Here is a 243,793-nt window from a genome sequence, read left to right as displayed (position 1 = left end):
ACGTAACCGCAACTATGGGTTTACCTTTCAACCCAAAGACGGTAAAATAGTGTTCTCGCATTCTTCCTGGACACCTATTTAATTCTGTACGAAGTATGCCATCTACTGATGCACTATTTACTATACCATTCTTCAAGCGCCTTCACACAACCACTGACCAAGACCAATCTTAGTTGTGTTAGCTGAAAAGAAAAATAATATCCTATGAATTTACAAGAAATGACAGTGCTCTCAAAGCCAGTGAAATGTGTTTTATTTTAAGCCACTGCTAAAACAAGGACAAATTTAGTGCAACCTGGAGTTCATAATCTGAAAACTGAGCATAGTTAAATTACTAAAATGGCAAAACTCGTCACCATTATACAGTACAAGACCTTCATATTCATCGAGTACAGTTACATAAACATTGATAGTTATTCAAACTGCTTTTGGTATACAATTGCATCACTAACTGGGCTGTGAATTACTGTAACACTGCACAAATAAGCAGCAGTTCCAGCAAATTATAATAAATTTTAGTATTAAATATTATTCAGACATTACAACAGAACAAAGGCCCTCTACAACTACAACTCCAGCTATACAACAGGAATGTACAAAGATGGTACAAAATAAAGTGACTACAGTGGCTGGGCTCTGTACTTGCCTCTTCAGAGCTCAAGTACAGTAAATGCTCGACAGTAGTGGCTCTTGCTGAAAAGCCAAAATTCTTACACTAAAATTATTCCTGAATCTTGTATTTTCTTTGCAAATCAACTGTGTAAAACTAGGGGGTTTTTGCGCTGGTGACAGTGTTTACTACTTACTGTGTTCCCATCTCCAACAACGTGTGGCTCTTCATAGAAAAGGTCCCAAAGTTACATTAGAAAATGTAACATTTAAAAATCTGATACCATTTTTGAGAGACCTAATTAGTCTCGGAATGTGGGTTGCTAGGTTTTTGGGTTTTGTATGTTTTTTAAAAAGCTTACACAATCTTTTAAAACTCAAGAACAAAGATACTACACAAATTGCAATCAAGTACATCGTCTTAGCTACTTTTTTCCCATCCTTATTTTGAGTCAGCAAATCCTCTTTAATTTTAGCATATCGGTTTGAGTTTTGTTTGGTTTTTATTTTAAGGCTTTATGTGTACTTCTGTATTATTTATGCACCCCGTTCTGAATGTTTAAATGTGTTTTAAATGTGGCCGCTTTTAATTGTTAATTTATAGAGGGACTATTTTCAAAGTGCTTTTTCTACAGTATCTTACAAAACATCCAAACACTTCCCTTTTTTCAGAACACCAAATGTATTTATGAAATGTTTAAGACAGGGTGTCTTCTGGAACAACACTACCATTGTATATATTTTCCTCAACTTAAAAATTAAATTAGCAAGTCAGGTTTCCCATACAGAAAAAATGCAACAAATTCTACCATATTATGTTTGTTTATAAAGCAGAGTTATCTGGTTTAAATAGACCAAAATGTGGCTTTTCATGTTTTTACAGTTTTCATTTACACTTCTGTATTTGTGGTCAGGAGTTTTAAATAAACTCAGTAATAGCGTAATTTAAGACTCGCATTACCAAAGAACAGCTTTCTCACTAATATGGCAGACAGCACCAGTTAGATATAGTCAGAGTAAGGTATCCCAAAGATTATTAAAATTATTAAATTATACTAATTTTGCCAGGCTAGTTTAATGCTATCCCAATTTTGATACCCAAGGAGAACATTCAAGTCATACAGAACAAATTTAAAACAACTCGTGTAGAAAATTACTGGGATTTAAGTAAAAATGAAGTATAACATTTTTTTTCTCATGTAAATTTGGACCCTATGCGACTGTCCTCAGAGGCTAATAAATCAATTTCTTCCTTAATATAACACCAATCAATAGTTACATAATGTATTTGATCCAGTCTGAAAACAAGATTTCATTTATAAAAATCATTCTTAGTGTAACTATTGTCTACTTAACTTTTTGAATAGTTGTAAGCTATGAGAATTGCACAATCTTCTGCCTTTCTCCAAGAAAGTAATTAAAAAGAAAAAAAACCCAAACCCTTCAATTTTATAAAATCCAACATACTGAATAAATCAGTTAAAACCTGGCTGTTCCTGTAGTGATGTTTTGTTGTTGGTTTTTTTGGGTTTTTTTTAGATGTACAGCTTTGTATATTTACAATGCCTTCAATATCTTTCTCAATTTGGTTTTGGACACGTACAGAGACATTGTGCTAGTACTACTGTATCCACATGTCCTGAAATTCCACTTGGTGAGAATGCAAGGGTCCAAAACCCAGAGCAAAGTTTAGTCCTGAGGCACTGTTTTTAGTAATTTATTTTCTTGACATTTCAATTTTATAGGTAAATTTATATAAGGACATTACCACTGTGTTAAAGGGAAGATGTTACAGCCAGGGAATTGTTTCAAGTTTTTGTCTGAAACAACACTGAAAGTCAACCTTAAAAAAATATGGAAGAAAGGAGTATGGGGGGGTGGGGAGGAAAAAAAAAAAAAAGATCCAGACAACTTTTGTAAAACTCTGCAAAAATATGTGTTACTAGCCCCATCTTCCAAATACAAGAATTAAGATAATTTCACACACACCTCTTTGGGCTCTAGAGAAAAATTATTCCTGACGCTTGGCATTATATTACCTATAACAAGACAAAAGACTTTGTGATGGTTTTTGGTCTTTTTGTCACATGACATAGATCTTTCAATCAGTGAAATGATATACGAAGTGAGGTAATAAACTATAAGCATAACATAATTTTAAGTTATGGTAAAAATTTACATTACAACTTCATATTGGTGAGATCTCATTCACATACAGATACATATACATATCTATGTGTGTATGCACAAGTGTGAACATACATGTGCATATACAAAAATGTTAAAAATCTTTAACTTGGTGAGAGACGTGAACTTTGTGAGATCCAAGGCAGAAATCCAGATGACAAATGAGGACTAAACCAAACCAGGTCTCTGTAAAAAGACCAGTGGAATGCCCTCCTGAAACACAAAAGACATTGCAAGGAGAGTGCTCTTGAGTTTACCAGTGTGACACCTCATGGTAGGTAGGGTAGGGGAAATCAGAATTGTACACATTCCAATAAAATTCATGAATAGCTTTAGAAACTTTATCTCTCCTTGTTTGGGATCAGAAACTTCCACACCATATCAACAGTATATTTTTCTCTGAAAAAGCTATTAAGATTCTTTTGTCAATCCAAAATAAGTTAAGACTCCATGATTCTCTTGCAAGTAATATGAGTTTTGAGGTGGCAACCTTGTAATTACCAGCACATGCCTTTTTCTCTCAAAGGATGTATAAAAAAAAAAAACACCCAAAAACCCAGTGTATAGGTCCGAATTTCCCTTCAGACAGAAAGGCAAGTCAGCAGCACTGGTGAGAAACCTGATTAGACTGCTAAGAAGACTTGATTAAAAGTGCCTTTAAAAAAATTCAGTGAAGGTAGTTAAGAAAAATGAAAAATCAATTTACAAGAAATTTCCCCTTTATGTTTTAATTAGCTTTCTTTGCTAAACGCTTAAGTGCTCACTGAGTAACAAAATCCTCTTTATTACTGAAAAGAAAATTAAAATATAGAGGCTAAGAAATAAAGAATTAGACTAGTCAAAAAGATGGCCAAAATCCTCAGAGGAAGAAGTTTCTATCTGCTACTTTTAACACATGTATGTGAGAGGCTAACATACAAGTTCTTCGACACAGAATTAATGTCACAGAAGTATCTGCATACAAAAAACTTCAGTAAGAAATTTAGCAATTTAAACTTCATTGGAAAGCTTCAGGAAACCTTGCTGAAGAAGTATGTATGAAATTATGCTCAGCGACCCACTCTGCTCTTCTACCAGAAGTTACCAGCTCTATAGTAGTCAATAAAAGGGAACGTGTATTTGCATCTCAACAATTTGAGAGCAGACTCTCACATCTTCACCTAAAGTTAACTTGATAAAGGTGGCTATGAAGCCAGACTGTATTAAGGGGCTGCTCGCACAGGTCACAATTTTCTTCCTGGCAATGGTGCCCTTGGGCATGTAATACCTGGCCAATATTGGCAATTTTTTTCCATTGTCTGCAGCAAGGTATTCCAGAACAGATTTTTGCAGAACATCAGTGCTCTTAGTCCCACTGTGAATACAGCACACATACAAGTGGGAAAAAGAGCTATCCTGGCACAGCAGGGATCCTGAATATCACACCTGAGACTCTCTCCTCTGAACTATCATCATAGACAAGGGATTTTTTTCATAAATATTTCCATGGTCTGAACACAGCAGTAAATACAAGTTATGCATGGGTGGACAATACCGATTATGGACTGAATAAACATACCATGTGCACAGTATCACAAAGCACAGCACAGCTATTTTGACTTTCACCTCAAAGTCTTTTAAATGACAATTACTTGAACATTCATTAGTTGAGTTTTACTTTACATATCTGTGTTCTTCCTATCTCCTTTCAAAAGAGGAATGAAGTGAAGAGTGTTGCATCTTTGGATTTTTCAGACATTTTCCAGAAGCCAACCAACCAAAGACTTATTCAGAGCTTCCTCTCCACCAGATGCCTTCTCTATCATTTCACAATATTTCAGCACCGCTTGCAAGAGATCTCCAACTTTCCAATCTCTTTCTCGCAGTCTTCTGGAAAGCTAAAGGGGAGACAGGGGAACACAAAAAAAAAATAAAATATTTTGACCAGCACATCCTGATTAACAGTTACAGAAGTTATTCTTGAAACATTAGCTCATAAGAGATCAGTTGTAATGAGTTAATCGTTATTCCCACATCTATAAAAACAAAAACTTCCGCAAGAATCCGGCACTTTTCTTTAGGGCAGTTTTCACAAAATTTTCTTCTGCAGGGAGCGACATTTTCAAATGATGTGGTGCCACAGGTATGAGGGCTGTGGTTCATCAAGACTGCAGAAAACAGGAAATTCTGAACACAAGATTAAGACATTTGCCACCCCTCCCATGCCAATAATGCACATATAAAAAGACAAAACTCAGTCTTAATAAAAGGATGTGGATTTTCCTTGCACAACATATAGTGTGGTTTGGGTGGCAGAGATGCTACCCTCAATGAAAACAGTGTCTTCAGAGTTGGGAAATTATAACATCTTGAGGAAGAGGAAAAGGTGAGGGTTAAGTTAAACTACCACTTGGGAGCAGAGATCAGTGTAGCTGAAAACATTTTTTTTTTTTTTTTTCCAGGAGTCCAAGCAAAAATCTTCCTTTGCTTATTGTGAGGAAAGGCCAAGAGAGCTGGGTCTGTTTAGCCTGGAGAAGACTGAGAGGGGATCTCACCAATACTTAGAAATATCTAAAGGGTGGATGTCTAGAAGAAGGGGCTAGACTCTTTTCAGAGGTGCCCAGTGACAGGACAAAGGGCAACAGACACAAACTGGAACACAGGAAGTTCCATCTGAATATCAGAAAAACCTTCTTCACTCTGAGGGTGACTGAGCACTGGCACAGGCTGCCCAGAGAGGTTGTGGAGTCTCCTTCTCTGGAGATATTCAAAACCCACCTGGACGTGACCCTGTGCAATCTGCTGTAGGTGATCCTGCTCTAGCAGAGGGGTTGCACTAGATGATCTCTGGAGGTCCCTTCCAACCCCTACCAATCTGTGATTCTGTGTCAAGCTCAGCTACATACAGAAGAAAGCCTGCCCTAAGACAAGGATGAATTAGCTAGTTTGCCCAAGAATAAAATAACCCTTTTAGTTAAAAAAACAAAAAAAAACCCAAAAAATACACCCAACAAAAAAACACAACACACAAACTATTCTTTGTAGCTTTCTAGACAACTGTCAATGCTGCATTTAATAAAGACAATTTAGACACCTACCCTACTTATTCTTTGGAACTGTAAAATTTTATTGCCTTTATAGTCCCTACCATGATATTCTATAAATAAGTTTAAAAAAAAAAGTCATAAAGAGCATTGAGTGAAATAGCTTCCACAGCTACAAAATTAAAAATTAACGTTTCTTCTATGAGACCTACCAGATTGAAATACAAAATTCTATTTAAAAAAAAAAAAAAAAAAGGTCATGTAAGACAATTTCTCTCTGCTTCTTCACCTACGTGATGCTCCAGCTGCAACAAGGCAGGTGATAGAATGGACAGGAAGAGTGTGGGCATAAAAACCATGTATAAAGCAATTAACTTATTGAGAAAAGAATTAACTTGAACGAGCAAAAAAGATCCCCTCTAATCTTGAGTACAGTAAGTCCTGAACACTGAAACTTTTTTCAGTGAAAAAAACCCCATATTTTCTACATAAAATGGGACTGAGATCTGTACTTATTTCTGTGAATTATTTGTCAATTTTAAAATACAGCACTGGAAGCAAGAGTTTTACAGTCTACAACAGGCAATTTTGTAAATGGTGTTTGTCGGTTTATAAAAGAATGGTCATTTTTCTTATGTCAGAGTTTGGCTAATATCCAAAGATCTACTTAAGCAAATAGTGTAAAACTTCTCTCCACATAAGAAGATACCACCATGGTAAGATGACAGATTTGGCACCTTGCTTCACTAATCTTTCTGGTTTAATTTAGAGTTAAAAGTTCGGTCCTACTGTTTCTTTAGCCAACTCTGTTTCTTACTGTCAGACAAGCAAAACATTGAAGTTTACTCAAAACAGATATCAGGAATTCTAAAACAGCTAGATAAGGTCTGATTAAAAATACAACATATATGTTTGGTTTGGTTTTTTTTTAATCCAGACACTTGCATATCCACACTCTCAGGCTTCTAAAAAAGTTAAGAACTATCTATTCTAATTTACTGGTTTCTTGTTCTAGCTCCTAACAAATGTATTTTGCTCCATTCATAGGTCTTCAACTTCCTTCTGCCTTGCTGAGCATAACATGTAACCTTAAGTAGAGTTCATACCCAGCTGCAGCAAGTAATTCCTTGCCTGATATATGCTAGGAGTATTTTTGTCTTTTACATAGCCACATCACATCACTGGCTCATTACCCTGCTGTGATTAGCTCAAACAAGCCTTTCCTCCCTTCCCAAACCCACCAACTGCTTATAGTGAAAATTACTGTTTTCTATGTGATCCAAAGCCCAGTTTCAAGTAACTGAGGTAACCTTCCAAAGTACCTTTGAGATGATCAAAACTGTGAGAGATCAGTATATAGAGGTCAGTTTAGTTTTCTGCTGGGCTGTAGTGCCCTCTGGAGGTAGTTGTCTAGCTTTACTAGTGACAGAACTGCAAGTTACTAGTACTAATTTAAGACCCTCAGTTTGGGTCAGAGATCACCAGGACCAGGCTGGGACTACCTCCAAGACTTCTTATTTTGTACTACTAGATATCTTGCTTTTATTAATACAATCCTGAAAGAACAATTTATTTTTAAAAAGGACCTTAATACAATTACAAGCATCCTTTCAGAAAGTCTTCATTCTCTGAATTTATAATCTGAAAATTTCTGAAATATATTTTAATTTCCAAAACTCATCAAGTAATACTTGTATGCATCCTAATCCTTCCTATACAAGATTATTCAGATAGACACTGTGCTCTGAAAATTCTATACTTTCCTTTGAACTCTAAGAAACAGTGAGAGATGCCGAGTCAGACTGACACAACAGGTGAATTTCTGGGGTTTGGTACTTTAGTTTAGACACAAATGGCACAAAATAGACAAGGGCACAAGTCTGTAGAGAAGACTGTGTAATGCATTCCAATTTGGAAATGGGATGGAATAAAAACTAGGTAACCATTCCCTGCCTCCAGGGGGAGAAACAGGATTTTAATTCATTTTAGCATAACTACATTTGGAAAACTAAAATTTAGTCTATGAAACTAAGTGAATCAATTAACTATTTTAATGTTTTCAAGACTGCATGACTATTGTCTGCCTGAAGGTCTTATGTTTTATCTTTAGGTGTCAACTCAGTATCAATTTATGACTGAAGTGTCAAGTAGAAAAATATTACAATTGTTTAGAAGTGCATACATAATAGACACTATTTTCCAGAGTGCTCTTCTAAGCATATTCTCTTATTAGAGTAGCTAGAGTGGTGTTCAGATACACTGCCAGCTAATAATATCTTTCCTATGTGTCTGCAGGCATTGGCTTAAATAGTAGAATCACAACTTTGAAATCTATTAAGTCAGAGCTGGCAGAAGAATGAGAGACTCCAGGGAAAATTAAAAAAAAAAAAAAAAAGGCACCTGCCATTTATTTTTTTGTTTTACTTATGTTGTAGCATAAGATACAAGGGTGTCACACACACAAAAAGGGGATTACCATTAACACTTGTGGGTCCTATCACTATTCTGCCTGAGTATTTGCAACACTGCACTCCACATACGACAAGCATGAAATAGATGTAAAAGATAGCAAAAATGACTCATGAGGTCAGAACAATTGTAGTCACTAAACTCAACTCATTCACATCAAAAGAACTTCAGAGAATGCCAGGGCAGGCATGTAAGAACAGAAAAAGTGTTCTCTCCTTCATGTTAAGATACTTACAAACCATAACAGGGAAGGAACATGTGAATATAAGGATTAAACCCAACAGTTTCAAATAAAAACAGAAATGGAGAAAAGTATTCTCAAACTGCCTTCTAGTTTATGAAAGCATGAAGTCCACTCTAAGTGTCAGAAGTAATCTACAACAAAACATATTTATGAAAGAATTCCAAATCAAACATACCTACCTCCAGAAAAAGGAGCACAGAGGATTTATTTGACTTGCCCAAAAGACATTTCCCAATTTTCTAGGTTATTTTAAATAAGAATGCAAGACTTCCTACTCTTGAGATCAAATACATATACCACATAGTTACACAGGCAAAAGAAAAACAAAACTAGCATTATTTTTCAGGGCTAGAAAGGGAGAAGCCACTCTTCAGAAAATTCAGCCCAAGTATGATCCAGACTGACCTCTAGGTATCTTTCACACTCTTAACACAAGTCTACAGTAAGAAAGCACCACGGGTGCACACATTCATCTAAGTTTGGGTGTCTCTTTAGTCATACTGACCTCTACTTCCTGGTCACTCCCCTTTTCTCCCAAAAATAATGATTTGAGCTTTGGAAAGCACCATGTTGAAGACTCAATACTGAATTTCAAAATTGAGAACAAGCTTTTCCTTCTTTAATATGCTGATACACACATTAAGTTGTTTTTGCCAGATCTTAATTATTAAAAACATACTAATGGCATCATGTTAATGCCTTTTCACATGTTATCAGGTCACAAAATAAAAATCTTTGATAATTTACCATTCCTCCTATATATATATGTTAATTTAGCCTTGCAGTAGCCAGGTAATGTTAAAATAATTCCTTTGTAAAAGATTTACAAAAATAGGTCAAATATAATAAATGCCAGATTCTCATGTGCAGTTTGGTGTGTAGCCTAAAGGAGTATTTTTTATGAAATAAGAAGTTTCTCTTACATGTTTGTGATGGAAATACTCAGGTCAGTACACATACCAAAATTCTGACCCTTTCCTAAGAGACGCTAATTAGAATCACACAATCACTGAGAGGTTGAAAAAGACCTTTAAGATCATCAAGTCCAAATATTAACCTAGCACTGTCAAGTCCACCACTAAACCATGTCCCTAAGCACCACATCTACACATTTTTTTAAATATCTCCAGGGATGGTGACTCAACCACTTCCCTGGGCAGCCTGTTCCAATGACTGACAACCCTTTCAGTGAAGACATTTTTCCTAATGTCCAACCTAAACCTCCCCTGGCACAACTTGAGGCCATTTCCTCTTGTTACCTGGGAAAAAACAGACTGACACCCACCTCGCTACAACCTCCTTTCAGGTAGTTGTAGAGAGCAGTAAGTTCTCCCCTCAGCCTCCTTTTCTCCAGGCTAAACAAACCCAGTTCCCTCACCTGCTCCTCACAAGACTTGTGCTCTAGACCCTTCACAGCTTTGTTGCCCTTCTCTGGACACGTTCCAGCACCTCAATGTCCTTCTTGTAGTGAGGGGCCCAAAACTGAACACAGTACTCGAGGTGCGGCCTCACCAGTGCCGAGTACAGGGGGACAATCACTTCCTTAGTCCTGCTGGCCACACTATTTCTGATACGAGCCAGGATGCTGGTTGCCTTCTTGGCCACCTGGGCACACTGCTAGCTCATATTCAGCTGGCTGGTGACCAACACCCCCAGGTCCTTTTCCTCTGGGCAGCTTTACAGCCACTCTTCACCAAGCCTGTAGCATTGCGGGGGCTGGTTGTGACCTAAGTGCAGGACCTGGCACTTGGCCTTGTCAAATTTCATACAGTTGGTGGCAGCTCAACGACCCAGCCTGTCCAGGTCCCTCTGCAGAGTCTTCCTACCCGCAAGCAAATCAACACTCCCACACAACTTGGTGCTGTCTGCAAACCGACTGAGGGTGCACTCGATCCCCTCGTCCAGATCATTGATACAGATATTAAAGAGCATTGGCTCTTTAATACAGATATTAAAGAGTACTGTGCCCTGGAGAACACCACTGATGACTAGCTGCCAATTGGATGTAACTCCATTCACCAAAACTCTTTGGGCCTGACCATTCAGACAGTTTTTTACCCAGCAAAGCGTACGCCCATCCAAGCCATGAGCAGCCAGTTTCTCCAGGAGAATGCTGTGGGAAATGGTGTCAAAGGCTTTACTAAAGTCCAGGCAAACAACATCCACAGCTTTTCCCTCACCCACTAAGCGGATCACCTTGTCATAGAAGGACATCAGGTTCGCCAAGCAGGACCTGCCTTTCATAAACCCATGCTGACTGGGCCTGATTGCCTGGTTGTCCTGTACATGCCGTGTGATGGCACCCAAGATGACGAGCTCCATAATCTCCCCTGGCGCCAAGGTCAGACTGACAGGCCTCTAGTTTCCCAGATCCTCCTTCCAGTCGTTCTTGTAGATGGGGATCACATTTGTTGACCTCTAGTCAACCGGGACCTCCCAGTTAGCCAGGACTGCTGACAGATGATGGACAGCGGCTTGGTGAGCCCTAGTGCCAGCTTCCTCAGTACCCTTCAATGGATCCTAAAGCCTAATTCGTTAAACTTCTGCTTTCTCTTTGGTCACATATTAAATTCAATCTATAAAACCAAAATAAAGGCACCTAAGAATTAAACAATTTTATTGAGCCTTCTTTATAGTTTTAGTTGCAGTTCCTTACAGAATAAAAACATACTTAATATTTAATTAAAATGTAAACTTCTTTCTGATAAGAAAATATGTGTTTGCTAGCAAAAAAACCTGGAGGCAGAACATCAGAATATTAAGTTAGAAATTAATTTGCATAAGCAAGTTCTCAGAAAGATTCAATTTATAGACAATTAAATGCTAAGTAAAAAATGCTTGAAAAAATATATTTTTCACTAAACAAAAATGCTGTAATTGTATTCTTTTTGGAGTAAAACAAGCAAAATAACTTGTGAAAGAAATTAACTCAGCTTTGATTAATACTGTTTTATTTATGTTACATGCACATGCTATACATGCTGTTCCACTTTGACCTCTCAGGATTTAAATAATGATTTTCCTCAACAGCAAATACCTCATTATTTTTGAGTGGCAAATAAAGTAGTAGCAGCTGGTGTATCACAGCAAATGGAAATCAAGCAAACCCTTCCCCTTCCCCACCACCCACCAAATCCAAGTACTTACAAAGACAAATTCCCTTGCAGCAGTGTCATGAAAGTGAAGATCAGACACCTCTGTTTCAGAAGCTGCCAGCCACTGGAGCGCTGCTCTGAGCTGGGGGTCCACTAGATTTGGTTCCAGATCAATATTCACTATTGCTAAAGTCTTTTGTATTTGCTCCAAACCTAATATTAAAAATAAAATCAAATCTGTAGCTTCAAATTGTTTCAAAAAAGAGTGTCTGTAGTTCACTGTTTAGACTATATTGTCCTAAAAAACCCTCAATTTAGTCCACACAGATAACATTAAAGGAAAAAATCATGCTGGTCTGAAGTGTCTGTACTTTCACATACAGAAGTACTGTTTGTCCCATTTACAATTGTATACAAACATAGCTGAGCATTAAAAGACATCTAAGCTTTAATGTATATTCCAAATGACAAGGAATTTAACACAGCCTTTCATAAACTGAACAGCTATGGCTCTCACATTATCCATCAGTCATTTCTGTTCCCAACTGCTATTTTTTGCTATGTCTTCATCTACTAAATTTTTAAAAAGTGTGTATTTCAGAATTCTTTACTGTACAGGCAGACTGATCAGACGGCCTCTGAGTTTTTCCAAAATATAGTGCTGTTTTTACTGAGGCCTATTCAATTTTTGAACACCTCCTTTACAGCATGAGTTCCAGAAAGTAACAGCGTCTTAGAAGAGCAGTTGCATTAGTAACACAGAGAAACTACAGTATTGTCATCTTCTGTTCCCACTCTGAATTTCTGTATCCAGCTATCACAGTAATCCTTTGTAACACCCTCAGAAGCAACTAAAGCATGTGTGTAGTGCTCTCCACGTTGTTCTTGGAGTCTCTACTTCCAGACTACTGGACTTAACTCTCTAGAAACAAGGAATATATTTGCAATAAAAACATGTGTTCAATACTCTCCCAATGAAGCTTATGAAAATTGAGGTACGTAAGGTATTCATTCCTAACCGGCAAAGTTAAGCAAGACAAAATGGATTCCCCCAGGAGGTAAAAAGAAAGAAAATTAGCTAGTGGAACTGTCAGCATAAGCGTGCATTTGGTGGACAAGAGAATATTTGTCTAGGAGCCCCAGAATCTAACATCTTTATAGGAGAAAGAATCAATTATTTAAAAAAAAAAAAAAAGACACTTAGTGGATAGAAAGCGTTGTGGTAATGTATCACAGGGAAATTTTGATATATTTTTTAGTTTTATAAAATAGATGTATATTTTGTAATAACAAGGCTTTGTTTCAAATTCTTTGGTGAACAAGGTGCAGTCAGCTTACAAAAAGCCAGAAATTTCTAGGTATGACATGAACAGAACTTCCAAATGTACAGGACCAGGTACAAAGGTTTCCTACTTTGAATACTATTTAAATGGTCCTACAATGAAAGTAACAGAAAGTCTTTTCAAAACAATAGTGAGATGGTGAAGAAATTAAACTGAAAAAATGTCACTAGAAAATCCTTAATACAGTATAAAGCACTCTGTTGCACTCCAGGAGACACCTAAACTGTGTAAAGAAATAAAATCAAGCACTATTTTAATTGGGAAATTTGAACACTTCAGATGCTAGAGTTTTCTGAAGTCAAGACCAAAAGAAAGTAATGGTATATAGATGAAACCTACAGAGCAGAAAATATTTTAATTATAATTCTTTTCTGATGAAAAACACTAAATAATTTAGTTTGGTTTTATTTCCTTATAACCTTATAGTCAGATCTGATTTTAAAAAAATATTAAGAGATGTGGTTCACTTCCATACAGTTTTTCAGGAGTTAAAGGAAAAAAAAAATCCAAACAAACCAAACCACACATCTTTCTGCTTACATCAAGGCTATTTGTATTTGAACATGTGCAACATGGCTGAATATCCTCTGTAAGTGGGTAGCAGAGGTTTCTTGAAATACTTATTTCATCTTCAGAATATACCCAAAGAAAAGCTCTGTTACAACTTGCTGTAACATCAGCTCATCTTCCAATCAGCCTCCTACACTGTGTACTCAGGCTGTTCCCATTTGAGTGAACAGCCTTTGGGACTTCAGATTGGAACCAATGCAGAGATCTTCTACAAACCAGAAAGCTGTAACAAGATTCTGGATAGACCCTATTTTATATTTCACTAAGAAGAAAGAGATTATACAAATGTATCAAATCCAAGTTTTTTTATTGTTTCTCATGACTCCTCTTCCAAGATTAATCTGGGCAGTTTAAATAACTTCTTCAGTATCTCAAACATAGCCATGCAGATGCATTGCCATGGCTCCTTATCAGATATTTTACAAAGAAGTTATTCTATGCATGTGCATTTACGCTTTCAATAAGCTGATCAGAGTTCACTACCCTACGTTATCAAGTACATGTGTGAGCATCAGACACTAGCATTTCCCAAAGGCTGAAAATTTCAGTGCCTGAAGAGGTATCTGCAAGGTATTAATCTAAGAATATATTCTGACACTTTACTGACGTGCATTATGATGGATAGGGATAACAGGGTTGTCACCTTGTTTTGCAGACTACAAAAGCAAAGCATTAACAATAATAATTCATGTAAGGTGCACAGGTCAGAGTAGTATATGCTGGAATTGACATTACCTTCTACAGCATCCTTGGAGTCCTCATCTTTATCTTCTGTTCCATCACTGTATTTTGAAAATAAAACAAAAATATTAATACAATATAATATATGCACAATCAACGTAGCCAATCCTAAGACTGTAATGAAGGTTAAAGGATGGGAAGATCATAAAAGAATTAAGAAGTGATCATGAAAAGAAGCTTTGCTTCTCACACCATTTCATATTGGAAACAGATTTATCATGAACTTTGCAAGATTTGCTCTTAGGGAAAGAAGGGAGAAGAGAGAAACAAGAGAAAGGTGTTAAAAAGAAGGATTGTAATATGAAGACATTTTAAAATAAGAAGAAAACTTATTGATTTTAATTAAGGAGGACAGTTCAGTTTTGCTTCATATGTGAAAAGGCTGAGCCATCTATGTCACAGGTATGAACAGCTATAGGTTATTCAAAGCTGTAAGTCATAAGTGCTCTACAAAAATCAATTACCAAGCAATTTTGAAAGTTTCCACACGCTAAAGGAAAAAAAACCAGAAATCCTGTAGGAAGCAAGCTCTAGTTTGCATGAAAAAAGTAAATCTAAAGATTTGTAAAACTGCAAGCAAGAACATGCACGAAAGGGACCTTTCATTTTGCAAGCAGAACACATTCATCAGTTTAGCACAGCAAAATTTAACCATTCAGTATGGATTAATTAATGAAAAAATCATACTGTGATTAAGTGAGAAGAGTGTGAATAATGTATCAGCATTAAAAATGCACTGTATTTTTATTTTCCAAAATGATGATTTCATGCATTAATTATGAGGAACCCATCTGGTTTATATTTCTCAACTCGACCAACCTGTCTGATGTTGGAAAGGATAAATTCTCCTCATACATATCCCCTTCTAAACCAAGACTGCTCCAGCTACTGCTGTTACCATTACTGCCAGGAGAAGAAGAGAACACAGCTGAACTAGAAAAGAACAATAGCTCAAACTAGAACCTTCATTTTCCTTAGAGCTGTTTTGTCAAGACATTTAATGCAAGAGCACTGAAACTTCCTAAACAGGTTTGTTGGAACAGAATACAAACATGATTGTCAGTGCTTTTCAGAGCAGTAATGTGCACAATAATGCAAAATTGGTAAGTTTCAGTACACAGCTGAAAGTATTAGTTTGTACTCATTAATTTTCCAGATCGGTGCTAGCAGTAATTCCATCCTCAGGTCTAAGCACATTGCTTGTTGTTCATACAAGCTCAACAATTTCAACGTGATTACTCATAGGAATATGGACTGCAACTATAATATTTGCTAAAGGACTAGCTAAGAGTTCATAAAATTATACATTGTGAAGACAACTGCACAAATAAAATCCTTCCATCTCATTCCAAAAATCCAGTAATGATCTCCAACAGTCTGATGAAAAAATTCTTAGAGCAAATGATTTTTTTTATTTTTTTTAATTCTGAATATTGTTCTACAAGCTGATTTTTTAAAAATAGAGAGTTTTATAGATAAGTGAAAACAATACTAAAAAGATTACTTCACTCACAGTTCATAAACATACTGCATTTACTCCATGACTGCATTCAAGCCAAAGTGAAGAACCGAAAAAATTGAGCATGTCCTTACACTGGTACACTTTAGGCATTATAATTAGTTTGTTAAGCCTGTGCTTATGTACAAGATTGAGCTACCCATATGATTAAATTTCTGTTCCCCAACTTCATACCTCCCTCAGAGCATGCCTAGAAGCCTTCCAAGAATAGGATTTCAAGATAACCAGCATTCTTTGAGAAAGCTAGATTGTCTACTGTAGATGGTATGACAAGTCATGAAGCAACTCCAGAGAACTGCTGCAAAAAAGATGCTTTCTTCACCTAAGCTTTGTGTGACTGTTAAAGCTCTTTTCCACTCGTTCCACTCAAGGCAAATAGTAAAATTTAAAACAAAAAAAATTGAAACATTTCAAGAGACAGATATTAACCTCCTTCAAGAGTCTGCCAGTAACAGCATCACCTATCAGTGTCTTCTGCTTTCCAGTATGCCTGCTTGGATCCTAATTTCAAAACAGTAACAGCAGGTTTGCAAGCCTGCAATATGAACATACCCTAATGGGGGAAGGGAGGGGGGGCCTGTAGGTGCTTCATTCAGCACATTGTGGTTTATTTAGACATCTGCAAAGAACAATCAAACAGTTCTTTCATTATGCAAAAAAAAGAAAAAAGAAAATTAAAGACCAGAAGCTTCCAAAGAAACCAACCTGATTTGCACAGAAAATGCAAACCTGGTCCTAAGAACATTTCTCAAGCTACTGTGTGAGACTGTCGCAGTATATATGAAGTATTAAATTTGGTTTGAATTACATGCATAGAAGAGATTTAACATAGCCTATTGATACTAATATTTTGCACTCAAACAGCCTCTTTCACTGAAAGTTACAGATGCATAACATAAGCGGAAGTAAAAGCTGCCCCAGTTTTCAACCTAAAGGAAAAAGTATTTGCAACCTAACAGAATGACCTCCTGCATACTACTGTTCTGATCAGGGAAGACATTTATATATTTTACAGAAGTCAAATTTGGTCTAAAACAATCATATATTTAACCATATGATTACAATGCATAGCAATATATGGCACTTTTTTGTAACATGACCTTTATTTTGTTGTAAGATGCCAGATTAACAGCCTTGAAAAATCAAGTCCTGCAGCCACAGAACAAGCAATAAAGAAAGGCATTCTAATGCCTCATGCAGCTCTTCAACATGAGCCAGCAGAAGAATTACAAAAAAAGCTTTCAACTTCTATATATATACTGTATGTATGGGAACTATAACTCAGATCATCTCCTTTTAGATTCTGCATTATGTACATACAGTCAAAGGCAAGAGGCTTGTGCTCTGAATTATAACCTAACCTGGATGCTCTGATTCATCCCCTGGAAAAGCCTATGTCTATATCTATACATTAATTATAGAGAAAGCTTAAAACTATTTTATTTCTAAATTTAAGTCACTAACGTTAGGCATGCAAAGCAGATGATACAAGCACTCCCCCTGCATAACTAACTTTACCAAGTCCGCTGAAGAACTCTTTGCTATTTCAATACAATTGCAGGGATCATGCTTTGATAATTCTTTCCGAGTTGTCTTGCTCCCTTGTTTACAGACAGTTTAATCCTCTGTGAAGTACTGAAGTACAATTTTTATATTGATCCAAGATGCAGAGGGCACGTACCGTTTCAACAGAGCTACTACAAAAAAACGTCTTTTTTTCCTGAAGTAAAGCAAAGCAAGGTAAATTAAACCGAATCACTGTAGCCTGTATTATGTTGCTTTCTGGGGACTGTGATTCTGTGTCCCAAAAAAATTTCAGCTACCTTTAATGCAATCTCTAGGTTTATTATTATGAAGATCATTTCCAAAAATATCAGCTAAAGGAGTCTCAAGTACCACTATCCACTGAATACTGCAAATGGCCTGGAAAATACTAGGGCAAGGGAAAGGTCTTCCCCCACCAAGTAAAACTTGCTTAATGTTTGCTATATCACTTAATTATATTGTACCAGTACTACAAACAAATTGGTATAATGACACCTAGTACCTCAGAGATGGTACAAGCAAGACTGCCGACAGCTTCTTAGACACAAGGAAGCCACTTGCATTAAGAAATAGCTGCCAGGGGAGCAATGCTACCTCATAGTACATTTAGATGTTTACATATAATCACCACAGTATTTTTTAAACAGATGGCCCTGACCATAAGAAAAGGACAAAAAAAATCCCCACCAAAACAAAAAACCCCAAACTTTCAACTGTTGTAACTGTATAATGCATGCCCCCTCTAAGACTGAATGGCATTTTTCTGTTTAATAAAATAGTTTTTGTTAAAAAGAGGAGATAAAAGCAATACATCTCCATCACTGATGTAAATTTTTTTATTTCCTTAGAAGATGCTAACAGTGTTCCACAAACTGTGTTATTACTGAATCTTGTTTTGTTACAGAAGGTCTCCCCCGCCCCATATCTTTTTATTCAGGGCAATAACCCCAGCTGCTGTCACTTCCACATGCCAAACCACAGCAACACAACTGAACCCATGTGCTGTTACCAATCCACAGTTAGTTTTGTAAAACTAGCTGATCAATTTGCACACACCAGTTTCTTCTGCCAACACCTTGCTGTCCAAATTATGCCTCCCCTTCTCTGAATTAAATGCTAATTTAGGTCATTCCTCCTCTAATAAGCCACAGATTTTCTTGCAAGTTACAGAAATTACTTTATCATCCCCAAAACAGATTTAAATGAAAACAAACAACAACTACAGGGCACTACAGGTCCAGGAAGTTTTTTTATACCTGTTTTTCCCCCCAGCATCAAGTAACCCATATTTTATTCACTACTTGGAACTGCCAATATGGTGAATATTCTTCCTTATACTGTGAATTTCATCATGTAAGTCTAAGTCATTTTTACTCATTCAATAGATGATTCATTAAAATAACTTTAAGGCACTGTATTCTCTTACAAAATTATTGAGTTGTATGAGCGAATAAATTATAGTAGTGGTTCGATTAAAACATTTAGTTAAGCAAAATATGAAAAATATTGTAGACATCTAAGTGAGCAGTTTCACTTCGCTACCAAATAGCATAACTCCCCTATCTTCTTTAAACTCAGTGATGCTGGAAGTACTAACTAAAAAGACAAAAACCATCTCCTCCATTTCTGCTATTCGTCAACAAAACCACTGAACTTTCTCCAGTAACATAAATGGTGTATCAACCATAAAAAACTGAGTTTACTCATTCCTCATATGTTCCTTATACAGAGGCTCGGGTCACTAACTCTTAATGTAACTTGCCCTGGCAACAGGCAGAGACATTGCAGATTTTTAAAATTCCCATTCTAATCTTTGTTAGGTATCAATCAGCCAGGGGAAGTGTAATGAGAAGCTCTGTGGAAAAAGTTATTACCCTGAACAGGTAAGTTCCAAGATTACACACTTGTAAGCTTACTGTTAGGAGTACATAAATATTCCACCAGTATTAGCTAGAACTGCTTATCAATTCAAGTCCCCCAAAAGACAAAAAAAGCTGTTAAAGCTCCTCATGCAAGTTAAGTTCATCATACTTCTTTTCAAGAATAGATGAATTTATATCAAACACAGTCTCATTGATTAAAAACAATACTTTCAATTTGTATTTTATACATGGCAGTTGTTTTCAAAACATTTGCATCTTTTGCTAATACTTAAATTACATATGTACAGTTTTACTTGATGGGACTCCCTGACATCAATGACAATGCATAGTCCACATATTTTACAGAGTGTATAATATGAACATTCGTGGGCAACATTTTATAAGAAAACACAAATGTAATATTAGAGCCATTTTTAATAAAAAAGTCATGTGTGTTGAAGACAAAATAATCTCTTCTCCCCCAACCCCCAGGAGAAAACCACTTGATGCCAAGTTATTTGATGTCAAAAAAACTGTTTAACTATACTAACATGCTTATAGTTACCTGTCACTAAGGTGAAGAAAACTGCTGCTCTCATCAGGATGTTCATCTTCAAAACTTAGATTGGACCAACTCCCAGTGCTATCATCACCAATACTAAGACTCATCTGCTGGCTAACAATAGATTCAACAGAGTGAAATCCTTCTCTTCCAACAGAACTAAACAAAAATTCAAGACAAAAACATCACTGCATTTCATGCCGATCTGTGTTTGTTCATTTACAGCAATTTAACATTATTTCAGAGACATTAAATTCCAGGGAGGGGGGTGGGTGGGGTGGGAAGGAGAATCCATTAATTTGTATGCTATTCTCAACACAAGAAATGGAGTAACCAAATGAACTTGAAATTTCAACAGGCTCAGGTCAGGGATTGCTCTCTGGAATTTTTTCATTAGAAGACAAAGACAGCAGCACAAATAATTCTCTCATTTGGAAGATTATTTCCTATAAAGCACAGAGGGCACTGTAGCCTTACAGACTGTATATATCAAGGTACACTTTTCAAGCAGAAGACTTACAATTTTTGAACTTGTTCACCATAGGATAGTTTGGCTATTGTCCCTTGCCTGCTTTCGATACAACCAGCTAGACAGTCTGCTGTTTTAGGCAAAGTGCTTAAGTACATGCTGGTGTTTAAAATGTTAGGATTCTATTTTTTGAAAAGTAGATAAAGATTTGTCTTCCTGCTTCAAGAAAGTGTAACAATGCATGACTTGTACAGAATTTTTCCCTCAGGAAATAAATTTAAATTTTTTACCCAAAAAACAATCAAGCAGGTATACTCAATAAAAGGTAATCTTTAGAAGACACTTCAAAAGATCCAGTTTGATAACTTTAAAGAAGTCTGAACTCCTTATAAAAAAAGTCATAATATGAGAACCTGCAGTTATGAACTAAGTTTCAGGGGCAAACTGTAATTATCTATATCATAGCAAGCAGCCACTGTAACATTCACTATTTTAAAAGCCAACCTTAACCACATTACTGACAACACTTTGCTCCAGTGAGCACTATTTTTTGCAGACAAATATGTACCTTTGAATAAACAGTTTAACTCTTTGAACTTGAACCCATTTGTGCAATACAAAGGTGATTTTTTCCCCATTTTTATTTACAATTATACCACTGCTAGCAACAGTTCTTTTCACCACACAAGGCAGCTTCTCAAGAAACATATGCATTATATACCACACATTAGATGAGGGTGTAAAAAACATTTATAAATTTTGTCATGCTAAAACCCTAATATTGCATCTTTGTCACAGATATAATAATAAACATTATGTCTTTGAACACTGCATTTTATTGCTGTCATATTCTAACTAGAAGTTTTAAACTATACTTTTAAGAATTGATTCAGAAAAGTGTTACCTTTGATACTGTAGGTATAGAAAAACATCACCACATTACTACTTTTTTTTTGGTCACACAATGAGTAAGGACTCAACCCTGTTGTGCAGAAAGCCATAATATACCTCTTACCAGCACTTCTACACTGCTAGAATTTTTAATTGCTTTCATTGAAGGGCCACAAAATTTAACACATTTTATAGTTTTCTGCAAAAGTTACACACACACACACACACATCCCCCCAAACAAAAAACTTCCATTCACATCTATGGAGCAGAAGCTAGTATGTATGTGTTTTCACATCAAAACTTGAAAAAATTAATTCAGTCCCACTGTGGCCTTTCACCACTGAACACTTAAAAATCCATTTTATCATTCATCATGATGCCACTCTAGAAACCAGGAAAAGAAACCTTTAGCTGTTGTGAGGAATTCCCACACACAAAAAAAAAAAAGTAGGAAAATAAATATTACAGTAAATTGGAACAAACCAACATGGTAAAGATTGCTCTTGTACCCAAAGAAGAGATTTCAAGTCACTTTGATCACTGTACAGTGTTTTAAGAAACAGTTGCTGTTTGCCCCAAAGTTACAAAGTTAGCGTGGCACATATTTCCTATTTATAGGCCTATTAAAGGAAACAGTATATATTAGCCTTTGTTAATACACAAGAATTTGAAAGTCAGTTCCTTGTCCACTGTATTGCTATTCTATAAGCTAAAGCGTGGTTTAGTATGTTGTTTTTTCTTAAAGGAAGGGTTCTTTTTTCCAGTAGTAAGGGCACTGTCACAACACAGTCATAACCAAAATAAAGTCTTCAGACCATAAAGCAATGGCTAGCTTGGCCAGTACCAGATGTTGGTCCTACTGACAAAAGCAAAAATAAATTACTTTTACTTTTTAGCACAGAAGAGGAAATATAGGTAGGTAGCAAACCTGGATTCCGTCACGGCTCACAGATGAACAAAGCCTGTAAGGTCTACTATTCTCTACTGTCCGTAAAGATAACAGCATTTCAAGTTAAAATATTAAGTTCCACTTATTAGTCACCTACTGTAACATATGCATGTTGATATATACCTAGAAACCTTGGTTTCAAGTTCTCACAGGTGTAAAAGAGTCTTTTTTTCTAGTTCTGAATTGTTTAAATATCACCAGAATAAAAAGAAAATATTCAGAACATAAAGCATGTTATTTCTTTTAAAATAAAATAAAATCCTTATGAACACATATTTGTATGAACAATCTTTTTCCCTGTACAAAATGCAACAAATAAGAGAAAATTAATGTTACCTTATGTTAACTGCCTGACCAATATTAGTCATAGCTGATGTCATTATTTCAGTAGTAAGGCTTTCAGCAAAACTGACTCCATCTTGTCCAATACCACTGTCAGCTGTCAGACTTGTGTAACTCAGCTCTCCTGCTTTCTCTACAGCTGCAGCAGCCCCCTTGTCAGAAAACACTGTCTTCTGTTCTACATCAACGTGAATTTTAGGAATATCAAGCTGAAACACTCTTGATTTTTGACAGGCACCACCTACTGCAGAATGAAGAAAATGCCTCACTGGAATGGAAGATTCTTGCGCAGACAGATGATGAGGTGTACTTTCTATACAGTACCGATGTTCCTTCATACTGCAGCATCTACAGACAGTTCCAGAAAAAGGAGACAGTTTCTCAGTATATGATAGCCTATCCCCATTTTTTCTGTTTTCAGCCACATGGAGAACAGCTGACTCTAAACTCATTTCTAGAGTATCATCTGCTACTTTCCTAGCATATTTTTCTATAGCTTGAATTATGCCTTCACTGTAGCCATTTTCATTTAAACTGCCAGTACTATGATACAGTTTATGATCTGGGGAGAAAGGAACAAATGTGCTAGAAAATCTTGTTTTAATAACTTCCCCTGTGACTTCATCTAATTCAGTCTTTTTATATAGACAGGAATCTGTCAGAGACTTTGGCAAACACGCTCCCGACATTTTCAATTTCTTCCTGACATCGCAAGTGATACTGCGAGCAAGCGATTCTGAAAAATGTAACAACTCTGCGCATTCTGTTCTGTGTGTGTCGATACTCCTTTCGTACGTTTGGTCTTCACAACGATGAATGCTGCTTTTTGCTTGTTGTGCATCTTTATTCGCTGCTTTGATCAGCTCCAGCTTGCCATTTACTTGTGCAGTTTGCCCAGGAAACGTCTTTCTGTTGTATCTCAATTTGGTTTTTCTAGCAGCTTGCTGTAAACCTGACTTGATAGACCTGTAAGCGAGTCTGCTGGCATACTGATCCATTAACAGTTCAGCATTACCTCCTTCTCTTTTCAAAACTCGAATAATATGATCTGCATATTCATCAGTCACACTTTCACAGCTTGGGTATTTGGAAGTCAAACCTGTCACGCCTGAACCTTGCGGTAAAGGAAGTACAGATGAATCTCTCTCCCCCCGCCACTGGTCCTGCGCTGGACTGCACCGTTCTTTTGAACTGTAATCTTTATCACCTTTTCTCAGATAGAGGCAATCCACCTGACAGTTAACCCGCTTCAGCCTCAACAGTTTACAATGCCTTGATCTCACTATTTTCTTGGCCTCATGGATGACTTTTCCTGCCATATCACCTGCATAATTCCATAAAGAATTGCATGTCTCTTCTGGGATATTTATAAATGCAGTATATCCGCATCTTTCGTTTTGCATACCTAACTGAACCTGTGTATCAGTTTCTCTTTCGTTTGTTTTACCATCTAAATGGGAAGCAGCCATTTCAGTCGCTATTGAAATTATATGGCTAGCTAAGCAATCTGCATACTGAATTGTTTTTTCTGAACACTCGTCTTTCTCAATGGGCATTTCAGAATGATATTCATCTTCACTACTTTCCACTTCTTCAGAAAGTGACCGCATGAGTTTCAGCATAAATTCCTCATTTTCCAAAGAGTCACGTTCAGTTTCAGACAAACCAGTAATGGATGGATTGTACGGTGTAGAAGGTGGTGTTGCAGGTGCAAATTCCTTTGCTAATTCTCCCTTGAGTTTCTTAGATAGTTTTCTTAGGTTTCTTTCAGAACTACCTTGATATGGTACTAAAGGAGTCGGCGGGGGTGTATCAGGCATTACGCAGGTATTGCCATCTTTGAGACTTGATTTACCTTCTATCTGCAAAGCATCTTCACTGCCAAACATCACTGAAGAAAAGCTATTTGCATGCAGAAAACCATCAGCTTGCCTGTAAGTCAAAGATTCTGATGATGGTTTCTGAGTATCACGGTTTTTTGAGGGCTTGTTTAAGTATGTTATTGAGCAGCTTCCTGCGTCGGGAAAGTCCTCTAGAACATGCCTAGCGAAAGTCACAGTGGAACAAGGTGGTGGTGATTTTGAAGCAAACCTGTGTCCTTTTTGTTCTTGCCAACAATCTTTAGATTCTGAAAAACACTGAACAGAATGAGTTGGAGTAAGAAGAAATTTACCTGGATTATTCAAAGGCAATTGTTGTTGTTCCACAATTATAGAAACATTACTTTGTTTCTCAGCCTCTTGCTTCTTTATCACACATTGTTCTTTTCTATTGGTATCTGCATAAGTCTGCGAGCTCATATTACATGGTAAATTCTCACTAGTGTTGCATAACACAGTTTTACTTTCATCCACAGATTGTTTTATGACATACTTGGCCAAGTGATCTGCAAACATATTCTTGGGGAAATCTTCAGCAATACATTGCACATAAGGTTTTTTATCTATTATTTTCCTTGTCAAAAAATCTGTATACTCTTCTACTGCTTTTGTTACTCTAGATGAGGTTATGGCTTCATAAGCTTCATTTACTATCATATCTACCATAGTTCCAGAGAAAGTATTAATGCCTTTCAATCCACTCGTTGATTCTGAATTATTGTTCATTCCAGATCTGTCATTTGGTTGTTTAGTATCACTTTGGTTATGTAAGAGTGATGGAGTATTTTCAGTACTTTGACGGTGATCTGAAGTTAGGTATATATTTCTGAAAGAAGCGACTTCCTCCTCTCTCTCTCTGCTTGTGAAAAACGGATGAGTGGAGTCTTTGTATATTTTCATATTGTCATCAGAATTCAGAGCCCTGGATACTTTTGCTTTATAAGCATCAGAGGAAACCTGATGTTGACAAAGAGCTCTTCCAGCTAAGGGCACAGGTATTGAACTTACAACACCAGAGGTGCAAAACAGAGCTTGCTGTACAGTATATTCCTTGTTGGAATCTTGGACTGGCTTCAGTGCTACCCTATCACCAACATTAGGAAAAACGGTGGAAGTCTGTGTTGACTCTAGCATACTTTCTGCACTCACGTATTTAATGTTGTCCATGGAAATACTAATGGCTGCTTGTGTTGTGAAGGTCACATCAACCTGAGACAGCTCAATAAAAGCCTCCTGAATGACAGATTCGGACAAATCTCTGGCGTAAGATCTTACCACGTTGTCTTCATAATCAAATGATGAAGACTGTGCAGCTGTAGGTGTCGACGGATACGAGAACTGGCATACTTCCATGATTCCTTCAAACACAAGTTCTTCAGCAAGGTCTGCCGCAAACCGTGCAACAGTGTTGGTAAATATTTGTTTCTTTACATGCCGCAGTTCTTTCAAAGCACCAGTTATAGCTTCACTCACCAAAAAGTTTGCGATCCCATTAATGGCACGCTCCTTCAGGGAGATTGCTCTACGTCTCCCAATCTCATAAAAAGCCATTTGAAATACCGAAGAAGTCAACCTAGCAGCCAAATGACAAAGTGCATTGGTGCACGAAGAAACGCCTTTTTGCAAGTCTTTAAATGCACTGCCAAAACTTTTTTCAACTAATTCAGCTGCAAATTTTTGAATGCTGTCTCTAATCATTAATGACTTACGTTTAGATTTCGCTTGCTTATCTGGCTCCTTGCCAGTTTTCATTTTCAGATCTGCAGCTCGACCTTTTTTCCCTTCCAAAGCAATCCCTTTGTGTTTGGAATCATTTCCTGCACACATTTGTTCTGACGACGACTCAGAATGAAAAACAGAACCCAGTATTTCAAATGAAACACTGTCAGCGTATGCTGAATAACTATTATAAATTGCATCATGGTGATTCTGACCTGTCCCATCGCCACTAAGATTAATTCGACATAAACATTCAGAAGAACCACAGCTCCCTAGTGGACTGAAAGCTGATGATCTAATAGGGCTGAACAAGCCTCCACTCTCTTCCCCGGATGTTTTAACTGGGCGAGGGGAATCTGGGACATCAAAGATGCCGCTATATGGTGATTCTGGTTTACGAGGAGTTGGTTTCTTTACGTTGGCTGGGAGAGTGGGACGATCAAACTTGAATTTCTGAGGATTCATTGTAATGCTTGCAGAAGACAACTGTTCACGTGCAGTTTTCCTTTTCTGGGAGGGATTCCCTAGGATGGGATCCCTAATGACTTTACAAGAGTTTTCCAAGGCTTGTTCCAGCTCATCAAACTGATCAAAACTATCAAAAAATTCACTTACTTCTGAGTCGGAATCCTCTATACCATCTTTCACTACTGGAATTTTTGGCAGCTGAAGTTTTGCCTTCAAGCTTTTTTGATACCCTTCTTCATCTAAGAAGATAATGGGGCTTGGACTGGAGCAATCTGACTCAGAGGATTCAGCTGGAGAAGAGGAAAACAATGTTTTACATAAAAAATTAACACCTTGATCAGAAGGATTATATGGTTTATAGAAACTCCTTTGTATCCAAGGATCAGAAATTGAGGTTGTAACTGAATTTTTTACTGAGGACAGTTCTTTAAGTCCCAAAATATCAATCAAAGTAGAAGATCTGGCAGATGACCTTCGACGTGCAGAACCCACAAGGATCTTTGAGTCAACAGCTTCTAAACATTGAGCAGGAATGGTCTGCGAAGCAGCATCTCGATGGTTTTGAGAAGTAAAGCTGCATGCACCTGGAGGGAAAAAAAAAGAAAAAAAAAGATTGCTTCAAAACCAAGAATTTTCACAGAATTACAGAAAACTGAGGAAAGATTTTGATGGCAATTGCTGAGCTTGTTGTTGCAAAATGCTAGCTGATCTTTCACGATTAAAGCAATCTTTCATTTTTTCAAAACCTATTATACTATTCTAATAACTGACAAATTCATGTATTTTTTAGCACACAAAGTAGAACAAGATTCTATTTGATCTGCATCTGAAACTGAGATTAAAATCTTTGGTTATGAGTGGATAAATTGTTGTGAAAAGAACAGCAAAAAAAAAATTTCCAGTTGTACAATGCCCCTTTACAAAACATGATTAATGTAAAAAATTACTATTTATTTACATTTACTTTCTCATGAAAGCCTAAATTTCAAAAAACAATTCCAACAAGTCAACAGCATGCAAGAACTTACCAGCACTTTGTATCTTTGAAGGCTCATCTTCATCTAAGTGTTCAAAAGCAGTGACAAAATCATCCTCAATTGAAGAAACTGACTGATTAGTGTCATCATCTTCTCCATGGGATGTCTCTGTTTGATGTTTTTGCGACGATTTTATTTCCACTGCATATCTTATGCCTGTGGTATACTTGCTCAGCAAGGTAAATATATAATCAACTTTGATCCTTGGGAATGAAGGAGACAGTCTCATCACACAAAACACTTCAGGAAGCTGATTCTTGAAAAAGAGAGCAACAAGCAAACAAACATAACAACCTTGGAATGATTTCAACTGTCAGAAGTAACAAGGGATTCCTTCAATGCATTTTTATGAACAGTAAACAATTTACAAATATCTTAAAGAACACAAATGGAACAGTTTGTGTAGAGTGATAGTTAAAATAACTTACTCATTTGAGAAGGCTCTGGTGAGACCTTATTGCAGCCTTCCAGTACCTAAAGGGGGCTTACAGGAAAGCTGGAGAGGGACTCTTTATGAGGGCATGTAGTGACAGGACAAGGGGTAATGGCTTTAAGCTGAAGGAAAGTAGATTTAGACTAGATATTAGGAAGAAATTCTTTACTGTGAGGGTGGTGAGGCAGTGGCACAGGTTCCCACAGAAGCTGTGGATGCCCCATCCCTGGAAGGGTTCAAGGCCAGGTTGGATGGGGCTTTGGGCAACCTGGTCTAGTGGAGGGTGTCCCTGCCCACGGCAGGGGGGTCAGAAATAGATGTTCTTTGAGGTCCCTTCCAACCCTAACCATTCTGTGATTTTCATAACTTCTGCATTCTGAATAAATCATCGCAATAAAACAAGAGTCAGGGTTGTAGTACGCAACCTTTTTAATATGTACTCAATAATATACTAAAAAATGAACATTAAAAATCTGTAGAGGAAGACGGTATTTCAAAGTCTGTTTATGCTGAATAGTACTTCAGTTCATAGGTTACTTGCTTCTTCAACGTATTTTTTACCTTATATGCAACACAACTAGATTTAACATGCATGATTAGTCAATATGGCTTTAAGAAGTTTGCTTTAACAACATTTATAACTGGAAATAATATAATTAACAACATAATATTGAAAATAAAAATAATAGAAATTATATAATTAACAACATTTAGAACTGTAAATAATTTTTTAGTAAGAAAAGAGCCCACTGAGTTTTATGAACACCTGTCAATTTTAGGCACTTTTGTTTCAAGAAGAAAAGTCTGCAGAGGATGAAAGCTACATCTGAGCAGAGCAGAGAAAGATAACTTGACAAGTTTCATCTTCTTTCCAAACTAGCAGTGAAAAGGACTATAGTCTAGCAGAAGTATGGGATCTGCACCATAATTAAGTATTTCTTAAATATTTTCTGTTAATAATACAGCCCTTGAAAGTATCAAGTTTATTCTGAGATTTTCTAATACTCATTTTAAAGAAATCACAGAAGTATAACAACATTACTACTACTGTGGCTAAGATGGCCCAAAACCACAGGCAAGACAACGTGTGATATGACTGAACTCTTTATGAGGCCAAATATAATGCTTCTGTAATTAAGACATGCGAGAAGACACAAAATGTTTACCTGATGTTTCATGACATAAGGTTTTGCCAAGGTTTTCTTTACATCTTTCAGAAATATAACCTCATTTTCTTTTAGTTTGCACAACTGGAGCGATTTCAGAGCATCTGGGAGCTCTGCAGAAACAGCTGACAACTCCTGATTTAAATATACAAACACATTGAGAATACTAAGTGAAAAAAATAACATGTAAATGATAATAGGTTTGATCTCATATCCCCCCCCTAAATAGTAACAGCTGATAAATTTGGTAAAGCTTCTCTTTCCTCCCTTATTTCTTGCCCCATCCGCCACTTATTCTCTCAAACTGTGGTGTAAGGCCTGTGTAAACACTCATCTCTAGCTCACTGTTCTAACAAAAGAAGAAATTCCACTGTTTCTCAAGGGCCAGAAGAGGCTTAAAAGTCACAAAGGGGAATCCTGTAAGCACTGAAAAGCAGCTGCATGTCCTACAAGGTATGCAACTACAAAGAGAAGACTGAACTCGGCTAATAATGGTGCTCAATGGATCCTACATGCTCTTAGTGTGCTTCATTGGAATGCTGTTTTAGCCCACTATTACAAAAACAGGGACAAGGCACTTCTTTCAGCATGACTTTGGATAATTTACCTGTACAGAAATGGCCTATGAAAGATTTATGATTTTTTTTTAAAAAAAGTCTAAACACTACTGATCCATATGGTACAAAGCAAGTCTACATAAACTATTCAGCCCAATTTTGTCTAAATTTCATTTCACTCTAGAGAATCAAATAGTTCTTACCCATACTTGAAAGAATGTCTAGCACTATTATGATTTGATTAATTAGCAACACTGATACAACTCTGAGCACAAATGGACTGAGAGTTTCTGTTTTTCATTTTTAAACATCAGAAAACTATTACAGCAATCTCTGTCTACCAAGACGTAGACCAAAGTGCGGAGTTGCACTGTGAACATGTATGGTATGGGTTATACTGATGTGTAAATTGCATGGGAAGATTAAATCCTTAACTTCTTAAAACGGCATGGCACAACCCTGCTAGTTTGCTACACTTCCCCTTTTAAAAGAACATCTCTGGTTCTCCAGAATAGTATCTTAAGGTATAACCATAATACCGACTCCTGGTCCCCCATCAGCAATTCACAGCTAGCAGTCAACTCAGTAAAGTTTTAGCTTTGCAGATGACAATTGCACCATATTAATAAGCACAACTCTACTAAGGAGAAGGTTACAAACCGATACACACAGGTCTTTAACAAAAAAAACCCCAAAACAAAACACCCATCGACCCCCAAGAAACCTACACACACAACAAATGTCCACCCAGCCCCCAATTTCAGTAAGCTATTCCAGACTATTCCAATATAAAGACTGGCCCACATAATATTTTAAATACATATAAACCAATGACGACCATATCAAAATAATTATTTTTCAATCTTTCAATGATATTTAAAACTTAGGTTTTTAAATGCTCAAGATACACATATTTCATTTCTCGAACACCAAAATTCCTCCATCTAAAAAATTATGTACTACTTAGAAGAAATCACCAGTGCTGAAGAACATTGTTTTCCAATACAGAGATATATACTGTACCTGCAAATGAACAGTACCCATCTCTTCAGCAAAACCTATAAATGTAATCTGTAAAACAAATACATAAACATACTGAAGTACAGAAAAGAACTTTTTCATTTTCTGCAGATACTTAAGAGTTGAAAATTAAGCAAGCTTTACCATAAAGCTTCATTCTACTGCCATGAAAACCATACCTTAGCATAGCGTAGCTTGCTCAAACAGTAGCACATAGTCTTACATAAAGAACAGTACTGCTGTGCTATTTGACTTGTGAAAGGTCAGATAAAACTAAAGAGCACATATGTCATTTAAAACCCACTACACAGAAATTTTTGTAGTGGTGTATTGGCATTATACATTATACATTGAGCAACACATATAAGTCTCATTACATCTGTTAAAATAAACATGATTTTGCAAAGATCAGAGCTCATCTGTCCTTGCTTCAAGCTGGACAAATATCCAGTGTTCAGTTCAAGCCTGAAATCTGCCCATGGTAACTAACTCTGATGCATTTGGATATACCGAAGAGAGCATAATGCCAACACATTACACAGTTTACCATGTAAATTGATTAGTCTAAGGCCAAGACACAACAGATTACCTAAACCACATGTTTGCATGCAATATCCAAGTAGATAAACCCCTAAAGCAAAAGAATTAAAATATTCAGCACCTCCCCCCCCCAAAAAAAAAGTCTTCTCAGGCTCAGGAACCTGGAATGTGTCAGAAATGTCAGCTTTACCTCAGGTGTTTGTGCTTGTGGACAGAGGAAATATTTTATCACATATTCTCTCTCTCATCAGTCTACATGCGTCTTGTATTGTTCAACACAAACAGACCAAAGAGAGTCAGTATTTTCTCTTACCTTCATTCTTCAGTGTCAGATCATGATCTGTTTTACATCTATTACTCAAACTTCGTTTCAAATGTCAGATTTCCTCAGTTCTCATTTAGTATTTCCCTAATAACAAATCAATAGTGCATCTGCATGCTCAAAAAAAATTGCCAAAACATTTATTTTCAAAACAACATTGTAAGAAAATAAATTTTACTTCCATATTGTAGGTATGGAATAAAGCGCAAAGATTAAATACTTCCACTAATGTTTGGATTTAAGTTTGATATGGCTTGGATTAAATTATTTCAGAGCACTATGCAATAGACTGAATTTTATGTCCTGAAGTCGCAGCTCACACTAAATTTGTAGCAGCTACTCCCTGTTACTGTAAGTTGGTTCTCAAGTTTAAAAACAGTAAAAAAACATCACTATGTTTATAATCACTTAGTATTAACTGGTTCAGCTACTTCCTGGTGCCTACATAGAATCTATGAAAAGGACAAGTCTAGAAAATAAAACAGCTGAAAAACAAATCTGTTTTGAACTGTATTTGAGTTTTGAATTTGTTCTTTCAATGTGTGACCAAAATAAACCCCCAAACTTTCTTTTAATATGAAATCATATTCAAATGTTAAAATTGCTGACTTGTTCATTTCAGGGAGGTCTCATGCTGTGAATCTACTGTGCCCCCAAGAAAAGATCTTCCTGTTTACATCTACTTATCCTTATTTCAGTTATGACAAAATTATAAATGAAACAATGCTTTGTAGTAGCATTCCAAATAGCTCCAGACAAATTACAGGTCTCCAGCACCATATTCACTGTGTTAAATATGAAATGATCCTGTTTGAGCAAAGTACCCTTCAACTCCTACATCTTTTCTTCAAATCCTAAATCTTTTATCTGTATAGTATCTGCAAGACACCTTTCAACTTCTACATCTTTTTATCTGAACAGTACCTACAATATGAATTGAATTCCTCCACAGAAGAGGCAAAATAGCAAACAATTTAAAGGACCTAGAAAAAACCCTAGTTTTTTGAAGAACATTTTGGGAGGCTTTAGGGTTTGTTGCTGTTGGGGTTTTTTTGGTAAGTTTGGGGTTTTTTTTTAAATGGGTGTTTGCTCTTTTGACTTCTTACATGCCCTTTCCTCTTCCTCAAGATAATGATTCCAACCCTTTCCTTCTCCCGTGGGACAACCCATTCTGCAAAATAGGACAGTATGCAGGAGTCACAGCTTCACACAAATGAAGGCCAACCAGTCCATACATACACTGATGGGCCAGCAGACTGCTGCCAAAGAGACCACACCACTGCCAAGTCTACCTATTTTTGCCTCAGTGGCAAAAACACTAGTTTGGATTTCTTTATTGTACCCAAACTCTAGTTTTCACAGAAAAATAATCACCTTTTAAGACCTTGAACATAGCTGAAATTAGTACATCAATTCAAAAGTTGTTGGGGAGTAGGCCAGGGAGACAGAAAGGCCAACAGTTTGTAACACAAGCCTTTTCTTTAAACTAAAAATAGTGTATGAGACACTGCATTTGAAGGTTATCATAACCCACCGGTACAGAGGAAATGAATTAAAACGGTACAGGAAACCTAAATTCTGTTTTTTGTACGTCTGAGTAATTATCTTTGCAATCCTAACAATGTTCTTTTAGCATTACTTTGCATATGCGTGTCTTTCCCTATATTTTTTATAAGAAAAAAAATACCTGTTCTGTGGCAGGATATTAACCCTCCTACATTTCAACCAGAGGGCTCTTAACTGCTTGAGCTAATAAGGTAACTAAATATAGTCAGCTATCCTTCTCCATAGGGACCATCACTACAGGCATATAGAACACATTGCCAGCTATTTGTCAGGTATTTGCTACAGGAAAAAAGAAGGGGGGGAGGGGAGCAATGTGTGAGGGGTTTCATAGATTCTAGAGCATAGTCCATCTGAACAGACACAGACAAGCTTTTGGGCACTCCTCCACTGCTTAACTCTTCTTTTACCTCTGATCTGTCACAGCTCTCTATCTTTCACAAATTCAACTTCTTGCCTGCTCCCCAAACATTTCATACAGTCACAATCTCAACATCTAGCCAGTATCAAAAACCCTGGTGATATTCAGGCAATCCTAACTCATCCCTGTTGGTCACACAGTCTGCCTCTTTCCTTCCTCCTGCTACTCCTTATCCAATTACCAGTCTTCCCTAACCACCTCCTGAGTCTTTTTTGCTCCATTTCCCCCTATCTCAGCTCTTCTGCCTGGCCAGTTCAGGTCACCCTCTCCTCCTCTAAACTAGTCAGGCCTGTCAACTACTACTTAGTAGTCTTCTAAAACATGTAATATGAGATACATGGTCCACATTGCTTCTTATTTTTTCTTCTCCCTTTAGAAAAGCTGCCGTTAGTCTTGCAACAGCTCTAGTCATTCCTCCTCACAGCTTGAGACCTAGACAGTCCTGCATTCTGACCAGGTCTACTTCTCTTCTCTCCAGACCTTGCCCAGCTTTTAGCTCATTTGTATTAATGTAAAAAAAGTCCAGATCTGCAATGTTGAGCCTTAGAACACAGCTTTTAGAACACAGGGCAAACAAGAGCAATCACTTTATCTTCAGACCTGGATCAAAATGTTCTGCTACTTTGTTAGGATACTATCCATACAACCTGGATCACATGAGTGCTCACAAATCCAGTACACTCAGTTATAAAATTCTTACAAAATCAACCATTTGGGTTTTTTCCAGTTTCACAAATCCTACAAAGCAGAGAAATGTCACCTTGAAATGACATAGCTCTTTTCATGACTAAAGTGATTAAATTCAAGAATGATAGTAGGGGGTACAGATTTTATGGCCAGTAACTTGCAGTGTTGTTCACATTTACTATCCTGCAACTTCCCATACTGCTTCAAACTAAATAATTTTCTAGCATTGCCACAAAATACACATAAACAGTCAGGTTATGCCAAACCTCAATAAAATTCTCTTGTTCTTCCCGATTTAGACATTCCTCTGCTGATACATTGCATAATTCTTTTCTGCTGTGTAGCAGTGACTTCATAGAGTGCAGTACACCTTCACCAAAACTCTGAAAAACAATGACAAAAATATAAAACAAAAAAATGCATTTTCAGTTTTGGACAGAGGTTCTATCCATCTATCTCGTGCCCTCCATGGGTTTCCTTACTCTAAGTACTATTTCAAATTACTTTGAATAACTTTGCATATAAATCACCAGGTTTGAAGTTTAAATTTACTTCAGGACATGGAACTGAAACACTTGTTTTCTTCAAGCAATACTTTTATTCCAAAAGAAGCTGGCTATTCTGTATTTAAAAAAAAATAATAACGGTGAGAACATGCAGAGTTGGAAAAAAGAAACAAAAAGAAACAGATGAATCCAAGAAATCCAAGCACCATCTACTCCTTGCATCAAAGCCTCTATATGGAACTTTTCCATCAGCTTTCCCTTAAGAAGGATGAAAAGCAAATTTAGCCAAGAAAAGTAATGGAGGTAGTTTCAAAAGTCAGAGGGGAAGAAAACAAACAAACAAAAAACCCTCAAAAAATTCACACACATTCTCTTTTCCTATTCCTTGAAGAATATAAAACAACTGTAACTTAATCCCAGGCAAATACTTCTTGTAACATTTCTTATATTTACACTTATGGTGACATACATGCAAGAAACCAGAGATGGCTAAAAAAAGGCTTAAGAATCTAAGACTTTCTCCCAGTGCAACAAAGTGCAGCCGAACAAAGAATTATCATTGCTGGTATCTGAAGTTAAAGAAAACAAGACGACCAAAAAACAACAAAAAGTGGCTCACTCAGCTTGTAAAAAAGACAACATCCTCTCACTTGCTTTAGAAAGCTAGCAAACTTTTTTATTTATTTATTTTAAAATTGTCATCTTCTCTAGCAAGTTGTAAGGTTAAGAAAAAAATAAGATTGTGACATGGTTATAAATCGTTAATCTGGCTATTTATCCTCTACATGAATGCCTTGTTAAAAATGAAGTGAGAAACCCAGTGTGTCCAACTTATGACAAGTTATTTCAAATTTGCATAGCTTCTTAAACAATGGTGGAAGTGCTAGATAGCCAAATTTAGTTAGAAAATGTTTTGTGTTTCTGATACTCCCACAGCAAAAACAATCCCTTTATGGTAAAAAGTGATCTTACGTATTACAGTTAAACCTCAAGAAAGATTTCCTTTTTTTTTCCCCCCCTGTACAAAAAATGGTATCAAGTACTACTACATGGGAAGCCCAATTATTACAGCATGGCCAGTGTCACCATGCTTGTGCTCATGGTGACACAAAATTAGAAAAGCATTTCTAGAATGACTAGACAAAAGCAAAATAGAAACTTCATTTTGGGTTCCTTGAAATTACCAAAATGTATTTCAGAATGTTAGCAAACAAGGCCCAGACTACCACTCGGACAGCCAAGGCCAAGTGACATTAAAACAGTCAAGAGAGTCATTTTTATGGAAAAGTAACAGCTGAAGTATTTTAAAATACATTTAAGGCAATTATTGGGTCCTATGAAATAAATTAGTGAACCGTTCATTTAGTTTCCACTTTCATCTATTCCTTTGTCCCCACACGTTTAGTTGCAATTTACCTCCACACTTTAGTAACATATCTTTGTACCTTCCAAAGTATGCTGACAGTGTCTTGCTCTTTGATTGTCTGGATCTTCCAGATTTACAGGTGGCTGCAATACCAATATTGCACAAAGACTCTCTCCCAGTAATTCCCCCATTCACAAATGACTTTTGTATGAGATGAAGTCAAGCAAGCATGTTGAAATGTCTCATTTTCAGCTTCTACAATAACTTAATCAGTCACAGCACTCAAAACAGTAATTAAAAAAAAATCTGTAACCTGCTAATTTACTGCAGACCAACAATGATCCAGTTTGAGAAGGGCTTATCATTATTCACTAATAGTTAGGAGTTCTAAGGCTACAAACTACTACGTATACCTTATTTATAAGCAAGTATTTTTCCCTAATTTAACATTCTGAAAGAAAAGGCAAGATGGATAACTAGGGAGTATGTTATTAGGATCTACCAGAGTTGACATGAAGAAAAATTCAGGATTTTGGAGAATACAAAGTTGAAGTGGGAGAAAAAGAAATATGCAACAATTAGAAAAAATCTCCTTCAGGTCTGGAAGAACCAGCATACAAGACTACATGTAGGTCTGGTGGCGCAGTGATGGTGGCACTACATAACTGAAGAGATAAAATAACCATATTTTTAAAAAGGAGGAGGAACTAAGCAATGCATGTTTTTAAGATCATATTAATGAATATAAGAGTTCAGAACATGGAAAGAATAAAGATATGGAAATTAGGAGGCACAATACAGACATAGAGAAATGATCTCATCCACCTAGACTTCCACAGAAGTATATATACACTGAAATATATCAAGAGTTAATAAAACCAGTGTGGTGGATTGACCCTGGCTGGAGGCCAGGTGCCCACCAGAGCCACTCAATCACTCCCCCACCTTAACTAGTCAGGGGAGAGAAGGTATAACGAAAGGCTTGTGGGTCAAGATAAGGACAGGGAGAGATCACTTACCAATTATCATCATGGGCAAAACAGACTGAATTTAGAGGAAAAAATCATCTAATTTATTATCCAGCAGAACTGAGTAGAACAATGAGGAATAAAATCAAATCTTGAAATACCTCCCCCCCACCCCTCCCTTCTTCCCGGGCCTAACTTCACTCCTGGTTTCTACCTACTCCTCCCTCAGCGGCACAGGGGGATGGGGAATGGGGGTTGCACTCAGTTCATCACACAGTTTCTGCCACTCCTTCCTCCTCATGGGGAGGACTCCTCACACTCTTCCCCTGCTCCAGCCTGGGGTACCTCCCACAGGAGACAGTCCTCCACCAACTTCTCCAACATGAGCCCTTCCCATGGGTTACAGTCCTTCACGAACTGCTCCAGTGTGGCCTCTTCCATGGGATGAAGACCTTCAGGAGCAGACTGCTCCAGCGTGGGTCCCCCACGGGGTCACAAGTCCTGTCAGCAAACCTGCTCCTGAGTGGGCTCCTCTCTCCACGGGGCCACAGGTCCTGCCAGGAGCCTGTTCCAGCATGGGCCTCCCATGGGGTCACAGCCTCCTTCAGGTGCCTCTGCCTGCTCTCGCATGGGGTCCTCCACGGGCTACAGGGCGTATCTCTACACCCCATCATCCTTCCTCCATGGGCTGCAGGGGGACAACCCACCTCACCATGGTCTTCTCCACAGGCTGCAGAGGAATCTCTGCTCCAGCACCTGGAGCACCTCCTCCCCCTCCTTGTGCACTGACCTTGGTGTCTGCAGAGTTTCTCACATCTTCTCACTCCTCTCTCTGGGTGCAAAAGCTCCCTAGGTTGTTTATTTCTCCTTCTGAAATACGTTATCACAGAGGCACTACCACTGTCACTGATGGGTTTGGCCTTGGCCAGCTGCAGGTCTGTCTTGGAGCCGGCTGGCATCGGTTCTATCAGACACAGGGGAAGCTTCTAGCAGCTTCTCACAGAAGCCACCCCTGCAGCCCACCTGCTACCAAAACCTTGCCACGCAAACCCAATACAACCAGAAAAAGAGTACTAAAAGAGCTCTTTCTGGAAAAGAGGAATCTGACTGAATGGAGTTGGCAAAGGGGGTTTTTTGAGGATATAGTAGATGTAGGTCAGTAACCCAGTAACCAACTTCCTCAAAATTTATCTTGAGACTGAAATCAAGCATCATCATCATTAATAAATTTGGGAAGGAGGAGAGTAAATACGTAGATGAAATCTATGATAATTCAAAGTAAGCAGGTGTCATCAGTTAAAAGGACGAATAGCATATCACGCAAGAACAACTTCCCCAAGGTGAAAGTATTTTAAAATGCAACCGTATGAAGTACAAAGTTATGTCCTTAAAAACTAAAAGCAAGCTTCAAAATAGAATTGCAAATTCACAAGCTGGGAAATAAAAGACCTGAGTTGACTTCTTGATTGTGGTATAGTAATGAACAGTCAATACGATACACCACTGAAAATAGCAAACATGACCTTAGTACTCATCCTTCAGTGAAAGGACTGACATCAGAGTCACTGATAAATACATCCTGAGTAACTGCACATACAGTATCATCCACATGTAAAAAGAAGATTAACTCACAACAAGCACGGAAAGTAGGACTATGAAGGATAATCGCTGAAATGCAGAGGCTTTCATACAAAAGCAGACTAAAACCTTAGTTTACAGTTTCCAAAAACCAATGCTAACAGAGGACAGATCACCAACTGTAAAAACATTACGAGGGTGAACATCAGCAAAAGAAAAAAAAAAATATTAAGCTGCAGAATAATGATACCCATGAACAAACAGGTACAAATTTACTGTGGAATTCAGCCTGGAATTCCTAAGATTCTTATCTATTACAGCAGTGTGGTTCAAAAAGACTTAAAAACAGCAGTAGGTTTTGGGGTTTTTTTAATCTCCTCTCATTAATTGTGAGACTGTATTTAATAAATTTTTCATATTCTTATTGAAATTGTGCTTATGACAGCAAAGGACTAGACTCAATTTCAGAGAAATCCTCCTATCCAACAGATCATGAAAGCAAGTTCTCTCATAACCCCCATCTAGGAGACACTCACTTACATTAAAAACTAAAAACCAGCAAGTCCACAAGACTATCAGCTCAGTTTAGGTAAGGACAAGAGGTAATATTCAACAAAAGGATGTCACTTGGTTTTATTTGTTTTTATAAATAGTACAACTACTTCCAATATACATTGACGTATGGGCAAAACAAACCCAGGTAACCTATAAAGCTCTACCTACTAGGCCTGTGTACTCCTTCCTCACAAAAATTCCAAAGTCATGTCTGGCAAGAAATCCTATTTCAATAATGAGCACAAATTTCGAACCTACTAAGTTGTACAAGGGGAAAAAAAACAAATATCCTCAAATGTGCGCAGAGCAAGACAGTCCTGAACAATAAAAATCCTTGTCATGCCTCTAGCTCAAATAAGGAATTGAAAGTTTTGCATTTTCACCTCTGTGATCAGCAAATCAACAAGTCATTATCTATGGATCCTTATCTATGGATTCTTCACAGTACACCAGAGGAAATTCTACACTAATTGGTCTCACAAACTATGTTAAACAGCTGCTCCCTAACATTTCAAACAACCTACAAACCTGTAAGATGACACGATCTGCAGAGAAATAAAGTCCAGTGCTGGAGAGTCATGTTTACTCTGCTCTTAAGTAACAAAACAGCTCTTCCTAATTTCATGTCCTGTAAGATTTAAATGGATTGAATATTTTGCAGTCAGGAGCGATGCATCCCAACAAAGAGGAAGTCAGGCAAAACCACAGGAGGCCTCCATGCATGAACAAGGAGCTCCTGGACAAACTCCAACACAAAAAGGAAGCCTACAGAGGGTGGAAGCAAGGGCAGGTAGCCTGGGAGGAATACAGAGAAACTGCCCAAGCAGCCAGGCAGCAGGTTAGGAATGCTAAAGCCCTGATAGAATTAAATCTGGCCAGCAACATCAAAGGCACAAGAAAAGCTTCTATAGGTATGTCAGTGATAAAAGGAAGATGAAGGAAAATGTGGGCCCCATCCAGAGGGAAACAGGAGACCTGGTTACCCGGGATATGGAGAAGGCTAAGGTACTCAATGACTTTTTTGCTTCATTCTTCACTGGCAAGTGCTCTAGCCACACCGCTCAAGTCGCAGAAGGCAGAGGAAGGGACTGGAACAATGAAGACCCACCCACAGTAGGAGAAGATCAGGTTTGAGACCATTTAAGGAACCTGAAGGTGCACAAGTCCATGGGACCTGATGAGATGCACCCCCGAGTCCTAAGGGAACTGGCAGATGAAGTGACTAAGCCACTCTCCATCGTATTTGAGAAGTCGTGGTAGTCCAGTCCAGTTCCCACTGACTGGAAGAAGGGAAACATAACCCCCAGTTTTAAAAAGGGAAAAAAGGAAGACCCAGGGAACTACAGGCCAGTCAGTCTCACCTCTGTGCCTGGCACGGTCACAGAGCAGATCCTCCTGGAAACTATGCTCAGACACATGGAAAACAAGGAGGTGATTGGTGACAGCCAACACGGCTTCACTAAGGGCAAATTGTGCCTGACAAATCTGGTGCCCTTCCACGACGTGGTTATAGCGTTGTGGAAAAGGGAAGAGCAACTGACGTCGTCTACCTGGATTTGTGCAAAGCATTTGACACTGTCCCCCATGACATCCTTGTGTCTAAATTGGAGAGACAGGGATTTGACAGATGGACAACTCAGTGGATAAGGAATTGGCTGGATGGTCACACTCAAAGAGTTGTGGTCAATGGCTCAATGTCCACAAGGAGATCAGTAACGAGTGGCATTCCTCAGGGGTTGGAATTGGGACTTGCACTGTTTAACATCTTTGTCAGCGACATGGACAGTGGGATCAAGTGCACCCTCAGCAAGTTTGCTGACGACACCAAGCTGTGTGGTACGGACGACACGCTGGAGGGAAGGGATGCCATCCAGAGGGACCTTGACAGGATTGAGAGGTGGGCCCGTGCGAACCACATGAAGTTCAACAAGGCCGAGTGCAAGGTCCTGCACGTGGGTCAGGGTAATCCCAAGCACAACTATAGGCCGGGCAGAGAATGGATTGAGAGCAGCCCCAAGGAGAAGGACTTGGAGGTGTTGGTGGATGAGAAGCTCAACATGAGCCGGCAGTGTGCACTCACAGCCCAGAAAGCCAACCGTGTCCTGGGCTGCATCAAAAGCAGTGTGACCAGCAGGTCGAGGGAGGTGATCCTGCCCCTCTACTCTGCTCTCGCGAGACCCCACCTGGAGTACTGCGTCCAGCTCTGGGGTCACCGCTACAAGAAGGACATGGAGCTGTTGGAGCAAGTCCAGAGGAGGGCCACAAAGCTGATCAGAGGGCTGGAGCACCTTTCCTGTGAGGGCAGGCTGAGAGAGTTGGAGTTGTTCAGCCTGGAGAAGAGAAGGCTCCGGGGAAATCTAATTGCAGCCTTCCAGTACCTAAAGGAGGCCTAACAGGAAAGCTGGAGAGGGACTGTTTAAAAGGGCATGGAGTGACAGGACAAGAGGTAATGGCCTTAAACTGAAGAAGGGTAGATTTCGATTAGATATTAGGAAAAAATTCTTTACTGTGCGAGCAGTGAGGCATCGGAACAGGTTTCCCAAAGAAGTTGTGGATGCCCTGTCCCTGAAAGCGTGCAAGGCCAGGTTGGATGGCGCTTTGGGCAACCTGGTGTAGTGGAGGGTGTCCCTGCCCATGGCAGGGGGGTTGGAACTAGATGATCTTTGACGTCCCTTCCAACCCAAACCATTCTATGATTTTATGATTTCATAAGAATGGAAACTTAGGCTTTAAATGTGCATACCACAACCATGCACTGACTTCTAAGAGATGCTACTGCAATAACTCCTGTTAAGTATTACAAAGTATTACAAAGAGGATATAAATCAGACCTCAAACTGTGACTCAACAGAATATAAAACATAGTGCGATTCTGACCACCCTCCTGCCTGGCTCTGTGAGAAAGTTCCACACTACAATCTAAGTAGCTGCCCCTCAGGGAAAAATCAAGAGAAGGCAGCCACAAACCAGAACATTGTGAGTCTGGCTGTATGAAAATGTAGAATTCTACAAGATACCAGAGAAGGGTCAAATTCATGTTCCTAGAACCACACAGTCCAGAACATTCAATAGCAATTAACAGAGCATTCCATGGAGCTAATATTTTAGGCAACCATTAGAATCACTGAGGAATTACTGATCACTATCGTTATTAGAAAGATGTTTCTACAACCCAAACATCTAAAAACCAGGGGGGAGGGTGGGTGGGTTGGTTTGTTTGTTTTGTTTTTGAAGTTGAAGGAAAAAAAACAAAGGCAGACAAAAAAAGTCCTCTAAAATCCACTTTATGTTCAGGTTAAGAATGCAAAATGACTTGACTGTAGTTAAAGAACCCTATTCTGCTGGAGGTTTCTCATAAACCAATAAAATAAAAGGTTTCCTACTGTGTGTCTTAAAGAATACCACACCCATAATTACAAACTGCTTAAAGTATGGCAGTTAACATTCCATATCAGGACCTGGAACATCTCATTACCTGCCTGGCAGTCCCATAATGCTTACCTTTGCCTTCAAGCAGTTCCTACAGGACCTATACCACAGACACTGTTTCCTTAAAACAAGAAAATTTGCTTATGGAATAAAATAATACAATTTCCATGTGACAAGATACTTCCTTGCTCAATTTCTCGTCCTAAACATTGAACACACTTGTAAGTAAAGAATTTATTAGTAACCAAGAAAGACTGAGAAAAATACTCATCTATATTCAATGATTATGATTGGATAAATAAATTTGTTCCTTCAGGATAAATTCCAACTTTCATTTGAGTAAGTGCTTACAGAAGTTGCAAGAAAATTTGAGGAAGAGTATTTTTGTTCTCCAAGATAAAGTATAATTACTGTTAAACCCCCCCACTAGTATCTTTTTCCTAAGTGCTAGACATATTTTTCACCAAAGCACTGCCTACAAGTTCATGAAAACACAAGGATAAGCCAGTCAAGAAACCGATATATAAAGATAAAGCTATTACAGTAAGCCCTAACACAGACGTCACAGAGCAGTTTTCAATGAAAGCTACATATTTATATTGTCATTTATTACACATAAACTTGAAAAATCCGTGCTCAACACAGAAGCTATACTCCAACTAACAAGGCAAAATCTAGTAAATACATCATGAATTCATCGTACTGCCTTAAAACAAAAGGCAAAGACAAAAGCATGCACTCCTTCCTTAAATTAATCTGTCTCCCAGTTCAACCATGCTAAATATGCCAAAGCATAAAGCAAAGGCAGTTTCTCCTTGCAACGTTAGACAACCAAAGTGAAAACATACAAACAACCCCCCAAAACTCAGAAACAGAAAAAAAAAAAAAACAACCAAACCTACCAATTCACTTGGTTCGTTATTAGGCTGTTGCAATAAAGATCGAAAAGCTCTGAAATAATTTTTTTAATACATATAATTACCTTTTTCACAGATATTCTTGGTTTCATTCGATTGCCCTGAGCCCTGGCGTACATTTCCATGATTTTACCACTCTCAGTATTCGATGAAAGAAGTCAGCTCAAAAACACCTACGAAAAACATTTATACTTTATTATTTTAATGTTTCCCCATTTAGTTTGGGTACATTTTGAAAATGCAAGTAGACAAAACAAGAACAAATAAAAACAATTAAAAAGCATTTTAAAACTAAGAAAGATTAAACAGCATACCATCCATACTCATTGCTGCTTTTGAAAAAGTATTGCCTTAACAATTTTTAAAATTATGCACAAAATAGAAAACACGCACCTTACAGTTTGTTCCAAAATTTTTCTTTAACTAGATTTCAATCTGCAAGGAGCAGCAGCGGCGGGGGGGAACATTACATGAACTATTGTTTCACTATCACTGATACTCTGGTGAAGTTACCAGCAGATTCCTGTACCGTACAGCACACTGGAACTACCCTCCAACAATCTCGAGAGTAAAATGTACTAATTACCCACTCAACCAACCGGCCTATTTATTTCTGTCAACTCTAAGTACTACAGACAAACACGTGACTCCTGTTTAGGCTAACATCTATCAACAATCTTGTTCTCTGGCACTGCTCTGGGCAGTCCTGTCTCTGCTAGCAAAACACAGGCAACCAAAGATGCATTTCCCAGCTCTCTTATTTCACCAAAGTAGGTCAGAAGAGTTTCTGCTACCCTTATTGACCTTAAGTCTAATTCTAACAAGAACAGACAAAAAAACCCCAAAGAAATAAAAAAAAGTTTTTCAAGTTTCCCTGTTTAATCAGCAGCAATGAAAAGAAACAGAATAATCTAGTTTGTTTCATTCATCTCTACACACCCCAAAACAGGCAATAAATATAGGGTATTAATAAAAACAGAAAGCATGTGCTGGGCTACTAATTCTATGGAAGTTTTAATACTTCATCCTTTCCCATGGTCACACTGTTTAGCCAGGAAAAAGAACTCCTAGACTATCCAAAATAAACCAGGTAGGGAGCAAACAAATGTAAAAATGATTGCAAAATAAAAAATAAACACCAAGATATCAGAGTACAGGTTTCCTCTGCACAACTGACCGGCTTGGTTTACTCAATCTCAAGTATATATTTAACCTTTATATGGGAAAGAAATCTTTGTATGTGTTTGTTCTTGGGTATATGTAATTTAAATAAAATGATGAGTAGTGGCATCAAGTAATTGTATTCTTCATCCTCCCCTTGCAGCACCTATAAAAGTAAATCCTCCTCAAGAACACAATAGCAAGAGATTATTAGGCACATCTATTCACATTCCACTTTGATTTCTGCCTTCCTTCATAAACATGAACTTGCTATAATCTTAGGAAAAAGCTACACTTATGTAAATAAACTGCAACATATTAATCTCTGGAACATAGCATCTTTAACAGGATATCTGAAGTTTGGAAAATTAATACAATGACATGAAGCAGCTAGGTATATGTTACACAGATTATATATATTATATATTATAAATACAAATAAAAAGCTCAAATCATAGCAAACTTCTGTGGATGGAAAATTAAAAAACACAGCAATGCTTCTGTAGAGACTCCTGTGTTTAAAAAAAAGCCATTAAACAATATCAAGCAAGAAAAAGAAACCCACCTCACTTGTCCCTACTGCTCTATCTTAAATGGTTAATCCACTCTGTTAATCTAATCATATCAGGGAAGTACTTTTAGACACATCCTTGTCCTAAGAAGAGACATTTATGGGAAAAGCCAGTTTCTCACACAGCATCAAGTCAATTACCTGAGCTCTACATTTTCGGATTGACCACTCTGTGCGGCAAAAATCCGGCACAGCAAAATCACGGAGATTACTCCATAACCACGTTGGGTCCGACAGTATTTACTCAGGCACAGCAGTCTACAGTTACGTTGCCTTCAGGCAGTACGTTAAGTATGTTCCTGCAGCATCAACTAATAAACTCCAGAGACCAGAGCATCAACACAGAACCACCTGCAGTGTCACCTACCTCACGAAATCAACAGTCTTGTACATCACACTACAAAGACTCTGAAAGACGCTGGATATAAACTAGTGGTTTATCAACACAACCCCATAACAACTTTGTCTTGCCTGCATCCTGTCCTTCAGTACTTGAATTACACAGGTTCTCTTCACCACCTATAGCATATCAGCTCTCCGTCATCCATTTCAGAGAAATCTGAAGGGTCCCACTTGTCCAACAATGCAACAAAACCTGAAAGGGTTCATTTTAATACATAAAATTATTATCCATTTTCAAAAGAACAACAGTCCAATCATCTGAGAAGTACCAAAACTTTAAAACTAACTGGAAAGGAAATGAAAGTACTGACAAACAAAACAGCCTGGAAATAGCTCATTTCTTGTGTAAATAAAACCTACTGTTTAAAATTATTTTTACTTCTGCATATTTTATTTGACTATTAAATTTGATTTCCTCCTACTGAAAACTCAAAACAAAAAAGAGGGGAATAAATGGCAGAAGTATCACTTGTAAGCAGAATAGGACTTTCCTGTTACTGAGTAACTATCAGTAGACACCAAAAAAAAGAAAAAAATGATCATGCAAATAACTGATAAATACCCACGCTAAGTTTAACCATCTTTACCTTTCTAGCAAGTTCGATCACCTTAAATCCATTTTTTCAGTGACTTGCTGAGAAACACCATTCTCATCAGACCACGTAATACGCACTTAGTTAGCTTTTCCAATGAATGTACGCAAGGAGCAAAATTAAACAGTAAAATCAGCTTAAGGGAATCCAACGGGAATTCCGTCATGGATTTCATCTCTTTGTATAAATTTATCCCCTGCCTAAATTTATTAAGTCACTGTATATTGACAATCATTAGCTGACAGAAAGGAAGAAAATTTATCTTTTGTCTGTAAAGTGCAAACGTGCTGAGTAAATCTCTTAAATAGCTATACAGGCATATATGTACATGTGCACATCTATGTTAAATGCATACAAGGACATGAGGAATTTGAATCATACAGGCAATAAATTTGAACTATATTATTAACTTATTAAATTTTATTTCAAGTAAAAGATTCTAGCTGAGGATAACAGTCTATCTATGATGATGTTTCAAGAAAGTATTTTTACTGTAGTAGTGCAAAAAAAAAAAAAAAAAAAAAAAAAAAAGAGACATATTTATTTTCAAGCAACACAATGACCTGAAGCAGCCAAAAGACCTTTGATGATGATTTACCAAAGCCAGGTTTAACCAAATATTGAGCTGTGGAAGATTGATTCCAAATACAAATTTAAAAATACCTCAAAACCAATACGCACTCTTTTGCAACCTTAGCAAAACAATTGCTGTTGAAAACCAAATGAAACAAGCCTACACCAACAAGCAGGCAGAATACTCTAACGGATCCTTTTCTATTTCTCATTTCTGATATTTATCACTTTCACTAATTGGAATGGCAGCCTTGAAATGACAAGTTGTCTTTACCACAGCTACATTCACACTAAGAAAAGGAGGGGTGCAGGTGGGTTAAGGAACACATCTCTATTGGTCAGCATTAATAATAATTATGAAAGGCAGAATTTTCTTTTCCTTTTTTGGTTCCAACTGTTTTACATTGTATTTTTGCTTCAGAGAGGCATGACATGAATACCAAGCTTCACCATTTTCAAAAGAATCCTTCATTTCCTCTGCCTAGATCACTGCTAAAACTCATTGCACCCCCTTTGCCCCCAGTCCTGGGTCTGGATTCTCAAATACAGCTTGAGAAAAAAATTACTATTCGTTGTACCAGAAATAGGTCTAGATCTTGTGGTTTATGCAATTAAGTTTCTGTATTTTATTTTGGTGTGTATTTTGTACACAATACAACTAAACCAATTAAGCTGGGGGGTGTATTATTTTCTAAGCAGTAGCATTTCCTCACACAATCTTATTTCCCCTTAGAGAAAACCTGACCAGAGAATATCTTGTTTAGGAGGTATCTTTTATTTTTCCCACATTATATCATACCACATATTAACAGAAAGAGGGAATAATCCAATCTATTTTATTATTTTTCCACACTGAATAAGACTTTCCACCACTATACTTCTTCAACTGCCAACAGAATCCCTGAAGGATAAGAAATTGCAAGACATAAACCAAGACGGCCTAATTCCACTACCATGCCTCAGAAAATCATCTTGCCTGCAGACCAAGAAACTCACCTGGACAAATGGGACCAACATTATTTTATAATAATGAATTAATTTCTCAAGAATTCATTAAATATTGGCAGTATCTATCACTAATGGCTAACTAAAATTCTGAAATAATCTTGCAAATATGAACCACCTTAAGAATCTTCCTAAGTGTAATATGGACAAATTAAGCATATTGTGTTACCATTGATTTTAGTACCACTGATCTTTTCCAGATACAATAGAACTTGTATTTTCCTTATCTCACTCTGGTAATATCTCAGGGCTTCAATACAAGGGCTACAATATCAGATCTACAGTTCATAACTCTCCCTCCCACCTTTGGATACTGGTGGAAACTAGAGAAAGATATTTAAGTCGCTATAAAAACAGACTCTCAAAAGAGCCAAGAACATAAACGAGCAATACTCGTTGTTTCTCCTCCCTTCAGGGAGGAAAGGAACTGGGAGGAGGAGGGGGAGGAGACACTTTTAAAAAGCGAAATGTTCAGAATGGAGTAAACTTATTTAACCCATATGCGTCAACCACAAGCCAACCAATCCAGGAGGCTGCAATGCGAACTTCTTTAGCCTCCGTGCATCAACCACAACACCACAAGCACGAGTCAGTCTCCAGCCGAGACTGCAGACAGCCCCAGCCGAGGGGGTGACCGGACTTCCCACCAGGGCGCTCCACCGGCGGGCCTTCGGCGTAGGCCGCCGCTCCTACCAAGGGGCACTCCGGGAGGGAAAGAGGGATGTTACGAACACTGCCCCCACCCCCCCCACACCCCCCGCCGCCCCTGGTCTTGAGGCCAAATCGCAGCGTTACCCCCGCGGTGTCCCCGCTCCGTGCTGCGGCACTGGGGCATCCCAGGCGGCGCGGCCTCCAGCCCCCACCCGCGCCCTCCCCTCAGGTGTGCGCACGCCGCCGCGGAGGACCCGCCGGGCCCGTGAGGAGATGCGCTGCCCGAGGCCACACAGAGCCCCCTGGGGTGGCGCCAGCAGCGCCTCCTCCCCGCAGGGAAGGGCGGCGGAGGATGCTCTGCCCCTCCTCCGCCGCCCCCCCGAGAGCGGGCCACCTGTGGGAGCGAGCCCCGCCTGACAGGCCGGGAGGCTGCGCCCCGCCCTCAGCGCTGCCCCCCGCCCTGCGCGGGGACGGAAGCGGCGGGCCCCTCGCCCCCTCCCAGCAGGACAGCGGGGGATGGTGGAGGGGGAAGAGCGGGCGGCCCATACCTGACTGACTCCTCAGCACCCGGCACCCGCAGCCATTTCACCGCCACCAGCAACGGAGCGAGCGAGCGCCCATCCCGGCCTCGCCGCCCCCATCGCCGCCTCGGCTCAGCGCCCCTGGGCCGCCCCGCCCCACCCTCTCCTGCCCCGCCCCCGCCGCGCGCCTCCGCTCTCGCGACGCTTGCCACCAAACCCACCCCTCTACCCCACGCAGCCTCGCGCGTCTCCGGAGGCGGGAGGGCATCACGTGGCGGCTGCGGCTGCCGCTGCGCTCCCATTGGCGAGAATTGGAGACCGCCCCGGAAGGGGCCTTGGGAGGGCGGGGGTGGTGCTGGGTGATTGCGCGCGGCCGCTGTCTTTGCTCGAGCTCGCTGTGGCGGGTGCGCGCGCTGTTTCTGGCCTTTACTGGTCTCCGGGGCCCCGGCGGTGTTGCCGCACTCCCCTCTCGGAAGAGAAGCCCAGCTTGTGCCTGCCTGGCCGTGAGAGGGACAGCCCGCCTGTCCCTGTCAGGTCTGCCCAGGTGCTCTCACGGAGGGGGCGTAGGCTGGGTGGAACTGTTCCCCTCCCGCCGAGGAGCCTCTGCAGGCAGGCCTGCTCGGTCCCGAACACCGCAGCAGGGTGGGTCGGCACAGTCACCATCAGGATCCGCTCTGCGGCAGATGCGTGATGCATCGCAGAGCTTGGCACTCTTTTCTGTGTAGTTACAGCCTTTGCAAGGCCCTGGGGAAGTTGTGTACTAAACTCGGTCTGCCCAGGGGTGAGGGGGGGTAGACTTGAGAGGTAGGTGGGTCTTTCCTGCCTAGTCAGTCTGGACCGAAGGCCTGCCTTCTGGTTGTTCGTGAAAGTCTCATTTAAGGCTTGTTTTCCAGCTGGCTGGCTGGCTCAGCAGGGTGGATGGGTTAGAGGCTAGAGTCTGGTTTTAGTCAGACAAGGCACAGACAGAGGCCTGTCAAACCCTGTCTCAAAGTCCTATGGCCTTACTACTCCTTTTTGCTGCCAGACTGCCCTGTACATCAGGTGTGCTATTTACCCCAGCAAATACGCAATTGATTTTCAAGTCCTCATGAGTTATGATGGAGATGTGTATTTAACCATACGTGCTGTTGGGCCCTGGGATTCCCTTCTGTTAGCATGGAAACAGTAGTCGCCTGTAGTTTCCCAGCATTACTCCATTTCAGCAGCAGCTCCTTCAGACACTAACCTGACAACGACGACACAAATGAGGAAGTGTGTTGAATGATACGTGATGGATAGCTTTAACACTGTCAGCTAAGAACTCTGTCCCTCTCCAACAGAGAGACAGAATCCAGGCAGACCTTTCTGACACGGCACATGAGAGTGAAGCTCGGGTGGAGGAGCAACAAAACCAGAATTCCACCATGACTACAGGCACAGATCAGGTGGCGCGTGGTTGCAACAGCTTCTGGAAGACAGAAAAGAGTGATCCTCCAAAGCTGAATTCAGCAAGAATCCAAAACTTTGTATACTGGGAGAGGGGATAGGGAAGGAAAATAAAAATCACAAAATGATGCCTTGTAGCTTTTTCAGTACTGGAGGGTTTCAAAGTCTAACCTGCCCACATTACTGAGAGAAAGACAAACAGAACCTATCCTGGCTTCCTTATCAGTTGCATTTTTCGTCTGGGTACCACCTGAGCCCTATAAAAAGGATGTAAGAATTTTTGCTGCTGGATCTCCATTACTTTTCCAGATAATTCCTGCTTCTGTTTTTACTTAAACTGTGGGTTTTCTTTCTGTTGAGTACTTGATCATAGGCTGTTTCTGGGCTGTGTAATCATTTTAGACGCTTTAGAAGTCAGAGGATGCGTATTGACTCAGTCATTTTGCCATCGGGTACAGAAACTACATTTTAATTTACCCTAAAAGCTAATAAGCCCTGCAACAAAGCTCACAAACCATGCAGAGTCTAGGCAGATAAGAGAAACAAAGGATTATGGGTTCTAAAGTATGTCACAGCGTTAGCTAAGTGGGACAAAATAAAAAGTTTCTCATATTCCCAGGGACTGCAGGTCCCTGTGGGACAGGGAGAAAGTAAATTAATAATGGCATCAAATTTAACTCAAGTTAGTCGTCATTTCAGTGCCCATTTAGACCAGCCTGGCTTGGAAATACATTGTCATTTGAGTAAAGAAACTTTAACAGTTTTGTACATCTTTGGTCAACCAAAAAAATACCTCTTTTCAACAACTCCTTTCAAAATACGTTTCAGTTTTCGAAAAACAAAATATTCTGTAAGAGGGTTTTGTTGTTTTTCATGTATCAAGACTTACAGGAAGTAAAAAATTTCCAAAACAAAATAGATCTGGAAGCAATATAAACATGAGAAAGCATGCTTTAAAAATAAATTTAAGCCTTTTATTCCCTTTGTTTTATAATTCCCCTTAGACTATTCAGAATAATGAGTTCCTATGGCTCCCTGCCAAAACCTTGAAAAAAATCAAGATTTACCCTCATCAGGAAACTGAAACATAACCCACAGCATGCCTTTGTTTGTCAGAAAAAAATATTTTTATACAATAATAAAAATAGGGATAACTTTGAAATAGTGATTTATAATTTTTTTTACAATAGTTTTAGGTACTGCCTATGTAAAAGCACAGGAAACATGGCTGGTCAGCCAACGCTTCTTTATATTAATTATGAAGAAATAGAGTATTGGTTTCTGGGCTCTGGTATTTTGTGTCCTGTTGAGTTTTATATTTTTCAGGGCAGGGCCTGGCCAGTCGGAGCCCATCATCCCCCCGTGCAGGCCAGGATCAGGCCCAGTGAGGGGAACAAGCATCGAGCGAAGCTGGCTGGACGGGACCATGTACCTGTACTGTTTTCTGCCTGCTCTTTTGGTATGAAAAATATGCATCTTTAGAATCTTTTTGTCAAAAATATTGTCATGTCCCTGGAACTATCCTGAGTCACTGTCTGCACCTGTCTTTTAAACTTGATATATTCAGGCTCACTGGCTTTGAGCAACTTGTTGAAAGATTATCTCAGAATGACATGTATGTCACCTCTCTAAGGTATTGAATGCCAGTTCTATAAAAGGAGATGATGAACTAGTCTGTGACTTTATGGGCATTTTCCATCCATTTTCTTACTACTTCCTTAGATTTTTTTCCCTCTGTACAGGAAAATTACACAGCTGCATGATTGTCTCAGTGGGGTTTTTTATGATACTACCTCTGAAAAATGCCCCTGTATACCTAAAGCTTCATTAACTTGAGGCAAGACTTTAAATTATATCCTATGAACTACACCTACTATTCTAAGGATTGCCTTCTCAAAGGCAGATAGGTAATTTTTAGTCTTTGTATTCCTACCTTTAACAGGAGGCACAGCATACACTTCTTGTCTCAAAACCTTGGTAAGCCTTTCCATTGACCCCCCTCACAGCAAGCTGGGAAGGATCTGCCACACTTGATACTATTTCTCCACCCAAAATCTAAAGCTCGTAATGTAATAATTTCAGGAAAGACTCTTAGTGCCTTATCTTTTTATAACATACCCTTCTGCTCCTTAGCCCAGCTAGCTTCTTCCACGTCTGCACTGCTTCTGGACTGTGCCAGCATGCACATTTGTGAAATCAAGCAGTAAATGAGATTGAACTGAGATGACTAGAAAACAACCTGCTTTCCTTCCTTTTTGCTGATCCAATTCACTGACATAATAAATGTGTCAGCGTGGCGCTGGGGATAGCTCAGAGACAACTGAGAATGGAAACAGCTTAAATGGGCTTGTTCTGCCACTGAGCGCATACCCATGTGTTGACTTGCTTTGCCATTTAGGCCCTGCTTAGTCTCCTTGAAAACACTCTTGACACATCTACTGACTGCAAAACTGGAACTCTTCATTTGAGTGCGTAATTTCATTAGACATCCTGTCATGAATCTTTGGCCAGGGTTGGACCATGGCGTTTGTCTCTGACAAGGGTTGGGTTTATGGCATTACGGTATAATGCCATGACATTTTCTGGTTTCTTTTCACTGAGTGTTTCACAGATCTGTTGTTTCCAGTCACATGTTTGAGAAGTCATTTTTATTTGCATGGTCATGGATATTTTAACTCTTTTTTTCAACTGTCAAAACCTAATTGTCTTTATATATGTAATTATGTTGAGGCTATTACTGTTTTTTCTTTCTCTGGACTTTGATCTGTAACCTGTGTAAGTCATCTTCCAAAACAATATACATAAAGGGTATAATCCACAGATTATATACTGAATTCATCCCTCGGTTGGCCAGTTATGTCCTGCTGACAAACAGATTCTCAAAGCCAACTCAATATGGCTTTTAATGCAAAATGGAAAGCATCACAAACTAACCTTATCAAAAGATGCATTGTACTGCATAGAGACGGTTTCAGATGCTACAAGATTCTTACCAAAGGCTTGGAAAGCTGTCTGGATTCACATCCTTTCTGTGCATTGTGTTTACTTAGAGGATGCGATAACGCCATCACTATGTTACACAAGAGCGTACAATAATAACTGGAGCTGGCTGGGAAGCGAAATTTTTATTCTACAGGAAATTCCAGCTTGTCAATATTTTGTTTCATCGAGCGCTGGAACAAAACGCATTGGCTCTGCAGACTTTCTGGCAAAAATGGAACAATCTCTTTCTTTGCCAGCTGACAAGCCTGGGGAGCCAAGAAACCAACTGAGCAGTCGGCGCGTTGCCAGGGAGCTAGATAGCCAGTCAGCTGAGCTACGGTAAACAGCCAGCTTGGTTGGATTTCTGGCCAGCAGCCACATCCAGGTCACAGCTTAAGCTTCTGTAGAAAGTTTTGATGGAACCAGGACAATCTAGCATTTCCAGTGCCAATCTGTTCAATTAGAAAATGGTCAAACACCCTCTCAAGAACTGACTACTGTCAGAAAAGAATGTAACTGTATTGCACTTTGGATTCCTTATGGATTTCCTCAGCTTTTGCCTTGTGATTTATGCACACATTTATCGCTAGAATGTGCTGATTAAATCAATTAATTTTTCCTTAAGGATTGATGATTATATCCAAGCCCATGAGGGAGTTTTCAGAGTGTCCTTCATAGCTAATTTTGTGATTATTGTTATTCAAATTACATTGCATGCCAGCAATACCTAATAGTTTCTGCTTGTATATGCCCCCTAACCAGAAGGTGCAGTTACTGTAGACAATACACTATTAGATCAAAATAAACTCTTACATCTGCCATCAGATAACACACTGCCTCTTTGTCTTCAGTCCATATTTGTGGGTGAATTTAAATTAGGATGAACTTACCAAAAATGCAAGGCATAATGAGGCAAATATATCTTCTGAACTAGGTAAAAGATACTGATCTTTACTGGGTAATTGGTAATGTTGAGGTCAACACCGATATGGAGAGCCCCCTTCACTGTCAGAACTAGCTGGGCTCAAGTGCTGTTTGCTGAATGTAACCTTAAACAGTATAGCAGAATTCTTGTGAAGTTCCAGTTATTTTTCCCTTTTGGTGTATTTTTGGAAAAGGTATTAGACAAGTTTGTAAAAAGAAAAATTACATCTTTGCCTTCCTGCCGTTTACGGTTATGGTATCATCATAAAAGGTATCAGGTGCTTTTCTCAAATGTTTAGATAATTTCTGTTGTAGGATAAATCTGATCATTTCTTAAATCTGCAAATATGGTACTCTCTGTACACTTCTCTCATTTGTTTCCAACCGGTTGCTGCATATACTTCCTCTTCAAATCCCTGAGATGTCATATACCATTGTTACTTCAACTGTGGTAACTCAGGAGCAATGAATTCCCTTGTCAACGTTTAGTGGTAATTAAATTTTCTGCAACTTCATCTATTTAAGTAGTCTCTAATACTCCTGCTGTGAAATCAGAGGAACAACAGATGCTTTACTGAGCTGCATTTCAAATCTTGTTCCTTCCACATCTAAATAAACCTGACTTTTATTTTCTCTCTCAGATTCAACTAATGTGGAGAGGCTACAGTAGTCTTGGTGATCCCCATGCTCTTACCATCTGGATTCTAAATTAATTTTATGGCAGTTGTTGCTTTGGTTTTCATTGACCTTTATATTTTTTGTGCATGGTCCAGTTTATTGCTGTTTTTACAGGTTTATTCTTGAACTGGAAATCATTGTTTGCATTGTGAGTCTTTTCCCACAATGAAAATAGTTTCATGTACTGTTCATGGTGTGCTTTCTTCATTTCTGGTAGATTTGTTACACAGTTTGCTGTGCGCTGCTGCAACATATCTTAAAATGTGCTCCTCATCTCAGACGCAGTATCTTGAGCGTATGTTTAAGGTTTAAGTCAGTCTCAATATGTCTGTTTGGATTGCCGGGTTTTATATTCCACACACAACTAACTGCTGTTGTGTGTCATTTAAGTCTCTCTGATTCTTAATTTTCTCAGTGTTGCCACATACTCAGAGATTATTTCATTTCCTCCCTGATTCAGTATATAAAAGAAGTGCTCTTTAAACATGAGTGCATTTTAATGGAAATGTCACTGTCTTTTCCATCATAATATTGAAGGGAAACCACCAAATCCTTACACTGCTTGGTGACACCTTTTCAGCAACAATAGGAGTATTAATAGTTTCTCCCAAACTTCATTTTCAGTTCTCTCTCAAAAGAAAAAAAAAACAACAAAAAACTAGGAGTGACAAGGAATCAGTCACCTAAGTCAAACTAGGAGTGCTTCACTCCTCCATCCACATGGTTGTATAAAAGCACACTGTAATACAAAGAACCCTGAAAAGCCTTATGTCAGAGGGGGAATTATTGCCACAGGGGGCTGCCATTGTGAAAAACGGTCACTCTAACACTCCTTTCCAAGGACCTTTTTGCAAATCCCTGTTTGAAGATGGAAAATCTTGGCCAGAATGAGACAAAGAATAGAAAAATGCCTGAAAGAAATACTATGAGTTCTTCCCTACCACCGTAAGAGTTCTGAGTAGCTGTTTCCAAGCTACCTTTGCTGAAGGCTATTTCATTTTCCCAATGAAATTTTTTCACCAAAATTTCTCAGCTCAGAAATGTTACATTTACACGGCCTGTTGAGAACCAAATAAGTTTAATTTTTCAACTGTCACTGAACCTGATGAGAGCAAAAATGTAGAATGTAAACAATGTCTGAAATGTATTTCCAAAATACATCTAGTTTAGCTGAAATATTGGGAGTGATGATTACCCCATGTACTCCTGATGTATGGAGTACAGCATCTGGAGTCTGTTGGATCAGTAATAGAATGGGCAGGGTAATAATAAACTATGCCTGAGTCTAAATAGGAATGATTTTTAAAAATGATGTATCTAGAGATATGTGGATAATGATCATAATAATGCCTATGTTATTCTGTCATTAAGTCAAGGTACAGCTTGGAAAAAAGCAAATCTGGCACTTTCTGGAAGAAGCAGCTCCATGATTTTGCTTTGACCAGGAAGACAGCACGTGAATAGAACAAATCGTAGCTTCTAAGAACAAGTCTTCATATTTCTTTGTTGCAAAAATGTGACATACGGAAAATACAGCACCTGTTGCAGAGCAACAAAAATGTGCCACGGTATTATCAATAGTTACAGCTTACTTGATTGTGACAGTGAGTTGAGCTTTTAAAGAGTCAAATGTAGCCTAAAATTATACATCTTGGTAAGACTGGGTACTTTAGACCATGTACCAATGATGTATTAGTTATTCTTTTAATTAAGAAAATTATTTTTTAGGTTTGTGGAAAGGAAGGTATCTTTTTTTGTGGTTACTGATGCTTTAAAGCTGTGGAAATATATATATTTAGCTAAAAAAACCCCAAAACATTTCTCATTGGTTGAAAGGGGAATAATCCATTATCTGCTTGCTCAGTTGCAAGAAACTGCATTAGGAATATTTGAAAACATAAAAAAAAAAGTGTAGTAAAATCAAGGTGTTTGAACTTCAATAATGCGTCATGATTTACAACTGATAAGACACTGTTCTATCTACAAATTAATGGAAAATAAGAATTAATATTTGCTTTCAGATAATTGCCCAGGTCATATGCTGCATAATAAAGCAGATGTGCTGTAGATAAGTAAGAAATTGATCCTGAAAGCTGTGTTGTAAAAGTATTAATTTATTTTTTCCTTATCTGCCAGCCTTACCAGCAGCTTTTCATTTCATCATCTTTGAAAACATGGAAATGTTGAGGCCTGTCCCTGCAAGATGGTTATCTTGAGACATTGCAGTCAAAAGATTTCTTAAATATTTTCTTGCTATTAAAGTTAGGTAAGGATTGATCAACTGTGATTTTCTGATCTTTAGAGGCAGTGAAAATGGGGTACAGGAAAGAAATTCATGGCTGAAGCCTTTATAATACTCATATTTCTTTATGTGAAAAAGTCTACGATAGTCATAAACGTAGGACCATCTGATCGTTTATAAGCTGAAGTTAATAGTATAATAAAGTCACTGAAGGGTAAGTTACAATAATGTACTGATGATGGATTCTTTAGTAATATACCCTATACATCATACCAAAGGAGGAAAATGGAAATGGATTTAATTTCCCCTACAAGCCTAAATTTACCATTTTTATATCAGAAAATGAAGTTACATTAATTTGATTTAGCTTATTCTTTGGCAAAATTATGTTGATTTTTCAGGGAATCAAAAGCATTTTTTTATGGTTGAAAACTGATTGATATGAATGGTTTGTGTGGGGAAGAACTTGAGGGTTTCAGAAGAAGCTTTTGTATGAAATTGTCTAATGCTTTGTCTTCCGGTCCTAGTTCTCTCGGGCTCTGGCAAGGCAGGTTTGCCTGAAGGCACTTTCTCCTCCTGCCTCCTTCATCCTCCACAGCGAGGGAACCCTTTGGAGCTGTGCAGCTTTGAATGGCTGATTTTCCTTATCACAAAAAAATTGAGGGTTTTTTTTTTTTTTATGAGGCACAGTGTTAGAACCCACAAGTCCACGCCTGATAGCTCTCGTGCAGTGGGGAAGAGCCTAAACCTGAGAAATGGGAAATGTGCCAGGATCCAGAGTACAGATTATAGCCTCCTTTTTTTTTTATTTTTCTGTGTTTTTTAATTCAAGGCATTTATTTTGTCCCCTTCTATCTCAGGGGTGCCAGGGGAGGATAATTTTTTATGTAAATACACTCAAAGAGACTGCAGAAACCTGATATATATTGATGGTGTTAAGGCTGAGTTTCTAAATGAAATTAATTTCGGTTTTATAGCTGACAAATTTTAAGATATGATTAAAAATTGAAGTTAATATTTATAATTATTTTAAATAATAAATTGTGACTTACCATGGCTAAATGTCATTTCTGAGGGCAGTTTATATGTGTATGTGAGAGAAAAATACACACCGTGCTAGGGAGAATGTCTCATTTGCATTAAAATAAAATAATGTGGGTATTTCCCAGTTCTTTGCAGGAAAGGTAATGATGCATACTGCAAGTGAAGGCGACTTGTCAAGGCTAGAACTGCCGCTCATGTTGTGAAGTGAGGAAGAGAGTCCCATATAGACAGACCATTATGGTCCCCCCAGTCTTCAGAAGCATCTGGGAGAAGGCAGAAGGTGAATCAAGGTACATCTTGATTCATTTAAAAGAAAAACCTAATTTAAAAATACTATTTTGCTGTGTGTACATACAGGACTGCTGGTTTTTTGATTATATGAATTAAAAAAACTTTGACATTCATCAGAAATGTGATCACCCACAACTCTTCATTCAACATCCTTTTAGCATGGATGATACAGAACTAATGCAACACGATCCTAAGTCAAAAGTAAAGTTCTGCCAGTGGACAAAGCATTGAGGAGCACGATTACAGATTTTTTGTCCATCTATGCATGTGCTATTTTTATCAGTGGCAAAATATTCAGTAAGTTTGACGTAGCAGATCTCCTTTGAAATATTTGGCAAGAAGCTGCACAAAGCACACATGCAGTAGGATATAGTACAGTTTGCCACATTTCTCTTGAAGAATGCAAGGCTTGCTTTAAAATTCAGAGTCTTTCTGTAATTTTCTGAAATTTATGACAGAAATAAGCTTGTTTAGACCTCTTCTTCTGTTAAATTTCCTACCACCCTAGAAATGTCAGCATTTCCATGCCAGATCCAACAGTCCAGCCCATTTTCTGTCTCTGACGGTACTTAACAAAAGATGTGTTACATGAAGGTGCCCGTTATCTGATGAAGACCAAATATAGAAAACATTTATTTATAACTTCTTACACTTAATAATTTTCTCAAGTTTTACAGTCTGAGAGACAGGATTTTCTGTTCTTGTTAGTGATACAGATCTGATCCTCTAGCTAGTGTTAAATTTCCTTTTTTTTTTTTAAATTATAGCAAAAGCTCTGCACTTCTTTAAAAGCAGATTAGAAGGAGAAATCACTAATTTTTTTTCACTGTAACCAAAAGGCTGAATCCATGCAAAGAAAAGAAAATGTTGTCAAATACATTGGCAGCCATGCAGGGCTGAATTCAGCTATGCTGTACCATATACAGGGCTAAGTAGCTCAATATTTACAATTCTACATATACAGAAAAAGTCCTAAACTCACCTCTCACTTGAGGTCACCGAGACATTTATCCAATTTATCCAATGCAAAATTCAGACAGGATTGACCATTACCAGATTTTAGATGTACCATGAAAAGTGCCACAGGATCATTAATGACTGCAGAGGGTTGGGGTTTCTCCTTCTGTCTCACTGGGAGGAGGAAGGAAAGCTCCAGCAAAATGCTGGGATGAAGTCTCTTCCCGGGACACAGGTTACACGTCAGATTGGACCGCTACAGAATTAGTAACATCATTCCAAGCTATGCTTTTCATCTTTCTTTGGATATGTCACATTCCGGTATGGAAACTACTTAGCTCATGATTTTTTAATAGCACTTGTAAAGGATTGGGGCTTTTTCTCTCCTCTAATAGTGCTTTGGTGTTATTCTGGAGAAGGAGAAGTTCTCAGTGTTTCTACCTTAATTCTGTTCTTCTCTGGTGAACCTGGGGATGCAGTTTCTGCCAGCTTGCTGGTAGTGAAAAGGGGAAGAGCCTGCTCTTTTTCCCTTTTGTCATTCCTCTTTTCTCCTAGTGCTACCTCCTCCTTGGGCCAATCCTGGTGCTAGATCTTTCTGTCACTTGATTTAGTTCATTACCCAGGAGATCCCTACCACGTTGTTGTGGTCATTGACTCTTCTTGACCATGTTAGGGAGTTATGCTGGTTGACAGAAAGGTCTGACAAAAAAAAGTGTTGGAGCTAAGTAAGTAGCAGAGAGCAAGAAAGGGAACAGGTGTATGAAATCACAACCTAAAATTTCTATTCTTTTAAGTTGCACTATAGCATAGTAGGTCTTAAAAAGTAGGCGAACAGCTCCATGGTTTAAAGAGCATGCAAACAAGGGAGCAAACCAAGCTGTTTGCAGTAGATTTCTCACTGTGATGAAGCTCTGCCAGCACTAGATGGCCTGCTTTTAAAGGAAATGAGACAGCCCATCTTTTTCAGTGTGCAAGACAGGATTAGAAGTACAATTTACACAAGCTAGGCACCTATTTTATATATATCATGCTATTCTGTGGTGAATTCAGGGAATATCAGTTTTTATTTATCATCATGCAGTGAAATCACAGAAGACAGTACTTACTTCATAAATATTAGAGGTGATTTATCAGACCGTTGGGATCAAGGTAATAAATGAAAGGCATCTGTGTGCAGGCTCTTGCTATACCTTAGTTTAAACTTCTTTCATAGTGATGTAGTTCAATTACTTCATGCTTGCTGTGACAGATGCAGTTACCACAGCTCAGCTGATGTAGCACCCTATGACATGAGTATGAGCTACTGGGGACTCTTATTTTCAAGTCAAGAAACAGCAATGGCAGCGGTTAAGGATTACTTCTGTATACTGAAACGGTGTCATCTGTGACATGCATTTCCCCATCCCCATACTTGGTCCAGTAAAAAGACTTCCAACACCTCTGTAAAATGATAGTCATGTGCTTGAAGGAAGGCACACCATCAGTATTGGTGTTGGATGCCCTCAAAGATACTGAGGGCCAAAGCAGAATGGAAGGTAAGAGTTGCAGGTGCCCTGCAAAGTGTGGTGTTATCAACAGGCTTTTTGCTCCAGTTTTATATTTGACTATCGAAAGGGGAGGACAAGAGATAAAGACAGGATTCAGAAAGAGAAACTGCATTTTGGCTGAGCTATACGAACATCTTCTGGGAAATCCTGCTAGTAGCTGTGATTTGCCTATCTCTAAAAGAGAATGACTTCCATTCTAGGCCAGTAAAAAGAATCAATGCAAAAAGAAACACTTCAAGTGTTTTTGTAAAGGTCTTGAACTACTAAATAATTAAAAAAAGTTAATATTGAAAACAAACCAAGCTTTGGAAAAATATTAAGGGACCCTAGTAAGAAATTGCAACAGCATCATTATACACACCTTATGCTCAATAATGCTTTAGGCACCAGAAGCACCCAGTGCCCAAGACTGGGCTGCAGCAGAATTCTAGCGTGGCACAGATGCGAAAATTCTCATTTTTCTTTGTTTAATGCGGGAGGGGAAACCTGACAGCAGCAACAAGTGAGTCTGGCAGCCAGAATGGGAACATTAACAGACTAGTAAATGTCACATAACATCTTTCCAGTGCTGGTTCCTGTGCTTCCTCCCAGGCAAACCCCATTTGCCAACCCAGTGGTAGCCTGATGGTCAGCCTCCCACAGGTTGCAAAGCAAGTAGATCTACTGAGGATAGGAGTGCTCTTTACATTAAGGGAAACTATTTTTTCTTTTCACTTCCCCAGGGATTAGTCTGGATATCGGATGCGTTCAAACTAGGTATTAGATTAACAGATGTACAAGAATCACAAGGGTTTATGTTCCAGGCTTTTCTCCATTTAATCCAGCAAGGGAAAAAGTCTTTAATAAAATCCCAGATTGACAGGCCATCTAAGAAAACATAGGACATTGAATCTTGTTTGCAAGATATATACATATATCTCAAAATACACACATTTTGAGAGGGGATTTGTGCATAAAAAAATAAGCCATGACCTACTGTTGATCTTGCTGGAAAATGATATGGGTTAATAATTTAACTTCTATTTAAAAACTAGCACTTCATCAAACCTTAATTGAGCTTAGTCAGCCATTAGCTACGTTTCTTATTGACTGAGAAATAAATGGTGATTGATTGTCTCAACATAATTAATTGTTATTGTCTTTTTCAGGCATTTAGGCTCATTTGCCCAGGCTACTCTTTCCATAATGTTTGGAAGATTTAATTAATATTCCTATCAATATTTTAAATAGGCTCAAGATTCTGGGAATTATAGAGCAATCGTTTTCATGGCTGAGTGGCCACAGGAAGGTGGAAGTTATATGGAAAATTTTAATACTGAAGACATTTGATTTGTAAAGCACTATATACTTTCCTAATACAGCTTTGGGAAGGTTTTACACTGAAACTGTAAAGTTTACGCTGTTCATTCCTCAATGCTGAGGTGGAGCAGGGCTGGCACAGGTATTGTCTACTCCATCTCCCCACATTTAGCTAATTCCTTTATAAACTCTTTAAGAAACATATTTGATTTTTATTCATATATAAACTCATTCAATTATTTTCTTCTGGTGAGATAACAAATGACAGATGTGACTTTAATTGGCATCTGGAAAAATAAGATTTCTTATACTGCTTTCAGACTGCTGCATGAACAACTTGCTGACTTGACCTTCAGAGAACTGATGGTTTCAACAGTGGGTCAGAGAAGCTGTGCCCAGCAAGTCGCAGCAAAGCGGCATTCCCTCAGGGAAAACACGCTGTCTGTTGAATAGGTATGCCATTAGCAGATTAATATTACCAAGGACAGTGCGTTTGGGATTCAGAGGTATCAGATATGTGATATTTAATTAATGCACTGATTTACTCAGAGGATAGCGTGACTGCTGGGAGAACATATATCTGCTGTTACACTGACGTCGCTAGGCAGCACAGATTTTTTTTTGGAATGAAATTGAAGAAAGGAAATTACATTTGGCAAAGTGTAATTGGGAAATGACAGCCGGCACCTGAGAAGGACTGAAAGCTTTGAGACATGGGAGAGGCAAATAACAGCTAAAGGGCAGAGTGGAGGAATGAGTTCAGAGGGGCAAGTGCAGGCACAGCTGTGCACTGCTGTCAGAGAAAGGAAATGGAAACTAAAGCCCAAGCAGAAATCCTGCTGCCTCAATGAGGCATCTGCCACGTCCCAGGATGTCCCATTTCATCACGGTGACATCTATGCATCTCTCCCTCTATAAAAAGAAAGACGCACTTCCGTGTAGATCCCCTCAGTTCTCAGCTAAAAGAGGACGACTCGGGCCAGCTGCTGCTCTCGCTCATCTGCTGTGCATTTGGCCAGGACAGAAGCTGTTGTGCCCACTTTGTGTTTTGTCATGCTTACAGTACAAATTCGATCCAAGACGTCTTCCTGCCATTAGACGGCTGGGGACAATCAAGGCCATGGTTCGGTTAACATAGGTTATTTTATTTCCAAAAAGTATACTTAGAAATATGAGCAGAACAGCATTTATGTAATTAGAAAATAGCCTGACATAACTCCAAAGGAAATGGTACAAACAAGTAGTTAAATACACAACCAACTTGGGCTAATGCCACACTCCCAGATCTGCTTCCAGGATGGGTAGATTTTAATCTAAACACAAACTTTCAGAATGGCATAATGTAAAAAGAATTTTCTTTCCCACTTTTTACCATGCTCACTGTTCTAGAACATCCTAATAGAAATTCTAATATTAACATGAAATGAAGGAGCTGCTCATACTACCACTGGTTTCATTTTTGCCCTTGTAGTTTGCCATTCCATCCCAACTAAACCTCTTTAAATAATTCTCTACTAGGTTTTGTGTTCTAGACACGACATCTAGATGGCCCTTTTTGATAAACTGCCTGGGCAGTAACTGTTAGATTTTCTTCTACGGATTTGCTTCGAGACTTCTAATTTAAACTCCTTCCCATCTACCACCTTCTTTTTTTCAGAATTTTATGAATTTAGTCATGGGAGTTAAAAGCACAATTTCAGTCTTTATCATCAGCTATGCAGTGTCACTGGCATGAATGGATTGATTATACACCACAAGTACTAAAATATATATTGTGGTATGAAGTTCACCCATCTACCAAACTCTTCTTAAAATTATTAAAAACTTCCCTAAGTGCATCTACCAAGTTAAGGCTTATAATGCAACCATTTTTCTCATATTCTTTACTTCTTATTCATGCAAATCTAACGTATAGGCAAGATTAACTATGGGAAGCCTACTTTATGGTTGTTTAACTGCTAGAAGCAATTCTGGAGAGTTCACGGTGCCAATACACCATCATACCCAGTCTCCTCTTGTATTGCCAAGTGCCATCCCCAGTGGTGTCCCCTACTTTACCTCATCAGCTATTTCTCCTAATACAGTCTCTCATTTATGCCAATGTTTTATTACAACCATTTCAGATTAGTTAAAGAAATTGAATGCACGTGAAACACACCCAAAATAAAGTACAGGCTTCAATCCTAAGAGATTTGTAAGCCCCCTAGAATTCATCGTGTGTTAAAACCACCATCTCTAACCTTTAAGCATTCCAAGTTATCTGTGAAAATGCCTTTCCCACATCTGATCACTTCAGGACAATGGGATCCCAACCACAAGATTATTGCCTCCATCGACTGACTTAGGTTCTTCTACGCTATATTTTTTTTTCCTTCTGTATATGCCATTGATTGTACTTACTCTCACATCTCACCTTGGGGTAAGTACTAACCTAGTAGCTCACTGACCTGTAACACGGTAGTTGATGATTGCCTGCAGAATGGCCCTCTGCCTTCAGGTCCTGGCATGGAGTCAACTGAAATGAGTGTTTATCTGGATTGGTGTTAGAGAGGTTCAGCATATACTGCTAAGGAAAAATGTGTTTGTTTTACTGCCACTTACCTTGGGAGAAACAGGCACGACTGTATATTCTGTTTTAACGACTGTTGTTACTATGGATGCGGATGTAAATCTATTTTTACATTTAATACGACGTATGCCAACAAAATCTAGTGGAAGATCCCTGCAAATGTTAAACACCTACATGCACAGTTACATGTGGGCTTGCACGTAGCCATATAAAGTATGTTTAAAAGCTGTATTCAAAGCCTGTAATTTAAAACAATTTTCAGGCAGTGTGTGGTAGACTGAATAGAAATGATGCTTGATAGTCATTCATCCAAATTTTATTTAGTTTTAACTTACAGAGTTTTCTTTTAAATTACAAAGGTTTACACTGTGCCAAAGACTTGCCATGGTATTGATTTCAATGGGGGATTTTGTTTTGGATTTGATGACATTGGTAGCAGCCCACACTTTGAGTGGATACCATCTAAAATTCAGTGTCATGATCTTCAAGGATTTCCAGACACAGAAAGAATTCAAGGACTTACATACATTGAATGCATTCTGTTTATTTGAGAAGGAAGATCTCATACGAGTGCCCATTATGGAAGGCATCTCTTATCATGTACAAGAAAATCAACCATTGCTTCCAGCAGAATACAAAAATACACATCTCAGTGACTTCCATACAATAATAAATATGTAATCATGCATCCAACAATAAAAAGGCACGGAAAACTGGTCACTTAGTAGTCATAAAAATTACTAACTATATTAACAAAGCCACCCAAATTATCTGTACAAGGAAATGTAACAATATATTCCAAAGGTGAAAACACATAAAACATCTTTAAAATAGTATATGCAATAAATACCTCAATTGTTTTTTATATATTAAAAATAAAACTGTGCCATTGTAAACAGTATGTAAACAAACAAAATTCACTGTTCCTTACCATTATTACAAGTAAATAAAGCCAAAAGTTACACCCCTGCTCTGTTAGATAGACTTCATTGGCAAGTTTTGTCAGGCAGTTTAAAGTTTTACTCTTTTCTGCAGCAAACAGAGCCCACTATGTGTGTAATTTTAAGTACTAGAGCAATCGCTAAGCTTCAAAACTGACTACCCAGAATGTAGTAAGTCGTTAAATAGTCAGAACTGAAACTAGGAAAAGCAATTTTTGCAGTGTTACGGACAAAAGTCATTTATGCATACTACATATAATAGTGTCAGTAAAACGTAGCTGCTTATATACCACTGCTCTCCTATAGGTCTTGGCGGGGGGGCTGTACAAAGGTGGTAAAGCATCCTTACTCCCACGGGCGGAGAAAGTGAGGCACACAAAGGTTCACTGAGTTGCCCTCAGTCTTGCACCAGCTCCGCAGCAGGAAACTAAAGGCAGAATCCAGACCTCCGGCCACTTCCTCCTCATTTCCTCACATATCCTCTACTCGTCCTGGCCTTTCAGACAAAGAATGGTGTGTCCTGAACTCCAGTCCTGATGAGAATTACAGAAAGATGACCAACGTGCAAAAGGAACGTTGCCTGCTCGCTCGGGCCCCCATTGGCTCCCACCGATAACCACGGAGGTTTGCCACTGACCACAACGGGAGCACAACAGGAGCTTTTTTCCTCCCAAATCTGTAATCGGATCCACATTAGCAAACTAGTGAGCCCAGGCAGAGCCCTGCGTATCCTCCACGAGCCTACTGATTGCCTCGACTGTTTATTCTTTTGAGGTCTGTTTCTATAGCCAACAAACTTGTGGAAAGTTCAACCAAGGTGCAAACTTCCTTCCTTATTAGCAAGGGGAAGAGTAGGAAGCTGAATATGATCCTTTCTTAAAACAAAATTACAGCAAGAGACTCCTGGGAGTGGTGGGCATTTGCACAGATGTCTTCAGAAAGAGCCTCGTGGGGGAATACGGCTGGCTTGCTATTTCTTCAGCTTTTGATAACATTGGCATAGCTACCTCATTTTACAAATCCTACTGTATCCCTAGGATGACTATCTACAATAAACACAAACTTACCTGTTCTGGACACATATGTTTCAAAGTGCACGATAGCTCTTCTTTGAAAATGATATTTTTAGCCTTAGATGAAGAAATTAAGATGCATCTATTTAGCTGTTTCACAGCCTTATGTCTTTTTACAGGAAGAATATACTTAGAGCATACACAATTAAAAGATACCCTGGAAAGGGATTTAGGAAGCGCTGCGTTATGGTGTTTTTCCTCCCTGGTACTATTAAAGAACTGATCCTTCTGTCCCTAAAGAAGTGATTTCTCTAATAGCAAGCAGTTGTCTGATTTGCCTTACCACTTAATATTTTCATAATGTTATTCATCCATGAAATATTAAAAGAATCATTCTACAGAGCAGCTCTGAAGATACCTCCATGTCTGGATGAGAACTTTAAAGCCATATACTATATGACTTTTTTTTCCCCGATAAGGTACTTTTGGATAAGGTACTTCAAGTGTCTCATTCCAGATCTGCAGAGCCAGCTGAGCTGTATGAAATCAGTAGGTATACAAACCAGACAGGGCAAGTTTTTATTAATCAATAAATAATTCTTCATTTTCACCTACCACGCTGCATGCCCTCTTTGTGGAGAGAGGTATGAAAGGTGATCTGTTTTTAGGAGATTCTGTATTAAATCTTACAAAAGTTACTTTAGAAGCTATTTTCTTAGACATAGCCAAGGACCAGACCAATGAAAAATCCTGTACATTCTCTGAGGCATATATTCCCACCTCTGTTTTAATTTGTAGGTTCTGTAGAAAAATCCAAATAGCAACTGCAGATTTCACATCGGGAAAAAATAAATACATTTCACTCATTTAAAAAAATTATCACAGTAGGAAAATAGCCAGTAAACAATAGGTTCAGAGGGGTTTAATCTTGGCCCCAGTGAGATCAATGGGAGTTTTGCCAAGGATGTCAACAAAGCCAAAATTTCACCCAGAATTGTATACAATTCTTTAGCTGACAACAATCACAAACATCCTGCCACTCCATTGTATAAGTTAAATATTAATAAGCATCTGTAAACATCCTGCAATTCATCTGATATAAAAAATACTATAATAAAAACAATGCAGCATCTCAAGCATGGTATAGTTTTAAGTTTTTTTGGCTCTACACACAAGTTGGCATCGTTATATTGGGCAAAACCAGGGTATGTATATACATGTCTATGTACAGGTGTGCACGCACATACACACTGCAAACTGAACGCTACATATATACACACATGCACACGCAAATACTGGCAAGAGAACAGCATTCATAGGTATGGCATTTAAAAGTTTACCGATGGTCAGTCTGATGATAACTGTTATGCGAGGAAGAGTTTTTACCTACTCAAATCCTTTGTAGGTTTACACATAAATGCTAAAACTAAAGTACATGAGCAATCTCCAAGGGGGACTAAGGTGCTGTTTAAGCACACGCCCAACAGATCTATGTGTTTGCAAAGATGGTGAATTTTCCTGTGGAGTGAACAGGGGAAACGAAGGGCAGAAACTACTGAGCGCGCAGCAATTTTTATCTAAACCAGTACAAATCATGTTAGATGTTTTCATTTTCTGTTGAATATAGTTCTGAATTGGGTATTTCAGCTTTTTGCTACAAAACACAATTCAGACCCAAATATGAGTTATGCAGAAAACTATACAGTGTGGCATCTCTGCAAGACTTCCATGTGCACTTTATGTGTCCGTTCATCCAAGTAAGTGGATGTTACTACAGACTTAACTAACAGCTGTACTTAACTGGAATACTAGTTTAAGTGACAAGCCTGGCTAATGAGAGAAATCACTCATGTTGGGCTGGGAAGCTCTCAGGACCTTTACAATACCTTTAGATGAAATTTCCTTTTTGAAATGCCAGAACATACACTACAAATACATTCATGCAATTCCATAGTGCTCAGCATTTAAAGATACCTGCTCTGGAGGTACAGTTGTGACAGTGAGAAGCTTTGTTAGTACTGATACGTTTACTGTCACCGTGAATTAAGACAGGAAGCTGCTAGTATTGGAGGTCATTAAATGATTTGTGTGTGATGACAGCAACGAAGAAGGACCAGATGTCAGGTGCAGAGATCAGGTCCTCTTCATCACTCAGAAGCTCCTCAACAGCTTCCACTCTTTATGTACAAATCCCATCTATTGCACATTTCATCTTCTGCAGTGAATATTATCTTGCCCTTTGATGATCCCCTCTACATATAAGCTTCAGCAAACTAAAGGACTAGGTAACTGGCAGCTGGAGGGAGGTCCCATGTTTCAGCTCTTGTAGGATTTAAAGGACATGATGTAAGAGAGTGGCTAATGAAACAAATTATTTCAGGACAGGATCACAAGCTGTGCTCTTTAAGGGGGAAAAATGGTAATTTTTGTCGTATATGAACAACCTCATTGTTCGAAGTGCACGTTTTAAGGACTCAGAAATCCAGGACAGAAAGTATGGACACCATAAGTGACAGATGCCTGTAGAAAATGCTCCAAAATCTGGCTAAGCAGTACAGTCCAAATGCCTATTTTGATAGACAGAGGTGGCATCTTGTGAGAGGACAGTGCCACTAGAAAACTTCCTGCTGAGCATCCGCATGCCTGTGTGCTCATTGTAAGCCTTCACAAACTGTCCCAGTAGAAAATCTTTAGTCTCAAAATTCTCATTAAGAGCCCCCAGGCCCTATTTGTCAGCACACGTGCTCTCCATCACTGAAAAGCAAAACCAAGCAGCTTCGAGGGCTTTCCTCAACCTCCCCATTCACATAATGACTGACTGTAACTGCAAAGAGAATTAGTAGTCCCAAAGAGAGCTTACTTCAACTAATGTGGGGAGAAAAACACATTCAGATCTCTTTCCTTGGTAATAACATTGTCAGGTTATCAATTCAACTGAAAAGTTTTCTATCCAATTAATATTTTAGTTTCATAAAAGTAGGACTTAAAATGCTAATTCCCTTTAAATATACACAGTAGAGATTTAGGGCACTGTGGCGATTTTATATTTGGCTTTTCACATGAAAACAAACTAGCCAGATTTAGTTTTAGTGCATTTCTTCCTGGTTTCATCTTCCAGTTCGCACGCTCTAGTATAACATAGCTATACCTGGATCAAACACGGCTTCCTAACAGAATTGTTTCCAATGCATTTGGAAAAAAAATAATAATTCAAATTACTTTAAACTTTGTGCTACATTGGTTTTATCTTCAGTATCTTTTCAATCCTAACACTAATCTTCCAATCATACTACAAATATATTTTTCCAAAGTGTTTGTTCCATAGAATAAAATATAGATTAGTCACTTGCATCCTTGTCCTACTAATAGCTACCAAAATTTCTAGTATTTTCCATAGTGGAGTTAGCCCAAACACCTCTCTTTCCAAGGGCATTCCAGGAGCTAGTGTCAATTGTTAGTGGCACGGCAAGCTAAATACAGCTTTCGGTGGGCACTGCAAAACGTAACTTAAAGGATTTTAGTCCACCATGGCTATGCCAGACGTTGGAGCCTGAAGCTCTGGTCAATCTAGAGCTCCTGGAGCATCCTACAGCTTTTTCCTAGCTTGCCTGTCCAGCTCTTATGAACAGAAATGGAGGCAGGACAATGACATGTGAGGGTCTCACCTTGCCAAGCAGCTGGGAAAGTCATGCAGACCCAGGAGCTGGGAAGCAGTGTGGGAACATTAACACAGGTCATGTCTCTACTAAACATAAATTATGCACCAGCTTCTTCTGCCCTCACTAATATAAGCAATACGTTGTATGAACTCAAAATCCTATCAAAGAGCTTATATATAAAGTGTTTCTGTCAACTGGGAGACAATGTCTTCAATTATTTAAACTAGATGTTTGTAATTCTACCACCAGGTAAATATATGGATTTTCTGTTGACTGCTTTGAAGGTGGTAGGTCTTTAACCACTGCAGTTGAACTCATTACAATTTGTCCAGGAATACTCTTAGGGCTGTAATTGCCAGCATTCTGCTAGTTTGCTAAAGCGTTAACACTGCTAATATTTTATTTTTTACAGTTGATGAGGGGATGATGTTTTAAGTTTAATTTTACAGCCTGAAAAACCCCCAATTTTCAAAACTTTTTTTTTTTTTAGTTAAAATATTGAGGGCAATCACTATTAAGCCTACAGAAGTTGCTATGAATTTTCATATTTGCTCCAACTGGCCACAGGAATAGTCTCCTGGAAGGCTCCAGATGGCTTCCAAATGGAATGTAATTTCTGAGAAACAGACTGGGCTTCTGTATGGCAGAAACGAGCATTTCAAGTACATAAGCTAACCATTAACAGAGCTATTAAATCTAATGCAACAGTAGTAGAAAAGAACTAGAAAATTGTTTTCTTTTTGTAAAAAAGATCAATTTCCACACTATGTTCTATATATAAATACAAGAATTCATACAACCGGTAAAGATCATCTATTGATAATTACCAAATGATGCTTTATCAATCCTGCTGACACTACCATTCATCTCTGAAGAGGCAGCAGAGATATTTTAAGTCCTATCCAAACTCCTCAGCTTCCTCAAGTCAGCAAAAACTCCTCCTTTTACTTAAGACAGCAATACAGTCATTTACAGTTCCTGCAAACATTAAATCTTTGCAGTTAGAATAAGCAGCATTGAACCTGGACGATATGAGAATTACACCACAAAACATACAATCTATGAAAACAATCGAAAAAAAGGAAGAGCCCATGGTATAAATATAACACTCCAGATGCTGCAGTTGAGAGGTACTTATGTTATTGGGGTGAAAAAATACATTTATAATTATTCATATAATTTGCAGTGGCACTCACTTACACAAGTGACAAGATGGTTGTAAGCTAAATATATTGCTCCAGCTTGGTTTTCCTCAACAATATGCATTGCTTGTGACTTTACCTTTCACAAAGACTTTTTGCGCTGCTAATTATTAGTTACCAGAGCTGTCAAACTTATATGCAAGAACTTAATACTTAGGGGCACAGAGAAAGCAGTGGAGAAACAGTAGTAAACGTTAGTAATGCAATCATTAATAGGAAGCATTGAGCAAAATGGAATCACTCTGGGGGTTTTTGTCTTCCATGTCCATTGCAGAATTATCTATCTATAGTATGTAGTTTTACATCTATTTTTTAAGTAGCTCTATGGAACATCGTCTCATATTTGCTTTATATTTTAATTTTCCATTACATGTGAAACAGGTCTCCTGCCAGTTTTCTAGAAAGGAAGACTAGACGCATTGAAAAATGCATTTTACCCTTGAAACGAGATCTGTTCATTATCAAGGCATTATGAAATTTTCATTAAGTGAATTAGCATCGCCGAGTTCAATTAAAAAGTCGAAATTGGCAGATTCTCTATTTCTGTACAAAAAGCATAGGAAAATATGAAATGGACCATTATAAAAAAAAATCCATTCCTCTTGTTTGAATTACAGTTACACAACATTGCAGTCTGAATTTATTTGGGCAGGGATGGAGAGAGAACGATGATTTCTATTTATTATTTACGGGACCAAGCATATTTACTCTAGTCTCAAAGTAAGAAATACTGGATTGAAATCATCTGGGAGGAGATTTGATCACATCCTTTATATTTTACTGTTCTTCCATAAGTTTTAAATATTTTTCTTTGAAAGAATGAGATGGTCAGGACAAAAATAGTGGTGAAGGGGAAATACATAAAAATGTATCATAAAGAAAATTTGCAATCGCCATCATATAAAAATTTTCATTTTTGAACAAGTTTTTTCTTTAAACTATTGTAAAAAAACCCCAACACCTACAACCACAAGTTTGCCTGATTTCATTCCATTTCTAAGGCGGCAGCATTAGGCATTATAAAGGCAATACCTGCATGACCCGAACTGAATGCAGTAAGCTGAAAAAAAGCCTATTCGAAAATGACAAAACAGAAACATGCAGTTAGCAATCTGCTGCCATTTTAAAACATGCATTTCTCCTCTTCCTCCTTCTGAAGTGTAGGGCATTTCATCTATATGAATACCGACCGCTTAAAAAAAAAAAAGCTGATTGCTCTGTATTCCTTCCTTTCAGGTTTCAAGGTATACTGATTGACTGCAGAAATTAAGTGTATTCAACTAAGGGGGAAAAAAAAGAAATCATCCCATAAACTTTGTATAGTGTTTTTTTCCTTTGATGAATCTAGCATGTTAAATCAAGCTTCACAAGAGCTATTGGGGTAACCTGTTTTCTAAAACACTAGTTACTTTTAGGGGATGTGTTTACCCTATTTTTGTTGAAATATTGGGATGTATGCTTTTTTAAATTGTAAAGAACTATTTGTGTCCTTAGTTCCAGGACCTGAGACTTTTACAGCAGTAAGAAAAAAAGCCAATACTTGGAAATTACAATAATCGTGAGTTAGTAACACTGTGTTCAAAAGTCTTTCTTTAGAAAAGCCACATCGCTAAACACAACCCATGACCTTGGCAGAGAAACCCTGTAAAATATTTTGAGCCTCCTTGTCAGACACATTTGGAATTGGTAGCCGACACTAGTCTAAGGCATAGAGTTGCATAAAATTTGCTCTCCTGGGCATCTAGTAAATACAGCATAAACGATGTTTACAATTTTTTTCCTACCTGCACGTTTAAAAAACGCTTCTGCTTCGGACAATCAAAGTTAAATTCTTTGGTGGTCATTTAAAAAAACCAAACTATACAAAGACAATTGATCAGTTGTCCTATACTGAGGTAATTTGAGGAGTGTCATAAGAACGTTGCATTACGAACACCACTTGGCCATTTTTCCCTGCCTAAAAGCAGCTCCCGTTTTTGATATACTCAGCATAGACCTCTACGGCGACCTGAAAAGATCCTGTTCCATAGCCCGTCTTAACGCATTGCATACAGCAAGGCTGAAAGTTGTAAAGAAAGTGTATCCTACAATCTAGGAAAGGAAAGGAAGTTCTTCCATATATTATGTCCTTGAATCAACCAGGAAGATTACCTATGTAGTCTACCGTAACATCGATATATTAGAATGCTGCCACACATTAAAATATAGCATAGTTTACGGAGAAACAAAGAGAGAAGGAAATACAACTTGCAAAGACTTGACAGATGCCATCTGAACATCGTTAAAGGGGTCAATGTCAAGTACATTAAAAAAAAAAAATCTTTCCATTGTTTGCTTAACTTCCCATTGTTTGCATATGCTTTTCATAAAACAGCATGAAAATCATATTACTTGGCAAAGGGATTTTGGGTTGTTTTTTATAGAAAATGAATGGAACATAACCTTTTACTTTTATGATCCTTGATGTCCCTTCTAACCTGGTATTCTACGATTCTACAATTCTATGATTTTGTTTGCTTACCAGAAAAATCAATTATGTCCACAGAGCTCCCACAGTGGTGCCTGTTGAACCTACAGCAGCAAGAGGACAGAGTACTATAATTGGATATAAATGAAGCCTGTTTTGCTCCTTTTGAAAATTTTTTTTTTTTTTTGGCAATAAAACAATGAGGGGAATAGATTTTACTTTCCAAGGGATGATTCCCATCACACTCATGAGAAAGGGAGGGCAAAACCAGGTTGCAGTACTTGACATTGGCCCCTTTAAATGGGGAAAATAAGCTTTGGAAAAAAAAAATAAAACCTTACTCTGCTGCCTATGAGGAAAAGATAAATAGATATTAAGATACTCTTTAACCTGCAAGAAATGTCAAAGCTAAAGCTACTCGATTAAGTCAAGTGTTCCTCGTGCCACAATGACACGTTGTTAGGCACAGCAAGGAGACAGGGACTTTGTGCAAGTTTTCTGGCAGGTGGTGCAATATCATCTCATCTCAAACATTTGGCAGGGGTTTTTTGTAGGTTTTCTACTAGATTAATATTTTTGTGAAAAATTAAACAGGAAATTCAATTATGAAGCTATGTTTGTTTAAGTAAACTATAAATAACCTTACCAGTTCTGGTCTAACACAATTTCTGAACAAAGATGGTTTTCATTTTTTAACCTGTTAACACTCATGGATTACAGGCATGTGATTCATTTTTGCATGCATAGTGTAAAACCTTAGAGTTTTTTAAATTTTTATGATCTACCGATGTAGGAGTACTGACAAGAATCAAAATGATGCCTTTGCAAAGAAATGCATACAGAGACAATTTTAAATTAAATTAGTAATGAGTAAAAGCTTACCTCACAAAAATCAAATCAGCTGCTACATTTTAAAACTCTTCTTAGGTATGATAAATAAAATTAATTTTCCTGTAAAAATTTTTCATTAATTTTTCAACCTGCTTTTTGAACAATAGAATAAATAAAACCATTAGTGCCTGAAAGTTCAAATATGCTACAGATGTTTAAGATAACTGAATAACTACATTAAAATGCACCATGAGAAAATTCTTTATCATTTTCCATGCAGGAAGCCAATTGATATTTTTGTGAGGTACCGGCCTTTCAAAAATACTCATAAGTTAGTTACCTGATATACCTTCTGTACATGGTATATTTAAAAATCTAACTGTACAGTCTTTCAATCATATATAATGCATATAATCTGCTGAATATGGCACAAATGCTAAGTTTCCACACCCACTCATCCTTTGCTGTAGAACACATTTTAGGCATAACACAACACTGAAGAATAGAAAAGTGCCTGAAACTGGGGGGGGGGGAGGGGGGAGAAAAAGACACTCAAGTAGTAATAAATTAAATCTCATTCAAACCGATATAAAAGTTGTTCAAGTGTTTAAAGTATCAGATGTGTCATGCAACAGAACAACAGACGATTCAGGCAGGCACACCATGCATTATAGTTTGCATTCATGGTATCACAAGGTATCTCTCCCCGGTTCTGCGCGGCCAGTGAGTGCTGGGTACCTGCGGCACTGCTGGGCTCACGTGTGAAACCTCCGAAACCTCTCGGTTTCCTGCACAGGAGGTTTTATGAAGCTATGCCTCGGAAGGATAACCGGAGAACCTCATGCTGTACAGTGGTATCTTGCTGCAGTGTAAAGAGAGGCATACTGAGCTGCATGTAAGCAAAGCAATCATTTCTTGATTATATTTTCCAGTCGGTGCAGTTCACCATCAACCAATCGATTTACCAAAATATGCTTATCTGAACTGGCCAAGTTTGCACACCAAGAAAACGTCTTCAGAGAAAATATCACCTTTTCCTTTTTTTTTTTTTTTTTTTGGCACAAATCCTTTTGTACTCTTGCAGCAAGCTCTTCACCATACAAGAATTCAGAGATACTAGCCTGTACAAACACACCGGTGCTTATTCTTCCATAAACTACAAAGACAGCTAAGTGCCTGCAACAGCTTTGCTTCTCCAGCAACTTTCCCTTCTCTCTCTAGGGAGAGCACCAGCATAATTACACTTCAGACAAAGGGGTGTTCTTGCCAAGCTCTTTAATTCCCTGGAGAATTCGCTTCATATGACCCACTTTCGTTATCCCCAGGTCCTACAGAAATTAAAAAAAAAAAAAAAAAAAAAAAGAGAGAAAAAGAGGAACATTTATTTACAAAAAGGAAAAAAACCCACCCCATAGATTATGTTCTAACCATGCAACAGATTTCTAGAAATGTGCTCACTGCAATCAACATTAACCAGGAAAGATTCTATGGCACTAGCAAGTGTTGCCTGACAAAAAAAATAAATTGCTTAGAGCATACAATGAATCCCTGTCTGTCTTGCAGACAGAAAATAACTTACCTGCAATAATGACAACCCAAGGCACTGCCAATATCTGTCAAAAACATCTTTTGCTTGACTTCTGAGTACAAAAACCTTTGACAATTTCTGGCAAAAAAAAAGAACAATCTCCCCCTCCTCTCTAATACAGCAATCAATCGCTTGGTAGGATGTGATGGATTAGAGCTTCTGTCCAGCAAAGTCACTTGATCTGAGGCCCTATGATGTCTGTTTTAATCAACAAACACACACATCCCCAGTTTCTCGAGGGAAAGTGGATGTAACAGCTACAGGCATGTAGGACAACTTCCCTTTAGAGAGCAATAGAAAAGGTAAGCATTGGTTTTTTCATTCCAAAAAGGTTATGTCTCCTAACATGGATCTTCTTGATTAGAGAGCTGGAAGAAAAATTCTCATAAACGTGACAGTCACATCCCAAAGGAAAATGTAAAAAGCACAAGTGTAAATCTCTTTGTAGCCACCAGTAAAGCAATCACATCAGCTGAAATGTTTCTAATATCTGTTTCTGGGACCCATCTCCGTATGAGTGACAACAGACAAGACATTTTTGCAGCAAACCTCTTCCAGCATTAATAACAGCTTTAGCAGCATCCTTTTTCAATTTTGACTGGTCCAATGGTCAGAGAGGCAGAATGGGATGCCCAGCTGTGCTAATAATCCCCAACTGCGCTGATGAATTTTCAGCTCAGTTTGGTGAAAATTTGCTTCCCTTGTCTGTAAAACCCAGCTTTGAAAAACTCTTTAAAATCCTGGTGTTAGTGATGTTGAGCAAGTGACAGATTCAAACATTAGTTATTTCTAGAATAAACCTCATGTAAATAGATTGTGATTAAATAAAAAAATCTTAGTAAAGTTTCACTATCTATTCTGAAATAGAAATCCTTTCATTTTAATAGGAAGATTTTCCATTATAAAGACATTAAAAGGAAGGAAGCGTAATTAAACAGCTTGAAATGATTATTCTCATACAGAGTGAAAAATGAAACCAAATAAAATATTCTATACATATTCTACACAAAGACTGTATCCACCTTTCTACGGTCACAGAAACCTCAGGAAATCTGCACTTTGTACTACTTAAAAGTGCTAGCATGCAATTCATTTTGCATTTCTCCAAAGCAAGAAAGGGGTGGTTAGAGGGGCATGAATTAATTCTTTTATGGCAAAGGTAGCACAGCACATATTAAACAGGTGGATTAATTTTCAGAGAGTCAAGACTGAATTCTGGTTATGTTAGAGAAGAAAAAAAAGCCTGATTGTTTCTTCAGTTGAAAACTGTCACTACTATAAATACATGACCATCCTTTACTTTTATACTTTGGCACGAAGGTGTCAGTGTGAAAGACTTCAAGATATGTTCATAAAAGTCCCCAAATCAAGTGCTGCTCATCAACTTATCCGAAAAAAACCTGTGATTTTCCACATCACATCAATTTATTTTTTGTTTCTGCTAACACATGGTCATCTCACTTATAAAAAAAATGTAGTACTAATTTTTAAGTTAAAAGCATTGATGTAGGCAATAGTTGTTAAACTCGTCCCTCTTACAATGACAGTAATATTTATCATTTTAGATTTGAAAAATGTTTTCTTCTTTATGCTAAACTTCATTTTCCAGTGAATTGAAAATACACATGAATATTGAAACTACTGAAAGAGCCTAGTTGCTCATGGAGGAAATTCTACATAAGGAAAAACCCATAAGGATACTTTCCAAACCACTAGAAACCATACATGTGTTAAAGGTTAAGAACTTGCAAATTCTTCAGAACAAGCATTTTTCATGAGTAGAACTTCTGTTGAACAACCAACATAGGGAGATGCTGCCAGACTTCAAAGATCAGAGGAAAGAATCAAATTCCCAGAAAACTCAGCCACTTTTTCCACCAACCTTTACAAAGTATTATCAACATCTATGGTTCAGAAGCAAGAGATTTTGGGTTTATTTCCATTCCAGCTGAAGTTGCTGTAATGTAGATCAGAATGGCAAGTCTCAAAAGAGCCTCACCACAATTTTTGGGACCCTTTTGATAAATTCTGCCACACTTCCAGGGAAAAAAACCCCCAACTATTGACAAAATAAACTGAATTTTTATGCTTCTGTAATAGTTTGGTTTAGAGGAAACTAAGATTTATACATCCCTGACACTAGATGCTATGTCGCATTCTCAGTTTACTACTGAAGCAGGAAGGTTTGCAGAAATTCTCCCATCTCAGACTAAACCAGCAGCACATCATGCATCATTCAAAAAGCAAGATTCCCCAAGATCTCTGCTTTTTTGTGCATACATGAGTTTCATCATGGTCTACATAATCTGTCCCGATTTAATTGATACCTAATTAACAATAATTCAATTTGACTAAAATATCGTTTTGAAGACAAGTCTCTAGCCAGAGTCTAAGGAAGAAAACAGCCTTTGTTTTTCACCAGCTATGGCCTTAAAACTACAGGATCACCTCGCCTTCTGGTCTCCCTACCCACTTGCCCATCTCTAGGCCTTCAGCAGGTAAGGCTCAAAAGATTCTAAAAAAAAAAAAAAAAAAGTTTTGGCAAGAAAAAGCTGATGAAAATTCTTGTAACAGCTTTCAGGAGTTCTTCATCTGCATTATATTATAGTGATTGCCTATCTGTTTAGCCAAGAACCCATTTATTCCAGGTTTGCCCCACAGATTTTGGCCAAGTGTATCGCCAATGTAATAATACCAAACAATTTATATAAACACTCCTTAATTTTAACATCTTCCAGATGAGAAACCTACCCTACTTGCATTCCCAGTGTCAAAAGCCATCTAGCAAGCCTGAAGTCTAACAAATCTTACAAAAAATTTTCCATGCAAGAACTTTTTCAAAACGTGCTACTGTGAAACACAGAGACAAAATGCCGCCGTCCTCAGCACAGGCTTCAGCTTGACTGGCACTGCTGACGTGAGGCATGGAAACCCCTTCCCCAAGGAAACCAACATTCCTATGGAGCTCCAAGGAGATGTCACCCTAGTCCTACCAAATGCGTTGCAGTTCTGATTATTATTATTATTGTGTGCACAGAAACATGGTTATCAATGCTAAGAATGCCAGCATTTATTTCAGAAAAATCAGAGTCTAGTTTTCAATGAGTTTGTTTGTAAAAGAGTTTAAAAAAAAAAAAAAAGACAAGCTTGCTTTCTAGAGTTTGCAATTCACTACCCAGCGTTTCCTTAAGCCAAAGAAAATCACATGGGTATAAAAGTCTAAGATTCCCCTAAATAAAATCAGGTGTAGGAGACTAGAGCAAGCTTATTACTGCAGGGGCTGGATGGAGAGAGGTATTTGGAGGTGTTCTCCATTTGCCACACACAGAACTAACCAAGAATGGGATCCACAAGCTATGCAGAAATATAATTAGAGGTGTCCCAATTCTTCAGCCAACGCATCGATCTATTTCAGTGATGAGAGTAGAGGAAGAATTTCATCAAATTCTTTTCCGTGCTGCTTTTCATCTCTACTTTGGACCACAGAAAGAAAGGTGGGCTCAGAGCATTCAGTTAGAACAGGCAACGATTTTTCCTGTTCTAGACATGAGAGGTAATAGAGGTAAATCTATTGCACATGACTTAAGAGATTGTGAATCAATGGTGAGCCCATTTAGCTTGGCAGGAAGCACAAGCCTTGCACTGGAGGAGAGGCTGTAGACAGCTTATAGCTCACAAGAGCACTGAAGACTCATCTGCACACCATAGGCAAAGGGAGGAAAAATTAACAGAGCAGCTTGTGACGTGTGCCTCTTTTCCTAGGTACCACATTACACATCTTGACACCAATTCAGGTCACTGGTCAGAAATCTGCAGGCTCCCTGAGCCATCATTAATTGTCTCCCTGCAGTGATCATGCCCCGTATGTAACGAACAGGACGAGTACTAAACTCTGCTATTTAAATTCTGCATTGCTACACAGAGCTCAAGCCATGCTTGGCCAAAAGCCTGGTCTACCTTATGAGCAGCACTGCTCTGGATGCTCTCAGCGCTGCTAAGGAGCAGATGGGGCAATACTAGAGCAAGACCTCTGCTAGCACAGGATATACCATGGCTACTTGTGTAGAGCAACTCCTTGCCCAGCTCTGCTGAGCAATTTAAAACCTGCATACGTGCTCCCAGGCAGTGCTAGCTAGAGGGGACAGTAAAGTCTGTCTCTGTGTAGGCTCTAAGACAAACTTTTAGATATTTCAGGTCGTAGGCCTTTGTGATGGGGTTTTCTTTATGCTGAATCAGCATGAGTCTTAGCAACAGGGATAACAGGTTGATGATTACCCTGCTGCAGGTATTTACTTGGTTGAAGTGCCAGTCCTCTGGGCACGCAGTCAAATTGGTACATATCAGAAACGAGGCATGGCCAGAAGCCATGCCTAGTTTAAACAGATATTACCCACCATCAGTTATTCCAACAAATTTGACATCTTGATATTTATTCTTTTTTAAGGTTTCTTAACATTTCAGCAAACCTATGCACTGTGTGATGCTGAGTTTCCCAGTTAAGTTTTAAATTTGTTCAGTGCCCGTTATAACAGGGACTTGCAACATCTATCACTGAAACTTTGTGGTGGATTGCTTGGATAGTTTTCCATTTCAAAAATTTTGCATGGAGGGACTGTACTATCCTGAAAGAAAGGAATTGAACTTCCACAGAAAGAAGCTTAGGCGATCTAATACCAAAGAGTAAAATAATACACAATAGCTAAACGCGTCATATCAAGCACAGCTATCTTCAGCATGGGTGTTCTACTGCAACGGTCACACATGTAAGCACTACCCTATAATGTCAGGATTTCATTCTATATAAGAAACTGTACGAACAACGGCACATTTGTATGAAAGTATTGCCTCTACCTGGAGACTACTGCACTGTGGCTAGAGTGATGACTTGCACTCTAAATGTAAATATTTGTGATTTATACAATATTCTATTTCCTTTCTTATGTGCTAAAAGCAGTTGCAAACCACATTATCAAGAACTCATTACTACTGAGTTCCTGGAAAAAAGTAATGTAATGAATCCCCAAAGATATAGCCTCTATTACATATAATGGATGCACTTAAGTCATTCTTGGAAAAGACCAGCAAGCTCAAATAACAGCCTCAGACTGCTAGGTTAACATTTCTCCCTGCAAAACTTACCAGCCTGCCCTCAGAGGAAGAAAGCTTTACAATTTTGGGGACAAAAGAAAGTGCTCTTTTTTAAATCTCTGCCTGATGTCAGCTGTAGAAGTTGGTCAGGGATGAGAAAACCTGTTGTGAAGGTCTATTTTGACACACAAACACCAATGCAATGTAAGTCCAATGCCTCAATTTATTAAGCTGCTTATATCTCTCACACCCACTATATCCAATATATATACAATGAATCACCCGGAGGAGGTCAGCTGCTCATAGCTGCTGACCTTGCAGTAGTGAGATTCAAAATTATTATCACCGCCTTCAACTGATCCATACTGATCCTGTTCAGTGGAAACGGTGAACTTGTGAAGATAACATTATATTATAGTGATGTCAGTAAAATATCAAACGTGCTTTTCCTATGCCTTCTGACATAAACTATAATGCTATCATTCTACAGAAAGTGCAAAAAAAAGGAAACTTTGGTTAACACAGATATTCTTGGTTGCGAGTACAGGTCAGCACTTCAGAAATTCAGGCCAAAGGACAGCGCGTATTAGTTTATTGCATATTTGCACAGTGTAAGCCAAGCTACAAGCACATAACAAGTGCAGGGAAAGAAGAAAAGTTGGTTGTTGTTTTGTGAAAGAAAATGGTCAATAGCAGAAAAGTAGCACAAAGGAAATACCTTAAGGTCTCGCCTTTCCAGATGTAAAAGCTCAGAGCCTCGGATGTCATGGCTGATGAAGATTTCTTTGTACTCTCCCAAACTGAGCAGATCCAGCCAAGCAGCAACTTCATCTGTGCCCCATTTTTGAACTACCAAAGTTAAGAGCAAAACCCCCTTAATTTCTACATGCTCAAATGCATCACAAGCAAAGGTTAGGCCAAAGAGAGTGGAAAACAGAGTAGAATTGCCGTGCTAGCAAAGGGAAAGGTTAGAGGTGTCATAACCACAAAAACTGACAATTCCCTTTTTACATGCAGGTTACAGGTTAGCAGTTAACATGAGAAAGTATCTAAACAAAGTTGGGGTTCTTTGCTTTGCAGCCATGCTTGTTTCTTCAGTAAAGCCTTTAAAACTTCATGCCCCAACAAATTCACATTAAACCGTCTTAGGATCAGTGACGCAAAGTCTAATGTTGTTCTGCTTTATACCATTAACTTATTAGTAGTCATCCAGGGAGAGGGGAAGCCTTCAAAAACTAATTAACATGTAAAATTAAAATATCAACCATACCTCAAATATAGCAATGGCAGCAAGCAAGTCCAATTTTAAGTAACATTTTCTAGTATTCTTAATTAATGCAACAAGTATTCTTTAAGCTACTGTGTTACATAGGCCATTAATAAGCTCTCTGTAAAACATTGATCTCTAAGGTTAGTTGCCCACATTAGTCCTAATAAGACCACATTTATTGAAAAAAAATAGTTATGCTAATTATTGCTATAATTTTGCAACTTCATTCAATGCTGATTATTTTTACAGTGAAGTGAAATCTGAAGTCTAATCTGAAATCTAAAGCCTGATCAGCAACTGCGAGATTTTGCAGATTTTGACCAACTGTCCATTAAAAAGACAAAGATGTACAAACAGTTTTAGGACCGTCTGATCACTGATTAACTCCTGGACGTAATCTTAAGTAAGTTCATGGATAAGAGTGGGAAGAGAGGAGAGTGGAGTTTGTTCAACTTCTAATTAAAAAATCAATATTGACTATCATGGCTTTTTTTTTTTTGATTTGTCTCACCCAGTGAACTTAAAACCCATCTGAAATTTAAGAATATCTGGTTAATTAAACCAGTGTGATAAAAGCAATTGCACGCCTTCTGAAACTAACCTGAAAAACCTGAATCGAAGCTTCACAGGGAACAACGTGTTTACCTACAACTTATATTGCTATGAGTTAATCAAATGTAACCACCAGCAAAGACACAGGTCCTGTTGCATGATAAAACTATCTACATATTTTTGCAGTAGTTCTTTGGTTCGCTTGGAAGTCTTGGGGTCCTACTGAACGCCTTCTAAATGCACTAAAAGAAATCTTCATCCTAATGAAGATGACAGTTACCTCAGTTGCTTTTCACTTTGACTTTACTCTTAAGAGCGCACCATTTCAGCTCTTACAAAAAAACCCCCCGCATAACATCATATTTTCCCCAAATGCTACTATTTTTCTTGTAATTTCAAAACACATACCAGGCTGAGGGCTGGTCTTATGCTTCTGAACTTTTTCTTTTTTAAACTTTGGCACTATGCGAAACACTGTACTTCTGTTGTTTCTTTTAGCGTAATCCAGAGGGGGATCCTGCATGAAAGAAGAGGCATAGTTACCTTTAATTAACAGAAAACAACCGTGAAAATACATGCTTAAGATGGTAATTCATAGCTAATCTCAAAAACTAATACCAAATTTTACTTTTGTAAAGAATGATGCTGGGATTTAACTCTATACAGATTTATTAAATAACCATTCAAAAACTTTACATTCACAAAAAGGAAACAAAACACAAAAAAAGCCCTAAGCTTAGAAGCTTGTTCACAGCAGCCAGAAAGGATCCAGCTTCACTACTGAAATTGCCTCTCCAGATCATGAGGGATTCTAACTTACTCTTCCCTATCAAAAGAAAATTAAGTTCAATTAGAAACAGGAAGTATTAATCACACTCACCTCATCATCATTTGGTTGAAAAACATAATAAAGCCAAGGTACCTCAGCAAGTTTTCTCAACTCTATTTCCACGCTGTGTAAAGCATCAGACAACAGTTCTTCATGGGGAGCTTCTAATTGCTGTTTATAGAGAGGCCAGAAAAACAGTATTTTTAGGTAAAGTATTTTGAGGTAAAGAGTTGAATCCTGGAATGAGTTGCTTGGAATCACTAATAAAGCAATCTGAACATCTATTTCTCTCTTTGAAGTAAAATGAGTCCCAAAGCAGTGCAGAATATCCTTTTGAAAAGACCTAATTAAGTTATATTCTAGTGAATGCATTTTTTAAATGGAGTTGTAAGAGAATCTTTGATCTGCAGTGCTAGAAGAAGATTTTGACGTTGTTGGGGTTTGGTGATAAATTACAACCCCCCATTAATTTATCCTACCTAACAAAAATGTCTTTTCTTTGCTTCAATAGTTTGCATATGTTACCACCCTTCAAAGGAGAGACTATCTTTAGTAAAATATTGCTGTTTAGTATAGTGATACTGGAAATATAAGCTCCCTCTTGCTATTGTGTTCTTTTCTCTTCTAAAGCTCACAGAATTCAGTGCCCATAAGCAGACTTTGGTCTTTCTTTTGCCTTCCCTTCTTTTTTTTTTCCAGTTTGAACAGTTCAGTTTGGAGCACAGTGGAAGACACAATGTCTTTGAAGAAGTTACAACTTTTCTCAGGTTTTCATTTTTCAAATAATTATTTAAGTCATCTATTTTACATGAATGAATGGAGGAAAGAGTTATCTCTTTCTCAAAAAGCACTTATCTAATTGCTTGATTCTCAAATGAAAACATTTTGCTTGGGGACAAAAAAACTCTCATCTAATGGTGAGAAAGTGCATGCATTGGCAATACTGCTCCTGAAATAAACCCAAAACAGTAGTGAAATTCTAGTAAAGGAATAGTCAGCAATTTAGGGTAAATTCTCCTCCTACACCATCTTGGAAAAGCTTCTTATTTCCAATATGGAAATGAACACTATGACTGAAACAATGAAAATAAAGATTTTTTTTCAATTCCTTCCCAAAGGAAATTTTTATTATGAAAATATTTGATTTCAGTGAGCTCAGATAATGTCATTCAGTTGAAATGAAACATTCTGTCATACTTCTCCCTTAATACATTGGAAAATTATGCTCAGTTCCAGACTGGAAATGCTTTTTAAAAAGCAAAAATGGAAATAGTGCCTTTGGAAAATATCTAGACAAAAGATAGGATTTTTTATTTTTTCCAAACTGTACTCCTATCACATGTAATTTGACTACAAACCAACCACTTTATTCCATAAAGACAACAGCCTAAGTGAGCTTTCTTTGAGCTCCCCCTGCTAGACAGCATGGCTGCACGGCGGTGATCTCCCCTTGAGATGGGACACCTCTCAAGGTCACTCCTTGAGGCAGAGAGACCTTTCACCAATGGCAGATCTTTGGTAAGTGACCGGTATCGCACATAAGCTTGTAGTATGGTAACTTTGATTCGTGCCTTGGTAGTTTTGAATCGTTCAAATGATTGTGCTGTACAGTAATAAAGTGAACCTTGCCATCAAACTTTGTTAAGTCACACTTTTACAACATCGTATTAAAACCACTTTTGCTAATGCCTTTGACGGTGACTTTTTAAGTGATCTAAATCACTCATCTGCAACAAATTGATGTAATTGGCAGGATCCTAAATCAGGATTTGTGACACATACCCTAACTCAGCTAAATGAAAACATTTCTATTGATACCCATTTTTAACTAAAAACACTTAAATAAACAGTAAGTTAGTAATAAATCTGCTTTTTAATCCGAAGAAAATGTAACCGTTCCTACTGAGTATCTTCTTAATGTAAAACTGGACCAGCATAGAAAACCTGACATTTTTCTTCTCTTCACAATGTCACATACAGTACAGAAATTTTCTAATTATGCATCCAGGTACAACAATTCTTGAGCATTCATCATTTTAGCACAGAAACACTAGCCAAAGATGTAAAGTCTTTAAGTACCATCAGAGGTCTACTGAACATTTACCAGTTAAAGGTTATAAAATAATTCCTGCCAGGTATTAGAACAAGGGTGAGATTTACTTGCCCAAATTAGATCTGTAGAAGTTGAATGTCTGAGTCTGAACCGCTTTCACCCCAGGTTCTCTTTAAACTCTGAAGATGGTCACATAAGAGAACTCCACAAGCTCTCTTAAATGCTAAACCTGCAGAAGATGATTTAGCTTTTTCTAAGATAGGCCTCCAAGACAGTTGAGTGTGAATCAAACTCAACAGGGATACTTATATGTCTCCACTGACTATTAAAAAGAAGAGCCCAGGCAATGACCTTTTAGATATCTGAAGTAAGATGGATGCCAACCTAGGACAAAAATTCATAACTCATTCTGATCCAAACCACAAATGCAATGTAATATCCTCCAATTGGCCTTATAGAACTTCTTGTAGCATGTCATAAATCCTGTGCCGATTTAAAAAATCAGCGAAGAACAAATCAGAGATAATCTGACTGAGGGAATAAAACCATGTATTTTGTGACCTTACCAAAGGAACTCTTCCTACTAGCAGAGATTCAGTTTCATTATGTAGGGCCTTCACATTGACAGCTATCTCCATAGCAGTGTTTCTGGTAAGGCTCTGGGGAGTAAGAAGCATAAAAATTATTTGAAGTGATGCAAGTCACGCCAAGAATAAGTACTTTGGGTTTACAGCACAGATCTTAAGCCTCTTCTCCTAGAAGAAATACATCAGTTTAGCTCTACACTGACAACTTCTTCAGCACTGAGAACAGAAAACAAAAATGTATCTATTTACTGTTTTTTCCCCACTTTTATTTAATATGATCTTATACAATCCTGAAGATCATCAAGTGACCAGCCACCTGCCAGATGAATCCATGATTTTTTTCATTGACAAAGGCCAGCAGAAAAATTGTGGGCCTCATTTAACAACAACTGTTGATCCGAATTGTTCACCTTATCCTTAGCAGAAGTAAGCTGCTAGCCACATTTTAAGAAGCAAAGGTTAACTAATATATTTACTATACATAAATTTAGGTTAGATATAGACAGCCGCTACCTGATAAATCTTGAGTTCAATCCCTGAAAACACCCAGATTGTCTAATTTGAAGAGTGAAACCAGGAAACTCACTTCCCCTCACCCTCTCTGCATTCTCTGTATAGCACTTGGATAACAATTAAGCATGAAAACTTCTGTGAATGCATCTACGAGAACTGACCTGTACGTAGTAACAGCATTTGTTCAGCCTCTGTCATGCCTCCACTCTGTGTCTGGGGAGATGCCTACACAGTTGTCTGCAAGCAGATGTGAGCTTACTTTGCCTGTTGTTTTTGCTGTTTGCTGACCCATGTTTGGTTTATTCTTGCTCAGAGCTACATTAGTACACCAGCTCACTTGATTTAACAAGCACTGCTGCATCACTTCAGGATGAGCACCCCTGGCTGTGGATCACTGTTGCACATGGAGTGAATTCTTGACTGCTTCCAAAAGGCAACAGACATCTTACCATGGCCCTAATCCAAACTCCCTATCTCCCTTTCATCTGCTCGCTCTCCCCTGCGACAACACCCAGAAAGTCTGCATTTTAAGTGTTATTAATGTCCCTTTCTAATGTCCAATGTTCACAAAGAGATTATCAGCTGGGGAGGACACTGATGAATGCAGAAAGTGCATCTTCTGCCTTCTCAGATATCATAGAGTCATACACTGGTTTGGGTTGGAAGGGACCTCAAAGATCATCTAGTTCCAACCCCCCTGCCATGGGCAGGGACACCCTCCACTAGACCAGGTTGCCCAAAGCCCCATCCAACCTGGCCTTGAACACTTCCAGGGAGGGGGCAGCCATAGCTTCTCTGGACAACCTGTGCCAGTGCCTCACCACCCTCATAGTAAAGGATTTCTTCCTTATATCTAATCTAAACCTACCCTCCTTCAGCTTAAACCCATTCCCCCTTGTCCTATCACTCCATGCCCTTGTAAACAGTCCCTCCCCAGCTTTCCTGTAGGCCCCTTCAGGTACTGGAAGGCTGCTCTAAGGTCTCCCCAGAGCCTTCTCTTCTCCAGGCTGAACAATCCCAACTTCTCAGCCTGTCTTCATATCACATCATATCATATCACATTGTATCATATCATATCATATCATCATATCATATCAATCATAATGACTTTCCTCTTTAATACTTTTCTGTAGTTCTCCTAACTCCCATTCCTGGTATTATTAATAAATTTCTGAATTATTCACCATGATCTCTACCAAATTCATCAGCTATGGGGTGTTTCCCTATGCATGCGAAGGGCTGAGACCCTCTGCTGCTATACAGAGCAGCACCTTCAGAATCAGAAGTAACTTTCCCTTTAGTTTCACCTTAGAAAAAGTGGCAAAAGAGGGGAGAAGATACAGTATCCATTCATCTCTTAAGCAATTTCTTTTAAATTTGAGCATGTGTGTGTTTACTCAGAAGTCTTGTTTTTCAAAAACTTCAATAATTGGTCATCCAACTTATTTTAATATGGGGACAGGGAGTACAGCACAGTCCAATGTCACAAGCTTATGCACACAGATATTATGGTTTATTTACTTATACATAAATCTCTGTTCTTTCTTTACCTCAGGAAACCTTGGATTTGCTTTATTTAATGCATGTGAACATGCATTAACAGCATGAGCAAGCTCCTGCTCCAAGAGGCCATGTATTTTTGCTGCTTCACAGATTCTACAAAAATATAAAAAAAGAGAAAAATATTTCTTATATCTCCTTTAAAGAGTAATTCTTAAGAGTACACAACATTATCAGATGAGAAAGTATACAAAGATATGTTTCACAAAACACTTTTAAACAAATATAGTCCTTTATAACAAAGGCTGAAATACAAGTATCTCTTCAAGCAATACAGCACCTCATAGAAATATCTGTAACACAGATGATTTATTCTGCTATGAAATACTGAGTCACTTTTATTTGTCTTAGAATACAAATGCTATGCAAAAATTCTATCAAAAAATGCTTGGGCTATTAATTCAGATAAACTATAGAGGAAAACCCTAGCACACTAAGGTAACTTATGTGAAGTTACCTTAAAAACCATTACACCTATTTCACAAGGCATATCCTTCAGATGTGACATTAAAATTGGCTGCAATCATTTGAAATTATGGGAGGTCCAGCTGTAATTACAACCTCAGCACCATCTCTAGAACAGTAAAATTTTTAAGCTGTCTTGGCTAAACCTCACTTTGGGTAATTTATAACCTAAATTATTCTTCTATGTCTACTTAAGTCACCATTACAGCATAAAAAGAATATGTAGCTCTTCAATTCCTTTCTTATACTATCAATGCAACTCAACAGATGATAGTCCAAGAATTGATTTTGATGCTTAAGATAATTTTTCATCATGATGAACTGAATACCAGCTTTATAAAATGTTCTGATTTTTAAAAAGTGCTTTTCCTAAAAAAATCTAGGTTGTGTTTGGGGTTTTTTCCTGTGAAAACTGAAATGCCTTCTTTATTAAAATACTTGCATCTTGGGAAGAAAGTAGTTCTTGAAAATAAGCAAGGCTGTGGGATCAACTTTATACCATCAGCTTCACTATCATCTCAACCCATATAAATTACTGAAGTGTCCAGGGGCACAGAAATAAGGATTTTGAGCATTAGGAATGAAAGGGCTCCTTGAATGTTGGTGTGTTAACTGTTTACTTGTACAATATTTTAAGAAGACTTTCTGGTTTATTGAAAAGTGCTCATCTATTTGAAATTGTGAGAAAAAAGGCTTTAAGGACAAACTAGGTCAGGAGAATTTAAGGTCAGGTGGGTACATCCACACTGTTGACTTCTAAAGTTGACTTCTAAGGGGTTTTTTTTTCAATAAATCTATTTTTGCTTTTGCATAAAATGAGAAGTTTCAAATAAAAGCCTCTCTGTAAAGAAGTGTTCCAGTTTTCCATTTCCACTGATCCTTCAGAAAGTCTGTTTTCACAAGGAACAAAATACATAAACACACAAAAATAAAATTACAGAAACATAAGAAAAGCATACATAAACAAGTTGAGCCTTAAAATGAAAATAAAATAAAATTTAAAAAAATTTAAAATAACTGTTAGGCAACAAAACATTAATAAAAAAATGGAAAATATAAACTTCTAAGTCTATGTATGCATCTGCATGAATAATTCAGTCTTGGTGTCTAGGTTGCCAATCCAAACTTATTAATTTTACTGTACCTGGTAATAAGTTCTTCTGCAGCTTGTGAGCACAGCTGGATCTGTGCAACTTCTTCTTCTGTAGCCAACTCAACAGCCTGCTGAGGGTACAAGGGAGATCGAATGACAGGTTTACAGGAATCATACTTCTGTTTGTCTTCCCAAGACTTCAGGGTGTTTTCAAAGGCCTAATCAAAACAAATGATACATTCAGTTCACAGCACTTGGACCACTCTTACTTATTTTAAAATTTAATTTTATATACATTTTAATTTATATAATATTTTAATTAATTTACAAATGTTTAATATAAATAACACAAGCTCTATAAATAATGACATTAAATTCATTTTTTTAAAAACTTAATATAGAGAATAAGTGACTTCTGAAAGCTCGCTTCCTCTCTCTCCCTCCTTTATCCTCAATAAGCATCTTTCAAAACAAAGAGAACACAAAGACAGTGATAATACAAGCATGGATAGGAAGATCCAAATCTGAAAGTAATACAAGATTCAAACCTAAAAAAAATGGTGGAAAAAAGTAACAAATATACTAAAATATAGTTCAAATGCCATTAACTGCACCCTAAAATTCACCATCCAGTTAGCGGATGGTGAACTGATGGGCAGTTACGCCTTTCAGAGAGTAAACCTAGACAAGCGTGAACTCCCCAGTGGCTTTCTGACCAGGTTCTGCTTGTGTCTCTTCTGTTTGAGATGGGGTCATGGGGGAGAAGGAGGATTAGCAGGACAGAGAGAGGCAGGACAGAAATCTGCAGACAGTTATTCTGAAAAATGGACATTACAGAACTTTGCTATTTATGCAACTGTGCCAGAACTTCCATATGTGATTGTGTATAACACATCTAGAGAAGGAGAAGAAGGAGAAGAAGAGAAAGAGAGGGAGGGACGACAGGAAGAAAGGGAAGGAAGAGAATGTAAAATTTTGACCATTCTTCTTCTTACTGTATATTAATAAGAATACAGGAATAGCACTAATAAAACTGATAAAAGCTAACAAAGAGCTGTGTCATTGTTACAAAAGAACAATTCTCTATCCATCTCATTATAGAAATTATGCAACTGTAAGTAATCATAGTTATATAGATAATCATAACTTATAAAACATTTTTATAAGCACTGTTTTATTCACGTTATAACTGAACAAATTATTACAGAAACAATGTTTGTAACAGTATCTCATAACACACTTTCTGCAACATACTCTGTCTCGTGTTAACATCTGAGCTCTGTTTTTATGTACGATCTTAATGACTCCCGGGGGCTGGATCCATGCCTCTCCATCGACTTGCACTGGAACCCCTTCATCACCAAGTATGGTGATCTTTACTGACCGACACTGGAAAAGAACAAACACGCTATTTTACAGAGCAATAAATACTAATGAAACTGATGGGCCACCTGAAATATGTTGATTACTAGGAGCTGTGGCTTCCCTCCAGGACTGTCTCAAGGATGAAGCACTTTTATACTTCATTCATCACTGAAGACAATTTGTTACTCATTAAAATTAAAACAATGTCAGTGGTTTATTAATGTATAGGGTGGTGGTCATCAAGTGTACCACTGCTTGCCAGCATCCCAAACTGCTGCCAACCATGTTGCATGCCTTCAAGTAAGAAACAAACCTGAGCTATCCTGTGGTGCTGCAGTTTGATGACTCTTGAAACTGCCATCTGCATGCTGCCAAATACAGCAACAACTTCTAAGATTTTATCATCAAACGATGGAGCCCCGAATATCTGAAAGGAAAATAAGATACTCTGGTTTTGATGGTAAATCTAGTGCTTAGATTGCATGTTCAGTGGAACACAGATTCATTTACAGATTTGTTTTCAAAGTTTAAATGTTCTTATTTACTGTAGAATAACTACGCTGTCTCTCAAAAGTCATAGGCGTGAGATACCATAGACAGTAGGCAAATATTATTTTAAAACAGCAACGCTAATAGCATTTCAAATGTCTGAATGATGAGGCATATCCTTATATAGGAAGGATGGCATGTTTCAGCATGCAGACTAAGAAATGTTTTTCAAGGCAAGATGAAAGGCCAATTCAAATCTCCGCTTGGTTAATGTACTTAATATCTAAGAGGTTCTTGAAGTTAAGAGGAGTAATGGTGTCTTTTTTCTCAGAAGTGCTTATCTTGTTACATTCTGAATTCTCTGGAAACCAACATCTGAGTCCGTACTTGGCTTTGTTAAACACGACTTTCATACTGAAGAGGATCTTGTTTGTGCTGTATGCAGTTATCCACTGTAAATATGAAAACTGCTTCTGTATGGAACAAACATCCTGATATCCAGCCAAGACGGTGAATTTCCATGAGCTTAGATGAAGCACACCGAGTCTCGCGTGTGTCATTGCCACCTGGTGTCCTGCAGGGGAATTCAGCCATGCCATGGTGGGACAAGTCTTAGGCTGGAGTTGAACTGGGTCTGGCAGGAGATACCACACTAGGTCACTTGAAGCTTGACCATTTCATCCTGATATGCAATAAGGAGCAACAAGGGAGAAAAATCAGCAGGAGAAATCCCTCTGGTAAGCGTTTAATGGGTACAGAGATCCCCTCTCTGAGTGGTACTCAGACTACCTCAGTTGGCACCGTGGGCAGAGTAAGCTGCATCAGAAACCCCCAAGAGAGGATTTCCTGGAGGTGAAGAATAACAGGGTGCAGATCCAGGACTGTGTAATCCAGATAGGGTCTGCAGCAATGCCTCAGGGAGGGAAAGGATGGGGAAAAGGGTGAGGGACTGTGTTGGGTTTGCGTGGCAAGGTTTTGGTAGCGGGGGGGGCTACAGGGGTGGCTTCTGTGAGAAGCTGCTAGAAGCTTCCCTTGTGTCTGACAGAGCCAATGCCAACCGGCTACAAGATGGACCCGCCGTTGGCCAAGGCCAAGCCAATCAGCGCCTCTGTGATAACATATTTAAGAAGGAGAAAAACAGTTAGAGAGAGCTTTTGCAGTTGGAGAGAGGAGTGAGAAGATGTAAGAACATCTGCAGACACCAAGGTCAGTGCAGAAGGAGGGGGAGGAGGTGCTCCAGGCGCCGGAGCAAGATTCCCCTGCAGCCCATGGTGAAGACCAAGGTGAAGCAGGCTGTTCCCCTGCAGCCCATGGAGGGAGGATGAGGGGGTGTAGAGATTCCACCTGCAGCCCGTGGAGGACCCCACGCCGGAGCAGGTGGAGGCACCCGAAGGAGGCTGCGGCCCATGGGAAGCCCACGCTGGAGCAAGCTCCTGGCAGGACCTGTGGATCCGTGGAGAGAGGAGCCCACGCCAGAGCAGGTTTGCTGGCAGGACTTGTGACCCTGTGGGGGACCCACGCTGGAGCAGTTTACTCCTGAAGGTCTTCATCCCATGGAAGGGACCACGCTGGAGCAGTTCGTGAAGGACTGTAGCCTGTGGGAAGGACTCACGTTAGAGAAGTTGGTGGAGGACTGTTTCCTGTGAAAGGGACTCCACGCTGGAGCAGGGGAACGATGAGAGGAGTCTTCCCCCTGAGGATGAAGAAGCGGCAGAAACACCGCGTGATGAACTGACTGTAACCCCCATTCCCTGTCCCCCTGTGCCACTGTGGGGGGGGTGGAGGTTGAAGCCGGGAGTGAAGTTGAGCCCAGGAAGATGGGAGGGGTGGGGGGAGGTGTTTTATTTCTCATTCCTCTACTCTGTGTTGCTTAGTAATAAATTAGATGAATTCCCTCTCTAAGTTCGGTCTGTTTTGCTTGTGATGATAATTAGAGAATGATCTCTCCCTGTCCTTATCTCGACCCATGAGCTTTTCGTTACACTTTTTTCTCCCCTGTCTAGTGAACAAGGGGAGTGATAGAGCAGCTCTGGTGGGCACCTGGCCCCCAGCCAGCGTCAACCCACCACAGGGACTTTAGTCCCTGCTGCCCACTAAGCCAGCGGGAAGCTTCACCCCAGTGCAGTGAGTGGTGGCTTTGTCCTGGAGACTGAGGAGGGCTTCACAGCACAGATGCCGTAGTTGAGTGCCACATCCAGGTGGCACTTCCCTTCAGAGCATCCCAGGATTGCAGATAGGTCTTGAGCAGATGAGCATCAAAGAACAAAAGTGCAATTTTATGGGGTCTAGACTATTTTGAAGCAAAAGGTTTCTCCACCTGAATTTTTTCAGTTTCCATGGAAATATGGGAATGTGAATGTCTTGAAAAGAGCAAAGATAGTGATTCCGTTATTCCAGAGAGTATGGAGAGACCTTGATCCAGCTTTACAAGTATAATTGACATATACAGGGCTAGTTCTGCATGGGTTAAGAAAAAGTAGTTGTAAAATTTCATTTATTCTGTGCTTCGATTTTAGCAAAAGGATGGGCAAACCATAATCCAGTCTGCTGTGTCTCTCCTGCAGTAAAACATAACTGTACTGAAAACCAACATACTTCTTTTTTTTCTCTTTTTTTTTAATAAAGGCAAACAAATCTCTATGGATCAACATTCAAGGAACAATTCCCTCCTCTCCTGTTGCAGGTCATGTTTCCAGCCTGTCTTTTGGACAACAGAAAACCATGTCTAAACAAGCTCAGCTCAAGTCGGTCAGTGTGCGGCTGCCCTGCTCGGCTCACTGATAATATTTGCAGCTGTCAAGGCAACGTCTTTCTTCTGTCCAGATAAGCAGAACCAGCAGCACTTCAGACCACCACCACCACCACCACCACTACCTCTGATGATCAGTCAGTTGGGACTGCACTAAAGCTGTGAATTATGCTCCTAACTCTGTCCACAACAAACACGTCACTTTGCTGGCACATCTGATCACCAGAAGACTAAGAATATCAGTAAGACTGCTCCAAGACACACACATGCTGTAGGCTGGTATGACACCTAGGATAGATCTTTCTTAGTAAGGCGGCCCAAGAAGAAAAATAAACTCCTGAACAGGAGCCGAGCAGACATTAGAGATGCTTTCAAGTTATGAATATGAACATGAAGTATATAAAATCTTTAGATATCCATAGCCAAATATAAACACAACTGCCAACCTCTGACGTATACCAAAAATAGGAACAGGACATTGAAATATATTTAAATATTTTTTGTGACATAAATATACACATATTTTTTATATATATATATAGAGAGAGAGAGAGAAAAGCAAAATAAGCAAAGGATAATAACTCATAAGAAACCAAAAGCATTTTGGCAAAAAAAAAGTCCTGCACTGTCTACATTAAAATCACAAGCTAATTTGCAACTATAGTTTTAGGTGATTCAGACCTCCCACACACTAAATCATGACATGCAGAATTAGGATAATCTGCTAGTAATTACAATTGTTGCAGTGTGTGTGAAGTGAATGGCAGCAGTAAGACTGCTCCAAGTTGTAAGACATTTAGGTAGTCTAATGTTTCTTAGGACGAAGGAAGAAGGGAAAAAAAATCTTAAAATATTTTAGATGCTCATTGAAAACAGTATTTAAAAAACACATTACTACCCCCACTAAAGTATCAGTCACTAAATGCATCAGTCCTCATTTTCTGAATCATCATCCCTTAGTGCAAAGCTGTTTGAAGAACAGGAGGAAAATTCAGATATAAAACATAAGTGATTATCCTTATCCACCTTGTTTATTGTTAGAATATAGCAAACAGAGGAATCTATGCTTTGAGAAATCTTATTTACAGGAGTTTGTAAAACAACATATAGAGAAACTATTTGTGTGTCTGTTTATGAAATTAGTTTTTAAAAATAATGTCTCACAGAGCCATTTAAAATAAAAGCAAACATTAAGCCTTATTATGAACATTTTGCTGGAATGGACACAACAGAAAGCAACAGACAGAGAAAAATCATGGGATATATTTTCAATAAAAAAATAAAATACAAGGCAGTACTATTTAAAGTCAAACAGTCTCCCTGAATAAGAGTTGCTATCCAAACTATACGCTACTACTATTAAAATTAAATGAGAAGAGCAGTTCATGGTGTTTATTGCTAGTTTTGCCCATAAGGTTACTTCTCTTTAATGTTACTCACATCATCTTCTTTGGTTCCACCCCAGAAATTAGTCCCACCAGCATAGCTGGGAATGTTTAGCACAGCTATGCCCTGCAGACTTGGAAGGGGGATGTACTGTCCATCACACTGTAATGGATAAAAGCTCATTCAGTATATAAATACTGTGATAAAAGTCATCAGCCATTTTTAAGACATGAAGCTTCAACAGAGCTGGCAGAGAAGGACAGAGTCATTAATAGGTTTGACACAAGCCTATTCCATCCATGCTGTGAAGCATCTCTAATACAAACTTCTTCTCCCCAGTCTTAGCACCAATTTTTGCAGAGCTGAAAAAACACTACTATCTACAGCACAGGTGTTCCATGACTCTTCAAATAAACATTTTCACAATTTCACAGGTAGTTGAGTCTATTAAGCGGGGGGGGGGGGGGGGGGGGGGGGATTAAAAAAATCCAAGAATATTTCTGGCATAGCCACAAACATGTAATCTAAGTGTTGTTAGCATTTGTATACTTGGCCTCCCTGTAAAAATAACTCACTCTCCTCTCAAAAGTGCAAAGGCACTAGGACTGACCCCACAGTTGTTACCCTGGCCAAGAGTTGTTTATTTTGCAAGTAAGAGGTCGCTCCTATGACCAACCATTTATTCCCTCTTTCTTACCTCTTTATCCTCCAAAACCCATACGCAACTCCAAGTCCTACTCAACACGATCATGGGATGACATTGACCAATCTTACCCTACTTATGGCCAAGATTAAATTTTCAAACTGCAGTTTGAAATCATGCTTGGCTGATGGCAGTACTACTGCCTGCAGAGGTGAGCTCAACGCTCTCCAACCATTCAACTGGGAGTCAAAAGTGCAGTCCTGCAGCAGGGCCACTTTGGATTTGAAGCAAGTTGGAAATATAAGGTCATAAATGCTGGATTCAGCTGTCACTTTGAGGATTTGAATTTGCAGGTAAAGCTGCCTTTAAAGAAGATTGCTAGATTACCGCAAGTTACCAGTCCCATAGAAGGATCTTAAAATTACACAGATGAAATAGAAATCCTCAGGAAATAAGGAAAAAATCTGTAGCAAATTTATCAGGAGGAGAAAGAGATGCAAAATTATTTCCAGCATGTGCCTAGTGCTCTCTTTTTATTATTTAATCTCGGCAACAATGCAGAATGTAACATTTTAATCAAAATGTGACAGTATCCAAATTATGCTGCACAGCCATTTGTATTATAGTAGAGGTCTGCCTCCAATTCCTGAAATTGATATTTTTAATTTTCCAATGCCGTGCATCTCATCACATGTTTTAGCATAAGGCTAATATTATGCAAGGCAATACTAAATATGAAATTTCTGCTTGCTGGTTTACTTCCAGAAATATTCAAAAATAATTACGGAAAGGTCAGGTTTGAATGCCTTATTGAATCTTATTTGAATCTTATTTAAAAGATCCTTAAATTAGAATTCTATCTGCAGCATACATAATTTTCTTTCCTGTCATTATATTCACTAACTACTGCATAATTCCTTGATAATTACTCAATCTTTAGATAACAGCAATCTGCTGCTACCAGACAAAATCTTCCTTAATCTCAGAGGAGTGAGAAAAAGTTCCAGTAACTTAAAATTATTCTTTCAACTTAACAAGTTATCTTCATATAAATATCATGAACTTCCACAGGAAATGTTTAGCATGAAGTAAAAAAGAGACATTATGTATGTTCTCGGTAAAAATCCTGCCTACACATTCCTTGGGTGAAAACAACTGTACCCATCCCAGAGTCCTTTTTGGCATTTGGTAATCATATATATCTCCTTTAAGTTCCCAGTATGGTGAAGAAGACTTAGATTTTATGTTAGAACTTAAAAGACAAAAAATAACCATCTTTAGATAATTTACACTGCATTTGGTGTTGCTGTGATAATACCTTGCTTCTTTTGTGTGACTGTCTCAAACACCGATCAGAGAAAGTCTCTGCAGGTGTAGCTGGGCTTCTTGTGATCGACATTCAGAATATCTCCTCTTCTGTTAGGTATTTTTGACTAAGATCATCTGTGTGCTCTCCCTATATGTGTAATCAAGCTTTCAGATAGTTTAAAATGAACCTGAAAGTTAAGACTCCTTATCTCTTTCCTTCTGTTCAGTGTATGATCATTTCTGTCATTCCCCTTAAAACCTGGTCTCCCCCTTTAATGCGGTGAACGTTAAGAAACATGTCCTACCTATACAAGAAAATTTTTGAAAAAGCCCCCAGTAATTATAAGAAACATTATACTGGGTATTTTGCGATATTTAAGTACTGACATTTTACTCCAAAAAAACCACCTGGGGAACCACCTCTTACATAGCACCTTTTTACACAGTGCCTTTGGGTTGACGCAGGAACTCTAAAAGGTTTCAAGAGCAAGCCCAAATTCCTCACTACACATTGTGGAAGCCAAAACACTCATTCCGCCCATAAATAAAATTTACCTCAAGTTGAACTTTTTGTTCTAAGTTCTTGTAAGTTCTTTGCAGTAGCTCTTTTGTGCCAAGAACTCCATACCACATCATGTTTTTCGTCCGACTTCTGAAAACAGGTAAAACAAGATTCACATATTGAAATACACACCTTATCATATCTTGTATTTGTAGGATGAGAAAAAAAGTTAAGGAATTCAAATAAAGAGATAAGGAAAAGAAAAAAATGGAAGTATCTTGGCTCTGTTACTGACAATTATATTACCTGCACTTTTCTGGGTGCTCTTCTCGCTTGTTATTAAATTCTAGTGAAATTTTTGCATCTAACCCAATTCCAAAGTAGTTGTTCATGACACATTTTTCTGAATATCCCTCCCTGTTAGAAGAAAAGAGATAATTAGGTGTACATTTACACAGTACCTGGACACGCAGATTGTGGTTGGTCTCAAACAGATATATCATCCCCTATTATTTCTGATGCTGCAAGACAATTCTGCACTACTCATAACAAAAATGGCACAATCCAACCTGTTTTCAGACCTTGAGGTCTACTGCCAAATGACAGCAAAACAGAATTTCATTATGAAAAAAAAAAAGATTACAAAAAAGTAAAAAAACCCCAAAACCTTAAGAAAGGCAAACTAAAGCAAAACAGTACAGTTGGAAAATAAATAATTTCTTACAGTGAATCTGGATCCGGGTCAATAAACGGTGTAGCACCAAACGGATCGATGTTTGCTAGCAACATTTTGCTAATAATTGAACTTCCTGCAATAGAAGCAGCTAGACCAGCCCTCAAACCTGATTTAAAAAAAAACAACAAACAAACATAAAATATAATAAAAAAACAATTTGTGCTTGATAAACAGAGAAACATACATTGTCATAATATAAGCCACATACTGAGAGACAAAATATTCATTAAATTCACATAGGGAATGATTGAGTTTCTATTGCAGTTTTTACCTATATTGGTTATCTTTTCAGGTCTCTGGCTCTCTTGAGCAGAAAGGCAGCTGTGCTGCAGTGTGGTAGCCAACTCTTCATGTACCACCATTGAGAAAGAAAAAATCTGAGAAAATTCAGGATTTCAGGTCAACACTCTACTGGCTGGCATAGTAACCAAATGGGTGACCTAAAATCCAAAAAGACTAGTCAAGCTTTTTATCTAGTTTAACCTTCACCTCCAAATTGTTTGTGATTTCCCTTTGGTCTTTTCCTTTGGAAATATTCCTAAGGAATACCCTCACGGTTTTTACAACTGGAAGAGTCATAGTTTAACTTAATTTGTGGAAAGGTCACAGCCTTACCATGCCTGCCTTGACAAATATCGAAGTCATTCTACAAAACACTGCATAAAGCATGTAAACAAAGAAAAGTACTTTCTAAAAGCTTTCACTTAAATTAACCTAAAGAAAAATGTGAGCTCAGTTCCATTATGTTTTAACTAAACTAATGAAGTTAATTAAAACAGTGTTTTACTGGTGCCTCCTAGTATTAGTGGCATTTCGATTTGAACAGATTTTTTCCAACCATTTTTACCACACAGCAGCTTTCTGTAGTTTCAGCTACCAATTTCCTGAGAGGCACCTCTTATTCAGAGGGTTGAACCTTACACAGCTCTGTCCCTCAGCCCCTTCACAGCCTCCATTGATTAGGATAAATGACATAAGGACTTGGGGATACTGGTGGATGAAAAATTGGACATGAGCCAGCAGTGTGCACTTGCAGCCCAGAAAGCAAACTCTGTCCTGGGCTGCATCAAAAGCAGCATGACCAGCAGGTCGAGGGAAGTGATCCTGCCTCTCTGCTCCACTCTCGTGAGACCCCACCTGGAGTACTGCATCCAGCTCTGGGGGCCCCAGTACAAGAAGGACATGGAGCTGTTGGAGAGAGTCCAGAGGAGGGCCACAAATATGATCAGAGGGCTGGAGCATCTCTCCTATGAGGACAGGCTGAGAGAGTTGGGGTTGTTCAGCCTGGAGAAAAGAAGGCTCCGGGGAGACCTTATTGTGGCCTTTCAAAATATAGAGAGGGCTTATAAGAAAAGCTGAGAGACTTTTCACCAGGGCCTGTAGTGACAGGACAAGGGGCAACAATTTTAAACTGAAAGAGGGTAGGTTTAGATTGGACATAAGGAAGAAATGTTTTACATGAGGGTGGTGAGACACTGGCACAGGTTGCCCAGAGAGGTTGTGGCTGCCCCCTCCCTGGAAGTGTTCAAGGCCAGGTTGGATGGGGCTTTGAGCAAACTGGTCTAGTGGAGGGTGTGCCTGCCCATGGCAGCAAGGTTGCAACTAGATGATTTTTAGGAGATCCCTTCCAATCCAAACCACCCTGTGACTCTCTGATTCTAAGATCCTGAATTTCATTTTTCATCCTCCAGAACTGAACACAACACTTCTGCTACACCTGGTGTTGTGCCAAACAATCAGGAATCTTCTAAGTTATTTTGCATTTCCTGCTATACGACACCACACAAAGATGTGTATGTCAGTTCAAACAAATTCAGAGCTCCTGCCATGAAGTAAAAATCGTTATTTGACAGCAAGAAGGGGAACAGAAGGCAATATTAAAGTTGAGTAAGGAACAACAGATTTCAAAACCATAATTACCTGGGCAGATAATCCTAGTGTTAAGTACTGGGAGGTTCTCCTTGCTTGCAGCCAAAGCTGGAGCAGAGAAAGAGCCTGTTTGAGAATGGATACCTCGGCTTGTACGTCGATCTGGAGATCTTGGTGCAGTTTTAACTGTGCAGAAGAAGTAAAAGTAAGAGCACTAATTAGACCTATTATGACATTACTGAATACATAGTTTTTATAGCCCTGAAGATATTTCAAAGTCATTAATTTAATGTGTTACCATTCTGTAACAAATGTCCTCCCTGCCTCACACCACAGTCTTTCTTCTAAATACAGGGAAGAAAATTCAGAAACACATCAAGTGATAAACACAAATTAAAATGAACAAGTGTGCATGGCATACAATGTGCTGAGTTCCCAACTCGTGCTTCAAGCTACTAGCAAAAATTGAATTATATCCACCCTAAAATGCAGTAATATTTAATGCTGTAGTAAGTGTCTGATAAACATGTTAATGAAGTAATATAAATTTAAAGTCAATGTATATTTACTTATAAATATACCTATATTATATAGTTCATTATTATTTACAGCAATTTTAACATAGATAGCTATTCTAACCCAGAGGTCATGGAAATACCTGATCAATAGCCAGGCTATTTGCTTCCAGCAGCTAAAATGGACACCCTGCCTGCTTCAGGTTTCTGAAAACCTCAGACAAAGCTCTGACATCTTTATCTATAGCCAACCTGAAAATTGCAAGGGAAGGGAAAGCCATGTTCAGACATTCTTGTCTTTTACAGATAGAGAGATCATGGGGGAGATATTGATTTATCATTATCTTTTCTTTTTCACAAAAAAAAAACCCAACCCAGCAATTCCCAAAATAATTGAAGTAACTTATTTGTTAAAATTCTCCAGAAGATGGATCAATAAAACCTTCTGACAGACAGTAAAGTTTGGTAGCTGATCAAGTTCTTGGTCACCAAAGCAGATGATGGCTCAGGAAAACAAAAGGGAAGAAAATCAAGGGGAAAGAGAAGATGTTCACAAAGAGGAACTGGTAGCTCAATGAGGCCAGTTATCCTTGGGACTGCTGATGAAGAAGGAAAGGCTGCTCAGAGGGCTGGCTTCAGGTGCTGTAATTTATTTTCCTGGCAGAACTTGTGTGGTGTGGAATGAGAGAATATGCCGGTGCCTGCTTTAGACTGGGGAAGTTTATCTTTGTGAAAGCCAGCCCCGTCAGACATAGCCAGAAATTGGTGCCCCAGGGAAGAAAGTTTGGGTATTACTAAATGGTTTGCTATAGCATTTCCATGTGCATGTAAAAAGCTTTTGCACACCAGATGATCATAGACAGACATTTCTTGGCTACCTTTGCTCCAAATTATCTTACATGCTAAAACTACTTTTTAGGACAACTTCAACCTTGACGAACTGAAGAAGCTCAGAATAAAAAATGAAATTATTTCAAAGAAGTGAGCTGATATATTCCTCTCAATACCTGAAAACTAATTCAGAAAAAAAGGAAAAAAATAAAACTATTAGGACTAGCACCAAGACAGCAGTAGAAAAGCACCACCAGGAATGTGGTGGGAAGGTTAAAATATACCCTTTTTTGTGGCAGAAGTGGGACAGATCAGGTCATGTCAATCACGGTAATTCAGCCTGAGAGTAATGTGGGTGTACTGTATGAAGACATTAAGGGAAAGAAAATGCAGAGTGGGAAAATCTAGAGACAAAGGTAGTAACAAGAACCAGGGGTAGAAATTGTGTTCAAATCAATTCAGGACAGGATTTGGACATTCACTTTTTTAAAAAAAATTACGATAATCTAGCACAGAACAGTCAATGAAATGGCAAATTCTTCACCCTCTTGTATCCCAAGAATAAGATTACACACTTTTCTGGATGACTTGCTTAAGTCAAACTGAAATTATTAGACACAGGACAGGGATAAGTGGGTTTAATTTGCTGGACTGTTCTATATGAAAGGTCGGACCAAGTGACCTAACAGCTTCTTCTGACTTTAACATCTGCATACCAGCCTTAGCAGTTATCACAAAATGCTCTAGTATTGCATGATAACAATACAACACAATGTTTTGTATCTGTGCATGACAAAACACTGTAATATAAAGTTAAAAAATGAAAATAAATAAAACCTGAAAGTGATATCTAGCAAGAGTTATTAAATATTTAGATGAAGGTAATTAACATATGGCAAAATATTATCGTCATCAAATGACCAGGAAGATCCTCAGAGGGTAAAATATAATATTCAGAACAAAATTAACATTCATTTTTCATAATGCTACTGAAAAATTCACAATGCTATTCACACAGTCTGTTCTCTATGTACTTGGGAACAAGGCAGTTATATTAAATAGGAAAATCAACAGAGCAGCTGCTCTTTGTTTGACAGATGAGACTCATGGGGATAACTGCAATAAAGATAAACTTTTGCTGTTCATGCTCTGATAAAAACAACAGAGCCCTAATGAGCAAAACTGATGTTTCATTGCAGATAATTGAATTCATGTTTCACGCTTTGTCCCTAAACACCTATCTTCCACTGACAGCATTAATATGCACTCTATTTCACGCATATCAGATGTATGAAGAATAATACAGCTCCCCGATAAACACAGAAATTGCATCATCAGGAAACAAGGGGCTTATATATATTTATACATATGGATACACATATGTGCATATTTTTATTTTATTATATATTTATGGCAGTAGGACCAGGTCATCCATTGAGCCAGCATCCTCCATGAACTACTACTGAAACTAGACAACCAACAAGCATTGATTCCTATAACCAAGGTAAAAGGAGAGGGGCCAGTGAAGAGACAATCACTGAAGAAAGTCTGAAATCCAGTCCTGGAGAAAAGGAAATGTGAGATTCTGAAACAACAGAAGCCCCAAGAAACTAATGACGGAGCTACTGAGAAAGGCATTTGGCTTCAGAGCAGAGCCTCAGGAGGACAACACCACTGGGAGATCTTGGTGTGGGTTAGGGTAACAGAAGGAGATGCAAATTCCAAATGACTTTGCTGACAACTGATGTTGCCACAGGAAGTTGCTCACTAACTATCTAGAGGATGGTTTTTGCTGTCCACCAGCTACCACTGTTCCTCCATGACTCAGAGATTATCTCGAGACCTCACCTGCAGTGCATCACTGCCCACTTTGGTAATACGGCAAAGACTGAAATTTCCACCTACACCAAGAAATGGCTTCCCTAAAATTATTGTGCAGGTTGGGACTCTTGAATCGCCCTGACACATTAACTACCACTCAAACCAAAGTGCAGCACTGAAGTTTGTGATGGGAGATGTCCTAACATGACCCCTGGCTGGATTGGCTTGGTGCCAAAACCAAGCAAGGAAGGAGGTAAGCGAGGGTTCCTTATAGACAAATTTTACCCTATCATTTCAATGTAGGAATTAGTACTATGCTATTTCAGGAGATAAAAAGGGAATACTATTCTCTAAATATCATTTTACGTACAGCAACCAAACCCTGAATAGCCAAAAGGAAAGCTTAGCAACAAAATGGGCTATTAATTTAAGGAAATGCTACCTTCCAAGCAAGTTGTTTTAAACTCAGATCACTCATTTATTGATACAAATAATACAACTGGGTTATCTCTGTTGCATTTTAAACCCCAGCAGAGTCTACCTACTCTGTCTTCCTTTTTTTTTTGAGAGTACCTTGCAGAGCCCCACAGTGAGAACAGAATGATGCTCCTACAGGAAAGCAGGAGCGCTGGGACAGCAGCAGCAGGTAAAGTCCATCCGGCCAAGGAGAGAGCAGGCAGGGGGCTCTACCCCTTGGAAAGCAAGAGTAGCTTGGTATAGCGGCTTGCTAGATGGCTTGTTATACAGCAGCTAATAGCTGCAAGGAACTAGCTGGACTAATGACCTGTATTTGGGACAACACCACAAGACATTTTTCATGGGAAGGAGCCTTAGGATATCGAAGACTTTGGTTCAAATTTCTGCTCTGGATTAGACAAATAGAGGGGGGGACCTTAGTACTGCCACTTCTCAAGAGACTTCCATGCTCCACTTTCTAGTATATTATTTCCTGCTTTATGCTGTTCCACTTCATATAAAAGACTTAAATTTCATTCTCTCTGTTCCAATAGCTGCCTCAAGGTAAGTTCTCAGCTGAGACATCAGGGTTTTGTTGCCAATACAATGAATAAATATGGCTGTTTCACATGATTCAAAATGCCTTCAACAGAAATGACTGACAGAAATTCCTATAATATGCCTTAAAATGCCTACAACTGAGACATTGTATTGCCATCGTTACCCAGGCTCTAGTCCCTGCTCAGGTTCATGTAGAAAGGTGAGTGTAAATGCTGGATTAAATGCAGGCACTTCTCTTGCCAACAAATACCTTCTCAGCTTTGTAATTCCATTCCAAAAGACTGCTCATCTCATCTCCCACATTTTTCCCTCAACTTTTATTTATCCAAATCTATTAAAATTTGTGACTAGTTTCCAGAGAAACAACATGCTAGTATTTTTAATTATGGAGCTCCATAATGCAGATATAAGGAGACTGAATAATTTTAAATTATTTTATTCCTCATTTACTCACTTGATGGTGACTCAAGTTCCTTCGTATCTTCCTCTTTTTCTTCTTCTTTGGATTCATCCAATTCTTTGCTATATTCTAGTGGGGACTGGTTCACTTGTTCTTCACTATGAGCATTCTGCTCATCCACAACTGCTTATTAAAAAAAAAGAGAGAAAGTTTCAAGATCTTTAAAGAAATTCTGCATAAATGAAAAATCAGCTTCTTTTTTTTTCTGTAGCTTAAAGTTTAAAAACATTAACAAAAGGTTTCTTTGCTAATTCAGCGAAAAAGACTCTTGCAATCCTTTGCCCATTGATAAAGATTCGCTGCCAGAAATTTTCATTTTGTGGAGGATAATAGTTACAAAAGAAACACACTTTTATATGTGCACACACGTGCATACATATGTATTCATATATGCAGACAGACAGTCATCAGCATGCAAACAAGCTGCATTTCTTTCCCTTGCAGCTTGTAACAAGCATATAATTTTACCTACATAAAAATGGAGGAATCAAGCTTTAATAATGAAAATTTATGCTAGTAAAGAAAAAAAGCCACATCATTATTCCACCAGTAAGGATCAAAACGTTGCTGATGTGCACCTTTTTCTGCTTGTTCAATGATCTGCCTCACAGCCTTCTTCAAGCTGTTTGCGCGGAGCATTAACTGTTCCCTCGGTTTGAAGAGTTTCTGGGTGGAAGACTTTGAGACACACTCCGCTAATTGCTCTTTACTTTCAGACAAGGATTCTTCACTTGAAAACTCCTCTGGTTCCTCTTCCACGATGGGGGGAGTGATGCCTGGGAGAATGGGAGCAGCCTGGGCTTCTGTGTGAAGAGCCTGGAGCAACAGGTCTAGCTTCTCATTTAACTCAGTGCACTAAGACAAAGTGGAAAAGAATACATACGTACCAAAAAAATCAGTGAACATATGAACATTTTCAGGAAATTAAGCACTGGATTAGAGGGAGGGAGCAAAATTCTCCATGCGGTAGGATTTTAAATTGTCTGTGTCTTAAATGTCTATGTCATTGTGTATTGTAAAATCCAAACCCACATTTAATATTTCATAATATCAGATTATGAGCAGGTCTGCATGGGTTTTTGAAGACTCTGTGACACCCAACCAGATTAGAGCGATTATAAAAAACCCCCTATGCTCAGACTAAAATAACACACAGTGCTAAACTCAGCCTGCCACATCACTAGGGTGCAGATTAGATCTCGCTCTTCTTCAAAGAGAGAGAACCAGCACAGATTTGCCCATATCATGCATTATAAAAAATTACGGGTGCTCAGTACCCCAGTTTGGAGAGAGAACCTATAAGGACATGCCCAGCAAAAAAACACACAGTGGTTCTGGGGTGGTGGTGGTTTACAACACAGCTGTACATTTAAGCGAGTTGTCACAGAGCAAAGAGGCTCAAGCCAGAATCAAACACTGTCAAACACCTCTACCCCTGACTAAGCAGTTGCTCTCTAGGTACACTGGGAAAAAAAAGTGATTTTCTGTGCTTAAGGGAAAGGAAACCAACACTGTTTGGCCCTGGAACACTAAAAAAGAAAAATTCATTTTCTAAAATGTGCACTGAACCAGGAACTGCCATTTAGCAAGTACATTTCCTGACTATGGGACTGTTAGTGATTTTGTTTCCTTCTTTTTTTTTCAGCTCATGTAAATTTTGTGCCTCATACCAAATCCTTCTTTTTTTTTTCCCAATGCTTTCGCAACACAATCTCTACAATTTGCAGCTTAAAGCCGTATTTTTAACACTGTAATCTCTCTTCCCTTCATTCTCCCAGCATACTCTCTCTTCATTATCCCACTGTTTTCCTGTAGATAACTTCATCCCTTTCAGAGAAAAGTCTAACTCCTAATGCAGAATATTTCCATTTATCTCTATGGACATTACCATATACTTTATCCTTTCTGAAGGAAGAAAGTGTAAACAGAGTTTATAGATATCTTACAGTTTAAAGATAATTTGGAAATAACTGTCCTACGCACTATGTGGAGAAGAATTTTAAAGTCACTGGTTGAAATGGAAGCCAAGCTGGGCATCCTGGAGAGGTTTAGAAATTAAACACCCATGAGCTGTAACACAAATCACAACTTTAAACCAGAAAATAGTAATTGTCTTACTTTAATGGCCATGGCATCAGCCTCCTCTGCATTTTCCATCGGTTTTTCATAAGTCTTCCCTATTTTGGCAACAAAGTCCTTTACAGTTTCACATAATATTCTTCAGATAAAAAAAGAAGGGGAGAAATGAAATGAAATAGATACGTTTTGAATATTAAATTCATATGGCAATTGGTTTATGTGAATACTGCTATACACTGTTCTTGTTTGAAACTGAACTCTGTGATCATACCTGCGAAGCAAATAATACTCTTTTGCATGGCTTGCCAAATTCAAGCGATGATAGGCTTTAAAACAAAAACTCTTCCTCCCTTTTTATTTAAACCTTTGCACATATATCTAGGTCTCCTATTTCTAAAAACCGAAATAAATATGACTAATTTTATTCATTCCCTTGCTTGTACACCTTCCATACCAGAACTGTTAGGAAACTCGCCTTCCCTTTGTTAACTTCAAACAGCATCTTGCAAACTCCCATGCGGAGATGGAGCCTGGAAACCATGGAGAAAATCTACTGACTTTAATGGAGCACTTCCTAGGTGAAAGCATACGGGCACATATGTCCCATTGCACAGCTCGTGCTTCTGAACCACAGCTGACCTTGAGGCGTATCTACGCAAAACTACAGTGGCTGCGATGAGCTTTCACTGTGTGAATCAGAGACAGGCTTGGTTCTTATTACCTACGCTGCAGACAGACAGCAAACTTACTAACGAGGTGTGCATAATTGCTTAGTACTGTTCATTTGGTTGAAATTTATTTGACAGAAACTAAATAGATTTAACATGATACAGACCCAATTTAGAATTTGGAGTTAATTTTCAGCATGTGCTATGTATACTTTAAAAATGAAATTTTACTAACTTGCTTTTAAGAGAAAAAAAGAAAAGAGATGTAATGACATTCTGATGTATTTTTGAAGACTTTGTGACTGGTCTTTTGCATATCACAAAATAGAAGATGTTTTCTTCACAGAGAAGTTACATACAGAATACTTCTGATTTCAGATGATGTCTATGATTTGCCAAGTAATTATCTCTCTTTTTTAAGTGTTTCAGTTTTGGGAAAAAAACTTAACTGTCTGAGACCACTATTTATTGAATTGATATAGACAGCTATGACAAAGCTGCCTAGCCTGAAGTTCACCTCACATTGGTGAAGTTGTTTGTCCTCTTCATGATATGCATAAAACAAAACAGAAAAAATGTAATGTGAAGTAGATCACATATTTGCATTAGTAACATTAAGTTTCATATATAAGCTGCATGCTGATTTGAAGTGATTTAAAATCACTTAATATTACGTGATATATTTTTTAAAGTGGTGACGTACTTAGAGTTAAGCTATCCATTACAATTGTACCATATAAAAATTCTGCAGAAAAAACATCCATTCTAAAATATATAAATTAAGATATATTAAGCCAAGCAAGCCAGGCCAGCCATAAGAAAATCAGGCTCACACAGAAGGTTATTATGCTGATGACGTTACACAGGGGATTTATCCCACACATTGTACATAAAAAGGATCAACTCACTTGGCAGATGATATGACAACTGAGTGCTGATCAGAATTGAGAATTTTTGCAAGATGAGCAGCAACTGAGTCCTCATAAGCAGATATCTGAAAACAGAGAAAAAAGACTTCAATTTCCACACGTTTCAGCATTTTAACGCCTACTAGTGAGTTAAAACACCTCCAAAAATAGCAGGATTTCCAGTAGAGGTCTAATACAAGAATAGGCAGCTGGCAATGCAGATTCTACCTGCATACTGTATTTTATGTATCAGATCTTTAATATTGACAGTAACACTGCATCTGAGAACTTGATCCACAGCTCTTTTGCTCCTGTAGAGAAAACAGTAAGTTATTTCTATGCTAAAAATAGTCCATGAGGAAGAAAAAAATCTACCTTCTTTTTAGATTTATAACAACCTGAATTATTATAATGTAATATCTTTTATTTCTAAAACAAGCAAAGTTTTCCTCAAACTAAGCTGCTCAACTAAGAATAAATCAGAAGTTTGCAGTTATAATCCTGAATTTTCTTTTTACTGTTAGATGGGATCTTACTCCCCAAGCACCCCTACTGACAAAGGCTGCTTAACCGGCATAATGTTATCAAAACCAATCCTTAGGGAGCAAACTATTTAGGGCTTAGTCTTTATGAGAATGTTTGGGAGAATGAATGTGTGCAGTCCATCTCTTCTTGCACAGAAGAATTATAAATCGTGAAATACTCAAAGATTTGGAATGGATCACATTAACATCTTCATGCACTATGGATCCAGACTCCAGTTTTAAAAGAAAATTCTAACCAAATTTGAAATCTAAAGCTAAAAATAAATGCAGTTCTGAAATTTTCAGATGGCTTCCTTTAAGAATCTCTTAAAATCTTGTAGTGTGTTTTTGTCCTTGGTATGGAGAAGGCAGATATACCACTCTTTTTTTTCTTCCTAAACCGCAGCCTTAGCTGTAGAACTCTGACAGTAAATCAGTTTTCATTTCAAAGGAAAAACCAATATGTAACCGTCTCATCTGTAAGAATGAACTCTTGATGTTCAAACATCAGTATAAGATTTCTGGAACCGAACCAAGTTGAAATAAGTCTCTTGAAACTGAAGGAAAGAAAAATATAGAATTGGATATCTACTTTTATTCACTTTTAAAACTAAACTTTAATACATTATCTAATCTAAGGTTTTTAATCACTCTTTTTCTGAAATACCATAACTCAATAAACTATGCAAAAAATATTGAAATAGAGACTCAGTGGGGTACTCAAAAGAAAATAGCTTTCTTCAACTCAGAGTAATGGCATGTAACTATAGCCCACAGAACTGATTTTCAAAAAAAAAGAGGTTTTGTACAAGCAATTCCTTCCATTTTCTGGAGAGGCTAAACACAGTTTCAAAGCCAGAAATAACTCGAACAAAATGTATGGGTTTTTTCCTTTACAAGATGAAGATGCACTTGAAATTTTTAACTGTCTTGCAAAATTAGAGAAGATAAAGCCTTGGTCTGCATTGCTGACACTGGAAACAGAGCTGTGAGCAAAGCAACCCTATTAAAATCCCAGCCAGTGGAGCCCCAGCCTTTTTGCATGTCTGTATCTAGCAAGCTGTCAAAGGTTATAACCTCCTTGCCAATTAAAAGAGTCTGAATTAATAAATTATTCAAGAACCTGCTGATTAATTATTGCTTCTCAAGTACTTTTGAGTTAATGTTGATAAGCATTAATTTTCTAAAGGAATATATTATTTTCTCATTTTTAGTCAGACTTTTCATGCCCATTAATTTCATTAAAGCATCTCCCTCTCCCTCAAAATCAAAACCTCATCAGGTAGTCACAAATCTAGTCTGAAAGACAGACAAAGCTTTTCTTTGAGGTCACTTATGATTTTGAGCTCTGTGAAAAAACAAAGAGAAAGTTGGGTGGTATCACCTGATCTAACTCACTTTTACAAGCTGCAGAAGGCTTCTTTCTTTCTTTCAGAATACAACCCTTGCCTTCAAAATATTGATTTTTTTCAATGCTTGTTCCAAACTCAAGATTTTGCTTTTTATATATATATAAAATATATATTTTCATATATTTATGTATCATTATAGTTTACATAGTAGTATTATATAACATAATACTATATCATTGTATATAAAATAATAAGTATATTCTTTTATAGAAATAATTACATAAAATAGAATCATGTTATATGAATAAAATATTGTATTCTTTTATATATAAAACAGTTGTTTCTATAGAATATATAAACTAGTATGTAAAATACATATATAAAAATATATTTTTCAGGAAGAAATTTTTCTCACTGGTCTGCTGAAGACTCCTTACCTTCATAAATTTTTGGCAAATAATACAGAACTGGAAACTAATTATTTGAGATAGACACCATGAACAGACATCCACTCAGTTCAGTTAGCAGATCACAAAACATCTGTTTCTATTTTTCATGCAAGTACTTCAATTATAAATACTGTCATCCCAGAAGCATAAAATTAAGTATACAAAGCAACAAAACAAAAGTAAAAGTTCACCTGGCATTCCTCTGACTCTTCCGCAGTCACTGGAAGAATAGAAGGCTTTGCTGGTAATTTCAGTTCATATGACATTATACTCCACCTAAAAGAAACATAACAGCTTTTAAGTTTCCAGATGATTACTTTTATCTTTTCTCCAACATATCAACAAAAAGAAAATCCAGTGTCACACCAATTGTTAGAAAAAACCCAAAGAATCTTAATTTTTAATTGCATGCTAACTGAATATGGGTGAAATATTGAGACTAAAGATAACAACTGGTTTTATTGCTTAAATTTTTTTGTCAGTGATTTGATAATAAGCCTTCTTTGCTCACAAATCATGGGACATTCAATGCAGGCAACAAAGATTTTCTAGCAAAACATTCACAGTATAAAAGAATTCATGCAAACTAATTGCAGAAGTCAAAGGAAAATATATGTGTTCCTGGAGAAAAAGCTCCATGGTAACATTAGTTTTTCATCTCAACAAGGGGAGGGAAGCATGTGAATGAAACAAATAGTGAAGTATCTTCATTGACATATATATTTTTTCCCCTGGTAAAGGACAGTACTCTACAGCATAGATAACATGAAACAGCTAATAGCAACATCCTTCAAAGCCGGCTGAAAAGAACAAGTTATCATTGCAGATGGCCTTAGGAGCAAGTCTACTGAAATTAGAGCAAAAAAATGACACTGAGCTTTTTTCAGTACAGAAAAAAGACAAACATGATTTAATCTACGAATCTGTTGCTCAGGCAAACAATTATTTCTAAGGATCAGTAACAATCATTTCTCTATATACTTTGCTGTAAAATGATCAAGTAGGCTGCAGAAAAGCCTAAAACAAAAAAGAACTTGTTTCTCTATTTCATTAAAAAAACCCTAAAATAAAATCCTCTTTGATCACATTCAAGTGTTTGTAACTAGAGCAAGAACAGGAACACCTATGAGAGAAAGGAACAGAGTAAGAAATACTCTCAAAAAGAAGTGTTACACCTTCATTGGAATAACATGACCACCACCTTCTTTGACTTTTTTTAAGTTAGGATTGCTCCTTTGCTTTATGGATGGAAACCACACAATATAAGGGCTGGGAAGATCTCTTGGGTTTGACTAAGAAAATGCCTCCAACAGAAATATTAGTAGTGGATCAAGACAAAGATCAACTTAGCCCAGCATCTTGTCCACGTCTGATGCTTCAGGAAATTATATGAAGGATGAAAGCATACAATGAGAGTTCTCCTCACGTCCAAGGACAGAGAGCTCAGGTGTTTCCTAATTAAAGATGCTACCTTTAATGGTATTTAACAGTGTGTATGGAGTCCTTAAAACTGCCCTAAATGGTTTTGAATCTATACAATTTCTTAATGCTTACAACTTTTTGTAAGAGGCAGTTAGGTAGCTTCATCACTTATGCAATAAACTGTCTCTTTTGTTCATCTCTGGACGACACATTTCTTAGATTTGTCAACTGCTCTCCTCTCTGACTCTTCAGTTACTATCTTGGCTTCCATCGACCAGCAGGTCGAGGGAGGTGATTCTGCCCCTGTACACCACTCTCGTGAGACCCCACCTGGAGTACTGTGTCCAGCTCTGGGGGCCCCAGTACAAGAAAGCCATGGAGCTGTTGGAGAGAGTCCAGAGGAGGGTCATGAAGCTGATCAGAGGGCTGGAGCACCTCTCCTATGAGGACAGGCTGAGAGACTTGGGGTTGTTCAGCCTGGAGAAGAGAAGGCTTTGAGGAGACCTTATAGCAGCCTTCCAGTACCTGAAGGGGCGTACAAGAAAGCTGGAGAGGGACTGTTTACAAGGGCATGGAGTGATAGGACAAGGGGTAATGGCTTTAAGCTGAAGGAGGGTAGATTTAGACTAGATATTAGGAAGAAATTCTTTACTGTGAGGGTGGTGAGGCACTGGCACAGGTTGCCCAGAGAAGCCGTGGCTGCCCCCTCCCTGGAAGTGTTCAAGGTCAGGTTGGATGGGGCTTTGAGCAACCTGGTCTAGTGGAGGGTGTCCCTGCCCATGGCAGGGGGTTGGAACTAGATGATCTTTAAGGTCCCTTCCAACACAAACCATTCTATGATTCTATGACTCCATGATTTTGTGATTATGATCTGCACTCTAGAACCAAAACCACTGAACATGAAGTCTCTAGGACAGATTTAAGCCATCAGAAACCCAAACAAATATGATTTGCATCTCATGGTAAATCATGTATATGCACATTTATGTTTACCTGTCTAACATTTTCGTGCTGGCTCGTTCTAGTTTCTCCAAAATCTGAGGAAGTTGTGTATCATCATCACAGGATCCTCCCCAACCAAGAACACGAGCAAGGTCATTTCCAGTACCAAGGGGTAACACTCCTAACTGACACTGAAACACAACACAGAAGCAAATCTACTGTTGAAAACTAGACAGTACACACTATTCAAATGCTTGATATTTCAGGCAACAAATGTTAATTATACAGCTGATGTCTAAACCTTGTAAATCAGATTGTGTAATCCCGACATAACATTTACACCAGTGACAATTTTCCTGTAAGAGTAACTACTGAGTTTGGCCCATATCCACATGTACGACAAAGAACCAAGTCAAGGCAAAGTAAGGATACAAAATTAAGTCTAGGAAGTATAGTCAAGGAATACACACTTACCTGTTTGTGCAAGCTCAGCTTATCAATTTCTGACAAGACCCAACCCACGCTTCCATCGCCGCCACACACAAGAATCCTGAAGTTGTCAAACTTCTGAAATAGCCGCAAACTGCAGAGAAAATGCAGCCTGTTAGGGCCAGTTATGTCCATTAGCGAGATAGCAGTTATATTCATTAGCAACCATTACATGAAAATATGCACGGCATCTTCACGATGCTTCTTTTATTGTTCTGGGGTATGTGGATACAACAACAGTTTTGTCTATTTGTGTATTTTGTCTATCGCTGTATATTCCACTTATACTTACATTTCTGATAAATAACATGCCAAGTTTTACTTTAAAAAAATTCCCTTGATATTGTTTTCAGGATTTTATTAATATTATTTTATTAATTTTATCAATAAAAAAAAATTTTCTAAGCTATGAAATTGCAACTGCTCTATGCTTCCTACTTCAGTCAGAAGGACAAGGCACCATGGGGAATTTTTCACGAGAGGAGATTAAGACACAGTGACAGGATGTGCTTCACAATACGGGTGGGCTTTTTCCAATGCGTGACTAATCAAATGCAAGGACAGTTGGAGACAATTATTATACATAAGGTGATCACAACAATATAAGACAAAAAATACTAGGATTTCATATTAAATCCTTAATGCCGTAGCCTGCTTTCGCTTCCTACAGTTCTTCCTCCTGTTCTCTGACGTTTAACACCTACAGGATACAACACTTGGGCAGTACAGAAAAAGACAAGAGACAGAACAAGCAGAAAGGTTAGAGACAGAGGAAAGGGGAATGAGATGTGAAGAAACAGCCAAGAGGTAAAAACAACAGGGATTTAAACTTAAAAAAAAATAACTGGAAAGCAGAAACTCTTAAAATAATAAAAATAAAGATGTTTAATTTTAATGCATGTTATTTTCCAGAATATGTATAATCTCAGAACTATTTCTAAAAAGCAACATATTAAGATCATAAATTTTTGAAGAATTTATATTTTTCTAAAGAAAATAATGCCACTTGTATACAATAAATAATATCACTTGTATTTGATAGGTAGATACCTATTCAGAACAAAAGATGCAGATATTTAAGGAAAAAAAATGTTGATACCAGAACAATTTCTCCTACCCTGAGAAAAGAGAGAAATCCCCTAGAAATGCACTATCTCAAAGAATGCAACTCTGCTTTTTAGATCAACCAGAAAAAGAAGACATCAGCACGACCTGATAGAATAACTGCTAAGGACCTCTTCTTGGAAACCAGGAAAAATATTTAAAAGCAACCAACCTGACCTACGATTACTTTGTAAAACCAAAGTGAACCTCCTGAACCGTGCTGCTGGTAGGTACAACTAGATGAAGCAAGAGAACTTGCAAACAGAGATATTTTTTCAGACTCTCCTCTCTCAAAAATTGTCTCTCTAATTGAAATGAACCTTCTTTACTTCTAGAATCACATGTACAAAACATTAGCCGAAAGAGACTTTGATTAAATTCAGATTTAAATCAGGGTTATAATGAAAAGAATATTACATCTTAAAGAGTTAATACAACATGTCCATAACACAGTGCTAACTATAAAAATCCACATCTGTACTCCACTATATTTGTATTATTTGCCCACTGTTTGAATTTTTGTGCATTTGTTTCATCTACTCCACTATATTTGTATTATTTGCCCACTGTTTGAATTTTTGTGCATTTGTTTCATCTACATTTTTATGATGCAAGCATAATTCTGCATCTGTACAAAAATTAGTGTTTCTAGTTGCTGTAACTGATATTAATAAGCCATTTGACCACAATGCTACATCTGAGAAGAATTAAGTTCAGCAACAGAAAAATGTGCATGAATTTAATCTTTATGAATGTGCAAATATGATTGGGTTGTGGCCATCGCTATGCAAATTTCATCCTTATCTTTCCAACAATCAACTCCTAGATTTTGTAGAATTCTTGACGGTTTTAACTATGTTCTTGCTCCAAACTTTGTGAGTTGCTTATTTTCTCGACCATTTGCATATGTTGCCTAAAACCGTATTTTGAATATAGTTTTTCCAGTGACAGAAGTTTTAGTGTACTCATCCATCATCCACTGCAGACTCCCCCACTGACATTTGTGTTCAGAATTCAAAAAGATATAGAGTACATATATACAATAGTTTTATTCCATAAATATTCACAACAAAGTCACAGGAATATTTGAATTACGCATATGAAATGGAAGAAAAACACCCAGGCAACTGTGCATAAAGGCCCTGATTCAGGAAAGCATCTAAACATTTGTAATGGTTTTGAACCTTACCGGTTAACAGAAGTCAAAGCTAGCCAAAAAGCCACAAAAAACTTGGGCTGATGGGTTTTGGGTTTGAATTTTCAAGTGAGATTTCTTTTCTACAAAGAAAATGTCATCCTACAATCCCTTCACCCACCAGAATTCATTGTGAAATTCTGTCATCTATTATATTTGAATTAGGAAGTCACGTAGATATTGGCGGTAGAATTATAGCAGCCAGGGGACAACACAACACTCTGTTTTGCACTAAATTCCCTTGCGAAAAGGATTACTCAAGATTTCCAAGGTCATTACCCTAAGTGAGGTCCTCCATTCATTAAATCGAACACCTGAGCTGGATTTAACGACTGTTTGAATCGACGAAGAAACTTTACTCCCTGATTGTCTCCACTCTTTGAGTTAACAAAAACTAAAAGAGGACTGGCACAGGATGGCGGGCATGTGGCTTTCCAGAAACCTGTAAACATAGTTAGAAAGAATGAAATAAATAAGGCTTTCTAATATGAACAACACAAAAAGAAATCATGGGAAAGAGGAAGAAAGGGATGCAGGACAAAAGGAGTACATTTTATCATGCATAATGTAAATGCTAAACGGAGTATTAGTCCTGCAAGGAAAACATAAGTGCTCAAGATTTATCCGTTCACTTTTTTCTTTCTGGTATTTTCAACGCCTAGATTTAGTAAAATCCTGAAGACAATAGCTTTATTGTTTTTCCACAGTGAAAAACGTCACTAACCTTTTTAGAATTCTTCTCAAATCTTGTCTTTACCGATTATCACGTAATTTAATATCTATTTCAGTTACAAGTGTTTGGTTTTTAATCTGATTTTTCTTTAACATTACTGGGTTGAACTGGATCTTCCACATCTGTATGAGCTTTCTAAGAATACTCACAGATTTTAAAAGTTTTACTCAGTTGCTCCCAGCTGATACTTTGTATGACAATTTTTTTCTTAGACTGAAGTTATACTATTAATTAGAATAGAATCACTGAACAACAGACCTTCAGCTGTGATTCAAAGCTTATTAAAGTCAATGCAGGTCTCAACTGATTACAGCAGACTTTCTCTAAGGCCTTTCCTTAGCAAGTAGTACCGATGGACACTGTTGTCACTAACATGACCAGTCCATGGAAGTACTGGTTTCTCAGCAACACTTCAAATTCAGACATCGCAGGTATAGGTTTTGACATTTGTTTCAGGCAATAGTAAAAGAACTATGTTGTTTTCAGCTGCCTAAAAAAAAAAAGTCACTAAAGCTACAAATAAAAAATTGGCATTAGAGGATGCTAATTTAACTCCACATTATCATAATGTATAATTTAAAATAAGGTTTGATTAATTTATTTAAATGCCAAGAAAAATAATTTCACATATGGAACAATCTTCCTAGCATGAATAATACATAGCAGCATGACACTCTGGTCTGAGACACCACATAGCAAGTACAAAGAAAAGAGTGAATATATACAGCATAAACAATCACTTTTACTAACTTCATACAATAAAATTCATTAAATTGTGTTAAAAGTTTTGGCCTACATTTGCCATCAACACAAACTATACAATTAAAGCAGTCAGATTTCATGACACTCCTTATTAAATCCGCTCCCTGCCTTTAAGTGCAGTGTCCCACTGCTCACGCGTCTCTACCCTGAGCCACCAAAGAGCACCTCCGAGTTTTGAAGTAGTCAAAAGTTAGTGCCTTGAACACACTACAATACTACGTACCATCAGAGTCTATACTGTTTAGTGCTGTCGGAGGTATGATCGATACCTTACATTGACCAAGTGGACATTTACGAGGATATAGATCTTTACAGGCAGTGTGAACCTATAAAAGAAACATAAAATTATTTCCCTACAGTGGAATTTCAGGGTGAAAATATAGCTGATACGGTATCTATGTAACAAAAATGGACTAATATATAACATTTAGGTGTAGAGGGAAGAGGAACGAGACTGGGAAAAAAACATATGAATGTCCAACCACAAAGGCTTGTTACTCATTCCACAAAACATAAGTTTGGAGTACTTCATCTTCAGCTACCCCTACAGCAGATGTGAATCTTCCTTTCAAGGGAATCGCTTACCTCCATCCACAAGCAAGGGAGGACCAAGTTCCCAGCAACCAGCATCCGCGTTGGGGGCAGCGGCCACGCTGTGCACGTGCAAAGCAATAGCTCTGTACATGCCTGGCCCACCTGGATGTTCTGGAAAATGTATCATCTGCACTAAAGCCAGCACACCTACCAAGCCAGACCAACCCACCAAAGGTGGGTCCCATCTGTTGTAGAGGCATCTTCCATAGTTATTGGAAATACAGGCACACACAGAGGGTACTGCACAATCATTTCTCACTGCCTACACGCAGACATCTACATGCCAAAAAACTCAACAATAAAAAACCTGCTGACTTTCCACTTCTTTAGCTTAGCATATGAAACCTATCTTTTTAGATTAGTTTAAAAAATTAAGAGAAAACTGTATGTTGGGGAAACAGCAACAACATGTTCTAGAATTTCAATCAGCAACCTACAAAGTGTCCTGAAGAAAAGAACTTCAAGATTTTGCAGCAATAAAAATATTACTAAAATAATATTAATACATAGTAATAAATAGTAATATTACTGATATTACTAAACATTAGTAAAATATTATTACAGCAATATCTACAATTAAAGAGACAAGAAAGTAACGTGATTATCATGCAAACAGAATAGGCATCTGAACCTTCAGTTACCAGTTAGGAGAAGGCAGACAAAACACACTGGATGACAACACCTATTAAAGAAAAGCTGCGTCTGTGGGTGTATCAAAAATTAACTGAAGCAAGTAGGACAGTCATGAGATATTATGAACACTAGAAAGTCCTGACTTTGCACAAGCTGCCTGCTCCTACTTAATCCAAAAGCATGGTTACGAAATGACAAAATATAAATAGTGCTGAGCAATAAAGCTGGCAAAATCCTAGCCGCTTGGATGTGGTTCATTGCACCTACCATAGCTTTACACCAAAGGCACTTCCAATCTTGCAGGCGTAAAACACTGCCACAAGTCTTGTCGCAGACTGCGCATTTGGCACTGACGGGCAGATTACCCTCTAACCACTGGTGAGGCATAGCTATCTGTGAAGTAGTAGTCATAAAAGTTAAAAATACTTTTAAATACTCAGAAATAGAAATTAGAGGCTTTTGTCTTTCAAATATAGGTGGATTTAAACTATTCCCATCCCTGGAAGTGTTCAAGGCCAGGTTGGATGGGGCTTTGAGCAACCTGGTCTAGTGGAGGGTGTCCCTGCCCATGGCAGGGGCGTTGGAACTAGACGATCTTTAAGGTCCCTTCCAACCCAAAGCAGTCTATGATTCTATCATTCTATTTCCCATAGCTCTACCCTTTCATCAAAAAAGCAGGTATGGCTGACCAGGACAAGTGACATAGATGGTTGCAAGGCAATAGCTATGAAGGTGGACCATGGCGGTGCTTCATATGCTAGGCAGAAAATGTGACAGCTGAAGAAGGGAGACACATCTCATTCAACTATTCATGGTACTATGGAAGTACCTAACCACAAAACAATGGGGCAGTTAAATCTAGAGCTTCTGTAATATAAATAAGTACCCATTCCCTTAATGTTGACTACATAACACAAGCCAACGAAAATAACTAAAATTCAGAAGAATAGGCAGGACAGCAGAATATCTCTGTGGCTTTACGCATCCCCTTGGTCACCACAACTGGTAAGTCACATCTCTATAAAGCAGGTCCTAAATCCAGTGGAGAGCTTTACTCGGTGCACTTTGTCCCAGTAACACCATGGGCAACTCATGACACTCCTAGGTGTGCAACTGAGCACTAACCTTCTAGGAAGAAGTTTCACACCAGTGGCCCATGCACAGTTTGTAAAAATAATCCATCTATCACAATAAAGCTCTGAAAAACTTTTGTCCTTTCTCCTGCTAATTTTAAAATTCCTGCTTTCATCAGTAAAAAACACCCTCTGTACCTCAGTGAATTCCAAGCGGCCTCCTGCAGAAGAGCTATCGGTAAGGAGGACACAAAATAGATTGGCAAAACAGCATGGTGACAGCATAAAATACCACCTTTGCTTAGGAGCAGTAGGAACCTCTGGGAGCAGTTCTCCAGCTTCAGAGCTTCTCTGCATGTGGCCTTTAAAATCTTGTAACACAGCTACAATCTAGTGCCCACAGATACTAAACTTGTCTTGTGAGATAGGAACATAACTTTTGTTCTAAATACCACGTTTAATCTTTGAAAAGTGTTAAGGAGTGTAACCACCTACCATTAACTTCAATGGGTCACATGGCAATATTTCTATATTTAGCTTTTTTTTTTCCCCCCCATAAAGAAGAAACAGCTTTGGAAAATACTGTAAATATGAATAGTACTTACACCATCTTCATCTTCAATGATGTCTTTTCCAATTGAGGCTAATGTAGTCCATTTGCAGTTATTTGTTGCTCGGACAGCACATCTTTTATGTGCTTTAAACTTACACACTGGAAGGTACACATAAACATGTATACTATGTTATTTGTTGTATTTCAGTGATATGTATCTTTTAAAAAATTAAACAGAGATATTCCATAAAACAGCCAAGTACCTGTTGCACACATGACACAACCCAACTAGGAAAATCCAGTTCATAATCACTCCAGCTTTAACTCACTAAACTGGGTGTGGGGGCAACAGACACTATTTGCAGCCTTTGTAGGTTTTCATACATGCTTTGAAAGGATTCAACATTTGCAAACGTTCAAGGCTCGCGTATCTCTGCAACCTTACAGCTCAGTTAAAGTAGCCAGGCTAAGAGGCTCTGCTGGAAGGATGGTTAGAAAACTCAGCAGCTGAGAAATTCAGTGTTTTGTTTGCTCAGCTGTATGCAGCCCATGTTAAGTGTGATCTTAAATTCACTCTGGTCCCCTTTTTTTCCAGGTGCAATACAAGGGTCTAAGGTACAAATATACCTTTAACATAGAAAGAACAGAACAGAACAGAACAGAATAGGTCTAGACTATTTCAGTTGGAAGAGACCTACAACAATGATGTAGTCCAACTGCCCACCACTTCAGGGTGCAAAAGTTAAAGCCTGTTCTTAAGGGCATTTTCCAAATGCCTCTTAAACACTGACAGGCTTGGGGCATCGACCACCTCTCTCTATTTTTGCCTTTTCTATCCCTCCAGCGACACAACTCAGATACCAGGTCTAAATTTGCAATAGGTGGTGGGAGCATGTTTCAGAGAAGTATTTTGCCTCAGGAGCTCTGTTTCTTTGCTTAAAGAACCCCTTTTGGGCACCATACTGTGCCTATTTTCCCCAGAAGCTGAGAAAGTAAAGAGTTAGGCAATGATATATTTATTCAGGATATTAGTAGTTACACTATTTTCCAAGAGACTACATTAAGTGAGGAAGAGCCTGACTTCTTACTGGATTATTTATTAAAAATATACTAATTGGAATACTCAGCACAAGTGTGTAGTACTGGCAGACATTCTGACAATCTAATAACTATTTGTATTTTGTTCAACTCAATTAATATGACTAGTTAATGATATCATATTATACCAAACAGACTGATGCATACAACTGTGGGTATTCCTGTTACTGGAAGTGCATGACATCATTCTATTTAGAGTGCATTATATAAATTATTTTGGCAAAGACCATTGAAGGTTTATGAGAACTAGCCAGCAGATCAGAGGTAGTAGTCTCTTTTCAAACAAATATTTGACAGGAAACTATCAAAATCTTTGGCCCATTGCTTGTCCACCATTAAAAACATTAACCCATGGTACAAAAGGTCTTGTGAATCATAAATTTCTCATTTTAATTCCACTGATACATTGCCAGATCAATTTAAAAAGTGAATGCAGACTATTTAAGCAGCATCTGAGTTTGAGAGCAATCATCCCTGTTCTGGGAGATGCGTGAAAGTATGTGGTTAGCTCAAAGAAAGAGAAGGAAACAGAAAAAGGACTTTTGCTGCTTTTACAGTAATTCCCCTGTTATTTCAAAAAGTAGCATTCACAGACCTGAAGTGTGCAAATATCTCGTATTACTCAACTAACAGATTAGGCTCACATTTTCAAAATAGCTCAGCAGCATATTGTGTGTTTGCCAACCTAAGCTGGTTCCCCGCATCGACAGAAGTCAGCTCTCACAGAAGCACAGGCTGCATTTGCAGAAGTGTTGGGCCTTGAGCAAGTTTTGCCACTTGAATGTTTTGGAGAAGATATGCCATCTTCATAGTCATAAACAATATACATTTGTCTTTGCCACACAGATCAAAATACAACAAATCAGGGATGAGGGGCAGTAAGAAATCCCAAATGACTATGGCACAGCAAAGTAATTTCAAATCCTGTTGAGTTTAACTAGATCTCAGGACCCTGTATTCAACCTCTGCTCTCTTAACAAAGCAAGGAGAAATTCAGACCTAAGATCTGAAGAGCTGCAGCAAGCCACACCAGGGATGGCAAGTGACAGCTAATGTTTGCTTTGTAGGCACAGTACATAACTTACCAAATCTCAGAACAAACTGTCTGTAGGTCTGCAATCCCAGTATCATCAAATAATAATTCGTGTTACTCTGAACATTAAACATTATCGAAAGCAATGACCTTAAGACACAGATGTAACTTTTGAACAAAATACATAGCAGTACAGAAGAGATGGGTGTAGAAAGGAAAATTTTAAATCAAATCTCAACCTTAGTTACTACTACCCCTTAATTTCTTTTGTCTCAGATGACACTGCAGCCCATACATGAATCAGTCTGATACCTGAAATCTTTTGGAAACATGCGGACATACTGCTAGAGATCAATTGCCACTACTTCACCAAAGTTAAAAGATAAGAAAAAAAAAATTTAGCCAAACCAAATCTAGAATATTTGTAGAACATCATTATTTTAAATTTTAATTCCCTGTCTAAATATTTCTAGCTGGAATATGAAGCAAGTCTCTCAGAAAGCCAATCAAGAGAACAACCTAATTAGCAAACAGTTGTCACAGTTGTACCAACATCTGCTGTCAGACTCAGTTCCACTGGCAATGACCTGGATAGAAATGCTGTTTTAATACACAATAATTGAAGTTAAAGAGCTTTGAAGAGTTCCTGTAGATAACGATCTATAGTTCTTTACGTTTCTTCACCTAAACACTCCATGTATTCCTACGTTCACCTGACAATTCTTAGGCTTAGACTCATGAGCATAGAGCAAGCTAAACTCTTGAGTAAGAGAAACATTTGAGAAACATGAAGAACAAAAGCCTTACTTGATTCAAGTAATTTGAAACAATTTCCAAAGCAAGGCCAAAAAATGCAACTTTTCTGCCCTAGTAAAGGACATTCTATGGACAAATGTAGGGAAGAAGAGTCCTTTAGACCTAGCTAGAGGAAAATTTTTGTTTATGAATACAACATACAGACAACACTTGAAAAGCAGATTATCTTTGAGGAAGACACAAAAGAAGGAACTAGTGGGAGAAATAGCATTGCACCTCAAAGGCATATACAATTAATTTTTTTAAAAGTCAATTGTTTTTTGAGCAGTAGAAAGAATGAAGCCTGGTTTGGTATGAATTTACATCTTCGGTTTGATATATGTATCAATTCTTTAACTTCTAAAAAGATGAAAGTTCACACTACAGTCTTTTCCCTAGTGAAGGCATTAACATACCTTCTTTTCCTACACTGGTTTCCACAAAAATTACAGGAGTATCTTTGAGATGACCTGCAATGAATTTGGCCAACCTTTGCCAATGGCTGCTGAGAGGGAAGGGGCCCTGAAAAAGGCAGGCACCCATTTTATCTTCAAAAGAATTGAGGCTTGTAGTGTGGTCAGGCTAAAAAAACCAGTTGTGTAGCACTGCTGGAGACAAACAGGTCTAAGAGAATAAAATATTACAGGACCAATCTTCTGAAGTATCATAAGCTGCAAAATATCAGTGATGGGATTTATTTTTATTGTTACAGTTAACAGTCAAGAATCAAACCACAAAGAGTACAAAGACTCTAAGCTACTTTCAAGATGACTTTTTATGCCAGTAACCCAAAACATTGAGGAGGAAGAGCTCCAAATTCTCCTGAGAAGAAGCCTCTCATGCTTCTCAATATAAGACATAATAGAGTAGCCTGGGATCAATGACCACACAAATAATTGAATTTAGTATAGATATAAATGGATTCCTAGCGTAAAGTAGTACTGGAGGTTTCAGATGCCAGGCATGAATATTTAAACAGTTTTTTTAAAGATGTAATGAGGAAAAGTAGCACAGAACATGTCTGGGGAATCTTAAGACTCCATACTTCCTACATCATCTCCTCAAATAGTGTATATTGCTAACACGTTCTAAGTCAAAAAAATAGATGGTGAAATGCATTAGAAGTGCACACGACAGAAGCAAGTAAATATGAACTCAGTCACATAAGAACTTCAGAGAAAGAAGTAGTATCAAATCAAAATATGCTTCTTATATGCAGAAATTAAGGATGGTTAAACATGGTCTCTAGTGGGCACCTGGCCTCCAGCCAGGGTGAACCCACCACGTACAGATATACAGAATCAAGTACAAAGTATGAGTATTTCGGTCAAAGAGTTAGCCTTTGACTGATTTAGATTAGGTGCATAGTTACGGTTCTCCTTTTATTTTTAAAAATAAACCAGATATAAACTAGCAGCTAAAAAGTAAGAGGAGATAAGCTTATTAATAGATAAAAGAATATCATAGTATCTACATATAAACCAATCCAGGTCATGAATGTTTATGAAACTGTGAACCAGTGAAAGCAAATCCCATCAACCATCAAGAGCCATTCGTAAAAACTGCTGAAAGATCAGCTGGCATCAGAAATGTGGACAAATGTAGCATTAGTTTGTAATAAGTTATGCAGAAAGTTGACAAAGTGTAAATCTGTAAGGAAACTTCCTTAATGTAAAGTTAGCACCAACACCTTAGAAATTAAAACCATACTTAGAAGCAAAATAAGACACTGAAAAACCAGAAAACAATGAACTAAAACCATCAACGCTGATAAACTTACAAGAATAATTCTCACTAAACAGCCTTTTAAAATAGCTATAATATTAACTTATGAAAGGGAAGAAGTCTTTCCTTTTCCTTGCCTGAGCAAATATAACTGTATTTGTACACAGAGGCAATACAACTGCATTCTAGTTAAGCACATGATACTTCCATCTGCCAATGTCAGACATCGAAAATACCATAATTGCCTTAAAACCGTCCAAGCGACTTATACGCAGTGGAAAACATACACCGGAGAAGCTGGAAATAACTATGCTACTTCTAATTTCTATGAAACGGCTTTGTCCCATTCCTTGGCAAGTGCACCATTAGCTACATTAAAAGCATGGACAATTCAGGACAGTGAGTTAATGTTTCCATTGTAGTATTTCCTTAATACACATTATTATGCTCAGACCTGAAGTATTGTAACAGCATCAATAACAGAAATGCATTTGCAGTTGGGTAACATGCATCCAAAAATCAAGTTTTGAATGGTGTAAGTAACAGTAACTCTTTTCTGGACGGTTAGCTATTTTGTAATTAAATATCTCTACATTTCATATACACCATAAGGTCACACTGATGCTTTATTTTCTGTTGGATTCCAACACAAGTAAACTCGTTACTGCTTTTTCACAGAACTTGCAGCAGAAAATAAATAAGCTCTTTCAGGTTTATTATAAATATTTGTTTGCAAAATATGATTTCTCCAGGTAAGCTTAATGCTGAAATGTTAGCCACACCTCCTTTTTCTTTGTGCTGGATTTCATCTGATGAACCATCAAAATGCAAAGGCGTCTACATCTCTACCCTCTCACTGCATGAGAGAATTTTTAAAGCAATAAATCTGTCCTCATCTGTCCTGCCTGTACCGCAGGATCAGGCAGCAGCAGCAAAGCAAACAAGAATCAGAGGTCCTAGCGCTGAACAAAGTGTTAAGAATTTTTATAGATTTTGAGCAGAAACTACCATTATGTTTTTTTTCCCAAGGAATGCCAATTCTGCAAACCAGTAAGACTATTTTGTTACATGTCTACATTTTTGAAGGGCGAATCAAAGAAATCCTGTCTTTTCTTGCAAACCGTCCACCCAGGCACACACATTCCAGACTGGTCGCTGCAGCAGAAGGAACTGTTTTATTGAAACGAGTTAGAAAAAGGCACCAGATCGCAAAGAAGGTGGGGCAGATCATTAGCAGTCCCTCTGCACAAGGGAAAGTCACTCTAGTGAATAGATTTCTCCCTTGGGGCTTTTTTCTTACTCATTATTTTCAGAATCATTACTTGTCTTAAACTTTCAGCCATCTGTCTACATACACAGCGTTATAAAGAGGGGAAGAAAGCGTTTATTTTACCTTCACAAGACAGGCCGTGAGAGGTGACTCCAGAGAGGCTCTCTCTACACACGTTACAGAAGGTAGGTCGGGCATGGGAGCAGGCGTACCAGTTATGCATCCCTGAGAAATGTTCCACATTAAACTGTGCGGTCTAGTAAAGGAGAAGTTAAGACAAATTTGCAAGTACAGAACACAGCTACGGTGACTGAAATTACCTACGGTTCCATATTACAGGGGACGACAATGCAACGTTCACCAAAAGTATTTTCCAAAGGGTATTTAGCCTGCTCTCCCTCCAAACTTCTAAACAAAAGCGTGAAAATAAGCTCTCATTTTGCTAGTAAAGGTCTTAACAGGAAGCTTCACTCTGACACTCAAGACACTTGTCACACTAAGGAGGGTGAATACTCCAGTTCTGTGTCCTGTAGCTTGATCTGTTGAGCTAGAACAGGTTGCACCAACAGGGATGTCAACTTACCTCATAGTGTTCTCTGGACTGAACGGACTTCAGAGAGCTTATCCAGTCCTCCATTTCTTTTCTGTTCTCAGCACACAATATTAGCCTCCTAAATGGAGTGATTATCTGAAAAAGATAATGCATTCTAATTAATCCAGATAGTAAAACTCGTGATAGACTATAATATTTAATGTACTCTTTTTCCTGTGAGATGATGCAAAAGGAAGACACGCCCTAGGTCACAAGATATTAAACGCTTAAAAATATCTTCTTTAATACGCTACCAACAATGAAGGAGTTTGCTTTCCCTTTTTCAGTTCCCAAGATTTGAATCAGGCTTCAGTATAGGTCTTTCCGATGTATATTGATCGTGCCTCCTTCTCAGCTCTTTGTCTATGCACTGAGATTTAAATACTCAAATGGCAGGCACCGAAACTGCTAAAACAACTGTTCTGGAAATTACTAATTGACTAAGATTGCAATCCTATTTCATAACAGCATTACAGCAACTGCATGGTCTATTCCAATTGCTAGAGACAAGACCAAATCAAAATCAAAAGCCTGGAAGTCTTACACAACAACGACAAAAAGCTTTCATCATATTTCTCTACCTTGTATATTGCTATTACATTTACACAAATTTAAACATACATAAATTTAAAACAGAACTTTCTATATAAAATTCAGTATAAGAACACATACAAATCTTTATAAAAAGACACAGAGAATAAAAGCAAACAGCTGAAATCATATCCTACTAGGATGGTTGAATGAATTCCTGGAACAAGTTGATGCTGGGGAGTTTTCAGTGGTCTAGAGCTGGACTCTAGAAATCTGAAAATGCTGTATCTAGGAGGTTGAGACTAAAAGCTGTTTTCCCCTCTTCCTCACCAGTAGAAAAATAATTAAAATAACAGGAAGGCACCAGAAACTATCAGCTAACTCCCACTGAAATTATTTTGAGCATTGCACTAAAATAGACAAAGCAGTTACTTACACAGCAAAGAATTTAAAACAAAATAAGTACATGAAATGAAAGTTATTTGGTTTTTTGTAGGAAGTCTGAAAAAATAAAATTAAATCCTCTATCAGTCTTATACATAAATCTATCGCATAGTATGTCCCACCCACACTTGCAAATTACTGAAGTAAAACAAAGAAAGGACCACCAAAAAATGATAGCTCTGAGTATTGTGTTAAATGCTACGGGCTAGATACTGTAACAATTGCACAATATTAGAAAACGCTTCTGTACAGCTGCATTTACTTACCCAATCTCTGCTGTGAATAGTCTCTAGCCTTGATATGTCCTATCCACTTCTTCATTAAACTGAGCTGCACTTTAACATATCTCAGAGGCAACGTAACTGAAGTGCAGCAAGCTGCAAGTCACATGGAGGAGAGGCAAAAACCCTGTGGGCTTTCCTTTTTTTTTTTTTTTTATGTACTCACTTCACATGGAATGGAATAGTTTCTCTGTTTTCTATTTCCTTCAATCTTGCTTAAGCTTTTTAATAAAGTTTATTAGTAGCTCTCCGCAGCTCTTCCTAAAGAACAGTTAATGCAAAGAGCAATGCTTCTCTCATTAGTTTGGAGCCAAACAGATGCTTTATTACTTCAAAATGTTTTTCTAGGCCAGGTCATCAAATGAAGCCCAGAAAAGCCATTAAATCATAATATAACCCTGGCTCCAACAACAATCAGCATTCTGCTGGAATTTCGAGGTTTCAGTGGACTCAGAAATCTTATTTGGGCAAATACACACACCAGATTATTTCCTATTATATAGCATGACATTATAATACGGATTAAGTAAGGGCAAGTCCTCCCAAAAGTCTGCACTTTGCGTCCGTCTCTCCCTCATGCTCATTACTGATGCTAACCTGTAACTAGATGTTGTGAAATGCCGTTAAGCAACAACAGCTGCATTTATTGCTGAAGACTCCTGACAATCTTGATCTTTTCAAGTAATATTTATTGATATTACTCATGTCTTTAATCCTACTGATCACAGAAATCCCCCGTGCGTCCCGCCACTCTCCCCTCCAAAATCAAGGCCTTAGTTCAGTTGTTCATACATAGTTATCTAGTGCCAATGGAGATGCCCTTTGGTATCCAAAGCATTGGCACGGGACAGGTAAATATGACAGAGGACCACAGCACCCAGAACAGCAGCTATAAATAAGCCAAGTAGGACACCCAGGCCATCTCAAAAGGTACTACACATCCATGTATTGGCAATCAAATCATGTCATCAAACATAGCTAACTAACGCATGTAAACATACCGGAAAGTCCTACATCCCGACTTCTTATTAAATTCAGAGCACAATAAATTTCATAAAGTTCAGAGCACTTCAACTGTCTAAAAGTTAAACTATATATTGATGATCCCATGAATGTAGGATCAATTATTATTTGTGCTATAAAAATAAAGTGGAAAGTTGGAAGACATACACATTTGTAAATATAACATCTGCAACATGACGATAAAACTACATATTCTCTTCGATTTACATATTTTAACAACAAACATCAAGAAGGAATACGATAACATGAAAAAAGAAAAAATTCATTATATACAAAAAATATCAACAATGCTTGGGATTTTTCTTTAAAAAAATAAAAGAGAAACTAAGCCATCTGTTTAGGTTCTCATCTATTTCAGTCTACAAAATCATGGAGAAGAGGCACTCTCATTATTTATTAGATATTTCATGTAACATAAGAACTCAGGGAACTAAGGAAATGATTTGCAAACAACAAGAAGTGTTTTTTCCTAAATGTAACACATTACTTAGACTTGAAAAGTATTCCAAAAGGATGTTGAGGAGACCAGAACTATAAATGTCTAAAAAGGTATTTGACAAATTCATCATGAACAGATGCATCATATACTATAAAGCACAATACCTGAAACCTTCAACTTAGCAGGTCCTCAAAATCCAACAAGTGAATGTTGCCAAGTTACGCAAGGGGAAGAATCCCTGTACATGCTCTGCTGCTCATACTCCTTTCTCGAGTACCTGCTACTGCTATTATACTACTTTGATTCAGTATGGTTTTACAAGCTGTACGCTAACTCAGTATAGCTGTTCTTGCTTGTCCTAAACTGAGAATGACTTCCTATACCTTCTTATTTGCATTTACACAGAAGGCATGCTTTCTTATGGATGCCCACAGAAAGTTACGATTAACTAACTTAAGTGCATTCAAGATACTTGAACCTGTATGTGGACGTAATCAAAATTAAAATTGATTTTATTCTCCTTAAAATTACATTCCAGCCATGTAAATGTGGATTTTACTAGTAATCTTATCTCTTTGCATCTAGTCATATTCAAAGTCCTATATCTTTTCTTCTACCGACCAAAGTCAGCATCTTTTCTTCTATTGCGTATTACCTTTTTTTTAAAATTAATGTTTGCTGCTCCAATTATTATTTATATATCACTCTGAATATGCTAAACCCTTAACAGACAAGAAGAGATCATATAATACAATGACAAAGGAAGTGTCACAAGAACCAAAGGAAGACCATTGAGGCAACATAAGAATGAGAAAACTCTTACATTTTGGAGGAACTCAGGTGCTAATGGTTCACACGCTGACAAAGCAGGAGACAAATCAAGAAGGATGAAAACAGACAAAAAGCCTTAAAAATAAATAAATCAAGTAGATTTAATTTAGAAGATTAAGTTACTTTGAAAATTTTTACTGTTGTCAAGTAGCCAAGAAGAAGTCATTGCTGATTTTGGAAGAGACAGTTATCAAAGCCAGATACTGCAGTATATTGGAAAGTAATGAAAATTGAGGTAGTGGGAATAAAAAATGTTTTTAACGCAGTAGACATAGGAAAGAGTGAGCATATACAGTCCTAAAAGTTGAAGGCAAACAACACACACCCTAAAACTTTATAGGGAATAAAGAATGTCTGGATAGGAGGAAAAATGGCCCATTACTGCGATAATGTTCCTGTTCAGAAAAACAGGGGAGGGGTTGAGTGGGGAATGAAGAAGGGAATGAAGAGGACATTGTTCAGTCTGCCACCACATAGGTTTTGCCATAAATTGGGTTTTTCACACATGTTGACACTTGGATAATTTGGCTTCTAACAATATACACGTACTCATATATATGTACATACACATCTGGAAATTACTTCAATGAAAATTACATGGTTGAGTTTTGGGCCACTGCTGCAACTTTTCTTTCAGACAGCACCTGTTAGGAACAAGCTTAGTATCTTGAAAGGAAATAAAATTGTCATTAAATTCAGTGTAAATTTGAAAGCACATTTCATTTTCAAAGGGGCTAACTTTACTGAGAACACTCTATCTGCCTTCAACCCAATGGATTTAGACTTACGATCTATAAAATAAAATCATCGAGAGTTCAATTAAAGCCTATTGCCTAATTTTTAACATATTTTATCATATCAGCAATATATAAGAAAACACAGTTCCCAAAGCTTGGTGGCTACACCGCTGGTTTCCTTTACCGATTCAAAGAAAAATGCAGACACTACATTTGCTAATCAAGAAAATAATGGTCTACATCTCAGCAGCAACACAGCAGCTATTGTAAAGCACCCTGCTTCCTGCAACATGATATTTGCATTAAGGCACCTTCTGCTGCTCTAAACTATTATCAGGCATTACACTAATAGCACTTTGTATGGCCGATCTTGAATTGACTTAGCAATGTAGAATCACCACTTAGAATCTGAAAGGGGCAGGGAAATGGTTTTCCTGTTCTTTGATCGGATATTTTTAAAATATTTTTCTGGAACTAATGAAGAGAGGGTGATAAAACAAGAGAGACCACCCCCACCTCTCCTCTTAGGGACCAGACCCAATGCCTGGGGCATGAACGTAACAGATTTAATGCTTTGTAATTTCTCTGTGCTTCTAGACGTTGGCGAGTGAGTTCTGGCAAATACCAGGGTAACATCTTATGCCTCCCCCACTTCCGGTTTGCCCCTCAATTTCCCTGACGTCATGCAGGTGGATCCATATTAATGTGACGGATGAATGCACTTCCATCACAGTGGTGGGAGTAGACTGCTGGGGTCATTGATGTACCCATACCAGACTTGTCTGCAAAAATCACAGTGCTAACAGCTGGGCAGCTTTCTACAGTACTTTAATTTCTTGGATTCAGGATACTAAATAAATTATAATAGTACTGTCACTATCAAAGGTGGTGTTGGTGATTTATGGTGAATTGTCACTATTATTTTTCAAGATGAACCGAGACAGGCAAAAGTATAAATTACAAAGGGAACGGAGGATTTAAAAGCAAGGCAAGTAATAAATGGCTATTATATTTGCCTGAGTACAATACAGAATTTATAATCAGAACAATTAGCTCTGTCTACTCCACTAAAACATTGCTTCCCTCTTTTTGCTTGCCTTCTCCTATTTCACTGTTGCCAAGCTCACAAGTAATGAAGTAATGTGTGGTTTTGGCCCCCAGAATAAAACCTCTTAGGAGGCGGAAGAAAAGTGTTAGTCCCACACAGCGTCTCCAGCACCCGTCACCAGGACAAGTGGGCTTAACTAAAAGGCAGGACAAAAGAGGTTACATCACAGACACAGGTATAAGGTCTACTCTGACTTCACCCTGGAGTAGAGTCCAGCTGGGTAATTTAGGTGGCCTTGCCTTATACCACATCTAGCAAAAATGAACGAGCATCTCCCAGAATACATCCAGGCACATGAAAGACAAGAAAGTGATTGGGAATAGTCAGCGTGAATTCACCAAGGGGAAGTCATGCTTGACCAACCTGATAACCTATGATGAAACAACTGGCTTGATGGATGAAGACACAAAGGTGGATCTTGTCCACCTTGCCTTCAGTAAGGCTTTCAGCACTATCCCTTAAGATCCTTATAGAGAAGCGGATGAAGTATGGGCTGGATGAGCAGTGAGGCCGATCGATTGAAAACTGGCTGAATGGCTGAGCTCAGAGGCTGGTGATCAGTGGCACAAAGTCTAGTTGGAGGCCATTAATTAGCAGTGTACCTCAAAAGTCAATACTGGGTCCAGTCCTGTTTAACATCTTCATTAATGATCTCAATGAAGGGGCAGAGTGTACCCTCAGAAAGTTTGCTGATGACACAAAACTGGGAGGAGTGGCTAATACGCCAGAGGGTTGGCTGAACTGCCATCCAGAGGAACCTCAACAAGCTAGAGAAACAAGCTGACGGGAACCTCATGAAGTTCAACAAGGAGAAGTCCAAAGTCCTGCACCTGGGGAGGAACAAACCCAGTCATCAGTGTGTGCAGGGGGCCACCCAGCTGAAAGCAGCTTGGCAGAAAGGGACCCGGGGGTCCTGGCAGACAACAAATGGAACACGAGCCAGCAATGTGCCTTTGCGGCAAAGGAGGGCAATGGGCTGCATTAGAAGGAGTGTTGCCAGCAGGTTGAGGGAGATGATCCTGCCCCTCTACTCAGCACTGGTGAGGTCACACCTGGAGTACTGCGTCCAGTTCTGGGCTCCTCAGTACAAGAGACACATGGAGATACTGGAGACAGTCCAGGGAAGGGCCACAAGAACGATGAAGGGACTGGAGCATCTGACATGTGAGGAGAGGCTGAGAGAGCTGGGACTGTTTAGCCTGGAGAAGAGAAGGCTCAGGGGGATCTTATTTATATATGCAACTACCTGAAGGGAGGGTGTAAAGACGACAGAACCAGGCTCTTTCCAGTGGTGCCCAGTGACAGGCTAAGAGCCAATGGGTGCACAGTGAAACACAGCAGGCTCTGTGTGAACATTAGGAAACACTTTTTTACTGTGAGGGTAACTGAGCACTGGCACAGGTTGTTATGGAGTCTCCATCCTTGGAGATACTGAAAAGCTACCTGGATGTGGTCCTGGGCAGCCTGCTCTAGGTGGTCCTGCTTCAGCAGGGAGGATGGACCAGATGACCTCCAGAGGTCCCTTCCACCCCCCCAGATCACTCTGTGATTCTGTGAAAACAGAATCCAGGTAAATCAAGTGATGCAATTAGGACATGTCCAGCCTCCAACTGTAAAACAGATGCAAAAAGTATCCAGCAAAGGTCACTTCGTCAGAAATCTACAGGTCCCCAAAATTTGACCTCATGTATCCAACGTTGACCAACTGCTAACAGAAAAACATTATTCCTTCAGAAGTATAACTTTATAATGAGACAGTTACAAGCAGCAGGGTAGGAAATTTTCATGAGTTTGGACTGAAGAATTAGAAATTTATCTTAAATCAGTATTTAAATATAGCAAAACCAATAAACCATTCTTGTAAATGTAAACTGCTATAGTTCAAGGCCTGCACGTTTCTTCAAAGGCCTTACATAAAGTTTTGTTGAGCATGTTACTTTGCGCTGCTGTGCCCTTAGCTCCAGCTTCACCAGCTCATTACACATCTATCAGATGGGATGGCTTCTGTGCTTAAAGGAAAACATTTAGTTATATCTTCAATGGCATTAGGTGCAAAGTTATACTAAATAAACCAGCAAGTGACTATTTTTTTCATCTGTAATAACAGATGCCTGTTTAAACATGATCCAGCTGCTTGAAGCCAGGGATCCTTGTTCACTAGAAGCAGGAAATTTATTCAAAGTTTACACCAATGGCTTTGTTTATAAAATTATTTGGTATACAGGAACTGAGGGATACTTTTCAAGGTTTCTCCAGGTATTTTAACCACTTTTAAAGCAAGAAGAGAAAGAAATGTCAGAGAATAGGTAAGCATAAAACAATCCTCAGTGCTTGTTCTCCTAACACTCCAACTGCTTCACCGCTGCTATACCGTGAGTTCAGACAAGGAAAGAAAAGATATGTTTCATGCATTTAGTTGTATGCAAATATTCTTACTGTGTTTCACAAATTAAAGAAACTCTTAAGAAGCTAAAGGAAGAAAAAGAGACACTTTCTGTGAGCTATTTTCAAAAAAAATCTGCTTAAGCTTGAAATGTAAATGTAACTAGAACCCAAACGTACAATATAGCCCAAAATGGTCACATTTTTAAGCATTTCCTTGTTTTCCTCTTCTGAAAAGTATTCAGCTTTCTTGTAATAGCTCAGTCCCAAGCGATTTATCTATGCATTTTAGCCTCACAGCTGAAATGTTTTATTGCTTTTTCATAATGAAACTTAAAGCTTCAACATCTCCAGACACTCTAGGGAAAGGGAGACAGCGCATCAAGTCAGAGATAAGGAGCTTAAAACTTGAAAGTCACACCCAAAGCTACCCAAAGAGCTCTCAGCTTCATTACGGTTTTTTTGTCACTGTCAGAGGGCGGGGGAAAATGAGCAAACGCTAAATGGAAGAAAAAACCCTAAGTGCATCACAAGTGAACACTAATTGCTTTTGTCTATTTCTTTTTTTTTCCCTCAGCATATTAATTTGCTATTTCAGTTTTTGATTTGTTTCTAAGCTGCCTGAATATAGAAGGAAAAAAAAAAAAAAAACCAAACCCAAAAACCAGCCCTGAGTGGAAAATTGAACAAAATGGAATACAAAGCACTTCCCCTCTCTTTCTGTGGTTTGGGTATTGCTTAAGCTGGGAACATCAAAAAGCCTTCGTCATTTAGAGGCTAATCAGCACCCGTATGAAACAGCAGACAGTTCACAACTAGGGAAAAACTAATTCCATCCCAAGAGTTAGCTACCTGTGCAAAGCTGAGTCACGCTGGTGAGGCCAGCACAGGAATTGAGCCGCTTCCAGCCATATTCTACCTCCCAGTGATAACAAGAGGCCCCGCGATCTTCACGGTTGTCACTCCAGGACCTCTGCGCTAGACTGCAAACAGGGCATGGGGAATGTCTGGATATGCCATTCCCCCATCTTGAAATGACCTTTCTTATAACGCCAAAGGCAAAATTTAAAATGCAATGTTTCTGAGAGTGGGATTTGGCTCACAGAGGAAGGTACTTTAAGTAAAGACATCTGCAAATGTGTCTGAACTCCCACCATCATCAGTATATACTGTTAGCAATGCCAACACTCAGCCGGAATGCAAAGGGAATTGCAAAGTGTACCCAAGCCCAGGAAATTATTGCAAATCTAAAGGATAAATATGATGTAATGTATGCTGAGAGGAAGCCTAAGGATAGCACCACACACAGCACATAGTACTTCACTGATATTTCTTTTTTCTTTCACACAAATAATTTCACAATACTAACATAAGCTCATTATCCATACCTGGATAGCTATTATTATTGTTATCGTTATTATTGTTATTATTATTCAGTTGAATTAAGATACAACTATAGCAGAGATCCATGCAGGCTAAAGAGTGTTCACACAAGACTGTGTTCACTTAAGTAAATTTAATGTGTAAACTATTTGAAATTTTGTTTATGTACATTCGTCACAAAACAGAAACATGTTTCCAAACACAAATTCATTCCTTTCGTGTCCCTGTGGTTTATTAAAGGGAGAAGTCAAGCAAGAGTGTCTCCCTTCAAGGGAACATCAGCAGAGACTATATGTAGAAATTTATTCAAAATACATTTTTCACAAAGAAAAAAAATTGCAAATAGCTGTGCTCCAGAGTATTCCTATAGAGCAAAGCAGAAAGTTTAATGATCCAGGTTAAGAGCAAGGCAGTGAATAAAGTTTGCTTAGCAATAGCTGAAACCAGGGGAAACCATCCCAAGCCTGGAACAAGCCAAAGCCTTGAAGGTGGGTGCTGACCCCCTGATCCCAGGAGTCTCCCAACACAGAAGTATGACAGTTTCACCAAACTACAGAAATAAGAAAGTGAAGGAGAAGCAGCAGAAAGCCAAGAAAAGGTCAGTGCAGCCTTTGGGTGAGTGGCCCTCAGGAAAAAAACAGACTGAGGTAGAATAGTGTCTGAAAGAGGCTTGAGGCTATGAGTAAAGAAACCATCTCCTGATGTCCACTGAGACCGAACTGCAGTAAACTGGATTTTGAAACAAGCAAGACAGCCTCAGAGAAATACCTCCAATGGCATCCATTAGCTTTTCTGCACTTAAATAAAGCTCAAGACCCTGAACTTAGGGCAAACCAAGAGTCAGTAATAAAACTGCATTGATGTTAGATTATTTAAATAGGAAAAAAATAGTATTCAGATAATTATTTCCAGCTTTGGGACTATCTCTCTGTCTCTGATATTTGAAAAGACAGAAGACTGGAGTGCCCAAACCCAAAGATGAAAGGTTCTAAACTCCTTTGGGAAATGGCTCTTCTCATTTCCTCTTCATGTGGCTTGGGGAAGGTTAAGCAGTTCTCACATTCCCTGAAGTTCTTGTAGTCTCTGCAGAAAAGCCTCGATAACAACTCTGAAAAAATCTGAGTGGCAAAAAAGGAAGCAAAATATGTCCAAGTCTAAGAAATTCCGACTATCTGTCCAACATGTGGCAAAGGTCTGGCAACACATTCTGTTTTCAAAGCCCATCGTGAATATTAAAAGTTAATTTTCTAAAATCAGTTAGAAGCTGCTAATCTCAACGATGAGCAGCAAGCTGACTGATGTCAGAAGCAGCAGGGCTGAAATAAACTGCTAAAAAGCAATACGCCTTCAGGCCGGGTTGTAATATCCAACCTCAAATTGTGACGAATTGCAAGAATTGGGTTTCTAGTACAACTGGGCAACCTCCCATTAAAAACATCGGCTGCACAGGAGGATTCAAAGATGAAAAGAATTGGTTTATGCTTTAAGCTGGTTCCACATAAATTATATGCCAGTAAACTTTACATCCCCAGCCAAGACGTAGGATATGCTACATTCAGAAATATGGATAGGAAATAAGGTAATCAGAGTTCTGGAAGAAAACAATATAAAATGGAAGAAAACAATATAAATTTTAACCACAGCTGAAGCACAGTTGCTCAAATGGAGTATTTGGCCTCACTAACCTATAAAAATACCTAACCATCACAAAATGATGGGTTGCAGAAAAATGAGCAAACACAAATGTTTAGTTTTTCAAAATCTATCCAAATTTACAGAATATCAAAGAAATCACAGACAACTGGATAATTTTTTTTTTGTTTAAAAACATATTAAGAAGGGCCCTCTTCTTTCAGCTCAAAATGAACTGCTAAGTCTGACCCAAAAAAGTGGAAAGCAGAGGAAAAAGCCCTTTAACTTTTTGTAACAAAATTACATTGAGGGACTAACTTTGATGAAATGCCATTCATGTTGGGTTTGTAGGGTTTTTTTCTTTATATAATAGGAAAAAATAGTTTAAAACAAAATTTAATCCCTTTAATTCGAACTATATTTAGTACTTCTGTTCAAAAATGTCAAAACATCAGGTTGACCCATAATTATTTTTAGTTCAGTCATTGAACTGAAAAGATCAATATTTTTTATGTCCCAATCATGTGATGAGATAAAAAGCTAAGGGATATTAAAAAACTAAGAAGGAATAATAGGAGTTTTTAATATGGGAAAAGATTAATAAATAATAGGCACTCATTATTCTCTTACAAAATTTTGTGGTGCAATTCTTAAACTGGAAGAGAAGTGTAAAGGAGTGATACAGCAACATTTACAGAAAACACAAAATTTTGACTACTTAGTTACCCCCTTGATCACCAAGGCCAAGTGAGGTATTAAACAGACAGTGCAGTGACCTGAAAAAACAGCGTTAGTAAAAACAAAGAAATACACACCAGAGAAAAACCACAGAACCATACAAGAAGTATTTAAGAATTAGAGACAGCTCTAAATTAACAGCAAAAGGATCTCAGTATCATTATACAGGACAAAAGAAAATGTATAATGTGCTGCTGCTGAAGAAAACAGACAAAATGTGGGATCCATAAGGAATGTAAACAAGGGTTAATTCAGAAAATGGTCCCAAATATCCGTGACTTGTGCTCGTTGACTGGCAAACTGGTCACTTCACTTTCAAAATGATGCTGCAGAATAACAGAAGGACAGCAAGAACAGGTAAGAATATAGAAAAATGTTTAAAAATATTATTCACCTTGCAAAACAGTCAATTCAAAAGGAGGTAATAAAAAATATAAAATAAAGAACAGACAGTTTATAGGTTTCTGCTGCCTTCGCCTCATAACTCTAGGTGAGAATACTTAATTAAAGCCCAGCACATTAAGAACTGTCCAAGGAAGCATTTTTCCACAGAATAAATAATTGAACTCTATGGTCTATATGGTCTATAGCATCACTAAAACCAAGAAATCAGCAAAAATTTATAATATTAGACATTTTTGCAAGCATACCCAGAATCCAAGTAATCAATGTTATTGGCTGGAATATAAAGTCTCATTTCCAGCCAATTTCTAATTACTAAGAATTGCAGTAGGCTTTCCAGGACAGCAGATTTGCCTACTGCAGCTTCCTCCCTCACAAGATGACCACTTTCAGAAGTTGCATATTCAACAAAAAGTACTTGATTCAGCACCTGATTCAGAAAGCTGAAAGCAGGGGTCTACATTTTAGGTACCCTGGATGACAAAGCTCTTATCACAGCTAAGAGAGAGTTAGTTAATAATCTGCCTAGTCTATACTGAATTGAGCAATTATAGGAATCTGCTTTAAAGAACTATTAATCTTATCCTACATACCTAAATTTAGGGGTCTACAAACCCATTGTTTAATCCCACCCTGAAGTTAGGGCGAGCTGAATCCTCACCATCTAGTATGTTAATTCTCATATTCCTGGAGGGCATCTTTCAGAACAACAGTGAAATTATTTCCTCTGTTAACTCTCAGGCACAATTAGGTAACAGAATTAATCTGGTCTAGATTTTCACTTCTCTGAATATAAATACAGTATGCAAATCGAGTTTCCATGGCTTTGTGTAAAAGCCTTAAATGGACTAGCTGTTAACCCAACCTAAATCAAATGTCTAAAGCCAGCTATATGAAGTAATGCCTCAAAGCCAGTATTTCTACCCTGAAATTATTATATTCCATCATATTTATCACAGAAGAGCATAACTGAATTAAATGTTTCAAACATCAGTTTGGATGGACTAAATATAGGTGCTGTCACATGATGCCTGTGCATTTTACATGAGCGTCTAGGATAAATTTATAATAACCCAGGGCACTTCACACATCCATGTGGCTCAAGATTGAAGGCAGCATGGTTAACATCTACGGATTTTTTTTCTAATCAAAGTGCATCAGAAGTTCTTCATCATCAAAAGCAAGGCAGAGTTAGATACCTAAGCCAAAAGCTAACCTGTCAAAATCTCCTTTTAAATCATAATTCATAATCGCCTTTGTTGCCCTGAGGAACTTCATTAATTGAATATGCCTGTTCAAGAATCATTTTAGTATTTTAAAATCCAATTCCTTATACCTATTAGAACAAAATCACACCACCAATGTTCCACATGCCCGTGCTTGCATGCTGGAGAGCACGATTCAGCCTCATTCAGTCTCAAGTCTTGTTTCGAGAACTATAAAGACGTTTTTCTTAATGCACTTGAGATAGATATCAACAAGCCGTCTTCCATCCCTGCAAACCAAAACGCATGAGGAATTATAGCTCTCAGCAGAATCGATCGCTGCCCCATCTGATTGTGTGCAATAAAGATGGGAGACTGATTCATCACCAAAGTCTCCCCAAAGAGGTAGCATGCTGCGCAGCTATACTACTCAGGACGTACTGAGACAACATAAACCACCCACCAAGGCCTGAAGCAAAGCACTGTGGAAAAAACCTTCAGCAGAGCACCCAACACCATTGCAAGGACTCAGCGCCCACCCAAGCCACTGAACTGCAGGCACAGGGAGAGCAAAAGCCCCTGTGGGCCCCTGATGTGGCTGATGGAGAGGGTGATGCATATCTTCCATGGGCTGAATTGGCTTCTTGAACCTCTTCTCTCTCCCCACAGACTTAGGAGACTAAAAAGCAAGCAGGAAGAATCTGGCCTTAAGGGTCTCACATAAAGCCTCTAAAGTCAAGGGACACCTTTTCCTCTATTTAATAGCCTCTAGATGAGGATGCTCAGCACTACAAAACACCTATAATCTACTACAAGGCACCCTAGTGCAAGCTTGTTCACTACAAAGTATTTGCTAGAAATGAGTTGGTTGTTCATTGAAAAGTAGCATCATCAGCAATAAAGAAAAAAACTGAAACAGATGAGCTGGCTTAAGTTTAGCAGCTTCTCATTTTAATTAGCAGATATTTATTTATCTCAACTTTCCCCTTAACCTCGATTTGTTTGTAGTAAGAAAAGAAAAGTAATTCTGGTGAATAAACACTGATATTTAGTTACATAAAATATTCTGCAAGCATGCGCAATACAAATAAACTCAACCTTAAATCTGTGTCTTATGACTAATTTTAGGACTTGAGTTTTATCCAAAAAAAGAGCATGGAAAATCTTGACGCGCACACCTCTGTCTCCAAACAGACAAACTAGAAAGGAGAAAAGAAGCAAACCAGTAGCTTCTATAAGTTGGGAGCAGGAGACTGAAGGGAGGAGGGGATTTAAGTAAAATGACAAAAGGATTTGTTAAAAAAAAAAAAAAAATAATAATTTTAATGTACATTTTTAAAGGTGTGTTTTCCTTGAAAAATGCTCATTTGGTGTATATTCCATCTACATAAGTTTCTATTAAAAATATTCCCTATTAGGACAAAGAAATAAGAGGAATACATTAACTAGAGAAAGCTACAGTTAAAAGATTTAACTTTTGCTTTTTTAACAAAGAGAATGCTAACAGAGCGCTTAGAACATAAAGGAAAAAAAAAGTATTTTTAAGAAAGGCTGGATTATCTCTTTTTAAGATGGAAGGGAAAAAAAAACCCACAAAAAGAAACTTTTCATTTTATTTATAAGGAGTATTGCTGGAAAGCTAACCCCCCAACTCCAAACCAGCGCAGGCAAGGGCAGGGATGTCTTACTTCACGGAGCTGTGTTGCTGGGAGACTGGGTCAGGCAAACACAAAAGAAAGAAGCCAAAAGATGAAGCGTGATGACGACTATTACCATATTTCACAGTCAAATCAGATGACACTTCAGTCCAGAAGAACTATAAATCCAAATAATTTTTCAAAATGAATTTGAAGACTCCTTAGAGAAAACACTGTTTGCCCTAAATTACCCAGGACATGAAAATAAATAGTGTCTCCAAAGCCGTTAAAGCTGTAGCTCCTGAGATTTCTTTTTTCACTACCGTCTTCCCCAGAAGTCTTGATACTAGACACAAAACACATCTTCGGTGAAGTATGAGATACTGAGTGGGCCTAAAGGATTTTAAAGGATACCAAAAAACCAAACATTGTAAGGAAAAAAAAAAAAGGGGGGGAAAAAAAAATCACTTTTCTTCCCCACACAAAATTACACCATCATAGAATCACAGAATATCTCTAGTTGGAAGGGACCCATAAGGATCATCGAGTCCAACTCCCTGCTCCTCGCAGGGCTACCTAAAACTGAATCATATGACTAAGACCATCACCCAGATGCTCCTTGAACTCTGACAGGCTTGGTGCTGTGACCACTGTTCCAGTGACTGACCACTCTCTCAGTGAAGAACATTTTCCTAAATTCCAACCTGAATTTCCCTGGCGCAGTTTCACTCCATTCCCTCGTCTCCTATCAGTGGTCACCAGAGAGAGGAGATGAGCACCTCCTCCCTCCACTGTCCCCACTGTACTAACACTGAATCTTGCTAAATTTGTGATGCCTTGTATCATCCTCTTTTGAAGCAAATGTTATCTATCATTCTTATTTCTGCTAAAAAAACCCCAACAAAACAGAAACAAAATTATCAATAGCTGATGCGACATTGTTCTGATATGTTATAGCATTTCCAAAAAAAAAGACATTTTATTTCCAAATAGAAGAAAGTAAGAAGCAATTCAGAGGATTCTTAGTAACAGTCTATCCACAGCTTTCAAGACCAGTATTATAGCGTTTCCATACCGTGAAGCTGTTGTTGACATTTTTTGTGCTCGATTCAGCTACACTGGCATCTGACAGATCAACTTCATCAAATATTAGAGACTGTGAATGGAAAAGAACATAAAAACATTAAATGTAGTCTGAGTCCACTGTCAGGTATGCTTACAGTCTGTGCTTTCATTTCCTTGTGTCCATTCCAACTGGAATACAAAAATAGAAAAAAAAGTGGTGAAAAAACAGAAAATACTGATGATGCGATAAAACTTCCTATTTGACACCTAAATACAGTCCTATTTGCTATCTAAGTGGTACATGAGAGCATAAAAAAGTGGATCCAAATATATATATTTATATTGCTTTAAAATCTCTTTTAAGGATTTTTTTTTTTTTTTTTTAATACATGCAGCTTCGGGGTGTCTACTGTGTAGCATAAATGTGGTGTCAGAGGAAGAGACTCATGCTCTTTCACAGTAAAATATAAATTAATTAATCAGTTTTATAATGGAACTCTAAATTCATGAAGGGGAATCTATGATACAATATCCATATGAGAAAATGGAGCTCAAGGGCCTGAAGAGATCCCTTCCACTCCTTTGTTTGACGTTCCAGCAAAAGAAATATACGTCTTCTTTAAACACCCCAGCCTCTGGCAAAGGATTAATTAGGTTCTGTTAAAGTCATGATGGGTTTTGTAGCGCAGAAGGGAAGACCAACAAAAATGCCTCCCCCTTTTTCTAGCCATACCATGTCCTTCTTTTGCGCCATGGGAAGGAGAATCGATGTTGGGGGAGTTTCAGCATGTCTGGATTCAATGTTATGGAGTATCTGTACAGTTGCTTACTCATTACACCTCCTTTACTCATTCTTACGGCACAATGATGTTGCCATTCTCAGAAATGTTATTAGCCGTGTTTATTAAGTCTTTACATAAACTGCTCGTGGTAGCACCGTGTGCAGAGAAGTGTGACAACAGAGGTACTTCGGTGCTGGACTCCCCGGTGAGACGATATTTTCCTTGATTCATCACAGCCACGCAACTGCGCATCATGCAATTATAGTCACGTAGTCCTACAGAGACAGGTCTCCACGCCTTAATAATAGTTTTATTAAGAGCAGGCTATAGAAAATGATGGAGACCTGAAACACCTCACCTACAGCTCCCATGAGTCACTGCAACCCCTCAGGGTAAAGAAAAGTAATGATGTCCATCGCTATGGAGCGGCACAATCTGAGCCAGTCCAATGAGCCAAAATGCTCTCAGCTCGGTCCCGGCCCTGAGGGGGAGGGAGGAAATGCTTTTCGGAAAGAAGACAAGTATTCCCCTCTGCCCACCCCCAATTTTCCCACCAAAAATTTCCACTGATGGGAAACAGCTTTTTCCCTTATGTATCAGTTTTGGCAGAAAATCTTCCTATCATGATTTCATGTAACCATTTCCACCTCTTGAATGGCAATATGGGCATCAGACTAAAAGAGTTTTAATGGATTCAGTCTGAGGGATAACTTCTGAGCATTATCCAATTTTTAATTATTTTTTTTTTTTTGAAATGTTAGATTTGACTGACTGAGAGCCACTCCCCCCAAAAAAACCACAACTCCTTAAGATGAATTTATTGTCTGAATAGTCAAAAAGGTTAAAATAATGGTGACAAACATTAAAAAAAAATCAAGAGAAATCACCAGTCTTCCTTAAAGTTAACACACTACATCTTATATACAGCAGCTTTTAATAAAACAATCATTAACAAATCATTAAATTATTGTTATTATTGCACTTCTAAATCTAAACAAAATTGAAGTTACAAGTATATGATATTAGACACTAATAGTATAGAATTACCTTTGAATCTTTAGCATAATAAAGGGTACGACCTCGAAGTTTGAAATAACGCTTTTTCCACCTCTGAAAAGAACTGGTTTGCTTCAGTAGTAATCCTTCTTTTATACTTGTCTGAAAAATATTAAAATATAGAAGACAAGGTAAATAAATATCTAAATAGCTACACATATAGATGAAAGTTATGCTTTTAAAAATTTATGTTACACTCCTATAACTGTGAATTTAAATTTGTATCTATCCACATTAAATTGAGACTAATTCTCTGGACAACCAGACTTCACATTGCTATTTTTTAAACAATGGCAATGTTGGTAAAATGCTAATTTTACATGTAAACTGAAAAGGCAGTTGGAAGGCATATAATTATTGTGAAGATGAACACGAAATAATTCAGCTGTCTGGATAGCTGCAAAGCCACAAATATTAAAGTGAGCAACAATTGATGGCGGCACAATTCAGAAAAAAAATGCTAAAAACCATCTACGCAAGGTCATTTCCAGTTCCAAATCTGATTATGTTGAGGAGAAAAACAATTTTCACATAGGCACTAATTCAATAAGGTACTTAAATGTGTGTCTGATTCAAGCACATGAATTATGCCTTTAAAATAGTCAGAATGATCCAGTACGATGCAAGTCATGCGTGACTTCAAGTGTGTTGCTGAACTGAAGCCTTCAGCATGAAATAAGCTTACCATTAGGAATAATTATTATATGAAAAGTGTGAGAACAGTAACAACTAGGGATATTTTTACCAAGCAAATATTTTTAGTCAAAAAACGATCAACCAATCCAAACCTTTCCCCTGCAGACTGAACTCTGCCTACATAAAGCCCCTTTTTTGATATGAGTAAGACACAAATTAGCATATTTTAAACGTGTATACTGCTTTCACCAGCGTGTGTGGGATTCATCCAACTGATTACAGAAGTTCTCCACTTGATCAGATGAAATGACATGACACAGCATGCTAATTGAGTCTCAAAATTCATTTTCTTCAGCTTTGAAGCACACAAAGGGTATGAGAAAAAGCAAGTACATTTGGATATTATATTCCAAAATGGTGTCTAATATTTCCAGAATATTTCCAATTTGTAGTGTAATAATATGATGTGAAACTTATAATACAATTTCTAGAAAATGTGATATAAACATCATTTGAAGTTACTATAGATTTTTTAGACTTAACCAAGAACTGACCTAAAGTTCATAAACATCTTCCTCTGTTATCAGATGTCAAATTCCCCTTAACGTTATTGCAAGTAATGAAAATACAGAAAAAGCAGAAAGCACTTTAACATTCTGTCATTTCCTTGAAATGAGAAACATCGCTGTTGCATACATACATCCATCACACCCTTCATTTAGATACTCCAAACGTCACAAACTAAGAATATGGTCCAACAATCACAAAGCAATTGAATTAATGCTCTCAAAAAAGCAACCCTCAGATGAAACATCACAGCTGAATGTTTGGATTTATCTCGCTTTACTTCACATGCCAACAGCCCCGACCGACGCATTTGGTCACCCCTGCTGCTCTAGCTAAGGGGTAGCAATTCCCACCTGAAAGGATGGAATTGCAAGATTATTTGCAATTTTCTGACCAGACCCAAAGATAAGCTATTTTTACACGATATAAATAGATTTAATCAGTTAGTGAATACTTATTCAAAGCTGTGTGCTGTAGCTTTGCGGGATTTCTGTTTCATATTGCTCTCTGAGATTTCGGAAGCTTATCACAGGGGATGGGAGTAGATGATTTGTGTGTTTATCAAGGGTCAGAAGATATAAGATCAGATAAATTCAGTTCCAAGGAAACAGTACCTCACATACACGGCAGACAACGACTTACTGGAAAAATTTCCAAAATGGAAGGAAATCCATGTTCCCTAAACACATTCTAGGAGACACAGAACATACATTATACCGAGTATTTTCAAATCTGTTCAAAGAATATAAACCTCCCTAAACCTTGAGCTATTGCTCATAAAAGAATTAACTAACTTTTTCACATCATTTTTATACCTACATAAGCCATTTCCCCCTATTTCTACTCACCCTTAAAACACCAGTATCCCTAAAATCAAACCAATAACTTCAAAATTAAATCTATTTTGCAAATCAGCCATTTAAAATTAACTCCCTAAAGTTGACAGTAAATAACCACGTAGGCTCTACAGAACGTATTTTTCTATCAAAATGTTAAAATACTAGACTGGTAAACATTTACCCAAGAAATGTAAGCACTTCATAAAGTATACATCTGAAGTTTACATTTACCACCAATAGATATACTGGGCTAAGGTTTGAGCACCTTAAATAGACAATTCCATGGCTGCAGACATCAAAACTGAGCACAAAGCTTTGGCCCGATATCCTTAATTAACTTCATTTAGCCTTTAAAATGTGCAAAAAACTTCCAGCTGCCAACTGAGTCATTAGGTAATCTCCTAATAATGCTTTCCTGAATCTACACACAAGTCATAGCACTTACAGTAATTTGAGATTGGAAGGAACTTCTCAGGTCATTGAATCTGGGTAGACACTATTGCCAACAACCAGGTCATGTAAAGTTTTTGAAAAGCATTCATCAGGCTACGGCTACCCCTTAAGAAAGCAAAAGGTACCTTTTCCTCTCCTAATAGTAATTAAGAGAGTGTTCCAAGATCTCACTGTTGTGAGAAATCTTCTAATTAATCTCAGCTAAACATTAAATCTGAAGCATAAGCGATAATCACTGCCAGTTATATTAACTACTTTCTTACTGTAATTTAGGAGAAACCAGAAGTGCACATCCCACAATCCCACGCTACTTCTCCCTTTTACGGCATCAACTCTCATCTGCTTGCCAATAACTCTCACTTCCCCATATAGCATCTTGTGTCATCTAGTAAAACAACATCCCTCCAGAAGTATGGGACTATAATAAGAATAGAATAGAATAGAGTAGAATAGAATAGAATAGAATAGAATAGAATAGAATAGAATAGAACAGAACAGAACAGAACAGAATCACTATTGTAGAATCACTAACAATCTTTACTACTGTAGCCATTAACAATCAGGAAAATTATTCACAATATTACAATCACACCACCACAGTGCTCCAAAGTGGTGTACTTTCCTGAAGAAATCTAATTATAAAAATCATAGCCACATTTCATAAAATTCAGGTGTACATGTATGTTCAGTTATCCAAGAATGTTGAATGCAACTCTATATCACCATAATCTAAATGACAAAAATAAATGGGATTTCTGGGTATTTTGATCACTAAAAAAATGAGAGGCATCTTCTTTTATATCAGCAGATTTTTAAATATTCAATATACAACACCTGAAAATTAAAAACTATCAGTTCTAATTTCAAAGACAATCAACCCCACTGCCCTACTTCTAATTCAGTTAGTTTGTAAAGCCACATTTGTGCAAAAGTCTCCTTTTTTATTTCTGCTGCTGCTAGAAAGACCCAAAGAAAGGAGAAAATATTCTGAATTTAGAAAAGAAAACAGTAAACTGACTATGGATGCATTATTGGCAACTTCAAACTAAAACACTGAATGATTAAAGATAAAAGTCTCCCCTCTACTTCTTTTCAGATATGTAAGTGGATGTACTGCTCAAAATGTGTCAGGAAAGTCAAGAAAAGAACATCAGGAAATTTCTGAAAGTGAGGAGAATGAAAATGAGAACAGGAAAACCCATAAAACAGGGCAGGTCAAATGTAAACAGGAAATTAAGATGGTGAAGAAGAATTTTAAGATACCTTGCAATGGATGCTCACGCTGAGACCAAAATGTTCTTTAAATACTTTGAAAGATGAAAGACAGCTAAGGGGTTGGCAAGATCATTTTTCAACAGAGGTATGAAAAGAGGATGAGAAGATCACAGCAAAGCAGCTCATCGAATTCTTGGCATTTGTCTTTACCAATGAAGATGACGAGATGGTGTCTCACGCAACATGTTCTTCATAACATCCGAACAGTTACACTGACATGAAGCACATACACAGGAAGTACTAGACCAGTCAAATCACTCAGTCATGTGGACCAGATGGCATTGACCTCAGAGCCCTGAAGATCCTGAAAGGACCACTGACACTAACTTCCAATCCTGGTAAGACAGTAGAGTCCATACAAAAAATAAGATTGCTGAGCCCATATACATCCAACGGGAAAAAGTCAACAGAGCTTTTGTAAAGGAAAACTCCCTTGCTACCTGCAGGGAGTTCAAGGGGTAGAGAGAAAGCATGTGGATAAATGCAGATCCAGTAGATTCGGAATTTCAAAAAGCCTTTGACAAGATTATTGGAGAAATTAAGTTAGAATGGAATTGGAAAAAGGGGCTTTTGTGGACTGAAAGTTGATCAAGGGAGCAGAAGCAGAAGTAAGGCTTAACAGTCACTCTCTCTCCTGGATGAAAACATGATAGCAGCAAGGTTCCTAAGGAATCAGGTTTATTCAAATTCAGTGACCCAAAGAAGGATCACACAATGAAATCTTCAAAGAAAATACTAAGTTCTTTTGAGTAGACAAATGCCAATGGTGAGGAACTCAAAGGATGTCATAGAACTGAGCAAGAGGGCAAAGACGAGCCTCAGGTCAGTGTAAGATGTTCTGCTTTGGGGAAAAAAAATCTAAACCTAATATTCTCACATCAACTTTGAGTTGAGAAGAGACCTGGGAGTCACAGTTCACAGCTCTCTGTGCTCAACCACAGCCAGAAAAGCCAAAAAACTTTGGCTGTCACCATGAAAAGTAGCAAAACCAAGACAGTTCTGGTCTCTCCAACTCAAGAAACAGGGTTAAGAGAAGGTACAGAAAAGAGCCACTCAAATGATTTGAGCACAAAGCAGCTGCCTTACAAAGAGAGACTAAAACACTAAAAAAACTGGAACTTCTCAGTTTGAAGAGCAGAAGACCAGCGGGGGAGGGGGGGCATTGATCAAAGTTTATAAAAGCATTAAAGCAGAGTATGGTGAATGCAAAACTATTGCTCACTAAATCCCACAATATTAGAACTAGGAGGAATGTGATGAAACTATATTGAGACCAGCTTAACAAAGATAAGAAGCAGCACATCTTTACATAGCAGGTAGTGATTTTATGAAGCTTGCTGGCACAAGAGATTGTAGAGGCAGACAGCGTCAGCAAGTGCAAAAAATAGATTAGACAAATTCAAGACCACCACCTCTCTATGTGGTCCCTTTAATCCGCCATGGGGAAGTACCAGGGGAATGGACTGCAGCCAAGCTCACAGGCTGCTCCTCAACAGCCTTTCTTATTCCTCTTTTGAAGATGGGTTATTGTCTGAGCCAGCAAAAGATTTCACAGGTTGGATTTTTCCCACTATGTTGACAGCATCTCTTTCACTTTAAAGTCTGATGTTTGTGTTTGTAAGTAGACCTACGCCCTCATTTACCAAAATTATTTATAACTGGAGTGTTGATAGACCAGGCCATTAAAGAAGAAGGAGAAAAAAAAAGATACAATAGTATTTGATTTAACACCCTCCAGTGACATATCCTCTTCATATGACTTTGCAAAGCTGAGTACTGAAATAAAACTGACCCTCTTCTTTTTAGTAGTGTGGAGAGTTTGGTACATTTCCATCGTCTGCACAGGAACAGCTTTAGGAAGACAGAGTCTTCATTATGTTACAAGGTAAAGTCTCAGAGTTCATATTAACTCAGAGCCCCTTAAAATATTCCATGTGTTCAGTAGGTTGAAAATTACTTTTATTATTAAAAAATGTGACAATCAACTCTTGATTTTGATTAAAACTGTGACCCAGGAATTCCAAGCTTGTGATTTTCTTGACAATCTCTGTACAGCAGCTTCCATTACTGTCACTTATGCTGATAGATTTTTCATTACTTATGTCAAAATAAAAATAGATTTTGATCTACCGAGAATAAAAACTACATCAGCTGCTCAGTGCAAGGTTACATTTTCTATTGAAGATTCCTGATCAGAGTGAAGGGAGCCTGACATGTGAAAATTAAAACCAAACCAAGAACTATGTTATACCTATGAACGTATACAGCTAAAAATGGTCAAAATAAAATTGAAAATCAATATGATCATGTTGACTATACAACACTACTTTAATTTCAAGAAAATCTTAATAAAAAGAAGTACCATCAAGAACTGATCACTCAGTGGAATATTGGGAACTATATCACGGGGTACCCAAAGCACCACACTTGCCTCAACTAAGCTGCCCCAGACTGCTGCTGCTAATGCATCTCCAGGTTACAAGTACCATTAGTGACAGAGAAATCACCAAAAAGTGGCAAGTTGCACATGCTCAGTCTATCAATGCTGATGACAGTTTTCCCTGTCCCTTTAAAGAAAAAAAATCAGTCTAGCTAGGTTTGAGAAAACAGCTTTCCAAAATCTCAGAATGAAAGCCAGCCACGCTCTCCCCACTCCACACCATACCACTAACCTGTGATTAAGCATCATCATTTTTGTGTAACAGTAAAACAGTATGTTCCTCCAAAGTTATTCCTATATGCTATATTTTTGGGGTCCTTTATGTGGATGGACTCTAGCCTAAGTGAAACTGTAATACAAATAAATGCAATTATACAGCTTATGCAGTGCATTTTTTTCCTCAACCTTGTTCTCCCTTCATGTTCCCTTCCAGCCTACGTTGAGGAAACAGATTTTTGCATTACTGTTGTTGAAACAATTAAAAAAAATAGCCTTCAGCTTCCTCTACTTGGAATGTATGGTAGTGTAGTAAAACATGAAGTAAATATGAAATTGCAAAGAAATTGCCATAATATAAATAACTTGGTAGCAAGGTGAAGTTCAATTAGCAGACTGATCTAAAAACAGACGTTATAGCACATACCAAAAATGAATAGGATATTGCCATATTAGAATGAAACATTACACTGGGAATTAAAAAAACAATCAAAAAACTATTTCAGATATAAACTTGATACTGGATTGAGAATTGGAGTAGAAACTTTCTCTGCAGTTCACATATTTAAACTCCTAACTTTCACCCACATACATGTTGATCTCACCCTGTGTTCTCATTAATCAGGGCATGAAACAGCTGTAATACACCAAAAAGGGATAAAACACTTCATAGGACTGTGACTTAGTGTCAAAGATTTAAGGGTCTTGGTGTTATTACACAACTCAGCTAATATAGTCTTAGACTAGTATTTTACAGCTACTGTTTGGAGCTTCAATAGCCGTTCCTTTTAAATTACACATGCTCTGAGCAGAGACATTTAAAACAACTAAGTCTAAGCAGTTTCAAGACAGAAGAATATAAATGGTACATATCTCAGGAAGAAAAAAATGGAAAAAAATAAAACTCATAATAAACAGTCAAAGCACTCAGCTGGCGAGATTTTTTTCTTTACCAGAGTTATTTAGGTCTTGGTCTCAACTAAATAGGAGGAACACTCAGCACATTTGCCAGTCTGTAAAGTATACGCAATATTGGTCCAAAATAAACCATTTTGCCACCTCACTAAGCAAAATGCGGAAAAAAAAATCCCATTACATTTCCACAGAAAAGAGCAAACTCTTCCTCCAGTTGTATCCAGTGTTAATATGCAAAGAACAGTTGATCAATTACTTGAGGAAATTACAAAAGCATCATATAACAAAAATATATTAAACACTGCTACAAACTTTTAATCTATCCTTTCTTGAAAACAAATTGTAAGTTAAGCTTGTCATAACAAACCTGTGTTTTACTCGCAGTTTTAATTTTTGCCCCTCTGAGAATGTTTAAACAAATTCCAGTGATGCTGTCAGACTTCCTAGGAGCTACGCTGGGTAGAAAGGAGTCTACACAGAGCCACTTAGAACTCGTGACTCTCCAGGGAAAGATGGGGAACAACTCATTTCCTTCTTGCAGACTTTTTCCACCCCACTATCTGACTTACACCGATCGAGTTAGGAAGAGAAAAAGCTTTTAGCAACAGAATTCACAGAAGGCCAAGAAGAGTTGCAGAATAGAATAGAATAGAATAGTTCAGTTGGAAGGGACCTACAACCATCACCTAGTCCAAAACATACACATTGTAAACATACAATTTCAGGAAATCTCAGTATCACACAAATGTGTTTAAAAAGAGTAAGTTCTTAGAGTCTTTGTATTTATACACTTCTTTGAGGAGATGATGTAAAAATACCATCCCACCCATTCACTCCTTAACATTTTTTAAACTACCATTGTTAAAAAGCGATCGGTCATTGCTGTTGATATCTTACTCAATACTCAAGTCTATTGAGACAAATAGACACCAATTTCACAGATGCTGTAGCCCTGTGATCTGCAGATTCCTGATATGTTTAGAATTACAGAGAAGTTTATTAACTGAATACCCAAGCATTCCTGAATTTTTATAGTGTTTCCGATTGCTGCAGATACAGAGATTACATGCTTCAATCTAATTCAGTGGCTGCACTCCACTGCAAGTTTATATTGGCCCCAATTTTGTTTTACTGGATGGCACATAAAATCCTGGATACACATTAATCATGTTTTGAATTACATTTTCTAGTATTTTTCCACTAACGGTCTTAGCTTAATACTCTACTTCTAGAACAGTTAAATCAATAAACCCTTTAATTCCATAATATCTCAAAAGCAAGGATCTCTTGCTTAGCTACACAACTTTTCAGGCATGGGGAGATAAATAATAATATGTTTCCCACTATTGAGAAATTCATCTTTAAAGTGAGAAGGCTGGGAATCTAAGTTGAGTGACGACAGTAAAATTATACTAGTGAAATACGCAACAAGGAAAAAAAAAGCAATGTACAGCAACAGGCACTTAGAAGAGCTACTATATTACAGGTAGTGAAAAATCCTTTTGATTATTAACAAAATTATTTAGAGAAAGCAGAAATACAGGATAGATACGCCACAGATTGGATATCTATTCCCAGTTTGACAGCAGATTTTATGTGTGACCTGGGGCAAATCAGTAACTGCGTGTTCTTTGGTCTCCATACAGCAAAATATACCTTCTTTACTCTCCACAAGAGTCTGGTTCTGATTTCTTACCATTTATTGAGCGTGTCACTGGAAGTAGCATTTCATTTTAATCAAATTTGTTCATGAATAACTTTTTGAATGATGAGGACTTCAGAAGTAATAAAAGTGGAACTAAAAAAATTGACAATTCCTATCCTTTATGATCAGAATAATAGAAAAAAATCTTGACAAGCACAGAACAGTAAACAAAGCTGCAGGATAAAAAGCTGCATTTTGAGACAAGGAGTAACACAGAACTTTTTTAATATTTGTACTCCTAAAAAATACTGGTACTGTGGGTTCAGGTTACATATTATTCACAATTAATGACCATAGTTGTTGCAGAATCACCAGACATTTGAGGTTACAAGGGACCTTTGAAGATCCATCTCTCTCACACACCAGAGTCACTTAGAGCAGTTCACCCAAGACTATGTCCAGTCAAGTTTTGAATATCTCCAAGGATGGAGACTCTCAGCCTCCCTGGGCAACCTGTTCCAGTGTTTGATCACCCTCAAAATAGAGGGGGGAAGGGCAAAATAAGTTTTTTCTTGTGTTGAAATGGTATTTTCTGTATTTCAATTTGTGTCGATTGCATCTTGTCCTGTCACTGGGCACCACTGAGTCTGGCTCTGTTTTCCTTACACTCCTCAGATATTTGTACGTATTCATAAGATCCTCCTGAGCCTTCTCTTCTCCAGGCTAAGCAGTCCCAGCTCTCTCAGCCTCTTCTCATATCAAAGATGCTCCAGTCTCTTAAACATCTTTGTGACCCTTCACTGTCCTCTCTCCAGTATGTCCATGTGCCTCTTCTACTGAGCAGCCCTGAACCAGACACAGCACTTTAGGTGTGGCCTCACCAGTGCTGAGTAGAGGGTCACCTCCCTTGACCTGATGCCACCCAGCATACTGTTGGCCTTCATTGCCCCACGGTCCTTCTCTGCCAAGGTGCTTCCCAACCAGTCAGCCCCCAGACCCTAGCAGTGCACGGGTGCAGGACACAGCAGTTCCCTTTGCTGAACTTCATGAGGTCTCTGTTGGCCCATTTCTTCAGCCTGTCCCTCTGAACGGCAGCACAGCCACCTGGTGTATCAGCCACTCCTCCTCATTTTGTATTGCCTGTGCACTTCCTGCGGGTATACGCTGTATTATCGTCCTGGCCATTCATGAAGGTGTTACACAGCATTGTCCCCAGTAACAACCCCTGGGGTACACCAGTAGTGACTGACCTCTAACTGGACTGTCAGGATTTTCTTATAGGAAAATCTAGCAGTTCTAGACAATGTCTGGGGCCCAAATTGGCACTAAAAATCCCAGTTCTGGTTACTGTATTTTAATTAATTTGGAGTTATTTAATTTAGAAGGTAAATATTTTATAGCTTGGTGTATTTTGGAGGAAAATAAAAACAGTTTGCGATATAGTACTGAATAAGTGCCAAGCAGATCCGAAGTTTACTTTCCAGGCCACTAACAGTCCTCTCTAATCTCTGGTAGGGGGCTTATTATTGCACCTCAATTCCAAACAGGCAGAAAAGGAATAATTCTTCCTCACCTCGAAGAGACATTATGCTGATACATTCACTTGTTTGTGCAGCTATATATAAATATTACACGTGTACCTACTGAACCACTATAAATTTAGGAAATGGGTTATTACCACAAGAGTGCTGAAAAATTCCCCAGAACAGCAAGGCACTTTTAGTACAGGACAGGGCCTCAGCTGTTTCTAGCAAATCTCATGGTAAAATCCTACTTTCCTTCCCAGTCTTTAGCAGCAATCCTGGTGGAAACAGGATTCTCATATTACAACGCGAGGAGGAAATTCTCTCTTTTGAGATGACCAGATCGGAGAGCAGAAGAATAACATACATCGGACCCTCCCTTCCCCTCTGTTTACTGACGGGAAATAAGAGCCTGTAATTACTTTTGAATTCACATTCCCTTTGTGACCAGGCTCATTCGTGTACATGCTATTTTCTCTCATTCAGAAAACACAGTAAAGCTTCTTCTCCCAATACACACATCTGACCGGAACAGGGCAGCTCAGTAATTCTCAGAGTTTATACAGCATGGCTTGTGCTTGTCTATCCATCAAGGAACCTCTTCTCTGACTCTATGTCGGCTCCAGCTCTTACTTGTGTCCAAACCCTTGAGTTGTGGAATACAACGCAATGCCTCACTTCAGTCCACAGGAAAAGCAGGGAGTGGATCCTCTTGAAACATATTTCTGGACACATGAAGGATAAGGAGGTAACTGGACGCAGTTGACATGGACTTATAAAAGGTAAATCATGCCTGAATATCGGGGAATCTTTTCTAAGACCCCTGAATCAGACAACAGCATAGTACCTCCCATGCCACTTGCTGTTCAACGGCTCTTATTGCTAAAATATAACAAATGTAGTAGTTACTTGCTTTTCTTGTTTCGGTGAGTTCAGCAGTTAAGTATGGACTTTGCCTTTTCAGTTTTAAACCGCTTGATGGTAATTTTTTCCATTTAAACAAATTAAAATGCTATTAACAAAACAGCCCTAGTATAAAACCAGGTAAAACTAGAAACATGGAAATAAATGTGCCAGAATAAAACTTGACTATAGTTGTCATTGGGGTTTTTTATTGAGGAAAGTACTTTCCATATAAATAAATTCTCACTTTTATAAAACCTGACACTTTACATATCCATTGTGTAAGAGGATTTGACACCTTGAAGGTAAGAGCATTCATGTGTTTTTCAGCGTGCTTGCTTTCAGATTGCGATGCAAAAGCTACTTACCAGAGGAGCTAAAAAAAGGCAAATTCTATTTCAGCTTCAATAAAACCTCAAAAATATTCTGAAATCTTTGTTTAACAATGTATCTTCCACACCTACTAACAAAATCAGAGACTCATAAAGGACCTAGAAAAGGCATAAAAAGATCTTTTAGCCCACACTCTCCTCCAAGGTAATACTAACTATATACAGATTTGCAGAAACAGGTTATCTATCATCTTCTTCAGGTGTCCCATTTTTTCACTTGACATTTTTTTCTGGCCCATTCGTTGGCAAAAAGGCCACTATCATCCACCATCTGCATCAGAAGACAGAAACACATGAGCAGTAGAGACACTGCGTCTCATAAGCCTGCACTCATTGCTTCTGTAGAGTTAATCTTCACATGTCCAGCTCCCAATCACAGAATCCCTAGACAGAATGCCAGGGGGTCTAAAATCTGGCTTTTCACATGACCTGACTGTCAGTACAAAAATACACCATCCTTCTTTCCTTTCTATTTAAATGAGGTCTGCATCTGCCTTTGTCATTCATCCTTAGACTATTCCCATAAGACATTTGCCTAAGATGTTCTTAAAGCCCCCAGTTACTGAGATCCTCTACCACTAAAATGTTTTCCCTTGTGTAAACCTCCCTTGTTGCACTCAAAAGCCATAAAGAGCTGTTGTAGGACAATGATACAGATGTAAAATGTCAATAAATGGACTCAAAACTCAAAGGCTGTTCCTAATTCACAGTACTTTGTAAGGAAAAAAACAAGGAGAAGAGCAGGATGATTGTTATTGCTCCTCACTTGGCATGCCCCAACTTTCTTTTGTTCAAATCACACTAACTTTTTCATCAGGAGAAAATATTATGAACATGTAGTTATTAAATGAGTCATAAGGTTCTTCTGGTTTTTGACCAAACTAAAAAATTTACATCTAGAAGTATTTATAAACAGAACAAAGACGGAGCATTGTAAACGTTTTTCCACAGAGGATATAGGTTATGAAAGTCTTATATCCTGCTATGTACTACGATTAGGCTTAGCATACAGCCCTTGAGGTAGATATGATTGTGCTGTGTGAAACCTCTTAATGAAGTACCATCTTCAAGAGCATTTATGAGCGAGAAGCTCTACTCTCCTCTGGGATGCAGATCGAGTGTCCTATTTATTTCACTGGCCTTTCACATAAAAGTGGAAAGCATGGAAAACATTTCGTAAAAATAGATGTGGCTAATCAGATTTCCTCTTATGTTTCCTGATCATGTTTCTCTGGTATCTACTCTCTTCTGTTTAAATAGTTTTATTCTTGTAATTGCTTACTTGTGTTTAATACAGGTACTATAAACTTCTGAGATCCATCCAATTTCTAAGCATTAAGTATTTAAGGAAGTCTGCAGTTGCTATCTTCTCCCTGTGATAAGAGCTGGAGGACTTTGCCAGATAAACCCTAGAAAATCTTGCCCATGCTGTCTCCTCTGCTGTGACAACCACAGAAGGGAAGATGCAGCCACTGTGCAACGTTTCAGGTTAAGCAGCCAGCAATAGTAAGTCTGAGTTGAGACACCACCATCAGGAGCTTCAATGACTGAGGCAAAAGCAGGCATGTTTCAGGACCATAATCTGGAGCAGAAAGGCAGAGCAGGTGCTCCACCAAAACTTCCAAGCCAAAGCATCCCATTTTCCTTGCACACTTGTGCTGGAGGCTGAGTTACGTTAGAACTTTCGCCACGCACAAAGTCATAGAAAACAAGCTAAAATCATTAAAAATATATTAATCAGATCTAAGTTGTATGATGAAATTTTTAAATCTACAGGATGATCTTCAATCTTCTTTCAAACTAGCTAGGCTTCAAAGAAAAGGCTAGGTAATTACAGTCTTATGCTATCTTAATTCCAGGAAAAATAATTCTACCTATTTGTTATAATGCTTCTCATGTTAAAAAAATGAAAACTTTTTTAGATGGAATGTTTTAAGAAAACAATATTAGTCAAAAATCTCATTTGCACAAAGATGCTGTGAGTTTATTAATTGGCTCCAGACAGTAGTTAGAAGTGCTGACCACAAGGACCTGGATGAGAGAAAGGTGACAGCAAAGTCAAGCACCCACATCAACAGTAATTTCTGAGTCATCTGAACTTAGCACTCTCACTTCTTCCACCCAGATTCCTGATATGGTCTTATACTAACAAGAAGTCTGGGAACAAATGTGATTAATATTCCTATTTTTTTCTTCCCTTTTTTTTAATACCAAAGATTAACTTCTCAAACAGTTAAATCATTTGTACACTTCATATCTTGCTATGCCAGCCCTGCTGATTCACCTGGGGAAACAGAAGAAAAACTACTCCTGCCTATTTATATGTATGATACGCTGGCTTTATTTATCTGGGCTGAAACTACCACCACGAGCAATTCTAGAGACACAGCAGTTAACACCGCAAAAAATGGATGTTTCCTACAATCTAAGACAAGTTTCAAATCAGCAGTGCTGATTTTAAAGCCGTTCCATTGATTTATCCCATCAGCTGCAGAGACTGCAAGTGTTTTCCTTTAACACCACAGCTACTAGTCAATTTTCAGGTTACCAACTGTAAGGTGATCAATCAGTAAAACCGGTTAACGGCAGCCAGGGATTTCAAGAGGGCATTTGATCAAGGTTCATTGAGCAGCAGCCTCTAAGGGTGCTCATTTGCTCTACAGTTACCCAAACTGATAGAGGATTATTCATCTAATGACGTTGTAGCTGCTGCTTGCAAACTATCGTTCAAGACGTTGAATAGGTTTTCCATGCACAATATGAACATATGGCAGAAATGTAAGGTATGTTAATTACAAAAGAGAAAATACTTCTCACCAGACTTCTCTCTCTAAACTACATATCAGAACTGCTCAACCCTCAGAGACTTTCACTTGCACTTCAAAACACAGCTCCATACCCTCAGAAGGGACAGAATACATCAAGGTCTAGGTGTACGTTCCCTTCCATTAAGTGGCACGGTAAATGGCCTGTCAACACAATGCCATGGGCGCCACCGCCAACAACAGCCTTAAACCTCTTTGTGCTCCACTGGAAGTCATGGTTTAATTTATATACCTGTTAGTTAATGAAGGTCTTAAACTCACAAGAGAAGCCCGTGGGGAAAAAACACATGGACAGGCGCTGACAAGCTAATAGATTACGAGAACGGCAGGAGGCCTTGAGGTAGGTTCGTTATTGAAGGCTAATGGGCTCCTCCATCTTCCTTGTGCCCACCTCATCTATCTGAATGCAGCACTGAGCCACAGAAGCCCATTTAATTAATGAGTCCTGCTAGGCATTGGGACCTTTGCTTTTTAGCTGCCTTAGAAACTGGTTAGGTTATAATTCTGAATGAGAAGGCAGAAGGTTTCTTCATGTGTTTTCTAATATACTTTAATGCTGGTGGAATAACTATATTCATTTTCTATATGTGAAAAACTTGGCTGTTCAAGTTGGAGACACAGGTTAGGGATGTTGTATGTTTTACATTTCCAATACAGACCATCTTTTTTATTAGTATTATTATTTATACTCCTCTATGTATTTTAAGATTCAACCTCAGTGGGGTGGGAGGTTAATGAAAAACAGAACTAAAAATAAATATTCTGCCATATAAAGCACAGTGACTGGAGGGGGAGAAAGTGTTTTCTTTGCAGGTTGTTGGTGTTTTTAAGAAGTTTTATGGTAGTTTTACTTTTTTGCTGCCTTAATCACCAAAGATGAATGCAGAGCCTGCTGTGCCTTGGAGCACCCTTCGGGTGCTATTTGTATTTGGACCAAACATGGGCTGAATCTGGTCCAGGGCGCAAACCAAGGACTTACTGCCCCAGAGAGCCTGCAGCTTTAAACAATCGAGATATACAAAAAGGATGCACTAAGACACCCTGAGAAAGGAATACATTAGTTTTTAACTAAGAAGCAACAAAATTTGTATTACTGTTTGAATACAAAAAGGAGATTAAGGCATTTACATAGAGAGAGACAAGTGACGTGATACGTGTAAAATGAGAAAGAACATCCTTAAAGCAGGACTGGCACAATAAAAGGACAAGGAAGAAAAAAGACAGTATTATAAAGTCTAGCTTCATTGCCAATGATGGGAAAAGCCACACACAAATCAGCAAGGGTCTCCTGCAGTGTCGGCCCACATCCTCTGATTTACAGTAATTCGCATATGCTATGAATAATCAAGAATTATTCATATGAATAATCATATTCATTATGAATAATCAACGACTGAGAAGAACTATACTTTGGAGTCTCTGTTTAAATTTGTTAACATTTCTTATCATTTGATGCATGGTGTCACTGAAATCATACAACTGAGTTCAGCTGTTTAATTCACCTACCTAGAAACTTTTTCAATGAGCAAATTGGATCAATACTGACACACAAACCTTTGTTGAGAGAATGTGCACTAACATTGCTATCAAGGGAGGGGACATCTTTCTGGATAAGAAAGCCACAGCAGTATTAGACAGGAGACTGATGTAAAGTACATCTCCACACCTACTGGTAAGCAAAGTAGAATATTCTCATTCTAAACATATCAGGAAAGTGGTTCTAACCAGTTGTCTGAGAAAGATCCCTGAAAAAGTATAAATTAATAAGTATTTTTAAATTTACACTAACAATTTTCCAGTACGAAAGAGTAATGATCTATAAGCAGCATCCAACTAGAGTGTATGTTAACAGTAAAAACTGAAGAAAAAGTGGAATGGAAACTGCTGTTTATTTCAGAACAGAAGTTGGATAATATTAATACAGAAATTTTTTCTTTTCTATCTCTTAGAATGATTCATGTATTGTTATCTACACATTAGGATTTGAATAATAAATGATGGCCACTGACCACCTTTTTGTGTTTAGTGAAGATCAAGACAGGCTTTTGAAACAGATGGAAGAAAAAGCGCTCTCCACCACACGCCGCCTTGGCAAACCACATGATGCTAAATTATAAATACAAGATGTAACAACAGAGTTACTCTGGGTCTTGATGTTTGGCAAAGACTGCCAATTAAATAATCCTAGAAAAGACTTGCTATAATTGCATCACTGGTAAGGAGGAAGAAGTGTTGGGGCTTTCGGCAACTTGGTCTAGTGGAGGGTGTCCCTGCCCATGGCAGGGGGGTTGGAACTAGATGATCTTTTGAGGTCCCTTCCAACCCAAACCATTCTGTGATTCTATGACTCCATGAATATGGAATATCTATATGGAGGAATCATGTATTACCTTTCCATGGGACCCACATACAGGTGAAAATACACAACCCCAGTAACCAAATTAGCTAGTTTACAATGCAAGACACAAAGACAGCTCCACTACCAACTTGGTACTAACTGTAAGGAATTCTGACAGAATTTAGAATTTAGATATGACAGTAATAATTTTTATTTTAAAGGTGTATCATCAGCCTGCATGAAAATAATTTAATTCTTTATAGGCTCTAAAAGATATCATTATGAAGCAAAGGTTTCCTCCAATGTTTAAAAAAAATACATTATAATTATTTCTAGAATTTATTACATATTACAATGACAAGAAATTTTTCAGAAATACATAAAATATTTTTAATGTGAGCATTTCACACACTACATAATTAATACTTGCCTATATACTTCCTGAAAAGAGATCATAAACTGGTTCATAATTAGTAATTCTGATTTCTACAATAAACAGACAAGTCATACAAACAGACAAACAGTATTTCCACACCTTCCTAGAAGTTATCCATTGCTTTGAACCTAGCATTTATTTCATTAATGTCTCTTGCATATCCTCCCGAGTACGGTTGTTCTTTACACTGCTTTTTTACATAGCAGGATGTCACAGACATTTCCAATGCATATACTCTTTCTGGATATAAAAACTACTTTGGAAATAAATACTGCGCCTAACATTTTAACAGCAAAATAGCTGTTGCCAATGAAATCTCATGCTAATCTTCTTTATATATGTTCCATTTTATGTTTTACAGTTTATTAAAATTATTGCAGGTTCTATACCTGAAATTTCCAAGTGTTATGTCTCTAACCAAGCCATAGAAGCTGTTGGAAAAACTAGTTCCTAAGTAATAGCAACCTTGTCACTATACTATGTGAAAAGAGAACAGAAGCTGATTTTTTTATACTCTACATCTAATGTCTTGAACAAATATTAAGACGAAACACAAGCACAGTGTCCTTCTAAAAATATTAATTTCCTTTTATAAAAACTGGATTATAGCTAATGACCACGGGGGGGTAGTAGTGTGATAGTAATGCTCAGGCATAGTGTCTTGCGCCCAGGAGCACCCACCAAGGCAGGCATATCACCTGTGTGAAAAACGTGCATTTCTGCAGCGGGTTTTTGATTCTTCTAGCACACATACTTTAACTATAGAAGGTACATACATGTGGCCAATTGCAGCATCAAAATCTGAAATTTGGGAGACTCAGGGAAGAAGCATTTATAATTATCTTTTCCTTCTATTGAGGATTCATTGTGGAAAACCAGAACAGCCACAAATTAACATTTAGTGAGAAAATATATTAAAAAGTTCTGGCAGTCATTTACTGAAAGCTGACATTTTCAATCCCTAAGTTACAGAAGAGTAAACATTTTTGCTACGGCAAGTTGGTATGTTATCAGTATAGTTAGTTACTTCTGGCCTTAAATATGGCTTTGAACTTTCGATACATAGAAGAGGATGCTCAGGCTTTACTCTTATAAAAAGAAAGGTTAATTCCTATTCTCTTTTTAGTGTAAAATAGGGTCAACCTTTTTTTCTCTTAGTTACATCAGCAGTATCATAAATAACTCACAAGAGTTGGTCTTGTGAAAGTCACTTTCCTTTTTTAAGATAAGTATATGAATATTTATTAGATTTGTACTGCACACAAACATAATAGAGGAGAAAAAAGGTGAAAGTGCTTACTTGCTATATAAATAGCTTTAAGTACATACAAAATCATACAGTGCAGCTAAGCCTTTTAACAAATTGGTTGTGCCATATGATTTGTTCTTAATCGGCTACATTGATTCACAGGCATTGTATTATTTTACTAGCATATATTCTACTTTTGATATATGATAACATGTATTACAAATATATATTATTTTTACACACAGAGGGGTCCCAAATGCATTTGATAGCATTGTTATACATGGTCAGAGACTGCCAAGAGAATACTGGCAGGAAAAGAAAGACGTCTTGAAGTTGGCAAGCCGAGCTGAGCTACAGGCCAACCTTTTTGTCCCTCTCCAACCTTTTTGCCCCTCAATGCTTTTTTGCAAGTAGTATGTTGCAAAGTCAGTGAACTCCAGCCTTCCTACAATCTGTGGACAGGCAGCATTTGTACTAAAATCAAAATTAGTATTGTTAAAGACTTGCCCAGACTTGAAAGGTGATGCAGATTATGGGAGTGTTTGACACTACAGCATAATAACAGGTCCATAACCCAATGTGCAGTCACTCTTACCCTCAAGCAAAAGCATCACATTCCTGTTTTGCTTAATCCCCAGCTAAAGAACAACTTCTTTGCTGTCAGGCTGATTCATTAAATCAACAGCTACGTCTGAAATAATTCTTCAACAGAGCAAATTCAGGTTTGACAACCCAACTCTCCCTAAAGAAGAGGAGATTGCTTTTAAGCAGGAATTTCAACTGCCTGGTTAAATATGATGTCATCTCACTTTATCTGAATAATTTTAACATTTTATAATAATATAATATTAATTAATATAATATTGCCACTGTAATACCTAAGGGCTTCATTTGTTAGTTAATACCCTAAGCCAGATGAGGCTGAGCAGTTTGTGCTGGCACAACTATGCTGGTAACTAAAATGCCTGTGTTAAACAGGCTTAAAATGACAGTAATCAAAGGGAATTAGAAAAGCTATTCTTTTTTACTTTTTGTTTTTACTTTTTGTTTCCTAAATCTTTTACAAAATAGTTGCTTTAATTGTACAATATGGTAACGAGTCAATTCTTCCCCTTTGTAAAGCTCTCCACAGTGCAGTGGAGAAAGACATTGCAAAACAGTAATAAAACAGGAAAATGCAACTTCAAAAAACCACATAGAGCGTTTTAAGAACACGACAAGTATTGAAAATTTCTTAGAGTTATTTAAAGTACTTCTGCCCTTTCATTTGCAACAGTCAAAGCTTGCAGGCAGTAAAAGAAGGTAAGAGGAACAGGCTTTAGGCTGAGCTGCCTAAAACTTAACTGACTTGCGCAAAGTCTCAGTGAGTCAGCACCAACAGAACAGTGAATTGAAATCCTAATCCCATTCTCAAACTACTGGATTGACTCATTTCCCACATCCAGTTACTCTGCCTGGATTTTATGCAATACTCCACACAAACCATGAAGTTGCTTCTGTAAATGGAATTTTTCATGTTACAGCCCATTCTTGTAAATCAATCAAGGAAACATTTCACTACTTTTTAATGAACTTCTGTAATCTCATTTCCCATGTCATATTGTATATCATTGCTTAATGCTAGATAAATGAGTCAGGTTGGCATTCCAGATGACTCATATAAAATAGTTTCAATGCATCGTCTTACGAATATGTACAGCAGTATGTTTCTACAAAAAATCTTGATCACAAAATAAATAAACTAAAACCTAGATACCATCATATCTGTAAATCAATGCACAATATTCTTCAGCAATCAGCTGCTCTGGCTTAGAGAAAAAAAAATCTCAAGGTTTTTTCATATAATATGACTTGACCATTTAAAAATGCCAAAAAGTACTAACAAATGACATCAAAGATCCTAAGAAAGTTCACTCTCCCAATTCTTATGAATGGTCCCCTGCAGAAAAAAGCACTTAAGAAGTCTGAGAGAAAACCAGTTTAGCCTGGATCTGACCACTGAAAGCTCCAGCGTTATCTGCTGAAGAGAGGGCAGTGTCTTACTCTGCCTCCAACTGTTATGGTCAACATGGATCAAGAGTCTATGCAAATACCAAGGGCTTCTCTTCTGCACTTTATCTAAATCTGTAAACCTGCATGTTTCAAACTTCATTGAGAGGAGTAAAAGCTGTTTCCTTTGTCAATGCTAAAAGCTTTGAGGGAGTCAAGAAGAGCTTCATAAATGCAACAAATACATTCCTGTACAGCAGAAGACATGTAGGTGTCAGGACTGGGTGAAGGCAATTCCATTTGGTTGGTAGGTATCCAAAAGACATTCCCAGCCAGGTTAAAGAAGAACCCAAAACTTCACTCTGAAGGGCGCCGGGGAGTCAGATAGCCTTTTCTGGCATTACCTCAAATGCTGACATTTGCCAGCCATGCTCCAATTTCAAAACTCTTTCATCTCTTCATTCACAAATGAACTAAAAGGAAGGGACAAAAAACTCAGTTGTTAATATATTAACTGTTGCACATAGGAAATAGTTGAATTTCTTATCATTCTGTTGCAATTTCCTCATACCTCCCAGGGCTGCAGCAGCATAGACCATCAGTCACATTATGGGAAGTAGGAAAGATGTGAAATTCTGCCTGGAGACAGTCATCACACAAAGATTTCTTAAGCCGTACGTTACATTTCTAGACCAAAAATCAGATAACCTGGTTGTGTTAATCAGTCTGGAGGCTATGTAGTGGTTAGTTCACTGTTTAAAGAACATCCTCATGCATGTGAGGCCCTCTAAAGTACCTGAAAGACTATAATAACATTAATATATTGTATTTATTTATATAATATATTTTAAAAGTTAAAGCAAGCATAGTATGTGAAAAAATTAAAACATATAAGAACAAAGAAAGGTAAAGAACACAAAATTTAGAATAGAGAAGAGAAGACAGCCGTTATGAGGTCACTGGACACCCTTCCTACACATCACCTCTTCACTCCTCTAAAGCTACCTCAAGTGAGAGACTTTCCATTATCAATTGCTCAAGAGCTGGAAAAATGGTGCGTTAGCTGCTACCTGGGAGCACCTTGAAAAAGGCTGTGAACACATGGGTACTATAGCAGAAAATTATACATTCAAAGCCCAGAAGAAAGAAGAGAAATGGGAAAAATATCTACTGACCACTTCCACCAAGGTTCTTAAGACAGCAATCTCAAAACCACTCCATTTTAGCTGCATTAGAAATATTTTCTTGGTAGAACTGTAATGACACATGTCTGTATGACAACAGACTTTCACAGATGCTATGAAAGTCAGACAGATCTATTAGCAAACTGAATTTTTGCCAGCGTAAATTGTATCAGTTGTCTGAAAAATTATAAGCTGCACGAGGAAAGAATTTTTTTAAAAAAAGTACTAGAAAGCTTTTGGTGTTTTTTTGATACAGTGTGTTTAGATTCCTGATGAAAAAATAAGAGTAATCATACTCCAACCCCACACTCACAATGACACAAGTTTCTCTCGGGTTTCACAGATCCCAAACCTCTGCACAGATGCACAAACACTGGCTGAACAGATTCTGCAAAAGCACTTGTCTAACTCAAAAGGAAACAAGTCCAAAAAGTTTTTCTGAACTGTCAAATTTGACAAGTTAATGTCAAATCTATGTTAGAGAGATGATCAGACTGCATACTCCACTCACTTCATAATTTTAAAGCCGAACAGAACAAAGCGTTTCAATTAGTTCAAGCTAGTATCCAAATTCAAACCTTTAGGTTCCATTTCCAGGAGAACTTCAGTATCAACTGCTCACAAATCTTTAAGAAACACCATGTGTTTAATGAGAGAACATGGAAATAACAAACTCCATAAATGCTAGCCCAGACTCGCTCTTCCACGCTGCCTTCTGACACACTGGCAGAAAATACTTCTGAATTAAAGACTACATTATTCAATATGGTGGTAAAAGCACTCCTCCTCTTAGAAAATATATATCTGTTTTAAAAAATAAAGTGGCTCAGAGCAGAAAACACCTTAGACCAGTAAACTGAGTATTGATCTGATGACATTATTCATCGGTTGGGCAGGTGCGATTTTGAAACAAAGTCTAAAAAAAATGTATTTCCAATTCTTTAACTGGGAGTAAAGAAATTGTGGGGTTTTGGGGTTTTTTCTCCGAAAACCAAGACTGGGTTCAAGCTTTCCAGATTCAAAAACTCTCCCCACTGATTCACTAAGTAACCTTGGAAAGTCTTTAACATCTTCCAGCACCCGAGTTTCCCGTGATACGAAGTGCGGGCAACGCCTCCGCCATCAGAGAAGGCGAGGAAGTCGTTATTTAGCCTTTGTACACAGTTTGATCTCCACGCATTTTACAGTGTGTCAGGATATTTTCAATGCATCCTGCAATGGATATAAACCAAATGAAAATAACTCATAGAGAAAGCACTACCTTTTGTTTATTAGAAGACCCAGCTTTACAGCCATGACCTCCAGAAACAGAAGTATTATCCTTATACCTTCTCCTTCTATGTTTTTCTAAGACAGAACACTACCATATATTTCACAAGAAATGTTAAGATGCAAAATATGTGCATTATCCATTGCTGGTTCAAAATATTTATGAAAAAATATTTTAAAAATGGGACTATTCGTACCACAAGACTGGGCTGTTTCACAAAGTCCAACGCAAGATCAGGTTCATAAGTAGAAAAAAAATCTGAAAACATTATGAGAAAAGTAGAGTTTTCTTTAACTGAAATGTAGTAAGTTCAGGAGGATGTATAGGTGTAACATAGTCATCCCTGGGTAATTTTAATATCTCACTTATGCAAAATCTCCATGTTGTGGCACATCTAAAGAAACAGGTTTTTGCACGATATTTCTGCTCTTATTTCTCCGTTACCCCAATAAAGTAGAACCCTGCACTAGGTAAGGCAAGTTAGTAAGAGCCTTCAGGCACGCAGAGAACAGTTTTTCTTCCACTGATCTAAGTGTCATCTATGGATTATACAAATCAGTATATTCCATTTACTGCCATCAGAAATTTGCATCTCCATCTACACGACAAAATTCGGGGTGCACAGCTTCTTCGCTAAATCGCTTCTTCAGCTCTGCGTGATCCAGAAGAGAGCTAGATCTACCTTTCCCTGCTGAAAGAATATATTCTCAGGTTATCCAACTTCCCACTCTGCAAGCAAGAGGAATGCTGATTGCAAGGGAAGGGCAGAGGACAACTCCAAGTACATCCCTCCTTGAGGAGGGCTTCGTATGAAGTTTGCTGAAAGTATTTTTCAGCTAAGACAAGAATAAGGAGGAGCCACAGTTGAAGTACTATCACTTTCTCAAATTGTTACATTACTTGTAACAATAACATGGAACAGCAGGTCCCTAACACTGCTTTTGCGAATTTTACAAAACTATGTGCCTGTGGCACTTCAGGAATCTAAAGACAGATATTATAGGTGCCTATAAATTAAAGTTATATTGAAATGCAAAAGACACTCAACAACCCCATTCACTGAGCCCTCTCCCGTTGCCTTAGAAAACAGAGAAAAACAGATGCAAGTAGGTCCTCTCCTCATGCAAAAACTAACACAGAACCACTCCCTACTTTACAAACATTTTTTTTCTGATTAGTTCAGCCAGAGCACACCCAAACTGCAGCCACGCTCTCCCCAGCAGCATGACCTCTCACAACCTTCCTGGTAGGCTTATGCAACCAGGAAACCAAAAGCAATTTTGTGTAACTTGGCTAATTTCAACCCATCAGACCATTTTAAATTAAAAACAAATAAGTGTCCCCAAATTTAGAATCAGCAGGAAAAAGTGATTTGGAAAATGAGTATAAAAGCACACTGAAAATTCTGAAGGATCTGACATTTCTTCCTATTTTTCAATCAAATTCACAAAAGTGTTTTACTTCAATTAATTGCTCTTTTCCAGTTGTGAAAAAGAGATTAGAATTCAGTAACTTGTTGAAAATGTAAAAGTCTGAATGCTAGGTGTGCATTTCTGTCATAATTTCAGATGAAACTTTCACCGCACACCTGTATTAATCAGATGCCTTATGCCAAATTATTACTTCAATAAATCTTCAGAAATTGCATTTCATTGGTTTTACTTCAACTTAACAATATCCTTCATCAGAAGACCATTTAAAAATTAATGTTATAATAGCTTCCTAAGGAAATACAGTCTTTTTGAACATTTACAGCCACACTAAAAGGCTTAAGTAAAATTCCTACATATACATGAGGTGAACATAGAGAACAGTTTCCAGTGTCGCTGAACTGTGGAAGAAGAGGTTTTTGTACGGATATGTGAGTGTGAGCTCGTAAGCATCAGTGATATACATAATGCTTACAAAAATCTTCTATGCTGCAACTGTATCTGCATACAGAGAGGCCACATCTCCATCTCCTCCTCCGGAGGTGACACTGGCAGACCAGATTTTTTCTGTCACACCAAAAGAATATCTTGCTTATGTGGCACCTGCCTTTGTCCGGAATCAGCAGGTTCAAACCACCCAACAAAAAAGCATAAGTGGGAATCGGGACAAAAATCGCCATCTGTACACAACTTCATGGGAAGTTTGAGGACCTGCACACCATGTACATGCTACTGCTACAGAAAGAAGGGAAATTATATTTTTAGGGAAGAGATGAAGGGAAAAAATCAGAGCCTGAACATTCCTCATTATATCAGACACATTGATCCCTGTTTCAAAAAGGCAGATGAACAAGAGAGGACAGTGAGTTTTCTACACAGACTGAGATGGAGAATGAAAAGAAAGGCCATCATCTAATTGATTCTAGCTAAGTGATCTCACCACAGCAAGAGATAAGATCTCTGGCAAACAGCTAGATTTTTGCTATGTTTTGCTAAAAATAGCAGCTCACCTGAAGCACTGGACAGCTGAAAGATGAAAATGTACCGTTTTTTTAAGTGAAGGTGACTCCACATACAAGAAACTTGGCTTCACAGTCCGGTTTACCTTCTGTCTCCATCTGCTGGTATGTCACATCATTGCCATGTTACAGAATTCGGTAATTTAAAACTCTGTTAAAATGTCTTTAAAATATAATAGTGTGGTGCAGCTTCCATTAGGATCAGCAAAATTACAGCTGAAAGTTTATGGGAAAAAAAGTCCATTAGAAGTTTCACCTCTACGACCACATTTAACATCACTTCAAACGGGACAGTCAACAATGGATGCCTGGAGCTGAAACAAATATACAGTCTCCAAATGGTTCATTTTTATCACATTTAAGTAATGAGTTATTTTAAAAAGAGTCATGAACATGATTTCCTTTGGCCTTAAGAAAAGCTTTCACTTTTGCCATCATTTCTAGTCTACTCTTATTTTCTCATATAGCTAAAAATGATTTAAAGAAAATCCTCAAGTTTATACACCGAATTATCAAATAATAACAAAACTGAAACTTTTATACACACATACAAAGTAATTGCTTGAAGAGTAACTATAAAGCACCACTGCTCACTGCCTTACTGTGACTTCAGTACTCAAAGACAAATAGAATCCCTGGCTGATCCCCAAATTGCTCCATACTCCCACTCAAGCTTTGAAGATAAAACCTAAATCATAAGCCTGTTCATAAGCAAGTTCCTGATGATGTTAAGCTGACCTTAGATTCACTGCATCTGAATTTATCGAGCACCTATTTTTGTCATGACCATGTTTATAATGATCATACCAGGTTATGGGAGGACAATACAGCAGGGAAAAAAGGAAAAAGAAATCAATACATTCAATAGATACACATTAATATATCCAAGGTAGACACTGGAAGAGATGCCAGCTTGTCATAAGCTTTCGGTTGAAGCTGCAACTCCAAAGTTACTAACATTACTGTTTTCCTTTGGAAAAATTGATTTTCATTTACAAGCCAGTCACTGTAGTTTTGCATCAAGCCAATTATTTCACTTCACATTACTGAAAGACAATATAGAACAATAATTATTTGGAAACAGATAGGAAGCTAGGCAATTTGTGTTTAATATATTGAAATAATTGCAAATTAAAAATATAATTTATCAAAATTTGCCTTATCTATATTCAGCTTCTTGTCAGGGTGTAAGGTTTGGCTCAATAGTCCTCATATTGAAACAAAACTGCAGAGAGGAAAGAGTTTTTAAAAGACTCTATTCTTTAAATGTAAGAAGAAAAAAATCTGGTTAAGATAATTATGCATATTAATTTATAATCACACCAAGTGACAAAAAAATTAACATATACTGACTCTGTGATCCAGACGATAGACAAGTAGAGCACTCATTTTTATATTTTAAAATAAAATATCCCATTTTAGTTTCTCTCCAACTACCTGACAAACGGCTGGCAAAGCTTTTGGAAAAGTTGAAGACTGTTAGTTGAACATATTCTTCTCAAAGCACAGCCCAGGGCCAGAGAGGGAAGGATGTGAAAAACCTGTTTCTTCTGTCACTTAGTGGCATTTTTCAAGAAACTGAGGCAGGAGGCAGTTTTATTTTAAGATCTGGATCAACTGCTCAGTTGGTAAGCTAAGATTTACCAAACCATGAGGCTGCTCATCAGCCAGCACATGATTTGGCTGCCCGCTTTGCCATCCAGACCCAGCTCTCTCAAGCAGTGATGCACCCTTCTTTGATCATGAGAAAGTATTTACGTTCAGAGAGAAAAATATTTCTTAGTTGCTCCCATCCCCTCCCCAACACCTCTGCAAGGGCATACACCAAGGCAGTGACGCTGTTGGTGGCCACCTCTGACTAACATCCCAGTTTCCGACCCAAGTCTTGGAGGAAAGAGGCTTCTGAAGACTAAATACCCTCCTCGTAAAACAGGGGTTGGAACCGAAAGCCAGGCAAAACCACTTCTTCCATCAAGCAGAAGCCATTTTACTGAATTTTTGCAATGCAAATTTATTTCCATCCCATGTACCCAGGAAAAACACCTGCAAGGAAACCTTGGCTGTATCACATTGGTACAGCTTTCGATAGTCAAATCAGATGAGCAAGACGGCAGCCCTCCACCTTCTCATACGGTGATGGGAAGCTCTAAAACTGCCTGTTGCTACCTGTGTTAAAATTCAGAGGGTTTCACTTAGTGCTAGCTGTTTGCTGTAGAAAAGTTAAACCAATAAGAAGTATAATTTTATCAATTCCTACTCAACTAATATGTGCACCTTTTGGTAGCTCTACATTAAAAACACGTTACGCCTAAACACCCATAGAAGCAATGTAGGGCCAGGTTCTTCAAACCTGACTTTCCCTTTTGCAGATACACATGAGAACGTATCACATCCACATTTTTTCATTTACGTTTGCAATATTACAGATACAAAGGAAAATAGCAGGTTTACTCTTCGTGTTCAAGTATCAGATTTTTGGTAGCTTAGGGGAAAAATGCAAAAATTTTCAAGTAATTTCTAAAGGGATTCTCACAAGTAATAACCTTGGCAAATAAAGTCTTATTCCCAAGTATACATAATGACTTGGTAAAATTAATTACTTTCCTTTTTAACCCGTTAATCATCTGGTTTTCATTCTGGAAGAAGCCCAGAGTTTCATCTTCCTTTGTACTGCAACATTAAACCAAGAAAATTGCCAGTGGCAAAATAAACATCATAATGCTTCATGTAAGGTTTCCAAGACTCTGGTGGGAGCTCTGTACGAAAGTATTTCTGTACTCCGGGTTACGACATTCTGTTATTTAAATATTAATAAAACAGTGATGTAAACCACATTAGAAAAGAAAACAAATCTTTTCAATTAAGTTTATTTTTAGAACAAGTCCTAGGATTCCGAATACAGCAGCGTTTTCTGAACACAGTGTTTTTCCCTTAAGATTTCTCACTGGCAAGACTCCATAATCTACTTGGTTCGGTGGTGGGAGGTGAACTTTTGCAGAAAAAACAGAGGCAGTTTAAAGGGCACCTCAGAACATTTCTAAATGGACAGTCAACACACTCAATAGCTGCTTTTTATTTAACACAATAAAAATTGCAATTAGAAGCAAAATTTATACTTTTTCATGGCATGAAACACTGAGTTATATGGAGTTTTTCAAGAGCAGTTAGTAAAACTAAACTGAGGGATACAACAAAGAATATTAGCTCACAGCACAAGAGAAATGGGGATAAGCAGTGCTATAACAAACCTAATTTATTCACCAGACTGATGCAATCTGGCCTCGACCAGATTGTATTGTCACATTTCTACTTGGAAAAAAAAAAATAAAAATCAAAAGCTGTTATTTTTAGGGGAAAAAATATTTCTTTAACATTTCTGGACAATAGCCAGCAGCACAGGGCTATGTCAAGATGATGGAATAAACCAACCTTACATCTCTAAGTATCACGGTCACAGGAAACAGAGGCCAAGGCTAAAATGTGACCCGTTGTGGGAGGATTTAGTTAATCTCAGGCTTTAAGTGGAGCAATTTCTTTCTCAAAAAAAAGAAAAAAGTAAAAAAAAAAAAAAAAGACATCAATAGTTAAGTACACAGGTCATACTATATTTGTTTAGTAATAGTAAAATAGCCACTCACACTCTCCATGCCACACTTCCACGGAAGGGAATGAAGTGCATCTCTCTCACGTACGTTCCCTCGACAGATCAGTCAGAAGCGAGACATAGCTTTGAACTTTGTTCCTCAAGAAAAGCAAATACCCCCAAGAAACCACTGCTCCATTCACGACCGATTGGCAAAAGGTCTATTGTAGATTTCTTAGAAGTGGGATTTTTTCATTCCTATGAAAACACCTGCTGCTGATGGACAGCTGGCATTTTAACAGAGGTATTAGTAATGCTTAAAGCTTAATACCAAGCTTTTCAACAGAGGACCTGAAAGTGTTTGCTTACACGCATTTACCAATTCATTTAGCATGAGATACGGGGGAGCGGGAACCCCACCGCACAGTTAGGAGAAACAGCAGAGTTGGTGCCTAGTGTAGGGTTAAAGAGGAAGGCTGGCAGGCAGGAACAGAAGGCAGCTGCCAAAACCTCCACTTCTCTGCTTTACGAAAACCATTCCTCCTCTGCAGCCGTGCTGCTCCCAGCGCCCCGTTAACCGAAGGTGCACGCGCGGGCAAGCATGAACAGAACGTGGCTCCGTAAGGGGAATCATAAATACTGCACTCCCAAAGAATGCGCAGCATTTATAAATACTCCAAAATAAAAACAATCTGTCACTAGCGATATAGAGAGGTTTCCTAGCGGGAAAAATTCTGACACTGTTAAGGGTCAAGCAGGCAAAATGCCAGAGGTAAAGTGAAAAAATGGAAAAAAAAAAAGTCCCCCCAAATCCCTAAGCACCTCTTAAGTCTATGTAATGCTCATCATTCACATAATCATGCTTCTGATTACACTGACATGCCAAGGTTTCCCTTCTCAAGTGATAAAGCAAGGGCAAGTTATTGGTCCCAGTAACCATGCACTGGGAAATCCAAGCATGAGAAACAGGCACATCAGAACCTACTGGAAGAATTCAGTGTTTAATATGGTCCATTTCTTTTTGTGGGTGTACCAATAAAAGGGGTGGTGGGGGTGGTGTGCAAAAGGAGTCAAATTTTTGACACAAATTACTTCAATAAAGAAATATACATAAAATCCTCATATTTAACAGGGCTTAATATTGAGGTACATCACTGAGGACGCTTCTTCCAGGAATTCTACTTGTCCAATACGGACATATCTGGAAACATTACATCAGTAAACAGCCAGAGTATTAAACAAGAATCACAATCCCATTCAGCAAAGATCAAAGATAGGGATAAATGTCAAAAATAATCATAATAAAAGCTAGCTTTTCTTCACAGGAACTATATAGTAGCAGCAGTCTACAGGCTACATACCTTACATGCATATATCTCTAAGGGGAAGGAAAACAGCAACAGATGTGATACTGGACTTCATCATAGGTCTGGAAGATAAGTGAACAACTAACAAACACGGGACATACAAGAACGAAGGAAAATTAATACCCTTTCAAAAAAATGCCCAAAGGCAAGAGCAAAGTTCATATACTCACACTGCAAAAAGCCGAAGCCTGGAACATACTTTAAGACAAACCTCATGTACATGTGCTTCTTAAATACGAAAAACTAGAGTAAAAACGCTGACTCTCAGCCATGAACATAACATCAAGACACTCTTGTAACCATTTTCCATGTAGTAACAACACAGAAAGCATAACCTAGAGGACCTGAATCTTACATGAGACTTCAGCCTACAGGTGAGTGATAGTTTGAACAAATATGTTACCAAAAAAAAAAAGAAAAAAAAAAAGAAAAAAAGGAAAAAAAAAGGAAAAAAGGGGAAAAAAAAAGAAAAAAGAAAAAAGGAAAAAAGGAAAAAGAAAAAAGAAAAAAAGAAAAAAGAAAAAAAGGGGGGGTGAGAAAAAAAGAAATAGTACAGAAGGATGCAAGTCCACTGTATGGGTCAGCACTGCCGCCCATCCTGATGATGTCTGATTGCTCATCACAGCACAAGAGCAATTAATGGGGACAAGCAAAATCATTGGTTTCATGACAAACTAGGGAAGCATGCTGGAAGGCAAAAAGGCCACATTCCAAAAGTTTTATTTGTTTATTTTTCTTTCTAGAATAGCAGGAGTGCAAGAGGTAAAGGAACTGACTTTTTACAGTTGTCGAAGGTGCACCTGCTACCTTAGCATATCTATAAATACCACAACTGATGCAAGTACTGTTTTACACTTTTGAAAGTACAGTGCCTGCTTACAGCTCACCTCATCAATCAGCACTGAAGGAGCACATCCCTACAGATTTTAAATCCTCTTACCCTTAGTACCATACACTTCTAAACTGTTCAATAAAACTCATTGTCCGATGCAAGTTTTAATAAGTGCCTTCCTTCTGCTCTTCTCACCTCCACCAAGCGCGGAGAGGGACATACAGAAGCAAACCTTTCTAAACAGAAACTGTGCCTTTAGCTCTTCTCTCAAGAAAACCAAAACCAAACCCACAGCATGATCCTGACTGCTTACAAATATCCTCCATAGACATTTATGCTGATGGTGTAAGAAGCTGATTTTTCTGGTTTGGGACAAAACAATTTCTATGAAGTATTTAAGCTCTAAAACATGACTGCAAAACAAAAAAAAAACCACCAGCTGGTTCTTCAGGCTCCTCAGTTTCCAAATAGTAAAGTACTGTACAGGGGGCTAAAGTTCTGTTTCTACAAGCGTCCAGATTGGGCCCTACTTTGGCAGCAGTGAGTGGTCCAGATGCTCCCTCACATCAAAACGTGCTTGGGATTCTCATAATATCCCAGAAGTGTCTGATCCAGTACGTGTTGTCAACATAACTGTGTGCAAAACCTACACTGTACCACCAGGAAAGAGGTTTTCACAAAAGAGCCATCACAATCACTTCTATCGAGGAACATACAAAAGTGTTGATGGCCCAGTAGGTCACAGTTTAAAGTCTTGGTCCTTGATGCAAGAAACCTATAATTGCATTCCATTTTTCAGCTGGAGGGGGGCCCAAACCTGTACGTCTCTTTTGAAGACAATAACTTCACTAGGAGCTGTTTAGCCATGAAGCAAATACCTTCAACAAAGCCAGGTATCCATTGGCAAAAAATTCTCAGCTGTGTTCAAAGGGCTTCTGAAAAATCAGCGTGACTCCATGCGCCAACAGATACTTCCCCAGAAAGCATCAGACCTAGGTTCTGACCTCTGCTCTGTCGACCATCTATATTATGTATATTATACAGTCACTGAATAAACACAGCTATGTATTTTTTTTGCATTGGATGCATTGTTTTGTGGACTTAATACTATGATTTTCAGGCCATAACATCATAATTATGTCTTTTGCCACTTAACTCTTGAGGGAAGCAAGCTCGATGTCTAAAACATAACCAGAGCAAACTTTTAAACCAAAATCTGCATCTCTGAAGATACAAGAAAGCCAGTAATTTCTGCTGGCTTTGTCCTTATTTTCCTTCTATTTCCATTTCTATTTCCTTCTATGACCTTGGACTGTGTTTTTTATCCAGAATTGGTGGGGCAGTGCTGTAGTACCTCCAGAAACACTACTCGACCTCTATTGAATCCACAAACTTTGACTGACTCTACCAAAAAAAAAAAAAATACCAAACCCAAAAAAAAGTTTTATTTCCAGAATGAAATAGTAAAAAACTAGTTTTACAAATGTATTTAGACAACAAAATCATGAAAATTAGCATCTCAGTTTTACATCTGTACCTTTTTGAGTTCGCTGTCATTATTGTTCTTACACTGTCAACAAGCCAATTACCTTAAAATAACCACCAGTACCCAAAAATAACTATTTTTGAATGCGCAATGTTATATTTGACACTCATTCGCCAATTATTTTTCTGGTTTTAGCACGTCAGTTTACAACCTTTCAAGTCTATTTTAATCTCTACAAGTACTTTGGCTGCTGAAATTTTGATTTATTTAAAATGAAATACCACAGAAAAAACCAAACCCCTTCTACCGGGTTAACGCTCTAATGTCTCAGCTGCAGATCATCCCAAATTGATGCCTTCATGAGTTACCGAGTCATTTAGCACCAAGGCGAGAGGATTACATTTGTTTAAGACACAACAAAAGCACATGATATCCTGTGCTATACATCCGGATACTAATGTCATGAACAGGGAAGCAATCCTGAGTACGGCTGCCAAATTACGTTTTTTTCCAGCATGAGCTCCCAACAGGGAGCACAGCTTCTTCCTTTTCTGCATTGATACAGCAGTCCCAAAGGCAGATGCAGCAACCTGTTATGCCCGGATCTGATTCAAAGTCCTCTCCAAGTCAACAGCAAAAATTCCTTTGTTTTCAAAGGGAGGACGGTTAGGTTCCCAAAGAACTCAGGGTTCAGCTTCCCTTGTAAGCACCTTTTCACCCCAGGACCTACATGGCTTTCCACAGCATCCTATCTCATCTTCCCCCTCCCTCTTCTCAGCTCACTGTACAAACAGAAAAATCTCCATGCATGTTTGTAATCAAACGGTGTGCATACTCCATTTAGATGCAAATTTGGGAGCACTCCAGAACTTTATGCTCATTCAGACACACATGAAGAATTAACCATCTGTGTTACTCCATCTGTTGCCTACTGTACTTTAGAGCAGCCCGGAACAGTTTGGCACATCTCATTTTCTTGCCACCTAAAGTCAGAATGATTTTTTTGTTACAAAAAAAAAAATGCAAGAGACTAAAAATGTACGTTTTTCTATACTTTGGGATAGGGATGGCTGTTTCAGACAATGTTACAACCATGTTTTCTTTGGCAACTTACTGGTTTGCAAATCGGGTTTGTTAAATTATTTGTAGTCTGCAAGAACCAAATAAAAAGGAATTTTTATGCATCAGACCAAAGAAGGAATGTAAAAATAATTGTATTTAAAAATAACTTTTTTTTTTTTTTTACTTTCTTTAAATAAATGGAGACAATAGACCTACCACACTGCATACTTAAGAGCAGTATCTATCTCCTGAAATACATCTTCTCAAACCTCCTCCTAAACAGTAAGCAACCAAGGCTGAAATGCCAATCATAAATAATTAGGCAACACAATTACCCATTATGATGTTATTTCATTAACATTTCTGTCAGAAAGAAAAAAAAAATTAGCACCAAAATACAGTGATACCATTTAAGACTGTGGCATCTTGGCTCTCATATCGTAAATAAAATTCTGATATATTTATGGAAAAGTTATCCTCAACAGAATCAGACCTGACCCAGGAACCCATGAAAATGTCAAATGTTGTTATTCTGTGGCATTAAGTCTTAAAGAACAAAAATTTCAAAACCAGCCTGTGCAATCTAGATTAAGGTTTCAAATTGACTGAAGGGCAAATAAGGTTTCTATATTTCGCATCTATTTTTCTTAGCTTGTACTTATCACAATGTTTCTAAAAACAACACCTCTTACAAATGCTCACATGGGCAACTGCATTAGAGTCAGTCTAGAGGCTTCGATGACTCTCTACTAATGTGATTTCACAAAAGAGGAACCTGAAAGACACAGTGGATGGAAACGCAATTTATACCCTGCCCAATCATACGTCAAAACTGAAAGTAAATTAGCGAGTACAGACTTCTTACAGAATGTAGACAGTATTGAAAAATTATGAATTTTACAAAACGTTATAAGAAGCCCAGGAAAAACAGTGTGGCAAAGGCATGACTTGTGAATCAGGGATGGGGACTCAATTCCCACCTGCCACAGACTTCCTGACGATTGCATTAGGCAACTTTTCACTTTACTTTTTTTACCTTCATTTCACAGCTGGAAATAGCAAAAGTACTTTCTTATTCATAGAAGAGGGAAAAGATAAATTTAGTTATTTTGATGATTCATTCAGATACAATAGCCATGGGTGTCATTCTAATATCCAGACTAAGTTAGACAGGCAGCTGTTATTGGCAGAAGACTCAAATAATCCTTATGCAATACCAAATTACACTGCAGGTTATTGAACTGCACATAACAGAAGGGAACCTTCTATTATTTTAAAGAGCATTCATAGCCAATTTCCAGAGAAGTGAAAAGACTGTATTGTATGATAAATTCAACACTGCATTATATCAGTGTTAAACAGTACATTGTCCTATTAAGTTTTTTTAATATACATCTTCCTAAATAATTTAAGAAAGTGGTTTTATACTTCTATTTTCTGGAAGCATCTAGAGTCAGTTCAATGCCTGCACAGATGACAACAGCTTCTTAATTTACTTCACCAGCCTACTAGTGTGGGAGCATTGCTACCTTTACACAAGGGAGAGAGTATAACTCTAATCAAGGACTTTCTAGAGTAGAATACACAGTTTACTTCTAAGTATAAAGCCTTTCTCTGTGTATGTTTAAAAAACTTAACACAAAACAGACAATTTTCATCTGATCTGTTTAGATGAAGAGCCTGATTTTAGCTGCAGGAACCCTAGGAAGAATGTTTTGAGACTGTTTAGATTAATACTTGCAAAGTTGTTCAAGTCTAGTAAGAAATTAAAAACTCTGACAAGGTCAGATACTCTAACCTAGGTAATAGATGGAATGAAGCTCAGATAGATAGACAGAATCTCAGAATAGAGTTTTAATCCAAAGCAAAGAATCAAGGTCAAGTACCTGACTTAGGGATGTTCCCAGTAGTACTTAAAGCTTAAACTAAAGGGTTATCTACACTTCAAAAGTACAATCACTCAAGTTAACCTGCAACACAGTCATCTGAATTTACACTTTTTTTATTACAAAACATCAGACCTTTTACACCTGTCATTCTATTGATTTTGAAAGTGTATTTTGACGTTGAAGTACCTTCAACGACAACTTCAGTAAAGTAAATGTGTGTGTCCAACTATCCTAAAGTAATGGTGGTTATCTGCCAAGTCCTCTAATTATCAGTCCTCATGCTTTTCTGGCCATGTGGACAGCCCAGCTTTTTATCTGAATATCATAAAAGCTAGAGAATTTATGCATCATATTAGCTCATCACGGACTCAACATTACCTTGCAATTTAAATGCGAGTACACAGTTGGTGACTATTTATGATGCAGAATTCATATGCAGTATTATATCCTTTATTGTATGAGTATCCACATGGCCTCTTGACCACCACGGCACTGGGAAGAAGTGTTTGAAAGTCCATCTGTACTCTGTCCTGCTTTGCTGATAAACCTCCAGATCACTGTGTAGGACCAGAGTGCTCAAGTGCAGCTTCACATCTTGGTTTTCAACCTCTTTTTTACCTGAAGGCCCCCAAAACAAAGATATAGACCTCTGAATAGCAGTTTTACACTCTCCGACAATTGGCTTCCCTTCTCTATGACTTTTTGGAAGCCTGTGTCCCAAGACACAAACTAAAAAATGCTGGTTTTTGAGAAATGCACTCCAACAAGCTAGAAGATAACATTCCAGTTTCCAATATAGCTCTTGGGGCTTCAGTATCTATGAGACTATTTACTGAAAAAACATCTCACTGCTCAACCAGTGCATTTTCTGGGAAATTCCCCATCAGTGACGACAACAACAGTAAAATTCTTGGATCTTATCACCAAGAAAAACAAGAGACGTAAAACCATGAAAGCCATGAATCTGAATGCAAATGCTGGTTGATACAACACAATATCAAGGGATGAGACTGTGAGGCAAACCATTCATAAAGTTCACACATCTGGCCAAGCATAGTCCTTAAGGGTCACCAGATTAATGCAGTAGGATCCTGATTCCATTTTTTACAAAATCAACTCCAAGTCATGATGTCAGACACTCTCCTGAGAGCCAGCATTTCTGTTGTGATAAGACAGGTGAGCGCATGTAGAATTGGTTTCCAACTCTTTCTTTTTCTTTTCCTTACAGCTGCTGGCACTTCCTTAAGATCACGTAAATCAAACATGTTCAAAGAATTCTTGGGATCTCCAGGGAAGCAGAGAAACTTTAAAGGGATCAGTTGCCAAAGGACAGACAAAAGAACAGATAAGAAGAGACAAATTAAGGAGAGGCAAAACAACAGATGATTCTTACAGACATGATTTTTGGAAATGGAGGAGCTTGGCTGGATGATAATAAGATCACGTGGTTAATGACTGTCACACACTTTACATGTACTCTTGCAGTCTTCAGTCTTTCAGTACTTCTGAGGTACTAGAAGTGTCCCTTAATGCTCTCCTGTCCTCTGTTACAGCTCTGGACAATAACATTCCTTTTCCCCCCTTAATCCATTCCTGCATTGTTTTAATGTTTTTCCCTTTAACAGAAGGCTCTGCCATCATGGATGTTAACAGATGCTATATTAGTATATTGACTGGGTGTACTGGGTTTGTGTGGCCAGGTTTTAGTAACAGAGGGGGCGGCACAGCTACAGGGGTGGCTTCTGTAAGAAGCTGCTAGAAGCTTCCCCTATGTCCAACAGAGCCAATGCCAGCCAGCTCCAAGATGGACCCACTGCTGGCCAAGGCCGAGCGCATCAGTGATGGTGGCAGTGCCTCTGGGATAACAGTGTTAAGGAGAGGGGAAAAAAAACCCACAAAACACCAAGAACAATTGCAGCCAGAGAGAGGAGTAAGAATACATGAGAGGAACAACTCTGCAGACACCCAGGTCACTGAAGGAGAAGGGGCAGGAGGTGCTCCAGGCACCGGAGCAGAGATTCCCCCTTCCCCCCCATGGAGAAGACCATGATGAGGCAGGCTGTCCCCCTGCAGCCCATGGAGGTTGATGGTGGAGCAGATATCCACCTGCAGGCCATGGAGGACCCCATGCGAGAGCAGGCAGAGGCACCTGAAGGAGGCTGTGACCCCATGGGAAGCCCGTGCTGGACCAGGCTCTCGGCAGGACCTGTGGCCCTGTAGAGAGAGGAGCCCACGCTGGAGCAGGTTTGCTGGCAGGACTTGTGACCCCGTGGGGGACCCACGCCAGAGCAGTCTGCTCCTGAAGGTCTGCACCCCGTGGAAGGGACCCCACACTGCAGCAGTTTGTGAAGAACTGTGTAAGAAGAGAAGTGTTCCAACATTGCACAATGCACACACCAGCATGGGCAGTGTTGCCAATAAGGCTTCATACACAAGCAAAGCAAGATGTTTCCTGGCACGTGATCCTCAGAAAGACTCCCTCCGGCTGCTCAAAACATTCATTAAACAGCTCATTATGCTACCCATCTCTCCCAATATCCACAGGCTTGGATTCCTTGCTCTCAGAAAAGTCTTACCAAAACAGAACAAAAAACAGAAGGCACCCAGGGAAAGGCAGATATTTTCCCTCAGCTTAGAGTGTGGTCATCAGATATCTCAGTTTGCCTTTCAGTTTTGCAAATGCACATTCCATTCTAATTCCCTAACTACTCACAAAATAGCTGCAGCACCTTTCTCCCACCCATGTGTCCTCCAAAAAAGGCTACAGGAGCAAAATTTTGACACTACAAAAGAAATCTAAACCATTCACAAACTTCACCCTGAGATTCCTTTCCAGGAAAAGACATGCCAATGATCCCAATAGAATTAATATTCTTAATATTAAGAATATTAATATAGCCTTAATATCCTACAGTAAAATATAAAAAAAACACCCTTAATATCCTACCAGTAAAACTTTCCGTATGGTACTCCAGCTTGTGACCAGGAAAGAAAAGTATCCTTTGATAACAGTGCAGACTTCCGCAATTCAGTAGCTCTGAATTACCACCTACCAACATCAACCTGGTCAGCTATTCATCAGAAGCACATGGGAAATAACCTAGACATGTCAAGGTGAAGTTTTATACTCCTTGCTTGCCTCAGAGCACTAATAGATAGCCTGTTTCTGTATTTCTAAGCCAAATTCAGATTTCTGGGAAAGTGTCTCATATCTGTGAAAGTTATCTCATATTTTCAGGACTACACACTCACTACTAGTAGAAAAACTCCAAAACAGCATCCACTGATGAACTGCATGCTTTCTGCCAGCCCCCTGCTGCTCTGGTTCTCATTGCACAAGTTCAATTAGGACTCGCATCAGCCTCGTTAGAATCAGCGCTGAGGAGATTAATGTCTGGCAATTTTTCAGCCCTGATGTTTTTTTACATTCACTCTAGGTTCTTCCTCTACCAGCCAACATATTCTACATTGATGTCCTGAGCATATATTGAAATTTTTATAAGGTGGAGTTTCAGTTAAAGTGCAGGGTAAACCCTAATTTGGGTCTAGCCAAGTATGAGTACTAGTTTAAAACATATCCATTCTGTTCACACCATTATTTCCTACTAAGAAAAAATATACTGAAATGAATCAAATGTAAACTTAATTGAGCACTGTCACACAGGATTGGTTCAAGTTCAACTAAATTGTTTTGAAATGCCATTTTGCATTAATCTGTACAACTTGTCTGCAAGTCCAGACATTGCGACTTTAGACTTCTGTGATTTTTTTATATATATTTTTTTTTATTTTTTATTTTTTTTAAGCACAAAAGCAAAGTGAATTGGGGGTCAGAATTGGTTTTAATGAAGTTGTACTGAAAAAATTATGGTACAAGGGACAAGGGCTAACAGTTTTAAACTAAAAGAGGGTAGATCTAGATTGGACATAAGGAAGAAATTCTTTATGAGGAGAGTGGTGAGACACTGGCACAGGCGGCCCAGAGAGGTTGTGGATGCCCCCTCCCTGGAAGTGTTTAAGACCAGGTTGGATGGGGCTTTGGGCAACCTGGTCTAGTGGAGGGTGTCCCTGCCCGTGGCAGGGGGGTTGGAACTAGGTGATCTTTAAGGTCTCTTCCAACCCAAACCAGGGTATGACTTTATGATTCTCCTAAAACTGGTTCGAGACCTGCCCAACTTCTCCATGACACATAGCCACAGGAGGTGCAGTTCTGTTACCGACATATATGGGATGAAGAGAGAGATCAGAGTGAGAAAGGAAAAGGTAAAATCAGGCCAAGGAGTCTTTCAGACCTGAGAACCCATTCTAAAGGTCCCTGAGCAAAATTTTTGTAAGATGTTGCTGGATTCACTGGTAGTTTCAAAGACTGAGAGAAAAAAAAGGTGAGCCCTAAGTCGATGTTTTCTCTTAAAAGCCTTAAATTTTCTTCAAAATACAGTAGAAAGTTGAGCTACTTTTCAACAAAATACAGTAACTCTACAGGATGAAACATGAATACAAGTAACATATAAGAATGTTTACAGCTAGTTGACAACCTGTAAAGAGTCATATAAAAATCAATCAACTGGAGACGGAGTGACTAAACTTCTTCCCATACTACGTTTTTATCAAAACCCAAGGCTTTGGACTATCCACTAAGTGGACGACGGCACATCACCGCCTTTCTTATGTACTCCAGACTGTCACATGAAATGTTTCAAGAACTGGGGACCCACCACATTAGTGCTGAACACAAAATAGGACGGGACAGTGTGTTGAAGTTTTCATGTTATAGACCAGGCTCATTCATATGGGGTCCAAGAAATAGGCATAACCCTCCAGAACAATTCATGTAGCACCCAGTTTGATGGGGACCACCTCTGTGTTGTGAGCCACCTTCTAGTCACCACTCTCACTATGGGAAGGGCTTTTCCTTTCGGGGATTCTCTCCCATTGCACATGTAGTTTTGATACAAAGGCACTACCACAAGTTGTGTAAAAAAATCTCAACAGATTGTGGATGCCCAAAGTGAGCCGTAAGAGTGACCGACCTCTCTGAAGAGCTCAAGCCCCTGTGAAGTGTAGCAAATTGAGTACTGCCCCACAAAAGGAAAAATTAACAACCAAAGAGGAAACAAGCATTAGTTAATCATGAAGTCTAGTCCGGAACTGTATGCGAAATTAACTGGGGCGTCTTTGTATACGTCATTTGTCACAACTTTAAAATCTCAGAACTTTGTTAGCATCCACCAGCAGTCCTGATACACAAAACCTTCCTTCCCACACGTGCACCTAGTAAGACAGCTGTGACAATGTGTGTGAGGCTTACACTTTACTACCAACAACCCTGCTTGCTACTCAAGACGAGAGAACTGAGAAGGTCTATTGAGAGTCTACACACAGGCACAATCAAGAAACTCAGGTTAAAGAGTGGTAATTTCAGTGTTCAGCACTATCAAGGTGAAATCAATTAAGAGAGACATTCTATATATATACTATGGGCTTGAAGTCATTTGTTTCAAACTCCATTAAACTACCTGTATCTACATTTTCAAATATTTGTCTATCATTACCCTTTATTCATATAATTCCAAGGAAAATCTGTTTTAGCTGATATTTATCTTGGCTAAAAATAAGTGAGCACTTAGTTCTCAGCTGTTTCAACCTCTAATTAAAACCAGTTCTACAGCCAGACACAGACACTATGCTAAGAAGAAACAGCCTCAACTAACGCAATTTTCATTGTTAAAGAAAGCAGTTCATAAGCAATTATATATTGTCAGCTCTAACAGTTAATCTAACCTCTTCAATGACACCCAGTTATTTTCACACTCAACATCTTGCCACGAACCAGTAATTATGGCCCGTACTTGCTATCTCCGCTGACACTGATCTCCAGTCTACAGAGACATCAGCAAATGAGCTTATAACCTTAAGATAACCAAAGGACACTAAAGAGGTTAGCTTTTGCAACATGACAGTTATTCCCGAAATTGTTAAACAACAATCATTTCATCATTTAATCTTACTCTAACGAAGACTCTGCTTTAAATGGAAGGCTTTTTCACTGTATCATTTTTTTTCTATTTGCAGCAAGTCATTAAAACAAAATTAATACATGATGAAAAAACTGCAAAGAAGAAAAAAAAACCCTGCAGAACTTATTTTGCCACAGGTAGATGAAGATTTCTCTTGCTGGAGGAGGGGGAGGAGGGAAAATTAAAGCTGTCAAGCCGCGGTTGCACACGTACAGACTCCAAACCCCTTCTCCCACCTTCCCAAAAATGACAAAAGGTATCAGTTCTCAATGTTTGGTTGCAGTCTGGCAGAATTCATGCCAGAACATCAGCAATAACCTTTGAGAAGTCAGGGAAGGTCACCTCAGGAAGACCAAAGAGAAAATAATCATCCTTGGCTTTAAAAAGAGATTAATGGAATAGCAAAAAAATAATGGCCAAAGTATTTTCCTAGGAAAATACTGAAAAATACAATAGGGTAACAAATGTGTGGGTACCCCAAAAGCAGTATCTTCTAAAACTTTTTGGCAATCACTCGTGACATTCTCATCACAAGATGTGATGTTAGTCTTGCATGGTTGTAAAAGTGGCTGGGAAACTTTACTTGGGGAAAATATAAACGGAAACATGACATTTAAAAAAGTAATATGAGTTATTTACAAACTTTTATGAATTTGAAGGTCATAATTGAAAGATGTGCTCTTACAATAGCAAGTATCAGTGGGTATGTGAACAGATTTTTTCAATTAAACATTGCAATCTCAATAGTAAGTATAAGGAAAATACACTATAGGGTATATAATTCTACAGATTTGCCTGAGAACACAAGGTGTAAGCTGTGCCTGCAGAGACTGCAAAGGAATTTAAGGATGTCAAGCACTAAAAGAGAAGGAACTAAAGAGATGTCATGATCCTATTCACCTGCTATGTCCAGTTGATTCTTAAGACACAGAGACTTATTGTATTACATCAACAAAATGTGGTACGTCATCTCTGATTTAAACTATTTTCTTTGGTGTCCTCTCCTATTTACAGCTGATAACCCAAACCACAATACAGTTGATTTTAAAATGATGATACTTTTAGTAGTTATTCAAGTGAGAGGTTTTCAGAACTAGTGCTACTTTGCATGTAATGTCTGATCCAGCAATTTTGCCAGAGTAGGATACATCTTTGAAAAGTTTTGCATTAGGTTATTGGCTACAAGTTTCATGTATGTATGTGATGTATATCAAATTTAACACATGTAACTATTATCAACAGAAGTCTGAAGCCTATATACTGGAACAAGTTAAGTACTGCAAGAATTTAGTGTTCTTGTGAAGCAGATCTTCCAGATCTTTTTGGTCATAAACTCAATTCATTTTCTTTTAAAAGAGCTGAGAAATTTCAGTAAAGTCCACCCAAAAGGTTACAGTTACTTAAATTTTCCTAGTGCAGCCTTCTATACAAGGGGTTCAAGTGTTTAAGGAAAGAAAGAAAATGTAGAATACTACTAAAAATATCTAGCCCAAAACATATTTCATTAATACACTTTTCTTTTTTCTGTGGCTCAGTGATGTTATCAAAAGTTCAGTTCAAAGGACCACCTCTCTTGGTCACCAAACTGCAAGATTTAAAACTTCCATCTTTCATTTTCCTTTTCCTTTCCCACATCCACACTCTGTAGTTTGCCAACTGCCCTTCAGTGCCCATATTTCCACTGAAAGAAAGTTCTACCTCAGCCAAGAAAACCAAAAGAATTTGGAGGCTGCACAGATGGGAAATCATTACATGAAAACCGTTAAAGAGAAAGACATTAATTGCTCTCTCACTTCCTCTTATAATGAGGAACTCTTCCAATGTTCAGTTAAGGTGCCACAGACAAGGACATGTCTAAAGAATCAAATTCTATTTTAAATCAGATTAAAATCTATTTATCTTCTCAATAAAATGTAACAAAGAAAAGAAAAAATCACCAAGGAAATCAAGAGACATAAAGACAATATTCTCACCCCTCTGCATCATCAGGCTATTGGATCATTCTTATTATGTAACAAGTAACAAAACTCCGAGAGAGTTATAAACACATTTAGTCTCATCAAACAATAAATGGTGGTTCATCAGCCAAACAGATTGGGATATCCATGTACAGCTTGGAGAACAATTCTTCACAGTGCAATGTCCCAAACACAGAGATTGCACTGTAAGAGCAGAAAGGTAATTAAATCAGAGCATGATTTCAAGTATTTAACATCTTTTCCATAGAATTATTTTTTTTTTTAATTTTTTGCTGAGCAAAAGACTTATTTTCTAAGAACAAACTAAATATAGAGAGAAAGAGGATCAATCCTACAATACAGGGCACACACTGAGAAAACTCAGAGTACAGAGGTCACGAGTTTAAAACTGGAAGCTGCTCATCCCTACCAGCAGCAGATAGTGCTTTTTCTGCTGAGTACTTGCCTCAAAACAGGTAATGTCATCTTCTTAAAATAAACAGGAGATAAAAAGTCTGTTTAAACATTCACCATATTGTACATAGTATATTAAGCAGCCTGTATAACGAATACTTCGGTAGATGTTACTTTCCTTCGTTCCTAAAGCTCTCTAGGAACCTAACAACAAAAAACCACGGAGTACAAACAGACAGCTGAGCTATAAATAGAAATTTTTCCTACTAAAATTATTACTAGAATTTCTTGGTAAACAGCTTTAGCTGAAAGAAGCCTGAGAGAAAGTTTGATACGCTCCCCAGCAACCCGCAAAATATCCACTTCTAGCCAGACTTCAGATAAAACCAAATAGAGGAGCTACCGCCTGGAGTAAGACAGGCCATCAGAGACATCTAATTATACTCCCTAGCACTTTGCTATTTACACAAAACAACAACAAACAAAATAAAAACCACTCCCATTTTCATACAGGAAATTAAAAGCCCTAATTATACAATCAGCATTAACAACACAAGTATTCCTATTCAGAGCGAGAGAAGCATTTTACAATCACAGGGAAAAAAAGAGGAACAAAGAAACGAGTATTTATATTGGCTCCATCTTTTTTTCAAAAGTATGATCACATTACGTTCATTGAACACTTTTTAAAGTGACAAAGTCAAGCACTCAGAAACTAAAATCAGAATAGTTTGGCTAAGCAATCGTAATTTAGCTCTGTAAATCAAATATATATTTTTACAGGCCTGTAATTACAAAATGATACACTATTTCTTCCCACTGGAGCCTCACTCCAGGCAGGTGAGGCAGTGAGCAAAATATACAGTGTTCAAAGTGCAAAACAATTGCATATTTATTTTTATCCTGATCATTTGGGGATACCATGCCAACCAGTCTTTATGTTGGCTTCAGAACTGTTAATTTCCTTTTAATAAGACACTTTTCCCCATCATGTAATTCAAGCATCAGTGCACGTTATCTTCTTATCTGCCCTGTGGAATAAGAACATGCTACCCTTCTCCTTTTATGAACAAGAACAGTGAATCACTGCTGGAGCCGAGGGCAGAACTTCAGAACTTGTCTCCAGTCACAGATTTGCAGATTGCTCATTCCTATAGATCACAGGTGGACTTAGCATTTTAATGTTCCCATGAACCTCAGAAGTGTCCAGTTCTGTCATAAATAGCATCCAAAAAGGGGATGACTTGCAATTTTAGTGGCCATCCATCCTAAAATTGCTTTAACCAATCCTTTAAAGAGGAAGCAAGGCTTATATACAGCCTCCTCCGTATATCATTTATCTAATCCATAAAAACAGCCTACCTGTCCTTGTAATCTCTGGCTTCATTCTCTACACACAAGGTGATCAATTGTGTGAGACATGTGACCTACAAACTACAGCCCCAGCAGCTTGTCCTCACCCCTTACCAAATTTCTTGAGGCCTGCCCATCTGTTAACCATGTATTATTAAATAAAAAAATCTGCCCTTCTCGCAGTTTCTTCTTCTCCTCGGTGTTACCACTGCATCCCTCGTTCCCAGTAATGCTTCCCCATCCACTGGTGGCAGCAGCGTGGGACCAGATTTTGATAAGAGTATTTGTGCTCAGGCAGTGTTTTGACAAGCTGCCAAAATTCTGCAGACAACAAAAGCAACAAGAGAAAAAGAGTATCTGTTTTCAATCTGTTGTAACTGAGCTAAAAAAACACTCTAGGATTTCAAGTAACAAAGAAAAAGCACTTTTTTTGGCTTTGCGGTTATCTCTGCTGAATTCCAAAGACCTGCAGTAAATAGTAGACTTAACAGAATATCCTTTAAAAAATAATAAAGGTACAAAAATCTTTTATAATGAAAAGTGTTAGGCAACCTAGCCTAGAATGAAAGAATATCAACCGCAGACTCTTGGTGCCCTTAAAAAATAATTAAAAGTGCAGTCCATCAGACCGCAGCAGTAGCCAAGGGCTAGATAATGTGCAAATCCCAAATTCACCTCAGTGAAATGATACATTAGCATCTGTGCAACATTGAACTCATTTCTTCCTTTCTCATCCCACACTCTTCCTGGTCTACCATCTATGTGCAATTAAAATAACGTTGCCTGAGGCTGTATCACTTCTTTCATAGTTTGTTGGGGGTTTGTTTTGGGTTTTTTTTTCCAAAGATAAGGCAGGGAAAGAAAAGGGAACCATCTAGGAGCTCAAATTCAGCAGAGATGAGACACACAACCTCCAAATCAGTAGCTACCAAAAGCACAGCCTCTGCCACAGAAAACCACCACAGTTTTGATCCTAAGCGTTGAACTACAAAGTAAACTGCACAAAGAAATTTCCGTGGAGGTTTCGATGGAAAATATCCTACAATGCAGCTTCAAACAGCTGTGGGGAGAGAGAAAAAAAAAAAAAAAAAAAAAGAAAAACAGTTAAAGTCCCCAAACTCTGTGTAACCTACAACACTGATATCTCCTTGTTCTGGTGCTCAAAATGTTAAGCCCAGTGAAAAAACAGCCCTCCTTCTTGAGCAGAACGACATCAAGGAGCATTTTAAAAGTCTAAAAATGTGGACTATACAGGATTATGATTAATTGTTTCAAAGCTGTATGAATGACTTAGTTTTCAGTGATCCTGTCAGATCATCCCCTTGGCATTCACAAAACATCCACACAGAGGCATCTTTTTTAAAACTTTCACTATTTAAATGTATTCAACAGGTTTGATTTGTCTCTGAATTGTAGGAGATTCATTGCTCTGAAACATCAATATACTAATAGACTGTCCTAAAACAGCCAGCACCGTGTTGCTAATGACTCAACAGGGAAATTACATCGGCGTTCCTCTGCACATCTAGTCTTCTCTTGGGACGAGGACGAAATGCACAGCCTTAGCCTAGAAACTCCTTGAAATTCAAGCACTTTCTCCCCAATGTCTGATTATCTACTAGGATGAAATTTATTTTGCTAAGTACAGGCAGAAGGCAGTCTCTGATACAGCTATGACTTGGTTCATTAATGTCTTTGTAAACTGCAATCAAGTTCTCAGCTGTCCCTAAAAACCAATTGGGGATGGAATAGGAGTTGCAGAGCACAGAAGTGACATAGCTGGATGCAGACATGATCTGGACATGGAGAATCACCGTACAGCTCTTCCCCTTATAGTGACCAGCGGTCCACATGCTAACGGTGGCAAAAATGGGGACTAGTATAACCCTTGTCCCCCTTGTAAACCTGCCCCAGCAGTGGTACGGGAAAGAAAAGCTACCCAACACTATGCAAGAGGAAACCACCTCTCATCCTTCAAATCAAGCACAGGAATAATTTAGTCAATAGATTATTCGGACACAAAGAAGGCGCAGGGTCCTTCTCCAGTCTAATACACTCAAGAAAAAAAACGGCTGCTGTTTAACTGTGCTTTCAGCATGGGCTTGGTAAACACACTGTAGAGTACAGCTGGATCCTCTCGTGGAAGGATGGGATGAACTCTACTAACAAGATGAAGTTGGAGAATGTTATTTCACCCTCTGTCATCGCTTCATTAGGTTTCTCCCTATTGTTGGAGGCTGTAAGACTTTTTCCTCTAATGAGTATCACTTTGTGAGTCATTAGGCTGCTTCCTTTGTAATTCAGAATCCTACCTGTGATTATAGCACAAACTTGACTTTAAGTGACACAGTAAAAATCCTCTGTGAGCAAAGCATCTTTTTTGATACCCTTTTGTTATCTTTGCAAAAGCTAATGCAAGTAGCAGGCAGTACTGTGGGATCCACCCCAGCCAGCCCCCCTAGCCTGCCTGGGCAGACAGTGGAGAAAAGGTTTTTCTACCATTTGATGCACTTCATCCTGAACTTTTACCCAAAACTAAACCAGCCCAAGCATCTACCTAAAGGTGCCCGTTTCTCTCCTCTGATTATAAAGTATAAGTGACGGGCCCAATATTCGGTAAGATGAGTATTACCTCTGACTGTCATTTTTCCTGGTCTAGACTCATTTCTGCTTTTTTTTTTTTCCCCTGTTACTGAATAGCATAACCTGTACACTTCTAATTTCTGCTTGTTCTTCTTTGACAACTCTCTCTCTGGGTTACAACTCCAATATCTATTTTCCACCACCAGAGATTCATTCTTACCAAATGTCAGCTGGATTCGCTGCATGTATCTTGGATAAAAAACAACCACCACCAAAAAAACCCTACCGAAACACAAACCACCAACACCCTAACCCAATTAATGAACACAAAAGCTAATTCTAAATGCAACATTTGGATCCAAGGTTTTGGTTACAGGTAAAGTTCAGGATTTACTTTGATCAAGGCAGATGAAAGCCAATCCTGACAGCAAAAATCCAAGCAGATAACTTGTTTTTGCAGAACACTGCCTGCATACAAATTACCAAAGAGCACCCAATGCAGGGATTAGAGTCACTGCAAAGGGCTGATAAATAGGTAAAGACCTAGGCTTTATTTATTACTACCCATTGTAGGTTTTCATTATTATTTTTCATACTCCTGGGGTTTTTGCATGTACATTATACATGTATATGACTATGTTCATTCCTCTCTTGCTTCTAGCTTGCCTAGCTACTTCTCCCCTTTGGAGAGGGATAAGGAAAACGCTCCATAGGGAAGATCAGGCTCGAACCACTTATTTCTCACATTCTGCTGCTTTAATAAAGCGTATAAAGATTAGGACTCAAGCAGCTGAAATAATCTTTATATGTATCTTAGCAGTCACGAGGACATGCACGTAAAGAGCCTCAGTCCGGCTCACTCGGTAGAAGTTGCATCTAGCAGGATGTTTAAAAATGAAGTGTTTGTTCCTCAAAGTAAATCACTGAAACATTAAAGCAGAGTTTTAAAAATAGTTTTTTCTGTCATTTGAGAATTTACATTTTTATGTCACTATGTATTTACAAGCAGCTTCTCTACCCAAACATCAATTTGACATTAAAAAAACCACACACATCAAAGCAATGATATGCAGAATAATCATTGAGCATCAGTGAGTGAGCAGAAATTAATTGTAAAAATAAGCCTGTTTGAGTAGATTATACTAGCAATGTAAACGTGTACTTCTTCTTAGGAAAAAAGTAACATTGGATTACTTTCCTCCCGGTGCTACCAGTAGTTTGGTAAAAGTATCTATTGCTGTATGTATATGAACGTAACACAGAAGACACAAAAGTAATACAGAATATAACTGAGAAAGAGATCATTTATCAAGCTTATAAGCAAAGACAGTTTTCAAACTTCATAGACTTGGTTCTTATGCAGTCTGGTGACCAGTTGAAAATCCACATATGAAGAGATTTGTGGCTAACATTTTTCTGCCTAATTCACTTTCTAATTCACTTGTTTAATTTCACTTTTAACAGAGATGTTAAATATCTACAAATCCTATGAATTAAAAACTGAGATAGTGGGTTCCAGCACTTGTAGGGAAAATGGGAGATATAAAAAAAAAATTATTATTGAAAATGTTAACCCGAGCTTTCTCCAAGTAACAAATAACTGTATCGCTTATTAACCCATTTCAATGGCAAAGACTAAGGGCAGTACAACCCTACACTGAAAAAATCTCTGAGGCTGGAGACCGAGCAGGAGGGAAAGCAACTTACTTTCACTTCAATTAAGATGTGATAGCTACTAAAGGGAGGAAATTTAAAAGGTATTTTTTAATCACTGAAAGTTTCCAACTAGATTTCAGCAACACATTTCAATTTAAGTGAGTAAACTGCAAAACAATTTGAAAATATATAATTCTAAAGTTTATGGTTATTAAAGACACACCTCTTTTTTACCTAAGACAAACATGCCTTAATTGCAGTCTCAGTGCATAAAAACTCCCTAGCAAGTTAAACAGAGAATTAAAAAACTCCATTAGCTTTTCAGCAGAAATTTAGATGCAAAATTGCAAAAACTTGGTGAATTATCTCTGATTAATGCTAAAAGTGTATATACTGCCTTACAGTTCTTAATACAGCGCTACAAGAAGTAAAAAACAACAGTCACAGATAAAACCAAGTTTTTAAGGTGTGGGGTTTTTTTCTCTAAAGATTATTAAAGTAGATTATGAGTAAAATAAATTAGCAAGATCAAGGTAGATTATGAGCGATATTATTCAGCAGATTATAAGCAAAATAAAATTAAATGTGATGATCAAAAATATATCACACAAATTATAGTCTCACACCATCCAGAATATTGCACAACAAATGTAAGTTTAAATCTGAGCCAGAGATCAGATCAAGGTTTGCATATCTTTTAACTTAGCACACAACCGGTTTTGGAAACAATTGTGGGCTGGAGGTAAAGACATTGCAGATGGAAAGCAGGCACAATGCAGAACTATGAAGGATAGTTAAGTTGGATGGATTATGGTGGAACATTGCACTAACAACCTGACAAAAATACATTAAAGGATTACAGTTTGTAAAATCATATGTTTTGAAATTATTTGAGATACCTAATCAAGTAGATACATAAGGAAACGTCCTTTTATCAGTCTGACTACCCTACTTCACTGACTCCTTTGCTGGATCTTGTATAGGTATTCAGCAGCAGTTTGTTTAAGAAAAGGCATTTGCTCGCAGACTCTCCTTACTGGTTTTAATATTATTTCCTTACAATGAACTGACAGCATCCCAGTTAATACAGTAAGACCATTTAAAGCCACAATTCTGTTTACTTTTTCCCTACGAGACTCAAAGGAAGTGTTAGCCTTAGGTTCTCATATCAGCATATGTAACTAGCTATACAACCCAAAAAAAAGATGGAAAATGGGTTATTAGTGACTAGCATCTAAGCAGGTATTTATGTACAAAATATATGCATCTACAAGCAAATTAAGAAACTTACTGGACAGTTGCACTGCTAATAATGCAATCCTAACCACACCAAAAAACAAACAACAAAAAAACCAAGTTAAAAAAATAAAAGAAGATGCTGGAAATGGATAATTAAAGAAAAACCATGATCCAGAAGATCCTGCCAGCTTGCAGCTGTAGTGACTGACAGAATATTGACAGAAAGCAGCCAACCTTATCCACCAATTACACATCTGTTTGAAAACTGCAATGAAGACATGGCCTTTCAAACCAACATTAATGTCCAAACAATTTTCTCTTCTTTGAGATAAAACAGGGACGCCACTACATGTTAATTCACCTCAATGGATTTTGGGGTGAAAAAGAAGAGTGGGGAAAACATGAAATGAAACTAAAACACATTGTCATCTGTTGGGAAACATGTTCAAGACCTCTAAAATCCCTAAACCTCCTAAAAATTTCCATGCATGTCTAGTATACATATCTAGTGTGCACAGATATATATACACACACATGTATGTGTATGTGTCTGGGTACAGTGTGTATATGTATAAAAACAGGTATGTATTTAATATAAACCAAATCTCAAAAATAGACAAATATATAAAAACTAGGTATATTTGTGTATATATTTCTGTATATGTTAATATACATATATGTCTATAGGTATATGCGGACACACACAAAATCTCAGCCACATTTCTTTCAAAATTTGCATCCCAAGAATATGATTAAGTTTGGCTGAAGAGAACCAGATAATAAATAATATATAATTTATTAATATAAAATTAATATAATTTGCAATGTCACCTGTTTCTACAGCAGAGCTCATTAACCACTCTTAGTTCCAGTCCTCTTCTTCGCATTGCTGCTCTGTACTGACAAGCCTGGAAATGAGGAAAGTTACTACACCGTATTCCTGTCTCCAAAGCTCCAAAAGGCACTAATTAATTCATAGGCCACAGGTTAGAAATTTATGAGAGTGAGTATCTGAAACTTAATTGAAGCAAAGGAAAAACTCTTCCTTTTTTTGACTTGTAGGATTTACGCGCTGGCCTCTCTACATTTCTAAGTTAACCTCTATATTGTATTACTTTATTCAACTGTTAAATTTATTTAAAGCTATCAAACTATATGAGAAAATTGTCAAAACTGGAAGTGCTTACAAAACAAGGAACACCAGTTTTAAGTGTTTCTTACATCCAAAGAAAATTAAGCTCTCAGATTCTACCCCTACATCACGCTCCCCACCTCATCCTTTAAAATTACCTGTTTCTTGAAAACACAGGCTTTTTACTCCACGTCAGGTGCTGAGCCCCTACTTTTCATCACGAACAGGCAGTAGGTGAAGTAGATGAGCAGAAGAGCATAAATAAACTTTTTTTTTTTTAAATGACAATAATCAGTGGATTTGGGGAAAGGGTGCAGTACTAGATTATCTCCAATTCACTAGACCATCCCATCTGATGCACTTCAGAAGCACTCCCACCCTTTGGGGAGATGATGGAAGGGTTATCACCACCAACCAGAAGGGTTATTATCATTGCTATTTCACAGATGCAGTTTCATCCAGCCATGTAACGCACTAAGGGAAGCTGAGCAAAGTCTGGGGGCTTCATCTGTATCCTACCCCAAGGTTTCCACTAACTGCACTGGGACTTTTATTTACTGAAGTTGAACAAAAAATTCACAACAGAACTGGCAAAACATAACAATGGATTCATTCTCATCAACTTAACATCTGGTTTCTGAATTAACATGGAAAGACTTATAATTATTAAACCAGAGTAATCACAACAAATTAGCAAGAGCTCCCTGTCTCCAGAGTGACTGACTCGATTTCCTACAAGCTACTGCTTTTTGCTTGCGTCCATTTATCACTTTTTTTTTCCTTTCCACAAATTGTAAACACTCTCAATTCTATCCCAAGCAACCCGTGTTTCTTGTTTTTATTGATCAGCATGGTCAACTGGCTCAGTTCTGTGCATCAGAATTTCATACACTGTAAAATGCCTCAGAACAATATGAATTTTTTGGTACAGTTACCGTATATATGGTGCCATGCATACAGATGTTCTACTTCTGGACAAATAAGCAAACACTCCTTGGTAATCTTGTTAGGACAAGTGTTAAATAAAAAAAAAAAATCCCATGAGAAATAAAAATATCCCAGTTCCCAAACATAGCCTGCTCAATGTGTAAGAGTCATCTCATCTGCAGTGTTTTCTCAATTAGAGAATACATTTCTTCTATGTTTTATGTCATGTACAAACTGAAATTGTTCCCCCGAACAGTATGTCAATAGCCTATAAAAATGGATAAATGAAACCTTCTTCAAAAGCAGTTTTCTGAAAGCATCAGAAATATTAAAACATTAGGCAAAAATTCTTCCTTTTTTTTCTTGCATCTCCAAAACTGACTGCATTTATATGCAAGCAGAACTGAATTTAGTGGTGAAGATTGATTATACTAATAAGAGCCCCAAAATAAGGAGGTATGCTTATTAAACTGAATTAAATTAACAACAGAATTCAAGATACTGGAATCTACTCCACTGCCAAAAAACGACATTATTTTGATGGAAATTTTAACCTCGTCCTTACTCGAGTGATAGAGCAGTATGGCAGTTAAACCAGGCCTTTGTACAAATTTCAGCGCTTGGGATAAACGAAGTGGAAAGATTGGACTTTATTCCCCTTCCCACACAATTCATGCTCTACAAATAATTGTTTTTCACTTCCTGGTGCACTGTCCCAACTTGCTCAGTTGTAATAATCAACACTGGCAGGGCAGATCATGCCTTTCCCTCTTATTGCTTCCATCTAGTCTTCCGCCTTTTCAACAAAATGTGTCTACTTTTTTTTTTCCCCCCAATCTCACTTCAAAACAGATTGTTTCTTCTGTATCTGACCTTTTTTAATTAGACTTAATAATCCAAGAAAATACTTTTTTAGCATGAGTGGGCAGAAAATGCTGTATCTAGAGGAAAACATTTGCTTGAACAGAAAAAAAAGGGATTAAAGAAAAAAAAGTGTGCAAAAAGCAGATACTTAAAGCATTTGCTCTGATGGTGCAGTTGTACAGGCATCATGAAACCTCCAATTTATTTCCAAATTCCAGTCACTCGACTGCAGATACGCTGTTTAAGAACGCCGCCAGGCTGAGATGGTATGAAAACAACAGATTACACACACAGCCAAGAATCCCTGTGCGAACATCCCAGCTTTTTTCTCACTTGTTTCTGCTTCCCATTTTTTCCCCTGATTATTTCTGAGCCAGGTCAAGTTCACCACACGGGCTGCACAAACCTCCCTCTTCCTTTCCCCATTTCCTTTCTAGTTTTAAATTAATAGATGAACGTAGCTCCCCTCCTCTGTTAAAAGGCTGTGTTTATCCCCAGTTTAACATAATTCTATTTTTTTTTTTTGTAAAATTAATCTCCAGCATGATCAACGGAAGTTTTCCACATGTTCTATTTGGATGAGCGTGTATTAGTTAGTGGGTCCTATTTTTAGCCATTTTGCCTTACTTTACAGTTTATTTCCTTAAATAGCAATTTGGATATCGACATAGAACTACGCAGACGAAAAATAAAACATATTCCCTGTTTCACATACATTTAGGGCCATGGAATTTTAAGGTTATAAATAGGAATATCTGAACTGAGAAGAAGTGAAATTTAGCATCATAAGGTTAAACTAAGAAACTTGATTATTTTGATGTGGCAACTTATACAGATTTTTTTCATGGGAAATCAATCCATTTAATTTTAGATATTTTTTTTTTAAACGATGGAGCTGCAGCAGCTGCTACAGAATTTACTGGTAATCTCAATTATACTATAAGTTTTATTCTGAATCCCCTTTAAAGCTGAGGCACCTCAACTGAGGTGGACAGGATCTCCCTCTGGAGGCCTTCAGAGGCATCTTCCTCTCTCTCCTGACAAGGTAGGAAACTTGGTTTCACAACAGGTTGGCTCCTGCATGCAAACTCAGCCTAAAGATGCTCATTCTCTGCTTCCCATTCCCCACCACCCCCCTACAGTGACCTGTACTCCACCCCCCTGTCAACTATGCCAATGCAACCTCGATCAATGAAATGACTGAAGTAAAAAAAAACATTGTTTTCTTTTTAAAAATTATTTTCAGCCCAGATCATGTCAAAAATCTCATTTACAGAGCGAGCCATAAAACTACACCAACATAACTAAAAGGAGCAAATGGCAACACCAAAAAGAAGCCATAGAAGGAGACCACCATGGAAGGCATAAATTTCTTAACAGGGTTTCACCTCTGAATGGTGATACCATGATTAATACAATCAGTATGGCTTCACCATACTGGTAGTTCGAGTGTGCAACGCTGCAATGAGGCACAAAAGAAAGAGACCTTGCAAAGCCTCACTTCAAATCAGAGGAAAGTGCAATTCCTAGTGGTTTTGCAGAGCTCTGCCCAAACCAGGGAAAAATGGTAAGCTTTCTGATTAAGGTGTCCTGCTCGATGGAGCTGAGATGAGGGGAAAATCAGATGGTATTTTCAAACATGTTAGCAAGTCACGTAACCGTGTTAGTTACCCACACTGGAGTAACTTCTTTTGCAAGGCAGATGTATCAAACACAGGACCAGGAGGAGCTCCATCGTATACTGGAGCTTGCTGGTTTTCATAGCTTTCATACAAGTTCAAATTAACCAAAAATCCACTTCACAAACAATGCAATGCATTTACCCATGCGCTTTTTTGATGCATTCGCTTCAGGTTTTCCCCTTCTTTTCCTTATCTCCATTTTCACTCTACAGCCTAGCAAGCTCATCTTCCATAACCACCTAAGCATCCCAGTGACAACCCTTGCACTTAATCTACCTTAATCTTTGATAAATCAGTCACATCCTCTGTATGATAATATATAGCAAAATATAATAACATAAAATAACCCCCTTCTCCTGTGGGGATACTTCTGTGCTGCCAGTAACTTCCAGAACATACTCACTAACTCCAAATGGGCTTCCCATTTTTATACTACTTAAGAAGTAAACTTACTTAGTCAAAACTGAGACTGGATTTTTTTTTCTTTGACTTAACTTTATGTTTAGTATTTTACAGCTTTTTACTAGAACTGTTTCATGACATGAACAACTTACTTAAAGAAGATATTTGATATTCAGAGCACACTTCTGCTTCATAACAATGCAGACAGTTCAATACGGATTATAATGGAAACATCACCAAATCAAACCTCCTAAATTGTTTAATACTATACAATGCTAAAAGTTACTATTTAATGGTCACATTTAAAAGTAACTTAAGTAAAAGAAGAAAGCAGCTGTGCGTTCAACAGGCAACTGTTCTCTTGCTTCTTCGTGCTTTGAAAATAAGGCATTTTAAACTATCAGTTTATCTACTAGTACATATATCAGTCAGTATTCAGCAACACAGTATAATGTTCTCCTTGATAGGTTCTAAATACCTGTTCCTGCAACGTCAAGTACATAGTTATTTTAGTAAAGTAAGACTCCCAAGTATCTGTCTTTTGCGTAAAAAGCTTCAAGAGGAAGCTGATGATCTAGCTGTTGCCAAAATGTATTTTTTAAAATTGATGTTATAATTAAGAAAATTAGTATGAAGGCAGCCACAAACCACTCTTGTAATAACGCATAATGCAATGTTTTACACTAAGTGTTCATAACTACTCATTTTCATCTTCACAGAAATGGGGAACAACATAAAACTAGGATAATATATTTGTACTTCCAGCAGCAACACAAAATCATCAGTTTGATTCCTGCACAGCAATATTCTGGATCTTTGCTATTGTCAGTAAATACGAAAAGTTTGAGAAGAAAACATTATGAGGAAGGGGGGGGAAGATGGTTTCAGGTTAAGTGATATTTATATACCTCAAATTAAAGAAAATTTAAGAAGACAGGTGCTGCACAAAGTACTAGGTATCCACTACATATTATTAAAATAAACCAATTACAGATAACAGCATATATTACAGAAAAAGAGACAGTTGTAAATTAAAAAAATATAAAACAAAAAATGAAAATGAAACAGAAGATAAACACAAATACACACAAGACCTGAAAGAGCCGAGAACTAGAGACCAACGTGATTTCCTCCAATATACTGATTATAAAACAAATATATTTTAGAAGAAGCAATGCTCACCGCACAGGTTTACTGAACTTAAATGCTACTGCTGAAATGAGCTCAGTTAAAATCCATCATTATTAGACACATTTGCCTTTACACAGAAATCTGCTTTTACAGATACGCACTTATAGTTCGCAGGCTTAATTTTCCTACAATACTTACTGCTTCACTGATTCTCTAGGACTATGTCTTCGACAAAGCCAAAAGTCTAGTCTAACTCTTATTTCCCAGGAGTTTCCTCACAAGTCTGCTAAAGACAAGATTTCGAGTACATACTGTGGCTATTCTGCCTCTCAAGGTTTTTATATGCCACTGCCCTGAGTCAGATTTATTACTCCCCACATAATCTAATATAGAAAGAATTCACCCCATTGGCTAAACCGCACAGCGAAATGTTTCTATATAAAGCAATATTTTGAGCTTCCAGTTTGGGATGTTCCATGAGCATGACACTTTGAAGGAAAAGAAAATTTCCATCTACGAGTAAATAGAAAGCTACACTCCAAATATTTTCAGCTATTTGAGATATTTTTAAACATCTGCATTTTTTTATCAGCATCAGCACAGTTCAAACTGGAGAGAAACGTGAGATTGAACCAATGCGGAGCTCAAAGGAGGGAGCAGCCACTCCTCCTGCTCCTCCTCGCTGCCTACCCAGGGTCAGGTAAGAGATGGGAGCTATGAAGAGAAGAAATGAAACGCAAAAAAAAAAGCACTCCTGCTCATCTCCCAGCATCTTTCATGTTCACACAGAAGCCTCTTTGCAATGGATGACCTCTGTGCTGTGGGTAATTTAAGGACTGAAACATGAAAGGCACAAGTGATACGGGTGGAACCCAAAATACAGAACTGGGGATGGAGGGTGGGGGGGTGGAAGAGAAAGAAAAAAGGGAGGTGGATGCAATGGCACAGATGACTTAAGTGCAAAACCACTGGAGTGAAGGATGGGGGAGAAAAAGCATAGAAGAAACATGAGGAGGTGGAAACACCGGAACCTTTACTGAATAAAAGCCCTGTGCCTCCCAAGGTCACCTCAACCAGTTGACACCTGACACTTTGACTTGTCTACACATCCTAAAAACTTCTACTAACATCTTTCACTAACACCTATACTTTAAAAAATCATTTTTCCTCGTCTAAAACAGCAGTTGATTAAAGCAATCTTCTAATAAAGAAAAATCAGTTATTTATATTCCAGTATCAAAGAGCTGCACTTGCCTTTGTTCTCATTAAATGTGCCTCATCTACACATATTAGCGATTTACTTACCTATAAGGGAAGTGAAACAGCTTAGGTGTTCATTACAAGATGCATTTTCCCTGTTTTGCAAGCATCCTTTTTTAATGCCTATCATACGGTGTGTACACTCCTGCAAGTCAGCTGATCTCCTAAGTCTTGTGCAAATTCAATCCACCAATATACTTAGTGAATGAAAACACAATTCTCCTTCCCATGCTATTTTGATTCATACTTTCCATGAAGATATTAACAAAATCAATCATGAAACGCTTGACACTTTGTACTTCTACAGAGCAGTCTTAAACTGGTAGAACTGCCCTATTGAAAGTCACTTTCACGTAGTGGAAAAGGGCACGGGAAAGATTAATTAGATCTGTGAGATTTGCCTTGAACAGTGAGTGAAATCATGACTGTGAGTATTCAGAGAGTTTTTTGTGAGTGAATTGTTCTTGGTATCCAAATACACGGCTACCTTATTCGGGTTCTTATTTAACCTGCTCTTCCAAGGTAATTAATACAGCATTTCACCAGGAGACCTAAATGCTAGGTAGGACTTGGTAACTCTCTCCCTACCAAGCACCAACACAGTCATCTTTTAGGGAGCAGAGCAGATCACCTCCAACTACCTGGAGAAATTATATGTATAATTATGTGTATAATTACAGCAGAAGAAAATAAATGCCCCCCAGAATGGCTAATGCACACCCAAAAACTAAATTGCTGGGAAAAGGGAGGAGAAGGAAAGCAGTAATATCCTGTAGAAGCCTCTGGCATTAACAGCAAACTGCTCCATCAGCCTCCATGTTAGCAAGTCCCGCTGCTGACTGATTGTCACATGGATAAAGTAAAACCTGACCAGATAATGGAAAGTGATAAAAAAGGGATGCCCAAAAGATGAGGGGGAAATGTGATGAATTGCTTTGGAGAAGCACCCTTTTTCTTTCCACCTGCTATAGGGGGAGTTTGGGTGACAAGGTTGATGACTAACCTTGGTATCAGTGAAACAAAGTGACATGAATCCCACCTTACCTGCACCTTTCAGAGGTTATGAAAAAATTACTATATTCACAATACAAAAGCTAAATTTCCCTCTATTATCCCGTTAGCTGTATGTATTGCACAATTTTTATGTAAAACAATTTGGTTCAGCAAAGTAGTTTAATCAATTTTTCATATAGCTTTTCTGACAATCTATTTTCACCTCAGAAAGCACTATGGTTTTATATTCAGACTGATGGTTAGAAGCATTTCAGATGACAGATATCATCTATATTTATTTGCCTCATAAAGCACTTTCTTGAAGGCAAAGCACAATAAAAGGAGCATGAATTCTCTAATGAAAGAGGTATTCATATTTGTATTTCTGAAACTGCAAGCATTTAAAAGTAATTATTCAAGGATTGCTTGAGAAATGTTGCATGGACACGATATGTGGATGATGCAAACCTAAGTGGCAAGAAGATCTAGCTAGAAAATTATATCAATATCAAAAACCAAAGATCCCTTTCTCTCAAAAAACCACATAGTTTAGACTCTTTTTTCATATTGTCTGTAACAAAACAGATGAAGATCAGTCCATTATTACCAGACACTTTTCCAGATACATCTGCTGTACCTCAACTCTGAAGTTTATTAGTTCATGACTTTATTAGAGAAGCCTAGAAGTAACCAGGTAAATGGGATGTAGTTCATTAGCAGCTCTGAACAGAATACACACTAATTCGGTGTTGCAACATGTAAAGTGAATGGTATTAGGGAAAGCAATTTTAGATAATGAAATTTTAAATACTTTATATTCTATTAAGTTGCTTCCAGACTCCATTGGACAAAAGACAGACAGACAGAATCAGCTACAGAGTTAATTATCCCTCTTTTAGATCTTTCTAGTGAAATAGCCTGTTCTACTGATAAATTGATTCACCAACCTAATACTGAGGTTATAAACGAGAAGTTCATTGACCTGCTGAATTATGGCCGCATACAGCTTTTTGTAAGAAAACTTATATTACCAGCTTTGATAAAATTGTTGGACACGAGATACAAAGTGTAAAAAAAAAAAATTTTAAAAAAATGTAGTGCGATCATTAAAAATATGCATCTTATTTCAAGATCATCCATGAGTTTTTATTGCCATCCAGTCCCTGCAACCATTGAGACATTCACTGGGAAAAAATGCTAGGCGCTGCCAAGGTATATTGTTTATTGGCATAGAGACCAAGCGCTGAAATGAGTAGTTCCATCAGGTATGCATTCAGCATAAACCAAACATCACTTGCAACGAAATGATGTAACAAATGTAAAAGTGAAAAGAAAAAGAAGCTGTGAACGAGAAGCAAGCGCAGCACTCCCAATAACATGGGGATGGGAGGAGATTTCCAGGGCACCAACTCTGGGCACAGCAATAAAATACCAATTGCAGAGTCCACCGCTGTTTCTTGCATCATTATTTTTTTTGACGCTGTCAAAGGTTGGCTCGCACTTGATCTCGACAGGTGCCGGGATGCCGCGGCTGATGCCAGTCCAGCCCTGCTGACTCACTGTGGCAGGTGCTGCCCATCAATTCCCACCCCTGCCCCCCCCCCCCCCCCGAAAAAAGGGAAGGTGACCCCTCCAGCCATGCCACCCAGAAACAAAGAGAAACCTTAAGTGTTCTGTGGACACCCAGCCAACGTGCTGCATCCGAAGGTCTTTCTCCAAGGTCACCTTCTTGAAAACTCATCAAGTTTCTGTACATACTTTACTGGTTAAACACGTGCAATATGAAGATGCGTCTCTGGATGCACAAGCCCCACAGTAAAGAACTACTTCAGCAACTGAGCTTTCAGAAAGGATAGCCAGTTCTTACCCCGGTATAATAAAACATTCAATTCTGCCACCTTTGTTTGTAAAATCAAAGTTCTCTTAGAGGCAACTGTGCTCATGTAACAGAGGCAATCTTTTTTTAATTGGTTTTCCAACTAGTTGGCTTCCAAGGCTTTCCTCATTTCCTGCAAAGATAAAAGGGCCGTATTCTCTATCATACCTAAGATTTCAGTCAGAATAAGAACTTCCATTTACTTCATTCACTTAACTCCAGGAGATGCTGTTCCCAAGAAAGGATTAAAGCTTCAGGGTTTGAATCACCGGGGCAGATCTACTGAGACTTTTTGCTGGGAGTCTGGGAGCTCAAAACAAAACAGAAACTGTCCCGACACCCTTCCCAGCAAGAAGTCTTTTCATCTTCCTCCCGTGGAGCAGTTCAGAAGCTTCGCCATGAGGCGGAGAAGACCTCTCTATATTCCATGCCAAAAACCCACATACATTTGGCTGCCTTTCCCCCTCCCAAGGGCTTCTATCCTGCCTCCAGATTCTCTCACAAATCATCAGATAAGCCAGGCTTGTCCATGCCTTGATGGGAAAACAGACAGTTCTTCCGTGTAATGGCTTTGTAATGGCCTCTCCAGACGTACTGTTCTCTTTGGAGAATGGTTTCTCTCTAGAAGGGGATCCAGGTGGTCCTTAGGGACTCCTGAGCTTGTCATAGCTGCTTCCTCTTGCCTGGGAATGGAAAAGCTTTTGATCTTAGCTTAAACAGTCATAAACTGAGGTTTGGTGCCATTAGCCAGCCAGCCTCCACCTTCTTTCCCTTTAGGTGGGCATAGCAAAAAGGCACCAAACAACTCTGAACCCTGGAACTAATACTTTATTATAACTTGTAATATACCTATAAACAGTGAAAATTCAGAACAGCCAAGTGAAATATTTAAAAGCTTTGAATACAAACCTCCCCCTAACTACCCACAGCCTTAGAGTCAAGTCTCTGCTCTGTAGACCAGCAATTCTCAGTGCCTTCCTCAACTGAACACATTCTTCAGGAGCCTCTCTGGGCTTCTAAGAAACCTCTCCTTCCATCACTTCTATGGCTTGCCTGTTCTCCTGCAAATCCTCAAAAGCTAAAGGTACCAACTCCCCCTCCCTCCTCTCTCCTAGCCAGAGAGCAAGAGGCAAAAAATGGTAAGCAAGCTGTCTTCTACCCTATTTCCCACACTCCCCTTCACCTGAAGCAAAAAGAGACAACATTTGTACAGATAACAATGAATAAATCAATTTAAATACTTCTACCATCTGTCACAGTGTTTCTTGTTTCCTAAAGCAACGAATGATCTGAAAATCTGGTATGAGGTACAGTTGGCTCTTCTTGGAGGTCAAGAAACTTCTAGTGAGAACAGAGTAGAGAGAGTATGCAGAAGAGGTGTTAAGACGGATGTTAGGTCTCCCAAAGCAATGTCTTGTACCTTCACTTTCACAGCAATCAAAATCACAGCTACTAAGAAATCACTGCTTTTTGGCAGCCTATATATTAGCAGGATATGTATACTGGCCTTGCCCTTGAATTCAGATTTCTGTTTAAGAGAAAATAAAGTTACCCAGGTCCTTTGTTTTATTCTCCAACTTCTGCTCTGTTCACGGTAAGAGACTGCTTTAAACACCATAAGATTTTCAAGAGCATTCAGCATCCACAATTCCCATTTAGGCATGTAAATCAGTCAATCTGGATTTGCTGGATGCTGAGTGCTCTTGAACAGCTGCCCTATCTACTACTTCTGTACCACTTCACCTACCACTCACTAGATTTAAAGATGACATTGATAGACAGTGCACTACTCAGCAGTAACTTTGATCGTTAGGCACACAGGGAGAATGGTTCTGTCATGGTACAAAAATGCGCTTCATAACGATACAATCTTCCTCACATCTCTGAACTTAAGTGTTTAAATTACATACTTCAACTTTCGTCAACAATGACAATAAAACCAACTTCCCAAGTATCCTCATTTCTCAAACACTTGCACAATTCATCCTAGGTTGCAGCAGGTGATCATGGAACAGAGACTCGTTCTCTCAGTGCACATAGATACGGGTGTGTTAATTTTGCTTGTTTGATACTTTCTTGATACTAAAACACTTGGAAGAGGCTATTATCAAATGGCTGAAGGGAATATGCCATGATTAAAAATGCAGAGCTTTTGCTTCCAGGCCTTTCATTAGGAAGGTAAGAATTCGTACTCTTCTGAAAACTAAAGAGGAGGCATGGACATTCCCAGTTGTTGTCATGGATACAGAGCCGAGAAAAATGTCATTGTACCCCTGCAGATAAACGCATGTGCCAACTGCTTGGAATACGCGGTGGTAAAACCACTGCACATGTTAAAAATTCTCACATGGCCATCAGGTTCCTCTCGAAATGAGCACTAAATAAAAAATAATTTTAAAAAAAAGTTATTTTTAAACATAAAGGTTATGGCATGAAGGAAGAAAAGGCTAGGCGGTTTAAAAAAAAATGTTGGCACTTTCATAGTTCATGATGTCATGGAGGAAAAAATATTATGGAACAATAGTATGAGTAAAGGATCAAGTGTCAGCCCAACTTCGAGTTATCTGGATTTTGTCAGTGTGTGTTATAACAGTATTGTTAACTACAATAACTGTATTTCTTAGGTCAATGGATGATTAAAAAAAAACCAAAAAAATAAAAGCAACAAACACACACTGGAAAATTTTGAACTGGAGGAGCTCTGATCCTGATTAGACCATCTCATAGCACTGGCATTTTCACTTCGACTAGGGCACTTCGAATCTCTTTCTGCTTCAGCTTTACATCAACTACTTACTAGGGACACAGAACACAACAAAATGAAGAGGTTGAAAACAGGAGACTGTTCTTCCTCATACCGTTGACCTAGGTCCTTGAATGAAATAAAGCAATTACCAGGATGCTCCTGGAGTTTTGCTACACACTGGTTAACAGTATTTCATTGCACCATGCAGGTGGGGAAAAAGCAAATAATGTCCCTACAGAGAGCAGGCAAGGTTTTGGATTCTCCTCTCCTGGTAAAGTGGAAGCACACGACTCCCTCTCCCTCCTTCCGTAATCCTTCAGATACCGTGCTCTTAAATAAGCACAGAGAGAAGCAAAAGCAGGCTGCTGTGGGGCTGCCATTACCTTGAGAGAGTGAAGCATGGAGGGCATGAAGACAAGCAAGACTGGCTCTCTGCATGCAAAAAGAGGCCTTCAGCAGCATGGAAGAGATCATCCAAAGCGGAGGAGCTAATTCACCACTATGCAAAATCCAAAGAGATAAGGAAGCAGAACTGAGCACCCTGTTATAAATCTCTCCTCGTAAGTATTTTGGGACAGGCCTAAACAATACAATACTGTGTTTTGCAGAGATATGTGAGCTATCGCTAAATGAAGCACATTGGAACTGGAAGCAAGATAACCACTTTAGCATGATGTAACACCCCAGCTAATTAGCTCCGTTAGGAACAAAGCCTGAGAGGGCTGCGCTGGATCCAGAAAGCAAGCGAGTTCATTTAGGGCTAGCTAGGGCACCTCAGTACTGTCCTCCAGGAAGACACCCCCTCAATGTATCAGCTGAAGATGTAAAGCACGATACAATAAAAATAATTATCATTATCGTCATCATAGGAAGAGGCACAGTTTCACTGGAAAAGTCATTGTGAAATAGATGCTGTAAAAAAGAAAGGTGAGAACATACAATTACACCACAAAATGTTGGGATTTTTACCAAGGCTGGAAGGGAATGCCTCTGTCTGACACAGAGCACGGATTCTGCCTTAGCACAGATTCCTACACTGCTGCTTTCACAACAGGTCACAATGTGTATCCCAGCCAAGAAAATAGTTGTTGATGGGCGTTCTGCCATATCTGATCATCACTATGGCCCAGCACCCTACCCTGGTGTCCACTGCAACACAAAAGCCCTTTGAAGCTATCCAGTTGTTTTAGAAAAGCCACAAGAACAGAAAACTACTTTCAAGAGCTCACTCATGGGAGGCATCCCCCCCTTCCTGCCACTGTAACCAACAGACCTCACAGGCGTCTGACATCATGGCTACGTGGTATGCAATTTGGCTAAAGAAAAAAAAAAGGAAAAGGCATTTTAAAAAAGCGTTCAATAGATTCTATAGTACTCAGCTTAGGAGTTGTAACTTTTTCCTCAGGAATTAAATGTTTTCAGAAGAATCCCCAAGCTCATTTGGGAGGGGAAACAAAAAAGAAGAAAAAAAAAAACCAAACAACCTCTGGCCTTTCTAGTTTGACAGATAAGCTTTAAAATACAAGTTCATGTCATAAGTACAGATAATTATGGCATGAGAGTGCACATTTCAGAACACATATGCCTTGCAAAATGAAAATTTCATAATAGTTATAAAAGGGCTTCCAGTACCTGTATTCACATCCCAGCCCTTTGATCCCACTAGCCTAGTACACTTTCCACATTTGTGTAGGAGACAATTAGGGAAGTAAATGTTTTTGAATTAAAATAAGTTCTTATCCTCAGAAGACATACAAGGCTTAGAACATCATCATTTCACTCCTGAAAGATGGAAAGGGTTAGCTGGATTTTTAGGAGGACAGGCAGTCATGTTTTACTATTTGGACTCCAATAGCAGAAATTAAAAATATACTCTTAAATGAAACAACATCATGAATTCATAGGTAGGGACCCACCTGAGGAGAAACAAGGAAAAACAAAAAATGGAGTGCCTCAGGAGCTACAGATTGCAGACAAATAATGAACAATTTCATAGGCTGAACACTGCCCTCCAGGCAACATCCGCCATTTTAAGATCGACCCACAGAATTAAGTGTGTCCCATAAGCATCACTAGCTTCCGGCAGGAAAGCCCTTACAAAGCCATTATGACAGGCAATACCTGATATGGTGCTAGGGACGGAACAGCCACAGGTCACCTTACCGCCCAAAGTGCCCCATGATATTTCTAGGCACACACTTGCAGAAGCCAGCACAATCTACAGGCACTTAAACCCTGTTTCCTGTTTGCTATAAACTTCCTCAGTGTGATCTGCTTACTATGAATGCAGAAGGTCAGGTGTGTACTACGCACAGTGCACAAAGCAGTAAGATCTCACACGCTCTCTCTCCTACTCCAGAGATACTCCTTATTTCTTTACATCTGGGTCTCTGTCCAGAGCAGGAGCTTACACATAAGTGGATCAAGTACTCCATCCTTCCTTGCTGATGTACTGAACACTCTCTCCTCCACTGAGCCTTCATTTAAGCTTGTTGGCTGTGACAACACATGAAGACACCCTAGAAGGTACAACAGTTCTATTTGTTGGCAACATTATGCTCACATCCAGGCCAAAAAAAAAAAAAAAAAAAAAAAGGCATAGAGGTCACTGAAAGAGACAGTCAAGCTAAGCATTCACTGGGATGTGCAGTTCCAGATCTCCAAAACATTGCCCAGAAAGCTGTTCCCAAGTTACTTTGCTGTTTGCAAACAATCCTCTACCTCTGCTTTGATCTAGCTTCAGAAGGAAGCTGTCCCACACGTTAGACTCATTTAAACTGCCCCAATGAAGTGTCCTGGCTGCCCTCTCCATCCTTCATTTTCTTCCACAGAAGCTTTTAGGAACACGAAGCGTATCCATCCCCCTTATCTAAATCCCAGGATGCTAACAATTCAAATTGTCCTCTTTTCAATGCAACTCGTGAAAATAACAAAGAAGATAAAAACCTCCCACCAGTGCTCAGGCAGCTGGTTGCCTATATGCACCGAACCCGGCACAGGTTGCCAAGAGACTGCAATGATGAGCAGCATTTATTCCTGAATACTCTCAAATGGGCTTTCACTATATATTAACTCTGAGCAATAAAACATCAAGACCACATTCTTGTTTCAGTTTAGGATTAGTTTTTATAGCCAATATATAAAAGGAGATAGTTGTAATAGACATGCTATGATGTTCTTAACTGGAACTATATAAACAGTGCTTCTATAATAGGCACTACTCTGAACTTTGTCAGGGAACTGCCTGAACTTCAGGCTTCATGTCTGGCGATGCTTTTCCTGAATTTTAAACCTGAAAGAAACATCTGTAAAGATGAGAATAACCAAGCTATACACAATGATTAAGAAAAAAAAAAATAAAAAAAATAATCTGAGAATAAGTAATTTTCAGAGAGCATGTATATAAATTCCTCCTGTAAGCTCCATTCCCCAGGTTAAAAATTAAGTGCAGATTCAGGCAAATTTAGGAGGCTCTAAAGAACAGCAAAACTCAGCCTATTATACCACTTAATAAGATACTGCTACTGATTTTCAACCTTTCCATCTAAAAATAAGGTAATTTTGCAATTAAAACAAAAGGCACTATTAAACCTTAAGTGTCAGAACATTTTTTCCTTATTTATACCTATCAGATGAATAATAACTGTGTAGCCACCCTGAAAACAAAAGTTCTGTTACATGTGTTTCTAAGACAGCAGCACTACAGCCTTGCACACATTCTTAGGTATTCATCATGGATCAAATTTTTCAAGCACAATTCAGCGCTACCAACCATTTTTCTCTGTGGATACTGCATATTATTTTTATCATACAGCTTAGTATAAATTTATTTTTGTGTAAGTTACACTACATACCTCCCCAATGAAAGAAAAACACACAAATGTTTCTCTGTACACTGCAAAATTCTGCACACATCAACAATCAGAGGTTTAGTACTGCATAACACCTTGGGGAGAAGAGTTGGAATCAGTATTTCTCTATCGCCACATGCTGTGGTAAAACTGATTAGTGGTATTAGGAACAACCAACAAAATTTAAGTGGTCCAAGGCCAAGTAAAAGGGAAGATCAAGCTTTGGCTCAAATGAGAGACCTACAGTCTTTCAACTAAACTGCATAGTTTGAGAAGTTTTAGAATCACTTCCATGACAAATAATTTACCAGACAGAAAGCATTAAAAGTATATCCAGGACATGCAGGGTCAAGAAATCTGTATCTTATCAAGTCCTTGTGCCAAACGTTTCTTTGCTGCATTCAGATGCACCTATTCTGTACCATGCTGATGACCTCTGAGTCATCTGTCACCACCCGCAAGAGGTGCGGAATCACCTCCAGTGACGTGGGAAGATTGGTGAAGATGGCGCAGCACTATCCAGACACCTTCAACTGCATCTTGACCAACTGCATCTCGGTCAAACCCTAGGTCATCAAACGTGACGCAGAATGACATCAGAAACAAAAGAAAACATGGAAATAATTTAAGTTCTTGCAATTTCCTTTTGTAAGAAATTTTAGTTTACTTTAGTTCCCAATTCCCCTGAGCACCTCTTAAAATTCTAGTTTTCAAATTTTAACTAACGCAGCATACAAACAGACTTACGGCAAATAAATCACAGCTATAGTAGGGAAACTATTTGAAATAGCAATCAATCCAAGGATGTGTAATTTAGAGAGAGGAGAAAGACTTTAGACCTTGATAAGGTATGACATGATTCCATGCCATTGATCTGCAATCACATAGCTTTATCTGTAATGCAAACAAAAAGTTATTTAGAATACTGCTAATTAGGTAGAATAAGTATACAGTGGCACATTGCTGAATCTATAAATAGACAGCAACCACATCATTTCACTCCTGCACCATGTTCTAAGGTATGGGAGGGAGGGAGAAGAAAGGCACTTTCGTTTTTTTAAGACCTTTCTTAAAGTTGCACCAATGAAAAGAAGTACTTTTTTTGTTTCTGAAGGTATTTAACCAGGCCTTTAAATATTGACAAATCTTCCTCAGCAGACACAGGTTATCCTTGACACCTGTGTAAAAAGAAGAAAGAGAATACTTAATTTGAAGTAAATCAGGATCCATATTCTAGTGATCTGTAAGACATTCAGAGAGAGACAGCTCTGGCCAACCCGATGTTGCTTAGAAAACGTCCCTCCTCTGTGCATGGGTGTGGGAACAGATGACCTCCCAAAGTCTCTTCCAACCCAAATTACTATTACGATTCTGTAATAACCCACATAAATATATTTTTTCTAGAAAAAGTCCATCTCTATAACCTCTCACACCTACACACGGTAATTTAAACTGTGGATTAGCTATAAATAACCTTGGTGTATATTTCAAAGAAAAGGTATAATCATCCTTAGCATAAAATTCAGGAGAAGCTCATTTGCCTCTTGCCCTGGCTGTAACTTTTTTTTTTTTTTTTTTAAACTCAAATAGAAAACCATTTCCCAGTCATTTCCAACTCCTCACTGTGAGGCAGCCTCCCAGGGACACAGGTTTATCATGAGCTCAAAGGGTAATTTGAAATAGGAGCCCTTTGTAAAACTGTTGGCAGTGGATCCCTGGCTGGCGACGGGTGGGGAAGCAGTAGAACATGTGATGTTAACTCCTTTTATCTCCTCCTCAGTGGTGCACACAGTGACTAAGTGAAAACCCGATTTTTTTCCCTAATTTTTTTTCACCCTAAACAGTGTAAGCAAAAAAAATAAATTTCAGTATTGTTTCGCATGCACACACACATGCACAGAATTACTGGTCTCTTTATGCAAGAAATAAGATCATCTGAAGTGTAGATACAATCAGAACTATGGACAAATGCAAAAGCTTAAAGAAACTGGAATAAAGATTATGTATTCTTTTTACACACACAAAAAAAAAGCTATTCACTGTGGTTGCATTTACCTGGCAACACCAGGTAACATGAGATAATACACAAAAGCACTGATGGGTTTTTAAGCATACAGCTTGACATTGCCAGCACATTTAATGGCTTGATTTTGACAGGAGCTCGTGAGAAGTTCTGTACTTATTAGGATCTTCTTTCCCTTTGAAATGCTGAAGAAGCAGCAGAACAGAGTTTTGCGATGCAGCATCAGGGGCACAGATAGAAATCTGTCAACCCCCCTGAAGCCCAGACTATTTATTTTTTTAATGCAGGTAAGGGAAAAAGCTTGTCATCTGCTAGACAGGATATAAGCACAGACCCTAACCTGTGTAATTGCCTTTGAATTTTTGAAAGCTTATTTGCCAGCGGATTGGGGAAGGTTGGAGACCACCAGCCTAAGCAGTGAAGTGTCTGAGGTATAAATTTTATCCTGCCTGCACATAGTTTTGAGGCACATTGACCAAAATGTTCTCTCTACAAAATGTTAACCAGTGGACTCAGTACAAGTAAAAGTCCTTTCTTTGCTTCCTAAAGCTTGCCTGCTTCCAGAACCAGGCAAGAAGCGCAAACAAACATGTATTAGCCCAGCATTCATTCATAACCAAAAAAACCCAAGATGTAGTTAACTGAGCCACATGAAGAAGTTCTCCTAAATTCTGGTTTCCCCCTACGAAAGCATTATCTCGCAGACTTCCAGGATATATGCAAAGTTTGTTTAAACAAGTTCACTCACTCAGGGGAAAGAAAGTTTAACATCAGATAGATGGCTCTGAAGGTTATTCCTGTTTATTTTGTCTGTAATGAGAAGCTATGTAAATGATAAGAATATTTTTTATTTCCTTAAAAGCTCTGGTTTAATCAGAAATGTTGGCTCTTCATCTCACACCCAAGTAACTCACTCACACCAGCTCCCTGTTGCAGACCTGCATCTTCTCAGCATTCTTCCCAGGCAGAATCCATGTATTATAAATATATCAAGTAATATGCAATAGAAAGAATTACTGTTTCACCATGAACACCAACATATTCTTCCAGTGATGGGATCTTTGACTCACCAAACCCCCTTTTACTCTTTGTTCTCTCTTTTTTTTTCTTCCTATTTTAACAGACCTCTGAGACTGAGGCAAATCAATGTTTAGCTATAGAGTAACTCGTGTGAAGCTGCCCGAGATACCAGGCAAAAAATTACAATAATAGCTGAAAAAAATCCGCAAAAAGGGTGCATTAGTTTTCAAGTCAATAGCTCCCCGGTGAACCATCTGGTCCCAAGATTAATCAGTACCACTGAAGGAGGAGGCAGTGCAGAGAGAAACTACCCAGAGGAACAACCTCATCAATCTGCACCCTCTCTAAAACTCCATGCCCAGCAAACTTTGTGGTCTTGGGCAGTTCCTCTCTTTATCGGGATTATTGGAAGAAACCTTGCAGAGGGAACAGGCTGAAAGGAAAATGGATGTCACCCTTTCTCTGTTCAAATTCCTGAAGAAACCATGACAGCAGCAGGCAGGAAAGGAGGGAGAGTACAAGAAGCAAAAGGTCTCTATGGGAGCATTACAACAAACATAGAAGTATGTGCCCATCCTCACCATCAACAGAGTGTGCGCATAGGGAGGGAAGAAGTCTCTGCCCGACGGGTGGCAAGGACTGCTGGTTAGCCACGGTGACCTTTTCTGACATCCTTAGCTGAACCACAGCAAGCCACCCTTCTCAGCAAGAGCTGGGAAGATACCGACCTCCCTCTCGCTCCAGAGCATCACAGTGGCAATAAGGACTATAAGCTGTGAAACTGAAGCCAGTCAAACTCGGTTGCTAAATTTAAGCAATCACACAACAGGACATAACTGACCAGAGCAGCATGACAGCCCTTTAGATCCACTTAAATCTCCACAGGCATGAAAAACCTCGGCAGATCTTCCCAGCACGAAACTATGCCAGAAGTGCAAAATGACACCGAGGGCACGGCCGGCTCTCCTCAGCAAGCACGTCTAGAAAGACCCTGGCATGGGCTGGACACGCATCCTCCCGGCGGCTGCCCAAAGAAGGGCTCGTCTTCCTTCGCACCCAGCAAATACATAGGGAGATTCATCACCCACAAGCTACTATTCAGCTTCAAAACCCTACTAAGGTTGCTAAGTGACAATAACGTAGCAAGATCTCACACCATTTGCAAACCCCAAACATTTAAAGGCAAGGAAATGAATGGTTCAGATCTTCATAAATCTCACGCCACCCATCTAATAAACAAATAAATTCTCATCAAGTATAAAACCTTGCTGAATTCATTACAATAACGTTAGCTCTCCCAGGAGCATAGCTCAGGTTTTTGTTATCGTGCTTTCAGTATCTAAGTGGTGAAATACTCCTAAACGGGAACATTAATCAAACGAAAAACTTAGCTGGGAGAAAAAAATTATTTGCTCTTTCTTCATAATTGTGCAATATATCAGGGCAATTCCTACATGGTAAAAGTTTTATAAGTCAACTACGTTCTGACTTCATGTACAAAATTTTTATGGCCCACATCCAACAAGCACTTAAGTACCGGCTTAATTTTAAGAAGTAATTAATCATATAAAAGTGTACAGGACAACTGAAGTGTTTCAGTATGTGCTTAAATGCTTTACTAGAATAAATCTCTTATTTCATTTTAAATAGCATCTAATGCAGTGGTCTTATTTTTAGCATATCAATGAAATAATATTTATTTTGGGTCAACATTAAGTTTGTTTGCTGTGATAAATGTAATGTTTACATTAAGAAAGAATGAGGTTTCTTTTTATTATCATGTGGAGGATGTAAGTTACAGATACCCCCAAGCCAGGCTTTTTTTTTTTACCATTGCTAGCAAATTGGGAGTTGTGGCTTGAACTTAGTATAACAGAGCTACGGTTATCGCACTGTTATTTAGTAGCCTGTTCTTAGGGTTTTAAAAAAAAGATGTTGGAGAACACAACTTACTTTTTGGAGGCAGGAGGAGAAAGGCTAAAACAGTAATGTAAGGCGGCAACAAATACAAAGGTGAAAGAGTTATCTCTCTTCATAAAAGACAAAGTCCAGGTACCAAAGTATCAAACTGAAAAAAACTGAACAAAGCTAGCCATGCTGTCAATAACTTTATAACGTCAGATCCACCTACCTTACAAATAATTATAAAGAATCTCAAAAACCTAATGGTCAACCAGAACAAAATATTGGTCTTGTGGTTCCTCTACAAGTGAGCTACTCAACTACCTTCACAACACACCAAACTGTGTCTTAGTTATCCCTATCAAAGGAAGGCATCCAAAACATCAGAATGACTACAGAACCACTCTTTTATACCCAAACCTCCGTATTCTGAGCTTCAATGAATCCACACACAGACACACACCACTTCACATTACCTTCTTGCTGCGCTTAGATTTTGAGGTCTCCGGACTATGTATGTTGTTCTATTCTGGTAAGGTGATCCCTTACCAGAAGCATGGCTGGTCATAGTTCAAAGAAAATGAGAGTAACACTGTTTAAATTAAAAAAAAACCAAAACACAACAACAACAAAAAACCCAAACCAAAACAAAAAACCTTAGCCTTTTGGAGCTTTCCAGAGCAAGAATATTGGTCTAAGCTGCCTTTTATCATCTTCAGTAAGTCAAGAGGATTCAAAACTTCCCTTCACATAAAGGCTTTGTGAGAGCCAGACAGACTATTCTTGTGATCACTACTTCAATTACAAAATCACTGTAATTCTACATATTCTGCTACAGATATCCAAACTAACTCAGCTAGTCCAGCTGGTCATACAGTAGTCTTGCATCTTGGATTCTGATGTAACTGCTGGAAACAATTCAAAATGTCCACAAATTATTTATATAGCCTTACATGGATAAAGACACATCTATAGAATAGTTTTTTCTCGGGCCCTGGTATGGCTGTTACGTGTCTTCAGAACTGCGTGCAAGAAGTTCACATGGTAAGACATCTTGGAAAGGGACTCCCAGTTTTATTTATTCTTGAATTAGTCTCCACTTCTTAAAACTAGAAACGCTCTCTAAACTAAACAACAAGCTCAATGTGTTTCACCTGATCTCTTTGGCAGAAAGGCATTCCCCAACTCCGTGGAACAAAACACAAAACAATCAAAATCTCTTATATTAAAGATGAGAGTGTGATTATCTTGTCTTTTTTCACGTTCACAGCTCACCAGCTGGCTGGGGAGGCGAAGTATAATACTTCACATTATTTTTCAGTACAAAATAGCATTAAAATTTATTTCTAGAATCTTTAAAGGACTAACAAGACCAAAAGCAACATTTTCTTTGAAGACATGCTTGCAAATATCTACTAAAAACATTACAAGCTCCTCCTTCCTGGTACTTAGCTAGCAATTTAAGCTTTGCCAATACATGCATCACTAAAATGCCTTAGCAGATTTCATTTCAGTTTTACACAAACATGTGTCAGGATTTGGAGCGGTAATGACCACTGTGCCTTAAATAGTGTAACTCTTTCCATTCTAAGCCTGCTCACTTCTACATAGCGCGTTCAGTCATTTTTAACTTCCCAAAACTATCATGTCTCTGTCTGAAATGTTTCATTAACGGATCATTTTTTGAAAGCTTATGTAGAGATACAGCAGGTATGAGAAGCACTAAATATCATGCACCCTTTCACGCTAAAAACTGGCTTGCTTCATCCGGGCCTACTGTAGAACTGAGTAATATGTATATGAAATCTTAAATATATTACTCTGTGCATGAATACATGTGGCTGCACGTATCAGGAGCACACACTGATGAACTGATTCTGAATATTTCACTTAAAAATTAGGTTAAAGACCCCATGATACAAGGAGGGAATCAAATTTGCCAGACATTTTACAACAGTTGTGAAAAAAAGTTGGTGAAACATTTTACGAAGGATGGATATACAGTGCAAGCACTGAACAACTAATTTAACTGCAGAGCAAAAATGATGAAAAATACAAACACTGCAGACAGATATCCTGCAGCACCCTTCAATCTTTTCTGTAGGCACTGCCAGGTGCCAAGAACTTGAGGACGATTTCTATGCGCTTGGTCACTTCAGTTCTGTCCTACGCTGTGTAAACACAACGATAAAGTTTAGTGACACTATATGTGTTACTGTCATTGCAAAATTGCAAATTGCAGTGCATTTTGAAGCTGTGCAGATTCAGACAATCCTAATGCAAATACACGTTCCCCAATGGGGTTAAATTTGCTACTGTGACATTCTCCTGAGAACTTCTGGTACATAAAAATCATGTTTCCTTAACTAGAAAGGAATCAACTGCTACTTAGCTGAGTAAATCAGGAACCATCAAAGCTAGAAAAAGCAGATTACATTGCAGAGTGTGATGTTCACGAGGTCTAATGCCGGTATCAACCACAGCACTTTACACTTAGGTGAATTAACAAGCTATGGTAATCGGAGAGAAATGTATACCAGAAACAAACAGGAAGTGACTACTGGGACTTGGCGCTGTCAAATGTCACCATATGGAAGACGTTAGAAACTTTGCGAAGGCTCAGTTCCTAAATGGCTGGTGTTATCCACTAAGGCCAATAAAAACACAGTAGGGAATTTAATTAATTTACTTTTATTACTCCTTAATGATTTAGGATATCTAAAAAAAATATATTAAGACTCCAGATAACTAACAACTCTTGCCATTTCACTCAACGACACTGTACCATCTCCACTAATTATAACGCACCCGCGTTCCTGAACATGTCCCACGTTACAGTAATTTCATTATTAACAAAAGCCACTGGGGGTGAAGGAGCAGGAAAAAACGTTCTCCCAGACACATTACAAGTATATTTATCTCACTCAATACATCCTATTTTCTTGCATTTCCTGATTTATACTTTCTGCTCCAGAATGTCTGCTTCATCCAAAAATAAACACAGGCCAGATGCCCAATCACAGATTTGGGAGCAAAACACCTATCCAGCAGAGCTTTCCCATTAACTGCACATGGACCCATTAAAGTAGGAAGCCAGGTCAGCAATGAAAGTGCTATTCTTTATATCCACTTTTTAGCAGAGAGTACTCAAGACAAGAGTAGGAACTATAACTGACGACTCTACTTCCAAGTATCCAGGGACCATTTCATTTATTAATCCTGTGTTCACCCCCAAGATAAGCAGAATTTAAAGAAAAAAAGTGTCAGCTCTAATTTGAGCCTTCCCATCTCGACAGGTCCCAGCTATTAAGAACTGAAGCAATATCATCTTTTTAAGGAACGTACTTTGCACTAATGATTAACTTTAAAGAAAGTACAACTCAGGCAGAGTTTTTGGGCTGCAGCCCCAAAGGTCTGAAGTCATCTGTTTCATTTAAGAAAGGCACCGATACTGCCTGTCTTAACCAGCATCTTTGAAAGTTAAAAAGACAAATTTAATGCAGACGCATAGAGAATTTTCCACAACTTAAATGCCCAATAGAACACTGTTTGTACAGCATTGCATGTACTACTTTAAAACTGTCTGACTACAGTTTTCAAAAATACTCATAAACTGCAAATGTATCTTCCAAAAATGTTTTTTACCAAGACACTTTTTATGTATTAAGTATGCAGGTCTCCCAGTGAGGGGGGAAATTGTGGGTAGACATCTCAAAATCAAGAATTGTTTCAATGCTCTCCATCAGGGATTTCAGCTCAAAACTGCTCGAACTTCACAGGGTACCTGCCACCTGTTTATTCCTTTGCATTTTCTCCAGGGAGCACATGCAAACTTCACAGATGTAACAGATTCCAGGATGAAGTTCAAAGATGCTGGCTTTAATGTTGCAGAAGTACTAATTAATCTTGGTCCTGACTCCCCTAAAGACACTTACTGCCACAGTGTCACTCCATAACCAGGTATGGGGCTTGAGCAAACAGCTCCTAGCTACAAACAAGGTGTTGGCCCAAAGAATAGTTTAGTCCTTTGCACTGCAACTTGTTCTCCTCAGGTTTGCAGAAAGCAAAACATGTTGATCTTCAGGTTTTCTGTTTGAGGAAATCAATAGTGGCCATATTTTGACACAGATATGCCTTCAAAGTACTCTAAAAATGCGAGGAATACATATGCATATATTAAAAATACACACATAACAGACATTACATAAACATCTGGCCCTATCACCCATCCGTTTCTCATAGTGATTTACTGTAAAAGCAATTCCACTGAAATCAAGTGAGCAATTTGCAGAGGAAGTTGCTATTCAACGGGGGCAAGTGATGGTAAAACTGGACAACAGCTTTCTAAGTAGAACTACAAGCATATGATTAGCGTATCACAAACAAGCAATTAACTTCAGTGTACTTAACTCTGCCAATACAGTATTCTTTTTTTTTCATTGTCCCATTCTGTTTTTCACCCCCAGCGAAATAATTAATTGTTTTTATTTAGGAAGAAGAGGGCAAAGCTTAAAAACTCCCTTTGAGCACTACAGGTGTTAGAAATCTTTAGCTTTGTGCTAGCGAAAGGGGCTTGCTCTTATACATACATTTGCTAAATCTTATTATACACACATTAAAAAAAAAATCCACTCCTGAATGACTCTGTCTGCAAAGTATCACCATATGGTAGCTTTCACAAATGATCAACTGTACCAAAACATCTAAAAATAACATCTTCTTTAAGTAAAATAAAAACAATTACCAGCAGAGACTTTTGGGTATAGTTCTGAGCTAAGGAATCAATACCATGTTGCTGAAATGTTTCAAGTAAGTATACAAGCAAGCTCCAGAGAAAAATAGCACAGCGTTAAATGGCCCTCAAGCATCAATGATAAATGTAATATACATGTTTTAGGTTCTTTCAAAAGCCTATTCTTAGTTGTAAGACAAACCCAGTCCATTTAATTAAAACCTTAGCTTACAAACACATTCACCGAGTAAGCGAAGCTTAACAAATCTAATTTGAATGAAAGGGACTAGCTGGGTAAAAGAGCAGCTCCCTGATGTTCCTGGCTCTAGTGGTTTCATGTAACCACTGATCACCAACTACTACAACAGCAAACATACAACACCCTTAAACTAAATGGGAATTGTCTGTCTAAATATACCTACTTTTAAATAATGCATCATGAGTTATAAAATAAAGTGCTACTGAATTATTTAACATGGGTCTCATCTTTAACAAAGATATATCACTTTTAATGAAATGGAAAGAAAGATGTTTATATTCGGGGTTGCACATTATTGTAAATTGCAACCAGTAAAGCAACATTTTATGACTCCAATTATGTCAGCAGTCAGTTTTTCCTATATATAATCCGATTCACAGAAATAGAACCGAGATGCAAACTAAGATAAGCAAAAGCATCACTTAAAGAGTTGTCTTAGAACTTTAGGCAATCACAGCTTTGCATTCATTCACAGCCCTCAGATACGGAATATCCCACCAACTGGTAACAGTTGGTAAGAATTGGCTGGAATCCCATGCTCACAACAAACCTATTTCAATAATGTCCATAATCCACATGTTTCCTTACGCAAGTATCAACCCCTATGAGAGCAAACCCTGGAATACACTGAACACCACTACACCTAACACAGCATCATACTCTGTCACTTTTAAAACATTTTGAAGACCGTCACACAGAAGCAGTGTTAAAGCTCAAAGTTTGTTAGGACTACATTTTCAACACGATGCAATAGCTGTATATGATTTACTATAGTAACCCTTCAGCCAGGCCTAACATCTGCAAATGCAAAATTAACATTTAGCAATAAAACGGGATGACACATTGTATTTAGGAGGTTTCAGGAAAAAAAAGGCTTTCCACCTCACCTAATGAGATAATGCTACTGTTTAAGAATCAATGCTTTCTGTTCAAAGGTGGCTGCCTTTTGGAGGTAGAGTGTAAAACAAAAGCTCAAAGGAAGAACAGCAACAGTCCAACAGGACTCCTCAAACAGCTCCTTACTAACTTTAATGGGTGCTCTGTAAAGGAAACAACACATGACCTATTGTGCAGAAATCAAACCCTAAGGGTGATCTGTCTGGGCCTGTACTTTGCCCCTCAAACAAGACGCTTAGAGCAAAAACCCTGACCTTGATGTCACTGTGCCCATAGGCTCTCCTCTGCGGGGTTTTGTGCAGGCCCCATCACTGAATGTGGACCACGCTTTGTAGAAAGCCATGGGATCCTTCTACACAGAAAGTAAGTAAGGTCTCATTATTTTTGTACTTTTAAATGCAAGCTTGCTGAAGTTCATTTTACAGGAAAAAAACGTGATATAAATACACCATCCATCAAAAAGTTAATTCCACCAGGATGACTTCGGCAGCCCGACTCGGCCAAAAAAAACCTGCATTAACCTGAAATTTTGACAGCTGCTTCACGTATCCAGCCCCACGAGCGAGGATGTATAGAAGTTTACTCCCGCCCCGCGAGGTGCCTTTCAAAGCGGCAACCGCGTTTCCCTCCTTCGCGGCACTCCCGCTCCCAAACGGGAGCCCGATGTGCCACCGCGGGCTCCCTGCCCGCCGCTGCCCGCCGCTGCCCGCCGCTCCGGCGGAGCGCACAGCGGCGGCCCCCCGGGGCCGGGGGGTGAAGAAGACAGGGAGAGGGGCAAAGGAAAGTTGGTGAGGAAGGGCTCCCTGAAACAGCCCACCCGCGCTGTGGGGAGGCAGGGCGGGATCCCCGGTGCCCGCCGCCGAGGAAGAGGAGCCGGAGGGAGGCAGCCCGCCGCTTCCCCCCACACCCAGGACGCCAGGCAGGGCAGGGCAGCTGCCGGCCGCCGGGACAGGCGGCTTCCCCTCCGGCCCCGCAAGAGCCCCGCCGCCCCGGGGGGCTCTTCCTGCCAGCCGGGGACAGATGTGGACGCAACAGCTGGACTGGGAGGAGGGGAGAGGGAAGGAAGGAAGAGGCACGGCTGCCTCCCACCTCCCCCCCCCCCCCCCGCCGCCGCTCCCGGGGATGCGGGCGGGATGCAGCGGCCGTCCCCGTCTCCGGGCTAGCCCCGCTCTTGGATGGGGATGGAGAAACTTGTCCCGGAGGCAGCGGGGCTCGCCGGCTCCTGCCCTTCTGCCCCCCTTACCTTGCTGCGGATCTGGCCCGAGGTGGACACTTTTCGGATGAGTTTCTGGGGGCCCTCGTGCTCCCCTTCGCTGTCCGACGACTCGTCCGCCGGCCCCGCCGCCGCCGGGGGTTGGGGCTGGGGCTGTTGCGGGATCCCGGCGCCGCTCATCCCCGCCTCGGCCCCGGCCATCTTCCCGGACTCCTGCCGAGAGAGAGCACACGAGCCCGGCTCAGCCAGGGCAGCCGCTGCCGCTCCCCTCCCCGGGGAGGAGGAGGAGGAGGTGGCGAGGGAGGGTGGGGAAAGAGGCGGCGCAGGGGGGAGGGGACGGAGGCGGTGGCGGCGGGGACGAAGCCGGGCGCTGGCGGAGCGGAGCGCCCGGCCGCCATCTTCCGCCGCCCCCTCTGACGGGGAAGGGCCGCGCCCCGGCCCGGCCACGGCGGGCGCCGCTCCCCGCTCGCAGGGGGCTGGGGCGCCGCCACTCGCCGGAGGGCGGAGCCGGGGCGGACGGGTCCGGCCCCCTGCTCCCGAGCCGCCGGGAGTGGGTGCCGGTGCCGCTCCGCCGGCCGGGCCGGTTCGGGGGGGCTGCGCCGCAGGTGAGCGCCGGGGCGAGTCCGAGGGGCGAAGCTGGGGAAGGCGGGTGGGGAGGGCCCCCGGCGCCCCCCGCACCGGCCCGGGCTTCCCTGCACGTCCCCGCGCCCCGCCGCGCCCGTGTGAATGGAGTCCCGCCTGGTTCGGGAGACGGGACGCAGCAGAGGCAGAGAGCGGCCCCCGGGTACCTGGGCACTCTCCGTTCACACCCCGCACTCAACACACACCGTGGGCTTTGTCACACCAGATGACCGCCAGTGGGAGGTGGAAAGCCAAGTTTTAAAGGTTTCACGCGAGGCCGGTGAGACCGTCCGGCTCTGAACACGAGCGGCCTTCCCTCGTGCTCCCCAGTCACGGATGAGGACCGCGTTGCACACCCTTGGGAGCCCGGGATGCGTTCTGGGGACTGGATGGGTGGCATCTAGTGCAATGGGTTCCTTCTCCGCACCTCCAGCCACTCAGTCCCCTGGTATCCTTCAGCGTCAAAGCGTTGGACGATTTTGGCAAATGCATACATTGCTTCCCAGTTGTTCTCTCCTATTGTTTTATTTTTTTCATATTATTCCATTCCTTTTTGTCTTTGTAAAAGAGGAGCTTTTACTTTTGGGGAAAGAAAGGGTCAGTTTTCCCTTTTAATTTCAGATCTGGCAGCTCACACAATCTCAAAATGTCACCACATGTTCTGAATTGTGGGACTTCGAAATTATTGTGGCTTGTATGTAGTCAGTGTTCAAAATAAGCATTTAAATCACAGCAATACTAAATAAAACACACAACTCCTAGCTGCATGGACCGGATTAAACATAAGAAAGCAATCAATACTTGTGGCTTCTATATTCCCACAAGTCTATTTATATTTCTAGAAAGGGAACTGACATCTCTTAATATGCTAATACAATGCTGCAGTACCTAAATACAAAGCAGTTAATGAGAAACAAAACCAAACCCATAGTGTACAACCTATCCTACACTGCAGGCACCTTGCCACAACCTTAATTTCATATAATCCAGAGTATCCCATTTCTTTTATTGGGACTTTTACTCCTAGTAGGGGAAATCAAATGTTTCCATGAAGCCTCGCAGGTCTTGTGGCTTAGTTCTGCATTACTGCATCAGGTACTTCAAATGTGATTCTACTACCCTCCACGTAGGATCACCTCAGTTACATTTTTAAAATTGTCAAAAGTTACATTAAAAACAAGTAAAATTTTCTATTGAGTTATATTTTAAAGGAATTTTGATCATATTACCTACATTCCCTATTAGAATAATAATAGGGCCTAAATCCTACCATTCATACCACATCTCAAAATAGATGAAGTTCTCACATAGTCCCTTTTCCTTACAGGCTAATTGTGAAACTAACTCTGTCTTGTCTCTTCACCTGAGAGAGAGTTCTCCTTCAAAACCATGGGATCAGACTTGGGCAAGTGCAAGTATGTACTGCTGTACAGTGAATTAATTTAGGGCATGGCTAGGAAGAAAGAGAGGCTAAGAGCAAAGTTTGTAGACACTTGTTCTTTCCATCCTCCTTTTTTTCCTCTTCTCCACCTTAATTTCATGAATAGCAAATTACCCCAGAACACATCTCACTGCAGTTCCTTGAGTCTTTTGAAGGTAAATCACAATTTAACATTGCAAGAGGAGAAGACAGTTTGCTAATTAATACTAACACGTATTACATGTAATTGTGACTGTGATTTGAGGAACACCTAGTGCTAACAGAATTCTAGCAAGACTGACTAACTCCATTTAATTCAACTGAATTAAACAGCGCTAGCTGAACAACGCTAGTTACTGTTAGATTGGTTCCCATACTAAAAAAGCATTCCAAATATTGGTGCATGTGACTGCTATGGACTTGTGTCACAGGACTAGGATCCTGTGCAAAGTTACATGCAAAACTATTTACAAGTAGACATTTCACCCACGGGGAATACCTTTCCAAATTCAGTTGACTTCAGAGAATTCTGAGATGAGACAGCAAGGGGGAAAAGGCGCACACAAAGACAGCATCTTACTCAAGTGTATAATTTGGGATTAGGATGTTTGAACTCAGGGAGATCATGAAGTTGACTCATTGATGACCCCAAATTTGCACCTTTGGGTGTTTGTTTATTTGGTTTTTTTAATAAAATACCATCTGGTTGCTTGTTCCTTACATATTTAGGCCTCGATCCTAAAAACAGTAGGTGGTTAAAACGTTTTTCCAAGAACAGCCTTCCACTGAAGTTTTGGAATGATAAACACACAGCACCAGTATCTTCCAGAGCAAGACACTAATCTGGTTTGTTTTCAAACCGCTTTCACATCTGGTTACAGTGCAAGCTAATTTAAAAACTCATCTTGAGTTTTATAAAACATTGGGCTATTTAGCAATGGATGTAAATACATTGTTTCATCATATATTAGATGAAAAAATAGGAACAAGTTAGTAATTTGGGTTTTAAATGTAACAGCTCCTGTGACATCCAGTGCCTATTACAATGCCAGCAGAGGAGCTAGAGATCTCCTTAGGTATCTGCACAGACAGCTGAGATTTCCTTCACTAAGTTTCATCTCAAATACATAATAGCTGGTAAAAAAAAAAAAAAAAATCTGTAGGTGAAATGAGCAATAAATACAATTCTTCAACTTCTGTTCACCTTCAGAGCTTAACTATCAGCCCTAGCTTCTGCGCACTTTCTGCACCGTTGCAGAGGGCATTATGCATCCTCGTGTGGGCTACCCTGTTGTGACCTTGCTCTTTCCTGACTGCCCAAACACAAAAATTGGGTTACAAGGAGGGAATGCACCAGCTTGTTGGTTCCAAGTGAGTCTCTTTCATCATATCTTGATAAACTTCAGAGTGCTATGAAAAAATTTTGAAAGTATTAGGAATGTTCTCTCAGGTCACCTAATGTGAAGATTTTAGTAGTAACAACCTAAATGTGCACATGGTAGGAAGTGTCCCACAAGTACAGTTCAGTGAGAATACGGTTTCTGCAAAGTGTGTGGCAGTATGTGTAAAATTAGAGGCTCCAAAATCTGCAGTCAATTATTGTGTACAAAGTTCTTCATAATGGAGAAACCGAGTGAGTGTTAAGCATAGCTGAAAGTACTCAAGTTATTCATTCATGTTAATGTAGAACGTTGTTTCTACAGTGTTCGTGCACAAAGATGGTTTTAAAGATCTCCCTGTTTCCACTTGTGCTTTTCAGAGGTGTTAATAGGTAATCAGGGTCCCGTTTCAGCCTTTACCCAGGTAAAGCTGCCTAAGATAACCACGAAACTTTGCCTCAGCAAGGACTGCCAACTTGACTTCCATCCCTTTCATCTCATAGCTGAAGTTTACCCAAGTGATCGACATCAGACTTGATAGGAGAAATACTGACTAGCACATTTCAGCTCAGTGAATATAGCTATGAATCCCACGGTACAAAGGTGCCGCTAAAATCCCCTAGACTTGTATGAGCAGGCTCTTGAATGTGGGGCTATACGCAGCCATTAAAAACACATAAAATATTTGCATGAGCTACGTCTTTCATTTAACATACTCAATTTCACACTTCTTAGTAGTTGCCTTAAATTTCCTAACTGAAGCAAGGGGAAGACTGGTGAAAACCTAAAGGTTGGCATTTAAAAGGAGATGCTCAACTGATACAAAACAGCTCCACTGACATCATTTGTGCTGCGGCAATTGATTTCAGCTGATGATCTGCCCTTTATGAAGAATCCCGAAGTGCTGGGGACATACATGCACTGTGAGAGCATTTTAACTCAACCACATCCAGTCCCAATAATAAAATATGTGTCACTAAAACACATATGCAAAGTAGAAGAATATCCAAATACACGTGCACTCTAGCTGTGTTGGAGATTATAGTTTATAATGCAGATTAATGCACTATTTGATTCCAGGAACATAAGTGATTCCCCCCTCCAATACTGATTCTCTTCTTTACAAGCCTATTTACCTCTTTTTCTCTAGGTCACTTTGGCATCTATAAACTGAAGGGTAATGCTTTTTTCTTCCTCCACTTCAAAAAGTTGTCCTGAGGGGTTCTGGATGAATAGTGGTGTGTGTATCAGGTTAGCAATGCATTATTCATCATGTTTAAAAGATTTTATTGAATCTTTCCTAATTTTAGTGGTTAGTGATAACTATAGTTTTTAACTGGGCTCCCCAGACTGAGCACATTAATTTCAGATCTGCCTGTCTGAACTCCCTCTGCAGATTGAGTTAGCAATGTTATTCTTTCTTGGCTTCCTTACTTACCAAAGAGAAAGCCAAAATTTAACAAAATGTATGCATACCACTGTTAAAGAGAGTACCTACATCACTCATGGCTGTTTGGGGAGTAGCCGAGGCAATCCTGTAACCCACAGGTTGCCAAAATGTGTTGTATGCTTCGAAGTGAAAAGGTGTAAACCAGTGGAAGTCATCAAAATACAGAGTCGCTTTGCAAATGTGTTAGGATCCATCTATGCATTTCAAGGGAAAGGTCAAGTCAAAACTCAGGTCTCATATAAAATATGAAAGTCAGGTCTAGAACTTTGTAAGACGTATATTGTGTATATTGTGTATATTTTGAGTACAAAGCCGCCGAATCTCTCTGGGAAGAATGCAGGATGAGCCTTACATTTTCCGTTACTTTTATTTAGCTCCATCATGGAGGGCCTAATGCAACTCTTACTGGAGTCAGGAGAAGGTTTTCCATTCAAAAGTGAGCTGTGCATTAAAGAAAAGATTTTACAGAAATTTGAAATTTCACACAGACACACCTAACCCTGACAGTCAAAGGAGAAGTTGTGGCTCCATTTGATGTCCATCAAGTAATTCTCAGAACAGCCATAGGAACAGTTCTTCCCAATGACTTCTGACAGTTTGCACAGATAATTAACTTGCACAGATTCAAAACCTGCAATAAATAGTTTCCCCTATCCTGCTGCTCTTTTTCTGTGTTTTGAGAGCAAGGGAGAGGTCTGGGCACTGTTTTTTTCCCTTCATCATGCAGTTCTTCACCTAAATCTCCCTTTGCCCCCATTATAATAAAAAGCCTGCTTATGAGCAGATACAAAGAAGAATGATGTGGCTTTTTCCACAAAGACTATGTATTTTATCAGCAGGTTACCAGGTAAAGGATTGAGTGGTTTAGCTGAAATTACAGTCTTATAAAGGAAATCAGTGCAGTGGTTAACCTTAAAACTGCATTCGTGGATGTACTCTTTTAACAAATGCAGCAATGAAATGATAAACATGACCCAAATCCTGGCCCTTACTAAGGGAGGGGGAGACGGGGGGGGGGGGGAGATGTGCTCCTTGTTTATCTGAGCCCTGTATACAGAAGGAAGCGGGTTTGGATGCTTCAGCCAGGACTCCGCGTTTCCAAGCGGAGGGGCTGCAATCCATCTGCCTCCCGAGTTTGAGCTGAGTTTTGCATGACGGCAGCCAATTTAAATGTCACTGTTTAATAGGAAAACGCGTTCGCGGGGATCAGCTTCACCGCCTTCCTCCCACGATGTCTTCATCTCTCCAGGCAAAAATCTCGGGTTTCCCTTGCCTGATCCTTTCGGTGTCAGCTCCATGTTACCAGAACACGCATACAGCTGTTTTCCCTATCACAGCTGCATCTCCAGCAGCAGCTTTGGGGCTTGAGGACTGCAGAGGGCAGTGAAGGGGGATGTTCAACTTCACAACAAAAATAAGGCTAGTAAAAATGTATTGGGGAGGGCTATGAATCCTTACAGGGAGGGAGGTGAACTTAGTTCACCGTTGCTAGCTCCAGGGCTGAGCTGCTGCTTTCCTTGGAGCGAGCACAATTGGGCAAAGTGTGCCTCTCCCCCAGGTGCTGTTTCAAACTGGGTTTACAAGTAAAGCCAGGGGCCCTGGACCAACACTACAAGTTAGCAAAACATGGCACAGCCATCTAAAGGGAAGCTTGGCAGTGGCATGGGTCCGTACTTCACATCGCCTCACCAAGTTCAGGGCCAGAGACAGCCTAGCCTTGACCTCTCTGATAGCCTGAAATCTCCCAAGCAGCTACCCAAAGACTATTTTTAGCCCTCCCTGCCTGATGTGTGTGTGTTTGCACAATGGAGAAAAGCCCAAGAGCGGGACCAGACGGCCCTGAAAAGGGAAATTTGATTTTATCGCCTGCTGGTGACATGATTTCCTTCGGTTGGAAGGAGGGTCTCCGAGTTGCTTAAACAAACCACAAAGCCACCACACCGCAGCTTTCCTCCCGGCCAGTTTAGGCACACACACACATCCCCCTTTGTAGCAGCTGAAAGGCACCCACTTTCCCCGCACCCCACAAAGCAGGGTGGTAGCGGGGTACCCCAGCCCCGGCCCGGGGCGGGGGGGGCGATTCCCAGCCTGACTACAGAAGAAGGGGAAAAAAAAAGTGTCTCTTTCTGGAAGCTGCCTCCCAACGCTGGACACGTTGCTTTTGCTGTGCTAAGAGAAGGCGTTTAATGGTGTCAACATCCACACACACACACACACCCCCCCCCGGCAAAGTTGGAGGCAAGGCTCTCGGTGCTAATCCCAGGCTTTCCACCCGGGCAGTGAAACTCAGAAAGGGCAATGAACTCCCCGTCCCCCAGAGCGACGAGCCCGCCAGCAAATGGCCGGACACGGCGGGGGCGAAAGGCTCCCACCCCCCCGCTCCCCGCGGCGAGAGGACGGCAGCCGGCGGCCGGGCTCTGGTGCGCAGCGGAGTCGGAAGAAGGGGAAGGGGGCGGAGGGTGGGCACCGATAAGGATGACAGCCCGACCCCCCGGCTGAACAATACAGGCAGGAAAAAGGGTAGGAAATGCCTGTGCAACTGCAAGGCACGCATGTACCTACCAGTTCCTCCCAGGCGGGGCTGCGGGCGCTATAGGAAGGGTACCCATGCTCCTCCATCCCCCCGCAGCAGGTCCCCTACCTCCGCGGGGAGAGCGCCGACGGGCAGCGGAGCAGGTTACGCCGGGCTGCGCCTCCCTCCTGCCGCTCCTCCGGCTGGCAGCGCTTCCCAGCGCCGCTCTTCCTCCCCCCCCCCACCCCCGGCCCCGCTCCTCCCTTTTTTCTCCCCCGGCCCCGTCCAGGCCCCCTCCTCCCTCCCCGCCCGGTTCCTCTCCCTCCCACGGCCACCGGGCTCGGCCCCGGCTCCCGGGGGAGCCGGCCTGAAGCTGCCGCGCCGCTCACATCATCACCGCCGCCGTGTCCTCCGGTGCACGGCACGGAGGCCGCCCCCGCCGCCCCCTGCCCGCCCGCGGCGCCGCCCCGGGTGCTCCCCGGGCGCCGTGCACACCCGCCCCCCCCCCCCCCCCCCATCCTCCCCGCCCCGGGAAGACCAACGGATTACGGGCAAATCGCCTTGGGCATAAGCGGGTTTACAGCCGCTTCGGCTGTCGGCGTCGCGGCGAGGCCGGCGGGCGAGGATGCTCCCCGTGGTGCGGGGGGCGGGGTGGGCGTGAAGCCCCTCTCGGTGCGCCGGGAGCCGCTCATGCCCCGCCGCGGTTTTGGCCCCATCCCTCTCCGCCAGCCCGGCCCGACCCTGCCGGCGTGGTGCGGGAGCAGAGAGCGGCGTTTGGCAGCCCCGACGGGCCCGGCTGGGTGTCCCGGGGCGCCCCGGGGGGGAGCGCTCAGTGCTGCCCCTCGCACCGCTCTGCTCCGAGCCGAGCCCGCTCTGGGGCCCAGGAGACATCAAGGTCAGGGTCCTGGGGCTGAGGCAGCCCGCTGCCCCAGCATGACGGCTCCGAGAGTGCGGTACCGCACATTTTAACCCCCTTCGGGCAGCCTCTTTCTCCCACAGAGGTGCCGGGTGGTCTCACACGTACCTTAAGAGAAGCAGGAGCTGGGACACAGCATGGCCACTGTGGAAAAGACAGCACGGATGTGCAGGCCATGTCTGACACGGAGCGCCTTTCGTTTCCAGAGCCACCATGCCTGCCTTATGGAGTAGCAGGATTTCTCTCCTCCATCACGCCTTTTATTAATACACAGTGTGTATACTTCAGTCTTCTGAGTTTACTAGTTACCAGCATACCCTTGAACACCAGCCAATGTATTACGGCTCTGCAAGTGGATGTTGTATCTCCTACAAACTCAACACTTTCACTCATTTGTTTCTCCCCTTTGCTGCAGAATAGCAGGGTATGTGAAAGGCTAGGGCTAGAGGAGAGAGTGAGAAAATGAAGCTCAGTCACCATCCAAAAACCTCCAGTTTTTCTATATTCCTTTTCATTCCAGCCCGCCCTTTTGAATTTGCAGCTATTGTGCTTGATCACAAAAAGTAATCTCTGGGTCATCTACTTAATAAGTGCAAACATCAGAAGGAGTTGGATTTCAGGAATAAAAAAAAAAAAAGAAGAAAGGAATTTGTATTTATAGTAGTTTAATGATACGTTCATTTTGTTTGTGTTGTAGCGCTTTTTCATACCAAAAAATGGCACACTGCCATCTGAGCTCTAGCTTTCACAAAATACATCGGCAATTTGCAAAAAGTAGCACTATTGCCAAAAAAAAAGGTGAAGTCTTATCTATGAATTTAAGTATGCCTATAGAAAAATCCCATTAAGTTAAGATGGAGTAACTCTAAGCCAGGCCCAAAGATGTGCCACAGCAGTATAGCTCATTTGAGGAACTGAAATTGCTGCATTTCTTCCAGCAGTAGAAAAAGGAACTATTCTTGTTGATAATAAGTTTATCAGTGGTCTGTTGATGAACTGCTTTGATGGTAAGAGTGTAACCTCAGAAGGAAGCAAACAAGATGACAGAGAATTTTGCTTCTCTGGAAGGCAGCTTTCTAAAGCTGATGGTGAGCAACAGTTGTCCAAGGATGGCTGGTCTCCTTCCCTTTCTTCCCTGAGTGTGAGATACTGCTGAGGAATGTCACATTATAAAGGGCTTTACACTAAGAAAGAGTTTCAGAATACTATTAGTCAGTTCCCCTCCTTTCCTCATGATGCACTGGAGGATCTCACATGACGGCTGTTTATATCTCTTGACATCTGGCCTTGGTCATGCTGGGGCTTTGTGGCAAGAGTGGCCTGCCATTAAATATATGTCATGCTACTGCCTTGCACCTCCTTGCTTGTTGAACCACAAAAACTGAAAACTCATCTACAGGGACTTTAAGTAACTTGGAGTTAATTCTTCAGCTCAAGCGCTATACATACCCTTTTGCACTGAAATTCAGAGAGATTACTGCTGTGCCTTCCGCCCCATTTTCTGGTTTGTGTGCCCTGAATCTTATATCTGTGACTAGACATGCAATTATGTTCACCTCATTTCCTCCCCTAGAGTTCAAAGCTCGGTTTCCATAAGTGGAAAGCTAGTATAGGCCCCAGAAGACTACAACAGCCTACTTAGGTTGAAGGTACTTTTCAAGGTCTTGTTGGATAAGGAGAGCACACATTAGCTGCTGCACAGATCCCTCTAGGTCTGCATGAAACCTGTCCAATGCAACTTCAGGTCTGCCCTTTCAGGCTACTGAGCATTCAGGAACTTGGTGGAACCAGCTGAAAATCATGGGCAAAGTATTTTGCTACAAATGTAGTTCTGCCAAAGCCGACATGGAATTTGAGGACAGATGTCAGAATCATAGGATTTTTTTTTTTTTTTTTTTTTTTTTGTTCAGGGGCATGCTGCCACATTTACAGAGGGGCAAGGGAACTTAAGTCAGGCCCAAGGCAAGGATAAGCTTCATTAACGAGGGGTAGAGGAGCTGCCTGCTAAAACAAAGAGTGACCAACTGTCCCCTGGAGAAGATGGGGACGTCAGGTTGGGAGAAGAGCTCACTAGAGGCAGGTCTTCACAACCAGCTTGGGAACAGACAGTGATTCTCCTAGCTGGTCTACCAAACTGCATCAAAACATTTCCAACACAGCCTGGGGGTTGGTTTTGTTTCGTTCTGATTTTTTGATTTTGTTCCAAGTCCTGTTGTTTGTTTAGATTGTTTGGGGTTTTTTTATTCTTTTCAAGTTTTTCCACTTAGTCTAGACATTTGGGGTTGAATTTCTTGGTAGTCTGCTCTATCTACTGTGTTCAGAGATGCCTCATCTCCCTCTGTCTCTTCTGTTCTCTGCCCTTAATGACTCAGTGAAAACTGGATCAACAAAATGACTGTTTCATTATTGGCATTTTTTTTTACATGACGTGCATTGAAAATAGTAACACATGCCTGCCTTTTCTAAGCAAAATATTTTGGATAAATTGGACACACTGAAACATAGAGAGTTTGATTCCAGTGCTGTGCTTAGACATTGAGGAGAAAGTCCCCACCTCTTTAAGTATTTCCGTTCCCTGGGGGGAAAAAAAAAAAGAACTTTCATTTTTTTTCCTAATTTGAGGTAGAAAGACATTAAAACAATTAACTTTTTTACATGTTTCTGTATTTTTCCACCAGCATTGCCTTTAGCATATATCACATAAAGAGTATACACTAATTTTCATGAATTTATACTAACATGAAACTTCCTTCTTTTCTTGGCATGTAATATGCGAGCCTAATTTGAGTAAATTCCTCAAGGAAATGTTGTTCTTCATTCTCTTCATTATAAACATGCCAGTTGGCCTTTTTTTTTTGCACCCTGTTAAATAATTTTGCATAACGTTTGAAGGTACGATTTCATCACCATGGTAGTTGAGTAGTTCCTGCCAGTCAGACAAGTAGTAACAACCTGCAGTAGGTCATTAAAATGATAAGTGTATTAAAAGCAGAGCAAAATGCACATACTTCTCAATCCGATAACCCTTCAAATAGAACTGAAGTAAAAGAATGGGCTAAGAAAAACATTTAAAAAATAAAGGTATTTTTTTTAATAACATTTACATGCAAAATCCTAATAGCTGCCTTGAAACCCACTACTTTCTGCTTGTAAGAGCATCCAAACTTGTAGAAATTCTGCATTTCCCCCAGTTTACAGTGTCTGCTGCTTGGGACTGTCTCGCACGTGGCACTTGAGAAATGTGTTCAGCCTACAGTTTTTGTTCATAGACTTTCTCCACCACGTGCATTCTCTCTTCATTATTATTATTCCTCTTGTTACTCTAATAGCCGCTTCTGTGCCTACCTGTAAGAGGAAGCTTTTAAACAATTCTCTGGAGCTTTGGGTTTCACAAGGGGGAACTTACTTATGCAGCTGGCAGAAATTGGTCTATTTTCTAAATAAAGAGCTTTATGAAGAAAGAAATCACAGTGAGAAGAAAGCTTTGGGAAAAAAGTGTTGTACTGGAGCAGCAGCAGAGCTGTGGAGGGACAATCCCCCAGATCCTTCATTGCCCTCCCACCAGTTTTATTTCCTCTTCTCATTGCCCCCCCACCGGTGTCAGCATCTCCTGCTTGTTCTACTGGCATGGATAACCACCTCAACGCCTCCTTCTGAGTGGTAGCATCAGGGACTAATGAGGCTGAAGTGTGTCTTCCCTTCTGGACTTCATTCAGAGACATCTCACCCCTTTCACCACCCTGACTTGCTGCTGAAGTTGCAACAGGTACCCTGAAAGTCAACAGAAAAATGACATGAAAGCACAGACGGCTGCAGGTGATGATTTCTTAAACTGCTGCTAACCTTCACTAATGACCTCTGCTGGTGCTCCTGACTGAGGGTATGTACTAATACATTCGTTTAAGGATATTGCTGAACCGGACTTGAGGCATTCTAGCTTTTCGTGGATGGTTTCATAAACATACCATTGGAAAGAGTCATTCACTCCAATCTCCTGGCCCAAGGCAGCACCAACTGTATCCAAACCATCCTCAACATGCATTACGTGCTCAAACCCTGATGACCAGGACTTTGTATCCTTCCCAGAGGATGTAGTTAGTGAATGACCTAAATCTGCTGTGCTGCAATTTTCATCTCATACCCCACGGATATGGAGAATTCATTCCAAGCCTCTTCAGTGTTAACTTTCGGTGCGTTTGGAGGCTGTCATCACACATTTCTACCCTGAACCAGCCCAATTTCATTGTCATCATTGACCTCTCAGCTCACACTTTCAAAGGTGGTGCTTGTGCCTTGCTTGACATGCAGCGCCCATCGGGCACCATGCTCCACCTGAGGCCTCACCTTAAATAACATCAGCCTGGCTTTGTCCAGGTATGATGAACATGCTCCTTGGTTGATCATCCTGGTCATTAATCAGGATATTGAAACATCCTTCCAGCTTGTTTGTGAAGCAGGACTTCCTCCCAACGGCATGTTGTTGGTCCTATGAGCTTCCGGGAATATTTCAGTCGAAATGTGGTTTCCTAGGAAAATGTCACATCAGTGTCAAAAGCTTTAGTAACTTGATGTACATGGCATCTACCCCATTCATGGTTCTGATTTGTTTGACATTATTTGTCCTTGAAAAACCTCTAACACACGTCCCTGTTATTTTCTAAGTACTTACAAACTGTTTATGGTTATTTTGGGGAGAACTGAAGTTTATGTGATGGATCAGTAATTCCCAAGTTGGTCCTTTTTCTCCTTTTTTCAAGTTTCACTTCATGATACAAGAACCGAGCAGATTAAACACAGGATGTATCTTCACCTCATTTTTACATATGACCCAAATACCTCTGATGGAGTTTTGCATTTGTGGTTACAGACTTTGGGGGGCCTGGCACAAACTTAACTATCTGCTTCTTCACATTCAGATCCTGCAGATGCAACTTTTTGAGAAACATTTATTCTAGAAGAAAAAGAAAGAGAAACAGATAGTAATGCATGAGGGCTACTAATGTGGTACTTTAAAATCACACACAAATCAATAAATATATTACTTCTGAAATGCTCAGAACAAAAATAAATGTTTTATTTAAACAATCTCTAAACCACTACAGGTTTATAACGGCAAAATTGGGGTGGGGAAAAAGAGCTTTGCCTCTCTCCTGACGCTTAAAAAGGAGAAAAGAGGTGGCAAAATTATTTGTATGGAAAATGGGAATAATTTAGCCCACCCAATGACTTGGCACTGAGATGGAGCTGTTCCTTTTATCTTTTTATGTGTTCTACTAAGCACAATATTTGGGAACTTTCAAATTACAGCAAATCAATATGTAAAATTCCTATTTTGGTTGGCTTTCTTCTAGCATTCTATCATGGTACGTGCTCAAATCAAAATTAAAACTGATCTTTTTTTTCCAACCTCCCCTACCCCTGTTTAACAGAGGAAAGAGAAAGAGACAAATTTGTCCCAGTGGAGTTTTTATTGCTCACACAGGTGAAAAGAAGAAACGGCAAGATGCGTGTGAAGTGGTGGGGGAGTATAAATGCAGCCGTGTGGTCATCCTGAATAAATAAGATGGACTCGTGGACATGGTCCTGAACTTCTTTGAAGATGAGCTAGGGAATACTAAGCCAAATATTGTTGTCATAGCAAAAAAAAAAAAAAAATATTAAAAAATCAGTTTTCACCAGAGTTGGTGGATGTAGTGCTGAAAACGGTGAGCATTTTTGTGGCCAAGCCAGTAAGGTATATGCTTACTTTTAAGCAGGCATTTTGTCCCATTTATTTCACTTCCAGCACATGCTGAAAGCACATGCTCTCAGTGGGGAACCTTGCAAATGGACAGATTTGAGAAGAGAAATATTTGATCTATAGAGAAAGCATGAAAGGAAGGAAGAGAGATGGCTATGAGAAACAGAGCAGAGAATGAAAGATGTGTCTGTTTACTTTTCTAAGATGATAAATTTTTCTGACAGTAGCAAATAAAATAAGTCAGAAACTCCACAAATACCAATATTAAGTAAAACCGGTGGTTTTAGTAATTGAGCCAAGTATAACAAGATTAAATTAATTCTTACTATAATTCCTGTGATTTAAATTCAATTATCTCAGGGACAAATTGCACCACAAAGTTTTTCGTAGAGTCTATTAACTTACTTAATGTGGAGTTGTAATTCTGGCATTGCTCTAATAGTGTTCCCACACGACTTTCAAGGGATCCCATCAGATGGTTTGCGTAGCTATTTTTACTTTTTAATAAAGAGAGGATGGCAAATGACTTACTTACCAGAAAAGAAAATACATTTTTGCAAAGTTAACCTTGTTTAAATTGTATTTCTAATTTAAAGAAAGAGTCTTAATCCATGAAACAGCCATAGCATATGGAGGGCTCCAAATTAACATTGGCTAGACATAGCCAAGGCTAGTTTAGAGAAACGAAAAAGTCAATAAAAGGGAGATTTCTGTGTATGTTAGATTACTAAAGCTGAAATGTACAGGGGTAAATATTATAAATACTTTTATTGAAGACTCATGTTAAAAATAATATGTTCTGAAGTTGTCATTTACCATAGAAGTCACATGTGAATAATGTTTATCTTTGCTTTTAGGGAAAAATATTTTATTGTCTTACTGAAGCCTTGCACAGTTAAAATTGTGGTATTATCGGTACTACAACAAGGTGTAATGAACAAACACATATTGCTACAGGGCTTATAGATGTAAATCATTTATTAACAGAATTTACCAATGTGCATTACTGCTGCCAAATAAAAGCATATCCAGGCATGTATTCTTCTCCCTTCTCCTTGGTATTTTAGGACCTAGAATTCTAGGGAATTTGTTTGGTCCTAAAATCTTACTTCACAGGAAGGTGAAGTAAGACCTGTCAGATTTTTCCTACAGTAATGCAAATCTCTCGTTGATGGATGGAAGAAGCAGCGTGGCTGCTAGTGGTCCTGCCAGCCCTGTGCGCAGAGGGCACAGGACGGTGGGGAAGGCGTGTTTGGCCTCCCTGTTTGCTGGGAGCATGGTACAGCTGGGATGCGGCACAGGGTGGGAGATCGGTCTGCTTCTGTCACTGCGAACGGATCCACCGGGCTGTGGAATACCTGAGGAGCTAATTCTTCCCTCGCCAGGAAGGGTGGAGCAAGGCAAAGAGGGACTAGCAAATACATTTTTGACCAGATGAATAGCAAAAGGGTAAATTAAGGACAAAGTTTGGAGATGCTTTTTACTTATGTTTTTCTGCACTCATACAGTGTAGGAACAGGGATATAATTTACAACCAAGCTTTTTTCCTGCGTGAGGTTTGTGAAACTTACAGGGGGTTTCATGTTTGTGACCTGTGGGTTAAGCTATGCCAGGAGGAAAGGTTTGTGGTTTGAATGGAAAAGTACCAACCTGATGAACCTAAAAAACACTGAGCAGTTCCTGGTCAACCAGATTTATTAGGCACCAGTTTCTATGATGAAAGTGTCTGAATCCCATGGAAACAAGCAGAGAAGGAATCAGAGACAGGCAGCCTTTAAGTGATAATATTTGCAGATGTCATGAAGGCCGAGGAGATGGTAAATCATGAAAAGGGCAAATCATTGAAATAAATTATTTGGATTGGCTTGTGAGATGAATATAAGCAAATATATTTCTAAATAGCCAAAAGCAAAGCTGTGCACTTAAAAACAAAGTCTGTAGGAAACACTTATCTTTATGAGGGATTCTAGATTTTGAAAAGGTCTTAGAGATCATGGCGATTAATCAGCTGTGTAAGACCTGTAGCCAGAATCAAATGGTAAATTGGATTTACAAATAGAATTGGATCTACGAACAGAAGAATTTCTGGTACTCGTGAGTGAGCGATATTGCCTCTGTGCTTGGTACTGAGGTGCACACAGATGTGATATGGCATCTGGTGCTGTTGTCCACAGTCCAAGACTTGATTATTGTTTAGGAAGGGTGCAAGGAAGAGTCTGCAAAGCACCTGAAAGACCACAAATCATTCTTTGTAGGTAAAGACTCAAGGAGTTTGTTCTGATTAACAAGAGAAGTTGAGGCACGACTTAAAGTTTGGAGGTCCCAAACTAGGAAAGAGGTCAAGGGGATTCTTCACGCTACATATGAGCTATTAGAAACTCTATCTACTATACGTTTAAAATTAGAGCTAGAAAAAAAGACAGATTTTAAAGCAAGGATAAATTAATCATTGAAATAACATACCAAGGTCTATCGTTCAAAATTTTTAAACAAAAGACTGAGTGTTGTTGTAAAAGAAGTTCTCATTCAAACTCAGGTGTATGTTATGACTTGATCTATAGAGAACTAAATAATCAACCACCATTATTCTAGGCATGTACGATCTTCTATAGTATATATAGCATATAATTTCTACTGACTAGATAATCACCAGGGAATCTTCTGAGTTTATAATCATGGAAATATGATACATCTTGTGTAGGTTAGAAAAAACCCCTATTTTATTAGAGCAAATAGGGGCATACAAGTATTCTCATCCTGCCCCAAAAGCAGTATTTTTTGTCATTATAGGAGGTCTGGGTCACTATAAAAACCAGAGCATTAAGAATCCTACAGCTGAGGCACATTTTCTGCATCTTCCATCTTACGCTCCCAATGACATCCTGGATGGTAATGATTGAAGCTGTCTATTTATTAGATATGACAGCTTCCACTGATGAGAGTGTTTGTAATTCTAAGCGAAGAGCAGATGCTCAGTTGAAATGTCTTTAATTTTCTAACCACAGAGTTGCTGCTTTGGTAGACTACTGAGACAGCGGTTCTGTGATCATTTAATACCAGCTCTATTGTGGTTGTATGTCATGTAGCAGTACAAATTTGATCAAAATCAGGCAAGAGTGTATGATTCCATTTCAGTTGGTTTAGCCAGAGCACACAGCACTTGATAATTTTATGTTGATTTTATGCTGGCTGTAGGAAGACAGCATGAAATTAGAGTTGCCTAGACAGAGAATACTTGCTCTACATTAAATCTGCTAGAACAAATATCCTTTCTTCAATGTATTGTTAACAAATTTGAATCAGTGGAGTGACTCTGTACCAATATAATGCATTCTTATGATTACAGTGGCTTTGAGATCTGACACTAAAGTGCCCCTAAAAACAGATTTACTGTCTTGTCAAACCACAGCTTGAGAACTAAGCTGAACTGAGAGTTAAAACAAAAACACCGAAGAGTAATCTCATTGTGCCTGCTCTCCAGCCACACATGGTAGTACGGCCAAGCCCTGTGATACCTTTGAAATTGCCAGTGATTCCTGAAAAAAAAAACCAAAAACAAAACCAACCAAACAAAAAACAAGCAAACAAAAATCTCCAGCCAAAACAGGAACACTATCAGGAAAACAGCCGGAGGTAAGGATGGTTTACTTTGAACTTCCTGTTTCAAAGTCAAGTTGTGTCTCTTTAGATGTAGACCATTATTTGGAAGAGGTTAAATTCCCTCACGTTTGACCTACATTGAGTTCTGGGGTTTGGGAGGGTGCTGTCTGAGCTGGGCACGCCAATTAATTTTAAGCATGGTA

General features: G+C 38.8%; 2 protein-coding genes across 18 annotated transcripts; both read right to left on the bottom strand.

Moving 5' to 3' along the window:
• Positions 1–236: 236 nt before the first annotated feature.
• Positions 237–49,148, bottom strand: AKAP11 (A-kinase anchoring protein 11). Of its 8 annotated transcripts, none has more exons than XM_075741765.1 (13): positions 49,058–49,148; positions 43,619–43,726; positions 34,501–34,617; positions 30,705–30,752; positions 29,125–29,259; positions 27,517–27,781; positions 25,577–27,072; positions 22,416–24,559; positions 19,773–19,928; positions 15,101–15,214; positions 14,276–14,322; positions 11,680–11,840; positions 237–4,673 (listed from the first exon to the last, which is right to left on the bottom strand). In XM_075741765.1, the coding sequence occupies exons 2-13, from the start codon at positions 43,676–43,678 to the stop codon at positions 4,527–4,529; spliced, it is 4,890 nt and encodes a 1,629-aa protein (XP_075597880.1). In that variant the 5' UTR covers positions 43,679–43,726; positions 49,058–49,148; the 3' UTR covers positions 237–4,526. The 8 variants fall into 8 exon arrangements, with proteins under 8 accessions (XP_075597880.1, XP_075597874.1, XP_075597872.1 ...); XM_075741759.1 differs by adding an exon at positions 39,591–39,668 and having other exon boundaries at positions 22,416–27,072; positions 49,058–49,106; XM_075741757.1 differs by having other exon boundaries at positions 22,416–27,072.
• Positions 49,149–65,512: 16,364 nt separating this feature from the next.
• DGKH (diacylglycerol kinase eta) lies at positions 65,513–233,565 on the bottom strand. Of its 10 annotated transcripts, none has more exons than XM_075741767.1 (31): positions 233,385–233,565; positions 225,983–226,165; positions 146,051–146,161; positions 144,232–144,312; positions 128,375–128,479; positions 127,915–128,047; positions 121,923–122,029; positions 120,512–120,637; positions 119,241–119,343; positions 117,802–117,964; positions 115,209–115,317; positions 114,786–114,925; positions 112,562–112,646; positions 110,046–110,131; positions 108,509–108,608; positions 106,969–107,245; positions 106,385–106,516; positions 101,798–101,932; positions 99,866–99,983; positions 99,448–99,558; positions 99,195–99,291; positions 96,743–96,850; positions 92,378–92,491; positions 91,954–92,088; positions 90,751–90,917; positions 89,132–89,237; positions 87,048–87,140; positions 84,480–84,599; positions 84,008–84,116; positions 82,496–82,626; positions 65,513–76,429 (listed from the first exon to the last, which is right to left on the bottom strand). In XM_075741767.1, the coding sequence occupies exons 1-31, from the start codon at positions 233,439–233,441 to the stop codon at positions 76,340–76,342; spliced, it is 3,732 nt and encodes a 1,243-aa protein (XP_075597882.1). In that variant the 5' UTR covers positions 233,442–233,565; the 3' UTR covers positions 65,513–76,339. The 10 variants fall into 10 exon arrangements, with proteins under 10 accessions (XP_075597882.1, XP_075597883.1, XP_075597884.1 ...); XM_075741768.1 differs by having other exon boundaries at positions 106,385–106,513; XM_075741769.1 differs by lacking the exon at positions 82,496–82,626.
• Positions 233,566–243,793: the final 10,228 nt, after the last annotated feature.

Source organism: Balearica regulorum, chromosome 1 (genome assembly GCF_011004875.1).
Source record: "Balearica regulorum gibbericeps isolate bBalReg1 chromosome 1, bBalReg1.pri, whole genome shotgun sequence".
NCBI classification, from domain to species: domain Eukaryota; kingdom Metazoa; phylum Chordata; class Aves; order Gruiformes; family Gruidae; genus Balearica; species Balearica regulorum.
Note: the sequence above shows the minus strand (reverse complement) of the source record. Positions and strands in the feature narration are given on the sequence as shown.

Excerpts from the sequence above, each read along its gene's own strand:
- AKAP11 (XM_075741757.1), bottom strand. The coding sequence starts at position 43,678 with ATGGAAATGTACGCCAGGGCTCAGGGCAATCGAATGAAACCAAGAATA. Across the intron at positions 27,782-29,124 it reads CTTATGTCATGAAACATCAG|AATCAGCTTCCTGAAGTGTT; the intron begins GTAAACATTTTG and ends CTCTTTTTCAAG. Across the intron at positions 11,841-14,275 it reads CTCCAAGGATGCTGTAGAAG|GTTTGGAGCAAATACAAAAG; the intron begins GTAATGTCAATT and ends TTTTAATATTAG.
- DGKH (XM_075741767.1), bottom strand. The coding sequence starts at position 233,441 with ATGGAGGAGCATGGGTACCCTTCCTATAGCGCCCGCAGCCCCGCCTGG. Across the intron at positions 128,480-144,231 it reads ATGTCAACAACAGCTTCACG|ATAATCACTCCATTTAGGAG; the intron begins GTATGGAAACGC and ends TATCTTTTTCAG. Across the intron at positions 110,132-112,561 it reads AAGAGTCAGAGGAATGCCAG|ATATCTGCTTATGAGGACTC; the intron begins GTGAACTTTTAC and ends CTCTGTTTTCAG.